At 39.7% G+C, this 243,793-nt stretch overlaps 14 protein-coding genes across 16 annotated transcripts in view; 7 read left to right on the forward strand and 7 right to left on the reverse strand.

The window, feature by feature from the left end:
- Positions 1-16,543, reverse strand: part of lrmda (leucine rich melanocyte differentiation associated) — a 205,662-nt gene extending 189,119 nt beyond the window's left edge. The window contains exons 1-2 of the mRNA XM_069139921.1: positions 16,341-16,543; positions 15,695-15,795 (exon numbers count right to left, since the gene is read on the reverse strand). Of these exons, the coding sequence (XP_068996022.1) occupies positions 15,695-15,795; positions 16,341-16,382 (143 nt within the window). The 5' untranslated portion in view covers positions 16,383-16,543. The remainder of the gene's footprint in view (positions 1-15,694; positions 15,796-16,340) is intronic.
- Positions 16,544-23,457: 6,914 nt separating this feature from the next.
- Positions 23,458-26,521, forward strand: znf503 (zinc finger protein 503). Its single transcript, XM_069139942.1, has 2 exons — positions 23,458-24,008; positions 24,363-26,521. Exons 1-2 carry the CDS (start codon positions 23,754-23,756, stop codon positions 25,791-25,793), a joined length of 1,686 nt encoding a protein of 561 aa, XP_068996043.1. The 5' UTR covers positions 23,458-23,753; the 3' UTR covers positions 25,794-26,521.
- A 65,592-nt stretch (positions 26,522-92,113) lies between these two features.
- On the forward strand, positions 92,114-95,361 carry comtd1 (catechol-O-methyltransferase domain containing 1). Its single transcript, XM_069139945.1, has 7 exons — positions 92,114-92,221; positions 92,303-92,421; positions 93,364-93,469; positions 94,057-94,175; positions 94,689-94,743; positions 94,828-94,961; positions 95,083-95,361. The coding sequence occupies exons 1-7, from the start codon at positions 92,167-92,169 to the stop codon at positions 95,233-95,235; spliced, it is 741 nt and encodes a 246-aa protein (XP_068996046.1). The 5' UTR covers positions 92,114-92,166; the 3' UTR covers positions 95,236-95,361.
- A 1,816-nt stretch (positions 95,362-97,177) lies between these two features.
- On the forward strand, positions 97,178-103,253 carry LOC138192484 (neurofilament heavy polypeptide-like). Its single transcript, XM_069139896.1, has 3 exons — positions 97,178-98,215; positions 98,305-98,429; positions 98,825-103,253. Exons 1-3 carry the CDS (start codon positions 97,286-97,288, stop codon positions 102,828-102,830), a joined length of 5,061 nt encoding a protein of 1,686 aa, XP_068995997.1. The 5' UTR covers positions 97,178-97,285; the 3' UTR covers positions 102,831-103,253.
- Positions 103,254-104,348: 1,095 nt separating this feature from the next.
- On the reverse strand, positions 104,349-110,325 carry vdac2 (voltage-dependent anion channel 2). Its single transcript, XM_069139897.1, has 9 exons — positions 110,196-110,325; positions 108,673-108,744; positions 108,499-108,548; positions 107,580-107,732; positions 107,405-107,457; positions 106,310-106,537; positions 105,750-105,900; positions 105,576-105,633; positions 104,349-105,418 (listed from the first exon to the last, which is right to left on the reverse strand). Exons 2-9 carry the CDS (start codon positions 108,737-108,739, stop codon positions 105,327-105,329), a joined length of 852 nt encoding a protein of 283 aa, XP_068995998.1. The 5' UTR covers positions 108,740-108,744; positions 110,196-110,325; the 3' UTR covers positions 104,349-105,326.
- A 1,003-nt stretch (positions 110,326-111,328) lies between these two features.
- On the reverse strand, positions 111,329-123,816 carry LOC138192505 (uncharacterized). Its single transcript, XM_069139940.1, has 11 exons — positions 123,528-123,816; positions 123,300-123,387; positions 123,066-123,143; positions 118,928-119,151; positions 118,700-118,787; positions 118,449-118,543; positions 118,256-118,290; positions 117,855-117,911; positions 113,236-113,292; positions 111,547-111,621; positions 111,329-111,397 (listed from the first exon to the last, which is right to left on the reverse strand). Exons 1-11 carry the CDS (start codon positions 123,733-123,735, stop codon positions 111,329-111,331), a joined length of 1,074 nt encoding a protein of 357 aa, XP_068996041.1. The 5' UTR covers positions 123,736-123,816.
- A 1,913-nt stretch (positions 123,817-125,729) lies between these two features.
- LOC138192506 (polymeric immunoglobulin receptor-like) lies at positions 125,730-128,461 on the reverse strand (the record flags this gene model as incomplete). Its single annotated transcript, XM_069139941.1, is given in 3 exon segments — positions 125,730-125,740; positions 126,108-126,341; positions 128,131-128,461. Coding segments are annotated over 3 exon segments (576 nt in total), but the record flags the coding sequence as incomplete, so codon positions are not given.
- Positions 128,462-129,725: 1,264 nt separating this feature from the next.
- Positions 129,726-134,502, forward strand: polh (polymerase (DNA directed), eta). Of its 2 annotated transcripts, none has more exons than XM_069139943.1 (10): positions 129,726-130,006; positions 130,923-131,057; positions 131,206-131,438; positions 131,545-131,738; positions 131,821-131,924; positions 132,040-132,159; positions 132,419-132,542; positions 132,745-132,810; positions 132,948-133,120; positions 133,214-134,502. In XM_069139943.1, the coding sequence occupies exons 1-10, from the start codon at positions 129,870-129,872 to the stop codon at positions 134,208-134,210; spliced, it is 2,283 nt and encodes a 760-aa protein (XP_068996044.1). In that variant the 5' UTR covers positions 129,726-129,869; the 3' UTR covers positions 134,211-134,502. The 2 variants fall into 2 exon arrangements, with proteins under 2 accessions (XP_068996044.1, XP_068996045.1); XM_069139944.1 differs by having other exon boundaries at positions 131,563-131,738.
- Positions 134,503-135,253: 751 nt separating this feature from the next.
- gtpbp2a (GTP binding protein 2a) lies at positions 135,254-147,930 on the reverse strand. 2 transcript variants are annotated; one of them, XM_069139927.1, is made up of 13 exons: positions 147,122-147,930; positions 146,631-146,880; positions 145,360-145,386; positions 144,480-144,664; positions 144,162-144,270; positions 143,681-143,878; positions 143,337-143,511; positions 139,606-139,825; positions 139,308-139,443; positions 139,123-139,181; positions 138,858-139,029; positions 138,381-138,545; positions 135,254-137,381 (listed from the first exon to the last, which is right to left on the reverse strand). In XM_069139927.1, exons 2-13 carry the CDS (start codon positions 146,823-146,825, stop codon positions 137,193-137,195), a joined length of 1,830 nt encoding a protein of 609 aa, XP_068996028.1. In that variant the 5' UTR covers positions 146,826-146,880; positions 147,122-147,930; the 3' UTR covers positions 135,254-137,192. The 2 variants fall into 2 exon arrangements, with proteins under 2 accessions (XP_068996028.1, XP_068996027.1); XM_069139926.1 differs by having other exon boundaries at positions 146,631-147,930.
- Positions 147,931-148,298: 368 nt separating this feature from the next.
- LOC138192497 (otoraplin-like) lies at positions 148,299-149,463 on the forward strand. Its single transcript, XM_069139929.1, has 4 exons — positions 148,299-148,493; positions 148,656-148,795; positions 149,006-149,116; positions 149,205-149,463. The coding sequence occupies exons 1-4, from the start codon at positions 148,379-148,381 to the stop codon at positions 149,226-149,228; spliced, it is 390 nt and encodes a 129-aa protein (XP_068996030.1). The 5' UTR covers positions 148,299-148,378; the 3' UTR covers positions 149,229-149,463.
- Positions 149,464-166,054: 16,591 nt separating this feature from the next.
- pcsk2 (proprotein convertase subtilisin/kexin type 2) lies at positions 166,055-192,498 on the forward strand. Its single transcript, XM_069139922.1, has 12 exons — positions 166,055-166,532; positions 168,313-168,417; positions 172,323-172,436; positions 172,895-173,003; positions 173,841-173,878; positions 177,938-178,014; positions 179,017-179,105; positions 179,687-179,862; positions 183,680-183,895; positions 185,644-185,744; positions 187,112-187,339; positions 191,457-192,498. Exons 1-12 carry the CDS (start codon positions 166,350-166,352, stop codon positions 191,944-191,946), a joined length of 1,926 nt encoding a protein of 641 aa, XP_068996023.1. The 5' UTR covers positions 166,055-166,349; the 3' UTR covers positions 191,947-192,498.
- Positions 192,499-193,647: 1,149 nt separating this feature from the next.
- LOC138192494 (filensin) lies at positions 193,648-205,039 on the reverse strand. The gene is made up of 8 exons (XM_069139924.1): positions 204,672-205,039; positions 203,654-203,714; positions 203,060-203,155; positions 200,593-200,685; positions 198,033-198,146; positions 196,415-196,635; positions 195,413-195,504; positions 193,648-195,174 (listed from the first exon to the last, which is right to left on the reverse strand). The coding sequence occupies exons 1-8, from the start codon at positions 205,037-205,039 to the stop codon at positions 194,186-194,188; spliced, it is 2,034 nt and encodes a 677-aa protein (XP_068996025.1). The 3' UTR covers positions 193,648-194,185.
- A 7,134-nt stretch (positions 205,040-212,173) lies between these two features.
- Positions 212,174-223,195, forward strand: prokr1b (prokineticin receptor 1b). Its single transcript, XM_069139931.1, has 3 exons — positions 212,174-212,529; positions 213,711-214,364; positions 221,848-223,195. Exons 2-3 carry the CDS (start codon positions 213,913-213,915, stop codon positions 222,551-222,553), a joined length of 1,158 nt encoding a protein of 385 aa, XP_068996032.1. The 5' UTR covers positions 212,174-212,529; positions 213,711-213,912; the 3' UTR covers positions 222,554-223,195.
- Positions 223,196-235,667: 12,472 nt separating this feature from the next.
- On the reverse strand, positions 235,668-242,612 carry plek (pleckstrin). Its single transcript, XM_069139930.1, has 9 exons — positions 242,484-242,612; positions 239,136-239,291; positions 238,751-238,932; positions 238,026-238,117; positions 237,728-237,912; positions 237,490-237,594; positions 237,212-237,295; positions 237,012-237,081; positions 235,668-236,872 (listed from the first exon to the last, which is right to left on the reverse strand). Exons 1-9 carry the CDS (start codon positions 242,523-242,525, stop codon positions 236,733-236,735), a joined length of 1,056 nt encoding a protein of 351 aa, XP_068996031.1. The 5' UTR covers positions 242,526-242,612; the 3' UTR covers positions 235,668-236,732.
- Positions 242,613-243,793: the final 1,181 nt, after the last annotated feature.

The following is a 243,793-nucleotide window of genomic DNA, read 5'->3' on the forward strand; positions in this document are numbered from 1 at the left end:
ATTTGACCAATTTGATTTGATGGTACTGTAACGTCTACATGTGCCGATAGTTAAGGCTTCTATACATTGTCAACATATTCAATATCATGAAAAATATCGAAGTGGTAAGCAGTATAGAAATGGGTTGTATGGATTGACAGAACATCAAAGCCTAAGTGATAAATAACAATTATAAAATTGTATCTGCTGAGAATGAATGCCTCACTGTTCTCGAGATAAGAAGGGGATGCAAGCAGCCAAACCCACAGATCTCATGACAAGACACAAGATTTTCTATTTACGTCATTTCCTTGTTAGTAGCACACTCTACCAGAGTCACAGTCGGTCCACAAAGGTTTCACTTCATGGGGTCAAACTCACAACAATTTAGCTCACAACAAATCTCACAATAAAATGAGCAGAATGAGCTCATATTGACACTATCATATCTGATCACCTAATCTGTGTTAAACAAATTTGGCAACAAATGTTGAGATAATTGTAGCATATAGTTTTGATCATGTGCTTGCCTCCCTAATCAGCTGCCACAGAGTAAACGGAAATGAATGCCAGCCTGTGTGAACTCTACAGGCGAACAGACACAAGTCCTCCTGTACAGCTTTGAAGCCTGTCACAAAAAGGCTTGAGACAGCACTGTTCCTCTCATTAATCTCCCAGCAGAAGAAATGAATAGACTGACTGGGCTCGACATTTTTTGTTCTCTCATCTGGCGAAACACAGAAGAGATTGGGATGAAGCTCCTCAAATTATGAAAGCTATTATCTTCAGCTGCCAGTCTCAGTGAGAGAGAGAGAGAAAGCTGGTAAGACTAAACTAATAGACAGAATGAGAGGTGCAAAAAAGTAGGGGACTGGGTCAGATCATCTCTGTCTCTCTTTCCTCCAATTACTGACAGACAGTTGAGAATATGAAATGAGACTGAGGAATGAGAAATATTCATATCTTCTCTGAATGGTATTAAACCCTGACAGAGCAAAAGAAAATGAATGGTGGTTTTCATTTGTACAATGTATCAAATGTGACAAGATATTAAACTGATCTCAAATCACAGACTGTCCGTATCATTGCCAAGACAAAATAGGATGTTCTCATTTTGGGGTCATAAGAAAAGATTTATTACTAAAAAGACACAAATTGACATTTCCAAAATGACTGATCCGATCCCTTCCTTTCATCAAATTATCGGGCAAACAGCATAGTGTGATGTTTACAGTGAGACAGCCACCAAGCCAGTGGGAATAACAAGCATGACATAGCTCAGACTACTTGATCTGCAGTCAGTCATTGCAAACAAAATCCCTTCAAATCCTTGATGACTGCGGGACACTCATCCACCACACATGTCCATCATCACAGAGGTTGCCAGAAGGTCATTGTTACAAACACATAGAGGATCTAGTGGTACGGTTATGCCTTTAAAAATATTGAATTGGCCTTTATTATTACTTTAATCACAAATAATATGCTTCAATATGAATTCTTTAACAACAACAAAAAATATTTGTGAGAGCATGGGTTCTCTCCATGCATCTATCTCAATGTCTTTTTTAAGTTAAAATGATTTACAAAAAACACACACTTGCATCACCAGCACCCCATGAGAAATTTGGTCATTCAAGCCTTCTTTTTTTTTTTTTTGCTTCCGGATATTCTTTTCAATTCTGGCTACCTCGAGCCACCTCCACTGGTTCTACCACTTCAAAAACACACCTCATGAAAAAATCAGGAGGCCTGTCTGACATGTGTCCCCGTGCCCTGATGGCATGCCTACACCAAAGACCAGCATTGATTTTCTGTAACGTGGGGTCGGATTAGCCCTCTACAGGGATTAGCTGCCTGTGCAAGGCCTCGGGGTTCGCTATAAAACTAATAATTAATTTAAACAGCCAGGCCCATGGAAGGATATACTCACTACACGTTCCCAGCAGGAGGGGGTGAGTATGAGTGACGGACTGTCTGGCATTCTGTGGAAGGAACAGCTGTGTGTATATATAGGTCTACTGTATGTTCAACTTGGTTGTGATGAGCGCCTTCGTCGTTGCACCCCTGCCTTTCTGTATCCCCAGATGGCCACCACTGCACATTTATAAAGATTTATGCAACACATTTATATGTAGTGTTGATTAGAGGTATTTAACCCTTCAGCTTAGTTTAATGACTAAAACTGTTATATAGCCTCATCAGTAGCCAATTCAAATTGACAGAGAGGCGTTTAGCTGATAAGCTGAAAAGATGCTCCAAAGCTCACATCAATTGGAGATCATGAGAAAAATTCACAAAGATTCTGTTTGTACTCAAGATGTTTGCAAAAACAGCAACCATGGTCAGGCTCTTAAGGATAACGGGATAAACAAATCTGAAATGCAAACAAGGCCAGCATGTCATTTAAAAAAGTCAGATGAGGAGATCTAGGGGATCACCTACTGATAAGGCAGGGTGTCATTAAAAAAAATATTCAATACCAGTGTAGATACCTTGACTTCAATGCCAGTTCCTAAATTATACTTTTTTCAAAACAAATTTTATATAAAATCCCTTTTAAGAAGAAGAAATTATTCCGCACAATACAGTATAAGTCTTTATTTATCATGCAGTTTATAGGGGGAGAGTGTAACCCAGGTTATTTTCGGTAATTACAATTAACAGATGTCCGGTGGCCATATTAAAACTGAAAAACTTATTGTGGATGTAGCCCAGTTGTTGAAATTTAATACCAAATGACAAGGCATTTGTTATGCTATTATTGAAGCCATTCAGTTGGTGCTATAAATGTTTCAAAGTTCGGTACAGCCCTACCTACTAATTATAGTAATTACTTTTTTTTTTTATCTGATATACTGCCATGAAGTCACATTATGCAGAGAAGAAAAATGCAAGTGGGAGTTATACTGGAACTATGATCTTCTATATAATATACAAAAATTATTAACAGCATCGATAAGTAGATCACGTGTTTTTTTTCCTGTAGTTTTTGGTTGTCTTAACATTCTGGATTGATCTCACTTCATATATTATTATTTACCTTGTAGGAAATGTGTTTTAACACATCAGTACAGAAAACTTAAACAACAAAACATACTCAAGATGTATTATTATAGCTGGACTAAAGGTAAAAGTTAAAGAAGTTATAAACAACAACAACAACAACTAGTATGCTTCATTGCAGGTATAATGGGTTTACTACCAATCATAATTGGTATGATTAACCATGATGACAAATAACAATACAGTATACAAATACTATATCTCGAACCAATGATATAAGGTTTCTAGAAATCTAGACCAGCCTTTGAATCACTTGCTTCCATTTGAAGTATCCTTGGTAAAATTGCACGTGTTTCCTTTGACAAAAAAAGGGACGATCAATAATTTCTTGTAACTCGTACTAACAAACTATGAAGCTTATATTTGCACTGAGAAACAGCTTTCTTCTTTTTTTCCTTTGTAAAGCACAAAGTAACAGAGCAGTTTTGTGTGAAATGAAGAGGCCAGAGGTTGCAACTTTGGCAGTTATTAAACTATCAAATGACTTTAAGTGAATATGGTCATAAAATACTGACGATAAAATGCTCCATCTAAACATTAAGTACTATCCAAAATAATGAGCCTTAAACTGATTTAGCTGATTTGTGTTTTACTTCAAGTCAAACAAAACAATGAAAACCATCACGAGTTAAAGCATTTCACTTCAGCCCTCTGTTATCATCCCCCTCTTTATACATAGCTGCCAATAAGGGTTTCCATAGTCAGGGAAGGTAAAGGGATTTCTCCTACTCTTCCACAGACTTTGATCTGACTGACACACAAACGGCCCTCAGATCACAAGTCTACAGACCCTGTTGGGCCTCTCTGCCTGGTCTGCTTGTACATGTACACTTCGTCCCTGTGAGGATTCCTTACCCTCCTCCCATTTCCCTTCGTCTCTCCTTTATCCCTTCTTCTTCCTCCTCCTCCGCTGCCTCCTCCTTCTCCTCCTCTTCCTCTGTTGTTTGGTGTTTTGAAACATCTGAGTACAGACATGTTCTGAGCTTTGGAGGACCCAAGGGTCCGGGATCCAGACAGAGGCAGAAAATAAAGAAACTCTACAGTGCCCCCAGTACAAAAGCTATCTCACCACCAGCACCACTGGGGATAAACTCTTTAACATCACCAAACGTCTGGACAGACAGAGAAGATCAGAAGACTGTTTGGTCTGTTGTTCACATAATCATGCTGTCAGCTAATAGTGCAGTCAGCAGCTTGCAGTGGAACCAGAATGATGGCAGTCAATGCATTTATCCAAATGGATAAACAGCGTTTTAAGAGGGAAAACAGAGAATAGGAACACAGTAATACGCAGCCTGCTGGCCCCAAAAATGGAAGGTTTGTTCCTTGTAGTTTTCCAGCACGGACGTGTCAGCAGCATGGACATGAAACATGCCGTCACTGTTTCTTATCTCAATATGTCCCTGGGTGGAAAAGTGAGGCAACAGCTTACTGATGTCTTGCAGCCTGCCTGACCATTAAAACATATTTCCATGCTGATGGATGTCAGATGTAGCCTCAAAAGAACCATAGCTTGCCCTTGATTTCTGAGCTCATTCCCAACTACAGTTTTCTAAACTTATTCTTCATGCTTTGCAAATGGAACAAGCAAATGTAGACAGTAAACAAGAAGGGGAGAACAAGAGCGCAGCTGGGCCGAGAGCACAGGGGCCGTTATCTCAGACACATCTTCCTCTCTGACCATTATTGAGTTCTTGGGATGGCAGCTTGGAAGGACAGTCAATGGTTTTTATGAGTGAAAGCTGTGAAAGATGTGAGTAAGTTTATCTAAAATGGAAACAGGAAATGAGTTACAGCTGTGCTGAGAATGTGGCACAGCTGTCCAGGGCCAGAGATGGTTTAAGCATTCTGCAGAAAGAAAATTTAAAAAAATAAAAGGACTCGCCCACGAAGGCTGTTAAGGGGCCTGAAATTGCCGAACAAGCAAATAAGATGGCCTGTATGTAGTGTAGTTTATCACATCAGCAGTGGCAAATCATGATTAAACTTGACTGAAATTACAGAGGTTAAGAGCTTATTAAATTAGTCCTCCGTCCTCACCAATACTGTATGTAAGAGCAAATTCTTTGAGTAAAAGTGAGGCCTTCAAGAGCTGCTAATAACGGATTCCAACTGCATTTTATGGTCACAGGATTTATTCATTTACTGACAACATTTATCACGCAGTCCTCTTAAAAAAAAATCAACCCCTGAAATTCAAAACACGGCAGAAACGGCAATCGTCCTCTAAAATCTTGGCATGGATACACGTCTGTATCTGTCTTCACTTTTCACCCTTGGGCCCTCTAGGAAAGACTGTGGGAGATTGAAAGCCATGAAGCGACCAAAACTGCCTCGACCATACCAAAGGAAGCTCCTTTGTTCATCATCCAAAACAGGCTCCAAACTTATTTTTTTTCCCCTTTTTATCCATCTGGGATTCAGCCAAGGGAAGTAGAAGTATGGCTGCTGCTTTTCATGCTCTGGTCTAATATGTTCCATGCCTTCCAGTTGCTTACATCATCAATCTAGGAGATGGCTAAATGTGATGGGATGAACATAAACAGTATTTGAGTTATAGGCTTAAAGAGACACAGGTTGGGTCTCAAGTCGAAGTTGGTGCCCTTTTTCCCTTATTTCAATGGGAAAACACACATGTAGAGAGCTCCTATTTGTCGGCAGGTATCCTTAATGACTTTGCACGTGTTATGAACTTTATAAAAACCAGTGTCCCAAAATGAAAAGATTTAAGAAAAGAAATCACATTTCCAAAATAAAAATGCACCCACATCATCAACTTCAAGCAGCAAGTTTGTTATTGACAGCCGAGTGTCAGTCCTAATCATCTCCCTTTTAATGTTCGCTTAAAAATGCACACCCTCATGTCAAAACCTGAGTACACATTAACTCTCCCCAAATGGTCTACTTACTAAACATGTCACTAATGAATTATACATCTGACTTTTTCCCTCTCTCATATTTACATGGTGTTTCGGCAGAATTTGTGTAGTAGTTGTAAAGTATTTAATAAGTGTTTAAATATGTAGGAGAGTCAAGATCTTAGCCAGTGCATGCACTGTACCATCGATGTTTACGCAATATCAAAAGACTCTGCTTTGCCTATCAAAATGACGAAGACATATGGATAGTTTGTTTTTCACTTGCCAAAATAGAAAAGGGAGCATGTCCACTTGGGCCCCGTCAGTTCAAATCATAAAGATCCATCACTGGCTTTGCACTCTGCTAAAACGCTAAGGAAACATATTGTAGATTTTAAGACCTTTTTTATTCAGCCAGACTGTGTACTAAAACTAATTGGATTTCTGTCAATGGAAAAAATATATCCCTGGGACAGCTTTGAACTCAATAGCGCTGACTACCCAACTGCGCATGAGGGAGTGGGACCTTGCCACATGCCAAGCACCACGGAGGAAAATTAAATCAGTGGTCAACATAAAATATTAAAATAGCATGGTATCGAATTTTTTAAAAATGATGTCAGGGTGGCTCATTATGGCCAGCAAGGCAGTGAATTAAGCTATATTTAGTGGGTGATAATTGAAATCATAGCTGTAGCCATTACCACTGACAAGTTTCTAAATAATACCCAATAAATCCCCTCTTTTTAGCAAACGTCCTCATGACAGCTGGCAGTGCTGAAAAATATAAAGTAGAGAAACAGAATCTCTTTTCCTTTCTTTCCTCGTTCCCTTCCTCCCCGTCTCCCCCAACCCCGACTCTTCTCTCTCTCTCTTAGAGCCAATAAAATGTCAGCTTTTATTCTCCTCCTCCAAAGTGTTGGCTAGATGTCAGCAGGCCCTTCTAAAGCTCTGCCACTGCGAGCTGAAGGCCTGTAAATCTCTGTGTCAGTGGCACGCCATCCGTCTTGGGATATACAATAAAAAATGTGACGCAGTCATAAAAGGAATGGCATCAGTGCCCAGTATATATAATGTGAACAAAAGGAACATAAAGATGTTCCTTTCCATTCAGAATCCTAAACCACAAGATGGTCTTGGATTGGAGAAGTAAGGAGGATGTGGAGGGCTCTGGATGGCAGCTCCTGATAGTAATGGTCCTTTGGCTCTTTGTTGCGTTTTAACAGTGAGATAAAGATTTATACTATATATGTTATAGTCATGGTAAAGGAACTGTGCAGCTGATAGCTGATAGACTAACTACTCGGTTGTGTTAAACCATGTCCACATGGTGTAGCGTGAGTAGCGCGCCAGCCGAGTAGCTGCAGCAGCTCTCTGTGTGTCAGTATCCACACAGGACGTGTTCAGGTAGTGTTGAGCTGCAGTTTGAGACCCACGTTTTGAGCACAGTACACAATTACTACTGTACCACTGATAAAACACAGGAATATAGACACACTTTGCGGCGCTTTTAGATGTAGACCTGGATTTATTCAAATATGAGCGTACCTGTTCCGTCAGCTAGCATGAGAAGGATCACCAAAAAATGCAGCTGATACACTTTTTATAAAGACTAATTTTAAGAAGGTACAGTTAAAAAAAATGCCAATGACATGACACTACCACAAATTATTGTGTGTGCAGCCAAAGCATCATTTATCTTATTTCTCTGTTCCATAGATCTCCATCGTTGTCCAAAAGCAACTACCAGCACATCAATGAGCCCCATTGTTGTGGTGGGTTCCTTTGTCATGACATGGGTGTAAGTATAATTCATGCATACTCTTCCGCAATGATGTGGGGGAAATCAAGGACTGTTTCACAATGCTACTGAATGATTTGTTGACATGCAAATACTCCAACCTGGTACCACAGCAAAGCATGAAATTACAGTGTCAGTGTCACGACTACAGTAGGCATAAAAAAAAAAAAACATGTGCTTTACGACAACAAAAATGCATGGAAAACCATGTGGTTAGGCTTAAGGTAACAACACACCAAACAAAAAACACATCCGCATTGTCTTCTCCCAGAGCCAAACCCTGGCCTGCTGCATGACGGCCGTGAACCCAACAAGGACTTCACAACCGTTGTACTTTGAGTACTTTGTACACGTCAAGAAATGTTCTTCACATGATCCCCATAATGTGACCTATGTTGATGTGCATCTTCCTCTCATACCAAGGTGACGCCAGGCGTCACAAAGACCGCTCAGGAACTGGGGCATGTACACTCTTTGTCGTGATATTGAGCTGAATTCTCACAACTTCCAAAGTTCAAAATTTAAATCTCCTCAATGTTTCATGGGGCTTGCAATTTTGCATAAATTTCTTGCCATTAAAAATACTCAATAGAAGCTCTACTGAAGGCGTTACAACACGAAGTAGCCCTTTTCAAACAAAACGCCTCATTTACAGTTAGCAAGGCTCTTCAACCTCTCCCCTCATCAAAACACATCAGTTGGCTGGGGGGGAAAAAATGGCAAAACTGGAAATGACAGGGTTTATGGGAAATGTGAACTTATCATAAAAGTTTGGCAATACTAGCATGATGGAGAGGAGATGGATTATGACAGTGGATCCTGAGTTATAGTTTTATACATCCTCAGTTTTAAGAGCTTGCGCATAGTTTTTGTGCATACAGTATGTGGTGAATTAATTTGCAGATGTCGCCTTAAAGGCCTTGCATGCAAGCTATGGCTAGATGCTACAATTTACCAATGTTCCCTTTGTGTGCTTCACGTGGCCTTTGTACCTACACTGGTAGACACAAGCTAAACCAGGTAGTGCCTATGGTAAGAAGTTGTATTGGTTCACTGTTGGTGACAAGATGTAGACGCAACAAAAATTATACATTTTAAAAACATGTTAGTGCTTCGAAGACTCATTTTAAGAAGATACAGTTAAAAAAAAAGCCTAGGCATGGAAATTTGGTAAAGAATTACAAAGACTTTTTTGATACGAGATTATTTGAGCAATTCGGCCGCCGCCATAAAAGTATCCAAGTTCAGTACCGAGCCTGATTGATGAAATGGAAAGTTAGAGGCTTTCTCTTCTCTGCCAGTGATGAATCCAACTGTATTTTTTATTTATGGTCCAAAAACAGGTCGTATTTAACGCAAGGCTAGATGGATGAAAAATAAATCAAATAGTAGATGTTAAAAAGTGCTTGGCCTTAAATGACAAGTTCCACATTTAATGAAGCTCCATTGGTGATGACATGGATAAAATATGCAGGTCATCTGCAAACACCATCTGCTAGGCCAGGTAAATGTATTTCTTAAGTGAAGATACACTGATGGACACAGTGAACCATCTACAGCGGGAAGACGTAATGGAGGATACATAATTGGTTGCTCAAGTTAGTCGTCTTTCCAAATTTAAAACGGAGAGAATTAAGCTTGTGGTTGTTACACCAGAGGATGGTTGTCTTATTTGACTTCATGCACCAGGGGTTATTTATGTCAGATGCCCGTCATTTAACCCTTTAAAGATCTATCCAAAGACATTTCAGTTAAGACTGTCCAAAAGATAACCTTATTTAGACGACTTGAGCCGTCTTGTAACACATGATTTTGATGAAACAAACGACTCATTACTTCTCCGTCCACTCAGGCTCTCTGGTGGCGTTGTCTTAACAGTCAACAACAGTGAGGACAAGTGTTTGCAACGATCACATAGAAGAAACTTCTGGTATAACCTCAAAATGAAGAGCTGGAGGAACAAGACAAGCCATCCATTAATTGTAACATCCTTGGCTCCATGTCATCCCACCACTTCCCCAGGAGTAGTACATCATTTAAAAAAACATTCCAGTGAAAATTAAAAAGGTTATTTCTTTTCCAGTACCGTAGAATGATACAAAATATCAATGTCCTTCATATGAATAAGTTATTTCCTGCCGAGACCGTGTCCCTTTCATCTATCTGGTTTAAATCTCTTAGGGCTGGGAGAGCTCTGCATACTCCTTAATTTATGAGACGCAGATCAGGTTATCCTAGTATATCGGCCTAAACAGGCTTGATAGATCGGATATGGAATATATTTCCTCAGCAGAACAGAGTACACCACCACTATTACCCAACACACACACACCCCACGCTCCGAGTTAAGTGATTTGAGGACTTCATACTGCCAATGTTTCATATCCTCCCCTCCTAACTGACACTTTATCTGCATACCAGCATCTCTGCAGATTGAACACTTAGGCAAGACAATGACAGGCTCTCTTCCTGTTGTCACTTCTCATTCTAGGGCCGGTCTAATGCCTCTTACTGGGCTTCTGCCAATAACAGCACCCCCCCCTCCTCCCCCCCCTCTCCTCCCTTCACCATCAAACAACCATTCTACCTAGCTTGGATAGAAAAGGAACACTTGATGTCTGTGACACTCATTTGTCAATTAACAGGCCCCTTCCAGTGTTGACATACAGCGACTTGAAAGACAGAGCGGTGCCTGTGACGAATTAGAGGAGACAGATGAGTGAGGCTTGAGCGCCAGAGTAATACTATAATGTTCCTTAGATATGAATATAAAACGACACAGTTGACAGGCCATACAAGGTTTTATTTCATTTCTCAGTGTACCAGGCCTCCCTACTTTGTCTTCTTTGTTCTCTTTTCATCAGACTACTTACATCTCATTTTGACAGCCGGGCGACATTCTCGTTTTAAAATGCGAGTTAGCATACTTGATTTGTCATTAAAATGCAAAACGCCTGCCATCACCAACATGGCCTGGGTGAGCACATACCCCCTCAGACACACACAGACAAAGGCACACACATATTGTACATACACCAACATACAGTGGAGCTCTACATGTGTGGTAAAGTCCAACATGGACCCGTCTTTCTTAATGCGAGGCTGAATTTCCACTTGAAAGTCTAATGTCAGAAGTTCATCTGCTGCATCAAATTCTGTTTGGTATACCAGTGAGTTAATTCAGTGTTTCAGATCATATAGTGAGCAATATTGGATATGAGCCCAGTTAGATTAACAACTGAGTTAAAGATCTACGCTGTTAGAGATTTAATGGCTCTCATTTTTGTTTTGTTTTTACCAGAACCTGCTCATGTGTGCAGTAATAAAAAAGTATTTTTGGTCAGTTTGGCACATGGTGAAAAGACAACATAACAGGATAATATACAAAAAAGTCAATGGATGTAACTTTTGCCTTCATTCAGAGCAAACAGCTCGGTGACATGGAAAGCCCCCCCCGGTTGATGTGATTGGTTCCATTGGTATGTGAAACCTGGCTGCCTAAATCTGTGTTTTTGAGGGTGTCAGACTGTCACTTCTTGTGATGACATTAGTTTTGGTCTTTACCGTCTTGACAGCACTGGCTGCAAAAGGCTACTGCATGTGCGCTGCATCATGGGAAACATACGTCCAACACAAACTACACGACAATGAAAACAGAGTTGAGCATATCTGAGACAGATAACAAAAAATGAATATGCTGAACTTGTGAATTATTGCAAAGTTGTTATTTTGGTGTGTACTGTAAGTAATTTTTTTTTTTTTTTTTTTTTTTAAACAAATTAGTTAGTAAAACAGTACAGGTTTAAGGTTACACAAATGCTGTTGATTCACAAATATGATTTGTTTATCAAGATGCTGTGTCAGATTACTATGCTAACACTATTAGCATTCTTCCTGTGACTCATAGAAATGTGTCGTCCTCAATCCTCATGTGTCCCGGCTGGTAACACTGCGTGTAACAGATGCGGGCACCAAAAGTGCACCCCAGTCACAGAGGGAAATCATGTCACCATATCACATGCCCCCTCACTGCCTTGTGTACATACCTGACCTGGAACAAAGTGGACCACACAATACAAACCAAGCGCGTCCTGAGACAGAAATGTCACTGTGAGCCACACTTCTCAACACATTGATGAGACAAGCTGACACTGTGGCACACACAGGGAGAGGTGTGGGTGTGACAGCCCACTACTATAATTTCCTCCTGCCATTACCTGCCCAGCCACTCACAGTTATGCTCACGGAGACAGATGCACAAACACTGCACGCAAGCAAACATGCACAAGCGTACACAAAACACAAACATATGTGTGGCGCACACAAAAGCGCACAGGACTCAGTTGAAGCCAGCACCTTGCTTCTCGTTGTGACTCATTGTCAGGTTGCTGGATGAGTGTTGTCAATTGAGCCGACAGAAATAAGCGTATTAGCTCCAACAGACACTGGCAACGTCTCCCTCTCGATTTGAGTGAAGCAGCATGAAGAGGTGCATTATGCTGATGGCAGTCCGCTAGGCTTCACTAACGCGTGCATGTGTTTACACCTGGTTTATTTGACTTGACACTGAAACGGGGTCATGATGTCAATACACAAATGTCTCTACTATTTGACAAGTAACGTCAGCAGGATTCTGAATGTTGACGCTATGAGATAAATAATTATACAAAGCTATCACACTTACTTGATGTGTGGATGATTATTTCCTTCATTACATACGTCCTTGGGCATTTCCAACTACAGCTGTTCACACCTGGCATTATCATGTGCCTCCACGCGTACCAAGTGACCACTTGTGATCAGAATTCACTTCCCAGTTCTATATGCACATTAAGACATACATCACATACTATACAAATAAATCAGACTCGACCTAATCCCGTCAGTTCAGGCTCAGGTGATTTAACTATTCCAGCGGGTTTGAGAGGGTCGGGCTCTGCTCTTCTGCACAGGTCAGCTGCACACGAATCACACACAACGCTTTTTCTAGTGATGAAAACAAAATGCAGGCAAGACCTTCAGGTGTAACAATTGTCTGAGTGGGGTGGAAAAAAAAAACACCCAAATCGAACAAACCTGCTGTAACGTGACTGTAACACGTGGAAGCACCAGGTCAGATACATACAAAGAAACATGGCACTGAGAGCTGCATTCATTCTGCTGTTTATTCAGAGGAAGTCAGTTCAGTCAGTTTTCCTTCAATGAGGCCCAAGATGAATGTGCATTCACGTTGCTTAAAGAATGTGGCCATATTCATCTCAGACCACCTCTCAACGTCCACACCTGTCTTTGGAGCTGACCATTTGTGATCGAGATGCACCATAATGCCAGGTGTGAACAACCTATCTTATTAGACAATTCTGAATAGAAAGTAGAATAAAGTGTGTATGACACCTACTTTATAATCAAATCAAAACTACTAATTATATTTGATCAAACTAGATCATATTTTTCAACATTAAACATACAAATACCAGATTTTTAAGGTAAATATTGGGATTTTTTTTTTTTAAATATTGACATATTGTCCAAATTATAGTCATATGTGGTGTTTGATTATGTTCTTATTCTACTCTATTCAATGAGCTATACACAAATACAGCAACACAAGGAGTAGGTAAGCTGTGTCAGGGGTCTATTAGTTGCATTCTTGTGGGTATCAAAACTACTGTGCGCGCTGCTTTGCCTTAGTTAGCATATAATATTATCACGTGTTGAGCGGCTTATTGAATTTCACATCTCCATCCACCCATGACCGCCCGATGTTGTCATGTGAGCGCCTACAGACACAAAGTATGTTTATAGTGGAAAGGTTTACATAATCAGCAAGTAGCAAGTCAGTAATGTATCCTTTTAGCTATATTGGTAAAGATACAATGTTCAAACAGCTGACATTGGGAGTTAATACGGTGTAGTGTTTCAGCTTCAACAAACTTTACAAATGCTTGTAAAAGTATCTTCACAACATAAAAAAGGGTGAAAATCAGAGGGTAATTTATAAAATAAAATAAAAAGAAAACTAACTCTCAGACTCTTAGACATGTTTTATTAGCTCATGATACAAAATTTCAATGTGAACAATTTTAAGATAACGTCTACAGAAGAAAAGGGTGAACCACTGTGTACAATATCACTTCTCCCACTTGCAAACCGTCAATCAATAGTCCACTGATATGAGCCCCAAATGATTCGACTACTACTTCTTTACTTCTGCACCACTTCTCTGCCCACACCACCCTTTGAAGTTCAGTAATGAGATCTGACATCTGAGATTAGCTGAACTGAAAACTAATAATAAATTAGTAATATCTGAGTCATAAATATTTGATTCCAAACATCAAGTCCGTAATGTGACACGTTCAAGGGCAAGAAACATAATGCCAGGCTTGATATTCCAGAAACCAACACGCATAAGGGTTGTTTCAGTCAGATTTCACAACACTCTCTGAGACATTACAAGCTTTCCCTTCCTCTGAGGTAACACTAAGATATTTAGTGTCCAAAGGAGTAATCTGTGCGAAGCACGTTGTAGTAACAATATAAACAAAGTTAATATACAGGGGAAAAAAGAACAACTGAAACACCTGCTCAGTTTTTGTTCATTGTATTGTATCTTACAATTAAGACCTCACATATTTAATTAATTAATCAAAAACAAACCAGTTATTGCAAGTAAACAATGACACTTGCTCACTGCTAGCTTTTTGAAAAGATCCTGGCGGTCCACTTTGGACATGTTAGTCGCATTTACGGCTGATTACAATTTAAATAAAATCACGATCTGATGTTCTTGAAAAGTTGAAAAGAGAATACGTTTGTTTTTTCCAACTGCTCAATTTCAAGTGATACATTCTGTAAATTTACAAAAATGTGTGACAAGTGGAGGGCAGCGTAAGTTGACATTTTACTTAATGTCTTCATTGTACCTTGTGAATTAGGTACCAGTGTTAGTCACAGCATCAAAACAAATGTTACGCTGTGACAGAACATTAACATTAACAAAGACAGGCTTTAGATGAGTCAAATTTGACCAAATTATCTAAACATTAGTATTAAAAAAAATAGAAAATTATTATTGTAAAATGTTATTGCAATAGCTCTTCTTACTTGTTCAGCTTGCTTGCTACCATATACGCCTACATATACCGTTTGTTTTAACTTTATATTCAGTTTCAGTTGACCACAGGCAATCTGAATAAACGCTCATTGCACTTTACAATGACACTTAAACGATACCTTACGTAAAGGTGAGCCCCGTACTGGCAAAGCTGTGCACACACGTGAAAACAGTAAACATTAGGTCAGTAGGTCAGAGGTTCACAGTGAATTCATGTTTAATTTAGATACACGTATTCACAGTGTTGCTCACAGTCACTTCAACAGTGTGCTCACTCAAAATGTCCCTAACAGATTATTTCTTAGCTCATCTGAACGCTGCATTTTTGCACTATGACACAATGTGAAACAGTTTAATTGAAAACTCCAGATCTCCTGCACAGACAATTGCCTCAAGACAACAATTCTGAACAAAAAGCTGCCTTTACTGAGATGGCTTCATGGGCTGACAGTCATGAAAAGAGTTCAGACACAAAAGCACCTTATAACCATGTCTCTTTTCTTTTACTTGCCAGATCAACTATACTAGTGCTGCTGTTGAAATGGCAGCCCCCTCTGAAGCAGCAGCCACAAGGTGCTCCTTCATGTCCTGACAGAGGAATCTTTTCTTCCATTTGCCCCTGAATTAGCATGTCACATTTATCGATCACGCCTTTTATCCTGCCCCAGCATGGCACCGGGCCAGCTCCAACATTCATTCAGCTCTTTGATGTCCTGATGACACACTGACCACCTGTGGGCCACGGGCACACATTCAATTGCACCTGATGTAAAGGCGCGTGTCTCGCAGTAACAGACAGAAGCAGACAGACGGCGTATGCAGGTGATTGCATGTTTGTAGTCTGTGCATTGTGTGCTTTGGTTGTCTTCTTACCCGAGTTGATTGAAACTCAGATCCAGCCTCTTTGCAAAATGGCCATATGTGACTCCGAGGAAGCCTGGGATGTCCTTACAGTCATGTCCAATGTACCCTATCTGAAAAACGTTAAAAAAAACAAAAAAAAAACATAACATAACAGATGAGAAAAGATATAATATCATGTTTAACGTGGGACCAGAACATTGTCAATGTTTCAGGATACCACACAAAAGTGAGTTTTTAATAAGATTGGATTGACGTAAACAGCCACATAGTTGGGACAGAGACAGGCTGTTTCACCGCAAATAAAGTCAGGTGAATACCGCACATTTCTATTAATACTGCAACGAAATAATCATTTCACTGTGTGCTTTGCAGTTATACTTATACGTACCAAGTGACCAACCGTTTCAACATACTACCCTGCACTATGTACACGTTGTGACAGGATAAATGCTGCAACTTCCAGGCTTAACTTACCCCTGGGAAGTTGTAGGAGGAACTGAGAGAGCTACTGTGTGTCACATGACACCGGTGTTGTCGAGGAAACAAAACCTTCAGAAATGTAGCGCTGTACTTTCTTCAAACAAGTCACTGATAAAGAGGTATACCACTTAACCATGCAGGTGACAAAGTCCGACAGAGACCAAAACAAACTTACCTGAGTCCCATTCAAAGCGACCGGCGATTCGATGTCTGCCATAACTTCAGTCCTGAGGGTGACAGCCCAGTGTTTCTTTGAAATCAACTATCTGAGATGGTCTGCGAAGTCGTACTCCCGTTAAGAAAGACGCCGTTTTCGACATGAAATGTAGATGTTGTTTTGGTTGTTGTTTTTTTTTTGCGGATGTAGCCCTGCTACTTTGGGAGATCTACTGCCGCTGTCCAACTGACTTTACAGTTTCCGCGTGCCGTTTCAATCAGCTGACCTGCTGTTGTGCGGAAACACGCTTCCACTGTTGCCCGAGGGCTGCTGTCTCCTGATGACAGCGTTAGAGTCCCCGTGCGTGTATGAAAACATGCCGTCTGTCATCAGACTAGAATTGAATTAAAACACATTAACGTTGTAAAAGTGCAAATGCATTTGTTTCAAGAGGCTCAGTCAGCACCTGCACACGAATAACATGCTCTGAGTTTATAAATCTAGGGGCGCTGGTCATACAATACAGAAGTCGTAATAATCATAGTCCAATAAATCGAATACTGTCCATTTTATCTATATTAGCTTTAGGTGCTGCCTTAGCCGAGTTAACCACTAGAGGAGTTTTTAAGGGCTGCACTTTATTGGGGGGGTTTGCCTGAAATAGGCTACTTGCCAAACTTGTCTTCATTTTGGAAGTAATTTCTGGGAAAAATCCAGAAATATTTTCTAGAAACTTACAAGATTCCCCTTTGTATGGCTTGTCCAAGTAACTGCTAAAACTAAAATTGACAGCATCTTCATACCTTTATGCTAAAAGCTATGACACATTGGGTTTAGCGCTGATCCTTATGTCCGCAAAACAAATTATGATCAAAGGGTCACACACTCTAAGGAAGTAGCCTGCTGCAGTTAAGAACATTTTAGAGGTACTTTGTAGGATAATTAGATGAGTATTTCCATTTAATGCTACTTTATAGTAGCCTGGTGCTCGCCAGTCCAAATTTACTGTGTGAATATGGGACTGACCACCCTCCACAGAGAATCCTCCCCAACCATTGCATCCCACAGGTTGTAGAGCTCAGCTCAATTTTGAAACTATTGGAGCAGCCTTTAACCAATCAGCATTGACCACCCTATGCGCAGAAACTCAACCACCACAGCAACTACATTTAAAAAATAAATAAATAAAAGGCATTATTGCATTGCATCATCGCACTGAGCCACTGACACTTGTCGCTGATTGGCCCGCCCTCTAGAGTGGCTGTGCAAACATTAATGCAAACAGAGTTTTCAGACTCTAATCATAATGAAAACTGAAGCTGTGAGCAATAGTCTGGCGGTTGCAGGAAAACCTTTTACTTCTACGAGATTGCAATGTTTTGCTGCAGGACCACCAAACAGGATATTCCAGCCTTGTTTACTTTATTGGAAGTATTTATGAACAGTGTTTCACTTTTATAAGGAAGAAGGCTTAACTGATGTAGTTAGTTGTATAAGCATGACATAAGGAATTTAAAACAAATCAGAAAGTAAAATGGTAACATCGTCAGAGAACTGTAAAATGCAAACAATTTGTTGACAAAATCAAATACATGTATTGTCCTAAACTGAGAGTTGAAGTTCTTTGGTACGGTCTTATCTGCAGATGACTCTATTCTAAGTTAGAAGCTCTGCTCAGACTTAATGGTTACACTATGTGTTTGTCCCACTTAACAAGGCCACCTGCGATGTGGAGTATACAGCATCTGTTTTATTAGACTAAACATAAAACCAAAGCTTGGTGACATTATGGTTGTAATTGTTTTGTCCAGGCCACATCACAAAACCAATAGCTGCGATAGTTTTGGTTTTAATATTACAACGCATGGTCTGACACAAAACAATATTTGTTGACATCGGCAATGTTGCTGTGGAACCAGGAGCAAACACTTTATTGTCCAAACATGTTCCTAGACCAAGAAATATCAATTTGTCCATAATTTGGGAGTATATGGTTGAGGTAATAATCATCCTTGTGGTCAAATTTTGATATGGAATGCAAAACAATAGCATGCTGAAACACACACGAGGATACTAACTGCATCCTTACATGGTGGAAAAAGTTTGCAGGAGTGATAATGGTTTTACCCTTTTGGCTTGGCTCCTCATTAAAGTAGGTTTGATGTCACTATAGAGCATGAGAAACATGTAAACCAAAACTAATCGAAAGCACATAGGCTGATGCATACTCTGCCACTACTGCAGGTAAACTTTGTATAAATTGGTACTGACCTTTTGATAGTATTCATAATATGCGCACATTATATTTGCAATGCAATGGATGGTCCAGTGTGAAATGGGCTAAGCCTTCCTTTGTCAGCCGTTCAATTCTTTTCAGGGAAATAATACATAAATGCAATTTTTCATTCCAACACTAACCCTGAACCCAATCACACTTTTGTCTTTAGCATTGCTGGCTTGTACCATGTGCTACTTTTACAACAGTGGTTACAAAGAAAAAAAAGATGATGACTTCCCAAACACTGTAAATAGCTTTTGCTTTATATATTTATACATATTTATTGAAACATGTTGCACCATCGCAGTCTTGCTACAACTTGCATTTCTCGGTCAAATTCTGGGATTAAATGTATATACAGTACACACAGGCTTTTAATGTGAAAGATCTGCAACTGGACCAATGGCAAACCTTACATAAAAACGGTAACAAAAATAAATGTCGGCAAACATTTTATTCTGTTTCAGCCAAAATATTGAAAGGTAAACTAACTTTGAGAGAAACTCAAGGTCCAAGTGGCTTTCCCCAAAGCTTTCAACTGCATCAGAGTTCGCTCCGTTTTGACAGACTTAAAGGCTCGAAGGCCAAGAATGAATTAGAAATCCTTATATGTAGGTTTGTTATGTTACAGTCAAGTGGTGGCATGTTCTTTTCTTAATCTTTTAATGAATTGAACAGGATTACACAATCCTTCAGTAGGTATTCAATCATGACAGGTCTGTAAGTGTTAGTTTATCAAGACTGTGTAATTGTTGTCAAAACCCACGTATTGTTTCGGGAAAATGAAAAAAAATCATTTAAAACAAATCTGGTTACAAGATGATAAAGTATATAAATTAGTTGTAATAGAAACTCAGACTTTTGTCACCAGACCAGCATTGTGTATATAAGTGTGGATGGGCCTCTGCACCCTATAAACAGACAATGCAGCCAAACACTAAAGTAGCTTACCTCTTTGCTATGTATATCCTTATTTAACTGAAACTAGGGTCAAGAGTAAAATGGTTGCTGTGGTGCTTTGACGAAGTATGGGACAAACCTGCATACTTTTTTGGCTCATTGGGGCTCTTGGTTGAGAGACTGCAGAAAGTTTGGGAGCGCCATGCTGTTCCCGAGCCTCGTTGCACGCTGTGTGACGTCATCTGAGACCTCCCATACGCGGAAAAACTCACTTTCTCCCCGCGCTGCTCGCCCGGAGAGTGAGAGAGAGAGAGGCACAGTCCGCACGGCTCCAGTTCTCACTGCGATACTCGCGGTGCTTAACAGGCGACTGAATATCATGAGTGTTTGTGTTTGAGTATTACAAAATAAGTTTCTATTAGACAGAGGTAGGGATTACGTCTTAATGTTCTTAATTTTTTTTAATTTTTTTTTTTTTTTTTAAATCCTGTTGCCTCTCTGACGTTTTACATCGGAGCTTATATGATTCCAGGTAATGTCGTGTCACGGACTTTCCTGTAAACCTTACATCTCGGAGTTTTAGGGGAAGAATTAGACTTCATGCATGCGTTTTAAATTGAATAGCCGTCTCTCCCGTGCAGCCTGCATCTTCTTTTATCTGTTACACACGGAGATTATATGCGTCTCTTTTTTTTTTTCTTCTTCTTCTTTTTTTTTTTTTTTTTTTTTTAACTCTAGGCGTGTGGTTGTGCCGGAATCTCGCCTCAGAGTAAATAATAAAGTGGAAACGGACTCAAATAAAATTAAAAACTTTATGGTAACATTGTGAATAGCCCCCAAACAAACTGTGTAAGTAGTATATGTGTAAGTCTAAAGGTTTTTTTTTCTAATGTAGCCAAAATATAGGTAAAATTTGAGGGTCTGCAATCAGGAAAGTTGTGAAATTGTGTTTTTTATTTAACGTTGCTATATAAATATAGATTTTATTTATTTTTTTTTTTTTACTTCCACGCTTCATTACAAGGAGTCGGCCTAGTGTATATCTCACAGTAATCCTGCAAGTCCAACAAATTTCCTCGCGAGATGTAAATAGTTGTGTTTGCATGCGGAGTGATTCATAAACATGTCAGTGTTATAAAATATATGGGGATATTAAAACTTTCTATTTAAATATCATGAATTATGGTCGCAAAAATGTGTTCCCATTTAAGAGGAATGCCGAGTATTTTGGTGTCTGGTGCAGAAGCCCATTCGTCATACGGACAATAAAGAGGGTTTTCGCCTGACAGTGAAAATTTATGGTTGCCCTTCTTTGCCCTAATAACTCACATATTGTGTCACGGACTGACATCCATTGCAGAAAACAGCAAGCCTGTTATCAATCACACATCTTTGCATATTGTGAAACGTGCCCCCCTTTTCTTCTGCCATAAAAAAAACAAAAAAAAAACCAGGGAAATATTTGAAGGGATAGAGCTGTGTTCACTGACTTATTCCTCATTTAAAAAACGCACACATTATGTTGAAAAGAACCGTTGTACAATTTTTTAGCTGCTTTTTTTATTTATTTTATACCTGACCTCAAAATGATGACATATATTCATAAAGAGGACAATATTACTTGTTCTTCTTTATTACCACACCGTTTGCAAATCTGTAATCAGTCATGCAGATCAATCTATAGGCCTATAAACCTTTTTTTTTTTTTTCTGTCTGCTCAAAAGTTGTATTTGTAAATTGTTGCAGCAGATTCTACTTTTTGCCATGTCAAAAAAATATATATATATTTTATTTTGTAGCCTTCATCCCAAATTGTATTTGCGACAGATTATGGATTCCCAATACACTGGGAGTTTTTTTTTTTTTTTTAATTTTTATATACAAAAACATAATTTGCCCCCTTGACTGTCCACTCCAGGTTTTCTTGCTCTCCAAGTTGACCTGTCAAGTAGATTACCACAGAAAGAGATTAATGGCAGAGGCGGGTTGCAATAATAATCGTTTTGTTTGATGTGACAACTTTGATAGGCGTTGATTTACTTACAAACTGATAGGCTTTTAATTGAGCGCCTCCATCCCGATTGAGATGAAAGGAAAACCACATTGAAAAGCTGCCCGATTGCCCCGGAGCCTCAATACTGATTAGCCATCTCAGCGGTGAATAGTTCAAGGCATTTTAAACTTCTTTTCTCAACGGCCTGACAGACCATTTCTCTTCTTTTCTTCCTGCCAGTCCGCTTTTCTACCTCTTAAAGAAAATAAATCATTTTCATTGTATGTAAATAAAATCGAGCTGACATCAATATAAAATGTCTGGATTTCTTTTTTTGTTCCCCGTCTTTGTTATTCTTGTTGCAGATGACAGTGTGCCCGAGGCAGATGACAGGTTTTAACAACACAATAGCAGATGCGTTTAGCCAAAATGGACAGTTGTGTTTTGAGAGACCGTGATGTTTGACCGGGTTGTTACACATTACCAATTTTATGTTTACTCTCACAGGTTGTTTAAAACTACTTATTTCAGAAATATAATCTAAAAATACAAATATTGCCTAATATATTCTTTTATAGAATAAATTAATATATTAGGCAATATTTTCCTTCACTTCACAACTGTTACTTTAACTTTTCTGATTTTATTGGTGTGATTTTTTTTCCCCCCGGAATTTTCTTGTAATTTTTTAACATGCATTTTTTCGTGGCACCCGTGTTTTTCCCGAGGCTTCTTGTTAACACCATAATCGGCCGATTATAGCAAAAGCAGTTTAGCACCTTTGAGCAGTAACAGCCTCTCTGTAGAACATGTGAGCTTGACTGTCTGCAACTTATTAAAGTTTCATCGCGTTTACCACCTCAGAGGTGATTTACTCCAAAAGTTACAGACCTTGTTGAATAACCGACTGAATGGATACGAAGTGTAATCCACAGTTTTTGCCTCGTATTCCCCACATTGTCTGACGTGGGGGATGTTGACTATTGTCGATGCATCTAAAAAAAAATGGATCTTAACACGAGAATCGATTTATTTCTTGGGAAAACTTGGTGTCTCTTGCTGAATGTCTCTCTCCCCATTTGTTCTTTCCGCAGTCACACTGGCATGTAATCAGCCACAATAGCTGACATAAATCAAGCGCTGGATTGACAGCGTCTGACAAATAACTGATTGATTGCGGTGGAGCAGAATTGACACTTGACGGAGGGGTGGAGATAGAAATAGAAGGGCGGTGTATATTATACTGAAAACATGTGACATTCACATCCCTCCATCACTACATTGGTCTATTCCTGTCAACGCTTGTCTGTTTAGGGAATTCAAACTGAAGTGGTTGGTTTTATGTTTGCCAGGGTAAAAGAAAAGTCCCATTCGTGGACGTGCGTAAAATGCGTGCGTAATGGTTACTGGCAGATGGAGAACAACAAATAACACTTGTTAATATAACGATGGAGTTCCTAATATGATGACAAAAGAATGGTTAGTGTCGTAACTGATTTAATGAAGCAGTGTAAATGTTGTTAACATGTGAGAGTACCCACAGAAATCAGTAAAGAACCATGCACTCCTAACTTAAATAGGTATCTTAGACGAAAATGAGTGTGCCGTTAACATGATTGGAAAATGACATCAATAAACCGAGTGCACTTCACCTGTCATATACAAAACTTGATCATGTCTTTCACATTACACAAACTGAATTCATAATATTACAGTTATAAATATGTTTCGTAAATTTACGAGTTCATCTATCGTCTTCACTATTCTGCATCCTGTCGTGCTCCTAACCCCACGTATTGGTGTAAGCGTTCACAGTAACCAAGATATTTATTCCTATCTCCTCCCCCGAGCTGTCAAAATAGAGGCGCTTACAAAGAGGAGAACGTCACATCCCCTTGACCCTCCAATCACCTCAGGGTCCCATTTGATTGGAAGGCGGCAAAGGCTTTAATCTCGGACTAATTCAGATGCTTTTGAAGTGAAAATTTCTACCAGTTCTCACTTCGGGAGTACAGAGCGAGGACCTGCAGACAGACGCACACAAGGCGCAGCGCTCATGGTGCAAGACGCAGCCTCGGATCTGCGATAACCTCGCACGGTCTCCTTCCAGCTGCCGCGCCTTCCTCCTTTACATCCAGGATTACCTATTATTGAGGCATTTTACGATTCTTTTTTCTCCAGAGAGAGGCTCGTTGTTTTTTTTGATTTTCTTAATGAATCTGACGAAAGCATCGCCATTTCATTTCCTGACAATCGGGACATGATCACATCGCCCTCGGCGTCTGGTTTGAAAAATAGTGATATTTGTGTAGCGTGGGAAAGCAGCAGTTCTCGGAATAGCAGCTCAGTGGGCATCAACAAGCCTTTTCTTCACTCCGCACCTCCGTCTGATCCACTACGGCAAGCAAACCGACTTCCCATCAAGGTTTTGAAAATGCTTACCGCACGGTCGGGACACATTTTGCACCCGGAGTATCTGCAGCCTTTGCCTTCTACCCCGATTAGTCCGATAGAGGTAAGCAGAGTATTTTAAATGTATTTTAGTTATTGGTGTTTCGTGTAACAACGTTTTGGGAGCGTATTTCTGTTATTCCGGGATGTATACAGACCAACTGTGACTCCGCTGTTTAAAGCTGTTAACTCATGTATAGGGCAGTGTAAACCCTCGCAATTTGCATCTTTTAAAATAGTCAAGACTGTGGTTTTGTTCACGGAAAAGCCGTGCGTAAAATTACTGTACGTAAATTTCCGTTAAAAAAAAAAAAAAAGATCGTTCGGATTAGAAGTTGTATATTTTGTAATCGCAAAAGGAAACTGTCGATGTGCGTTTTCATAGCATTTATGAACCTCTATTTAATCTGTTTTACAGCTAGACGCCAAGAAAAGTCCGCTGGCTTTGCTGGCGCAGACCTGCTCTCAGATCGGCAAACCGGACCCACCACCCTCCTCCAAATTATCCTCCGTAACATCAAATGGATCTAGTGAGAAGGAATCTAAATCAGGCCCTTTGAAATTGAGTGACATTGGTGTGGATGACAAATCTAGCTTCAAACCTTATTCTAAACCTTCAGATAAGAAGGACTCGTCTTCGGGCGTCTCAGGCGGAGAGAAGTCTGGTTTCCGAGTGCCGAGCGCCACCTGCCAGCCATTCACACCGCGGACAGGCAGCCCCAACTCCAGCACTTCGGCCTCCCCTATGCCATCGGAGGGGAAATGTGGGGAAAGGGATGAAAAGAAAGAGTCTGATTGTAATAAAAATGGCACTACGGACGGGTCTGGCACCACTAGCCACAGTAGGATAAGCGTGAGTTGTGGTGGAATTAACGTGGAGGTCAACCAACACCAGGAGACTACGCCTGGCACTAAAACCACCTCCTCATCGGAGTCCCCATCTGTAACTTCTGTATCCTCCGCATCCGTTCTCGGGTCAGGACTTGTGGCGCCGGTTTCTCCATACAAACCGGGACAGACAGTTTTCCCCTTGCCTCCTGCTGGCATGACCTACCCAGGTAGCTTGGCTGGGGCCTATGCTGGTTACCCTCAACACTTCCTGCCCCACGGAGGGAGCTTGGTAAACGCACAGCTGGCTAGTTCACTGGGCTGCAGTAAGGCTGGATCCAGCCCCTTGGCTGGGGCTTCTCCTCCGTCCATCATGTCAGCCAGCCTGTGTAGAGACCCTTACTGCCTCAGTTACCATTGTGCCAGTCACTTAGCGGGCGCAGCCAGTGCTTCCTGCACACACGACTCTGCAGCTGTCGCTGCCGCTAACGCCCTCAAGTCCGGCTACCCACTAATGTACCCGACACACCCCATACATGGCGTTCATACCTCAGCGCCATCATTTAGCGGACACCCCCTATATCCATACGGTTTCATGCTGCCCAACGACCCTCTCCCTCATGTTTGTAATTGGGTGTCAGCGAATGGACCGTGCGACAAGCGGTTCTCCTCCTCGGAAGAGCTCCTGAATCACCTGAGGACACACACTGCTTTCACTGGAGCTGAGAAGTTGATATCTGGTTATCCCGGGTCGTCATCACTGGCCAGCGCTGCTGCAGCGGCCATGGCCTGCCATATGCACATGCCACCGTCAGGAGGCCCCGGGAGTCCCGGGACTTTGGCTCTACGGAGCCCGCATCATGCGCTAGGACTCAGCAGCCGTTACCATCCGTACTCCAAAAGTCCCCTGCCAAACCCTGGTGCCCCTGTTCCCATCCCCGCAGCCACCGGCCCTTACTACTCCCCTTATGCACTGTATGGCCAGAGACTCACCACAGCATCAGCGCTTGGATACCAGTGAGGAAAAAAAAAAAAAAAAAAGGACTTTGAAAAGTTTATAGTACTAAGAATGCAAATATAAAGACTTTTATATTAACTGCGCTAAACTTATGGACGGGATCCGTGGACTTCAACTGTATTTATTTATATGTCGGCTTTAAAGCAGGCGATAATAGCTGCAAATGGAAAATATCTGAGCAACTCAAAAAGTGCATTATGTTGAAACCGAATTCTATAGGTAAAGTGAAAACACACATATGTTAGAGTACTAATTAAAGTAGGGGTCTTCATTTCGATGTTAATTTGAAATTGCTATGATTGTATTTGTTCTTATTTAATGTCTCATCGAGAAGAAAATAATTTACATGCATGTTTGTTTCTTAAATTTAAAAAATTGTCCACATTTTAAATTGCCGTTATTTTTCAGCTGTACACCATGGAAAGAGAATTGGTATTTTTTTGTATGTATTCTGGAAAAAAATAAGAAACAATTCTGTTCCATATCTCCGTGTGCCTCATTTTATGAAGTGTTAACAATATTCATTTTAAGTTTACATGCAAATTTCCATTGAAATTAAAAAAAAAAAAAAAAAAAAAAGGGCTGTTAAATTATTGGGGTTAGGAAAACCACATTTGATCATGTCCGCTGACACAGGCCTATATATTTTCCAGGTTGTCATCGTACCAATTAATTACTGTATGAAGACAATTTTTTTTTTTTTTACTATTTGCTCTTAAAATTTGCCTTTCTTTCTTTGTCTTTTTATTTCACTACAGTATTAGTCAAACTCTTGAGAAGCTTTAACGGTGAGGTGAAATGCAACTTGAATGAAAGTGGAAATTAGTTCTGTGTGTGTGTGTGTGTGTGTGTGTGTGTGTGTGTGTGTGTGTGTGTGTGTAAACAAAGTTAAACCGGCTTTATAAAGTAAATTTGTGTTAGAGAATTTAGTTTGCTGGTAGGTGAACTTTGTCAACACGTTGTTTGAGGAAGTTTGGAAGATTTTGTCGAGTTCACCTGCTTGAAATAGGCCAGAAAAAAAAAAATGTTGGACAAGGAAGGACAGCTGATTTTTCTATATGGTTGATAAAAACACTAGCCCGTGTATTTCAAATTGTTAAATTGAAAAAGTATATACATAAACAAAAAAACAAATTTACAACCTTAACAAGACGGACATTGAAGTGCATAATTTGGTAGCTTTCATGTTTTAATGCACTCGAAATTTTACAAACGTTCGGGACTAATGGTTCTTTTTTTTTAATTCATGATGAAGCTTTGGGCTGAAAGCAACACTGCTGTTCTAACGGAGAAATTTCAAGGTGGAGGCAATTAACTGGTTTATATCTGATTAAATGATCATCACCAGGATTCTACTATTTATTTAGCGTTTGATAATCTCATCCACATGTGTATCTAATGTACACAACACGGAATTCGTTATTAAAAAATATCTGACGTGCAAAGTTGTGGGATTTTCATGCAGATACAAACACTCACAACTCCTGGTTTGGATTTGCGCATGAATATATATTTTTTGTAAATTAATAACAACATACCCACAATTTAAATCTATATGTCGTTTACGACAACAACAAAAAAAAATCTTACAACAAGGAACTTGTTATAACTGATTTTGTTTATAACACTCACGAGTAAAACAAGCTGCGTATTTGAGCTTTATTCTCTTTTAAGTTATAGAAAACTTTACAAATTAAAATCGGCGTTGGGTAACTGAGTCTATAAAGATTTTTTTTTTTTTTTTTTAAAGAGGGGGTTTACACATTTGCATATATATATCCTTGCGCTATCGTCGACTCTAAACGTTGTTATATTTCAGGTCCTTTGGACATGCTGTTGAACCAGCTGCATTACAATTATCACGATTATCATCAAGAATACCTCCTCTGCTCTGCTGTCCCTTGTCTATCGCACAGCGGTTAGTCAGACTAAAAAAACTCCTCTCGTAGTGTGTATAAGGCCCACACGCGTCCTAAACTGATGTAATGACGGTGAAAGGGAGCAATTTCCATTTTTACCCACATCATGGTGGCTATGCTCGCAGGTCCCCGGTGGAAGGCAATTTATCATGTGCCCCTCCCCCTGGCGCTGTCACTGGAGGAACAGGCAGGCACATGTGTGCATGAATTACCAACCCTCCCACCTCCCCAATCTTCCTTCTCTCACTGTGAAGATTTGACACAGAGGAGAGAGTACATGGGGGATTAGAGTATGCAAGACTATTAAAGTACATATTCACTTTGTCCGTCAAAGCCTCATAGTGCTTGGGTGTGAACTGAGCTCCGCAGAACAAAAACATGCATGAAATCACGGCATAATCGTCAGGTTAGAGATTTATTTTAATGAAGTGTATCCTGTCATTCAAACCATACTTTATGGGATTTTACTGATTAACAGTGACCTCATTAACCAAATTAATAGTCTGGTGAGGGTCTTGATGGGACACAAGGGTCAATGAGCCTAATTTTATGGCAGTTGTTGGCAGTACACGTTAACAGTTACATGTGATTAGAGGGCTTCCAAAAGAAAAAAAATGGTCAGTGTTAAACAGTGCATAGTGAAGTAGCAAGAATAACAACTTTAGAACTTTTGGGGTTGACACTATATAGTAAGTTTAAAGACGTTTTAAGTGATCTAACAAAACAAGACTCTTAAAAATAGATACATTTTCCATTACTTATTGAAGTCAAGCTATATTTCCTAAGCTCAAAAATGTACACCAGTGTTAGCCGTCAAAAACACTGGCACCAAAATAAAAAAAAATAAAAAATGTAAACAGTATGAAAAACAAATTTATTTAAAAGTATTCTGTGCTTCTTCAGACTTCTGCTCAGGACCCTACAGCAGCCATTTTAGATTCTTGGGACATGCTTGCATCCTCAGAGAGAGCGAGCAAGCGAGCAACACTGCAAGAAACCTGGCAGGACATCTGGCAACAGGGGGAGCCCAGGACGTGACTCACACACCTAACCCCATATTCAACTCCACTGAATTACCACCACTAAAGCTGTCATTAGTGGGTGTGTGGCACAACATAAAGACATGCCATCTTCTGCAGTGGCAAGTCTGTAGTTTGGGTAACAGCTGTGTCAATAAGGAGAAGCTGGTATAATGTTCCACCCCACGCCAGACGCAAGTCAAAAAGCCATTATTATCTTTTATGTATGTGTGGTCATTTTTATCTGGCTGTGATTACGATAGAAAAGCTCTCAATAATGGGAAAAATATATCAATAATGATTTTCTTTGTACTGTGCTTTATGGGGCACTTGATATTTCTTACTTGCAGTTATGTTTTACAAGTATAGATTGCTACTTTTCAAATACATTTTGATCTGCTTCTTAGATACAACAGAGACTGGTCTTCACTACTGTCTCAACCTTCATGTGTAGCTAGTACATTTACCTATAGCTCATCTACACCTCAGCACTCCAATTGTAAAAGGTGTCATCTTGGCTGGAACACTCGGCTGTCATTATCTCAGTGTTTGATTTACGGTGATACGAGCTGTTGAGGTGTCCCCAGCTTTGTGATTGTTGTAATGAAGCCATAAAGTGAGCAGCATGAAACAAAGCAGAAAATCTGTGGTCGTAAACAGATCCACTGCTTCAGGTAAATTCATACTAAAGCTGTCTATTATCCTGGAAATTAAAAAAATCAACATTGTCGTCGGTCACGTGTCACATCCATCAACACTAAAGCACCTCTTTCTGACATATACAAAAAAAAAAATCCTAGAATGCAGTCCCCAACTGAGTGCAGTAATAGAGGTAATTTGGTTCTTCAGACAGGAATCCCTCCCAGCTCTTCTACATGTGGTTACCCTCCTCATTGATTTACAAATGCAAAGTGCTCATCCAGGTGATGTGAGAGAAGTGGCAGTGTTGATCTATCTGTGCCACTCAGATCTCTAACCAGTGGAGACACTTTCTTGTGCTTAGACAGCCTAATTGAGGTCATTTCTGTCCACTTTGGGCTCTACAGTGCGCTGGGGTGTTTTAGTGTTCAGATAATTTGCCCATTTTCGCATTCTGACAAAGAATATTTTATGGAAATGCACCCTTATTCCAGGCACCTTAATGGAGTATGTTGGAGTAGTACGAGTTGGAGCTGATGAGGTTGTTGTCTGTCACTGATAAATGTAAAAAGCAGGGAAAAAGTCAGGGATGGGCTCGGCTCCAAAGGGCTTTCTGCCTTCATTTGAGATCAGCACTGTGTCTTTAGGGCGTTACGGCACCTAATCACAAGGTTATTCTAATTGTTTGAAGCTGTGTGGATACCGTATGAGACATCTCACAGAATGGGCCTTTCTGTATTGCTACCCAGTGGACTATCAACGACAGACTCCTCCATCTTAATTTGAGATAAAGGCATTGGCTTTTCAAGTTGGTTTTTTTGACAGGTTGAGGTTGTATTCAACCACATAATTGCTGTCTTCTACTGCTCTCTCCGTTCTATGAGTAAACCCTGATGGTCTTATATGACAGTGAGTACATGATGTCATTTCCATGGGTGTGGGACACCAATTACCATGACTCACATGCTTACTAACTGCATAAATCTAGGTCATACGTTGTATTGGATGGAGATATAATGATTAGTCAATACTCTTCCATTTGATATCTCTTCTGTGGATTACACACAATTTAGACAATAAACAACATGTATAATGTAGTGACTGATTACTTCAATCAAAGTTCCACTATTTAAGTTAGTTTTTTACCATGCATATTTAAACACCAAAAACTGGGTGTTTGATTTATAATTTGGGTCCTTTATGGAACCTATTAACATCATTGCTATCTAAAGCTGTAAATGATCTAAGTGCGTAATGCAGTGGGATCAGTTGACTGGCTGACTTAGTAATGTAATAAAGTGGATGTCTATCCATGAATGATTTTAGATAAAGCCAAAATCATTCAATCAGAAATACAATAGATTGCAAACAACTTAACCTCCTTTTCTGTTTGAAACTTAATTACACAATTTTGATCAAATAAAGTTAATTTCCTACCACTGATTAAAAAACCCAACCTGAAACAAAATACTTCCTTCCAACATCCTTTACAATTATTTTCTTAAGTTTAGAATTTTTGTAAACTATCGTACAAAGTGTATGAAAATGGAAAGGTCACGCATTAAAAATAAGTATAACGCTTCATACTAACATTGAGTAAAATATATTCTGAAAAAGACACTGCACTTCCATACGTGACAAATAAAATTGCATCAAAATATACAATTAATACAAAACACAATTAACATACAATGAAATATAGAGATACTACATGTTAAAAAAAAAAGTATAATTTACAACAGATAAATAAATGAATAACAGTGACATGAGTGCAACTAAGAGGAGAGGAGTGACTGCGCAATGGTCCATTTGTTGAATGAATTTATTGACTTAACGTGAAAATTCAGGTTCTGCTAAAACAAAACAATTTGCATACTAATATTATACTAATTGACATGAGGACAAAACAAAGAAAGTTCTATTTGCTGATATATGTAATCAAAAAGGTAAGACCTACTGTAAAATGTGTTATTACAATGCACCATGTATAGAAGCATGTTTTTTTTTGTTTTTGGATGGATTTGAGATTTTTCTTCTTCAGTGAGCACTCTGTCGTTGCAGAGGGTGAGACAACATTTTCACCACCAACAGTAGCCTCAGTAAATCACAGTTCTGTGCTGCCACAATTTTTGTTGGATTTGAAGAACAGGGGGACTATTTGGCTTTATGACTTTTTCTTTAGTGGAAAATCTTACTCCATAGGTGTTGCCATTGCTTGATCCACCTATGCTTGAAACTTAAAGTGATAAGTTAGGCGTCTAGACGTTTTGCAAAAAGTTTTGGCCTCTCACCCACATGCGCAACGTTTTAGGTTTACGTTTAGAAAATTATTTGAATTTGTGTGAACGGGCCTTAATTTCCGCTGATTACCTCATCATGGTCCCAGCATAAAAACCTGTAGACCTTTGTTGTGGCAGACATTTTGATGTGTCATAGCAGGAAAAGGACAGGTGAAACAAATTTCTTTAACATGGTCCAGTTAAATCAGTCACAGTTTTTATCCCAGTAAACCATGAAAGTGAGCAAGCACACACAATAGCAGGACCCTGGAACTAACCCACCGACATGGAGTTATTTTTATTATATTAACATGTGCTTCTCCTGCTACGACAATCTAAAATGTTCACTATTAAAAAAAATGTGTATTTTCATTGCTAGATAATAAACTAAATCAGCACATTTGGTTTGCACATTTGCTAGGCTAAAACATCTTTCTCAGCCAGATAAAGATACAATCATTGCTTGATTATTGGAGAGAAGTTTGCAAGTGTTCTTCAAGATACAAAAGGTGACTACATTTGTAACCAAGTAACATAAATATAACAAAATTGATTTGAAAGGTTTCTTTTCCTTTATGTGACAACTGTGCTAACATGTGACTAGCTGACAAAAATTAAGAACACACACTAACATGGTTATCTTTTACCTCTATTGCACCACTGTGCAAAATGTCCCACATCAGCAGCTCTTTTCAAACAGAATCAGTCCCAAACCTGTAAAGAACCATATGGAGGCAATAATAGTGATACTCCATAGGAGCCTTATCCAATTTAAAGAACACTGAAGACTAAAAAAAAAGAAAAAAAAAAAGGAAGTGTACACTCCACTGTGATATCCTCCAGAGTTCTCTGGTTGGAGCCAAGTGTGAAAACAGCAATATATAACACTTATGTGATTTATGAGAGCTATATTTATCACATTGATATAAACTATTCAACTATTACTGGCTTCCATATTACTCCAGCAATTCATTCATGTCAGTGGACCAAACAATCCCCAGCCCCTACCTTTAAAACACCAAGCCCAAACCAAACTACTTCTCCCTGCCTGTGCCCATATGACTTTCAATTGAGACTTCTCCAAGGAAATAAGAAGAAAAGGGGGACATTTCTCAACTCATCCACATGCAGTAAGTGATGATGCTGCGATGTATCACACATTGATCTGAGGCATTTGGGGGAGCCGAGCGTATTAAGAAGGGAGGGCAGTAGACTAATGGGCCTGACTGGGAGACAAATTGGGCCAGACATACAGCAACACAGCCCCAGGAAATATGGGGGCTCGCATCACTTTTATTGCTTTAATGCATTTTAGTGTTAACTGTGAAACTGAACCTCAAATTATCTACAATCCATTTTTTTTCTTTTTCCCTTTTTTGTGTTGGTGTTGTCTCTTCCTCTGCAGAAGGTGAAGTGAAAACATTACAAGTGTCTGCATGCTTAACTACCAAGTTTCAAAGTTTTCACACAAACAGGTTGTTAAACAAAATATTATGCTATATTATTGTGTAAAAAGTTTGATTAAGTTCATGAAAGAATCGTTTGTATTTTCCACCAGGTAATATTATAATAAAGAAATATGTCATAAGCCAAAAAGGAAAACGCAGCACATTAAATAGTTTAATATAAGTATTGCATACTTATAGGTGATGACATTTAAAAAAATTTAAAAAAAAGCAAGAGAAATAAAACTACAATGTAAAATAGCTTTAAAATTTAGTTTTAATTCCAGTTAGTGATTTCCTTATTTAGACACTTTAAAGATGCTTTTAAATTATTTGCTTCACAACTTTTACAGATAGTGCTGCACTGTATAAGTCAGCCCACCATCACAACACCCACCAATCCACTAGAGGACAGCGTGTCAGTGTGACAGTTGACCTAGCGTCTGCGTAAAAAGTGGGCACACATCATTTGACAAAGTACTAAATTATTAAAGTATGCATGTACTATTAGAATGGGGTGGTTGGGCAGTAAAACAACTAATGCTCACCCTATCCCAGTATCACGGCAAAGCATATAATAGACATGCCCGTCAACTAAAGCAAAATGTGCCACAGCTACACCTGCCGCTGTCTAGGCGTGAGAATAACACAGGTAAATATACGCATTTCAAGCAAAATGCCTATATGAAGGGGATGGGGGTCTTGTTTTTGTTCCTAACCCTAACAATGTGGATTTTTGCTAACCCTAACCACGGATTGCATTAGGTTTTGTTTTCCTATAAAATGCTGCGTGTAATAGACACGCCCGTAGACAAAAATGTGCAGTAGCTATGCCTGGCATTGTCAAGGCATGACAACAACATGTTTTGCTTTAGTGAAAGGGCGTGTCAATCACACGCTTTTCCGTAATACCGGCTTGCACACGCTGGAGTTCAGCGTTTGAGTCAACAGGAAAGTAATGTGAATTTCTGTGGATTCCCAAGTTGTTTTTGTGTCTAATCCTAACCATGTGGTTTTGTTTTCCTAAACCTAAAATTGTTTTTAATGCATTGGAGAATCTGAGATGTGCCACTGACACACTGTACTCTAGTGGAAAGGTGGGTTTATCACATGTTTTGGCATGAAAACAGGTTGCATATGTTAAGTCATGTAGTCGTGGGTGCCCCATGAGCCCCAAGCCAATAGGTCCCAAATTGGTGATATGACTGTATGTAGAAAATGTCTCCTTATCAGAGGGCCATCTACATCTGTCCAAATGTACTGTGTCCTGCGAAAGACAAAGATGACTTGAGCTGTCTGTCTTTATTTTGTGTGGCAAGTAGACGTTCAGTGAGTCAGACAGGCGGTCCATCTCAGCTGCAGATGCTTCTGCATCTGCTTGTAAGATGTTTCCTGTGTTGTCCAAGGCAGTGGACATAATAATACTTTATGTAGCAACCCTATTTCATTCAGACCAAGATGGTAGCAATGACTCCAGTTTTCTAATTATTTATTTTTAAAGCAGAGAAGGCATTTTAAAAGAATACACATAGTGTATAAAAGCATAGCATGGATTTGTGTGATGATTGACATCCCTCAGAATTTGGATCACACTGTTTTATGTGACTTGATGTTATGTCGTCAAAAGTGTTGTGACAGTCATAGCCTGAACTGTTCCCACTATAGACGGTCAGTGGAATAAGTCTGTAACAGTTAATTTTCTTGAAGGTGATAGCTGGCAAATACAAGTTATCAGCCTTCAAGGCTTTAAATGTTATGAGAGAAGAAGCATGCATAAGTTACACATGCACGCATGCCACACACCTAGGAGTCAATCAAAAAATAAACAGATGAAATCTTGTGAAATTTGAAGATAGAAAAACTGTCACAAAGATGATTCTCACCACAAAGAAAGCGGGAAAGACAAGTGAAGGGATCTTTTGAAACCTTAGGTAAATAAGAGGAATGGGGCGTTGAACATCCAGGTAATAACTGATGTTATGACTTGGCATTTGCTCTGACATGCATTTGAGACAGGAACATTAAAAGATATCCACCATTTGACAGGTATCACAGTTCCCCCAGGCAAGAAGGATTCTCATTTTGATGAGTGTGTCAGTCACAGTGAAGCCTGTCGACAAGCCAGATCTCAAGCACTGACGTTCAGGAATAACTCTTGCCTCAAAAATTACAAATGGAATTTTTGAACAGCTGTGTGAAGAAAGACTGATTATGGTTAAAGTACAAAATGTTTAGTACAAGAATGAGCATTTCTGCAAAATACAAACTTCAGCACGGCTTTTCTTACATGGCCATTAATGCTACAAAATGCATCAAGTCAGTATTCTGTTCATTGTATATTTCAGAATGAACACTTTGAAAATGCAATGCAGAAAAGCATTGATTTGAAACTTAGCATCAGCTACCGCTTAAGGTGTACATAAGCTCAACACTCAGCAGCTCAGCAGAGAGCAATTGTACAAACTCCCAAAATGGATCATTCATAATCAACTTCAATGAATTAGTTGTGACTGAAGTTGACAAGGCTGCAGAGAGATGGTGGACGACATGGGGTTTTAAATGCCATGCTCAGCGCCAAGTGTGAATAGTCGCTCTGTATGCATTTTTCACTCCAGCATGTGCCATGTTCAGTATATGACACTCACACTGATTTACTGCCCTCTCCCAGCTAAATAATTTACAGGGATATGGCTCTGTGCGCTTTTAATGGTTGTTGTATAGACCTGCTTGCCTTTAAAATGTTCCACAGGCAAGCAGCCATATGCTTGGATGGATGGGAGACCTCTCAGCGCTGATTAATAAGCTGCTCGGTACTTCACTCCAAACAGGGTGTCAGGAAACACTGTATAACCAGGAGCAGCCGAGATGCAGCTCAATGTGTCGTGTGCTTTGTATGCATTTGTGAATAAGCCTTAGTCCGCGGCTCCACAGGTAATACGAGTGATCTCATAGAGTGCACATAGAAAATAGATCTGTTCTAAATTTTGACGTGTGATTTATCCTCAGTGTGCACAATAAGGAGCCCTATTATTAAATCTGAATGGGTCTGTTTTTTTGGCAAATATGTTTGCTGGTATAAATGCCAGTTCAAAGACACGCCCCGCCGGCTCTTTGTCAGTCTGTTGGTCTGCAAACAAAGCCAGACATCATTATTCATTACAGTGCCATTTAAACCTTATTTTATAGTTGCTATCAATCAAAAAGGTATTGTCCTTTTAAATATTAGTCTCTGTTAATGTTTAATGTCTCTGGGAGTTCATTGAATTTGAGCATATTCTTTTAGAGAATGAAACTTGATATGCTACACATTAATCATCCAAACGTTTACTTTAGAGCACCTGTTGATTGTACTCTAACAATTGAGCCACCTATTACTTTAATGAGTGTACACAATTGCCAATTAATTTAATTTACTATTAGACCAGTGGTTTGTTTAAGAGTTAGTTATATAGATTGTAGGGGTCTGGTGAAGTTTAATTTTACTGTCTATTTAAATTATAAGCAATTATATAATGTAAAGAGTGTGTCAGAGGTATAAGTAAAGCACACATACTGTGGACAGTTCAGATGAATACAGTTCAATTCTAACCCAGAACCTTATGGAAGTCAAGGGGATTACATTTTTCGTCGGTGGCCTAATGTGTGTCTCTGGGATTCTGTGACATGAAAATGTTTGAGTACGACTGCGTTAGACAGTCCAAAACTGCAGGGAGGCAGCCAACACAGCCCAGCATGCTTTCGACAGGTTGAGTGCCTGCAAGCTTTCACTCCGGAGCGAACGAACAATATCCCCTTGTTCCTGGCAAAAAGAAAGAGAATCAATGTGACAGCTGTGAGCAAATATGAAGATGAGGGGGAAGTCAGCCATGTGAGATGCAAAATGTTTTCTTTTTTTTTTTTTTCTTAAATCTCGTGAACTTCAAAGCTGTAATTGCTAATTTGATCTGTGAGCTGTGTGGTGCAGCGTCTAAAGTGCTCCTCTGTCTGTCAGAGCATCGGTTAGGAGCTTGAAATGATCACGTAAAGACTGGCAGTACATCACGCATCCTACTGGCTTCATTGTAGGCATCATCTCAACTACGGATACAACCAACTGCTTTTAATTAATAATAATTATCACTACAACCCTCAATCATCCATTTAATCACATACAGATCACTTCTGCACGAGCACTAATGAGGAAACAAGCTTTTTATTCATGTCTATAACATTAATGTCAGCACACAGTCATTGTTTATGTAAAACATATAAAAAAAAAACCTGTGATTACAGATTGTGTATTAAACAATACTGTATTGTGCAGACATCTGGCAAGAGAGATCCACCCTCCTGGCAATACTTTTTCTTTTGTTTTGTGTTTCTGTCCCAAATCTTCCTAAAGTAATGCATGTTCACACTTGTAAACCCCCCCCCCCCACACACACACACCCACACACACACACACACACACACACACACACACACACACACACACACACACACACACACACACACACACACACACACACACACACACGTTATGGTTTTAATAAGCTACCAACAGTGATATATGTTTCTTCTTCTGTCTTTCTTAATGAACTCCCGGATCGTCTCGACAGTTCTTTGACTCTATTTGGTTGAAATACACATTAAAATCCAAATGAGTGCTGCTGCCTTTCTTCACTTCGCAGAGGCAACACACAGTTGTCCTCTGTATTTTCTGTGCGCCATTTAATGGTTCATCCATCTCTGTTCGGTTAAATGTGCGTGTTGAAAACCCTCTGAGCCCGGGCTCTGCTGCAGATTTAATTTCCATACACACTGTACAGTATACTGTGAGCTTTTAGCTCTTCTGGTAGCTGAGTCTCCTTGGAATGAAACCTGGCTCTTGGCCACAAAAGTCTATCGTTTGAGTATCACATGGTTAGCGGTGCTTCCTACGGCTATATTTATGTACTCTAACTGTATCCCCTTTCATTGAAACCTAACCAGTGGGTGATTTGTCTCCATAAGAGAGTGCCATTTACAAGCAGCCATGCTGGGGTGGGACCCCAACCAGAGGACTTGTTAATAGCACACATCCACTTCTCACCAGATGCTGTCCAGAGCAAACCAACATATACTGAGAGCGATGTCCAAAGCAATTTTCTATGAATGCTGGACCACAGTGTAAAACTTTAAAGGAGTTTTAATGTAACTTAGGTTGGCTATTTTCTCTCTGTCTATTTTTTTTTTCCCAAGCTGGCGCCATCATACAGTAAACTAAAAAGTGCTGTATAGTGTTGGCAACTCAGATATTTTGTAATTTTATTACTTTGTTATAAACATGTAATTTGGCAAACAGATGATATTTGAAACTTATTCCAACAATCATACGAAATAAAATGATAAAATTCAGAATTATATTTTAGTGATAGTTAGATTTTTTTTTGTGTGTTTCTCATTAACACTTTAATAGATACAAAATTTGTCTAAATAAACATTCCTCAAAATAAACAACCTACAGTACAGCACACAGTATCTTTTAACTTAATGTCATGATCTTTTGGTCTCCTGAACAACCTGACTTGTTTGTCTCCGAGTTTGATTCTGCCTTCTCAAAAACATAAAATTTTAATTCCAGGAAGTCGTACTTTGTGCTTCAGCCAAACAACACTGGATCTTATAAGACACTGACTCAAGAGAACTTCACTGTTTACCTACAGTAAATTGTCCAAAGCATTTTCCTGTCAACTATACAAAGAGTAAAGCCACGCATAACCTTTTGACTTTTATAAAATTCAGCTGCTGTTTTTCTCTGTCAGCTGTATGTATTCCGCATGTCCATGTCTCTTTTTATGACCATGTTTCACAGCTCTCTCACAGTAGAGGTAATTATGTCTTAAGGGCGCTGCCTTCTTTAAATTAATGAATTTCTCTCAGTTAATTTGATAACGTATATTCTAACGTTTTACGTTGTTATTTGTATATTTCTTGATGACTCCTCTCCATGATGGTACCTGATTGAATTTTCCTCACCGGGGACGATGACAATAAAGCTTTCAGGTATCTCTGCCACCAGGTCGACAGCAAAATACATATACCTGACAGTCATGTATACTTCTATTGATCATATGTGACTTGTGATCAGTAGTGCAGTTCTGCAAACTGTAGCATAATTTTACATTCAGTCTTGGTTGTCTTTACTGCTGTTAAAGACTCCAGTGCTATTCTTTGACTCTTTTTGCAATATTTTATATTTGAATTAATAGGGTTTGTTACCTTCAGCCTCAGAAGACAAGTTTCTGACCCATTAAGAGATGACAGCCCATTTTATTCCTACATGGAGGGCACATACTGTAAATTGGAAGGTTTTTAGATTCACCAAGGCCACTAAGGGCAACCTTAGGTAGACACTATGCATGCCACTCTTCACTACTTGGATCAATTTGGAAAGTCTCTCTCTCTTGATGTAATTGCCATCCATTCATAAAAAAAGATTGATTGAAAATCAGATCTCTGGTTATGGACCCTGATGATAGCAAAAGAAAAATGCAGAATTTACTGTCTGCTTTTACAGCTGGATTTCAGCAATAATTGTTGCGGGACATGACGGTGAGTTAGCAGTTATAAACCTGTCCTCCATATAAATTACCTAATCAGGAGATCCCAGTGGTTATATAAATTGAGCCACTCATTTGTCTTCAATGGCCTGTGTGTGCATATAAAACCACAACGACCATCATATACTTTACAGGAAAGGGGGCAGCCGTTGCTGTTTACAGAGTTAGGGGTAAAATGGATGACTTTTTGCATGCTCAATCAACTGTGAAATGTCCATTTAATCATCCCCAGAAACCCCCCTGGTTTATTTGTGCTGCAGCACAGATTTACATTTCCAAACATCCCCCATATTAATCATTACTTCATCACGCCCTCCAACTGACAAGAAGCATAAACCACCTCAGTGTACTGCCCTGTCGACTAATGTGTGTATGTTTCTGTCTAGGAGCGTGTGTGTATGCATATTTGTGTATGTACGACACTTTGAATGTGCGTGTGTGTGTGCGGGTGGGTTTGGTGTGAGGGAAAAACATGCCCTTTGATTCACTCACCACTCACTGTGTCCAGCAGAAATGTTGAGTTTTAGTGGCATGATTGCTTTTTTTTTTGTGTCCACTGAGCTTTTTGAAATATAACTTTTCAGAACAGGGAAGCCAAATGGGAGCCACTCACATGTACTTTGACTTCTTTCAAGGAAATCCGAACAATTGATGTTATTTTGAGGAAATAACATCAAAGAAAACCCATGAAGTAAAAATATCCCATACTATCTTTAAAAAAAAAAAAAGGTGAAGTGGCTTTAAAAATAGCAAGCAGTTGGTTTGAATTTTGGACAAAACATTGTGAGCTTTTACAAAACAGCAGGAGAACATTTTGAGGTCAAATTTTACCTTGTTGCAAAAAACACAAAACTGCATCCTGGTCTACACTCAGCGTTAGACAGCTTGAGTGATTTACACATACTGTACAGCAGCCGGAGTACCTTGGCAGAGACTCTCTACCTGCCACCTTAATGAAATTCAGGATGTTTCACCGTCAACAATGAATCCTTCATAAAAGAGTGAAGTATGAGTTTATCACCCAGGATGAGAAGCATGTTACATTTGCCACTTTAAACAAGATGAATGGGTCACTCAGCCATTTACATTCTCATACATTTTTATGACTCTGCCATGTTGTGAATTTGATCTATTGGTAACAAGATAAATGATGGGCATAAAGCTTTGGCAGTTCTGACTTTAAACAATTTCTCTTTTGATGCCAGTCTTTCACTTTTACATGACGCACTGTCTGTCTTCACAAACTTGTGTTCAAACAGCTGAGGAGTAAGGAGTAAATTGCGATCATTCATATTCCCCGACAACATCTGTACATCCAACACCAAAAAAAACAACAACCCTTAACTGCACATATTTAGTATCTTACATGATGGAAAACAGATTTTACCTCCAAGGTGCACAAAGGGATGTATTGTTAAACCTGGAGATGTTCAGCCAACAGAAGCGGTTTGCCATACAGCGGCATGAAAAGCAGCTGAAAGCTACACTTTGCAGACGCCAGCTCCTTTCAAAGGTTTTTTTCTTTGGAATGATGCTTGTATGTGTATATTTGAACATGGAATTTTAGTAGCACGGAAACAGAGTTGGGTCACAGGAAATACGCCCTGTCAAAGAGTGATGGAGGATGGTGAATGGAGCTGTCCGAGGGATCAGAGTGATGGAGGAAGACATCCATCCTCTCCGCTCTGTGTGTGTGTGTGTGTGTGTGTGTGTGTGTGTGTGTGTGTGTGTGTGTGTGTATGTTCATATCCTTGGTCTCCTTCTCTCTGTCTTGTTCTTGTAGTCCCTTTATTTTACACATGGTGGTGGCTGGGTGGATGTTACCATTAGAAACACCTTAGCAGAATAATCTGTCTCTGACTGTCATGTAGATTAACCTGTTAGCTGTATGGACGACGGATTAAAAATGTAGCCTTCGGAACACTGTGGATGGAGCCTTGTGGAGACCTCAGTGTTATAATTTGAAAACAGCCCTGGCCCATTTAGTCACCGGTGAGTGAGGGCGTTGCAGCGTAGACAGAATGATGTATCACCTGGTCGGACTAAATGACAATTTTATTTCTCACTTGCACTTTCATTGAGAAATATTACCAGAGCATTGTTCTCCTTGGCAACTTTTGATTGAACCTACTGTCAACCAAGCTAACAAGCAAGTTTGCTACTAAAACACTCTCTCGCATAGTCAGACCTTTCTCCACCATGCTGCGCCAGAACTGGAGAATGGCTCTGGTAGAGGGGAAAAATACTCTGGCTTGTTTTTATTTCTTTAAACCAATCACAATGGTGTTGGGCAACGCTAAGCCCAGGATTCAGTGTCTGGGGGAATTTGTTTCGGTAGAACATTTGCACATGTGGAAGCGAGCCCTGACATTAAAATGGCAAGAAATCTCTGCCAAAGACTGAAAACAACCAAACAGGCCTGCCTTATTGCAAGATCTAAATCTACAGTAACACACAGATCACACTAGGGGAGAAGACTGACAACTGAAACAGTTGACCAATGGCAGGTTTATAGCAACACTTTATATCCGGTGAGTCAGACTACTAAAACACTGACATCATCCTCTAGCGCTGATTTATTGATTGACAAAACATGCCAACAAGCACAGACCAATGCAACACATTCAGTCGTGCGCACATGTGTGAGTTTTGTTTAAGTAATTCTGAAGTCATCTTTGGTAAGAGAGGAAGATGGGAAGACTGCTGGGAAGGAAAATGGGAAGGCCTTTGTTTGGTTATCTACGATGAAGCCTGTAATTTACACCCTAATGGGCCACGCCGTTGCCGCTAGAGGCATCGCCGCTCTGAGGGAGACAGAGAGAGAAGGAAAGAGCTCCATCATGGAAAAGGGAGCTCCTGTCTGCTGCAGTGGTCCGGGACAAAGCTGAGAGCTCCCAGACGCCCTGCATGATTAATGACTTATGGCCACGCTGTGTGGAAGCCTGGTAATTAGCTACAGGCTGATTAAAGACAAGTAAACTTCTGCTGATAACCCGATTCTGTTTCTCCCCAGCGCCGACACTGGCATGTGGAAGCTCTTACTGCCAGGGTTGCAAGAAACAGACCAACATTGAGTATGATGAATGTAGTCTCCAACAGGCGTATACAGGCTCTAATTTAAAACTATTTAGCGTGTGACATATTGGCATTGTGCTCTCTCTGTCTCCCCCCGTTCATGTTCGTGGTTCGTGATGGCGTCCAAGTTTTAGGGGGCTGTTGTTTTGAGTCTGCGCTTGGCATATTCATGAATAAAGTTTTGTTCTGGCTCCCTCCCTTCACTCACCCTGGTCTTTTCCCTGCTCATAGATTTTCCTCCAAACATTTGCATTTCCTATATTAGCGAACAAGGAGTGTGGCAGCCTGCCACGAGAGTTCATCAGCTACCAGATTTTACAGCTCTGGCTGTCTAAAAACAGACAGGACAGCTAAAGCTGGGCCAAGACGTGGACAGCATTACACTGGATTTACCTTATGAGACAGAATGCAAGCAGAGTTACTGTAGCTTAGGCATGAAAAGGATAAAAGGGCCTCCACCAGCAGCCAAAACAACCCACAAAACTGTCCAATGTCTTGTCTCTGTATTTTCATGAGGTGGGACTATTCCCATGAGGTAAACAGATGGAGCAAAAGAATAATTAATAGCAACATGAAATAAAGCTGATGTCAGTTCTTATGTTATTTAGCTTGAAGAGTCCAGCACACATGAAATTAGAATCAATGTTACTTAATAAATAGAGTGCTGTGCACTGCCATCATCCTACTCTGATGGGAATATAATGTCATCACAAGATGTTATGCAATAGATGTATCCATTTCATCTCTAGAAATGTAACATTGGGGACATCATCCGGGTTTGCAGTGGGTAGTTTGCTAATCATGAAACACAATTTGCCCGCAGCAAGGAAAGAAAAATGGGCTCTTTTGGAAATGAATTACAGGAGTGTTTTGCGTGTGTGTGTATGTGCACTTATACGTGTGTGAGGGTCTCTGGTAGGAAAAGGACAGTGCCACAGGGCAGCCATATGTGTGCTGAGATGAAATGCCCGGCCACCCACTCCTCTCCTTTTATCACCCCTCTCATAATTAGGTTGGTTAACATACTGCCGTGTATGCAGTCATATTGACTGGAAGCTTAATCACATTACTATTGAGTTCCCGTCTTTGCTTGCCCCAGGTGACGCTTGTAAGTCCAGAGTTATGGCCCTAACCTATGGGAGGAAATTAGCTGTGGACACAAGTTTGTTCTTGTTCTCCACCCTCTGTGTGAAAATATTTAGCAGGCAGGGCGGGCGACAACACTGTGAGAAATGGAAGGGGAAGCACAATGTTCTACATAGAGCAGCAGTCTAAGGTATGAAAAATGCAGGAAGAGCAGAAAGAGGTGCAGCGTGTGTTAGTTTGGCTGGCAGTCCATTAGGCCTGATAGACATTTCACTTACCAAAGTCAAATATAACAGTCTAGCATTCATTAATATGAGGAAGGGTCTGTGGAATCAAACCCACCATCTGGTTAAGACGACAGTATAATCTACAACTCATGATTAGGTCTAAGGAGTGGAATTTCACTTTAATCTTTTTCAGGGCTTGAAATTTCCATCTGCACCGTGCGGCACATCATTTTTCTTCAAGACAAATGTGCTGTTTTTCATGTTCCAAAATTAGATCAGAAGAAAACGATTAATCATGTCACGGCCTGGGAAAGGAAACAAAGATCTGATTTTCCTCTCCTTCCTCTCCCTTTCTCTCTCCCTTTCTCTCTCTCTCTCTCTCTCTCTCTCTCTCTCTCTCTCTCTCTCTCTCTCTCCACACTTGCCCCTCCCCTTTCCTCACCTCTCCCTTTTCCTTTCCTCTAGCCTCCTCTCATCTCTTCTGGAAGATCTCCCTCCTCCCCACCTCCTTCCTCTATCTCTTATTCTCTTTCCTGCTCTTCGCTCTTTTATCACCCGTGTTCTGCATTGTGTTCCTGAGCCACATCTTCCTCCCTGTCTTTGTATGAGACAGAGTTATTTTTCTCCTCATTGCCCGACCCTGACTTCAAAAGAAAGGATACGTAGGCTTGATGATTAATATGAAATGACGAGGTGTCTTCAATTAGCATAGCCTTCCCTCTTCTCCTCCGCCCTTTCCTGCAGCGGTGAACAACAGATGGCAGCCTGTTTGTATGTGACACCACAACCAAATCTAAACTGGGAAGAGTGCAAGTCACCAGGACTGCAAATTAGTGAGGCCACACAACTGTCAGGTGCTGGCCTCCACTGACAGTTGTAGCCCATTACGGGAACATTGATGTTTTCACAGTGTGACAAAAAGGATTCCTTTTTTCCCCCTTCTTACAGAGGACCTGTCTGTCAGCCAGCTCTCAAGTCATAACAAATCACTGGCACTCAGCTAAGGCTGAGCATTGGGAGCGTCAGGGGAAGATAAATGACCTGCAGGCCTTTGAAGTGCTTTGGCAGTTCAGATGGCTCGGCGGCGCTGACAGAGAAATATACACAACAGCGTAACCAATAATGAGAACATTAAACATTCCTGCCTCCTGACAGGCTGACAGGAAAGCCCAGCCTGGCATCAATCATCTTCCGAAGCATAACCTTGACAATAAGTCTCCTCTCTGCCTCCAGCTCTCACCTCGTGCTCTCCAGACTCCAATACCCATACTGCACTGGCTGCCAGGCTCAAAGCGGATAGGATGGCGGGGTGAGGATGACAGCAGGAAGGCAGAAAGGAATGAGGGCCACAATCAGTAGACCTAGACAGATTCCCTATCGGTATATGTAGGTGACAGCAAAAGTGGGCCAAAACAATCAAACATGTCAAGGCATCACGTTGTATTTATAATGTCATCTCAGCCAGGATGGCAGAAAATACTCTGCCTTCTTTAAACTTTTCATGCACCTTGTACTCACTGCTCCTGCTTGTCTTTCTTAGTGGTGCCATCTCTAATTTGTACAAATAATACTATGTTTGTCTTAATAAGATTATACAGTGGATCTGAACTGGTGGGTCAGCAGCCAAAAGTGGGTTGCAGAGGTGGGGGGGGGGGGGACTGGGTGAGGACAATCTTGTTTTATTTTGAAGTCTACAGAACTTCTGCTGTTGTGCTTTTATTTTGAAGGACACGTTTTCCATGGCGCTACACTCCTGCAGTAGCTGCCAGTTGTCATGACAGTAACCATTTTGAAGTCATCAGTAGTTAGCTATTGTTGTAGAATATTTTTTTTTTACATGTTTGGTGTCAGATGAGATAATTGTATTTTATTCAATATAAATATGCCTTTTTAAGCTATTAGGTTTTTAGCCTTATACACACTTTTGCTACAGTTTTCTACAAAAATATGTTTTTACCAGCGAATTAAGTCATTTTGTATTACTGTATTGTATTTCTTTGTGAAATAAATTTGGGTCACAACTAGATGACTAAAGAAAAATGTAGGTCCTGAGGCCAGATGAGGAGCCACTGGTAAAGAGCTACTAAAAGTATTTCACAAGGTTTTGGTTTGACTGTGACCACAGATTGTATCTTTTTCGTCATTTAGGATCATGCTTTTGAACAAAACTGGTGAAAATAAATTCAATAAATATAACTTTGGAAATATCATACTATACTACTTATTTATTACAGGATTAAATGTATTCTGTAGTACTTTGTCTTCATTAGTACAAGATTTGCTGCAAGTATTTAGTTTGTTATCCAAATAAGTACATAGTACATTTAGTGTGACAAGAAAACTGTAATGCATTTCAGAGCTTAGCACAACCCAAACTTGCATGTCTCTCAATAGTAGGTACTGAAACAGCTGGAGCAGGCAATGTCCCCGAGCCATACAGTTACTGAGTAAAGTATTTTGCTTGTGTTTCCTTCATTAGCCATCCACATGTAAATCAACACAGACAAGCTGACCCCCAAAATGTTTATGTTCTCCGGTTTCCAGCACTTGTGCATTGCTCTGGCTGAACATTTTGTTGCCGCACCAGAAGAGATGATTTATGTGGAATGAAGACATTTCCCCTTTGACTAGCACATTCGCGAAAAGGTATGTCAAGGATGCGAGGTGCTTGGTGCAGGCAACCTTTCAAGAGAGTATTTTTTACCCCCTTATTGGAAGAGCAATAAATATCTCGGCGACAGGGCCTTCTCATGGTTACAAAGCTTACCTGCAACTGAGCTGGATAATTAGCAGGCCCTGAAGATGATGTATGACTTTCATTACCCTTTGGGACAGGGCAAACTAAATGAGGACACAGCTAATTGCCGTGCAAAGCACTCTGGCAAGGGGGAAAAATGCAGGCCTTGCCTCTCTCTCTCGCTCTCAGCCCTTCTCTCTTGCTCTATCTGCTCTGTTGAAAAAAAAAAGGAGGCCCTGTTACGGTTGTGGGGGTGTGATCTCCCTCTCCTCCCTACCTCACTGGCCGCAGGAGTTCACTGACTGTCCATAAATCAGGAGCTGCTTACAGCTGAAACTACCCTGAGTCATCAACATGCAATAAGCTGAGTGACAGATTCCATCCTGACTGCATTACACTCTAAGTTCAATCTTGTTCTCTGCTCTGCTTTCTTTTCCCTCTCACCTTAAATCCTGTCTCTCCATCTCCTTTGTCTGTTTGCCACATCTTGAACTTCTTTGAAATTCAAAGCCATCCAGACATGGTGAGGATAAAAAACAAAAGCTGGTATAATCATAAGATCTTCCTCTGTGCCAAGCATTGGGGGGATCGAGAGAGGGAGAGGCTATAAGCTGACTGGATACGTAAAGTGTTTCCAGAAGCAGCCCTCTCAGGAGTTCCAGTGGTGTAAGCTAATGTCTAAAATGGTGGGGTTAAGTACGTTGGCATCCATTACAACGACAGAGCCCTGCTCTCCTGCTGACATGCCAATTCAATTCGAGCAGGCCACTTATTCATTATAGGACAGTGGGAGTGTTGGGTAGTGATGGTTGTGATGGGGTTGGCGAGGGGCAAATACTGTCTGTAATTGCTACCTTCCTGTTGGAACTTTAACTCTCAACTTAATGCTTGATATCCTCTCAGTAGGATGTCACTTTCTTACATCTGTTTAGCTTAGTCTATTAGCTATTAAAGAACAGGCTTTGTTTGTAGTTGCCACACCACATGACAGCACTGATACATGATCAACTTCTTATGTTACATGTTCACCTGTTTATACATCCAGCACCTGACTTGAAGTCGTGTCTCTTGCCCCCTGTTGAGTGCACAGTGCACCGCAAAATGCAACCAAGTATCAAGCTAAAGTGTGTAATACTCCCATCCGTCCACTAGAGGATACTGTGTCAGTGTCACGTTTTGCCTCGCCTAGGCGTAAAAAATAAGATGCCCCAGGTTTAGTCATCAAAAACCACATGGTTAGTTTCAGGAAAAGATCATGGTTTGAGTTAAAATGAGTAATTTATGTGAGTAACGTTATGTATGACACATAACTTAATTACTTATTTTAACGGATGTTATGTTAAGTTAAAGTTAAACACGTTATGTTACTTAAAAGAAATCAACACTGACTTTTGCTTTCACAAGGATTCGAATGTGCGGTTTCCCGAAATACTGGTTTTGTTCCACACAACCAATCCCAAATTCCCCCCTGTGTGGACTTGTTTACTCTTTGTGCTTTGTTACCTCCTTCTTCTGGCCTGGTGATACATGCGCACACTTTTCACACCTATGCGAGGTGAAACGGGACACTGACACGGTGTTCTCTACTCGACTGACGGTTGTATTGAATGCTTTGGCATGACACCGAGCTGCAAAATGTTTAGACACGTAAGATGTTTAGATTCTTACGAGTCACTCACTATCATTAGGGAGGGGTTGGATTGGTCCCAAAATCATTCTACAGTATGAGACAAGGACCCCAAACATACAGCCAGAGTCACAATACTATCTTCACTGACAAGAAGAAGTCCTGCAGCAGATTGTTTGGCCCCCACAGAGCCCTGATCTCAACATCATGTAGTCCTATTTGAAAGCCACTTTAGTTTCAGTGCCTAAAACGTTAACAGTCCACTCTCATTTTAGCTCTGTTTTGGTCTCAACCAACCCCTGAGGGAAATATCTGGCTGTATAACTGTTAAATGTTCCCTGGAGTACAACCACTAGTTGCTAACTTTGTCTGTTTGCAGTTTAGCGCAGAGCAAGTGGGGTAGAGTGGGTTTATCTGCTGAAAACAGTGATTAGTAAAATGCAAAATAACGAGAGTGATGAGATTGAACACACAGACATTAGCAAACCATAAAACCAAAACACTGCGCTGAAACGAGTAAATACTGCAGAGATTCAGGTGATAATTCTCTGTAGGTTCATCACATTGAGCAACAGCTTTTACATTACATCAATTATGAAATATAGCTATGAATAGGAGCACCTTTAAGGTTTCAGTCCCAATTCATTTCACATGTGTGGTTACTGGTGGCAACAGCAGGTGCATTTCAATAATACAGATCCCAGAGGTCTGTGTGAAATGACATGTACTGACAACTGGAAGCAGCAAACACACCTTCAGCAGCTGCTTTGTCAGACGCACAGCAGAAAAAAGTGCAACTTGTGTATCTGTTTACAGCCAAGTTGAGCGCTTCCATCGTGTTGTGATGTTTTAATAAAAAGACACAATGATAACACTAAATTCAGTGATTCAGTGCTGTCTTATCCTTCACATTAAATGTGTGCATGCATTGGCATTTGTTTTCTACACCACCCTCACTACCGGCATGCTTCTTTTACGGTTAATTCCGTGAGCAATTCTATGTTTGCTTCCTGTGTGGGAAAAAATATATAGATAATGCAAACATAATTAATGTTTTTTCCTGTAAAAGTAATGTAAAAACTGTAATTTAAAATAATGAATATAAGAATAGTTAATTTAATCTATGTCTTTTGTTTATTCAATTATACCTATATATTTTAGCAGCTCCACAGTTGAACCTCTTAATAATCCAGCATTATTAAAGACTCCCCCTCCAAAAACAAAGCCATCTGGCTTTTGTGCCAGCAGTTTATTACGACCCACAGCTACGTTTTAAAGTTAAGCGACCTCTAGTGGTCATACAGTTAATGACAATCTGGTAGCTCGGAAAAGGGCGCAGTTTAGATGATGTCTGTATAATGTGAGTTTTTTCTGTTGGGGAATAGACGGGTTGGGTGGATGGGCCGATACAACAGTACCCTTCGGTGCTGACTGTATACAAAAATGGAAGCAGTCTCCAGGTCTGAAAAGTCAAGTCAAATCTGAAATGTCTTAAAGTGCAATACCAGTGAGGGATACTAGAAGCTGGCTACGAAACTAATCTGGCTCCTTAGACTTAGAAGTGTCAATTTTTAAATGGGAGTTAATCAAAAGTCTTTATGGTGTCACTTGCTAAATTCACTCCTTCTAAACAGTGTTCTGGGGATTGTTCTGAAAATAATTCCATAATAAGGTAGATTTTAGGCCTCAAAGAGCATTACGTTTGGGGGGCGTGTCTGGTTTGATTGACATGTCTGAGATGCAATCAGGTTTCCGGTATAGGTAGGCGGGCGGGGCGGGCGGGCAGGCAGGCAGGCGAAGCCTACTCGGCTTCTCAGTCTCAATAAGTGTCAATGTAGGAATATCTTTAAATGTATTTCTAAATCTAAATCTATTCAATCAGGTTCATCCTTTGATTTGACACCTCCCCAGTACTTTACCCTCAATTAAACTAATTTCCATAATTTTACATTCTAATGGGTGTCAATCCTCACACAACAGTCGCTGCCCTTTTGATCAGCAATGCCAAAAACCTATAAAATACAGAGAAGCAGCTGTACCATCAAATTATTTTGTCAGCGATGAACTTAATTTACTTCTGTTCAGTCAGCGATGTGAAGCCTATTAATTCCCTCTCTGTGCAGTAAACGAGGTCTTCTTGAAACTATTCTGCTTCTTGCTAATGAAGCAATTGTTTCCTTCACCACGTGACAGCTCACGGAGCGTCACTAACCTCAGAAAGACACCGAAAGGCTTTTGAGCTGTCAGGAAGGGTTTTGTTTGTTTCAGTCAGTTGTGCCGATCTGAGACTTGAAAGGTGCAGCTCGGTTTAGATCCAGATGAAACAGGCACAGTCCAGTGAAGTGAGGGTGTGTCTTCTTACTGATAATCACATGAGTCAAACCACTGGGCTGCGTCTGCTCCTGCGTTTACCCAAATTAATCTGGTTCTGATCAAATTTCAGTTCAAGTGAAACGTTAATTGTTCCTACGAGCACGTCTATTTTAGGCTGCACGACATTCAGGGTTTCATCAAATAAAATAATAGCGGGATGGTTGTGTTTTGTTGCAAGACATCAAAGATCTTTTTTTTTTTTTTTTTTTTTTTTTAATAAAAAAAACCCCAACAAGTTTATGATTTCTTTCTTTCTTAGATTTTTTTTCCTATTGATTCCATCTTTGTCTCCTCATCTGTGCCCACAGAAACTAAATCCCTGTGTGCACTGCTTTGTCAGAACTCATTGGATCTAGTTATTTATTTATACTGACAGTAGGTGAACTCCACTGTTGGGTGAATTCCTGGTTGTCTTGGGTGGAACTGTTCGCTGCACACAGCAGGAAGGGAGCAGGCCTCGGTGATGCCTCTTGTTTATCTCAAGGTGAGAATTGTTTTTGTTCTCACAATTCTCACAACACATCTCCCTTCCTGGCCTGCCGCTCAGAGGGATACATATGAAGAGGAGGTGAATGATTCAGGCTGAGACATCTCTGTCTGTCTCTTCCTTTTTTTTTTTATGTGTGTGCACTTTTTATCTGTGAAGAAATTAAAGGTATTTTTGGGTCTCATACCTCCAGTAGTACATCTGGTCCTAACAAAGGTGTGTAGGGTGGTTTTGGTCATAAACACATTCAGCAGGTTGTTCATTTTTCACACGACAAGCTATTTGATCATATGGCTTTTTCATGGAAGAGATGTCAGATGCAACAGCAGGAAAAGTAAGAGCGTAAATGAAGGACTTAATAATGAATTCCATGCAGCTGCTACAGTTCAAAGGACTCTTGTCGAGGCAAAATATTTGCTGTGAAAAATACCTGGTCAGACCTGTCCTACCTATTTACAATGTACCCTACCTGTTGTTGCAAACTACAGACAGAAATCAAAGGCTGATCATAATAGAAAATCTAACTCTTGTGTTACGACATGTTTGGTTTTGTCAAGTTTTGAATAGCCCCTTTGTGTGGACGTATGGTTTATAAGGTTTTATATTTTACAACTATGTTACCTGTAAGCTAAAACTAAAATAAATTGTCTCTCGCTATGTAACAATAGATATTACGTAAAAGCCGTGCACACCTGCACATCTGTTTTGACTTATTCTGTCTAATTAGACATCTGTTGAAGTTTTGTGGCCTTGTCCACCATGAAGCAATGTGGTGTAATCTCTGACAGCCTAACTAGTACAACAAGACTAATGTAAGCATGACGTGTCAATCAAGCAAAGCCCTTACAGTCCTTAGACGTGGTATATTCAGGCTTAAACACCTGTAAGAGGGGACCATGGGTGAGGAGGGCATTTAAATCCACAAACTGATTTTTGTTTAGGCTATTAGAAAGGTAAAATCAAACAATATGACTGAGTTAACAAAATATTTCCAAGGCTCAAAATGTAAAATATACAATCCTAAAAGCACAGACCTACAGACAAAACATTGAACCTTTGGCTGTACGCATTTTTGTCTGCATTTGGAGCATTTATTATTTTCCTGGTCTGCAGATGGCATACATCTATCTACAATTTTAAGCTGCTATTACTTTTCTTACTACTATCTCATGCAGATTGTATTAAACCGCTGGCTCTGCAATTGATTGATGATACTGGCTCAGTCTGGTATCAGCTGCTTTGGATCAATGACGTCTTTGTTCTTCTTCTTCAGGAATAAATCAGAATTGAGGTAGCAGTGACTATGATGAAAATCCTGTACTAACTGAATGTTGGGGAAATTAAAGGTTAATTTATAAGTCGGGCTAAATTTACAACAGAATGTATACAATTGGAAGAGATTGAGCTCACCGTCTTATACAGTGAGACTTTTAATCTTAAAATATTTCTTCCAAATTAGAACCATGTGTTGGGTTAATATCAATGCTAACCTTTATGTTCCCAGACGTCCTAGATTTAATGATGCTTGCTGTAGGAACAAAACAGCTTCCTGACAAATCCTCTTGGGATTGGTGCATAATTCTTAACTGCTGTTCCTGATCAATTGTTAATATTCTGTTCCTACCTGACCACACTGAACTTTAAACAGTGTATGAACTGGGAGGGAGTCTGAAATTTTCCCATCAACATTTCCATTACAAAGTGGTTTTTTTTGACTGATAATGTACTGTAGAACAGTTCATTTTATTGTTGTTGGCAAAAAGGAAATAACAGGATGAAATGAATTACAGTGAGCCACCATTTAAATCCAGCCAAGGCTGTTATGTAATGAGGTACAAATGAAACAGTATCCACATATCGTCCAACTTTGTTTATATTTTTCATAAACTCTGGGCCTGCTGCTGAAATAAAAGTGGTGGAGTTTTGAATGAAAACTGACAAGCACCAATAAATCACGCGAAATCATGAATCGATAACAAATGCATTCTAAATTATGAATAATGGCCAGGCAGTCATAAACTAACACAAGCACAACTCGGCAGGCCATTCAATTCATGGCAGCACAAAATAAACAGACACATTTCTTTCACGGCACTAATAAATTTCCCTGAAAAACTCAAAGAACAGTCCATCTGCTTCGAATAATTTTTAATTTCCTTTTCTGTCCTGTCCCCATTAGCTATTCCACAGAGATAGCCTCAAAATTCTTTCATTTACCTCCTCCCATATGCACCCAATTACCTTTCTCCCTGCTCTGGGTCTCTCTTGTGTATGGTGCAAAATACCCCCACCTGTACCCTAAGCAAACTTTATGCTTGTTTTATTATCTGTGAGAGGCTGTGAGTCATTCAGCTTGTGCTCTGGTGGATTTGGCCTGGCTTTTGGTTTGATGTCTTCTGGCTCTGGCCAGGAACACCTGCACTTCTTCTGCTCTCCCCCTCTCTTTCCAGGCTGATCTATTAGCTGGCTAAATGGCCCAGCAGATGTTCACACGCCAGCAAGGGAATCCGTTCCGATCCTCATGACCGCTTCAACAGTGATGCCAAGAGGATTTACACATGGAGTGGTGCATGACGACAAATTTGAGTTCATTTATCACTAAATCATATTTGGGTAAACAATCCCCCTGGGTGTCATCAGCGCTAACTGCATTTAAAATGACCTCTCATTTCCCATGGACCAGATCCAGCTTGTGCCTTTCAAAGAGACCAGTTTGGAGGTAACAGGAACTCCTGGGATCCAGATATTAGCCCTCTCAATCTGCCTGTAATTTACACAGTAATGATTTCAAGAGTTTGTATAACCTGCAACAAGATCATAGGGGGGATATTTAAGACTAAGTTTAGGAACGAAATGTGTTGATTTAAGACACAGTTTTAGTTTTAGAAAATGTATAAGTGCAGTTGTGTCCAAAAAAATAAGTACAAAAAATTAAGCATATGAAGTTGTATGGTACAAGAGGCAAGAAAATGTTTTAACAAACTCGGTGTGATTTATGTGCTACATCCCTTGGAACACCACTATTAAATAAAGTAGCTTTATGGTCTATCTCCAAATCCCCTGGTTAACGATCCGTTTTCTTTTCCAGACGCTGATCACAGTTTAGCATCACAAAAACATACTGAAAACAGGCTGATTGAAGTTGAATATACCTCTAACTTTCCATCTCTGCAGGATGGCTACTGTAATCACTGAAGCACCAACTGGAGCTCAGGTCATTCTAGCTGCATGGATTGCATGTTCACACAATGCCACTCCTTTTTTTCATACTTTGCCCTCATCCCCAACTAACCCTCAGGTCAACAGAGCTCAAAATAGGCCCGAATATCTCTTTTTAACACTGCGACAGGCTGGACGTGGCAGATAATGAATGCCTTCGACAAAAGGGACTTTATTAAACTGTTGGACAAAGTGGATGCCAGTTCCAGAATAGAGGACATCATGGAGGACACAGGACTCTTTAGAAAAAAATAAAAACTGTCCTGCTCAAATTGATAGGCGCGGGGCTTGATTGATAAGTTGATTTGGCAATTGCTGAAGCTGTGGATTTGGACTATATCCTGGGGTAGAACATACGGTTTGATTTACTTAGCAGTTCAAGAGGACAAACTTGACAAGCAGAGGCAGGGATTGAATGGCATTTTTGGTAAGAGAGCAATAATTTACGTTTTCCCATGCCAGCTATTAATACCCAGCTGGCCTCAGCAGAGCAATGCTTATGTAGGTCTTAAAGTCTGGGTAGGATGCGTTGTCACTGGTGTTTTTATAAATCTTGCCCACAGGAATGCAGCTCTAAACATAAGACTGGAAATAGAGCTGTGAGTGATGTGAATATGTGTGCATGCTGTCAATATAATCTACAGTGCCTACCTTTATGACTATGATTTCTTGTGGCACCCTCAACTCTCATTACACAGGATCACAAATTTCACCGCAACATTCCCAGAGTAACTGGGCGCAAGAAATAACATCAAGACCAGGGTGAGTTAGCACTGTTTTGAGTTGCAAATAATTCATGCTGTTATGAGGGTGAAAGAAAAAGCTGTGTTCAGAGGAATATGTACGATTGTTTGTGCAAACAAGGGTTCTTTCAGAGCGTTCTTACCCAAAATGATGTGAAATAAGTGCCACATCATCCCAGACTGTTTGATTAATATGCCTTAAAGATTTACATGATCAGCTATTATATGCATGTCAGGCGAGAAAAAGAGGAGGGTTTTGGTAGGTGTTAGTGTAAGGCTAAAATTATTTCAGGAAAGAAGTCTTTGCTCTTTGGAGTATTTACTGGCACAGTGAGGGATGAGGAGACACTAAAGGGTAGATGCCCGATCTGGGACCTAACAGTTTGATGGCTGTGTGAAACTCAAGAAAGGCCAAGCTGGTTTGTTTTCAAGACGTTTATAAACTGTACCAACATGTTCCCCGTACACCAGAGCTGCTAATTCATTGCTGACTTTAATCACTCATCTTGTGATTGCTCAAACAGCACGGCAGTGAGTTTTCATGTGTGACTCAAGCTGCATGCATACTTGTGAAGGGTCAGGAGTGTACAAGGCAGCACACAAACGCTACAAAGTGTTCACTTGGTTGGTTTTAAAGAACAGTTTGACATTTTGGGAAACATTTTGCTTTCTTGCAAAGAATCAGAGGATCAATACCACTCTCATATGAGAGGAGTATCAATCTTTTCATCTAACTCTCACCAAGAAAACAAATGAGCGTACCTCCCAAAGTGTCAAACTATTAATAAAAAAAAATCTATTTCTTTGAGGGTGTGCTCATATTTTGCACTTTTTAAGAATTTCTTACTCAGCTTTTCTCTGTTGTATCAAATCTATTGTGACAGTCAGATCAGCATGCAGAAATACTGTAACTCAAAGAAGTCGAGATGGTGGTCATAGATGAGCTGATTAAATTCCTAGCATCTGGCACTTAATGGCAGAAAACTATTATAAAGAATTTTAGAGCTTTTTTGAGGAAAATTAGCATCCATCCAAGCAACATTTTATCCTCAATCAACAACCACAAGAAAAAGCATTCAGTAAGTGCACAGTGCTCAATGTCATTTTACTGTTGCAGTTCGTAAACTTGCAAATGCAAACCCATGTCTTGTGTTTGCTACACCATCAACACTTACGAGAGCTACATCGATAGCGAGCCACAAACCCCTATGCCATGCAGTTTTCTGTAACAGCTATAGGAGTTTCCAGTGTTCTTCTTTGTTTGCTTGTCTGACTCAAAGACAAACGTTGGAGATTATTCCTTTTGAAGTGTAGCTGTAGGAGGCTCAAGCTCCCTGAGCAACGATGTTCTTGACTATTTCAAAATTTCCACAATGGAGTAAAATATTATCACAACGAAAAACAACAAAACTACTAATTGCCAGGTTAACATATATCAGAATTCTCCTTTACAGTGCAGCACTCAAGAGCGTCAAGAACATATTCACAGTAGAGGGGAAAGGTTTCCAATTCCACAAGACAGTGAGTTAATCCAACGAGTGTTTCACTGTTACAAAACCAGAAACAAATAGAAACATTATGTCTTCCTTTTCAATTTCATCTGTGTGTTTATTGGGATTTAATTACTGTTCTTTGGCAAGTCCAACACACGGGACTGTTATCTAAAGTATCAGTCAAAATAGTACTTGGTAAGCAGCAGTTGACGCTGGACTTGAGAGACACCAGGGGCATGGTCATCCCTTAGGGCTCCGGTTTCAGTGCTGCATGATTGAGGCTGCCAACCTGACAGGCCCACCTGCCCAGTGGCTACAGCCAGCTGGCCCGGACAATGATTAACGGCAAGCGTAAACTTACTCAGCAGGGTCTCAGACACATTTGTGCATTCACTCACACGTAGGGTGTTACATGACGCTAAAAGCTATTACAGAGCAGAGGCCCAGACCACGGCAGGAATGACATCCATAAATGTTTAGTGGGACTGCCCTGCACAGTTATCACTTTTCAAAAAGAGAGACTCGCTCTTGTCAATAAAGGCATGATTCCAGAGATCAATGGAGCAGATTTAGGCACTGTGGTATATGGGAGATTACCCTCAAACCTGGATCCCATATCTGCCTTGAGATTTCGCCCCCTGCTTCCTCCATAAAAAGAAAATGACATCATAAAGAGTAAACTGGGCTTGATATCAGACTCCCTGGCTGTAATCCCTAGGAGCTTTTTGATACCTTTGATTTTCATTTTTCAAGGGCGGCGTACTATTAATCTTTTGGTGGGGTGAAAAAACTAGCTGTGGGAAAGCTCTTCAAAAACCTGCAAGATCTCTACCTTTTTTGTAAAAGAGCAAGGCCTCTGACTGGAACATTATCAATGTTACAAAATGTATACTACTCCTCATGGCTCAGTCTCCCTGAAAGGCTTGTTTGTCATGAACAAATCAGTAAGTAAAGTAGTAAACTAATAATTTAACGGACAGCAATGCAGCATTTTGCACCTGAAAACATCAAACTCAATACGACCAGTGATCTGCAACAGTATTTAAATACTGGAAGTACTACTCCAGCGCACTGATTTGAATAACCTAAAGGTACTTACACATGCTAGGACAACTGTAAGAAGTTGAACCTGCATTTCCGCTGTTTTTTTTTCTGGCGGTGTAGCAGTACTGCATGCTAGTCTTTTAGCTAACTGACGAGGATACGCCAGCCAAAAAGAAAGAAAGAAAGAAAGAAAGAAAGAAAGAAAGAAAGAAAGAAAGAAAGATAGATAGATAGATAGATAGATAGATAGATAGATAGATAGATAGATAGATAGATAGATAGATAGATAGATAGATAGATAGATAGATAGATGCAGGAAAGCAATAAAATAACAGTAAAAAATATTAAATATAAAAATGCACAGTATATACAATAAATAGAATAATATAAAATAGAATAATTACATTAAATTAAAACTAACTAAACAATAGTGCAACGTTTTTTTTTTAGTTTTTTTTTTAATTGAGATTATTCAATTAATTTTTCACAACTTGTCAACACAAAATGTGTTCTTTCGAAGGGCTTGTTACTTATCTGTAAACCCCATAAAGTACTGATTAATAGTTTAGTAGATGAGTAAATTCATTTGATACAACTTTTAAACCCTTTACGCCTTGTTATATAACTGTATCAGGAGCTTTGTACATTAGCATTGCTGACTGATGCCCCCTATCACAGCTAACTGGAGTTTGAACTATTGCTATATTGTAAATAAATACTTGTATTGTGTATTGTGTTTTGGCCCTGCTGTTTATTCTTTTGATTTACTCATCATTGACTTTATAAGTACTGTTTCCATTACTTTTCAGCTGGTAATGATGGGCAAGACTTGAAAAGATGTCTGAAAAAAAAACCTCTCGAATTAGTTGCTATTTGAAAGGAGGTTTGGATAAGTTAATATCTTTTTAAAACCTGCAATGACAGACTTTTTGTGGCCTTTCAGGGGCAGTGGAAACAAGTTGCAAACACAACATTAGCATATGATATTTAAAGTTGATAAGACAAACCTGTTCACCAACATTTGCTTAGTTACACATCGAGCAATTACAGAGCAACATTGTCTGTCATGTGGTGTCCTTTGTCTGACCACTTGATGAATGTAAGCCCACTTTAACTCTACTTTTAGTAATATCTGGCTTTTTTTTTTTTTAGCTGTCAAATACTCCATTATGTTCACCAGCTATATAGTCACTAAGTGTGTCTGCCTGCCATTTGGGTTTGAGGCAGCTGTGTATACAGTAAGTTTAGAGTTTTCACACTGAAAACAGCTGCCTGAAAGGGCTGAAAAATATGCTATGAGCTGTAGTAGTGAAACAAAACTGTAGGTAGCTAAACAATGAGCTGAAACTCTCTATAAATGGGGCCGGATTAATATCCTGGGGGACCCCGGGTTTGTTGTTGACCTCCACTATAGGTACATAGTAGTATCATTATTTCCCCAGACAACTAGCGCAGTCCATTGCTCTAGAGATGATAAGTTGACTAGTTGTTGGAGAGAAAATGGTCTTTTTGATAAGTAATTTATTATTCAAGTCATTTTTTAAGCAAAAATGGCAAAACATTCTCTTGTGCCAGTTTTTCAAATGTGAATGTTTGTTAAAATTGTTTTGATAATAAACTGTTTAGGGTTTTTAATAGCTGGTCAGACAAAACAAAACGTGTTAACGTGGGCTTTATTTTCATTACTTTTGTACATGTAATGCTGAACAATCAATTATTAAAGAGAATAATAGTCAGATGTACTGCTAGTAAATGTGATTGTTGGTTGCAGCCTTACAATCTGACATTTAATTTAACACAATCTTGCAACAAATGGAAACAATATACACTAAAACACTTCAGTCTTAAAACCAGAGATGGACAAGGAGGGACTCTACATGACAAGAATGAAAACATGGATGACCCAACATTGTTGATACTGTACTTCAGTGAAGCACATTTCTAGAAAAATGTGTGAGTAATCAAGTTATGAAGAGACTTTTGGGTCTAGTTGCCTGCTTTGCCCAGCTGGTGAACTAGCTTTGGCTGATTGGAAACCCTGCGATACCACGTCCCGCCCACCAATAGCCGCAACCTGACTGCACCACAGGCCTGTCAATCAAACAGTGACACCCCCCCAAAAAAGACAGTTTATTTTCTAATTAATGACGTGATTATTTTCAGATGGACCATCAGAAAACTAATAAGAAGGAGTGACTTTAGCAAACAAACGCCGCTTGGTTGGGGAAAAATCAGAGAGCGCATACTGAGATCCAAAAGCAAAAGTTTTGCGAGCGCACGGACGTAGTCTGACTGCAAGGAGGAGGGGTTAAACTGGAGCAGAGGAAATCTGCACCTTAAATGGCTATAATCATTATTTTTGTGTAAATGACAATGTGACAGTTTGGTCTATAGAAAATCATCACTTGAGTCTGCAGCTCTTCTTGACTGATGCTGGAGCATAGACTATGTATAAAAGTGGACGTAGCTTCCGGGTCTGAAAATTGAGGCCGATGCGAAAGTGCTTGAAAACCTTTCATGTCTTCCGAAACATGTTTTTTTGTGCTTCTGGCAGCAACATTAGGGGTGAGGTAGTCATGACTAGACAAATGGTGTAGAAAGTAAGGTGTTTCTGAAATTTTGCATTTTAGGCTAAATAGCGTGGCTGCAGTGGCAATATTTACATGGAACCTTGACTCACTTCTGTCACAAAATACGTACACTTTACAGACTCTGTCACTAATTTTGTTTTATCATCTGAGAGAGCAGTTAATTTAAAGCCCTCTTTCATATAATAACATTTGTTTTACAAATGTTAAGTGAACATTTGGGGGGAGTAGACATTTACAGTAATTCAATGGTTTGGAGTTATTTATAAGATAAAAGTAAAGTATTGGCCATTTTTCAGAGGGGACACATTAAACCCTTTTAGTTTTATTTTCATATTTCATTTTAATCATCACTACTTTTTATTTTTATGCACCTTCATTATAGGGAGTTGAAATGCAATATAATAAATAGTTTTGAAGTCCTATCAGAGTCCGGCTGATACATTCTGTAGGAAACAAATAAATCTGAGGGGCTGCATTTGTAGCAGTGACTCTTATCCCATTATTCCCCATCTAATGATCTACTAGAGCCACTGTGGGTGATGTAAAGCCATACATCCAAAAAGCAATAAAATGGAGGGCTTCACAGAAATTCCAAATGCACATTAACACTGTCTTTTAATTTCAAAGTGCAAACCTGCAAATGGAAAAGAGAAAAAGCAGGAGCCACTTTTTTTTTTAAGGCCAGACATTTGTTAGTTATGTAGATATCGATAAGGAAACTCAGTGTGCAGACGATAGTTAGTATTCTGGAAAGGGCTCTTGGAAAAAAAAAAGGCTGTTTTTTATCCCTACCGTGAAACACCGCAGGCCACACCATTGCTCCTACTCCAATTAATTTCTACACCCCATTCATATTACTCTTCTATGTAAGTGCAACGTTTTCTAATTGTATTCATCACCAAAACCCTCACTTAAGTTCCCCCAGTATATTTATTATCACGCTAACTGGGTCTAAATTATTAAACCTTAATGATGTGGGCTCTGAAAATATGTTGTCCTTTATTTTCCCCACAGAGAATCAATGTTATACATTAGCAGTATAAATTAAGTAATACTTTACCTAGGCATGTTGCCGCCTTCAATATCCCTTCTCAGTGAAATGTATTCTCACAGTCCGATGGCTTGCGGGTGCCTCTGGGGAGGGGATGATATAGTTCATTCTAATGAAGGGCTAGGGTGCTGCTAATGGTTTAAATGATACATTTGTGCAAGAACAGCAGAGAAAATACATATGAGAGATCTGGCGAAAACAAGATAATTCACACTCCCACAGGGATATGATGTCATCGGACACAGAGTGTATGTGGAGGCTCCTGGGAGGCCCTGAATGCAAGGAAGGGCTGCATATTCTAGTTTGATATATGTGGGTCAGTAATAGAAAACGGGAAATATACGGCAAAGTCCATCACACTTAAAGGTTAATTACAATAGCTACAGTAGTCCTACCTCTTTATGACGAAATTGGTTGTTATTAATCAACTTTAGAGTGCCGTGTAATATTATAAGATGTGGGGAGGCATAATAGTCTGACACTATGTAATCTCTGTCTTTTTAGGATACTGAAATATGCCCTTTATTTGAAATGACTGCAGCAAAAGAGCCAATTAGCAAACAAAATCTAAAAATTTTAACGAGCTGTTAGAAAAGACAGCTTTGTCTGCTTTTGGATAATCAGTGCAGTTAAAAGGAGTGTTGTAGATTGAGCCATTAGCATAATCTGAAATAACTAATGTCTTTAATTTAAAACCTTCTTTATTATTATCTTTTCAACAAATCTAAATGGATTCCCTTGTTTTGCTACCTCTCTTTTTCAAGGTGGGAAGTAGCCTCTCGACAAATGGAGATTACAAAGCATTGTCTCATTGCAATTGCATCATCCATAACACCCTCCTTCAGAGTGACTTCAATTACATTAACAAGCTAAATGCTAGTGTGAGGGTTTTTTTTTAGAGGTAAGAACACAGAAGGCTGCTACGAAGGTAAATCTTGGGACTGATGACACACGGGCTGAGAAAATAGAAGAAGGAGCACATCTGATCAAGGTAGCCTTGATATTTGCCAGACAGAGAAGAGGACTAAGCTCCTCCTGCCTTCTGTCTCCATGCTACCAGGATAAATCCCCACTGATCGCTAATTGTGTGATTCTTCTTGTCGACATCAACTTCAGCCCGACAGGTTATTTCAGCTTGTTATCGGGAAAACATTTATCCACTTGGAATTATTACTGTGCTAGGGCCTCTGGTGAAACACAAACAGTAGTGAATCTTTCAGAGTTATGGTAAGGCCTCTCCTCATTAGATGGCCAATCGACTGGCGGAGCGGAGGGCCCAATCCCAGCCCTTTATTGAGTGTTAAGGAGACACAGACTGACATTTACATCTCTTGCTTCTTCATGACTGGCTAGAGAGAAAATGGCTGCCATAGATCCTGGCTCTGAGGAGCGGCGTGTAAGGTCAGACAGTGAGACGCATCTTCATCTCTGAGCGATGCTTCATGGACGAGCACATTTGCTTCGCAGAAGAAAATAGGATGAAGGCAGAGAATGGAATAGAGCGGGTGCTCGGTAAGTAATACGTCATTTTGATGAGTGCACAACTTGGTTGCAAAGAACAAACACCGTTCTCTCAGGGCAACGGAACTCCTCAAAAAACAACCTGAAAGATGTAAACAAGACAAGTCACCCAATCTCGTCTTCTCTGTATTGACGTATTGAGCAGAAACAGAGGAAAACACTGTTGTGGATAAAGTACCTTCATACCCCCCAACAAACCACAATGGCCCTCCACCTCTGACGTGCTCTTTTCATTCAGTGGCAATTACAATCCACACCTGGCTACACAGAAGACATCCCGATGCCTAACAATGTCGCAGAGGATATCTATTCCAAACTACCGTCCCAAATTGGCACTGTGGCTTCGACCCAATTAGGACTGAAATATGGTAACTGCATCAGCCATTACAGAGCAGTGGAGACTGTACAGGGAGAACTCTTGAAGGTTAGGACGGGGGGGTATGCTTTAGGAGTGATATGTTGTGCAGACTTGTGCTTACACAGCAGAAAGAAGCAAAATGACAAGGGGACAGGAGAAAGAAGCAAAGGAGGAATGATAAATAAACAGTGCTGGATGGAAATCCTGCATGTGGACATATATTAGAGTAGTAGGGAGCATGATTAGTGTTTCAGGAGTAGACTTATTCATATCAACCATTTTTTTGTATCTTACTATAATAGGGAGGCTATTATTAAATGCTAATGCAGTCTGTTCAGAGCCTAATGTAATGAGCCATAGTCTTAGCATAAGCTTGCTGAATTCGCATTATAGCATGCAGTATATTCCAATTTATTATTAGATCTTTTTTTTTTTCAATATGAAAGCCTGCTATAGCTTTTGCATGTAAAGATAAAAAAATAAATAAAACACAAATTGCAAAAGCCAAAGCATTAAATATGCTATTACCAGGCAAAAATGAGAATCATGTTTTATAGTTGCTCATCAATATCTCAGGACATTTTAGCCGACCTGCATAAAATAACAAACCGCCTTCCCCCTCTTTCTTCCTGGCTGGCTGTGGCCTACATGTGCTCCTGACACCAGGGTAACTAATGTTCCCCGTGCTAGCAAAGGATTCTGATTTGATATAAGCATTCAAACCTGTCTGCCTTGAGATATGGCGTCTGTCACCCTTCGCTACGATTGATTCCCCCTTGCCCTTAAATGCAGTGCTTGCAATGCACGCCAAGGACACTCGCCTGCCTGGTCAAGTAATGACAATCGTCTTTAAGGAATAATGGCCTGAACGCTGCTTTTGAAAAGTTACCAGGCCGCATCCAATAATGAATTCCCGGTCGATGACACATTGATAGATTCCTATTCTTCAGATGGGACACTGTAGCTGCAGTTTAATTGACAAGAAATGAATTCGGGAGGTTGGGAAGGAAAGGCAGGGATGATATGGCAGCAGGGAGGAAGCAAGAGGGGGACTAAATTCTGTGTGATCAGCAAGGTTTCAAACAATCATTGGCGAAGTGAAGTCTCGCCATATCTATAAGTCATCATGTTTTATGGGCCATTAGGATCTCCAGAGAAGGGCCGTGTGGAGACCGTGGCTTTTTGTTGAAATTAAAATGTCAGAGAGGAAGAAATAGAACAAAACAGGGAATCTGCAATTAATTACCTGGCCATAAAAATTCAATAATCGTGAGGCAATGCTGTTTTCCGCACAGTAGTACTCCTGATCACAGCAAACTGGAATAGAATACATTCATCTCTTCAAATTACATTTCTAATCTAAGAGGGGATATACGAGAGAGGGAAATGTGAGTGCAGTACTATACACAGCCTGTAGCTTGCTGTCCTGGGTAGATAAACCTGTGCAAAAATCCAAATATATACAGATTTAAAAGGAACAATGTTAAAAATTGTAATGTTTCAAAACACAAATTATACAGAAATTGTTGACAAAAAGATGTTGTTTGAATAGAGACGTTAGAATCCGAGATACATAGTGCTGACACATCCATTTCCCCTCTGGTGATTAATATATAAGAGATATTAGCCTGAGGTAATTGCTGCTAATGATTTTCAGAATGGTACATGCCATCAGCATATGCCAATGGAAATCCAATAGTATAAGTGTTGTTAATGTGAGAGAAGATACAGTGTAATGTAAGTTTCATTGACTTATTTGTCAACTGAAGTGGTTACAAGACTACTGCGAAAGTGGTGCTCAGACACGATGAAAATATATAGAGAGAAATTCCTTTGAGTACATCCAGTCTGTCCTGACCGTCTGTGAGATCCATCAGAAACAGGAATCAATGGTAAACTTAGTAGCGATGCCTGCTTTAGGACATATTGGGAGTATTTTTCGGCCTCTTAGTGTCGGTCCTCATCATGTGGATATAATGAAAGTAAGCGCACCAACTGAACAATGACAGTTGCCATTTGTAAGTAGACAGCATCAGTAGCGATGTAGTCATGTTAAACAATTACGCACACAATAAGTAATATTACATTTCCTGCTGACTACAAATGAAGCGTTCCAGGTTACAAAGACACAACAAATTGGATTGCTCCAACAGAAGAACTTGATGGATGGTTGAACAGCATCTGAAACTTTCTCAAACAAACCATACTGGTTAGGTTTCGGCACTAAAACGACTTGGTTAGCAACCTCCGTCATCATGGCAACAGTAAAGGCACTTTTAATATACGTCCTGACTCATGAAATGCAAAGTGAACAGCGGCCTCCTGCAAAGAAGTCGCCAAGCCCACCTCCCCCGAACAAGAAAAAACATTATATGGATGACATCTCAACTGCGTCACTTGTTCGAGACACCAGATTATTGTTATTTATGACAGCTAGAGGTCGCTTAACTAAAACGTCACCGTTTGAAACTGCTTGAACAAAAGACTTATGGGGTCATCTTTTGGAGGAGTAAAGTCTTGATTGAGGACACTTGATGACGAAAGGAAATTTAGTATCAGGGAAGCAATATAGAAAATGGAAACAAGAAAGCAGGGTGAAATATCGATGGGTCGTTTCAAAGGTCTATTCAAACGTTGATGACTAATTGCAAGTTTGGTGGAAGGATATTGAGCAGGGATGTCCACTGATCCACTCAATTGGGTACTGAGCCATTCAAGGCCATCTGTCTTTGATTGGTATTGGCTTTGTAAAGCCCAATTTATTTCTGATCCAAGTTTGGAGTCCAGCATGGGGCACCAGAATGGTCAGAGATTATGTCCACATATGTTTTAAGGACACAACTATTCACTGAAGTATTTAAAATGAAATATTTGAATGTAAAACACTGACTTTTGCATCCACCAGCAAAGTCGTTACTGTTGTTTTGAATAATTCCTAGATTTAGTTAGATTGATATTGCTTATTCAAGTATCTTATCTCCTCTCAAAAATTAGTTATGTATGAAGGTGAGAGAAGGGTAAGGGCACTTGAGCACAGTCTTCAGGACTCCTGGTAGACATAAAATTCAGACTCTCACAGCAGAGGGTGGTCTGAAGGGGAGGAGGAGTGGTTTTAATTTAAGCAATGCAGTGGTGCTATATTTCACCCTCCGCTGTTGTCTCACATTATCTTGGTAAACATCCCAGGTACTAATATGATATATTTTCGAGCAGGCAGTGTTTCATCCTGCTCTCCGTGATTGATGAATGACGGTGAGATGAAACAGGGACAGAGATTTATGTTGCTCCGGCGCATAGAATATGTATGATTATCAGCTGTGTGGTGAAAGCAGCTCGGTTTGAGTGATAGGCGCACGGAAAGAAATCTACTAAATGACTCCATTCCCCCTGAGAAGTCGCAGGAGGGGGATTTTTCTCTCTTTCTTTCTCATTCTTGCCGTCTTTCAGATATTTGTAGGTGTGCTCTTGAAGATGAGAGGAAATGCCTTGACTAAAAAGTGCTGCAGAACCATATTGAAGGTATGCAGGTTATGCAAAAAGCCCTATTTTAGATGCATGTGTTTAAAGATGACCAAAGAAAAGAAAGAGTTTCAGATTTGAAGGGTTAAATTTGTCTTTAGATGCAGCCTTGGCTCATAATGTTTGATTACATTTCACTGAGCTACATAAAAACAAATTTCTTGCCATCTGAGAATAAAACAAAATTACTTTCTCCATTAGCAGACAGTGCTGGATCACACTCAGTTTGTATTCACCTATAACTATCAGCCTCTGAAAAGGTGTGACAGTAATTGTCAGAGGGAAACGCCATAGTTTATCTTCTCTCATACAATAATTCTGTCTAAACTCTGATTTAGTTATAATACTCATTGGCATCTCTGAGTGCCTCAAACAGTCAGCTCCTAATTGATCGATAGGATGTCATCATAAATCCCAAATCCTATACACTTTATTGATCCTTCCGTTGTGCTTGCTGCTCTCTGCATATGTGATTGCCTCAGCCCACACACATGCCAAGTACAAGGCATATTTTATCCACTGGAAGCATTATCATATCCAGACTGCATTGTTTTCTGCATCTGGGAGTTACAGCTTGCCAGCATGACTTGAATGACACCCAAGAGAGGGCTTGATTTCCTATTCACCTCAATTTATATTTACACGGGGGACATAAATAATACTAATGCACTGAGGCGGATTGGTCAGAGTAATTGTTTATTTGCTTCCTAGTGGACTTGCTTGACAATTTTGTTAATGAGCACTTCAATATTTCAGAAGAGTTGAAGTGATTTGGAGAAAATGTGTGAGAACTTCTCTTCTGTACAATCGCCCCTTTTGTAGTTGTAAGTGATGTTTCACGGGTGTTTTACCTCCGTCAAGAGGTTTTGAAACCAAATCAATTTTTATATGTGCATCGACTTATGTCCATATTAAAAACAGAATCAATGTGTGTGTGAATGTGAGATGGGTCAAAATGCAGAGGATTAATGTCCCTATGAGGATCGATAAATAATAATAATAATTAAAAAAAAAAAAACATACTGATATGAATATGTTAGGGATAGGAAAATGTTAAACAGGTTATTTTGATGCCAGCAAGCCTACTAGTTTATTTTAAAAAGTCAACTTTACAAAACTAAATATTCACACCTCTGCAATGCAATTTAACCTGTCAGCATCTTCGACCTTGCCTGACATGGGGGTACCTAGTTTGAGTCACCCTAAGCCGCAGAACTGGATATGATATCACCAACACAATGCCATGATAAATACCTCTTCTCACTATGGTTAGCCTGATGGTTTTTTTTAGATTAGTTTCAGCTTTTATTTTATGGGTAAAAGGGGAGATGGCAACATTTCTAATTTGTACAGATAACAACAGAATTTCCCTTGAGACTTATAAAGTATTTCTTATCTCACTTTATCTTGTACTATAACAATGTCAGAATACTAATAGATATTTAAATACGCTATGTGTCTTCAGATAGTTTGGTATATAATGTTTGTCTTAATAGGTAAAAGTAACTAATAAGGATTCCACACTAGTAGCAGGTTACCATTCATTTTGACAATTTTTTTGATAAAATAATTTGCAGAAAATCATCACCAGGAGAAGCATGTGTTAATAATAATCAGGTGTCCCAGTGAGCCATGCCATTGCACCAACTTGTACAATACTCGGACCAGGAACTACATCACCTGAGTGGAATGCAGCTATCTGTAATGTTTGTAATCACACCTGTTTTTTCATGCTATAACAAGTTAAAATGTCTGCAGTGGAAAAGGTCTGCTGTGAACCTGGCTTTAGGAAATCATATTTACCAAACTAACCTCTGAAAGTGGCATGAAGTGAAATTCTGACAGATGAAAATATGTCACCTACAAGACAATAGTATTACAGAAATACGGTTGTGTCTAAGAAAATGACTTTATCATCGACGTAGCAAGTACTCAATTCATATTTCTCTCAGCTGTTTGTTGCTACGGGACGCCAGAAGGGTAAAGACCCATTCCTGAGAAATGACTCACTCTACATTCATGTGACAGTGGCACGTGTCCAAGCACGGTCCAGAAGGTGAAACAATGAGAGGATTTGTCGTCTCATAATTGTAATTTAATAAAGATCTCACATGGTATCAGCGAAGCCTGACAGGCTGGGCCTTCCGGCGCTTGTTAATGCAATTGTTCTGGTCAGACGGTGCTGTCACAAATCATGCTGGAAGTTGGGTGACAGGTTGCAGAGCTCATGGATACTTCCTGAGAGGCTCAGACAAGTTTTGGATGCAGGCCAGGGAAGGGCTGCACATGCTGTTGTGTTGTCGGGTTGAAAATCAAGTGTTGCAGATTATCTGAGCAAAACAAGTGATTTTCAAAGAGAGGATTTACTGAGAATAGTAATATTAGATTTTGTGGATGGCTGTCAGATAATCTGGGATGTTTTAGAAAACATATTTCAGAACCTTTAGATCTAGAACTTGTATTAATGATTTACATTTCAAACTAAACATGAGGAACAGTGAAGGTACCTCATCTAGCATTTTAACCTTAAAACATATGAGGTGCTGACAATCTGATGGAAACCATTTCCAAAATGGAGGCTCTTGAGGATTAAACAATGCACTCTCTTGACACTGACACCGACACCCTCCCTCCGCTGCTCTTGTTTCACGTCTCTCTTTCAGTGCTGATGTATGGGTAATGTGTGACAGGGGGGAGCTCCAGTAAAACCCTGCATACATGCCAAAATACATTTTACAAGCACTGCTCTAATCAGCCTGCAGCCAGAGACTCATAAATTGCCTCAGTGTGTCTGGAGCTGGTGAACAAACGTAGCTTATGGTCACTGCTGAGGGTTGGATATACAGCAGGCCATGCTCCCTGGGCAGAACCAACTCTGAGTGCTGCGGGTGATGTTCGTGAGTCAATTCAATAGAGGGAGGAACAACCCAGGCCCTTTATATCAAAAAATGACATGGAACAATAATGTATGCGCCTGTTTAATCAGCTGAGTGCACGTAGGCAAATGTTTGCATATTGCTGCATGTTTTAAGTCAAACAAGTGCGTGTCACTGTGCTTTTATGCTCTCAGTTAGGTGGAAAGTCTACAGCATGTTAAACTCTGTCATTACATCCATATTTAGGGGCCACCGGAAGATTCATCAAGGTTTCATTCATTCCTGTTCGTCTGAATTATCAACAGGATTGGGAGCACTACAGCAGGTAGAATGTGTCACCATTCAAGCTGGGAGGTTGTTTTGTTCCTTTTAATCTCAGCTGTAACCTTCAGTGTCCTCCACTGACAGGAAATGCAGTTTATCAACTGGGGATGACACCGGGGGAGGTGATATATGCAGGACTGTACTTCCCCAGATAACTCTAATAACGTGAAGCCCCTGTTCCAGCTCAGGGAAATTCCTGAAGTAGGAGAGGTTGATCAAATAAAATGATACTTTGAAGTGTACAGCTGAATCCCCACGATGACTTCGCCAAGTCCTCAAATGACATCCCAGAATTAAATAAAGGCACCTTGTCATCTCAGTAAAATAAGGGAGTGCAACCCTATCTTTTCTTTTTAATGAGGAATTTTTGGATGTTTTTAAATACAGAAGTTTTATAAATTAAGGTGTACCACGCATACACAGGCGGGACTAAAATAACCAGAGTGTTGCTTAGTAAAAAAGAACAGCCGTATGTGTGTCATAGCCAAGGCCAACATGTGTCTGTTAGCCTCAGGCTGCATGTGTTTGTGGATGAGCACATGGCAGAAGTATGTGTCCTTTACAATACAGACACAGATGTAGCTCCTACTGTAAGCACACTATGTTCTAGATTGGAAGAATGATGCTGTCACTTTTCAACAAATATCTCATCCCTAAAGCTTTATTCTTTATACTCCTATATTACTGTAATTTTAATGAATGCCTAAATAAGTTCAGAGCAAAGTCAGGGACCTTTTTCTCAACTTTTTTCATCCACTGAAATACATTTAATCCATTTGGGATCCATTGGGTGGCAGCACTGAGTATGACCTAAATGCAGAGGTGCTTTCCATAAAAAAATATTTATGAAAAGAAGTGGATTGTTTTCCCAAATCAAGTGTAAAAGAGAGGTCATTTCGATTTTAAGTAGCCATGAGCTAGCCCTGACAAGGAAAAAGGAGAAAACTACAGTTTTCTGTCATATGTGATGCCATATAAAAATGCTACCCTGCAGATGTACATTGAAGCAAAGCAGATTTTGTGTTGAAGGGTGTGCAGAACACAGTCTTTTAATGACACATTTATAACGGTCTTCACCTTCAACATTTTTCTCATTTTTACATAGCTGTCAAATAAAACCCCTGCAGAGGAAAGCTCATAACTGCTTCGAGAGTATAGCTTGTGTCTATGAAATCCAAGATTTGTTGCTTTTTATTCTGAGGGAGGATAAAGTTGGGTTTATACATGGTCACACACACACACACACACACACACAAATACACCGACACCACCTTCTGCTTGGGCAGCCAATAAACAGACTGTAGCTTTGGCAGAGCTCTGTCTTATTTACAGGACGTTTGTTGCACTTGACATTTATCGTGGCTCCGGGGCCGTGAACTTCATGCAAACGCCATCGAAGCATTCAATGCCAAGGGCCTGGGGCCTCCTGTCTCGGCGTCATCACAAGTCTTTTCACGCTAAGATAAATCACTTCCACTGGACCCCAAGCACAGGGAAGGGGAGGGATGGAGGTGGGGGATGACACAACGGAGAGACTCAGATGGAGGGAGCAGGAAAAAAAGGCAGGCGGACGGAGAGATGAGGTTCAGGGAGAGGGGGTGTTAACATTCGAGGAATACCCAGAGGTTAACGCCAGCCCCATTTCTCCCTCGTTAATTGTTGGGTGAGTTCACACAAATATCACTAACCATTATGAAGGCAGCATATGGTTTGGGTAAATGCTCTTTAGGTCTCGGAGGGATGTAAATATTGTCGCCACATGACTGCCCTTGGTCTGCTCGTGGCCTGCTCATGGCCGCAGGACACGAAAGCCCTTGTTCTTTACCATCTGATACATTCAATATCTTGACCAGTAGGCAAGAATGGAGCACTGTGTTCTATTCGAAGAGATCAACGCTTGTGTTGTAAAACTGAGTATTGCACATTGGTGCTTTTGGGTTTGCATAAATGCAAACTGGACAGAGTGCCCATGCTAATCCCCCTGTACTCTACCCAAAACCCCTATAATGGGCCACCTGCTGATGAGTTTTGCAGTTATATTTAATGTGTTGGATGTCTGATTTTCATTGAAGATATTTTGGTAGTAGTTCTTTCCCTTGACGTTTTTGTCTTGTTTCTGGAACAACATTTACCCTCATTCACTCAGTGTCTAAATATTAGTTTACATGTTGCTAAAGAAAGTAGGGTAAAGTGTTATTTTAAAATGAATTTATTATAAAGTGCTAATTTACGAGCTTTTTCTGGAGGTCTCAGTTAATCTCATAGTGTATGAGCGAATAGAGTTTTGTTGTTTTTAGAGATTTTGCAGAGAGAATCTGGAAAAGGCAGATGAATTCAAATGATTTGATCAGAAATCAGATGATAGTTGACGTGTAGGCATTAAATCTTTGGTCAATCAGAAAAAATAATTGAACTGAAAAATACGTGATATAAGAAAGTCTGCACACTATTGAAAGTATACCTGACTAAAAGGCTGACACTCAGAAGCTGGTATATGGTCCTATTATAGGTAGAACAGTACAAGCCTTAATAGTGATAAACATTAAAAAAAAGAAATGGCTTCAGCATAGAATGATGAATGCGTCCATGGAGCCCACCAAATCCTCCTAGCAGCTCTCAGGGCGATATATCCACACGCAGTCAGCCTCAAATTATAAATCAAACTTTTTGCAGATCCATGTGATTCATTGCAATTTATTGACAATAATTTACAGAAGTGGATTTCAGATGTTTTTTTTACTTCGCTGTGGTAGTAATTTACAATCCAAGAGAAAAAAATAAAACCAACTCTGCTGTATTTCTTCTACTTGACTGGCAGCAAAGCAGCAAAGTGATATGGAGGGGTAAAAAAATTAGATAGCTGATGAAAGCTCATTGATTCAAATGCTTGATGTTCTTGGAAAGGTAAAAGGATGACACTGAAGAATTTGCTCCGGGCTGCCTTCTGAGCATCTGGCTGAGTGCTACAGAGGTCTGACTCAGATCCAATGCAAAAACATGATAATCATTTCAGCAAAAACACACCCAAGGCAAACAGCTAACAGACAGTAAAATAAAAAAAAATTAAAAAAATAAATTTAAAAAAATCCACTTATTCATACTAAAAAGGCAATATTAGTATAATCTAAGTGCAAACAAAACATAACGAGAATTAGCAGGCACAATGGTTTTCTAAAGCAGAAGCAATATAATTCATAATAGTTCTATGTTTTATTAATTTCAGTGCCATATAAAGATGGTGTCAATGATGTTTGACATGATATCTAGATTTCACATTATAACTTGCATCTGTGCAAGAGCTCATTATGCCTCGCTGATCTCCACAGAGGCTATTTCTGGTGCCGTGTGACACTGACAATGTTGACAGCAATCACCTTCCCACATCACAGCCACTGCAAAGGTCAGACCAAATGAGAGGGATGTGTAAGCAAGGCCTGTCCTCCCTGCCACAGCCTGATCTGGCCTCAGGCGCTCTGGCTGATGAGGCCTAAACATCAGCACAGGGTCATTATTTCAACTAGCGAAGCACTTAACGTCTTTACTCCCCTCCTCTGAGGACAGTGCTGTAGCCAGGTAGACGAGGGAGAGAGAAAGGCAGGGCACAGTGCTGGGTTTTGTCCCCAAAGTATGCCGAATGACTTTTTTTCCTCCCCTCTCGTCTCTTGGTGAATGTAATTCCTGCACACCCTAGCTGAATTAATTAATTACAAAGCTGGCTGGGTATCAAAGGTAAATGATTTAATTATATTCCGTGCGTCTTTGTTAAGAAGCCAACTGTCAGACAGTGGTAAGTGGGGCTGTGGCCCTCTGTGGCGCCTGAGGGGTGCGTGTGGGTGGGTGAGTGTGTGCGTGTTTGCGTTTGGGTCCTTTTACATAAAAAAAAAAGCCCATGAAAAAGAGAGGGAGAGTGTATATCAGTCTGTACTTTAAAAATGAACTCACAAGATTGACACAGAAAAACTACAGAATCTTCAAATACTTAAAATGATGTGATTGGGTTTGATGGGAAAGTGTGCCCTTAAAGTCATACTGTTGTTCATCAAAATGAAAAGGTACAACAAGCATGATGTTGTTGGAAGACTGAATCTCTCGGGTGACCAAAGAGCCTGGGTATACTAGAAGCTGCACATCTCATCCCCCGCTTTCTCAACACTAGTTACTTTTAATCGTGACCAAGATTGTTCCATAACATTAACCAAGTACTTTTTGTGGTCTTATCTCAACAGACCTTAAACCTACATACATTTTTTGCCACATGGGGGCGACAACACAAGATGTGAACACATTATTTCCATATTATATAAACAGATACCAAGCAATATTAAAATGTATTTAGTCCTTTTTCTCCAAGTCCAATATTTACCCTCCTTTTAACCCTATTTTGGTCTCCACCACCTCCTGAGAGATGTATCTGGCTCTTTAGCCACTAAATGACTGACTATGCTCACCAGCTATGTTAATTTCTGTCTACAATAAGTGCTTAGCATGTAGAATGAATATTAGGTAATCAGACAGAACTACCCCTGCTGAACATCGATACTGAAGTAAAACAGTAAAATAGTGGCACTACAACCAAAACAATGAGCTAAGAGGTGCTTAAAATGCACAGTTGAGTGACAATCCCATGTGGCTTTGTCATTATGATTGACCCTGTTCATGTTGCACTTGGTGATTGATCCATTGTTGATAGAGAATTGTTTATTAGCATGGTTTTAAATGTGAAGGTGGGGGATTAGAAAATATTAATGTTTTTTTTATGGGCATATGAATGTGATGACAACAATTTCCATCTTTAAGGTATGTGGGCTTGTCAATTATAATGCCCATTTATCTGACCACTTTATATTTCTGGTGAAATTGCTACATTACCAAATTAAAAAACAAACATACAAAAGAAAGGGAGTTAGGATGTTTCACTTTATTTTTCAACTGATTGACAATCTCTCACAATTTAAGAAATGATCACTGTCACTAACATTTGCAAATGTGCCATTTTTGGGAAGTTTCTTTCAACCTTTTTTTTTTTTTTCTGACCATCACACTGTCTCGTACTATTTTTATAACCAAAGTTGTATTTTTAGAGGCTTTTGCACACATTCAGCAAACATGACAAACTGGTGGTCTTTCATTCTCTTTCAAATCCCTCAGTCCATCACACTAAACACAAGACCTTCTGCTTTGTTTTCTTATTTAGCCACAGTTTAGGTTTTAGGCTTAGTTTACCCAGCTCACCCAGTTCTCAAACAAAACCTCTGAATAAACTGAGACCTGCAATGAAACAGCTGAATTCTCCTCTTCTAGATCAATCCAGATGATTGCTATGGACTACATATTGATCACCTACTGTTTCAGATGCTAATTTCATGGGAGCAACTTTCACAAACACAGTGAACACCTCAGTCACCATGTTTTTGGTGACAAAACATCCGAAAACACTCTATCTCTGCTCTATCTTCAGACCAACAGTTTATAGGGTAGATAAAGCCCTCATAATGTGGGGATAAACAGTGCCACACATCAGTTGATCTTGATTTTTATCGAACAGAGATGCTTTTATGATGTCACAGATCACTTTGTCGAGGAAACAACTTACAACAGGAGCCATGTTCCTGAATGAAAAAACTGGGTTACAAAAAATCCTGTCTGTCCACACGGCTGAATAATTGCTGAAGAAGCAGGCCGGGATTCAAGATAAATAGAGCAGTTACTGGTGTTTTGTCACCGCACAAAGAAGCTGTTTATAGCAGAGAGGCCTCGGATAAACCATTTTCTGGCCAAACAAGGTAAATGAAGCATAATTGGAAGCCCATTACCAAATTGAAAAACGGGTGCCTTTTGTTTTAACTGTGTTAGAATCGAACTGAGGGCGCCTCTCCTACTCTGTAAACCTGCATTAAACTGCAGGACTCAATAATTATAATGTTCAGGATCCTTCTGAGGGGCGAAGAAAATCAATAGACTAAGGACAAAGAACCTATAGCCATCACTTAATTCTCTTATCACTGTGATTTAGGGGAAGAGGAGGATGTTAAATAACTGTAAATCTTTAGCTATGACTTTGAGGGTGCTTTATGGCAGTTCTTACAGCGTCTCCCAGACAGAATGTCCATACCTTCCGCAGACCACACAATTTATAGCTTTATTACCCTTTGTCTTAAAGAGCAGGGAGACATAGCAGGGAGGAAGGAGATAACAGCCATGCACAGGGACAGCTGGGGGAAGAAAAAAAAAGAAGAAAAGTCGGATGCCATCATCGACAGAGACATATCCCCATGACAGGTTTACGGCTCAGGAGCAGGGCTTCTATTTGGGGGTGGAAGACAAGAAAGTGTGGGTGTCCCACTCCATCTGACTACCCTTAACACCCACCTGTGCATCCCAAACTCACAGAGACCCACACATCCTCAAACTGCAGCACATGAAAACACTGCCCCCCGTAGAGGGAGCAAAATTCAATTTCTGACTTATCCCCTGATGATCACATTTTCTCTGCCGTTCAATTGCCACCAGACCTCCGCTGCCACCACGCCTTCCTAGAGGTCACAGGGAGGACTGACAAAAGGGGAGGGCTGAGACAAGAGACAAGAGAGGGCAGATAGAAGGAGGGAGGCGGAGCACTTTTTCACCACAGAGTCATGAGTTCCTCTGGTCCGGGCAGATGCTTCCTCATATTTTCTTGCAGCGCTGACAAGTGGCTTATTGTTTCCCTTGATAAGGGTACAGTGTTCCCGGTAATGGGAATAAGAGGGAGGCGTAAGTCACTGAGACACAGGGTGAGACTGAATCAATAGATGGGAGATTTCTTATGGATGCAAGAACCACAGTTATTATCAGCTCTGCTTAAAAGAGCAAAGCCTCTTACTTGTCTTCGAGCTACACTCATGGGTAGTGCGAGTGCTGGAAATAAAATTTACACTTTGCTTGAACTCTGTGAAAAGCAGTTTCATAAGGTTTCCTGACAAATGCTGCAGACACCATGTTCCAAACTGTGTCAACTCATGACGACCGAAGGTTCAGTTGCTTAATGAACAAAACCTTATTTCTATCTGAACTGAAGAAAGCTTTTGTGCAGGAGCCCATGATGAAGATTGATTTACAGTAAGTATCAACTCTGCCTTTTGCTAATCAAAGTCATAAAAGTCATAAAAGTTCTGGGTTTTGTACCCTCATGGTTGAAATGCACTTATTGTAAGTCGCTTTGGATAAAAGCGTCAGCTAAATGAAATGTAATGAAATATAATGTAATAAAAGAAATACTTTTTTTTTTTGGTTTTGTTTTATATTTTTTCAAGGAATTTCAGTCAAATTTGGGTTAGGCAGATCATTTGCTTCTGGTAAAGATCGAACATGGAAGATTTCTAAAATGAATCATGTCAGTAACATCATGAGGGAGGAAATTTTGTTTTTTTAATACACATACATTGAAACCCCTGCTTCGTTACCCCCAGATGAACAACCTGCATCGGCCTCAGCGAGGACCACAACATCAAGTCTGTCAGCCTTAGCAGCAGGCCACTGGGAGAGTGTTGCTATGATATGGTAAAAACCAACATTGGAAATTGTGGTCTTGGCTTGATATTAAGTGTCCTTTTAGCTCCTTTCGAAAACAGAACTAGGAGGCTTAGTATGTCCACCAGCTCCTGAGTGTAGCACCTCACTCTGTACCTGATAAATGCTAAAAAGACTGACCACAATTTGCAGCTGAGCAGGTAATGTACAGTGGATAACACATTTGCATCTGAAAACAGTTCCGATGAGAGCAGTAAAAGTGAACCAAAACAGTGAAGTTGCAGGCACAAAACGCCAAAACATTACGTGCGGTTTTGTTTCTTTGACACCTACACATTTCATTTGTTGACAATATGCAAATAAACAGAAGATAATAGCAGCTTTAAACGTGTGACAGGACAAGTCAACAACAACAACAACAACAACAACAGAAAGACTGTGATAAGTTACTGTTGTTCTGTGGCCAAACAAACATCAGAAAACCAACAAAACAACCGAAAACCACTGCTGAAGCTCTACACTGAGCTCTAAACCACACACATTAAGTGGGTTACATGAAGAGCAGACCAATCTGTAAACACAGTTTGACCCAGTTACTGACCGCCTCCCCCAAACAGCATTGAGATCATAGGGAGAGTTTGTATTCCCCCGGCTTGATAAGTTATTGTCAACAGCTGCTCAGACAAAAAAATGACCAGTTGCCAGAACGTCACACTAAACAGTTGATAGGAAGTCAACAGAACAATGGTCCTCTGAAGTGACAAACACAAATGTTTGATGGCTTACACTTCAAAACCAACAGCAAATCTATGATAGCTTCTTTCTCTGTTTAAAAACAGACACACTATAACTTCTCTGATCATCTTTTCAACACATGGGGTGAAATACCATCTAGCAATGGTTGTGCAACTTAAAAAAAAGCTTAAATACAGTATCAAAGAAACTTTTGCAAGCATATTCCAAACAACAAGTCTATACCATTTTTATTTTTTTTCAGAGTTGCAGAAATTGAGGACTAGGCAAGTGGTTTAGAGGAAGGAGCACAAAACATACCCTCAGAGAATGATTTGTGTCTGTGTATTGAGAATCTGGAATCCTCAACCATCCAACATGGTCAGTGAGCAGAGCTGCAGAGGGGGTCCTCCTCCTGACAGCTCCCCCTAGGGCCCTGGAATACATTAACCACTGGGGTCCACAGGGGTGTTGGGAATAATTACTCATTCCTGCCATGTGACACCCTCAATAAATTAAACTTCCCCTTTAAGTTTTAAAGGCAAATGCATATTGTAGCCATCACTTAAAGGCTGGCCTGTCCGTGCTTGTGCATAATTTCTTGTAGGAATGTGTTACCACAACTTGGTAACTGGACCCAGCAGCTGACTACAGATGAGTGAGCAATGTGCCAATGAAGTCGGAGGCGAAAGGAGACAGTGTGGAGGGAAATGCATTAAAGGCTGTGTGTTCGTGTCTTCATCATTAATAAATTCTACTACATCAAGCTATAATCTAATTATAAATCATTCCTTCATTTGCCATGAATCATCTCTGTACTGTGTTAGCTAAATTGGGGGAAAGAATTAAGACACATCATTGAGATTTAAATGATAATTTTTTTTTCTTGGTGAAAAGCACAGAAAAAGTTATTGGTCTCAGACAAAATGATTTTTAAACCCTGTAACTAATGGCTTTCAAGAAAATGTAATTATGATTTAATAATTGACAAATTAAGCCTAGGGAGCTTACATTTTTTAGCAATGGCCATGATCCATTAAAAAAAAAAATCAGTTTTTGTAACAGCTGCATGTCTAAAAAAGATAATTACATTCTCTGTAAACACGAATAAAACCCAAGCAAACACACCCAGCAGACGGCTGTGGATTAGGGGTGATATGGAGATGTCATCTCATCCTCATGACGGCACATCTGGAAGATAACTGCAAACACTACAGCTGGTGATCGGCTCTTTCAATAAAAAGTCTCTAAATAAATGTCCACTATGCAGGAGTTACAACAGCACTGACAACCCAAAGACATGTGGTCCCGAGAAACATCGACACCTCTACTTAACAAAAACACAACGACCACGAAAACGAATTATGTGTCACACTGAGCCTATTGAAATCCTTTAACCTGTTTCAGTCTATCATTGAACACATTTACCACACAAAAAAATATCTTGAAGGTAATTCTTGTAAATGGCTGGGAAAAGGTTGATGCTGACATGTAACACTACTGTAACATTTGTGAACATCTATGCCAGGTTTCCGGAGTAGCAAAGCATTCAAATCCAGGCTTCTCCCGCTTCTTCATCCTTCTGACCAATGAGAGACCGTCGTGTTTGATTCTTTGGAGCCAACATTCTGTCATTACACAGAGACCACTCGCCTTGAGTCAAGTGAAAGTTTATATTTCCCTTCCGTCTGTGCTGTTTTCAACAGGCTCTAATGATCTCGATGAGCAACACATAGTGCCACAGACAGCCGGTGAGAAAAAAAAGAGGCTCAGTGGCGATATAGAAACCAAATGTAATGCGTAAGATGTGTAACGTGATTAATCGAGTCCCCAACCAAGGCTTTCAGTCAAAGGCAGCAACGGCAAAGATCACAAGACACATTAAGAGGCACTCCGTCACGATGTGAAAGATCATCTGAGTTCTCAGCTGCCGCCATTCATTTTCATTATGACAGTGAAAGCAGTTGAAAGCAGCGGGATCTCTGAATGGCATTAAGCTCTCTTCTTTCAATTTTGATTAGGTGACTTGCAGCAGATGAAGAGAAATCATTTAGAGGAGGATAAGTGTGTCAGGAAATAATGGCTCCACAGGTTGAACACGGAGAGGAAACGCTGGCTAAAAACTGAAGCTGACGAAACACAGCAACAACCTGAGAAATCCAGGGGCGTGCGTGTTTATCTTAGTGTTTGCATACATGTAAGCGTTCATTTAAACGTGTGCTCGTGCACAGCTCGCATGAATGCAGTGCTTGTGTGAGCGTGTGCATGTGTGAACATATCTGCCTGGTAAAGATCTCACGTTCTGTGTTTCATGTCAGGCGTCTCGGTGACAGCATCTCACATTGATGTGGCATGTCTTGGAAAGCAAAACTAAGAGGGCTAAGTATCTCCAGTAAATACTTTGTCTGAGCATATTTAGCCAAATTAATGTCAAAAATTAATTTCTGTCTGATAGTACACATTGAGAATTCTCAGCCATTGAGCTCATAAGAATTCTCACGCACACATCTATTCATATTTTTCCCATCGTTCAAGTTTCTGTTAAAAATGTATATAAACCGATGTGAGGGACTACGTTGAACACCTGGAGATTCAAATTGGAGCTGTGAAAGTACTAAATCCTTCAAAATGTCTTTTAAAACTTTACGAATGTTCTCTCTGCCCTGACCAAAACAAAACACGATGACAGGTGCCAGTTTACGACATCCCTCTCTTTATCTCTGAGTCTCCTCAATTTCCCCCGACAGAGAAAAAAGACAGATAGAGAGGGGGAGGGGGGGGGGGGAGCGCAGGGGACCTGAAGTGTGTTTAGGAGGAAGATGGCTGTCAGTAGCTGTCAATCGTCGGCTTTTTGATGCCATCGTCTTGGCACAGGCTTGTCTGTCTCTCAGTGCAACAGCTATCAAAGACTCACTCACAGCAGAGACAGGCGCTAGGGTGGAAACACAAGGAAATCCACACATTCTCTCATTTACACCTGGCACAGAAACTTTGTGAAATCTGGGTCTGTGAATTATGATGGAGCTCATCATTCTCACCTGGCCTTGAACCAGTAAACATGTTGAAATGTTGAGGCAGGTCTGATACTGCATTTGCATTTGTAAATTGTGGTAAATGGTGGAAAAACGGTTTTGACTTAAATTGCATTATTGTGTTCATGTGATACTTTAGATAACATGGTCCCGCTATCTAATCAAGTATGCTTTTATAAATTGTAACTAATGGCTTTATTAATGATGAATAAACTATTTATTAATGCTTTATAGCACTATAGAAAGCAATAATTTGTGTTCCCTCTGCCTGGTGCATAACCCCCTCTGGCATTACTTGCATTGTCTTTTTAGCTCCTATTTGAAATCTGTTTGATGCTTTGTTAACGTCATTTTGATGAGGAATCAGTGAAAAACGTGGCTCTGCATGTCTGCAGCTATAAATGTAAGTAAATCATTTCTACAGGGCTTTCCACTACAACGATCTGGCCATATTTGTTTAAGTAGCAAAAGAAATGAAGTTGCAGTTGCAAACCAAATGTTGTTCTTATTCTCATTTCAGGTCTATAAATTGTTAATAATTGCCTTATTAGATGGAACAGATAGGTAAAAGTATCATATCGCCAGGAGCTACACCTGAAAAGCATGGAATAAAACCAACAAAAATTGGTTGTAGTTCCCCATTTAGTTTGCTTTCCTTCGTTGAATGACAAATCTTTTTACAGTACACGTTCGATTGGATACTGATGCAACCAAAGCACTTCGGCTGAGCAAATATTTCAGCAGAAAGCAGAGTCGTATATTTCCAATGGTCGATACTGCAATCGATTGAGCGGTGATTTATTAAAAGAAAATCCCACACTGGTTGTATTTATTCTCCTATTATTGTCTGCTATGGAACATTTTGAAGACATTGTGTCACTGTACGCTGTTTTGGTGATAGCATCAATCTGTTCTGCTGTCCTTGGGGAGCTCTCTGCTTCTCAATTTTGCCTCAGACAGATCATGGACATGGTCTACAGTTCCCACACCACGCCTCTTTATTGGTCCAAGACAACATCAGGATGACTGTGTCCAGATAACCAGACCACAACTGGACACAGAAACGGTGGTTGGTTCCCTCGCCAAAGACATGCTCTGTTTTGCTTGTGGGTTGCTTCACTCTGTCCATTTTGCCAGAGTAACAAAAATATGACAGCATCCCTACTCAAGCACACAGCTCAATCAACTGTTCCTCTAGTGCGTAGCTGCCTTCGGGAAGTCCTGTCAGCGCTTAGCATTTGGCCTTGAACCTGTGCTAAACTATTGAATTCATCATGCATAAAACATTAAAGATGTACATCCAAAAGGCTGTGGCTGCCTGTTTATTGGCACTCACTGCTCCATAAACCATTTTCATCCCTTGCAGGATGAGACACACATGCTCTGCAGTCCTATTGATGGCATTTAACACAGAATATAAACCATAAAACACAATAATAAACATAAGCGGAGCAAATAAATCAGATTCATAATAACCCTGAGGTGGGATTTATGTAAGCAAAGATAGAGTCTTTGTGCAAATTGATGGTACAAGCTTTATCAAAGCACCAGTGAGACACTAATATAGTCTTATAAACACACCAGCAACACTCTAAAGTAGCTTCATCTCTCCTCTTTGGCTGGCCTAAGTGCTTAAGTAATGTATTGCTTTCATAAGTGTGCAACTTTGTAGTACTTTCTTTGGTGGAAATATGTCTCCATCCTCTGGGTAGTGTGATTAAGAATAAAATACAAGGACTATTACAGTGGAATAAATTCAAACTGCGACTTAAAGCAGGAAACCATTAGTGGCGGTGAGCTGAGCAGCGGCGGTTCTCTCTCTGAGAGGCCACTGTGACAACAGCAGGGAGCTTTGGAGGTATCCATCACCAGCACACACTGTCCCCCTGGCACCCGAGCTAATGTATCACCTCTGGATTACAGTAATATCTGTCTGATGGATGTTTTCTGAGTGGAGAGGGCCACGCGTACCCCAGACAGAAGCCTCACTTGCTGGGTGAAGCTCTGAGGAGATGGGGCTTCTGCTCCTGGAGGTCCATTATACTTCTATCTTCCTCCTCTCCTGAGTCCTTGTCCTGAATCCTATACCTCCTCCCCAGTCCATTCATCCTGCCTTCTTTCCCCCCCCCCCCCATTCTTAGGCTATTTGTGTGTGCGTGTACATGCATACTTGCCTGCTCGCATGCGTTAGTCACAGGTCTCCACTGAGAGGCCGACAGCCGTCCCGGGGCGATGCCTGGGTTCCTCCAGTCAACTTTACTGCCTTCATTTGGCCTGATGAATGGCTAGCTGCCTTATCAGTCCCTCTGCTTGCAATCTCAAGTGGTTCCCTGGAGCCTCACACTGCCTGCAGATTCGGTCGCTCTCTTCGGCGAGCAGTCTTTATGCCTTTTTCACCTACACACAGCACACCTAGAGACACAAACAGACCACAATTACATACAGATAATACCATATTCTAGATGTATAGTTCATAAATGACATGCACATAAGCAAAAACAACATACCAATTGCTGTAGCCAAAAAGTCTGCAGAACCCCAAAACACACACACACACACACACACACACACACACACACACACACACACACACACACTTTTCCACAAGGCACACAAGCACGCGCACACGTCAACTAGCAAATCCATCATCTTTATTTCTTCCCCAATGTGCTCATATTTTTCTTTTGGCTGCACCACGCTCACAAAAATATTTATTTTTGCTGATTTATTTTTTTCTTGAGGAAACACAAAAGAAATCACACCTCTCTTTCTCCCTGGCTCATGCCAAAATAATCAATGCTTTCCAGAGAGGGACTTGTGGCGCGACATGCGTGGAGGGAAGGCAGAAGGATGCAGACGTAGCTCCAGGGCTCTGGTTGTAGATAATAAGTGAGGAGCAGTCCTTGGGTATGTTTTACAGCTATCAAGACTCATCATATTTGACATGCATTCTGGTGTTTACACAGTCTCCTCCGTAAAATCCTCTCCAGCTATAGAGGGGAACAGGGTGCAGGGAGCACACACAACGCAGCACGTACACATTCTGCACACAGAAGTGCTTTAGAAAAGAAGAGCCAGTTGTTGCCTTTGCTTTCTCTCGCTCTCTCTCGCTCTCGCTCTCTCTTTTCTCCGTGTCCCATCTCTTATCCACGGCACAATTGGCGGTGTTAGCACCTGTCAGCTGACTGACTTCTTGTTCCCGGTGGCTTATGAAAAAATCATGGCTGCTGGGCTTCAGAGGCTGCTTTCCCATCAATATGAATTCACCATGGTCTTCATGCAACATTAGGCCAGGTCCTGTTTTCATACAACAAGCCACACGCTCCTTCGTCTGTTATACGCAAGAGGAAATGAAAAGAGTAAATAGTCCTTTTAGAATGTTGCATTCGATCATGGGTGGAACCAATTCGCCTATGAAAGGGACTAGTATACTTGGCTCTCAAAAGCACATTTGCTTTCTATCCCCAGATATTACGGCACTGTGCTCTGTGTCTCTTATTAGTGTGTCCTGTTTTACTGTAAATAAAACAGTACAATTCGAAGTGCAGCCTCGCCATGCTTGTCCCCTATTGTTATACTCCAAACAAGCAATTACAAATAGCCTACACACTTTATGTACTTTAGTGGCAGAGTTACACGGCCGCATTCATGAGGATTTATACTTTTATATTGTACAGTTGTAGAACTGGATGAACTGAGGCACACTTAGCTAAACAACAGTGTATATATGATTGCATCTCCCAGTTTTGTGTGCATTATGTTATGTTTTTACTCATATGAAGGTGACGAGGCGTGAAAAACTGTTTTCTGTCTCTTTGTATGGTTTTTCAAGAAGTGTTTCCAAAAAGAGGATTAGGACCCCCACAAGGAGTTGTGGGATGAATCTAAGGGATGATTAAAGGGTAAAGATGTGAATAAATCAAATTATGCTTTTCAAAATTAGGATTATTAGAATTTTTGTTTTTGTCTCCTCAAGCCTCTGAAAAGTAATCTGAGAAATTGAAGTTCAGCAGAGACTTTTTTGTTATCTACTTTGAGGAATTTAACCATACTTTCTGAAACATCTGAAGCACATTTATTTTTCCATTTAACAAAAGAAATATCAGTTTTCAAATTTCTACTGTTGCCTAAACTAAAGCGGCTGTTTAAGATCTAGAAGAACCTGAATAAAATAACTCTAAGTCTGGCAAAATTTTTATTTAAATCTGGAAATACAATAACAAAGAACAAATACAGGAGATAAAATATATATGATCCGACATCTGAAGCTTTTGGTACATTACATTTTATGAAAGGGTTGGTTGAAGACATTGGTCTGCATTAATGAATTACAGCCACAAAATGTTCAACGCTAAACAACCTGGAATGGCAAAATGGTCAAATATTCAGAAAATCTGTCAAATGTGGATTTCGACCTGCTAATAAAATACATTCGGCCTTCATTTCACATTTGCTTGGATGGACCCGCTGCAAACCCACATCTTTCCTTCATTTCTCCATCTCTTAGCCTTTTAAACATGCTGAAAGTCAATTATCTACACCACTTCTCCCTGACATCATCACGCTAATACAAGCTGCTCTTGACCTTATGTTTGTGTGTCTTGAGCGGATGGGAATGCTGTACTGCTCCCTGATTGGATTAACTTCAGACGTGGTGTGTGTCTGGGTCTATTACACAGGCTGTGTTGTGATTTCGAACCCCGAGCCCAATCCCCTCCCGCCCGACACAACCCTCTTCCTCAGCCACTGTCTCACCCCTCTCCTCCTTTACACCTCCCCGAAGGCCTGCTCTCCCTACACGCCATCTCCCAACACCCCAAACATGAAGCATTATCATGGACACACGCACGCGCACGCACACACACACACACGCACACGCACACGCACACACGCTCACATATGCCTCAGCTCATGCCTCCAAACAGTCATATCCCATGTGTCTATAGCACAGTGATGGAATGCCTAAAGAAACCCTTCATCCCTCCATCCTCGCCCTCATCTCTCCCTGTTCAGTTTTTCTGAGTCCGCAGGGGTCATCTCAGACAGAGAGCTTATAATCAACTCAATTAAGTGAGTCTGATTGCCATGGCAAATTGGTCTGGGTTATAACATTATCATTAGCGCCTCAAGTGCGGTCACAATGGGACATGACAGTTAGATGAGAGTGAAACTAATAAGAAGGGAGCCTGTACTGCCTCGGACAGGGACTGAGGAAAAGACTGAGTTTGACTTTGTGCAGATGAGAAAATAAAAATGTGTCTTAATGTCGCACTGAAATGGGGAAAATGGGCAGTTTAAATATTAGTATTCAGTAGTGTCAGAAAGAGCAAGTATCCTTCCTCCGACACTGAAGACTGACAACCACCGTGAGGCGTTTCGGGAGCAGCTCTACTGTCTACAGAGTGATCCTGCTGGGAGCCCTGCTGGCTTAAAACCAGGGGTTCACCCAGTAATTGTTTCTGAGGATATGACATTTGTCTCTTTTTGTGGCTTGCTCAAGGTGTCAACACCTTTCATATAGCCAAGATTTTTTTCTCTGTGGCTCACGTGCCCCGGAGCAGCCTGTTTGATCTTCTTGAGGACTGTCAACTTATCGCGTGGCTCCATGGAAATTGAATTCTGTATTTATATACACGGCAGGTTAATAGAATAGATGCCGAGGTGATTTGAAAGTCAAACAACCACACCTGCCAGTCATTTCTGTTTTTTTTTTTATACAATTTTTTTCACGGAAGCACATCCACTGTTTTGTTCAGTATGGCTTAAATACACAAAGAGAGGATGATAATGAAGTGAACGGCTGATCCTCAACACTCTCGCTCCAAAAAATACACTGTAGTCTAAAGGAGAGGCGATAAATCCAGATTTCCATGACTGAAAAACGGTTCTTGGGAATATTTGGTTATATCCTCATCTACATTCTGCAACCCTCTGAATGGCCTACATAAACTGATGCTCTTTGTGTGCACGTGTGCTGAGAAACACTGGGTCTTGCATACACACACACACACACACACACACACACACACACACACAGTGGCCCAGTTTGAGTAAAATCAGTGTCAGTGCATCTCTAATCGTGCGTGCCAGTGCTTGTGCATGTGTGTGCGTGAGCCTCCTCTGGAAGCTTTAAACAGACTTGTCATGTCGGGAGATGCTGCTGTCAAACGGAGGACAAATCAGAGGATGTCAATTGAATGCCAAAAAATGTCTGTCAGTCGTCTTGACGTTGGTCTCTCCATTGTGATTAGCATCACTTAATATTCATGCGTGCTTATCTGAGTGCTGAGACGGTGCCAAACTGACTGAAGTTGTTAGAGTGCATCAGAAGCAGTCTGCCCGTGATAAACAAACGAATGATGTAACAGCCATGTGGCATTACAAGCATGTCAATATGTGTCACTCTCTGATGGTGTCACAGGTCAATTCAACAAGAGGAAAGTGATATTACTTCCCAGACAGGGGAGTGAAGGCCTGACTCTCTTTGTGCCATAAGCTTGTGTTTAGCTTCTGCACAGAAAAGGATTAGCTAAACAACACTGCCACTTGCTGGTCACATTTAGGTACTAAACAACAAAATAAAGGAGGCTAGTGTGAACTCTCTTGTACTGGAAGGCCTAAAACATACACAGATTTGTTTTTCGGATTATTTCAGGAGTTTTATGCTTTATGCTCAATTTAATGCTTGAAAATTTAATGTTGACATGAGATGGGCCTGGTTTTGAATCTACTTTTCTTCTCTGCATGGTTTGCAAAATGTAAAAGCCTTTTTCAGATATTCAACGTGTTCCTTCCCACTCGCTAAATGCATCAAAACAGGAACCTCTTGAATTATTTTGTTTCATATTAGCAGTTGTATGTGTCAGTTTTGTTTTCTTGTTTCTCAACCACATCGGGTTTTTTTTTTTTTTTTTCTTTCTACCTCAGAGAGACTATGTGAATGTGTATCATTGTGGCACCGTGACAGTCAGGGCCGGGAGGAGGAACAGTGGTGTACTCGCTGCAGATGGTAGCACACATTTTTTCATTCCTTAAACAGACACAAAAAGCAGCTGAGGGACCAGGGCCTGTCTGTAGAATGTGCTGGGGAAGAGTAGGTACTTGGCACAAGTAGCAGAAACAATTAGCGTCACATCAGCAGAGGCCTGAAGCAGCGGGAGGGAAAGAGGGAGAGGATGGTAGAAAAACACAGCATCTCATTTTCACCAAGAGGACTTTAGCAGAGCTGTGTGCACACTCTGAGACATCCTCTTCCTTTCGTCGTCACAACTCAAACACTTTTTAGAGACAGTGTGTGTCAGGGCTCATTTGAGTGATGTGTTCTTGTCGGCGGCATGTTTTTGTTTGTATCTGTGCATTCTTAATTAGGGAATAGACGGAGGAAGTTCTGTGTCCTTGGAGAGACCTTGTATCCCGCTCACATCCCCAAAATTCCTTTTTGAACATTCCTGGCTGTGGTCTTCCCTGTTGCCGTTTTGAAGTTACAAGACGAGATGATCTGAAAGTGTGGTGTACGAAAACACTCTTCCAGTCTTGAAACACTGCTCATTAAACTTTACCTGCTTTGCAGATAAGCTCAAAGAAAATGTTAAACATCAAAAAGAATGAGATGGAGTACCTTCTGTGAAGCCCCTGGGTTCAGTTTTTTTTTTTCCCCAAGTCTATCTTAATACAACGGTCACATGACCGCATGAGTCATAACACGAAGACATTTGGGGACTGTGTGCGTTTTGTCCGATTTTTTTTTTGTCCATGTATGGACTCTTACTGCAACGTAGGGGAATTATCAAGCAACTGTCAACTAAGTCTGCTTCTTGCTGTGTATCGTTAAATGAATGAATCTGCGGGAGAATAAACGAAGGTGGAGACTTCAAGAAGGAGAAGAGATTGTTGGGGAGCACAAAGGCCTTTGGAAAATCTAAGAAACAATTCCTCATCTTCTTTATCTAGCAGTAACAGTCACATGTACACAACTGTGGGTTGTCATTAAAGGGAAGAATTGTGCTATTTAAAGTCAAATGGGTGAAAAGCAGATGTTGCAAAGCTCCAAGAAGTTTTAAAAGGGCTTGTTCACCAAAGCTATCACAACAGCTAACAATATGACTACACGTGTTATACGTGGAAATTATACAGTATTACAAATGTACTTTTGTCTAAATCCAATTTTTAAACATTTTTCTGCTGGAAAAAAGTAACTCCTCTAAAGTAAATTTTATTTCTCTTATGTAAGGTGTGTAATCAAATCACTTGCTCATCAAAAATCTGAATTTTGAACGAACTGTGTTCAGCTAAACGAGGAAGATGAGGCAGACTGCCTTATTGTGGGGATTATTTGGCCCTGTCCTGATCATTCAGAGATCTCAAAGTATTAACCACCTGCTTATAAAGTACCTCTGGAATGGCTAATGTTTCTACTTTACTTAGGATACTATGTGATGTGCTTGATTTTTTTTTTTTTGTGGCGAGGATGGGATCTACGCTCGTCAACCACTGGAGAGCTATCAAGACACTGTATATGGGGGCTGCTGTTTGAGCTGTGAGGCCCAGTGGGTCGTCAAGACAAGTGTACAGCCATAAAGCCTGCCTGTGATGTCAGGTGTCAGTCATGGAGATGTGAAAGTGACTCAAATGCAACTATAAACTGTTTGTGTCTGCCACAAAATTGGGCACCATTATCAGCCCCGGCCTTTGATCAAATGCCGCAGGGTAAACATATAGTTCAGTCGTCGCTGCTGCTGTTGTCAAAGTAAAATCTTCAGTTTCTCTGTTTGCAAGAGAGTTAATCTGCCACAATCAGATACCTACTGCTCTTCTGTGTGCAGCCTTCGTGTGTTTCTGTAGATTACTTGCTCCACAGATGATAAAGCAATGCAGCACAGGCTGTGAGCTCAGTCCTGACTTTACCAGGCTGTGCTTTGGTTTCATTGGAGCCTTGATTTCCCCTAGTCTTTGTCACTAGTGCTTTGACCTTTGTTGACTATTCCCTATGTTTGACTAACTCAAGGGTACAATGTACTATATGTCTAACAGGAGCACAAGCACAAAATACTCACGGAGACAGCCAACTTATGCCAGTAACACAGCAATATCTCTCTAAAGTTTGCTAACCTATCATACCAGAGTGTGCTGAATTAAGTGTGTGTTATATTGCTTATGAGTGTTTTTAAACTATGATTGTGTTAATTCTGCTGTCAAAAGTAACACATCTCTTTTGTTTTCCTCACTTCCTTTTTCATTTAAACACGCTTATTTTTGTGAGCCCTTAGGTTGCACATCCTGGTTCGGCTTGTTTGGCCACCTGCCTTTGAATAAACACTGCTGATCCAAATGGCATCCACAAAAATACTTACTGAAGCCATCAAGGGTGACTTGCTCGGCTACCCCCTCAAAGACTACCTATTTTCATGAATTCAAATTTGAGGAGTATAAATTTGACCTTCTGTGCCTGAGGACAGATTATTCAGCGTGAACATGCAGCACTTGGCTGTACTGGCCAAGTGGAGTTTCTGCAGTGCTACGATAAGGTTGATAAGGGTCAACTTGATGCACACCTCTCAACATGGAATCTAATTCAGTGGGACAACTTGACTTCTGAGCAAGTGTTCATGTTTTTCTCAGAGATGTTTTGCACATTCGCAAACAATAACTCTATTGTCTGGTAGCAGGAGAATAATGCAAGCTTTTAAATTGGTGAGATTTGTCATTGTTACTACCAAAGTCTCTTTTCTATGAGCCTCATGCACGTCTTCATGAGTCGTCAAGCAAGTCTTGCTGGCATATTACATTTTCTGCACCCTTTTTAATAGTCATATTTAACAGTAAGTTTTCTGAATCTCTAAATGAAGTTTTAAAAAAAATGCTGTCCAAAAAATGGCTTAATTAATTCAGTCTAGTCACTAACATTCATTCAGTAAACGCCAACAGACAATAAACCAAAATAAACCTTCTTTCACTTGTCTACCACTAGGAGGCAGCATTGTAGGTTAGAAAACAGTGAGAAAACGTATCAGTGCCATAACCTCACTGAAGGACTGTAAAAGTGCCAGATAACTTAACATGTTCTCAAAGTTTTTACGAGAGAAAAAAAGGGAAATAATTCAGTGTGGACCCAGAAGACATTTGAACCATTTCATCATTATCTCTCAGAAGCAGCTGTCAGAAATTTTGGACTAAAAATGGAACTATAGTTCTGGTATTTTTATCTCTCAGAAGATAGTACTTCTTGGTTTGTCTTTCCCATCTGCAGCCTCTGTGGAAATGTATCTTCTCAGTTTTAATTGGCCCAAACAAGGTCACATTACTCCTCTCTGTCTATTAGTTGAAGATCATAAATGCTGGGAAAAATATTTCACAGTTTTTCACAATTTACATTACAGTGCCAGAGTTTAGTGAAGACTGTCAAGAACGTCAAACAGATAAAACAGTTCAAAGTGTGCTTGTCTGGATTGCATAAGGAATGACAGACTTTGAAATTTAGGAATTTGGCAAGAGGACGAATTGAACAGGTGTCATTGCTTTTTAAAAAGGGTACATTTGAAAATCGGCAGCCACTTTTGGAAACCTAATTCTACCATTGCACCCTTTTTTGAAAGTAATATTTTAACAGTAAGTTCCTGATTCTATAAATACATGCCTGTCCATCTTTATGGGTTACTTTGTTATAGTTGTCTTCCACTAAGTGTTTTTCAACCTTACAAACCTACTTTTTCAGTTTTATACCAAAAAAATCAATAAGTTAAGCCTCTGTCTCAAAGGTTAACCAAAACAAACAGATGTTACGCCATAAAAATGACTGACGCAGAAAGATTCACTATATTCAATCAAAAGCTGTTTAGTGTTTTCTTTAACAGAGCCCAGAGCCCAGGACATAATGGCTGCAGACATGAAAATATTTTTCTGTGTTGGACTTGCTGTCGTTCTAACAGGTACGAGATGACTAGAGTGCGGATATGTGATTTATGGGACAGTTGGTCATTTTAGCTGCTGTTCTGCCTTTTGTGGATCAGGCGTGGGAAAGTCTGCCTTCGTTGGGAAGAGTCACGGCCGAGGGAGGAACGATCCTGTGCTGCAGTATGTGGTTAACAACTCGCTGAGGGAGCATCCAGTTCTCACCAAACTCAGACTGGTAAGAGAAACACAGAATCGATGTTCTTTTGTAAAGTGTTTTTTGGGGCCATGTTGCGTGATGATTTTACACTTTCATATAAAATTGAAATTGAATTGTACACTAGTGTCTTATATGGAGATGGATCCTTGTTTGTTTGTTACTTCTCTTAGCAAGATATCTTTGTATTGTTGAAGTTCAGGTCAGAATTCTTCCAGTTTTCTCCAGTAGTCCAAAAACATGTGCATTAGGTTAATTAGTGACTCTTAATTACCCCCTTTAGGTGGTAATATTATTGTGAACGGTTTTCTGTCTCTATGTGGCAGCCCTGTAATTGACTGGCGTCCTGTCCAAGCAGGGTGCACTCCGCCTCTCACCTAACATGAGTTGGAACAGGCTCTTACCCCTCTCCTGTGACCCTCAAGCGCAAATAGCTAATGGATGGATGGATCAGGATTCTTTTGAGCACAGTTCGCTTAGTATGGGCAGGAAGGCACTAGCTAACATTAATCTACATGCTGAAGCCACCAGCGGGTTATTTAGGTCAGATGAAGGCTGGTTGGTCATCTTGCGCTCCAGGCTAAAAACTATAGATGATTGTGGCTTTGAAGTCGCGGCCTCTAAACTTTGGGTCTCTCTGCCACTGGGTTTAACATCAGTCAACACTTTTACAAATGACCTGCTTAAAATGACTTTTGTTTAGCTTCTGTTTGTAACTGTATCTGTTATTCTGTCACATTTTTACTCTACTGTGTCTGTACATACAAGCGAAATAAACTCAAGGAGATGTAGAATACATAATTAAAGCAGTGCATGATTTCAGGAACTAAGCAGTATAATTTTCGATCACTAGGGGGCAGTACAGTGCCAGAGAGAACTACACAGCTACTTGCAGTTTATTAGATGTTGTCTGTCTATTGAGTCAGGCAAAATAATGACAAATTATTCTTATTTTCATTTCAGAAAACCATGGAAGACCGATGGAATGTCATGATGGTTGCCAGTGAACAAGCGCAGTTGATGGCAAATTTAATTCGACTGATTAATGGCACTAAAGCTATTGAAATTGGTGAGACTATTAGAAGACTGAAGAAAGACCCCTTTTAAAAGCAAATTTGGACACCTAATGCTGGAACTAAACTAATACTGAAATACTGAAAATGTTGGAGTTCAAATATGACAGCCATTATCACTAAAAACTTTTTGGTGTTTAAAATTTTCTGTTTTGGATCATAGGACTGGCAGAACATGACAGAAATTCGTTTGAACCCATTCAGGCTTGATTGATTAGTTTTGTCTCAAATTTTGACATTTCAACTGATTTACTTAGGGAAACTTGAAATACATTTTTAGATTAAAAAAAAAAAAAATTACAAGTCGAATTTGACCAACTTGAATTAAGTGTGTTTTGAATACTGAATACATGTTGATAAAAATCAAACTTCTCAAATTCAACAGGACAATGGGACTTTACCACATTAATTGAGATATATGTTTTCACGCTATAAATTCAGTGATAATTAAACTACAGCACAAAGTATTCCGAAATGATTAATATTCAAAATGAGATATTTAATTACTTGTGACAATTGCTTCTCATCTTGTAAGGACTAAACATAAAACTGCAAAATAATTCAATCTGTATTTATTCTGCAGGGATGTACACAGGGTACAACGCACTGAGTATGGCTTTGGCCATGCCAGAGAATGGACGTGTGGTAGCTTGTGAAATAGATGACAACTACGTGAACATTGCCAAACCATTTTTTAAAGAGGTGAGAACTTAACATCCTGGCTTGTATTCAGTCATCCATTAAGATGTTGTCAACACCAGAATTCTTTAAAAAAAAAAATATTATTATTATTATTTTTTTTTTTAATATGTACACCTTAATTCCTGCATTGACCAGTTTCTTGCACGTGTGCAACATCATAATTTGGCTTTTTGGAAGTTTAGTGAGATTGATTGATTGTTGCTTCTGTCAGAGTTATTTGTGCAGCAGACAGCATTCTGTGCATCTAGGTCCTGTCAGTATGTCTCCCCAAAATCCTGCAGGCTGGACAGTAAAAAAAAAAAAAGAAAAAAAAGAAAAAAGGTGTCTGCTCAGGAAACTGTGTCACATAAAGATGCAACGCTCAGCTGTGAAATCGTTTCCTGCTTTAGCCTACACTTACATTCTCTTTAAAAAAAAAAAAAAAAAAAAAAAAAAAAAAAAAAGCTTTAAAGATGGAAATTCCCTGCATAACTCTCAGTTCATACAATTTAATGTTGTTGTTTTTTTTTACAGGCTGGAGTTGAAAGTAAGATTGATGTGCAGCAACAAATAGCCTTGAAGACACTAAGTAAGTGCCTTTATAAATGTCATTCATGATAAATGATAAATGACAATAATTACTGGTATTGAATTTGTATCTCTGTTTCATCAGATGAACTGATAGCAGCTGGAGAAGCTGGGACTTATGACTTTGTGTTCATCGATGCTGATAAATCCAACTATGATAGTTACTATGAGAAGTCCCTCGAGCTCATTCGAAAGGGGGGCATCATTGCAATTGACAATGTAAGTACACTTTTCGAGAGGAGGTTGAGCTTCTGTTGGAGAATTCAGGCAGTTTTGAAAGGTGTGCAGCACATTTTTACTGCGCAGAATAAAAACAGCTGTGTTGTTATTGTATTTGAAGGTGCTGTGGGGCGGACAGGTTTTGAATCCTGCACCCAATGATACCACCTCGCAGCTTCTGGACGCTCTCAATAAAAAGATATACAAGGACCAGAGGATTGACCTGAGCATGGTCACTATAGGGGATGGACTGACCATTGCCATTAAACGCTAAAATCACCCATCATGAGTTCCACATTTTTCTTAACAGTGCATTGCTTCTGAAATGAAATGTAAGCATGGAGCATCTTTTGTGTCGAACATAGCGTTTTGTCAGATGATTAAACATTACAACTTCCTATCAATGTTTACTGTCTTAATAAGAACAGCAATCAAAACAAAAAATAGTGACAGAGTTTCAAGCATCAAAATCAATAAATACCACAAAGCCGCAACTCACAATCAGATAAACATCCGAGATCTTTCATGTTCAAACATTCTGTTCGGCGGCCGATATATGATCAGCTGTATTTCAATATGTTCGACTGGGCCACAACAGATCACACGTCAAAATGACAAATGATGTAAGTGGAGTAATGTCGAGGCATCTGTTTTTAGTTGTTGTGGTCTGGTGGTATTTACATAGAGACACTTTATTCTATTAATTGTTACAGCTGGCTTTGAACTACTCAAAAGAGTTCACTTTAACTACACTAGAGCTCGAACGTATCAACATCCTTGCTCTAGTACAAGCTAAAAGCAAGCAGGCTTCCCTTTTTAAAAAAAAACAAACAGTTAATGTGGCTGCAGAGCACGACCAAATATGGCGTTAATCAGTGACACTGGGCTGAATATTACCTGGACTCATGACATGAGTGTTGCATGTGGGGGCTTGTGTGCCATGTGATTAAATGACAGCAGGACAAAATTAAAACACACTTTGTATGTAAAAAAAAAAAAAAAAAGTGTTGTCCATTAAAAGTCAAAGACCTGCATTGCAAATACCACGTCAGTAAAGAATGAAAAGCAAAAATGCACTTTGAGGTACTTTCAGCAGTAGTATTTCCATTTTCTGATATTTTATAATTCCATAACTTTGAGAGGTAAATATTGCTAAATATTTAGTTCATTTTTTAGTTTGCATATTCAGATAAAATAATGCAAAGGGTTTAAAAGTAAGACTTTGTTGATCTTTAACTACTGACCAAGAAGTATATAGTAATGAACATTTTTACCAGCAGCAACATAGAAAAAGTGATGTACAAATGAGAGCATCAATAAAATACAGTACTGGGCAACGATTTCAGGCTCTTTAGATGTTTGAAGTCTTGTGAACCATACAGTACCGTGGGGAAAGCACGTGATTGATCCCAAATGTATTCTACAGTATTAGACAAGGACCCCAAAACAAGCAGTCGGTGTCATAAAGAAGTGTCCTCGGTGACAAGTAAAACAAGTAGCCCTGCAACAGATATGGTCCCCACAGGTTCATCAAGGAGTCAGTCTGGGATTGCACAAAGAGACAGAAGCAGCTGAGACAGAAAATCCAAGAACTGTTTCAAGTTCTCCACGATCACTGAAACATTGCTCATGCCAAGTACCTTAATAAACTCTACGCAGATGTACCGAGAAGTATTAGTGCTATGTTAAAGGCATAAGGTGGTCAAACCAAATGTTTGGTTCAGGTGTTTTTTTCTGTTTTCTGCACTTTGTAAGAAGTGACAAATCAAAAGTATTTACGGCATTTCTGAAAGTAGCCTCACTTTATTTCAGTGCCTAAACAGTACAACACATTATTCTAAAATGGGTCATTTTGTATTATGAGTAGCCTACGTTCGCTTTTTATACCGTAAGTATACTTCAATACTAATACTTCTGTACTAACAAACATTTTTGAAAGCTTGACTTTCACATGTTACAGACTAAGTACCTCAAAAGCACCTCAGTATTCCAGGGCTGGAAACAAAGAGTTATGAAGAAGATTTTTGGAGAAAACTGAACGACCAATGTACACAAAGGGAATACTGCACAACAACAACAACAACAACAACAATATGTTAATAATAATAATACTACTCAGAGTTAATTCTTTTTTCGATTGACACTGTCAGTTCACCCACGTCACTGCTGTCTGCGACAAAATGCGGTGTAAGCGCTCATTGAGCATCAGCTGACGCTACACCTTTTCAGCACCGCGGAGAGCTCCGTTCTGCACACCGAGCAGATGGCGGCGGTTATAAAAGCCCACATGGAGCCTCTGTGGACTGAAGAATCTCGACGACAGCATGGATGACAAATTCGACTTCCTGCACACAATCCCTCAAGACATGTATCCGCAACACAAAGCGAGACGTTTGGGATTCGATACCGGTGTCGTGATCAGGAGCACGTCCACGGACATGAATTCGACCAGGCAGTTATCTGGGAAATTTAACGAGAAAGAACTGATGCATGGCTTGAACGATCGTCTTGCGGGATTCATAGAGAAGGTGCACCAGCTGGAGCACCAGAACCAGCTGCTGGAGAGAGAAATCGAAGAGATCAGAGGGAGAGCAAAGCCCGCATCGTGTTTGGAGAAGGAGTACGGACCAGAGCTCAGGAAACTGAGACAGCTGGTTCACGATATTACTCATCAGAAGCATCAAATTGAAATTGAGCATGAGAATTTAGAGGAAGAGCTGTCCAAGTTGAGAAGACAACACGAGCAGGAGGCGCGTAGCAGATCAGACACTGAGAGCAATATCATGGTCCTGAAGAAGGACATCAGTGACGCGTATCAGGCTAAACTACAGCTGGACAAGAAAGCGCAGTCTCTCGTGGATGAAATCCACTTCCTGAAAGGAAACCATGAGGCCGAGGCGTCGGAGATGTTTGACCAAATCCAGGATGCGCAGCTGACTGTGAGGGCGCTCGAATTTGGCCAACCTGGCGTCACTGCGGCACTCCGGGACATCAGGGCGCAGTTGGAAGGTCACACTGTGTCCGACGTCCAGCAGATAGGAGAAACTTTCCGATCTCAATTTGCAAGATTAACGGAGGCAGCTGAGACCAAGAGGGAGGCGTTAAAAGCGTCCCAGCAGGAAATTCAGGAGTACAGGAGGCACTTGCAGGCCAAAAACGTCGAACTGGACTGCGCTAAAGGCACCAGAGAAGCGCTAGAGAAGCAACTTCGTGATGTCGAAGATCGCCACAAGGAAGAAATGATCCACTATCAGGTAAGACGGGGTTTTTTTCCCCACGTTTTAATAAATTTCACGTGCACATGTTTTTTCAGTAACACATTTTCTCTCCTTTCCGGCTCCAGAACACAATTAAGGAATTTGAAAATGAGCTCATCAATTGCAAATTTGACATGTCCTCTTACCTGCGGGAGTACCAGGACCTCTTCAATGTGAAGATGGCTCTGGATGTGGAGATACTGTCTTACAGGTATTATTATGACATGAAAACATTTGTTTGGACAAAAAAGTTGATTCAAAATCGTAGTTTTGCAGCTTTCCTTATAGGTTACTCGATACTTTTTAGCCTCTGCTTTCACCACGTATCATGCATGTTGCATTTAAATACAACATTTAACACAGGTACGGTGTCTGCTGTTGCACTATGATTATCACATTAACTTATGATTACATTGCCAAAAAGTTGAAGGGAAATATGACATAAAGGAGCATTAACAAGACTGTATTTAATGACACGTTTATTTAATTTCTCATTCCTTTAAATTAAGTTTTATGCACCATATCTCAAGTCTTCTCAGTTCATTTGGATTTAAAGAAGTTATGCATTGCTCTTTGTAGATAAAGTATGTCTTTCCTACACTGCAGGAAACTTCTCTGTGGAGAGGAGGCTCGGCTATCCACAATGTCAGACGCCCACATCTCCCTGCCCTACATCTACCACCAGTCCCCTATTTACACCCTGCCTTGCCTCAGCCGCCCGGGAGGCCCACGTAGACGTGCTGAGCCTCACTACAAGTTTGTAGAGGAGATCATCACAGAGACCACCAGGGAGATTGAGCTGTCGGAATTTGAGGAGACAGGATCAGAGGAGACAGAGGTGGGAAAAGATGAGCAGGAGTGTACCAAAAGAGAGAGGGGGTGCAGTGAGGAGGAGGGGGAGGAGGAGGAGGAGGATAATAATAAAGACAGTCGACAGGGAGAAAGTAACCAGATGTCTGACGGTCAGCAGGATCAAGTAGCATCAGGAGGAGACTCGGAGAAAGGAGGGGATGATAGGGAAGGAGAGAGTCCTGGTGAGGTGGATAATGGTGAAAAAGGTCAAAAAGTAAAGGAAGAGTCAGAGGAGACTGATGCAACTGACAATGATGGGGGCAGTGGAATAGATGGAAATACTAAAAGCACAGTTTTAATGAAGGAGAGGCTTGATGAGGAAGAAAATGAGCATCGCGAAGTACCTGAAAACACACAAGAAGAGAAGGAAGCTGTAGTGACAAAGGTAACAGTTGAGACCGATCTCTCTTCAAAACCACATGACTTAAAACCAGAGGAACCGGCGGAGGGTGAACTTCTGAAGAAATCCGAGGACAGTAAACAAGAATATGACGAGGAAGCTCTCATGAAGAAGCCTGTTGATGAAACTTCACCCAAAGCATCTGAAGAATCAGACAAAACTCAAGAGCTAAGCAGTGCAGTTGAAGTGCAAGATAAGGCTAAAACTTTGGTTTTGAAGAAGCCTGTTGATGAAACTTCACCCAAAGCATCTGAAGAATCAGACAAAACTCAAGAGCGAAGCAGTGTAGTTGAAGTGCAAGATAAGGTTAAAACTTTGGTTTTGAAGAAGCCTGTTGATGAAATTTCACCCAAAGCATCTGAAGAATCAGACAGAACTCAAGAACTGAGCAGTGTAGTTGAAGTGCAAGATAAGGCTAAAACTTTGGTTTTGAAGAAGCCTGTTGATGAAACTTCACCCAAAGCATCTGAAGAATCAGACAAAACTCAAGTGCTAAGCAGTGTAGTTGAAGTGCAAGATAAGGCTAAAACTTTGGTTTTGAAGAAGCCTGTTGATGAAACTTCAATCAAAGTATCTGAAGAATCAGACAAAACTCAAGAACTGAGCAGTGTAGTTGAAGTGCAAGATAAGGCTAAAACTTTGGTTTTGAAGAAGCCTGTTGATGAAACTTCACCCAAAGCATCTGAAGAATCAGACAAAACTCAAGAGCTAAGCAGTGTAGTTGAAGTGCAAGATAAGGTTAAAACTTTGGTTTTGAAGAAGCCTGTTGATGAAACTTCAATCAAAGTATCTGAAGAATCAGACAAAACTCAAGAACTGAGCAGTGTAGTTGAAGTGCAAGATAAGGCTAAAACTTTGGTTTTGAAGAAGCCTGTTGATGAAACTTCAATCAAAGTATCTGAAGAATCAGACAAAACTCAAGAACTGAGCAGTGTAGTTGAAGTGCAAGATAAGGTTAAAACTTTGGTTTTGAAGAAGCCTGTTGATGAAACTTCACCCAAAGCATCTGAAGAATCAGACAAAACTCAAGAACTGAGCAGTGTAGTTGAAGTGCAAGATAAGGCTAAAACTTTGGTTTTGAAGAAGCCTGTTGATGAAACTTCAATCAAAGTATCTGAAGAATCAGACAAAACTCAAGAACTGAGCAGTGTAGTTGAAGTGCAAGATAAGGCTAAAACTTTGGTTTTGAAGAAGCCTGTTGATGAAACTTCACCCAAAGCATCTGAAGAATCAGACAAAACTCAAGAGCTGAGCAGTGTAGTTGAAGTGCAAGATAAGGCTAAAACTTTGGTTTTGAAGAAGCCTGTTGATGAAACTTCACCCAAAGCATCTGAAGAATCAGACAAAACTCAAGAACTGAGCAGTGTAGTTGAAGTGCAAGATAAGGCTAAAACTTTGGTTTTGAAGAAGCCTGTTGATGAAACTTCAATCAAAGTATCTGAAGAATCAGACAAAACTCAAGAGCTGAGCAGTGTAGTTGAAGTGCAAGATAAGGTTAAAACTTTGGTTTTGAAGAAGCCTGTTGATGAAACTTCACCCAAAGCATCTGAAGAGTCAGACAAAACTCAAGAGCTAAGCAGTGTAGTTGAAGTGCAAGATAAGGCTAAAACTTTGGTTTTGAAGAAGCCTGTTGATGAAACTTCACCCAAAGCATCTGAAGAATCAGACAAAACTCAAGAGCTAAGCAGTGTAGTTGAAGTGCAAGATAAGGCTAAAACTTTGGTTTTGAAGAAGCCTGTTGATGAAACTTCAATCAAAGTATCTGAAGAATCAGACAAAACTCAAGAACTGAGCAGTGTAGTTGAAGTGCAAGATAAGGTTAAAACTTTGGTTTTGAAGAAGCCTGTTGATGAAACTTCACCCAAAGCATCTGAAGAATCAGACAAAACTCAAGAGCTAAGCAGTGTAGTTGAAGTGCAAGATAAGGCTAAAACTTTGGTTTTGAAGAAGCCTGTTGATGAAACTTCACCCAAAGCATCTGAAGAATCAGACAAAACTCAAGAGCTAAGCAGTGTAGTTGAAGTGCAAGATAAGGCTAAAACTTTGGTTTTGAAGAAGCCTGTTGATGAAACTTCACCCAAAGCATCTGAAGAATCAGACAAAACTCAAGAGCTGAGCAGTGTAGTTGAAGTGCAAGATAAGGCTAAAACTTTGGTTTTGAAGAAGCCTGTTGATGAAACTTCACCCAAAGCATCTGAAGAATCAGACAAAACTCAGGAGCTAAGCAGTGTAGTTGAAGTGCAAGATAAGGCTAAAACTTTGGTTTTGAAGAAGCCTGTTGATGAAACTTCACCCAAAGTATCTGAAGAATCAGACAAAACTCAAGAACTGAGCAGTGTAGTTGAAGTGCAAGATAAGGCTAAAACTTTGGTTTTGAAGAAGCCTGTTGATGAAACTTCACCCAAAGTATCTGAAGAATCAGACAAAACTCAAGAACTGAGCAGTGTAGTTGAAGTGCAAGATAAGGCTAAAACTTTGGTTTTGAAGAAGCCTGTTGATGAAACTTCACCCAAAGTATCTGAAGAATCAGACAAAACTCAAGAACTGAGCAGTGTAGTTGAAGTGCAAGATAAGGTTAAAACTTTGGTTTTGAAGAAGCCTGTTGATGAAACTTCAATCAAAGTATCTGAAGAATCAGACAAAACTCAAGAACTGAGCAGTGTAGTTGAAGTGCAAGATAAGGTTAAAACTTTGGTTTTGAAGAAGCCTGTTGATGAAACTTCACCCAAAGCATCTGAAGAATCAGACAAAACTCAAGAACTGAGCAGTGTAGTTGAAGTGCAAGATAAGGCTAAAACTTTGGTTTTGAAGAAGCCTGTTGATGAAACTTCAATCAAAGTATCTGAAGAATCAGACAAAACTCAAGAACTGAGCAGTGTAGTTGAAGTGCAAGATAAGGTTAAAACTTTGGTTTCAGAAATAGGTGGAAAAACCAAAGATTTTACACCAGAAGCAAAGAACACTCTTTCCTCAGAGACAGCAGAAGGTTTGGCGAAGGCTCAAGTAGTGTCAAGTGCAACACCCAAGGCTGAGGAAAAGAAGCACGGTCACACAGAGCCACAGGGTATCAGTAAATCTGACACTGCAAAAAGTGAGGATAAAGTAGCAAAACGCATTCAAGATGCTGCTCGTGACAGCAATAAAGACCAAGATAAAGAGTCTCTAAAATCTGCAGCGAAAAGTCTTCCCGAGGAGGAGGGTCCGCAGCCAACCAGCGGGGATAAAACCACAACAGTACAAGCTGCGTCGCCAAAGGAGAAGACCACCGTGACTGCAGGGATCAAAGAGTTACATCAGGGGGCGCCAGAGAGCAGCCAGGTCCAGAAACCAAAGCTGTCTGAGCAGCCAGAGAATAAATAATCCTCCAGGTAAAGCTGAGGAGGAAGATATCTGCGGCGGGTGATAAAGAATACAGAATACTTCCACCTAAAACATTACGAGACGGCAAGTTGATAAGAGTCAAATATCAGGGATTGTTAAACTGAAAATAGAGAATGGCTTATCTAATGCAGATGCAAATTGAAGGCATTAGCAGAGTCAGGCAGAGAGAACAAAGGCTCAGCAATGCAATTTCTTTGCAACGTAACCAGTTTGAAAGGAGAGGACACGATTCTTCTTCCAGCATCTTTGCCTTTAAACTCGAAATCAACTCGCGTTAAAAATTGTTTGACTCGCCACAAAAGTAATATAAATACGAATGTAATTGCAGGGTGCATTTTGAATGTTATGCTGATCATTATCTGCTTTGTTATGTGCTGATAAATAAATGCAATATCAAAAGAACCTGTGATTGTTTTTTGTTTTTTTATTATTGTGAATGGAGCTGTGACACTGCTGGTGTACCTTGCCGTCTATTGTATTTCCCCTGACCTGTTCCTGTTCACTGTTTGGGCCAAACAGTCAAGCTTACAAGTACAAAGCACGAACACGTGATTGTGTGACTCAATCCAGGAATAGTGATGCGTAAAGGTTCACACAACAATCTCGGTTCCTCTAAAAGGTATCTTTGTACAGCTCTACTCTTCTGTAGGTTTATAAGTTCACTTCCACCCAATGAAGGATCGTTTCATTACGGCGTAGTTTCTCTCGATTGTTTTGGCTGGTTCGTTGGCTGGTGTTTTTGCGGTTTGGACCTTTGACCGCTTTGTGTGCAACTTTTTTTTTTAAATTTTTTTATGCGTCCTTATAAAATCAATCCGTCACGAGACTTTCTTTTCTAAAAACATTTTCCTCTTGCAGAGGTTTGAAGTCTACACATATTTAAGAGTGCCGATTGGTAGGAATGAAGGGACGTTTCCAAGTGAAATTATCCACCCTCGTTCCAAAAACACTTTAAAAGACCATCGATAACTCGCTGCTAGGAGCTCGACTTCCAAGGAAACTTCCTGAAAATATTCGAGAGCCACAACTTCAGCATTTGAAAGAGTTGGAAACCGTAGTTTTTGATGAGTCACGTTAAATTTGACAAGACTCTGAGATTTACAAAGAGGGAGGACAGAAGCTGCTGTTAATTCAGATGTACGAAGCACAGAAGATTGAAAAGTCAGGAGTGATTCCATTTAAAAAAAAAATTAAAAAAAAAAAAATCTGACTTTTAGTATGATGACTTTAAAAAAAAAAGTTTGCAATATTTTTTAAACATGGCTTCACATTTTCTTTCTGCTGTCGGGTGCGCACATGTCAAACCCATTTAAAATCTACTGCACAACACAAAACAAGACAATTACAGGAAGTTTCTGAAGTTACTTTTGGCCCTTAATCTTTTTTTTTGCATCGTGTAAAAGGTACGTACGAACAGTCGCATGCCACTCCGATGAATGTCAGCTGCTTAATGCGTCATGGTGAGCAGCACCTCGATATCACGTACTGAAAATGCAGTTGTTGGAGTTCAAAGACTTTATTGAAAATTCATACATACACATAAGGACCTTCAAGACTTCCTGTGGGCTCTGTGTCTGCCCAGTACAGGGAAGCACTTTTGAGAGTGCTGATGTGCAACTTTAACTTCCACCTCTTCCAGACAATGATAGTTTGGCATTATTGTGAACTTTGATTTTTGTGCCCCCCCCCCCCAGTTGGCAGTCAGTACAGAATAAACAAAAACTAATTCTGCTTGGTCGGCCACGCGTAAAGGTTTCCTCTCAGACTTGCAGATGCCAACTTGAAGCAACCCAGAAACTGCCCAGTTTGAGGGAAGATCACGTGTGCAGCTTGAACAGAACGTCGCAAACCTTAGGTGGCCGACGCGAAACAAAAAAAAAACTTTAACGAGCTTTAGTTTTGTCCTTGTGTGCATGAACAAAAAGGATGCAGCATTACTTAAATATTAGGAGAAGAAAAAAAATTTAAAAAAAAAAATTCTAGTGTACTTGACAAGGTTTGCGGATATAAACTGTTTAAAATGACGAAGGAATATCAGACGGACATAATTGTAAAAATCAGAGGAAATATGACAACCTCACCACACAATTCCATGAGCTAATGTTCTCATAATAAAACGTAGTGTCTGGGATTTGTCACAATTAAGCCACAGAGTTGATGAAAAAGGGATCGTATTGATCGGATTATTACGGCAGCGCTGGATGGGGAAATACAAATGACATGATTTATAAATAATATGCCAGCAGCTGTCCCTTGAGTAAGATGCAACTACAAAGCAAAAAAAGCAACAAAAAGGTCAAATGTACCAATGACAAGCGCACCAACTTGAAGTGGTGCTCAAGTAAAGAGTTTGTTGCAGTAGCCTTTGAACCTGTAGCCTATCTCCCAAGATATCCCCCTGCTGGTTTGAGTTGGACATACATTTAAGGCCAGATTCTTCTGATATTCCCTAGTCCCTTGCAGTACGAGGGGAGTTTAGGCTTCCAGCTCCAAGCCCAGACCCAGCTTGTGACCTCCCGCGTTGATGTTCTTTCCGTCGACCAGGCCAGACAAGGTGAGCTTCACGCCTGCACGTGCAAAGAGGAACCGACGTTAACCATCCCAGTAAGCAAACATCAAAATCGCCCGTCTCAAACACAGGTTGTGAGACTTGCGGGTTTGCCTGGAAACATGCACGGTTACGTTTCACTGTAAATGTAATGAGCCTGTAGGAAACCAACTTACCTGGTCTGAGAGTTTGGGTGTAGCCAACACCAACAAGGCTATTGTTGTTCACTTTAGCCTGCGGGGTAAAAAAAACAACATATTAAAGACAGTTAGGGACAATTAATTGCACGGGTTCCGGTCAATTTCCGTCCTTAACCACCCCAATCTGAAAGCCTCTGCTTCACTACTTACACTGATGGAGGCATCTTTGTCCAGCTGGTATTTGGCTGCAATACCAAAGCGTGTGCTGTTGCTGCCGGCGGTCCATGCCAGGTTGACCGCCGTCTCCAGCTTGTCGCTCACCTTCTGATAGATTGAGCCACCGAATTCAGCTCCGTCATTACTGTTGAAGAGCATAAGGTAGAAGATATCTCGTGCTACAGGAGACGCAACTTGGAATTTCTAAATAAAAAAAAGGGTGGTGGAGGAAACATTGGTTTCCACTTTTGTGTGCTTTGGATTTCTTATTTTGTCACTAGTTTGGAAGTATTTTTGAAATGATTTATCCCAGAAAGGATTGCTGTATGTTTGCTGGGTTTTTGTCGTTTTAGGCAGCGTTTGTGCAACATCCGATGCTTTGAACAATACATCGCATGTACAGTTAACTCTTGTTTGAGGCTCTGTTCAGTTACGAGTTGCCACTGAACAACTGGACTGAAGCTTTCATCCTGTTGGTGAAAAAAGTCAAACACAGGGGGGAAAAAAAAAAAAAAAAAAAGAGCCAAACTTCATGTGAAAAGATCTCTGCTTACACATTGGTATGAAGCTGGAAGTCGCCTGTCTTGTAGCCAATGGCAAAGTTGTTCTGGGTCATTTTGGATTTGGCAGTGTCGAAGCTCATCTGGTAACCGGCGAGCCATCCCTCGAAGCCGACGACAGCAGCTCCGTGGATGGTGGGGCCAGCAAAGTCAAAGTCAACATCGCAGCCCATGTTGACGTACTCGCGCTTGTAGGCGGTCTTGACTTTGCCACTTTTCTTGCTGTGGATGAGAAAACAGGCTTTTCTAAATCTCAAACTAAAATCCTAGTCAAGCCCGATTTTAAAGGGCTGCTGCTCCATTCGACAGGGTACTAAAACTCTTTACAGTTTACCCGGCGGAAACATATAATGCTTACGGTAATAAAACACACGCAATTTATCTCAATGACCCAAATTATGAGTCAAAGTACTTCAGCTTCATGCAATTCTTTCAGAGTTTTCCTTGTTCCTCTTAAAAGCTCTTAAAAGCATGTTGCACCTGAGGGGGGAGGGGGGGGGGGGAGGGGGTTGCAGCATCCAATTTGTGAGCCACAGCCTCAGATTAAAAATCCCCAAGATATAACTGTACACCTGAGCTCCATGCCAACTGGGAGCTCAAGTAGAAACTGAGAATTATGGCAGACTCAAAATTCTAATTTCTCAAACAACTGATTTCCCCCCCCCCCCCTTTGATTTGTTTTGTAAACAAGCCTTTGGCTGAGCACTGGGCAGCCACCCTCACCAACCCGCCCACACACCATATGAAAGAAGACACGTTTCCTCTGGGCCGTCACGTGACCTATTCCTCGTGTGATTTACAACTCACGGAAACTTAAAGACATTTAGGATCGCCCGAGCATCTGAGAACAAGAGTAAAACTGAGCGTTTATTTCTTCTGGAGAGAGACAACCAATCACAGTGAGTGCGTTACAACAGACAGGCTCCATACTGGGACCGGGATCACGTGGCCAGCAAACGACACTTGTCTCAAGCATGTGCAGTAAAGATCAGGTTGCCATAATTACTTATATGGAGAGGCAACAGGCAGCACATGCCACACCCGTTTGGAGTTCCAGATAAATGAAAGCAGGTTGAACCACCATCTTACCCGGTGTTCGGTGAGAAGGTTGTGTCAAAAGTCAGCTTCAGTCCCTTGGCGATCTGCGAGAACCAATATGGGAAACAATTTGACATTACAGGACACGAACGCTGACTTGTTACTTTTCTTTTGGACACAAACCGTTCAATAAAAGGATCAGGAAATGTTTGAATATCTTGCTCACCTGATCTTCAATAGTGATTTCTGTTCCCAAGGTGTTGTCGGTGTTCCACTTCTCAGTGAAGGTCAGGCCGTATTCGGACCTTTTGTATTTAGTTTCCAAAGTGCCTGCGACTTTGCTTGTATCAGTGTTGGAGGAACCAGATGTTTTGAATTCCTGCAAGAAATAATTTTAGAGGAATGGGAATAACAACAAAAGCCAACTATTAATACATGTGCACTGACTTGCAGAGTTTGGCTAGGCTGTTAATTCCTGTTTCTTATGGTTAAAGCCAAAAATTGCACACAAATAAGCCCAACTACTAATAAATAAATTGCCTAATTCATAAAATTGCCAATTCATATTAATTTCATTGCACTGGTCACTTTCTCCATTCATCCCAAACTGTATTTATTGATTTTAGTTTGTTTTTTTTGTGTATGTATATAGTCTGTGTGTGTGTATTTATTCATTGCTCTTTTTCATATTGTGTGCACCTTTTTGGTCTTTCCATGCTGCTGTGACGACCGAATTTCCCCACTGTGGGATCAATAAAGTTAAAAAAAAAAAAAAAAAAATCAAAATTGTGGAGCTGATGCGACTGATCATTTTGACAGAAAATTAAGTAGCGACCTTGATAATCCAATAGGTAGTTTGTGAAGCAAAAATGACACTATCACAGGTTTGGGCTTCACCAGGGGATAAGTTTGTACCTCGGGTTGGATTCATTGTAAATTGATTACTATCAGGTTTCAGACTGTTGGGTCATACAAAAAAAAAAAAAAAAAAAAAAAAAAAAAAAAAGATAAGACGTGAAATAAGGCTCCTTTAGGCAACTACCAACCTTTATGGCTGTTGATACCATAAAGTGTAGTGACTATGAGGTCAGTTCCATTTGTCTATTCATAAACCGCACGTGAAATGTCGAAAGAAATTAGCTTACCACTCCACTGGCTGACTTTGTCTTGACATCGAGCTTCACCAGGCCAAATCCTGAAGAAATGATTTGATTTACTCAAGATTATTTCAAAACTGCTCTACAAAAATCAACTAAACTTTTGCGGCACCGGAGTTTTAATATTCCTGTACTACTTGGTCCAACTGTAAGAAACCATACCGTAGCCTTTGTTTAAGATGTCCTTGGCAGATTTGCCCAGGTCAGCATATGAGGGGGGCACAGCCATTGTATCTGTAGACAGGAGCAAAATACAATGGTTAAATTATTCTCTTGGCCTACAACGAAAAGTATTTCCATTTCACTGCATACAGTAACAAAAATGGAAAATATATGGACTTATATAATTATATAATATATATATAATAATATAAAATTATATAAAAAATATAATTATAAAAGTCCATGTGCATAAGGCTGATTTAACAACTGAAAATGCAAAATGTTATGCAGCAAGACAGAAAAGTTTCTCTAAATGACTTGAATGGAATCAATATTTGGTTACAAGATGCTGTCTTTAAAAAAAAAAAAAAAAAAAAAAAAAAAAGGACAACTCACACCATCTATTGTATCTTAAGGTTGCAGTAAACAAAAGCCAGGAAGCGATGGGCACATTGTCGAAATTGGTCGATTACTAAAATAATAAATACGCTTTAAGTCTTAAATTAAAATTGGTAAAAAAAAAAAAAAAAAAAAAACGAAAGCATTTAATCTGAGCACGTCAGCAGTAACTGCATCGATCCTTTCTGCGGTTGCCACACCTGTTGAGAAGAAAGCTTTGCATTGCTGGGCATTTTCAACCACTCTCACCATCCTATTTTTTAGGACCGGATCAATGGCCTTTCTCGTCACGTTGATCAGAACATAAAATGTACAACCCCCCCCCCCCCCCTATATCAAACCCCCTGTTCTCTTTATACGGGATGAGTTTCGAGTCACCAAGATTAAGAGTGCACGTCGTTATATTTAGGACTTTCCCAGGCCCGAAGCGAGACGATCACAACACTGGTTTCGCTTGTCATCAGCGGGGTACCAGGTTGCCTCAGCGGGGGTACCAGGTAGCCGCAGCGGGGGTACCAGGTAGCCGCAGCGGCGTCTTGACAGCCGACAGACAAGGTTAACCGGGTAAGAGGGGAGCCATCTTGACGCACCGGAGCACCTCGCCGAGGCCTTTACTTGCTCCTTTCCACGTGGAACTGGCACCCCGCAGCTGCCAGGGTAGCGGTAGAAGTACATGCCGGTGTCAATGAACGGGATGCGTTTGGTTAACGGTTCGCCGGAAGCCGTGAGCTACTTTACGCCGAGCGAACTAGGCCGAAGCGAGATCGACATCGACACACACACACACACACACACACACACACACAAAAACACAGCGCTAGCGAAATAGTTTGAAAGTTGCAACTCATTTTCCTAGAGTGGCTTTAGAGAACACGCTGCGCTTTGTCGGAAGCATTCAACTCGTAAGATAACACAAAGCCGGCCGTGTTTTGTTTTTTTAAACGCGACGTGTGTCAGACGCGGCACGCTAAGCACTGCTAGCATAGCTTCGTTTGAACTTGCCAGCAGGGGTTACCGGCACGCGTAAAAGCGCGCTCGGACACCTTCCTTCTTCTTACGGTGGGTGGGGTGGGGTTGGGGGGGGTATATTTAAAGTGTCAGACACGACTAAACGAGTCACTTACCGGTAGAAGACGGGGCTAGCGGTAAACTGAAGCGACTTTACCGGAGATATTCCTTCCACACACACGCACACGCACGGCCGAGGCAGGCGTCACCGGTTGGAGGGCGAGCTGAAGGAGACTCGCACCGCAATGAAAATCTAGACCTATCGCATCCCGGCTCAGGACCCCGGGGTGGCCGCGTGACGCGCCTGAGTAGAAATCGTTTCGCGTCACTGTCGTCAAGCGTGCCGGCCAAAGTTGGAAGAAAGTATGAAAGCGAATTTGCGAGACGTAAGAAAGTTAAAGAAATAAAAATACAGAAAATAATGAGTGCATTTGTCGTTTACGTTATCTGTCATAAACATTACAATTGTAAAAAAAAAAAACTCTACAAAATGTGTTGTGGTTGTACAGTAGTTTATAGTGAGTGCAATGTTCAATAGAGACAAAATGTTAAAGCAAAAAAAAAAACCAAAAAATCAGCACTCTGAGCACAAGGCCTGAAATGTGTTAATTTATTCAAACATGGCAACAATTAGCCTACTCTACCCTCGATAACAAATACCAGTAGAAGTAAAAGTTACAAAGCCTTCACGCACCACCGTCATGCATTACAATACCGAATAATAATGATAATAATTAGTTCAGTGAGAACATTTCAGAAGGTTGCCAATCTTTACTGCATACATGTCGGATGTTGCTTTTAAGGACATCAAATAGTTGTAAAGCATTTGGTTGATATCTGTTATAAAATACAGGAAACCAAAAATATGGAGGTCAGTAAGAATACAGAACCAAGTCAATCCGTAGGCTACAGTATATGATAGATGTGTGATGTATGCATGGTAGCCTATTTAATAATGACTTATTCTCTAAACATGCAATATGATGGAATTTGCTCTAATGAAGACTGTCTATATATTTAAAAAATAATAATATCAAACTATGAGTTTACAAACAGAATACAACTTAATACATGTATTAATGAAAATTAATAACTATTTGTAGGACAATGGTTAAACCAAGATAAATGTTGTCAATGGTCTTGTCAAACACAGAGTAGTCTAGTAATGGCACAACCAAAAATGAACAAAAGAAAAAAACATTTCAACTACTGTATCAAACGCATCCAATATTATACAGGCAGATAAGCTTTAAGGGTGCTGGTTTTGCTTGGTTTCGGCCAAAGCGCTGTATGTAACATCCTCAGCTTCAGATTCAGCCTGTTGGAGAACAGAAGAAATTATGATATGAGATGCACCGGACAAAGAGTCTAGAGTCATGCTGCAAATAAGGTTGAAATGTGAAAAAACAAGAAAAGTTTTACCATGTGAAAAACAGTGAGGTTGGGCTTGGGTCTCTTCAAACTTACCCTTGGTGCAGTTTGTTGTTTTACAGTTACCACTGAGCTGTATAGTACATTCGCATCACTCTGAGCATCTGACCTCTGGAAAAAGAATAAAGAGCCAGATGTGAAACAGAGATCACTTGTTACACTTCTTTTCTTTCTTTTAATCAATTCATTTATGGTAATATATCATAAAATCAAAAATCACAGGAAATGCATTACTCTTTAAGGGAGAATACCATTCTTTTACTAGCCTCTAGTGGCTCTCTTCTTCACTTTGTTTTGCATCATTTATGAAAGCAGAACAATGGTGAGGGTTACATAATCGTGAATACTTTTTTCTTTTGCTGTTTTTAACAAAGTATTTGTTCTTGCAAAAATGGTTTTGTAATAGCATGTTCGATTTACTTCTGCGAGTCATTATACCACTCTCTGATAACTAAAAACACACAAAAAAATTGAATATTCAGCTTCATTTTATCAATTTAAAACATTAGAAATCTATGTGTAATGGTATAGTCTTGTAGCTTATTCTCAGAGGGACTATATATTCCCTGAAAATTCTCATCGCTTTGAGCGTCTGACCTCTGGAAAAAGAATAAAGAGCCACATGTGAAACAGAGATCGCTTGTCACACTTCTTTTCTTTCTTTTAATCAGTTTATGTACGGTAATATATCGTAAAATCTATGTGATTGTGTGCATTTCTCTTTTAGTGTATTTACAATATATACTGTATTGTGTAATACAACTTGTAGTTTTAAGTGTTTCAGTTTTATTCTCGACAAAACTTGAACTGCTTCATACAGTGTATGTTACTTCCTCTTCAGCATGACACAACAAATTAAATGCTATTTACAGCAAAGCCTCAGGCTAAATCAAATGAGAATACATCAACTCAACCCTGTTTGTTAATTTGGAAATCAGGAACCGCGTCGTATAAATACTTATCTTTTAATAGAAACACCCGATCAAATGAGTGTCTTCTAAAACCTTATTACATAAGACATCTTTGTGATCACAGAAATGTTTAAATAAGTTCTGGTGGTGGTTACTGAACAGGAAAGTACTTTTCTTTATGCTGCATGAAGGAAAATCATGTTTGGGAGCACACAAGAAGGCCTAAACCTTTCCTTCAGCCTAAATTTACACTTTATTTTAGCCTTTATTGTGAGATTTATAGTAAAAAGATGCTGTAGATTATAAAAGTTTGTTTTCTTTGAAAATAAGTAGAGGGCAACAGTTTGAAATCTGTATCAGGGCATCATTTTGTTTGCCACAATTAACGAGTGATATTGGACCAATAATGTCTATATTATAAGTTCCGAAAAACACAGAAAACGCATTGCTCTTTAAGGGAGAATATCAATCTTTTACTAGGCCTAATGGCTCTCTTCTTCACTTTGTTTTGCATCATTTATGAAAGCAGAACCATGGTGAGGGTTACATAATCGTGAAAAAAAAATTCTTTTGCTGTTTTTAACAAAGTATTTGTTCATGCAAATATGGTATCGATTTACTTCTACGAGTCATTATACCAGTCTCTGATAACTAAAAACACAAAAAACAAAGTATATTAAGTTTCATTTTAACAATTTAAAACATTAGAAGTCTATGTGTAATGGTATAGTGTTGCAGCTTATTCTCAGAGGGACGACATATTCCCTGAAAATGTTCAAATTCATTTCTTGATAACACTGCAGTTATGGGTTACCTGGCCTGAAGTTTTTCTCTTGTGTTTAACGTCACAGTATGTTACTTCTTCATCCACCTGTGGTGAAGAGACAAACCAAATGTCAGAGGACTTTCCGAAACCTTACTTTACACAACTTAAAAAATGCATCAATTATAAAGACTGAACCATTTTTATATGGATAAATTCTTTTTATGATTGGAACATTCACTTAACTATCAGTAGGCACTATATTACTCATCACAAAGCTCAGTAAAAGTTGGCAAAATGCTCTCAGTTACAATGTCAGTATGATGATTTTGCAGGTATGTTTACCAAGTTTAGCATCTCAGGACAAGACAACATTCCCATCTTCAGTATAATTGCTGACAACTACACTGTATGTTTCACTTTTACAAATGAATGAAATGAATCCGCCTATCTTACCATTGCTGTGGCGGATGATTCTCCTTTAGTCTGCCCTGGTAAAATGAAAGTGCTGTTACTGACTCAGTATGACAATGAACAATAATCTCATTCCAGAGGGAAAATAAAGAATTACAAACAAATGTGTCATGGAAGTTCAAACTGTGATAAAGAGATACAAACAAATATCTCTTGGAAGCTCAAACAGACTTACTGTGTCTCAGCATAAACCAGAGGAACAATGCCACGATTACAATCAAGATCAGCAAACTCAGAGGGATGATGAGGCTCTTTAGGTCAACAGAAGCACTGCAGCATATATTTTGAGTATAAAAAGTAAATTAGTTAACTTTAATACGTGATAATAGTGTTTTTAAGGCCCTATTTGACCTTACAAGGGCTGTTTAATTTGACCATAAAACGGCACAGCTCTTAATACTGCATATAAATGCAAAGACTTCTGACCTGTGTTGTCCATTTCCAACTGATGAATTTTCTCCATCTCCAGTGGCAACTGTTATGCCTTCAGTGACAGTAGTGGGTGTTGGTGTGGCTGTAATTCAGAACAGAACCATCATTCATAGAGTAATATGACAAATACTTATCATTAACATCTTTTTTTGGGACAACTATAACATTTCAAATGGTTGTAATTAATATAATCTTGTAATTTCTAGTCACATGGAGTACTTACTAGTGATAGGTTTCTCAGTAACAGTTACATGCACTGGCATCTGAAAGTCTTCAGTGTCACACCAATACCAGCCATTGCTGTTTGTCGTCAGTCCCGTCATGGTCACAGTAAAACCACTGGAGATACTTGCATTGATGGTAACTCTCATTCCATCTATTGATCCAGATGGCTGTGTCACACAGTCTCTGCCAAGCCTGCACCACTTCATAATTCTAGAGTTACCACTGTAACAATTGATGGTTAAACTATATCCATTATATCCTGTTATCTCTTGATGAGCCACATGTAGACGGGGAATCTCTAGATGGGAAAAACAAATAGTATTCAGTAGAGAGCTCTGGGTAGCTGAATACTATAAACTGGTATCATTGAATAACTCATGCTTTATATATATTCAATTCTGATTAAAATAATAGCTCCTTCAAAATTTTGTTTATTCTCATTACATGTTGACTGACAAAGTGATTATAGTATTACAATCCAGCCTTTTCTAGATATAACATGTTGGTTTGTTAGATCTGTGCTCTTCCTACTCTGACATGTCAAAATGTTATCTGTGAAAAAAGCCTGTTTGAAAAATACCCAAATATGCTCTTACCTCTGGTGACAGAAAGCTGAAAGTAGGTTCTATCATCTGGCCAAAAAACAGGATTCTTCACAGCACACCAGTAACTAGCATCCTGAGCCATCAGATTTTTAATTGTCACAGTGAAGATTTGTTTTTTTTTGTCATCGGAGATTGAAAACCTTCCTGTGCTTCTTGGTTCATTTGTTTTAACTTTAGAAATGCAGCTTCCCCAATCGTTTCCTTCACATAAGTACTTTACATTGTTTATGTATCGTGACTCATAGAGACATGGGATAGTGATTGAACCTCCAGCCTTCACTGATACTTTACTGACTGTAGTAATGCTGTGAACTCCTGCAAGAGGAACAAATGGAGCATTTCAATGGATGCATTCACTTTATATATTCTTCCTTTACACGACCTGCCAATTGTAAATGTACATGTTGCAGCTCTTCTTGTTCATTTTAAATAATTCTCATCAAAATGTGCAATACAAAACTGGAAAATAAAAAACTCATTAACAGTCATCATCATTATTATTATCTTTTAGCTAATCTATTAGCTGTAAATAACAATAATAATAATAATAATAATAATAGTAATAAGCTTTATTTGTATAGCACCTTTCATACAAGAAATGCAGCTCAAAATGCTTCACAGCAAAATAACGACATACAGTGTTTCACATAAAAACAGATATAAAGGAACAATTCAAAATATAGAAAAGTAATTAGATAAAACAGATAAAATGCATGAGAAAGATAAAAGCATAAAAAAGATAAAACGCATAAAAGGGAATACAAGTGAAAAATGTAAAATTGAGCAATATGCATTTCAAGGCACAGTAGTTCAAGTGCATTGCAGCTGTAAGAGAGCTTCAAGAGCATCTAGTTAAAGGCTGATGTAAAGAGATATATTTTGAGCTTTCTTTTGAAAGTATTAACTGAGCTAGCTTCCCTGATATCTACAGGTAGTTTGTTCCACAGCTTTGGAGCGTAGCTGACAAAAGCTGAATCCCCAATTTTCTTTCGGCTGTTGCTGGGAATATGTGTCTATTTATGTTTTGCACGTCTGTTTTTATTTTTGTACGCTAAGAAATAAGTTGCAAGCGGAGTCAAGTTCCCCTGGCCAATGAAGCTGATTCTGATTCTGATTCTGAGAAGTATAAAATATAGACATAGTTATAAAATGACTCCTGTGACTGACCTCTGAGTCCAGTAAAGATGAGAAGAACGATGAGATGAACAGCCATCCTTGCGAGTGAGTAGACCAAATTACATGAACTCGTGCATCGCAAGTCTGCCTCGACTTCCTACTTTATCTAGATATGCAAATGCAAAAGTTCAGACCGGCCTACTTCCTTTATGATTTCACTTTTTTTTGCTGAATTAGATGTTGTATAAAAGTATCCTAAACTGCTGTATACTGGGTGCAAGATCACATAAAAAAAAAAGATGTATGGAGGGATTTTTACATACTGTAAGTAAGTTGTGCAGAAATTAAAGTGCACACGTAACTTCAAATAATGAAAATATCCTTCCACTGTCTCACCTGAAGTTTTTTTGCTCTTGAATTGTAATGTTGCACATAGGCCTACTTTTACACTGCAAACTTGTCATTTTGGCCACATTCCCCTGCAAATCATCTAGTTCTTCAATATACAATATTACTGAAGATACTACATGTTTAAGTACAACGACAAAAATGCTTAATGAGTTCCCACACATCTTCAAAATGAGCCCTTCCTCACACCAAAACTGATAACATTGGCCGACAGTTCGAGGGTGTTAAAACTACCTATATTTGTATTTACTGTAACCACTAATGATCCTACTAGGTAAGCAAAGGTTAGCAATGGAGGGAGTCAGGTGATGAAGTATTACAGAGTAACAAAAAGTCCACTGAGAAACATGCTGTTGGTGGTCTTGATAAACACTTGCCAAGCAAACGTGTCAATGCTTCTTTAACATGTTTTGCAGCTATGCAGAAATACAATTGGTAACGGGTTAAAATAATAAAAGGAGACGTAACAAGGAACTGCGGTCAATGACAGCAGACAACCCACTGAAATGCTAATGTCAAGAAAGGTTCCTGTTTGTACAGAAAAAAAGAAAGACAGATGTCACATTTAAATGTTTTGGCGGTGCTGAGCTAATGTGCTGTACGTAACGGCCGTATCTATTGCTTCATCCTGTTGAAGAACAGAAGAAAATTTGATCATTTGGAAGGTAATGCAAAAGGAGATATATACAAAAGAAGAACAATAAGTAGCCAAACTTTTTCTGTCAAAATTATTTTAAACGAGTGAAAAAGGAAGGATGGAAAAAACTATTTGAATCTGGTTTCAGGTGTATAATACTTACCCTTTTCTTTCTGGTAACCGCAGAACTGTACATCACGTACACATCACTTTCAGCATTCGACATCTGGATAAGGAAAGAGAATTAACCTTTTTCCAGCTCCAATGGATTTTAAACTGTTTTATTAAGCTGCACTTGGTGAAACAGTAAGATAGATTTCGGCACACTTGTATTGTTTATTACAAATATATGGTTTTAACATGTCAGGATTACCGGAGCGGAATTTTCTTTCATGTACCCAACATTAGAGTACATTGCTTCCTCTTTAGTCTGTTGGATGAGCAAACCAAACTATTTACAGAAAGACAAAACACTTTTCTATCATTCAATTAAATCTACGTTTCCACATTTGTCAAAATAGTAAGCATTTCTTTAAAAAATGCTTCCCTTTAAAGGGATTGAGATTAGTTGAATTTCCTTTAAGCAAATATGGTTTTGTAACAGCATGTTGGATTTACTTCATAAACATAGCATATTAAGCTTCATTTTATCAATTTAAAACATTAGAAATCTATCTGTAATGGTATAGTGTTGGAGCTTATTCTCAGAGGGACGACATATTCCCTGAAAATGTTCAAATTCATTTCTTGATAACACTGCAGTTATGGGTTACCTGGCCTGAAGTTTTTCTCTTATGTTTAACGTCACAGTATGTTACATCTTCATCCACCTGTGGTGAAGAGTCAAACCAAATGTCAGAGGACTTTCCGAGACCTTGCTTTACACAACTTAAAAAATGCATCAATTATAAAGAACTATTTTTATATGGATAAATTCTTTTTATGATTGGAACATTCACTTAACTATCAGTAGGCACTATATTACTCATCACAAAGCTCAGTAAAAGTTGGCAAAATGCTCTCAGTTACAATATCAGTATGATGATTTTGCAGGTATGTTTACCAAGTTTAGCATCTCAGGACAAGACAACATTCCCATCTTCAGTATAATTGCTGACAACTACACTGTATGTTTCACTTTTACAAATGAATGAAATGAATCCGCCTATCTTACCATTGCTGTGGCGGATGATTCTCCTTTAGTCTGCCCTGGTAAAATGAAAGTGCTGTTACTGACTCAGTATGACAATGAACAATAATCTCATTCCAGAGGGAAAATAAAGAATTACAAACAAATATGTCATGGAAGTTCAAACTGTGATAAAGAGATACAAACAAATATCTCTTGGAAGCTCAAACAGACTTACTGCGTCTCAGCATAAACCAGAGGAACAACGCCACGATTACAATCAAGATCAGCAAACTCAGAGGGATGATGAGGCTCTTTAGGTCAACAGAAGCACTGCAGCATATATTTTGAGTACACAAAGTAAATTAGTTAACTTTAATATGTGATAATAGTGTTTTTAAGGCCCTATTTGACCTTACAAGGGCTGTTTAATTTGACCATAAAACGGCACAGCTATTAATACTGCATATAAATGCAAAGACTTCTGACCTGTGTTGTCCATATCCAATTGAGGAATTTCCTCCGTCTCTAGTGGCAACTGTTATGCCTTCAGTAACAGTAGTGGGTGTTGGTGTGGCTGTAATTCAGAACAGAACCATCATTCATAGAGTAATATGACAAATACTTATCATTAACATCTTTTTGGGGACAACTATAACATTTCAAATGGTTGTAATTAATATAATCTTGTAATTTCTAGTCACATGGAGTACTTACTAGTGATAGGTTTCTCAGTAACAGTTACATGCACTGGCATCTGAAAGTCTTCAGTGTCACACCAATACCAGCCATTGCTGTTTGTCGTCAGTCCCGTCATGGTCACAGTAAAACCACTGGAGATACTTGCATTGATGGTAACTCTCATTCCATCTATTGATCCAGATGGCTGTGTCACACAGTCTCTGCCAAGCCTGCACCACTTCATAATTCTAGAGTTACCACTGTAACAATTGATGGTTAAACTATATCCATTATATCCTGTTATCTCTTGATGAGCCACATGTAGACAGGGAATCTCTAGATGGGAAAAACAAATAGTATTCAGTAGAGAGCTCTGGGTAGCTGAATACTATAAACTGGTATCATTGAATAACTCATGCTTTATATATATTCAATTCTGATTAAAGTAATAGCTCCTTCAAAATTTTGTTTATTCTCATTACGTGTTGACTGACAAAGTGATTATAGTATTACAATCCAGCCTTTTCTAGATATAACATGTTGGTTTGTTAGATCTGTGCTCTTCCTACTCTGACATGTCAAAATGTTGTCTGTGAAAAAAGCCTGTTTTAAAAATACCCAAATATGCTCTTACCTCTGGTGACAGAAAGCTGAAAGTAGGTTCTATCATCTGGCCAAAAAACAGGATTCTTCACAGCACACCAGTAACTAGCATCCTGAGCCATCAGATTTTTAATTGTCACAGTGAAGATTTGTTTTTTTTTGTCATCGGAGATTGAAAACCTTCCTGTGCTTCTTGGTTCATTTGTTTTAACTTTATAAATGCACCTTCTCCAATCGTTTCCTTCACATAAGTACTTTACATTGTTTATGTATCGTGACTCATAGAGACATGGGATAGTGATTGAACCTCCAGCCTTCACTGATACTTTACTGACTGTAGTAATGCTGTGAACTCCTGCAAGAGGAACAAATGGAGCATTTCAATGGATGCATTCACTTTATATATTCTTCCTTTACACGACCTGCCAATTGTAAATGTACATGTTGCAGCTCTTCTTGTTCATTTTAAATAATTCTCATCAAAATGTGCAATACAAAACTGGAAAATAAAAAACTCATTAACAGTCATCATTATTATTATCTTTTAGCTAATCTATTAGCTGTATATAACAATAATAATAATAATAATAATAATAGTAATAAGCTTTATTTGTATAGCACCTTTCATACAAGAAATGCAGCTCAAAATGCTTCACAGCAAAATAATGACATACAGTGTTTCACATAAAAACAGATATAAAGGAACAATTCAAAATATAGAAAAGTAATTAGATAAAACAGATAAAATGCATGAGAAAGATAAAATGCATAAAAGGGAATACAAGTGAAAAATATAAAATTGAGCAATATGCATTTCAAGGCACAGCAGTTCATGTGCATTGCAGCTGTAAGAGAGCTTCAAGAGCATCTAGTTAAAGGCTGATGTAAAGAGATATATTTTGAGCTTTCTTTTGAAAGTATTAACTGAGCTAGCTTCCCTGATATCTACAGGTAGTTTGTTCCACAGCTTTGGAGCGTAGCTGACAAAAGCTGAATCCCCAATTTTCTTTCGGCTGTTGCTGGGAATATGTGTCTATTTATGTTTTACACGTCGGTTTTTACTTTTGTACGCTAAGAAATAAGTTGCAAGCGGAGTCAAGTTCCCCTGGCCAATGAAACTGATTCTGATTCTGATTCTGAGAAGTATAAAATATAGACATAGTTATAAAATGACTCCTGTGACTGACCTCTGAGTCCAGTAAAGATGAGAAGAACGATGAGATGAACAGCCATCCTTGCGAGTGAGTAGACCAAATTACATGAACTAGTGCATCGCAAGTCTGCCTCGACTTCCTACTTTATCTAGATATGCAAATGAAAAAGTTCAGACTGGCCTACTTCCTTTATGATTTCACTTTTTTTTGCTGAATTAGATGTTGTATAAAAGTATCCTAAACTGCTGTATACTGGGTGCAAGATCACATAAAAAAAAGATGTATGGAGGGATTTTTACATACTGTAAGTAGGTTGTGCAGAAATTAAAGTGCACACGTAACTTCAAATAATGAAAATATCCTTCCACTGTCTCACCTGAAGTTTTTTTGCTCTTGAATTGTAATGTTGCACATAGGCCTACTTTTACACTGCAAACTTGTCATTTTGGCCACATTCCCTTGCAAATCATGTAGTTCTTCAATACACAATATTACTGAAGATACTACATGTTTAAGTACAACGACAAAAATGCTTAATGAGTTCCCACACATCTTCAAAATGAGCCCTTCCTCACACCAAAACTGATAACATTGGCCGACAGTTCAAGGGTGTTAAAACTACCTATATTTGCATTTACTGTAACCACTAATGATCCTACTAGGTAAGCAAAGGTTAGCAATGGAGGGAGTCAGGTGATGAAGTATTACAGAGTAACAAAAAGTCCACTGAGAAACATGCTGTTGGTGGTCTTGATAAACACTTGCCAAGCAAACGTGTCAATGCTTCTTTAACATGTTTTGCAGCTATGCAGAAATACAATTGGTAACGGGTTAAAATAATAAAAGGAGACGTAACAAGGAACTGCGGTCAATGACAGCAGACAACCCACTGAAATGCTAATGTCAAGAAAGGTTCCTGTTTGTACAGAAAAAAAGAAAGACAGATGTCACATTTAAATGTTTTGGCGGTGCTGAGCTAATGTGCTGTACGTAACGGCCGTATCTATTGCTTCATCCTGTTGAAGAACAGAAGAAAATTTGATCATTTGGAAGGTAATGCAAAAGGAGATATATACAAAAGAAGAACAATAAGTAGCCAAACTTTTTCTGCCGAAATGATTTTAAACGAGTGAAAAAGGAAGGATGGAAAAAAACTATTTGAATCTGGTTTCAGGTGTATAATACTTACCCTTTTCTTTCTGGTAACCACAGAACTGTACATCACGTACACATCACTTTCAGCATTCGACATCTGGATAAGGAAAGAGAATTAACCTTTTTCCAGCTCCAATGGATTTTAAACTGTTTTATTAAGCTGCACTTGGTGAAACAGTAAGATAGATTTCAGCACACTTGTATTGTTTATTACAAATATATGGTTTTAACATGTCAGGATTACCGGAGCGGAATTTTCTTTCATGTACCCAACATTAGAGTACGTTGCTTCCTCTTCAGTCTGTTGGATGAGCAAATCAAACTATTTACAGAAAGACAAAACACATTTCTATCATTCAATTAACACATTGACACATTTGACACATTTGTCAAAATAGTAAGCATTTCTTTAAAAAATGCTTCCCTTTAAATGCATTGAGATTAGTTGAATTTCCTTTAAGCAAATATGGTTTTGTAACAGCATGTTGGATTTACTTCATAAACATCGCATATTAAGCTTCATTTTATCAATTTAAAACATTAGAAATCTATCTGTAATGGTATAGTGTTGTAGCTTATTCTCAGAGGGACGACATAGTCCCTGAAAATGTTCAAATTCATTTCTTGATAACACTGCAGTTATGGGTTACCTGGCCTAAAGTTTTTCTCTTGTGTTTAACGTCACAGTATGTTACTTCTTCATCCACCTGTGGTGAAGAGGCAAACCAAATGTCAGAGGACTTTCCGAGACCTTGCTTTACACAACTTAAAAAAATGCATCAATTATAAAGAACTATTTTTATATGGATAAATCCTTTTTATGATTGGAACATTCACTTAACTATCAGTAGGCACTATATTACTCATCACAAAGCTCAGTAAAAGTTGGCAAAATGCTCTCAGTTACAATGTCAGTATGATGATTTTGCAGGTATGTTTACCAAGTTTAGCATCTCAGGACAAGACAACATTCCCATCTTCAGTATAATTGCTGACAACTACACTGTATGTTTCACTTTTACAAATGAATGAAATGAATCCGCCTATCTTACCATTGCTGTGGCGGATGATTCTCCTTTAGTCTGCCCTGGTAAAATGAAAGCGCTGTTACTGACTCAGTATGACAATGAACAATAATCTCATTCCAGAGGGAAAATAAAGAATTACAAACAAATATGTCATGGAAGTTCAAACTGTGATAAAGAGATACAAACAAATATCTCTTGGAAGCTCAAACAGACTTACTGCGTCTCAGCATAAACCAGAGGAACAACGCCACGATTACAATCAAGATCAGCAAACTCAGAGGGATGATGAGGCTCTTTAGGTCAACAGAAGCACTGCAGCATATATTTTGAGTACACAAAGTAAATTAGTTAACTTTAATACGTGATAATAGTGTTTTTAAGGCCCTATTTGACCTTACAAGGGCTGTTTAATTTGACCATAAAACGGCACAGCTATTAATACTGCATATAAATGCAAAGACTTCTGACCTGTGTTGTCCATATCCAATTGAGGAATTTCCTCCGTCTCTAGTGGCAACTGTTATGCCTTCAGTAACAGTAGTGGGTGTTGGTGTGGCTGTAATTCAGAACAGAACCATCATTCATAGAGTAATATGACAAATACTTATCATTAACATCTTTTTGGGGACAACTATAACATTTCAAATGGTTGTAATTAATATAATCTTGTAATTTCTAGTCACATGGAGTACTTACTAGTGATAGGTTTCTCAGTAACAGTTACATGCACTGGCATCTGAAAGTCTTCAGTGTCACACCAATACCAGCCACTGCTCTTTGTCGTCAGTCCCGTCATGGTCACAGTAAAACCACTGGAGATACTTGCATTGATGGTAACTCTCATTCCATCTATTGATCCAGATGGCTGTGTCACACAGTTTCTGCCAAGCCTGCACCACTTCATAATTTTAGAGTTACCACTGTAACAATTGATGGTTAAACTATATCCATTATATCCTGTTATCTCTTGATGAGCCACATGTAGACGGGGAATCTCTAGATGGGTAAAAACAAGTAGTATTCAGTAGAGAGCTCTGGGTAGCTGAATACTGTAAACTGGTATCATTGAATAACTCATGCTTTGTATGTATTAACTTCTGATTAAAGTAATAGCTCCTTCAACATTTTGTTTATTCTCATTACATGTTGACTGACAAAGGGATTTTAGTATTACAATCCAGCCTTTTCTGGATATAACATGTTGGTTTGTTAGATCTGTGCTCTTCCTACTCTGACATGTCAAAATGTTGTCTGTGAAAAAAGCTTATTTGAAAAATACCCAAATTTTCATCTTACCGGTGACACAAAGTTGAAAGTAGATTCCAACATCTCGCCATATACCAGCAATCTCCACAAAACACCAGTAATGGGAGTCATCGCTTGTCAGCTGATTTATAGTCACAGTGAAGACTCTTTGGATTTTGTCATCAGAGATGGCAAACTTTCCAGAACTATCTGTTTGGTCTGTTTTAATTGCAATTTCACAGTTCCCCCGGTTTTTTCCTTTACACAAGTATTTCACATGGTTTTTGTAGCCAAAGTGATAGAGACAGGGGACAGAGATAGAATCTCCAACCTTCACTGATACTTGTCTGACTGTAGTAATGTCTGTGGTGTCAATTCCTGCAACAAGAACAAGTGTTTTACTCACCAATAGCATTTTAACATCAAATGTTTTGCATTTGAATAGATGTCTCCAGAATTTATGAAATAAATCACTGGCAAGTTATTACAAAATATTATATAACTGAAATCGTTATCATCACCTAACATTAGCAGTACAAAGATAAGGAAATGCATATAGGCTATCACTTTAAAACGAACCAGGCCACTGACCTGTCAGTCCAGTGAATATGAGAAGAATACTGAAATGAACAGCCATATTGATGAGTGAGCAGACATGAGTGCTGCAAAACTGAGTCTTTACTTCCTGATTTTCTTCAATATGCAAGTGTAACTGCAATTGCAATCTTTCTTCCTCCTTCAAAAGGCAGTAGCCTTACATCAGTTGGCCAGTGAAGATGAAGAAATACTGCCTGCACATTGTGAAAATGTTGGGTAATACATACATCCAATATCTGTTGAGGGGTATTGTGCTTCTACATCCACAAATCGGAATTCTTAGCAATATCTGGCAATCCGCTTATGGGAACAATGAAAGTACTGGAAGTCCCTGATAGACAAAAGTATTACATAATCAGGTGGAATGGGAAAATATAGAAAATGTTGTTAAAACTGGAAATTGAAGAGGGCAAACTGGTTAAAATGGTCTTCAATGGTAAGTTGTCAATGTTTGTGTGGCTTAGGTAAAGCAACTTCCTCAATTTGGTCAATTTTCCTGACTTTTTTTGCAAACATCTTCAGTTCATACTTCGGTCTATTCAGCTCTTACTTCTGCTCCGACTCAATGTGTCTCGCAAAGGAAAATTCCACTCATCACACCTTTAACTTTAAAGCGCATTCTATAGATAATGTCTGTTCAGTGTAGCCAAGTTTTGTGTTTCCTGAAACATAGTAAAGCAATGGTCATATCTTACCGTGGTGGTGTCACATACATCAGGATTGGTCCTATCTGAAACATATTAAATGATAAAGATACATCAAAATAACAGATTTTATTCCTGACTTTGTTTTATCAGAGATTTTAAGTGACTAACTACGCCTTATCATCCTCCATCCAAGAAAGGCAGCAGGAACAATCAACAGCTGTGAGACGAGTGTGGTGATGATAATCATCATCTTAGTGGAACTTGAAGATAAATGCAGATAAAACCCCAATTTTTAAAACATTACATAAGTTTTGCACCTAATGCATACAAAAAACACAAATCTTTGAGAGAAGCGGAAGAATGCTCTTCCAGGTTAAACTATGTTCTTCAGATTTAAATAGAACCCAGTTTAGTTGTAGACTAAAATACAATAAAGCACAAATCACTTATGTTCATGTTGCAGGCTTCCCACCACCTGCTCTATTCATGGTGAAGTTTGTGGGCTGAGCTGTAGTAAGCGTGAGCGAGGAGGATTTGCAGGTGAGTTGTTGAAATTGTCCTTGTGAAAGTTTTTAAAGTGAAAAGCCATGTCAGTCCACACTGTAGATGATGTCGAGGTATTTTAGACTGTCATATTCCTTAGGTTATCATTCAGTATCTGGAAGATTAGCAGGCATTATTTCACTGTTTCATTTTTGTTACCTTTGTGATAATCACTTACGAGCTTCATTTTCATACTATGTTGCAAAGTTACGAAAATAGAAAATAAGTTATGTTCGTATCTCACTTGTTCTACTGGGGCTCAATGTAGTAGTTGTAGTTCATTCACGAACAATTATTTTCACTGGCATCTGAAAGTCCCCATTGTCACAGAAATACCAGCCGAGGCTCTCTGTTCTCAGTTCACTCATCGTCACACTGAAAACATTTGGGACACTTCTATTTCTTTTCACAGCTGTTCCATCTATTGATCCGGTGTCATCCGTTACACAGGTGTTGCCCAGCCTGCACCACTTTATTACTTTGAAATACAGCGCATCCGGAAAGTATTCACAGCGCTTCACTTTTTCCACATTTTGTTATGTTACAGCCTTATTCCAAAATGGATTAAATTCATTTTTTTCCCTCAACATTCTACACCCAATATCCCATAATGAGAATGTGAAAATAGTTTGTTTAAAATTTTTGCAAATCTATTAAAAATAAAGAACGAAAATATAACACGTACACAAGTATTCACAGCCTTTGCTCAATACTTTGTTGAAGCACCTTTGGCAGAAATTACAGCCTCAAGTCTTTTTGAGTATGATGCTATAAGCTTGGCACACCTATTCTTGGGCAGTTCCTCCCATTCTTCTTTGCAGGACCTCTCAAGCTCCATCAGGTTGGATGGGGAGCGTCGGTGCACAGCCATTTTCAGATCTCTCCAGAGATGTTCAATCGGGTTCAAGTCTGGGCTCTGCCTGTGCCTCTCAAAGACATTCAGAGTTGTCCCGAAGCCATTCCTTTGTTATCTTGGCTGTGTGCTTTGGGTCGTTGTCCTGTTGGAAGATGAACCTTCGCCCCAGTCTGAGGTCCAGAGCGCTCTGGAGAAGGTTTTCATCAAGGATGTCTCTGTACATTGCTGCATTAATCTTTCCCTCCATCCTGACTAGTCTCCCAGTTCCTGCCGCTGAAAAACATCCCCACAGCATGATGCTGCCACCACCATGCTTCACCGTAGAGATGGTATTGGCCAGGTGATGAGCGGTGCCTGGTTTCCTCCAAACATGACGCTCGGCATTCAGGCCAAAGAGTTCAATCTTTGTTTCATCAGACCAGAGAATTTAGTTTCTCATGGTCTGACAGTCCTTCAGGTGCCTTTTGGTAAACTCCAGGTGGGCTGTCATGTGCCTTTTACTGAGGAGTGGCTTCCGTCTGGTTACTCTACCATACAGGCCTGCTTGGTGGAGTGGTGCAGAGATGGTTGTCCTTCTGGAAGGTTCTCCTCTCTTCACAGAGCAACGTTGGAGCTCTGTCAGAATGACCATCGGGTTCTTGGTCACCTCCCTGACTAAGGCCCTTCTCCCCCGATCGCTCAGTTTGGCCGGGCGGCCGACTCCAGGAAGAGTCCTGGTGGTTCCAAACTTCTTCCATTTACGGATGATGGAGGCCACTGTGCTCATTGGGACCTTCAATGCTGCAGACATTTTTCTGTACCCTTCCCCAGATCTGAGCCTAGATACAATCCTGTCTCGGAGGTCTACAGACAATTCTTTGGACTTCATGGCTTGGTTTGTGCTCTGACATGCACTGTCAACTGTGGGACCTTATATAGATGGTGTGTGTCGTTCCAAATCATGTCCAATCAACTGAATTTACCACAGGTGGACTCCAATCAAGTTGTAGAAACATCTCAAGGATGATCAGTGGAAACAGGATGCACCTGAGCTCAATTTTGAGTGTAATGGCATAGGTTGTGAATACTTATGTACATGTGATTTTTTTTCGTTTTTGATTTTTAATAGATTTGTAAAAATTTCAAAAAAAATTATTTCACATTGTCATTATGGGGTATTGTGTGTAGAATTTTGAGGGAAAAATGAATTTAATCCATTTTGGAATAAGGCTGTAACATAACAAAATGTGGAAAAAGTGAAGCGCTGTGAATACTTTCCGGATGCACTGTATTTATAGCGGAACACAAGTTACATTTCCTCTTTCAAGTGCTGTAATACATACAGATGCGACCCACCTTTAAATTAAACCTAGTCTGATTGTATTTTTTGAAATACAATAAAATCAGACCTACAGAATTTGAGGGGTTTTACCTTCGGTGACGGACAGTTGAAAACGTTTTCGAACATATTCCTTATTTTTATTTTCCACAGCACACCAGAAATTCTTGTCCTTAGATGTCACATCATTAATAGTCACAGTGAGGATTCCTTGGTTTGTGTCATCGGAAATGGAAAACCTTTCTGATCTCATTTCATTTAGGCTTGTTTCAATGAGTACTTTGCAAAAATGCCAAACATATCCTTCACACAAGTATTTCACACTGTTTCTGTCACCTGGCTTATACAGACATGGGATAGAGATGGAACCTCCAGCCGCCACTGACACTTTACTCACCGTAATCATTTCACAGTGGACTCCTGACAAAGCAACAGCAGACAATTAATACGTAGTGGTGCCTTCAAATGCACCGTATCAGTTGTAAGTTACTCTGACATAGCAAACGTGTTTGTTACCAGTTAATATCATAACTTGACTGTACATTTTTATGAAAACACAATTTTAACAATCAACATTAGTGACGGATCACTTTGAATTTAAGACAGAAATTGTATTAATAAACAGCTCATTGCTTAGCTGACTTACCCATGAGACCAGCGAATATTAGCTGAAGAATTTATGAAAAAGTCATAGCGACATCAGCGTTGTCAGCGAATGAGCCCTTTCTCTATGACAGTGGGTAATCATAGGTGAGTCACTTCCTCATTGTTGACAGTTATTTTGGTCCTGGGAAAGAAGGATTTCCAGAAAATGTGTTTATCCATCAATCTGTCATCTATACCTGCTTGTGCCACACCAGCCTATCCCAGCTGAGTTTGGGCGAAAGCAGGGTCCACCCTGGGACAGGTCGCCAGTCCACCACTGGGTCACAGAGGGCCACATAAGCATTGATAGTTGTTTGCTCACATGCCCAGAAGAAATACTTTCCACCCTCGAAGAAATATTACAAGTTCAGCATCAAACTTCATTCCTTCACTTGCCAAGAGCGAAGGAAGTGAAGTGAAGTGAGGGAGTTTCAGCCGTCATTGTGTTTACTGTTCCGTTAATTTGACAGGATGTTAGAATACTTTTTCCTTCCTCTCGTGTTTGGACGGAGGACAAACTGGACAGTACTGTGACTCACTATCACCTCTTGAAATGCAGGGTGACATTGCGAGATGAGATGAGATGAGATGAGATGAGATGAGATGAGATGAGATGAACTGGGGCTGCCAAGTTAGCATGCTTCAGCACGTGTGTAATTAAAAGTTTTACTTCACAGTCAGTAGATCATTTTAGTTACTTTTTTTTTTTTTTTTATGTTTTAAACTAAACTTTCAAATTTAAAATGTGTATATCGTAGCCTACCTTTTAAAAGCAAAGGTCACACCAAATAGTAACGTGTTGTACTTTTCATCTTTGAAATGTTTACACAGCGCACACTGTTTGTCCACATTAAGGCGCAGCCTATATTTTGCAGGCGCGCCCGACAACATTAACAAATTATTATTACAGTGCAAACACTCAACCAAATGGCGGGGCGTGTTCGGGTAGTCACCAGTCAGTGTCTACAGTCTATGAGTCGTTAGACACTGCAGTATACGCGACAAGGACCGATCATTTCCCACGTGGTGGATTTCTTCGTCGACTATTGATGACGTTTTTAATGTAACTTCGAACTAGTGCGCGGTTACAAAACCACAGTTTTGTTTTTTGTTTGTTTTCTTTCTTTCTTTCTTTCGGCGCCCAGCCAGTAAGTGTAAATATTACATCTTTCCCCCTCTCCTCTCTAATGGACTACGGAAAGGAGAGAGTGGTGGCGTTAGTCGACATGGATTGCTTTTACGTCCAGGTGGAGCAGAGGCTGAATCCGGCTCTGAGGAACACTCCCTGCGTGGTGGCCCAGTACAAGACCTGGAAGGGAGGGAGGTGAGTTTCTGACGCGGGGGAGACAGAGACAGAGAGAGAGAGAGAGAGATAGATGGTTTTAATGATCGAGGCGACCGATCCGTGTCACAAGCTCGCGGTCGGCCGCTGGACATCTAGTGCAAAAAACCGGAAGTTGTGTAGAAATCTAAAACACAATCGAGCTCAAACGAGGTCAAAGCACGGTCGCCGAATTGGCAGGAAGTAACGTGAACAATGACACGTAGAAATCACTTTTATTTACGTCTGTCGTTCTAAATGAAATGAGGGGAACAAAAAACACAAAAAAACTCACAACTGTAGCCGCAGAATCAAATCAAGAACATTGCAGTAAATAGCTAGACTTAAGTATCAGAGTTCATTATTTATTATAGAAGTATGACAGGTAATCTGAACTCGGTGTCTTGTTTTTTCCCCCCCCCCAGCTTTTAATTATCTTTAAGTCTTCCTCAGCACATGAAGTTTGTGCAGGTGTTTTGGCGTGAAGGACTCATAGAGGATACCATTGACCCCTTTTTTATTTTATTTTATTTTATTTTTTTGCTGAGTCCAGTGATGGTGTTTGGCATTGATTGTGAATTTCTTCCTTGATTTTTTTTTTTTTTTTTTTTTTTTTTTCCCAATCAATCAATCCCTCTAAACAGTATGATGTGGCCCGACAGCATGCCACTAGACAGTGACTACATTGTTTAAAGAACATGTAAACATTCCTCTCTCTCTCTCTCTCCTTACACACTTCATATCCACCTTCATCGGTGTCTGTTCAGTTGTATTGACCAATCGGAATTGCTGTCTCTGTGTTGGCAGCCCACCCTCACGTCTTACAGACCTTGGACGTACAGCTAAACATGTCCCCTTGCATTTAAATAAGCATGACGTGATAACAGGTCTCCCGTTACAATACGATCCTCTGTGTTAGTATCATAGCTGTGAGCTACGAGGCCCGGGCCCGTGGCGTCACCAGGAACATGTGGGTGGATGATGCCAAAAAACTGTGCCCAGATCTCCAGGTGGCACGAGTGCGCGAGTCTCATGGCAAGGCAGACCTGACACAGTAAGTGCTGGTGATGTGCACCCCCCCCCCCCCCAAACCTCCTCTTTTTGATTGGATTAAAAGCAAATTTATGCATTCTTGTTTTTTTTTTGCATTTTTAACCCAGCGACCTGTGTTTTTATGGTTAATAACTTACTCGTCTTTGTAGTTACAGAGAGGCGAGTGTGGAGGTGATTGAGGTGATGTCTCGCTTTGCTGTGATTGAGAGGGCCAGCATTGACGAGGCCTACATGGATTTGACTGCAGCAGCACAGCAGCGGCTGAAAAACACAACTGACAAAGGATTTGAGTCTCACCTCCTGAGGACAACCTACATTCAGGGGTACCCACAAAGTTCACCTGGACTGGAACCATCCGCAGCGGACGTTGTCTCGGATAAAGGTATGGCTATAACCCAACTTTGTTTCAACACTGGTCACAGGAAGTCGGCGTTGAAAATTAAACGCATCTAAAACTGCACAAACTATGGGCTGCATCCACCCAACAGCGTCACGTTTGTCCTCAGAGGAGCAGCGGTCCAGAGGCCTCCGGCAGTGGCTGTCGTCATCCTCACCTTTCTTAGGGGAGCGGAGCGCTTCAGAACTGCAGCTTACTGCAGGGGCCGTCATTGTGGAGGAGATGAGAGCAGCCGTTGAGAAACACACGGGTTTCCGATGTTCAGCAGGGATATCTCACAACAAGGTGGTCAAACTCTCACGTAGTGCCAATGTAAGAGCAGTAATTATCTTTGCAATTGCGATAATTTACCCTCTCCTTTTTCAAGGTTTTGTCTAAACTGGCCTGTGGTCTGAACAAACCTAACAGACAAACTATTCTGCCTTTGGACTCTGTGACAGGACTTTTCAACTCTCTGCCCATCGGCAAGATGTGAGTATCAACACCATCAATCGCAAACGACACTCGTGTTGTGACAGAAAGTGTGAAAAACAGAAGTTGACTTACAAAATCTTGTTTTCTTGAATCACTTATTTCAACCATGCAGTCGTAACCTGGGGGGGAAGCTGGGTGCTTCAATTTCAGAAACTCTAGGAATAGAGAACATGGGAGACATCACTCGCTTCTCTCAGGCCCAGCTCGGACAGCACTTTGGAGAAAAAACAGGGTAAAAAAAAAACACTGCTGTCCTTTTAAAAAGTAAAACAAAAAGAGAAAAGGACGTCATAATCATTCTTAGTCTTTCTATGTACTAAATCAGACACTTAACATAATTTTAAGTGTAATCAACATTTTGATTGTTTTTTTTTTTTTTCCTACTAAGACAAACCGGTATGATAAAAGTGCTTCAGAAATAAAGTGGACTTTAACGTTGTCTTTTTACTTGAGCCGCTTTTTTTTTTCCATTGAATCTCTCTGCTTTGCAGTCAGTGGCTGTATGACTTGTGTCGGGGGATTGAGTTTGAAGCTGTGAAACCCAGACAGCTTCCTAAGTCCATTGGCTGCAGTAAAAACTTCCCTGGGAAAACATCGCTGGCCACTAAAGAGCAGGTCAGCTTCTGTTTCCACCGCCATATTAAATTCATTACTCAATTTGTTTTTTATTTGTAGTCTTATATCTGAAATGTAGTCGATGCAGCTAGATGTCAAAGGGAGACGCCGATATTAGACACATTCTAGTGAGAGGGTTGACAAATATGGCATATTTTACATTGTTTTATATCCATTCATATTGTAAATAACCTCTGTGTAGGTACAGCACTGGCTTCATCAACTGGCCCTTGAGCTGGAGGAGAGGCTGACCAAGGACAGGGAAGTGGTAAGAGAAAGCTTTATGGTTGTGAAACTTATGCCTCTGCCTTATTACAGCAGTGCTACTGTTTCCTCATCGGAGTTTTCCATCAGTGTCATATATTGTGAATACACCCGGTGTTACATCAGTCTTATCTCGTGCAGAACGGCCGAGTGGGGAAGTTGTTGACCGTTGGTGTCCGTCAGCTTGGTGATAAGAGGCCAAGCAGCTTCTCCCGATGTTGTGCTTTAGTGCGCTACGAGGCGACCAAAATATCCAGTGACAGCTTTGCCATTATCAAGAGTCTCAACACTGCAGGAAATCACCAGGCTGCATGGTAATTACAATGGAGTAATGCAATGACATTTACAGTCATCGGCTGAAGGAACACTGTGCGAGTTATACAATCTGTCTTGCATCATGTCTCTAGGACTCCGGCCCTCACCCTGCTGCACCTCTCAGCGAGCAAATTCAGTGATGCCCCATCAGCAGGCGGGATTTCTGGCTTTCTTTCCAGTGATGCTACCTCGACACAGAGGCTTTTCTCCACCACTCAGTCCTCCACCCAGCCTCCTTCTGAACTAAAAAATGGCTCCCCATGCAAACAACCTGGCACCATCCAGTCTTTCTTTCAAAAAGCAGCTGAAAAACAAAAAAAGAAGGATGCGAAGGATGTCGATGAGGACGACGATGGAAGAGGCTCCGCAGAATTCCTTCCACCTTCCTCACCTCACAACAAATCTGCTTCTGAAAGTCAGCTAGAGACAGATGCCAACTCCCCTGCTCCTTCCTCTGCCGACAAAGTGCCTACACCTTTTTCTCAAACTAAAATTAGTTCAAGCGGCCTCCGCCCTGGCATTTCCTCATTCTTCCACAAGAATAGCCTTGAAAAAAGCTCACAGGACTCAGTCTCATCTTTGATCAAGCCTGAAACAGGACCGACACCTGGACCCGTTGACAAAGAAGACTCTGAAGACAGTGTTGTGTCAGGTCTACCTTCAAATAACTCGGAGTTTACATCTCAACGGTCGGGTTGTCACGAGCTAAGGGATGAACTGGACACAGATCCAGAGTTAAATCGCCATCCGCCCAGTGTGGCCACAGAGGACCTGTTAAACTGTGAGCGCTGTGGTCGGGAGGTGTTGGTCTGGGAAATGCCCGAACACAATGACTATCACTTTGCCCTGGACCTCCAGAATTCACTCTCGTCATCCACAGGTTCAGCAACCATCGCTTCCTCTTCCTCCGCTGTCTCTTCTTCGTCTTCCAGTACCTCTCTAGCTCCTCTTAGAGTAGGAGCAGCAGGCACAGCCCAGTCCTCCCGGGGCAAGACAAAATCCAGAGGCCAATCAGGACCCCAGCCGAAAAGACCCCGCTCCCAAGGTGGAAGTACGGGCACGCTGGATTCTTTTTTCAAGAGGACCTGAAAACGAGCTGCAGAACTGGCTTTTTAGATTTGATAAAATAATAATATAATTAAATAAAAAAAATTATATGAACATGTATATCACAAACTATTTTTTTTATTGTGGTTTGTATTATAACAATGTTTACAAATTAAAGAAATTGCTTATTTATTTAATTGGTTTCACAGATGCTTTTGATTATAAAGGGAGATATTTGGTAAGTAGATACTTGTTTTTACTGGTTGTAGTTGTGTACATTGTATTGTGGTATTCTGACATACCAGCAGATGGCACTAGTCAGTCAGAAATAGAGGAGCAATCCTCACTTAATGGTCAAAATAAAGTTTTCTTATGAATTCAGGCCTTTTGCAACACAATAGAGTATATCATATTTAAAATACTTTGACATTTGCTGAGTATTCAAACAGCTGCAGATAGTTTTACTTCAGTGGTTTATGTCAGTTAGGAGACACCAGAGCTAATCAGACAAACAGAACACCAGTCACTCTGGTGATAAGGCCTGCACAACAACCACTCCACTCAAGTTTCTTGAAAACAAATACAAAGAATCAGAGACATCATTAACTTCATAAAAGGCACTACACGTGTGGAAGAATAATGTGAAAGGAAATGCTTGTACAAAAGCCTGCGATAGAAAAGTATCTGATTCATTTAATAACTGGATGACATAATTTATGTAGAGCCATCCGTGGGCTTGTTAGACCTTTAACATGGCTGTCATTAGGGTGAGAGGGATTGCGCCATAAAGAGCCGAGTCATCCGCTTTATATTTTACTGTAGTGAGGAACGTATTGTTCTGTAGCATTGAAAGACCTGAGTGAGCTATTCTTGCAATGTCTTGCATCAGCTGCGGAGCTGAATAGGGAGGAGTCACACCAGAAAATTGGAAAAAACAAAACAATGGCTATTAAAACTCAATTCTGTTTAGTGAGTCATGGCTCCGTCAAACAAGAGCCAGAAAACAAATGAAGGTGTATGAGGACATGGTTGAAAACACTGACCAGTATTGTGTTTTATGTAATAGAACAAAATAAAACACGTGCTAAAGAAGCAATAAAAGTTTTATTCATGTACATCATGACACACAAATTGGATCTGTACATAAATATTGCATGTCACCCAAAGACTAATCAAAATATTACACTTTTAATTAAAAGGAAATAAACAGGCCTCGAACGTGATTTCAAAAAAGTGAAGGTGCGCCGGTGTTCTTTAAAAGACATCAGTGAAAAAAGTTTTTGAAAGAACTGTAAAATCTGAAACTACTCGAAATCTATAAAATACTTCTGAGATCAATTAAAACAAACTTAAACACCTGAAATCTTTATAAATGTAATAAAATATTTTGGTTGAAACGCATTCTTAGTTTACCTTATCTTTGACTGCACACAAACTGTGCATAAACAACGCGAGTGCAACACAACAGCACAGACTTCAGTTGTCCTGATATCACTGATGTCAACGGGACAGTAACGTGTGTATAAATTACATCAACATCCAGTAATAAGACAGGTGGTAAGGCCAACAAAGATCCTTGAACAGAGTATGAACATTTGTTTTTTTTTAAAGTTGTATTTCAAATATCAAAAGCTGTTTCTCATAGTAGCACCAACTAAAGTAGATTTTCTTGACTAAATTGTAAAACTTTGGGCTGTGACGGAAGGCTACTCAACGAGTAGTTCCACTAGGCACTGTGTTAAACCCCTTCAAAGTTTGTGACATCAGTAACTTAAGTGAAGAGACGCCATCAAGTACCTCAAATGTAATTGTTTTTAAATGTAGCTGCGTCAGCGGGCAGCTTCACATACTAATGCATAATCAAACACATCTCTTTGAGAGACCACAACTTTGTCTGCTTTTTTCTCCCGTCGTCCCAAGTAAGCAACAGAAACCTCCGCTGGAGTCCTTCTGTGAAAGTGGAATGCTGTCTAAGACATTATCTACAGTGACCTGAGTAACTAAAGCACTTGAAAGGCAGGCGGCGAGATTGAAACCTTCTCACCATTTCATCGTGAGGCATCATTTGTGAATAAAAAATAATTCTCAGACAAATGTGACACATAAAAGGTGGTTGCCAATACGAGTCATCTTGGCAGACTGACAAACTGGGCCATGTTCCAACTTTACATACCTCGCATTACTCTCCTTCACCATCATAAAGTGCCCTTGTCAGCATCACAGCTAGAAGCAGGGTGATTTAGCTTCCGTGCGATTGACAAGCTATGCCCGAGACCCACAAATACATCTCTTTGCTTTTTCTTTGATCTCACATTAGAACATAAGGAATTTAATTTAAGAGTATTCGAAAGTGAAATCAGAGGTTTGTGATTATCAGTCAGGCACTATGCTGGTAACAGACAAGCTGCTGTGGCGACGACAACAACATCGCCCTGTATTACATTAGTGATACACCTTAATGTCAAAGCATGTCGTACTTGCAACTGTTAAGTTGTGATCAGTTATTCGGCCACAGGTGGGTCAACACTGGCATTTATATTTCAGTGGGTGTGTGTGTGTGTGTGTGAGCCTTTTTTATTTTGTGTGTTAGGAGTGCGTTTAGGTGTAACCTTTGGAAGCATCACTACATTATGGATGTGAGAGTGTAATTTCCTGGTTGGCACTGTACGTTGCAACTGTGTGTTCTCTGTCACACTCAGTATTACTTTGGTAGGTGTTGCTCAGTGAATGTGCCATACAGATGGTTGAGGGGTTTCCCCTGATGACTGCCAAAGAAAGTAACATTTTAAACCTCACCATCAGAAAACAGACTCAAATATCAGTTATTTAAAAAGCTGAAGAGGACAAACAGGTAAGATGGTAACAAGGCTTTGGAAAAGAGTGATAAAACAACAACATCCTGTAAAAGGGATTTACCATGAAGGGAAAAGAGCACAGCGGCCTTTGGAGAAAGCAGGAAGTGGTTTGTAAAGCACCTTGTTTTAGGCTGGGACGGTGGTTCCTGCTGAGGTTGTCCGACAAACTTTAGGCGTCCTCGTCCTCGTCCTCGCTCTGGGATCGTAGGTATTGAGCGATGGGCTGCAACTTGGTGACGTGGCCGATTCCTTTGGTCACACCCTCTCTAAAAAGCACCTTCGCTCCTACCTTCAGATATTCTGGGTGCTTGATGAACTTGAAAAGAACCACTGCTTTCTCCCCTGTCCTCAGCTCTTCCTGTGGTACAGTGATGTAGCATTAGAAGAGGAATAAAACAAAGACAGCATTATGGGTCAAGTGCAGCAGCAGAAAAGGTTCTTTGGAGTTTGCTTGTGAGCAAACAAACGTTAAGTTTACACTCGGTGTTACTCACCAAAATGTATTGTGTATATATCCTTGAGCTCTAATAAACATGTCAAGTTTATCTCTCCTCATAAAATACTTGCAAAGCCAGTTTTTTTTGTATATTTCAAATGACTCAATGGAGTGGTGTGACACCATTGGCCAGATTTTATCATGTCACCCATGTTTACATATGACAAAAACTATTCCAGATTAATGCATGATATATAAAAAAAAAAAAAAAAATCCTTGGTAGCTGTTGATCATTATTATACAATTTATGGTCAGTGACAGGATAGAATAGCTTTTAAATTGTATTATCAATTACATTTGAGCGCTCCGTGGGGACAACCCCATGCAATATCAAGCTCCTCAAATGTGGGAAGACAATATGGACGCCCAGAGCCTTTGCCAATAAAAGCGGATGGCACAAATTCGATGCCAGGTGGGGCTGACCGCGTTATGCCCTACTTCAACTTGATTGGCTATTTATTTAGTTAGTGTATTTTCTGCAGCACAGATCTTAAAGTCTGCCTTCTGGGCTGTGACCTTCCCATGTGTTATTCAGAGAGCATGGTAGGTGACCAAGCAGCATGACAGCAGCAGTGGTCATCTAAACATTACAATTAAATTGTGGTCGCTCAGTTGCTGCCCAAATTGTCAACGCATACAAACTTACAAATGAGCATGAACAGCAACCTGACAACGGATATGTGCTCGATTGGATTATAATTTGTATTAAACTGTGAGTGAATGTGAGACAGTTGACACCAATTAAGAAGAAACCTATAGTGTCCAATAGCTGGGACATAAATTGTTGAAGATTGCTCACTGGGATCTAAGCTGAAATACATTTTCAGGCTGGAAAGGTCGTAGCTCAGTGGATGGACTAACCTTGCCGTACACAGCTTCCACAGTGGCGGTCTGTCTCACATTGCCAATGTGCACAGTAACCTGGAAGCCCTTGTGGAAGGTCTTGGCATGGAAGAGCAGCACGATCTCAGCCTCAAACATCCAGCAGATGGTAGGATCCATCTCCGGACTCACCATCACCATGCCCTGTGAGTGGAAAACACAAGGATGGTGGTACACAAAGACTAGATTTCTGAGTATTAATACTAAATTAGTCAATACTAAATTATAACTCTTTAATGCAATAATATGTCTTGGTATAATTTTTTTGTTTTATCTTATACGTATACGTTTGTTTTAGATTCTGCCTGCCTCATTGATTTATGGATATCTTCTATTTTGTTTATATATATATATATATACGAAAATCTATGATAAAATATCACATCAGACACACTCCTTGAAAATACAGAGACGGGCACACACTGTACAAAGAAAAGTGAACATCAAGAGCCTGACCTTGCGTAGTAGTGACCGGTCAAAGTTGCCCAGGGCAAGTGTCGCAGCCTGGCCGGCCCTCAGTACCCTGCATGCTGAGCGGTTCCTTTGTATGCTGCTTATGGTCAACTTGTGGAAATGGCCCGAGTCTGTGGGCCCTACGACAAGATGATCCCCCTCGCGGCAAATACCACTGCATGGTCAAAGACAATAGAGGGTAAGGGAAGGTCCACGCTATAAATAAATACATGTACCTTGAATGAAAAAAGCATTTGAACAGACTGACCTGTACAGAGTTCCTCCCACCACAGTCCCCACCTCTGGCACCGTGTAGATCTCATCCACCTGTAATGATGCACACGGTTGTCAGTCCCATCAAAATCATCAACCTGTTTACATTTCATCTGGGGGAGTGTATATCACAGCCGGCTGATCGTATGCATGCATAAACAAACTTCACCTGAGACTTACCTGAAACTCAGTTAACTGCTGCATGAGCTCCTCCTGCTCTTTGCTGTTGCTGAGAGGAGGGATGATGTTGAAGAAGACCTTGAGCAGGTCGAGACTCTCTCCAGTCACACTGGACAGGGTGAAGATGGGTGTGATGCTGCCAGGGAGAGCACGAAGCAAATCACGAGGACACAAAGATAATACCGTGTAGTTTCTAACCTCGACTGTTATAAGTGTTTTAAGTTATAGAGGGAGCAACATGTGGAACTAGAAAGGTTCATGAACATGTGTTAATTGCGGATACAGAAGTGTTTCGTACCTGGGTGACTGGGCGAACTGCTGCGCTGCTGTGACGGCGTCGTCGGTGCTGCCTACCACCATGGGCACCTTGTTGCAGCCCGGCTGTTTCAGGACGCGCTCCAGCTGCCGCACCGTGCGATCCACAGTGGCCCGCGTACACAGGTCCACTTTACTGATAACGATGAAGATGGGCACCTTCAGAGCCATGGCCAGGCCAAGATGCTCCCATGTTGTACCAGCTGGAAAACAGAGAGAGAGAGAGAGGGGGGGGGGGGGGGGGGGGGGATGAGGCAGGGAATTCAGTTACATATTGGTTACGTCTTGTTTTGCGTTTTCTTCATGTCACTAAAATAGCTTTCCCGTCCAAGCACACGAGGCACTGTTTATTTGATGCGGTCAGTGCGTTTCTCCAGGGTAATTTGCATTAAAAAGGCAGAAAGGGATCTTCGTAGGAAACAAATAAAATGTCAGATATGAAATCAAGTCTTCCGAGACGAGGACGTTTTTTTTTCTGTGCATAAACCCAAAGATTGACATCTCGCTGAATGGCAAACGGCTCGTTGGAAATTATTACAGCATTGTAAGCTGGGCTGTTCGAGACAGAGCTAAGATAACATTGCCTGTCTATGGCGTGGCACATAATGAGAGTTAAAGAGCGTATATCAAGACTGATAAGACCAGGTAGAATTTACCATGACGTATGATTATTATGTAATCGCACGAGGCAGACAGGATAGCAGTGCAGGAAAACATTCAAACATATAGTGTATGGTTATTATGTCATTGATACCTAGCTGGTCCACAGTGCCAAAAAAAAATAACTTTTAAAAACCAAGTGACCTTGTCCAGGGATAGCCAGTGACCTTAAACAGATGCCTGGTTTGTTATGTTTATTTGTAAACAAAGCTGGCACCTGAGAGAAAGTGATACATGTACTAAGTTATGTCTCGGCTCGGATTCGGGTCTCGACTTAGTCTTGTGTCACAAGGTATTTTAAGGATAAAGTCCCGAAGCATACATTTATAGGTTGACGGACGCTCAAAATACTCTGACCTCTTGCCAGGTGAGCAGCGCAGTGTTTTTCTGCTGCTGTTATTTCCAGCTCATCCAAGGTAACGACGACGCATTGCAAAAATTTTAATTCTGGTTGAGGTGAAGGTTTCGAAATACGGTACACAGTAAAGCATCACAGAATTATGATGACTTGCCCTTTGGCTTGTTGGCTTGTCACAGACAACCTAAGACGAACCATATTCATTACACAGATCCATTACTCTTTCATAATTAAAGCTGGAGATCTTGGGTTGCAAACACCATGTCCTTTACTCTCTGTTGCATAGCTGAGGCAGTTCTCATTCTTGACCCCATTTCCCCCAACGTGTATAGGGCACCTATTTTAGACCAGAAATCCACATAAACACGGCAATGAAGTGGGAAAAAATACAGAGATTCAAGCATAAATAAATATGAATTAAAGAAGAACTAGGCTTTAAAAAATGTGTAGCATTGCAGTATTATTTTTATTTTCAGATTTCAATATCGTTTCCTTATTACGCACGAGAGGTTAAAACAGTGAATGAATTTTTCCTTGTTTATCAGGATGAAAATCTATTTTTCTAAATGTAGGGACTGAATTTATTTACCTTATAAATTATTTTGAATTGAATTTATCAGCAGAGGGTGTACTTTTCTCTTGGTGGTGGTACATCACTGCTGAATGAATGTAAATAATAAATATATATATATACACATAACATAAAACAATGCTTATATTTATTTATTGAAGGACATGCAGGTCAAAGGTACCAGAGCCACAGATTTACAACAATAAAATAGTCTTAATAGGTCGAAGTTTTTTGAGCCTGTATATTCTTTTGTGACTGTGGCTGGAAAACACTTTTTGGGGCTTTTTCTAAAAATAATAATAGCAAAAAATTTAAGTTAAAATTGTTTCAATGGTGACAAAGATTTTAAAAGCCTAAACAAATAACTTCAAAACATGTATTAGGACTTTTTGTTAATAACCTTTAGCAAAATCTGTGAAATCATATATTCAAAATGACCTTACAAAACAGCTGAAACCTGCCCGCCATACATTAACAGCTGCTGAATATAGTTCACTTAATAACTGTGACAAGCTGTGAGCTGCAGTGCTAAGTAACAAGTGTTGTCCCAACAGCTCGGGTTTCATATATACAAGTCTCCTTGTCACTAGCAAAAGGAAAAATAACCGATTTCTTTGTAACCGAATGTAACTTCAGGGCATTGCTTCCAAAAGCATAAAGATTCTTTACAAAAGGTCTTTTTAACAGCGAGTTCTCAACTGGGTTCACTTGTTAAAGTCACCGGTTAAAGCTCCTCCTTCACGCAGTCATCTGTCAGAGGTGAGCCAAGCAGAGATCTCTGAGACATCTGTCAGTACCGTCTGTATGTCACAATGGCAGAGCGACCTCGGGGCCGCAGTGTCCCCTGGTGGTGCGCAGTGTGGTTTGTGAATCCCACTTTGCCAACATTTTTTTGAATATCAAATCCTACAAATTACATCAAAAGGTGTTCTCTGTTTACAGTTGGAAACAAAAAGTAAACAAACATTGTGTTTTTGATGACTGTCTGACCTGTCCTACCAGTTTCAGCAGCTCAGGTTTCAAAGTACAGATTCCTGTACACAAGCATCCTGCTCTCGGTCTCACTTGCCGTTATCATTAAGGGTCTGGGTTGGTAGAAGCACGTTATGCACTGATACAGAATTGATAAACAAAACAAGGCGTTGAAATAAGTTCACTAAATTAAGTTCAATATGTTATTTTTTTTAATGAAAAAAATCAGAAATTTATCAGAAGGTACTTTAACTAAATAAGTTGAATTTAAAAAAAAAATATATATAAATTTGGGTAAAGTTGGACTGTGAAAAGCCCATTTGTAACACAAACAATACGCAAATCACTGTTTACCTTGGTAGATTGTGTCCCATGATAGGCTTATTTGCATTTTCCTCTTTAATTCAGGAACTAGAAGTTTATTGAGCTGTTGTCTGTTTCTTGTTTATTTTGAATCCTACAGAGAACAGCGTCTTCTTGTAGAGGGAAATGTAACTTTTGGATGTGTGTGGACTTTTTGATGAAACTCACTCTAAAATTTTCAATTTATTAAAAAAAAAAGAAAAAAAAAAAGAAGTGTAGTCAGTCGCAGAGAACAACAAGGCTGAGGCCTGCAAGTATTTGGGGCCTGATATCCGGTGACTGGCAAGTGTTATGTCCTTTCTGTAAAAGTCAGCAACGTTGAAATCCGCACTAACTTACTGACCCATTTGCAGGAGGCAGGTTTAGAGGCAGACCAAGCTCAGAACTACCTCCTGTGGGTCCAACCCCTCTGACGTGAATGGATGGTATTTGAGATATTTTGGGACTAGCACTGCCAGCAGGGACCGAGGAGGAGGGATAAAGGGGGGTGTTGTGGAGGGGTGGTTTGTTATGTAAGGTCAAATATCACATGCCTGAAAAGTGCTGAGCCACAGCTGGTTAAATCCACTACAGTGTGGAGGTGTGATTTACACAAACATGGGCACACTGACAGACCAGTCCTGCAAGTGTGTATTACCAGCCTGCGACAGATCCCCTCTCAACTTGGCCAAACTGAATAAACAAGTGACTGGATAAACACAGTGAGAGTAGCACATTTAGCCGACATAAAATAATACTCAAGTTTGTATGAAATTAGACGTAAAAATGTAATTGATCAGCGAATGCTCACCAATGCCAGTGTTTGCGCTGACGACCAGCATCGCAAAGTCCGGACAGTAGCTGGTGAGGCCAAAGATGGTGGTCTTCAGGTACTTGTGGTGACCCGCCAGGTCAATGAATGTGATCATTTTAGAGGCACTCTCACAAATCTCCTCTGCTGTCCGAGACTCACTGTAATTCACAACCTAGGAAAAAAAAAGTGAAGCTAGTTATCAGTTGCTAACATTACCTCCTGATGCAGTGGTTTGGCGAAAGAAAGACTGATACATCACTGTATAAGAGTGAGGCTAAGAAAGAGCTACTCGAACAGTGAAAGTCATGTTGTTCATTCTTTGGCAGAGGGTCTTCCCTCACCTCTCCTTTACTGTTGAAGCCAAGGATCTCAAAGCTGATGCTTGAAGTGCGTCCGGTCTGGATCTCGTGTAGATGTCTGAAGAGGTTGAGCCTCGCTCTTCCCCGTCCATTGTCCAGCTCACCCTGTGTCAACACCCCCAACAGAGTGGACTTACCCGAGTCCACATTACCCAGTACGGCCACTCGCAGGTCCAAGAACTGCCGGGAAAAAACACCAAGTAAAAAAAATGCATGAAAAATGCCTGCGAATTTAAGACCTGGAAGAAGCTGCGAGGAACAGGGACATCTGGGCCTCTCTGGTTCGGCTATTGCCATCGATATGAGCTTTTCATTTAAAACGGATGGCCAAAACATTTGGTCGACCAACAATGAAACTATGATCGCTTAGTAACTCAGTCAGCAACATTCATGTTTATAGTGCCGGTGGTGCTGTTGCGGTTAGGCCAAAAAAACACCACGCCTTCACAGTAGCCCCACTAACCTGCTGGTCATCTGGCACCTTGCGAATGAGAACTTCAGCAATCTTACGAAGTTCGTCAGAGTCATAGTCCACCTCCCGCTCTCTGAGAACTGTAATGTCAGCTCCAACTCTGTCAGGAAAAAAATATATAAGTTTTAGAATGTGAATTCTGTATTTTTTTTTTTATTTCTGGTAAACCTATATTATATCATTTGCATATTGGGGACCAACGTGTAACCTTTCTTGCAAGTTGTTTAGTTCGGGTAACAAAGGAGTATTTAAGTAACCAACTGTGAACCTGGTAAAATAAAAAGTAAATAAAACACTCTCTGAACTTACTTCTCTGCCAGCATGTGAAGTGTTTTTAGTGACGCCCTCATGTCCTCCTCTGACAGTCCCACCAGCATGCCATTGTCCTCAACACCTATTTGATAGACAGCTTCGCCTCGGCCCTCCTGCAGTCTCCATTTCATTTGTGTTGCCAGGTGCTCAAAGCGGTATTGTGTGGGGTTCACTAGCTTCAACTAGAAAAAGAAAAGACAGAACAATGTCGCTGAACTTAAAACCTAAATTTAAAATTGTAATTTGTTTAGATGGTAGTTCAATCATTTTGATGCAATGAACTAACATTACAAAGGATCACTGTAGGACTGGGGCAATAAAAAAAAAAACAAATAAAGTCTATGTTGAGGTAGCAGGGAAGCAGCTGTCCAGATACTAAAAATGCTCTCGTTAATCCACGGTGGTGTTGACTTTCCATGGCAAGACTGCACTAGTATATTCTGACATGTTACCTATATGTAGCTGACTGATGGTAATGACCAATAACATAATTTAACATAATTTTATTTGTTTTTGTGTATGAAGTCTGTGTGTGTATATATATATATATATATATATATATATATATATTCATTGCTTTTTTTTTTTCCTAAAATAATTATTTTGTATCTTTCTTATTTATGTATACCTATTTGTAAATGTTTTCTTATTGTGTGCACCTTTTTTGTGTTGTGACGACCACATTTCCCCACTGTGGGATTAATAAAGTCTTAATCTAATCTAATCTACACTATTGTCATGAAGTGGCTGACCTACACATTAACCACCTTTATGTTATGTAAATCAACAAGCACTCTTTACAAGGGAACCCAAATGTACTCTTAAAAAAAAAAAAAAAAAAAAAAAAAGGTTCTTGCATCACAGCTAATTTGCTTACCTTGTACTCTATATTTCCCTCTTCAGCCTGAGAGACCGGGAGAGAAACAAAGAGAGACAGAAAAGGGACAACAGCTGTCAGACTGAAGAGAAGTGAGACAACAGGTTATTGATTTGTTTAAAAACAAAAACGAAAGCAATCTGACTGAATGAGCAGTCAGTGTCCCGTGAATAGGCGGTCACTGGAGTGATCACTATTGTTCCTATACAGGGGAGATATTTGTCCCACTTTGAGGGATATTGACTAGTTAACCTCACATTTATTTATATTGATGTTTACACGTCTGTCTGCCTGCCTTGTCTAATTACACATCAAGTTGCAGCGTGTGAAGGCTAACTAAGCAGTTAGTCAGTTGTCAGCTGTCCGTGAGGTCATCATATTCAAGGATCAGCTGGAACCTGCAGCTGACACCATGGGATATGTTAATTAAGAGTTCACGATCATGGCGCCGGAGTACAGTACAGTTTATCTCTTTAAGTGCAACCTGCAATAATTTTGACAACACAGCATAATCCTGAAAACAAATGTGTTTGTATTTGCCTCCGAGTTAAGACACAGTATTTAGGCTTTAGGAAGCTTTGAGGTGACGTAGTTTTTTCTTCTAACGCTGTAAACAGGTTAATCAAGTAAGTTTATGCTTTGGTGCAACAACACAGTCCTTAGCCGAGTGAACATCAGGGACCGTGATAATAGCCTTATCTCATTGGTGACCCATCGGTTAGGTTTAGGCGTGAGAAGTGAGATGTTTGGAGGTAAGGATACCCAGAGGGCAGGGACACGAATCTGATGGCTCACACATATTGTACGTACCGGCTGTAATACCCGCCCCCACCCCTCTCCCCAAACCCCTGTTTACAAACACAGCTGTTCCGCTTCTGACAGCCAGCGAAAAACACGAGTTGCTCAGTTCATCCGAGCAGCTTCCAATCAACACGACAGTGTAAAAACTAACGCGAATCGCAAATAATAAATTGTCGGCCAAGATCGCTAATCCTGGCCCGATATAACCATCCCGTGCGCTTCCCCGAACCGACTAAGCTATACGTGTCACTTGCAGGTTCAGGCGACCAGTCGAGAGGAGGGAGGCTAACCCCGGCGACAGGAAACGCAATGGAGAAAACAAAATCCACGATCACACGCACAAACAACTTGTTTGTTTACATGTAGACTTCGCTACGCGGTCGTGAGCAGTATTAGCTCGACTGCCGCTAGCTGTTTTGTTGTTGTTGTTTGTTGTTGTTGTTGTTGTTGTGCGTAATTTCCAGCCTTACCTCGGGAGGTAGATACGGGGTGTTGTTGCTCGGTTTGAAGTTGCGGGAGAATCGAGCTTTGGCTTTTTTGTTGTTCTTTGCGCAAGCTTTTTTGGGGGCTACACCGTGGCCATTTCCCGGCTTGACGTTGGACGCTTGAGATCCAGAGCCGTGTCCATTTCCCGAGCCAAATAAGTCCGATACCCGCGCATCCATCGGCTACTTTGGGACCTGACTTGTTAGCTTACCACCACCTGGACAAATATTGATGCTGCGCTGTTAAGAAAAAAAAAAAAAAAACAACAACAACTCCGGCCCGGCATGCAGGTGCAAGTATTTCAGTGAAATTAGCCCGCTGATGGTATCTTACCGCACCCGCCCCCCCCAAAAAAAAAATAAAAACAAAGCACCGACCTCCCCCAAACTCTTCAAACCGAACAATAACAGCTCGGTCGAGACTGTCCTTTTGAGTTTACTGCGCTTACGTCACAGCAATGACTGTCAAAGGATACGCCTGTTTTATACACCACCGGACCGCAAGTGAGAGGTTCGCTTTGTTTTCTGACTCGCACTACATTGTATGCATGTTTAAACTCCGCCCGTTTAGCTACCTGGGTGCGCACGCACGCACGATGTTTTTTTTTTTGCATCGGCCGAAAAAGGAAATGACGTTCTTGTTTGCAAGGATTTTTTTTTTTTTTGGAAAGTTTGCCTACAAAACATGATGAAACATAATCGAAAGACTTGTCATCAATTTCAACATGTAGAATTTGACCTCCAGGTTGGGATTTAGTGGTTTCAATACCTCTTCAGTTGTGTATTCATATTCAGTATGTCTTTTTTTTTTTTTTTTTTCTGTCAAGGTTTAGGTTCATTATTTCAGCTACAAAAGACGTTCACACTGTGATCAGTTTGCTGTCAGTTCTTTTACTTTCTTTTGAGGTTTTATTTCACCCTTAAAGGTTTAATGACTGCAACCCAAAGTTTAGATCAGCTTGTTCAACCAGTCTATTTCTTAATAATAATGGACTTGGACTTAGTTTTATTAGATTGTAACTTTTTAACCTGGCAAGCAGCCAAAAATGAATAAATAAATAAAGCAGAGAGATTCTTGCTGACAGAACGCAGAAGTTGCAATGCCACATTTTCTATTTGAGAGGAAGTTGAGAATGGCTAACAAGTATTTTGGAGTAGTTTTTGACACCATTTGAAATTGTATCTCTGTATTTCATAGGATTATTTAACCCTTTCCGTATAAGGTAGACTTTAGGTTTGGTTCAATTTCTTGAATGATCTTGGATTAGTTGCATGTTTACGTGAGGTTTAGATTCAATAGATTAGATTGATTTAACTTGTACTCACATAAAATGCCTTAAAAGTTAACTTTGCTTCTTGCTGTGCATTTTTGTCTGTCCAGAAAGAGAGCACTTTTAGGAACCTTTAAAAAATACTCTGTATTTCAGCAAATTAATAGGCTTGTTAACACACAGTTCACATAAACTGTGACCGCTTGTTCCTGCAAAGAGACTGCATTTTGAGAAAAGTCCGCCTGCTCCCCTGTGGGAGATAAATAGTTCCAGAGTCTGGCATTTCTAAAACTCTGCACTGATTGGTCAGGCGACCTCTGATGCAGGGGCTCAGCCCATTCAGCCCTGGCTGAGGGAAGTGTTTTTTTTTTTTGTTTTGTTTTTATAGCCTTAACTTCCTTCAAACGTCCACATTCATATTGTACCCACTTGCAACACTTTGGTTCTTCTCTTTTGGTGAGAATGAGTTATCCACTGGTGATTCTGCTCTGTGTGGGACTACTGCACCAGACTGCAAGGGCCGTCTTCATGGATAAACTCGCAGACGACAAGATTTGTGGAGATGCAGAGTGCTCATGTAAGTCAGAGCATTGGAGATAAGCAAGATACAGTGTGTAGAATGCACTCTGAAAACTATCCTATATCAAAGTCATGCAATATAATGCACGTTTTCGACAGCATTTTAAAATAGTAGATGTTAATATGTCCCTTTCCTCTCTTGTTTTATGGTATTTATTAGATGTTCTCTCAATGGCCACAGCCTTGGATGACTTCATAGCTCCTGACTGCAGATTTATCAACCTCAGGAAGGGTCAGATGGTTTATGTGTATTCTAAACTCATACCACCGGAGGGCAGTGGAGTCTTCTGGTCTGGGAGTGTATGTGCACAGTATTTGTTGCATGTTATTAAGTCGCACTGCACACTTAGAATCACTTACAAAAAGGCACAGAGGATTTTCAACAGCTGTGACAAACAAACTAATTTCACTCTATATGAAATGGAACAAGCATTTAATTATTTAAAGGTCAAATGCATAAAACATATACAGCGTCGTGCTTGTTAGAGGCTATCTTATTTTCATTGGCAGGTTTACGGTGCGCGGTATGTGGACCAGATGGGAATCATTGGATACTTCCCTGCAACTGTGGTCAAGGAGACACAGAAGTTTACTGAAGACGCAGTTAAGATGCAAACAACCGTGAGTATATTGGTCGAAGTGGAATACTTTATATTCATTTTATAGAGTTGTAGGTGGTGGTCCACATTATGTTTTGCCTTTCTTGCAGGACATGGACTTCTACTGTGCCTGAGGCACGGCAGACTGAGGCCTAAGCCCTTCTTTATTTTATAACTCTGGCTTTTATAGAACAGTAGGTCTTTCTTCTGCCGAGCCGGTCTCAGACTAAAGTCCAATTACGTCCTTCGCTTCAGCTTGAAAGAAAAACCTGGACTCTCATCCCTTTGTATAGCTCCAACACACCTGCTGTGCAGTCAGCTATGTGTTGCTTGAGATATTTTTGCTCAATAAATCTTTTTTCTTCCATGTCCACGCCAAAATGCTGCTTTTATTATTATTATTATTATTATTTTTTTTTTTTTTACTTTTCAGGATTGGGTAATCACAATTCCTACTAGTAACCAGGAATTGCTACAACTAGAAGGTAGCTGCTGTACAGATCTTCTCCTGTTCATAAACATATAAAATATTCTGTTTTGTTTACAGTAAACACTGGAGCTTGATGAAAGCACTTGCAAATGACAAGAAAGCGTGAACCACACTTTGGTGTAAAACTATTGACCTCTATCCTGAATATCCGTGTCCTGTCCATCATTTTTGGAACCCACACGAGCCTATCGCCACCTACAGGTGAAGTGTTCAACCCTGAAGTGGTTATTGGGGATTTTCTCCTGTTTGTGACGTCTTGTTTTTATTTTACCTGTCATCTCAACCGAGTCAGCGAGCTACTTGCTAGATAACTGTTGACAGGAGAAGGTTTTTTTTTTTTCCAAGAGGAGTCGACCTCAACCACCCTTCACAGGAAGTGGCCCCCACTTCAGCAACATCAACAAGTGAAGACGTTTCAGGAAGAAGTTGCTCCAGGTTTGTGAAATCCGCACCACGTCCATGTGATTGGCCTTATGTATTGATGCAGGCTAGCTGGCTAACGTTAGCTGCGTTTAATAACATAACCTGACATATTAAACTATCCAAAGTAAATAACTGTTACAAAGGTTCAGAGCACGAAAGTTACCTGTCTGTGCTCTGCAGCGTCCTGTGCGTCCATCGTCACTGGTTTATTATTCTTCTCTGTTAATATATTCCTTGTTTTGATCAACCAACGAATACAATTTTTTTTTTTTTTTTTTTAAAACAGCAGTTTGTTTTAGACTGTTGCACTGAATTTGTTCAAAAAAATAAATACAGAGGTCTGACCTTACATGTATTACATACAGTGGGTACGGAAAGTATTCAGACCCCTTTAAATTTTTCACTCTTTGTTTCATTGCAGCCATTTGCTAAAATCAAAAAAGTTCATTTTATTTCTCATTAATGTACACTCAGCACCCCATCTTGACAGAAAAAAACAGAAATGTAGAAATTTGTGCAAATTTATTAAAAAAGAAAAACTGAAATATCACATGGTCATAAGTATTCAGACCCTTTGCTCAGTATTGAGTAGAAGCACCCTTTTGAGCCATGAGTCTTCTTGGGAATGATGCAACAAGCTTTTCACACCTGGATTTGGGGATCCTCTGCCATTCTTCCTTGCAGATCATCTCCAGTTCCGTCAGGTTGGATGGTGAACGTTGGTGGACAGCCATTTTCAGGTCTCTCCAGAGATGCTCAATTGGGTTTAGGTCAGGGCTCTGGCTGGGCCAGTCAAGAATGGTCACAGAGTTGTTCCGAAGCCACTCCTTTGTTATTTTAGCTGTGTGCTTAGGGTCATTGTCTTGTTGGAAGGTGAACCTTCGGCCCAGTCTGAGGTCCAGAGCACTCTGGAAGAGGTTTTCTTCCAGGATATCTCTATACTTGGCCGCATTCATCTTTCCTTCAATTGCAACCAGTCGTCCTGTCCCTGCAGCTGAAAAAAAAAACCATAGCATGATGCTGTCACCACCATGTTTCACTGTTGGGATTGTATTGGGCAGGTGATGAGCAGTGCCTGGTTTTCTTCACACATACCGCTTAGAATTAACGCCAAAAAGTTCAATCTTGGTCTCATCAGACCAGAGAATCCTATTTCTCATAGTCTGGGAGTCCTTCATGTGTTTTTTGGCAAACTCTATGCGGGCTTTCATATGTCTTGCAGTGAGGAGAGGCTTCCATCGGGCCACTCTGCCATAAAGCCCCGACTGGTGGAACTTTCTCCCATCTCCCTACTGCATCTCTGGAGCTCAGCCACAGTGATCTTTGGGTTCTTCTTTACCTCTCTCACCAAGGCTCTTCTCCCACGATTGCTCAGTTTGGCTGGACGGCCAGGTCGAGGAAGAGTTCTGGTCGTCCCAAACTTCTTCCATTTAAGGATTATGGAGGCCACTGTGCTCTTAGGAACCTTGAGTGCTGCAGAAATTATTTCGTAACCTTGGCCAGATCTGTGCCTTGCCACAATTCTGTCTCTGAGCTCCTTGGACAGTTCCTTCGACCTCATGATTCTCATTTGCTCTGACATGCACTGTGAGCTGTAAGGTCTTATATAGACAGGTGTGTGCCTTTCCTAATCAAGTCCAATCAGTTTAATTAAACACAGCTGGACTCCAATGAAGGAGTAGAACCATCTCAAGGAGGATCAGAAGAAATGGACAGCATGTGAGTTAAATATGAGTGTCACAGCAAAGGGTCTGAATACTTATGACCATGTGATATTTCAGTTTTTCTTTTTTAATAAATTTGCACAAATTTCTACATTTCTGTTTTTTTCTGTCAAGATGGGGTGCTGAGTGTACATTAATGAGAAATAAAATGAACTTTTTTGATTTTAGCAAATGGCTGCAATGAAACAAAGAGTGACAAATTTAAAGGGGTCTGAATACTTTCCGTACCCACTGTATGTAATACATGTAAGGTCAGACCTCTTTGAAAGCTTACAAAGGCTGCTTGTTGCCACTTGGGATTTTATGACCAGTCGAGCTTTTGTTAGGGTATTTTTTTCATAAAGTATTGCACACACAACCCAAAAGTGCTAAAATGATGTGATATGAATGATCACTTCCCCAAAGAGATTACATCTGTCTGTCTCAAACACACACACACACACACACACACACACACACACACACCCATACATACACGGAGCTTCCAAAGAACAATCGTGATTAAACGTGGCCTGACGTATTGTCACCGTTAAGACTCTTCCCAAAAGATGATCCAAATCTCTTTTTGATTGGTTTTGAATAATCTGTATCTTTTCTCTCTCTGCATCACAGCACCCACCCAGATATGCTGGTGAATCTGAGGTCCCAATCAAATCGTCCTTATTTAAAACAGTGGACTATCAAACGTTTAATTTCCATAAAGTAAGACGCAGTGATTTAGTTATTCTTCTTGAGAGCTGAAGTTTCATTTCCTTGCTATCTCCGGAAGTCATGAATGCTGAATGCATTGATTTTTGAGGTCTCTGCAAACAGGTAATTTTTCATTAGTTTAGGTCGGCCTGACCTGAGGCGTTCTTAGAAAGGTATGCTTACAAGTTTAGGAAATGGAGCTGTCACACACGCGATCAATCTCCCCCTTTCTCCGCATAGATCAATACAAATGTGGTTCAGATGTGCTTCCACAAAATGTCACTCAGGAAAAACCTACCCGGGGCATGTCTGAGGGTCCTGGCAAAGCAGGGACAATTTCAGGAGAGGAAAATGAAATATTTCCAGAGGCATTTTTGATAATAATTTCCGTTCAGACAAATAGCCCCTTTCTCAATATGTCGTCATATTGGACTGAGATTGGAATCATTACACATTATCCACAAATGAGCTGAATTCAGTGGTTGTTACTAACAATTGTCCCAAACACGTGAAAAGCTCAGGATCGTTTTTAGCCGATTACCAGTTGAATATGTAAGAGTGCGTGGGCCTATGCAAATCCTCAAAATTCAGAAATCGCAGCAAGTTAAGTCAATCTTCCGCCAGACAGCTGTAGCTTTAGGGTGTTTCCATGGTGACAGGCAGGGATACTGTGACAGAAGAGATTGATGTTTGTGTACGTCTGTTTCCTCTGTGTGAGCGCAGCTGCCAAACGCAGCCTACAGTAGATTGTTTTGCTTTTTGTTTTTCCATCCGGTGTCACAGCCACACCTCTACAGGCAGCAGCACAGCACCCTGCAGCTGAGAAATCAACAGCTTCAGGTCTGGTTAGCATCTGAGTGTGACATTTTAGACTCGGGAAAACATGATTCCTTTTTTTTTTTTTTTACATCTCCAAAAAAGTCATGCCTGGCCTGTCTGTGTAAATACAGCAAGTTATAATACACGGAAGGATTTTTTCTTTTCTTTTTTTCCAAAGATGAGGCAATTATAAAAAGAGAGAGAAATATAGTCAGCAAAAGATCCTTTCACAAACATTTGTGTGGGAGAAGTTCCTGGGCAAACAAAACACTCCAGAGCACTGCACTTAAAAGAATAACTCAGTCTCGTCTGGCTTTGAAAAATGACCCTAAACCTTAGACTGAAGAGGACTGAGGTGAGAGTAAAATAAATACAAAATTGAGAAGGAGAACATTTGAAGCGCAAACATGCTGTATATCTCTGAGGCCATGGGATGACTCAGGGTGAATGTTTTTGATTGAAGCAGCTCATTTCTTTCTGTTGGCAAACAACTGGCTTTGTGCCCCTGAGAAAAAGATATTTACTCAGGACAATGGCAGACAGAAAACGAATTTGCTATTCTCCAGTGTGGTGAAAGACCCTATGTACATATGCACGACTAGAGGCAAAATCTGTCTTAATCGGTAGTGTCTTCTAGGTGCTTGAATGATGGGGTTTGTCGGCACAAATATTCCTCAAGAATGTCAGAAAATGCCAGCTCACTGCTTGTTTGAACTAATCAATCAATCAGTCAGCCCAAATCAATCACTGCTGAAGCCTGGGGATCAGTGGTGTCCTTCTCACCTGATTAATATCCTCTATGTTTCAAAATGCATTTGTCAGTCTTGTTTTGTGTCACGAGTGTGTGCCTACCAGCAGGCTGTGTCATCGGTGCCGCTGCCATATTTCAACGATAATGGCAGTGATTCATTGAGAAGAAAAGTGCAGCTTCAACAATATTCTTTCTCTTTCTAGCCACGTGTTCTCCCTGTTATATCTCTGACTCATATAATTGCACAAGCTAGTGTAATTCCCCCCATATTCTCTGTCACAAAACCGCACAAAGAAGCCATTGATTTAATTTCTTGTGTGTTCAACCCTCCGAACAGCTCAGCACTCCGTTGTGTCTACTATTTGATGTGCACAGCTCTTTTCTGATGGAAGAAAAGAAGTCATTTGAGAACTTGCATTTTGAGAAAGAAAGAGGAACAATAGATTAACATTGAAACAAGTCACATTTCCCAGTGATCCACGTGTTCATTGTATAAAACCTTTTTAAGTAAATGAATGCGCATACATCTTCCAGTGAACTGCCTTAATGTCTCTTAGAAAGTGTGTGTGAGGATCGGCTCTGAGGGCGGAGAGGAGGAAAACAGCTAAATGAGTTTAAGAGAGGTATGGATTTTTTTTGTTTTTTTTGTTCCACCTTTCTTCCTCAACTCAATGGTCACTGCCACACCTGAATAAACTCAAGTGAGCAAGACAAGGCTCCCCTCACCTTTTACATCTGAGAGGACTTCCTTCCATACTTTATTTGCCTCTGTTTTGCCTGCCACCATGGTTACCAAAGAGATTTACCGAAAGGTAACTGTATGCACGTGTTTGACAGTGGGAGTGGTGTTTTCAGCAGTGTGTCAGAAGCTTATCAACCATGATCCGAGAGATGCCTTATGTAAAGCAGCCATCTGTATTTGGCTAATGAAATTCTTCTAGGTCATAATGCTGAAAGAAAAAGACAGGAAACGAATGGTACCGGGAGGAAATTAGGTGTATTAGCCTGTCATTTTTAACAAATGTAACTCAAGAGACCAGACCTTGTTCTGAGACAGTTTTGACACATTAGTTATAAAAGTAATCAATGATACAAATGTAATTAAAGTCCAGCACGTAATAAATAAATGATGTGAATGGTGTGAACAGGTTGAATACTAACCAATCATCAATGAATGATTAAAGGTTTATCCTTATCCGAGACTTCTCCCATTAATAATCAGCTTGTTGCACTGCGTTTGCGTGACACAAATATTTCTTTGGCCACTCCGTCATTATGGAAATGCTATCCCTAAAAAAGTGATAATGCAGCAAAGCATACTGTATATCTCATTAAGTACTCAAAAGTTTGCGGTTTCAAAATAAGGTGTCTGTGTGCTTTCCCCACACAAGCCTGTATGTAAATATTGGATATTTGTCAGGTGGCTAGAAACAATCCCAAATACAACCCCCCTCCCCTTCCCCCCATCTTTCTGATGTCAGATTTGCCCTTTTGTTTGAATGTGAGCGTGCATGATTCAGTCCTCTTTAGAATCTCTCGATTATGAACATGTTTCCTGTAAACATGTCTGAGTTTTGCAAAGTCTTGAAAAGTTATTTTGTATCCAGTAGCTGAAAGCAGCAAAGCCATCCTCTATTTATTCCTTTTGTTATAGAAGTCAAATTGTGACTTGGAGGTCACAGATATTTCACAGTCTTGTCTTTTTATTTCCTTGTAAATAATGCATGTGTTTCAGTAACACATGACAGGAGGTCCTCTGAGGTTGTCTGCTGTGTTTGATGCGTACTTCCCATGGCATTGCATTTAAAAAAAAAGAAAAAGAAACAAGTCCCTAACATCTCAACAGAAGCATACTTTTGAATGTGATAATAGCATGACTTTTTTTTTTTTTTAATTTTATGATTTACCTGCAAACATCAGAAAAACTATTTAGCAGACACAATGCTTTAGTTCCCGCTTATATGTTGTTAAGGACACTTAGAACTGAATGTTTTCTTGTAAAGTGGGTCCATTTTGTCCTGTGGAGCATCCCTGCATCAGGCTTACAGATTAATTGGAGTAAAGAAAAAAAAAAAAAAAAGAGGCTAACATTTGCTATATTTCTAGCGAGGAAAGCTTCCATCAGAAATCTTCGAATGTTTTTCTCTTTTTTTTGCACAAGCCTCTGAGCTATGAATAGCCATAGAGTGTTTGTCATGACAACCAATTACCCATTACAAAAGCAGCAAGACTAAGTAAGGCAATTAAGCAGTGAAATAAAAGTGTGTGTTGCAGTGTGTTTCCACTCGCAGACGTATGGGTCTGATGGAAGCAAATGTTCTCGTGTGGAGTTTTATGCAACATTTGTGATGTTGTTCTGTGCTTTCTGTGCTTTCCAGACATCTTAAACTGTATTGCCGACAAAATTATAATTGTTTTCTGTCATGTGTTTTTTACTATAGTGATCAATATCACACAGCAATATTGTTTAATTAAGCAGTAATATTTTATAAGAAATAGGCAGTGTTATACACAGCAAGCTGGAAAAATAGCCCTAAGTTGGTCATTACTCTGAGATCAGGATTATGAACACATATATTAACTTGAAATTTAATAGGTATTTCCAAAAAATAACAATAAACAGACAAACATTTTATTCTGTCGAGGTATATAGCTCAGCTGTCAGTAAAGAGGAGTGACTTGAACACAGAGCGATTATTTATGGTTGGATTTTTAGGTACAGCAGCTCTCATTTTGACTGTCGAATCTTGATGTGGTGTGTCGGCGTACCGCATTAGGCTGTGGTTCATCTATTAGTTTTCATCCAGTTTCATTCAAGTTCCATATCTCAGTCTTGCAGCCACCCAAAGGTTGTTGCCAGAGAGTAACATGACTGTCAGTGATAAAATATAATTAAAAAAAAAAAAAAAAACCCTGCTGTATTAGAACTTCTCATTATGAGGGGAAACTGGTCATGTACTGCTCCATTTGCTGAATGTCAAATCATAGCAAATAGTGTGGTCTAAACTGAGCACATGCACATGCACACATTAGCATTATTAGTTATGGGGGTTATCTGCGTCACCACATGTACAGTAACGTGAGAGGTTCTGGGCACTAGGTGACAAGTAAGTGTCAGAATACAGTGTGTCAGAACAAAATTACACCCTGCTTTGTGTGAGCCACCTGCCTCTGAGTCTTTACAGGTAGGCAGGCTGTCCTAGAGAGCCTGCAGGCAGTTTATAGAGGACCCAGGTTTGTTAAGCTTAATGGTCCTTGTATTGATTGGCTGGGATATCCTCGCAAATCGCAGGGGTGGAATGAACAATGAGATTCTCATTGAGGATCTCTAAATGCATTTCAGCTTGTAGTTTTATTGACCCTCCTGGAGCAGCCAGTGCAGGTTTTATTTACACACTTTGCTCACAGCCTGTTTTTACAATGAGATGGTGGATCTGTGAAGAAGGTGTTGGAAGGAAGCATTGCTCATCATCCGCTGCACAGTCGACTGGTTTTAATGAGGGGAACGGCTTTTAATCATTTAGATAAAATACGGTACAGTGATTATGGCTAGTGAGGTTGTGAAGTCGAAACAATTAAACCATATTCAAATGAATTACCTTTACTCGAATAAATACATGAGGCTGCACAGAATAAATTAATCAGCACAGGGCATAACTGCTAATTAGCTGCGCTGACTTTACAGTCACTGGACACAATGGCCGGCATATCGCTTAGCCGCTGTCAACTCAGTGCAGTTACGGAGCTACAAAGGGACTGTGGCCATCACTAATCTCAGGCTGGCTCAAAAGGTGCAGGTTCTCACATCTGTGCTAAGAGTCCAATGAGAGGTGTCAATCTACATGTTTCCATGAGAGTCGCTGCTGTAACTTACGTGTGTGCTGCTTACACACGAAGCACATTATCAGAAAGAAAGCGCCTTCTCAGTTTAATGACATGGAAAAATATGCGTATCCACACGTATAATGCTCATGCACGTAAAATCGATTTTTTTTTTTTATTATTACACAGCTTCCCTGCATCTATTGTAACCTTTGTTCCCAGTAACTGATGCTTAAGTATGATCATGTCAATATCTTTGTGATTTTTACTCCTTGTCACCCGTTTCGTTCATTCCTTCCTGTCTATTTGTTTGTCTTATTAGAGGATAACATCAGAACTTTTAGCATTGCTAAAATAGCTAAAGCAAATCATAAACCACTAATTGTTTGTGGCCTAGCCATGTTTACCCTTTGTCCTATGTCCTATGTGACCTATGAAAAATATCCATTGTTTGCTTTCTTAATGGACAACGCTCTTTGGCTGCAAGCACATCGGACGGTGCTGGAAAGAGGCTTGGAAACCTCTGAGTTACCATTACCATTAGCCCTAATGTCCTTTTAAAATGGAAAGAGCATCAGAGCCCACACACAGAGACTGCTGGATATGTTGTTTTAATGATTCAACCTCTTTGTCATCATATCCTGCTAAGGTCACTTGGCCTGTCCCCTTCCTGTAGTCACAGACACACTAGAAATGAGCTTCTTAGAAAAACAGGCGCATTTCTGAAGATGATGGGCTGAGGTTGAGTATTTTACACTCTATACCTAATAGTTCTTGTGGTTTGTTTTTTTTAGCTGTGTCATCATAATACAATCTCTTAATCTCATATTTCGATTCTTGACGTAATAAGAATATGAAATGTCTGTTTGGAGGATGCTCACGCACATCATTTCTAATGCCTGTTACCTAAGAGAGGCAGATTGGAAGAATGACCTTGCTCTGTATTCAATTTTCATGTTAGTCTGTTTTTTTTTTTTGTTTTTTTTTGCACACGTATGTCTGAATTGAGGACATGCAGCTCAGCAGGGCTTATGACAGCGATTTTAGTTAAAGTGTGATTATTTCCTGTTGTGCCTCAAAGGTCAGGGTGTCTCATCAGCCTCTCTCAAAACGCTTGCAATGTCGGGGATTGTCAAACGTCACAGCCTGGCTTAAGCTGATAATTACTCACACATCAGATTGGAGGTAGCTGACATTGCTGACGACTTAATGAGCGAAATAAAATGGGAAAGTTGGCAGTGCTATGAGTAGCTGAGGACTAGGTCCAGCTCAGGAGGCTTGATTAGAAAAAATTAACTTTCAAGTAATGTTTTTCACAGTGTCCAATCAAAATCATCAGCAACAAATGCGTTAGAGGTATTTGATTCTGGCATGTTGGGGGCACTCAGCATGATACACAAGTAATGGCAATTAAAGCACTGCAGTCATGACAGCAACATCATTTCTGACTACATGCAGGGCATGAACATTTGTCTCAGTGATGAGGATTGCGCATCTACAAATTTACTGTAAACTCTCAATCACCCACTGATATAATTTAGCTGATTACTGTTGTGTTTTTGACAAATCATCCCATTATGTGGCACAGAGCATTGGCTGCTGGCAAATGGGCTTGGCTCAAAATACAACGCCAACAATGTTTTCTGCTTTTCTACCTAAAAGTTAAGGTCAGTGGCAATTTGCCAATGTTACACTGACAATCAAATTATTGCAGCTCAGGGCTATTAGCGGCAAAGCAGAAACCCAAAGACCTTTTGGAAGACGATACCTTGGTAGTATGAGCAGATTGCAAAAAGTTCATGAGAAATTCAGTTTCGGATGTCAAACTAACGCAAGAAAATACTGCAATCTTAAAACATGTTAGAGACACGGCAAACTGAAAAATATACTATTTCCATCAGTGAAAGTGAATTTGCTAATTGATCAAATCAAACTGAATGTTTTCTCTCTCTCTCTCTCTCTCTCTCTCTCTCTCAAATGTGATTCATCTGTAACACTAATTTGCATGTCCTTTTATTCCCTCCTAGGTGGTGCATTCATTAGGCAGCACAGAATACTCACCTCAAAATAAGTAATACACAGAGGGAAATAATTATTGTGATTATGCATAATCTTTGCTCGCACAGTTGTTTTTCTTTTCCAATTAAACTGAATTTACATTCGGTGTATGCTCTGCATATCAAAGCAGGTGGTACCTTTGGTCTTCCACTGTTGTTTGAGAGGAAAGCTGCATGGGCTGCTACAGGCTGTATTGTTTTTCCAGTCTGGGAAAACTCCACTGATATAACAGGACATTTCTCCCCCCCCCCCCCCCCCCCCATATTTATGCTGAGGCTTAAGGCAAACCTAACGAGTTCATGTTTAGTTTCTTCAAGGATTTATGGAAGAATCTGCTTAGAGAAAAGAAATTACAGTGGTTTTTCATTTATGGAAAGGAAAGCTATTTCATAGTTTATCTTTCCAGCTGGTGAATAAAACATAATGTAGCTGGGGAAATAACACCACAATTAGTTGCATTTCTTTCAGAATATAAAAGATGCAAAGACAGAATGATGAGACTGATAAGTCATAGTAGCTAATGCATGGGATAGATGTGATTTTGATTTCATGTTTATTGGTAACTTAATGTGAATTATTGTTGTTAGTCACGTGGTTTTCCGGTCAGTGGACATTAAACATTACACATAGTGCTTAGTGATAACACAATTTGATGTACAATTTGTTTTTGGTGGGTATGAAAAGGCTGATTTCATATTGTGGAAGTAATGTTTTAGTGTAAGGTATGCCCTTATGGGGCCTATCATCAATATTCAAAACAAAAAAACAACATTGTTCAATTGGCCGACACGTTCAGGATGTTTACTGACCAACAAAAATGTAATTGTATAAAAAGGTAACAAATCTGAGACCACGGCAAATTTGACTTGTTTCTTTTGTGGTATTGGCTTGAAATAAAATGCGTATTATTTCGACAAAGTAACTTTGATGGCAGAGCACACCAAATTTTCTCAGCATGAAAGAGGATGTCACACTTTGCTTGGCTGCAGTTTACTGTCGGAGGAAGCCTGGTGCTCGCTAGCTAACATTATCCTACTGCGAGTTGTCATGCCGAAGTTGCCAATACAATTAGATTAAAATAGTCTGTTAACAATTTATATATTCACAAGAATAAAGACAGCACGATAATAAGTTATGTGTTGCAGTACTGGAAAGTAGTGCTGCTGTTGCCTCACAGGACATTGCTAAAGAACCTGATGCTTGACAGTCAGTAAGAGCTTAATTTAAATAAATGTGCCCCAATCACCTTATAATGTTTGTTTACTGTTGTTTCAGTGGCACTTTTTTTTTTTTTTTTTTTAAATGCTCATTTGTGGCTGCTGTAAAAAAATATTATTTCAACATAAATTTAGCAAACTTTCTGACCAATAACTCAGGGTTTAATGAAGTCAGCAGCCAGCTTGCGAAAATTTAACGCAAAGGCAGCAGCTAGTTTACGGAGCTTGAAGCAGCTGTTTCTCTCAGGAGTCACTGACAACCAAAAAAACAGAGCTTAAGGGAAACGAGATTGGACTTCCATTCGCCAGGTAAACAGAAACATAACTCCAATACAAATATTGCTTCGTGCCAACAATGTGCGAACAAGTTAACCATACCAACAACTGCCCAGAAAATGTGTAAATGGATGTTCAAACATGACAGCTTATGTTAGCCCTGGAAAACAGATTAAGTGCAAAATAAAAAATAAAACATAAACATGGATGCTTTCACTGCAATAGACGGGTGTAGCATTAGTGTTATTGCATGTATTTTTTTTTTTTTTTTTACACTGGTCCATTTAGATAGAGTTAGCGTTAAAGTGTTACAGTACTTCATGGTTTATAGTATGCACAACATTGGCTCAAGGCTGAGCAGAAGCAACGGCAAGAATATCAATAGCGCCCATAATGCCGCCCCACGGAGAGAAAAATCCAAACATCACAGCAGCGTAGTGCTGGACCTCGCGAATGAAAGCTGTGAGTCGTGTTAACTCATATTACCTGTATCCCGGAGGACAGAACAGTCCTTTCCCGAGACTCGCTCAGACCCGCAGGGGGGGATGTAAACAGCACTTACGTTGCAACATGAGTATTTTAGGAGCTGAAGGAGAGAGGAAATGTTAAATGATATACTTCTTTGCAGTAGAAAGACAGCGGGAGAGGAAGAAATTGGACAGACTGATACAAAAGCTGGGGATGAGTGAGAATGTGTTTGAGTGATGAGTTTGAGTTAATCTTCGGTGCCGAGTTGTGTGGCCCGTGACAAATCGAGCTGGGGTTTCCACCCGAGCTGGCCGTGCTGTCCGCCACGCCTCACAGCACATCAGGCCCAACATAACCTCGTGTTGTCCCTCTGCTTCCTGCTATCCGACTCTCCGGCTGCCGCGATGGAAGTAATGGATCTGTACAACACAGCGTTAAAGCCAAATCTGCTCGGAGAGTAGCGGCAATTAAATCTTACTTCCACAGTGAATTACTGAGTATCAGATTCAGGAGACTTTACATCTCCTGACGCAAACATACCAAATTTAACATCTAATATGTATTCACAGATGACATCCTGGTTTCCACATCTGGTGCATGTGATTCAACCAAAGAATCACTTAACTATCTGCTCTCGTGTCCAGAAGACCACAGGTGAAGTCAAATTGAGTGATCTAAATCGAGACGCCGAGGTAGTGATATGTGATTACTTGTCATCCCTCTGCCATTGTGACGACCAGTGTCGTCCGTAGGTTTTGATATCTGTCCACCTGTGAAGGCCTGTCATCTTATCTCACAGAGCCAGAAGCAGGCAGGAGCTTCCTATGTTATAGGCAGAGTGGAGCGAAGAGACAGAGCGAATGAAACTGTCGGATGTGGAGCTCCTGACACTATCCGCACTGCAATCAATGCGGATATGGTAACCACCATCCCACACACTCACTCATGGACATGCCGTCTCACAACACTGGCTGGCACTGATGGAGCAGTAGAGTACAGAACTGCCTATGAAATGACAGCTTAACTACACGGAGGGATAAGAAAGGCCTTTAGCTTTTGTCTTTTTTATCTGCCTCTCTCTGTGGGGCTCTTAATTTCTGGAGCACTAATAGAGAAGAACAATGTAAAAGTCTTACAGCTCCATTTGCAGGTCTTTACTTGAGGTTTGTCAAGTAGGTTTGACATCTAAATAGTCCAGAGGAATGACATCCCTCCTTTATCATAAAATATTAATGAACCCTGCTTATAGAACACATAAAACAGTGTGTTGTATTGCTAAATTTGGTTGTTTCAGGTTGTATTTGATTTCAACATTGGAAACAGACTAAAGAGTGCAGAGCAATGTTATTTTCTTTCTTATCTGGTTGAAAGGTTGGTGGCAAAGGCTGCACCGGCTTTGTTATGGATTTACAATCAGTGTGTCCTGGTGTGTGTGTGTGTGTGTGTGTGTGTGTGTGTGTGTGTGTGTGTGTGTGTGTGTGTGTGTGTGTGTGTGTGTGTGCGTGCTTGATTATTTGCTGGGCATCGGTTTTGTAGATGCTGGTCTAATCTCTCTTGCTCTTGCTGAGAATCTGACAGGCAGCTTGCATCCACTCCAGCCTCAGGCGAGTATGAAAAATTCAATGTCCATGGTTCTCAGCTCCTCCTCCAACACTGCTGCCGATACACATGCATGCATTTTAACACCTCCATTTATGTTATGTTCTCTCAGCACAGCCAGTCTATAAAAGAGTTTTGTCTTATTGAACAACACCATAAGATATCCAATTTCTAAAGGTCTCCTGAGCTTGAAATAAACAGTTGACCAATAACATTACAAATTTACTGCGAACAACACAGTCCCACAGCAATACGGTGCAGCCATATCAGCATATTATAACTGCATCTTCAGTTTCCAATGAAATTAACAAATTACATAATAGAATGTTACAAAGAATTTGATCTGCTCAAAGATATCCTGTTTGAACTGGACCACAACTTCAACTTGAAAATCCGCAATCTGTTTCAGTGAAGATGCACTCTCAAATATGATTCAGTCTGATACTGATCTTTAGTACGAAAAAGGAACATTTGATCTTTAAATATAAACGAATGGATAGCAAGCTTCATAAATTACTAAAAGGCATGAGCTGAAGGAGTATTTTTTGTGCATTGCTGCAAAAACAATACTGCCAACACCAATCACAGATACAGATCACAACAAAAATCCTTTGTATTTGATGATGTATTTACCCATATCCAAAGCCTCCGAGTCACCTTGTGTAGCTGACCTCTGAAACCTCAAATCATCTGTTCAAAATCATGTTCACAAACAATTCTCAGAATAATGTCAAGCAAGTCTTTGACTTTTCTAACATTAGGATTAACATGTTTTCTAGATGTGTAACACTTAATCGCCACACTATATTTTCATAATGATGTTATGTTATAAACTGCTGCACAACTGACATTTCCATCATGTCAAATCTAACTGAGTCCATTTCCTTCAACAACAAAAAAACTAGAGGCAGATGTGTCACATCTTTCAGTGTTACGTCACACAATTGGAGAGTTTTAAAGGCAGACCACTGCCCGTTCCTCTCACAACAAAATGGTAAGTAATTTGTCAAAAGGCCCTCCTTCACTGTCCAACAGCAGAATATTCTGTAGTTTTTCTTTACAGATTTTTCAAAAATACTGTATGATGAAGAGTTTACAGTACATGTGAATCAGCAGTCAAAAGGGCAGTGTGGATCAGTCACGAGGGTGCAGCAGTGAAGGATGGTGTCCTGATGGAGAAGAGATGGACGCTGGTTTGCCCATGCTAAATAAATAGGCTGTGGGCTGCAGAGTGGCAGGAGTGTGGGAGGAGGTCTGCAGCGAACATGGAAACAGTGATTAGTAAAGCGGATCCACTTATAGAAAATCCACCTTCATTATTTTTCCAGACTTCTGTGATAAGTGAACCACATGCGGTTGTGCTCCTTTTGTTATCACACCTTTTAGAAAATAAATGTAATGGTGAACATTACACGTGACAGTACGTCTTTATGCTGACAAATAAGCGTCTTCTAAACAAGCGCATACAGACTTAACAGAGATGAATACAAAACATGGTTAAAGAATATACATAAGCACATTTTAAATAGCCTTTCTTACTCTCTTCTGCATTTATTTCTATGAAGCTGTTTATTGACATTTTGGGAATAATTCAATTATTTTGAGAATCTTGATTTTGCTCTTGTTCTGGATCTTTTTGTTCAAGTATATTGGATATAAAAACATAGAACCATACAATGCATTTAATGAAGGTTTTTGAGACTGACAGGATAAATTGCAACAGATGTTACAGCAGTATTGTTAAAAGTGAGAAGAAAACAAAACATCCTGCCACGCTCAGTCCGCCTCTCGTGCAAAAACGCGTACAAAAGTTTGTTAATTGGAGAATCTGTTGATTCTTTATAGGCTACTCAGTGAAGGGGACTCCAGCGGCATCTGTATTCAAGGCAGCGCAATCAGCTGTAACATTAGGTGGCCACTTTCAAGTCCTTATGGCTGAATTAAAAAGGTTATGGCAGTAAACAACTGCCAACTGCACAGCAGTAAGCACTCATGGTCCTTTTCACTGAATCTTGATTGTGTAAGGGTAATTAGTTGCTCACTGGGACTTATTTCTCCATCTTGCTCTGTACTTTTTCACATGTGCACATCACTGTTACATCACCTCACAGCAGCCCTGTATCCCATTCTTCGTTCTTGTAACAGCAGGGAAGCAAGAGGGAGGCAGAAGTGCTTGAGTCCTTTAATGAGCAGCTTTGGTAAGAGCTGTCCTTTTGCTGCTGTTCACATCCAAATGACCCGTTGCAGTCCAGTTGGGATTGATGTTACATTCCACTGCACAAAAGGGTCAGGCTTGTCATGACAGATACGGCGGTAGAATCCTCTCATAAAAATCTACCTGAAGGCAATCTACGGAAATATAGTACGCCCTCTATAAGGTCAACATATATGGAACGCCTCACTGGGACGTGTATTTCATCCGGATGAGACCAACACCAGACAGCCCACTAATCAATACAATTCCTATCAACTCTGAGGATGATGGGAGAAACTGTCCAAGGTGCTGAAAAACAGTGTCCCCGAGCTAATCCGGGGGAGGAAGCGACGGGACACACCCGCCAGAGCCCATTGGTCCAACGTCACGCGCAGAAACTACCCGAGCAAGGAAGGTAAATGAATTACGGATGAGAGGAGGAGGAGGTGGAGAGATAGAAAGCTGAGGATGCAGGTTTGGATCCACAACACAAAACCGCCCCACTCGAAGCACACGGCCAAAGCGGCTACACCTCGGTGAAATACAACTTCCAGTGGTCTCATCAGCTGACGACGAGGAGATGCGTCCGCAAAAGCTTTGATTCGACCCCCTTTTCACATTCTCCTCTTCGTCCTCCTCCTTCCATCTCTAACGAGGAGCATCCCGCACACTGATTTCACTCCGACGGGCAGGCAGACAGGCGGACTGACACAAGCCAGACACGATGCGTGGATCTCCCCGACATGGGACAGCCGTGGGATTTATGGTGCTGCTGAACGCGCTGCTCCTTGCGACGCAGGCTGCAGAAGGAGTCTTAACGGACCATCTCCTGGTTCAGTTGCATGAGGACGCACAGGATGAGGCGCACCAACTTGCAACACAACATGGGTTCCAGAGTGCCCGGAAGGTAGGGATGCTCTGATAAGATTGTCACGCATTGCCGGCAGTATAAGCTCATTTGGTCTCTTGAGTAAACAAATCATGAATACATTATTTGTAACTGCACGTCAAATGTTTACATAAAATATTTATACGTGTTTGGCCACCTTTCTAGCCTTCCTCATCCGTATAGTCAGACATAGCCTACTGTAGGCTATTTAGTATCACAAGCTGTCCATTGGAGAAGATATTAAGAGGCTTCTTCAGGTTTTCTTTTGGTTTGACTTCATTCCACTTTTTCTTAATTTGATGACGTCATTCCAGTAATCTGCAGGCCCTGGCTAGTAGGTTGCCCACTGGCCTATGGGCCAAATTAAATTATGTTTTGAAACGCAAAGGAAGAGCCCTGCAGTCATCTGTGACAGAGATGCTCTTTAAGAAAAAACAGATAAAGCATTACATCAGCAAGGGTTTCTCTCACTACCTGAAGTTATGGTTTGACCTCATCATTTACAGTTAGATAGATTTCCCCTTTGTAAATTTGATCTCTGATTTCCATTGATAGATACGTTTATTATTATTCAATTACCTGATTTCTTTTTTTTTTTTTTTTTTAAAGGATAACACTTAAATAAAATGTCCTCTTACATTTTATAAACACATCTTTCTCTATCCCTTGCACATAGGGCATTGACATACATGGCCTTCCCCACAGATTTGGCATTTAACTCACCTGAGACAATACATCTTATTAAGTACGCTCACAAATGCACCTCACTGCATGTCAAAAATAACAAGCCGTTTATGGCAGGCCAATGGAAATAATACCCTGACAATGTGTGTTCCTTGTCACATGTCAAAATAAATGTGTGTGAAATTGGCTGGAGCCAGAGTCAGCGAGGCATAACGGTGAACAGAGAGGTGTCTACGCTGCTCTGAATGAGGATTTTTTTTTTTTTTTTTTTTTTTTACCTCCACAATAATGAATAATACAAAATTAAAACAAATATTTAAATTTGTAAGTCATCATAATGTGATATCTGTGTGGTGGTTGTGCAGCATCACCGGTTCTGTGATTGCTTGTTCGGTTTCTTGTAGGCACTAGATCATCTCCGCCATCTACTGCCTTGCAGGTTATGTAATCTGCGGCTATATTTGTCTTAATGGGATATGCGCCATTAAACAATGTTATTTGAATTATCTCTTTTTTTTGTTGCTTAATTAAGTAGACTGGAGCAGAGAACTGGGGCACACATACAATGGGAGATTCAACTAAAAAAAGGGACCCTCGATCGGACAATATTAAAGAGAAATTGCTTTGCATTTTGTTATTTGCATCGTATACAGGAGCTTTAGTATATTTTTTAAGCCACAATGGTTGAACTAGTTGAAGATGAGAATAATCTTCATTCTCCCATAAGTATTACATTTTCACATTAGATCTGACAGGCACATCTGAAAGCGTTTATTTTGAGGGTTGACCTGCACCCTGGCTTTTACTGAAGCATAAGGGAGTCTTTAATCTATGCACAGCGCTGGAGGGAAAGCTCTGCATGATGCATCTCATTTCTCTGCCCTTGTGATTTAATATGGTTGATTCCAGCACTGTTCTCAGTGCCTTAAAATAGACCCACCGTGAAAGCCAGGGAATCAATGCCCCTGTGGAAGATGACCTGCTGTCCTTCTCCATTTATGATCTATTGTATTTGGATTTCCCATTCACCCTTTAGATTGCTGCCTCTGTGTTTCTTCTCATCTCTGTTTCTGCCCCTGATTATTCTCTTGTTTTATTTTTCTTCTTTACCTAGCTTCCCTTTGGAGAAGGGCTCTTTCACTTCTATCCTCAGGACACTTCAAAGAGGCGGAGCAAACGCAGTGCTCGCAGCAGACAGCGGCTCCAAAAAGACAGAAGGGTAAGTATTGACATAAGTATGGCTTCCCATTCAGTTTGCAATCGAATGAATATTTTCAGGCTAGTATCCATGTGGAATAACATCCTAAATCAAGGCTTTACCTCTAAGAAAGCTGGACAACTTAGTTAGCAGAGGTAAAGATATTTATCATAGCTACTGAAAACACCAAAGTGACACATTTTGGGATAGGCTACATTTCATCAACAGCCACTTTATAAATATAGGACATGAGAAGTTCCTACAACTAATATAAACAAGTGCATAATGTTCTTCATTTAATCAAACTGAAACTACTGAATTATTGAAGCTACTACAAAGACAAAATCACTGGTCTTCACATCTAGTTTGGATCTTTATTATGTGTAGTTACAGCAGCCAGCAAATGTCAACAAGAAATCCCAGTCCTTATAACAATGCTGGTGATATAAACTAATACTATAATAAACTGCATCACAGCCTAAGATCCTTGGTGCTTTCTGACTGTCTTTCTGTCTGGTCTTGTGAAAAAAATGACTGGGAAACTCAAAACCTGGTGGAATACCACTAATTCAGTATCCAGCTCTAAATCACTCAATAGAACTCTCTTTTATAGCTTTAGTACATATTTTCAAAATATTGCTTTGAATGTTTTTCCTATGTTCCAGTTCCACTTGATGCGGAAGTGATAGTACATTTGTAAATGATCAAATTTTTTTTCTGGATAATGACATCATAGTAAAGATTTGAAAAGCTTTGCTGTAACATGTTGCTACTCTGTCCAAAGACATTTAAGTTATATAGGCTGTAATAAGATATTTGCCATGGTATATTTTGGGATGTGGATGAAGTGACAGGTATTAATACATGATTCATTATTACTTGCTTTACTGCCATAACAGGACTGTGACTATGAATTATTGTCATTACCAACAATCTGTTGAATTTTTTAATTTTTTTTTTATTAATCAGAAATCATTTGGTGTAATCATGTTCTGTAAAAAAAAAATCCCAACAATTAATTACTGAAATAAAAGTCAAAGAAAAGCAGCAGAAATTCTTGCACTTGAAACAATGGAACCAATAATCATTGAAACTTGAAGTAGCTGTTAGATTAATCTCATGTTACTCGACTCATTGATAAGTTGACAAATTGTGTCAGCTGTTCTTCCTGATATAAAATTAAAAGATTTGCTGTGTCTTTACGCTCTTATCTAACTCCAACAGTTTGACTCTGTGCTGAGCTCTGTGCGTTAAGCTCTGTCCACCGTTGCACACGGTGAGGGTGGTGGTCCTGCTGTAGACAATCAACTAACCTCTCTAATTGCGGTTGTGAGAGGTGCTAATGAAAATAAATGCGAGCCACTCCACCGAGCTAATACAGCGAAAGGAAGTGAGACAGCACGGACATGGGTAGGTCTACATTCCAGATGTTGGGCTTTAATCAGATGCTTGACATGTTCTTATGTGACACTCCAGCTATCGATTGTTGGGCATCTCTGGAATGTACAAGGTCAGCTGGTTTCGTTTAATGTGGCCTGTTCCTCATTCTTTACATTTCTCCCTGTACAGCTGACATGTCAACAATGGACATCTCAGCTGTACAAGTGTAGTTCTGTCATAAAGAAAGGAACTAGTTTGTTGCAGCTGAACATTTATAAGAAAAGTCATATGCAAAAAAACTTCAGTTATTCTAATGGTTGAAAAAGAGTGGCATTTTGCAATAGTCTGTTAAAGTCTTCAGCGAATTTAAAGGATGCATTACACACTTATTTAACATACTTAAAAAAATATTGAGTGGCGGCATTGAGTGAATTGGATGGTGTCCCAGGAGCCCTGTTCTTTCCTGGACTCTATTAGTGGAGCATGTTGACCCACTTCTGACTCACCCACAGTCGTTTCCTTGTGCCTCTCCTTAGTATCTTTCCCTGTGCTTCCTTGTCCTTGTCCTGTCTTGCCCTTTTACATCTCGAGTCTTAATAAGACATATACTCATCCACACATCCGTGCCTTCACCAAATCCATCCATCCATTGATCCATTCATCCATCCATGGCTCCTTATTGTTTTTATGAGACAAATGCATTAAAAAGCTACTAGGAAGTGGCAGCGAAGCAAACAAACAGGTCGAAAATGTAATAAATGAATAAGCAGCTTCCTCCTGACCCTGAAATACACGTGCATTTAAAAGCCAGGAGGGAAATGAGGACACGGAGAAAAGAGAGAGGCAGCACAGCTCTTGGATTTTGAAGTGAACTGAAGCGTTAGTGAGTGAGCAGGCAGTGGGCAAAGGCGGACAGTGATGGTGGTGCATGGGCACTGTTTGATGTTATGAGTGGGCAGCATGACATGCTGTCTCAAGGGAAATACCAGCTCTCCTGCCAAGTGATGGACTAAATTGATGATGGATGGAGAGAAGGGGAATCGGGTGGGTGGTGGGGGGAGGTGCAGGGATAATATAGAAAGTGCTGGTAGTTTCCCGCTGAATATGAATGAAATTAAGTGATGACAAATGTAATATGAGGCCAAAACAAAGGTGAATTAGTAAAATTATGGTCACCATTTTACAGAAGATACATGTGAAAATAAAGTGCTTTTATTTTTTCAGCCGTGACTTGTCTTTTAAAGGACTCGCTAACGCTGTGATTTACAGTGTGTGTGCTTCCTGATTGCTTAGAGTATACCATAAAAGACCGATCTGGATGAATAGGCTTTGGCCATTTTAGAGGGACATCTTAAGTGCTGCTTCGCTCTCTTATCTGCGGTGGTAAACACATCAGACAATGCCTGTTTCTCTGAGTCACACTCGAGTGAATTTGCTAAGGGTAAGCATAAGAGGAAAATTTACCCAGGAACCCATTTTCAAAACGCAGCTTTGAAACAGGGAAAAATACATTTGCTCTTTTTATAGTTGGCATAAATAATTCAGGTAAAAAATTAATTGAAATGAACATTTGTCAATGAGGCATTTAAGGTATGGACTATTTATTTGTAGTGTTGACAATCTTATGTATGGAAATTCCACTATTCACACACAATAACCCATAAAGATAAAGAGATAAAGCTTCAAATGAGATCATTGTCCTGGACATTTTGGTGAAAAGCTGAATGTTGGTAATAAATGTCAAACTGAGAACTTAAGCTCAGGCTTTTCTCAGACTTTAATAAAGTGGCTCGTCCCTCCTTTACCTCTCCTTAACCTCCTCAGTTTTTCCAAATGTGTGAAGGTAGCTATTGAATAGAATTAGAACAGCTGAATTAATGGGCTGCCATTCATTGTTGCTGTCGTCACAACTAGTGACAGCGATGAAGGCTATGAAATATTGGGAGTGTTTTGCAACTTGATTTACATACATACAACATCACTGTCAAAGCCACCAGCCAATCAAGCACCTAAATGTCCTCTAAGTTATTTAGCCTCATCATTTATGTGCTCTTTTATATATTATCTTCTTGTGCTTTTTAAATGGTATTGTGGCAGCTTTCAGGAAGCATTGTAATCCAAAACACAGCTGTTCATCCGCCTCGGTTTCTTTGATGATTCAGAGAAAGACATACGTGTTTGGGAGTGTAATTACTGTTGCTTTTGAGCATACTGGAAAGAAAGAAAAGCTCCATCTTATATGAGCAGGTGAGTTTGGAAGCAGCTGCAGCTCCGATTATTAGGAGAGAAAAAAACAGCCCATTTGATTTACATGATGATCTGCCTTCATGTTACAGTAGAGCACAGCTGGGTTTTCTGATTGCATGTGCACAGAGAAACGCGGCAACATCTCAACCCTCATAAAAAATGCTGTTTATAGTTTTCCATATTTGTTCCATCATAGGCATCACGTGTGCCTGGCTTTAATTTGACTCTTGTATGATTATAAAATGTTTCGTGTGCTTATTGTTGACTTGAAACATCCTTTCCTTTGCTTTCTTCCCCAGGTAAAGAATGTCTTCGAGCAAGACGGTTTTAGTCGTCAGAAGCGAGGCTACCGAAATATCAATGATATTGAAGTCAACATGAGTGACCCTCTATTCACCAAACAGTGGTATCTGGTGAGTAATCAGCCAACTAGCTGTCTGCATGCTGCCTGACCTTTTGCACCAACCCACATCTTCCACCTTAATTACTCAGAGGCCAGGCATATTCCCCATGACTTTCTGTATCAACACTGTTATTCATTCTCAAATTAGCCTGGCCAATACCGTGCCACCTCAGCTCTGCATTCATGCTGCCTAGTTTCTTCCCCTCTTGTTCACCCTAACTGGCAAGCATGACTTTTATGCTGCGGCAAGCTTGCTTCCATTCATCTGGCGTGTCAAATGAATGCGCCGTATCGCTGACATTTACTTCCCCTTCCTTTCACCTTCACTCTCCCACCTCCAAACACTCCTTATCCATAACCTCTCCTTCCCGCTCGTACGCACATCCTCCACGTTGACTAATTTCTCTAATGGTGGCTCACCTGGGTGCCGTGAGTCATGGATGTTCTCCATATTGTGTGAGTGATTAGATAAACACCGGCCAGGCCGACGGGACCCCAGGGCTAGATCTTAATGTGGCTGAAGCTTGGCAACTGGGCTACACAGGCAAAGGAGTTACCATCGCAATCATGGATGACGGTGAGTGTAAAGTCTCCGCTTTGTACCCTTGAGCACTGTTTAAAAGCACTTAATTATACTTGTGTACATCCACCACACTGAATTCATTAATTACCTTGTTCATAACAGTTTAATTAACAAAACAATGCATTGTAACAATGGGTTGCTTTCTAGAATATGTATGGTGACCACTGATAGGATGGATTTGTTTATTAGTTCAGGTTGATTGAGAACATATTTAAGGTCACTACAAATTATACTGAACAAGTTTTCCAAAAGCTACACGTCCCCGTGCAATTAAAAAAAACATGTTTTTAACTGTAAAAACTTTGCAAACTTATCAACTTTTCCATTTTTAAACATGACTTGAAGCATTAATCCTCTCTGTATAACACTAAAATTAAAATGACCAAATATGGAGTTAATAATAAACTTTATTTGTTACTATTTGCTGATTACCATCACAGCTCAGATTGGTCCATGATGCTGGAATATGCTGGAACTATGATTAGGCAGTTAATTAAGCCTGAGGTGGCAAACTCAAATTTCCTGTATAAAATACGATGATATTTATTATTTTATTTTGATATAACAAGAAAAAAATAGTAAATCATCCAATTTGAAAAGGCGGACTCAGACATTGTGGATAATTGACTTACATGATTTTTGACAAGTAAATTTTATGTCTGTCAATTCATTATTTCATTTTTGTCAGAATAAAATTATTTACCGGTTATTTGTAACAAAACCAAACCAATGTGAAGCTATAGTTTTATAGCAACGAGACACTTGAAGTCATGCTATCCTCTATTATGCTCGTCCCCTTGTGCTTAATCATTTCACTTATTAACATTTCAGGTATCGACTATCTACATCCAGACTTGGCATCAAATTATGTGAGTAGCAAGGATTATTTAATTTTATACTTTCTACTTTTCTTTGAAGTGACGTTAATAAGTGAAACAGGGCTTCAGGTGGTGGATTTCATGGGCTTCGTGTTCGTGGGTTTGTCATTGGCAGTGGCAGGTGCTTTCCAAGTTGCCTTCATGGCTGCCGAGTCTCCTTGTATTCCTGGAGGACAGGCAGACGGCCAGCCAAGCTGTTTAATGTTAATGCACACTGCACTGTGGCAGGCACAATGGCAGGCCGATCTGTCACAAGCAGAGATAATGCCAGGGTAGTTGGCGCTGCATAATGTGATGCTCTATCTCCAGAATACTGATAAAACCTTAAAGGACAAGAGGGATTGCAGAAGGTTTAGCTTGATTTCACTCTTAACGTTTGCAGTTTCGTCAGTGTGACTACATTATGCTGTCTTCTTGGGGATGTGCAAATGCAAACCTTCTTCAGACAACCTAAAGGGCTTTGTCAGTTTTAAAACACCCCCGCTTGGCAATAAGTTTCATATTTTTATTATGTCTTTTATGAAAAAACACCAGTAGTTTGGGAGATAATCCTGAAATAGTGCACTCCTTTTCTGCTTTAGCTCAAGTGCACTATTTGTATAGCTTTTAAATATGGTTTGCAAGTGTGTTTTTTTTCCTGTCATGTATCTGTACCCTTACCACCATGTTTTCCTGCCTTTGCATGTTCTTGCCTGTGAACAGAGATGAGCTGTAGCCCAAAAATAACACGCAACATCAGCTGTGGTGATGCAGGAGCATGCTCCACTGGATTGATGGATCATGCTGTGCATAGATCTAAAGTGTGTGTGTTTGTGCTAGAGACAGTGACACTGTGTATCCTGTGTAATCCTGTTTTGTTACCGTTGTCATGGTGTTTTGCGGACCCAGAGATACCTCCTACCAGCATCTGAATAAAAACAAAAAGAATCGCATGAAATATCATTTTGGGTTCATCACATCTTTCAGTTCAGATTAAATTGGTTGTGAGGTAGATCTTTGTGTGCATCTGCTTTGAATAACCAAAATGTTGGCTCATGCGAGGGCATTGGATTGTGTGTTTGTTTTTCAAGATTTGCCATTTGGGGTGATGATCATGTTGCAACAGTTTATAAGATACATTTTGACACGGTGAATTAACTGAGACTGTCTGTGTCCTGAGATGAGAAATGTCTAATGTAGTTGGTCAATTTCATGGCACATGTATCTGCAAATGCCAGTAGCTATTAGCTAGCTAGTACTTTAAAATATGTTTGCTGTATATCATTGTTGTGAAGACAATTATGATGTTTTATGCAATAAAAACTACATGATTAGAGTTAGGAAAATATTGTGGTTTGGGTTAAATGTGACACAGTCACTGTTTGGTTAGTTTTAGGCAAAACTACTAGGGTAGGGTTAGACTCCACTAGATTAGGGCTAGACTCCACTAGGTTAGGGTTAGACTCTGCTAGATTAAGGTTAGACTTCACTAATTTAGGGTTAGACTCTACTAGGTTAGGGTTAGACTCTGCTAGGTTAGGGTTAGACTCCACTAGGTTAGGATTAGGGTCCACTAGGTTCGGGTTAGACTCCACTAGGTTAGGGTTAGACTCCACTAGGTTAGGGTTAGGCTCCACTAGATTAGGGTTAGACTCTACTCGGTTAGGGTCAGACTCCACTAGGTTAGGATTAGGCTCCACTAGGTTAGGGTTGGACTCTACTAGGTTAGGGTTAGGCTCCACTAGGTTAGGGTTGGACTCTACTAGGTTAGGGTTAGGCTCCACTAGGTTAGAGTTAGGGTCTAAAAAAACATTTGATAATTTTAAGCACTGAAACTACTTGATTAGGGTTAAGAGAGGAACATTGATATAGGTGCTTACTTAAGTTACCTAAGAAATCCACATTGACGTTTGCCATCATGGACTCAGACACTAATTTCCTTGGTGAAAGTCCTGGGTTTGTGCCAACAAACCAATCCCAACCTCTTCTCTACATGGACTTTATGCATATTTGTACTTCATAACATGATATTCTTTGACCATGATGTTCACAGCTAATTTTTCAAGAGTAGCGCTATCAACGAACCATGATAAATGGCAGTGAGAGGCATACATAAGGACATTTTTGGTGTGTTAAGTTCCCTTCATTATCACCGTACAGTATATATGTTTGATACTTTTGCCTTTTTAGTCTTGGAAAAAAGAACACAGAAATACATACTTATTATGAGGATGGTAAAGAATCAAGGGTTTCTGAGGTGGCTGAGGCTAGTTTGGCACAATCCATTAGTCTGACCCAGGACACCATGAGTAGAGTCTGATTGATAGCCGGAGATATGAGCCTGAAGTGATTCATGGACATGCCCCAGTGTTATTTCTTACCTGGGCTTAGCACTTTTCACTTCATTTAATAAAAAAGAAAGAACAAAACACAGCTCTGCTTCTGACGTGAGCGAAAAATCTATTTAGGAGCGACATGTTCTGTAGTCTGTAATATTTTGTTCTGAATATTGATAATGTTATAGAGCCAATTTTTAGATTTCACTGGTTTTGTTGTGCCATGTGCTCATTTTATTTGATTTTTGTACTGTTTTACTGGCAGACAAAAGAAAGAAGAAGCAAGCTAAGGAGTAGTCACAACAGACAGAAATAGTTTAGAAGACATGTATCCTTCTATTTATCACCACTCCTCTTTTAACAATTACAGAGCTTTAAACCTGTCTCCATGGGCACTTCATCACATAACCCCAGTCGCTGCAAGCATTTCTACTTTCCTCTAGTTACCTGCTCCGCATCGTGATAATTACAGTGTTTCTCCATTTGGTCAGTAAGCTTTTGTCAGTTGCCTTCTCTCTGTGTTGCTGACTGAGTCATCTCCTCTAAATGCCGGTCCACACAGGCTGTCAGGGCCGCAGTGTGGAAACAGCCTCCATGACTGATCTGATGTATTTAGTCCTATGACTAATGAACATGGCTGTGGCTTCTCTGTTCTTATGACCACATAAAGCACCTGTAACTGGGTACACACAACAAAAAAGGACAGCCTCCAAGTGACATGAGTGACAAGTTAAAGAGAGATTACAGCAGGCTGCAGTGGCCTTAATGAGCCTTCAAAGTGTGTTACAGCAGGAGCAATAAGTGCAACACTTTCCCCAAGGATGTCTGTACAATCTTACTGTGTGTGTGTGTCCTCCAGACATGGCTATTCCGATAATTATGTTGACTGTATTAATGTCTCGCTGGCAGATTTGTGTCTCCTGCGTCTTCTTTCTCTTGCGTTTCCGCTGCTGTTCGTTCCCATCCTATTACTTTTGGCCATGTGGAATTAAATGCTGGCAGTGATTGGGCCATTATTTTCTCAGCTTGAAATCCCCACTGTGACCACAGTTTATTCTAGTACTGCCGCAGAGTAAAGATTCATAGTTAAGTATTGCATCAAGGTGTTAAAATCAATGTTAATGTGTCTGCACTGAGAAGTCAGTTTATTAGGAACAGCTTGTTAAAACTAATGCAGTATTATACTTTGCTGTCCTGCAATAGGTCCTACTTTAATGTTCAATGTTGAGTTTACCTTTGGAGGCAGTGGTTTGTGGTGCTGTTGTGGTCTTATTTCTAACCTGTTTTGAAAGATAGACTAAATATTATAAACACCTCACAGTATAACACAATGAAATTCAAACCAAAGCCTCTAAAAATTGGATTCAATACATTAGCAGATCTGCTGATAAAGATTGTGCGCTCAGGTTTTTGTTCTCCTTATTTCCCATCATCACTCTAAGCTGACCTAAGCGGTTGCTTCCCATCTAACCCTGAGCCAGAAAGTAAATAAGTATATTTCCCCAAATATCCAACTATTCCATTATACATGGGGCCAGTGTACCTAATAAACTTCCATACAAACACGCTATGTTTTGGCAGATATTAAAATCACCCAACTGGTGCATCCAGTTGACAGAGCAGACTGTGATAAGGTCAGCACTTCCCCGTGAAATGCTCCTATCTGCTTTTTCTCCTGTTGTTTTTCTGTCTCGATGTTGTTGTTTTTGTAAATGCATCCATTTGGTCCTTTCAGAATGCCGATGCCAGCTACGACTTCAGCAGCAATGACCCATTCCCATTTCCACGCTACACAGATGACTGGTTCAACAGGTAAAGCTCGCCCAGACAACCCCTTGTTTATACATACACATACTCAGTGTGTCTTTGTGTGCACATGTGTGGGCACTCCCTGGACTCTGGCAGCTCTCCTTTATTGATTTTCTGTCCGCATAGTTCCATTAAGACATAATGGTGCAGTATAAACAGAGCTGTTGTCCAACACAGGACAATAGAAAACACCATACCTATTTTTACCTGCTCACTTGGAAGAGATGAGGCGGCTAAACAAGGACTGGCACAAGTCTAGTCCCCTCTAAGAGACGAGTGCACATAGTGGTGACCTTTTGTCTGATAATGCCTTATCTGCCTGCCATCTCCCAATCCCACCGGGTGATCCACTGCCACTACAGCACATGTCGAGCCCAGTCACAAAGAGAAATATATATATTCTCCCTCCACCTCTCCTCCTCCTCCATCTGCTGAGACGTATCTGCACGTCTATTCGCATCTGTGTGTTGGACTGAGAGGGGAGTTTTTGGGTATAGCAGTGTAGCAGTTGCTGACTGTCGGGCAATACTCACTGGCTAATCAGCTGGTTGTTATAAATAGCTGCCTGTCTGTAGCAAAGCATGCTGGGAAAGAGGGATTGACTTTCTGCAGTGTCCCTGTGGGGAGCGAAGGGATGGAGAGATAGACACACATCACATGTTGAACACAAAACACTGATATTGGCAAACATATTCAGTCGGACTCAGATGATTGATGGATAAATAAATGGAGATGTTGTTCCCTGTCCTCAAGCAAATGTTTTACAGGTGACAGAATTTTGGGGTTTCTGAACATTTTTATGTATTTATGGATAAAAAGAAAAGAGTCACTCCTGTCATCAATGTCCTCATTCAAGTCAGACACAAAGTCAACAATAATAGAGGTTACATTTAATCTGGGAAATCGTAGTTCAGACGTAACCCACAATATATCCATTGCAAATTCATGTAAATTCATGCAAATCCTTTAAGTATTTATTTTTGTGTGCTTTTTTTCTGTCACCAGTCATGGCACACGATGTGCTGGAGAGGTTTCTGCGGCAGCCAACAACAACATCTGCGGTGTGGGAGTCGCCTACAACTCCAAGGTGGCAGGTGTGTGTCATATTTAACCTGCAGTTTGGACAGTGAGAGGAATAGCAATGAGAATACATCAATATTAAATTGCAGCCTTGATTATGATATGATGAAAGGATCAGAGGTCTGATGAGGGTTATTCACAGAGGGAAATACCGAGTGCATCTCATATAAAATATAGGTTGTTGTGGAAGAACGGTGCATTGTTGAAGCATGGTTTAATGGTGCAGCTCTGCCCACAGACCCACTGCAAATTACTGAAGAAGTCAGTTAGAGTCACACAGCAACAGGACAACATCATTAATCCAGACAGCTCTATGTTTCTGTTTCATATCGATTTTTCTTGAAATGTGCTCTGGGAGTAACACAGTAGAAATAAGAAAATCAGTATTGAAATCCTGATTTATGTGCTGCTACAAAGTTGACATCACTTTTTGTTGCCATTGTAAACAGTTTGGAAGCATAGACGGGATGTATTCTTCTGTCTTCACATTAAACATATTGCAGCTGTGCACTTTCTTTAATCTCCAGTTTTAGCTACCGTCTTGCTGGAACGAAACTGGTTTTAGCCAATTGTAGCCAGAATGTTGCTCTTTCAGGTATCAGAATGTTGGACCAGCCCTTCATGACTGATATCATCGAGGCATCATCCATCAGCCACATGCCCCAGGTTATTGACATCTACAGCGCCAGTTGGGGACCGACTGATGACGGCAAGACAGTGGACGGTCCCCGAGAGCTCACACTGCAGGCTATGGCTGATGGCGTCAACAAGGTAAAGCAGCGCCGCACCTGCTGTGCTGAGAGTTTCACAGTAATGTGGAAGTGTGCCATTTGTGCCAAGTCACCCTTCACAGTATGAGAATAATATGCTTCCATCAGGATGAAGGTTTTTAACTCCCTTCAGGTGGAACTACAGGGAATATGAAGTCTGCTATTGCCGCAGCGATTTTGGTTTTTGGAAATATATAATGTGGCATTGGAAACTGCAAATGGGATGAACCTGTTCCCTGGTTTCCTCTCATTTCAGTCCATAGATGTTTTAGAAAAAAAATGTCGCTCTGTCCGACCACCACTTCAATAGAGACTGAAATATTGCAGCAACTATTGAATGGATAAACATTTGAATACATTCACGGTACCAAAAGGGTGGATTCCAGTGACTTTGTCGATCCCCTGACTTTTCCTGTGGTATCACCATGAAATAAAGTTGGTATAACGTTGGTGATACAATAGATTTTCATGTACCACTTCGGTAAGGTCTAGTTCTCAATTTCCAAGGGGTTTATGATACGTTCAAGACATTCCCATTATACTCAAATATGTTTTGTGCAAATTAGTTAATGTTAGCAAGCTAATGTACAAAACGAATATGGGAAACCCATAAGATATTATACCTGCTTAACATCACAACATTGTTTTTACGAGCATGTGAGCGGGCCGATGTTAGCTTGTAGCTCAAATAGGCTCGGTGCTGTAGCCGTTGGCATAGCTCATGTCTTTTGTTTTCTTCTCGTTTGACTGAAGTCACTAAATCATATTGCCCTTTGGGGACAAAAATGAAAAGGTCTTCACAGGTGTCTTTTAGTTCTGCGTTGACATTGATCTTAATGACAGTTTATCAGGCAGTCATTCCTCATAGTCCTCGTATCCCAAATGTGTGACACTACTTTTAACTCCGCTCCGCAGCACTCCATAGTATTTTTTTTTTTTTTATACCATGGCTGATTACACATTCTGTTCTCTGTTGCGCTCAAGGACACTTAACAAGGTGAAAACTTTCCAAAACCTGCCAACAGGGTTTAGATCTTGGACCTCTGGATGAAGGGCAGTCCATTTCGCGTGAACACACCCACACACAGAGTTGCCATGCATGCTAACAGTGCCACTGCCAATTACTTGCTTGATTAATCATCATGCGCTGTTAGCGGGCAGGTGTATGCTGGTCTGAAATGACCCCTGTCCCGGGCAGGGTGAGGAGGAGCAAAGCTCACTGTAATCGCTGACCATGTACACAACTAATCAAGCAGCCACTCCGCTATCTGCCACTCAGATTCTAATGATTGCTTATATAAGCTGCTGTGTGTAGGTTGAACATGATGGGCACTGTGCATGAAAGGAAGCATTTAAAATTAAGGAGCACATTATGTCATATTAACAACTGAGTAGGACAGTGTGGCTTTAATGGAAAAAAAATAACTGTGTGCTGAGAAAAATTAGAGTACTTTGTTTGGATTGGGGAGGACGCAGAACGCAGAAGGCCCAAAGCACATAGGTGAGCTCAACGATGCTGAAACCTCTTTTTGCAATTCAAATAGAGACATAAATAGGCATCGTGAAGGGAAGGAGGTGCCACTACTCCTCCACTTGATCCTTTGTTCTGTGGGCCTTTTGTAGAAACAGGTGCAGCATTTGGTGAAGAGGATGCTCTCTGCGTGAAGCCACAGTCAGTTGTTTCACGTTTCAAGGCACTCTATCAGTAACAAAGATTACATTTTACTGTGCGTTTGAATTTAAAGAAGGCATTATGCTCCTTTGCACAATAATGAGGTTCAACTAAAGACATAAAATGCTATCATTTTGTCTGCCTCGACTACTGCAAGCCTATTAACCTACTGTAAGGAAAAAGATAAATCGAACAGATAGAGCAAAAAAATGCCTGTGTGTCTCTGGGTTTTCTGCTCCTTTTGAAATAGAATTTAAGATTTCATTGAATACTTTTTGTGGTTTTTGTGACCACAACCATATAAGTTCTGTTTTATTTTTTTCTTTAATAGTATTGCTGTGTTCCTGTATCATGGTTAGTGTTTTTGCTATAATATATTGTAGTTTACAAGTAAAACAGGCTGGCCGGCTGGCTGGCTGGCTGGTACCATAAAATACTTGCATTGCATGGAGAAAAATAAAAGCAGATATTTTTTTTTGTCTTATCTGGACATGAAAAGAAATTGATTTTATTTATAATGAGCAGGACCCTGTCAATCAGTTTAGAACTCTTTTACTGTCTGCCAGTTTTCCCCGGATCTTTCTTTCTCCCTCACAAAAAATACAATAAAATAATATTCCCACTTGCCAAAAGACAAGAAACCCTGCATCCGCCCAAAGGACACATGTAGATCCAGTAGCTCTTCATCAGCCTAAACAATTATTTATCTTGTGTTTGTGAACACAGTGGTGACAGATCTCATTAGGCAGTGTGTGATTTTACTGTTTGTTCCAGAGAGTGGGACCAAAATGACTAAATGAAATGATTCCAGGAACAATTGAAAAGCCACCACCTGGTCACGAGAGAGGTCTGATCAGATTGTAGGCAGTGAGCAATTCAGAAATGTGCAGAAGAGCCCAATCATTAAGGGCTTTAAAGACAATAGCAAACATTGACACCGAGGGCCTGACTGACTAAGATCGCAAATAAATAGTACTAAATTGCGTGTTTATTCCAAAAGTTTGCACATTTATTTTGCAACCGTTTTGCGGGTGATTTAGTAAGAATAGTTGCGTGTTTGATATCAGGTGCAAATCGCTCTATTTAAATGAGATATTTGCGTGTGCTAAAGTGATTCTAGCCGTTCTAATAGAACAACCACAAAAGGAAATGTGACCCCACTGAAATGAATAAATATTAATATAGGAAGAACAAAATGCTATATGGGAGATCATCAGCCAGGAAGTCAATGCTGTAGGCAAAAAAAAGATTAAAAAAAATGAAAATATGAGAAGATGGCAAGATATTAGGCGACGGTGGATGAGATGCCTCTAATGAACACTGATCAGCAGGTCCAGCTCTTTCTGTGATGAGCAGCTGACCTGGTTTCATTCAGTGGGAACCTTATGAAACCTACCTGTGAATTCTGTGGGATATTGCATTCAGGACCAAGGACAGCACACCTGACTAACGATATCCCCGTAGCGATACACTGGAATGACCAAGAGGCAGGACAATGCTGAGTCGTAAGAAATTTAATTGCTGGTATTGCGTGGGTCCTCCTTGTTGTTGGCTGCCAATCATCATTCAGTTCAATCAATAACTCAGAAATGTCATCGCTGGACAGACGAGATGTCTGATTAATCTTTGCCTATGTTATTTCCAAAATGTTTCCATGGGTTTAAAACTACCTTCTCCTCGTATTCTTTGGTTTCCCTGTGTCTCCTTCTCACCACAATAAGAGCAGCCGTCTCTCCTGATGTGCTCACCTGATGAACACATGACCCTCAGCCGTACTAAAATACACACGCAATCACTTCTCCTATTTCTTCTGTCAGGTTTAGTAAATATCATTGCGGGTGCAACATGTATCTATTTGCATTTCCCCTCCCAGTATTTTGCACTGAATTTGAAAGACGCAATCCTCACTGCACATCATTAGTAAATCAGATTGGAAATTTTTTTGCAGCTGGTGTGAAGTTTGCAATTGATTTTACACGCGCAAACCTTTAATAAATCAGGTGCCTACTGTACAATTACAGTCAGGTTAAATTCCCACGTTCCCAATTCTCATTTCATGTAGAGCCCACTTCCAATAAGCAGAACTGTGCCATATTTTCACTTCACTGGGATTATAATGATGATGATGATGATGATGATGTTCTAGGGGCGTGGAGGAAAAGGCAGCATCTATGTCTGGGCATCAGGAGATGGTGGTAGCTATGACGACTGCAACTGCGATGGTTATGCCTCGAGTATGTGGACAATCTCCATCAACTCCGCCATCAATGATGGGCGCACTGCCCTGTATGATGAGAGCTGCTCCTCCACCCTGGCATCTACATTCAGCAACGGGCGCAAGAGGAACCCGGAGGCTGGCGTTGTGAGTGTGCTTGTGTTAATTGAATACCATATAGGTTGAATTAAAAAGAAATAATCTGAAATGTTTTTTCTAATGGTTTTGAAATTGATCTCTGGTCTTTTAGAATTCAAAGATCACTTCATGCTGGTTTCTAATGTTTTACATCTTTCATATATCCTCATTCATAGGTTAAATTGTAAATAGCCTGTTTTCCATCTACCCAGCAGGCAGTGTATCCTAGGCCTTTCAGGAGATTGGATGACACCAGGGATAAAACCTGAGAACCTGTTACACTGAAATTTCTGTCTGGTTGTGAAAAATGAAGGCTAAGGTGGAAGAACAGCTCTTACCTGTTTATTTCATGGACATCCAGATGCATCATTTTAGACACTCAGGGAACTCACCACACTGTATTGACCCCGGCATCTATGTGTTATGGATGTGTTATTAAGAGAAATGGAAAAACATATTTTTATATCTTTTCAAATTTTAAAAGAATTAATTCAAAAATTTACAGGAAACCAGTGTAACGACCTCAGCACATGTGTTATGTGGTTGTATTTAAGCTATTTCAGTTAAAATGTCTGCAACTGCATACTGGAGATGCTACAATCGATTGAGATACTTTTTAGGTATTCCTGTGGGCAGCGTGTTATAGCCGACTGCAAATGACAGCTGGATGAGTTTTTCAGGATCCTCCTGGGATTAAAAGACCCAACCTTCACAATATTTCTTAAGTGATAAAATCTTTGTTTTAATTCGGTCTCTACTGTGGCTCTGGAAAGTGAAGTCAGCGTCCTGGATAACGCCGTGGTTTCTGACCTGTGTGACTTTTTACAGAGACAGTGGTGACAATTTAAAAGACATGTCCTGTCTGTCAGCCTTTAACCCGATAATTAGGATTTCTATCTTGTCACTGCTCAACTGTGAAAAAAATTACTAGACATCCAGCTGTCATCATCCTTGATAAAATCAAATAGCATGTCAATAGGGCTCAGTTCATCAGAGCACAAGGGAATATATAGTTGGGTGTCATCGGCGTAATTGTATTACACATTGTGTTTCTTGATAAGTTAGCCCAGAGATAACAAGTACACACAAAATAATAATGGTCCTAAAACTGATGCCATGTCAGGAGTATGCACGCATACAATGAAAAGATAGACCAGTATTCTCCAACAGGCTTATGAATAAAGTGTAAAAGGGCAACAGTGTTTGAGTAATTATGCAAATTATGGTTTGCTGTTGACAAAGCCATTGATCTCCCCTTCTAATTGCAGTCAATCTGTCATAATTTCCAATTAAGTACCAAATTAAATAAGTAAATGTTTATTCAGTGAATATAAACATAACTTCTGCCTATGTGTATTCACACATCAGTCTTTGTTCTGAAACTTATATCTGAAGTTTATGTTAATTGTCGGCATGATCCTAAACTTTAAAATGCTTATATTATATAAATATTAGATATTTTACATTGTAAATTGCTTCGAAACTGTGCAGTTATCATTACAATAATCACTGTAAATCATTAACATATTAAGGTTAAATTTGAATTAGGTCATCTCACAGGCCTTGAAAACTTATATTAATGACAAAATGAATTGTACCAATTATATTACAGTAATAATACTTTGAGTTATTGCTTTTTATCTTCTCTTAGACAAGACGCGGGTCTGAACGAAACATTAAAAAAATATTTAAAACATTAAAGAAAAGTTCAGCCCCTATCACTAAATGTTTTTTTTATGGTGATTTGGTTATTTCAGGCCACAACGGATTTGTATGGGAACTGCACGCTGCGTCACTCTGGAACATCAGCAGCAGCTCCTGAGGCAGCCGGTGTCTTTGCCCTGGCTCTTGAGGCTAAGTATGTACTCTGCTACCCATTCCACAGACCTGCAATGATTGTGATTATTGATCTAGATTGATTGTCTGTATAAGACGTAATTAGTTTACCTCATTCAACTCCACTCGGCTGAAGAAAGTGTGATGAAGAAGGTATAATTTCATCCATTCAATCTGGATAATCTTTGATTGGTTTTTACACTATTCATTTATGAGCTGCTTTTTCGATCTAAATTCAACCTTGAGCTTTTATATCACAATAAGGTCTTTGACTTCCCCTCTTCATCTCTATCCTCAGATCTTTCATTCTACTTTTCTCTCTGTGTCTGAACTAACACAAGTCTTTGTGTCCACTTTTCACAGAACTGCTTATTTATCACAACCATAAAACTGTACTCACTCCGTCACCACCGTCACAGACTACGTGTTCGCACCAAGGGTGCAAATCCCATTTGGATCAGTGCTCTTTATATCTCAGTGCAAGGCCAATAAAATACAGTTTGTATGCGGTTAAGAGGGCTCAGCGCTTATGTTTTATTTATTACTGCAGTTCCTAAATGTTTGTAGCAGAGCGATTGCGCTGGATCATGAAACAGACTGCAGTTCTTCATTATCATCGCAGCACACGGAAAATATTGCTATCCAGATGCTAATTGTGATACCAAAGATTTGATCACCGATGTTTCAGTCTTGTCAAAAGACTGTGGTACAAGTTTATTTTATAATCCTCATGAAATCCGAACAGATTGTTCCTTGTGGATCAGAAAATAATTGTAAAAACATACACCACTTAAGGAAACCCGCCCACACATGATTAGACGACTATGACAAATCTAAAACCTGGAGAATTACAGCTCCTCAAATCCTTGAGGAGAGCCTTTCCTCACTCTCCGACGCTTCATTTCTCACAGTAAAGGCTGAAAAGATTCTCTAGCCATTAACTAACACCAGCGAGTGGAGTTGTGTAAAGAAACACTGTTTGCTTTGCACACACAATAATGATGTTGGTGTTGGGAGGAGCGGATGCTCACCCTGTCCGGTGGCAAATAACCCACAAGCCTTTTTACTGCCCGAACACACTTGAACCATGCAACAGCAGGAGTCAGTGAGTCAGTCAGAACAAAGCTGTCAATACACAGAGCCAAGATAATGGAGGGAGACACACACAAAGGCAGCTATGTGCCTGAAAGTACAGACACGATAATGATTAGATAATTAAAAGCATTCAATTAAAGCCAAATTATGAATGTTTACTATTGTAAACTATTGTTTTACTTTGTTTTTGCCATTTGTAACTAAGCTTCAAGTGTTTAAATTTTCCAGTTAGCCCGCTCTTGGATTAACCTACAGCGCAGTATTTACTCTCCTGTGACTGTTTGTCAATCTCAGCCCGAACCTGACATGGAGAGACATGCAGCACCTGTCAGTCCTGACCTCCAAGAGGAACCAGCTCCATGACGAAGTCCACCAGTGGAGGAGGAACGGCGTGGGACTCGAGTTCAACCACCTGTTTGGCTATGGTGTGCTGGACGCTGGGGGCATGGTAAAAATGGCCAAGGAATGGAAAACTGTGCCAGAGCGTTTCCACTGTGTAGCTGGATCCATTCAGGAAGCCCAGTGAGTCACCTTTCTACTAATTTTGTAGTTTTTATATACTAAACACACTGCATTTATATATAAAGACTGCATGTTTTTTTTTTTTGCAAGAGTCACACTCATCTAATTACTGGGTAATCCTAATATGACCTAATTCAATAAAACCTCTGCAATGGGAGGGTCTACCATACAACCCTGTAAGACATACAGTAGATCAGCTCGTCAGTCGGTCTGATGGTCGTGTAGATGTATAATGAGAATGTCTAATATCCTCGCAGTTAGTTTTTGTGGGTTAAGATATGAGTATCTCAAACTAAACATTTCTGAAAAGATTTTGAGCGGTCATATAGTGTCTTGTTTTGACTGAAACTGATAATTGAAGTGATGGCGTTTCAGTTGGGCTTATATTTCTGTGCTCGCTTTAAATTGGAGTGTGAGGTGAGCTGTTATGTGGATTTTGTATCAAGAAAACTTGTTTGGAAGCCAGTTGTTGCCCCGTATGTAACTTAAAAAGTGTGATAAGGAGATTTTACACTCCCAGTGCACAAACTATGAGAATTTACTTTTCTGGAGTAGTTCTCAACCTGATAAACATTTTAAATGTAAACTATTCCCATATTTTTTTATTTCTGGGTTTTAATAGGACATCATTAAATATTTAATTTGAACATTTTTGGTGAAAAAAAAATGAAAAAAAGAGGACCATTTTAAGTGACCTAATATACACAAGACACATATGTGTTATAAGGCATCTTTCCAGAAAAATACATGCTCATCATGAGACATTTGTCACATACAAAACGTCACAGTATTGAGTTCCTAGTCTAATTGTGAGTACATCAACTGCTTGTGGGTAAAAGGCGACATAACTCTTTATGGCATTTGAATTCCTTTAATCATTATAAACAATATATATTTCTCCATTGCAATAATATTACCTGCCTCTATCAGAGCTTTGGGCTTTGAGGCCTGTCTGGCCTCTGCTCTGAAAAAAGAATCTCAGTCTCTGCCCTCATCTCTCACAGATACAGCTATAGTTAAGACGTCCTTCCTCTCATCTTATCCTCCCTGTGTCAGCACAGTATCTCCCCTTGCATCACCCTATCTCCCTCCCCGCATGTCTCCCATCTACAGCCTGGTTTTCGCTTTCTCCTCGATGCTCTTAGCCGCCACCCCTGTCATCCTGTCCATTCTCCTCTTCCTCTCTTCCCCCTGTGCCTACTGGGCATGTCACATAGGGCTCTGCTATCCATTCATCTATCATATCCTGAGGCTTTGAGCTCGAATGTGTGATGCCTGGTGGTTTCCTGTGGCTAGCCTTCTCATTTGCTCTAACTAGAGCACCACAAATGGCCCAGCTTGGCATGCCTTGGAAACCCTGTCTATTAGACTTACTGACAGCCAGGAGGGAATTCCAGGTGGAGGTGTGTATTTTTGTATAAATGTGTGTAACCGAAACCCCCCTGCTTTAACATGCATTGTGAAAGTGTCAGTGTGTGGGTTAAGATAGAAAAGCAGACAGAATACAGTCTGGTTGTGTATTTTTTTTCCCACTGTCGACACCCCCAATTCCTTATTTTAGCCACTAATCAGTGCTCCACACACGACGCAGTCACGACAACACGGTGAGAAAGTGTCCCTGTATGTGTGTGTTCCTGCCCTGGGTGGCGTGCCAGATACAAAATTAAAAAAAAACATCACACGGCTGTTATTGCATCTCTAAGGACATCACGTGGAAATGGTGGAGAGGACCTGCCCTCTTATGCAGACAGGTTGTGACTTTACACATTTCCTGATCATTTAGAGTATCGGCTTTGTTTATGGGAGAGAACAGAAGCATCTCTCTTTTAAAAAAGCTGTATCGCTGCCTGTGTCATATTTTTCATCAGCTTTAATGTTTCCACAGCAGCACTGCAGGGCTTCTGCTGCCTGTATTGTGGTAGAGCTATAATTACAACAAGCCCACCTCTGATGATAGTGTACCACCAGAGAAAAGGAATAAACACCAACACAGCCATGCTCGCAAACACGCTGCTCTGCACCGATCTGATAGCTGCTCTGGCTGGCTGCGGCTTACTTAGCTGGAGGAGAACTTCTCATTATCAGTGGAGCTGGCACACACAGTGCCCCACTATGAGGTAGGGTTGTTTTTAATCTCCGCTGGTCCTGCCCTTCAGAGGCATCCCTCTCCCCGCTCTACGACCGACTGCTGTAATTACTCTTGCATATTATCTGATGGGAACGGTGCAACTACTGCACACAGGATCCTTCTGTAGGTCGAAACAGCTCATACGGACTTCTAGATTTGTTTCTACTCGCAGTCATAAATTCTTAGAAAACTAATGATCTCAATCCAACCCAATATTGACACTTTTAATGAGAATGATGATGAAAAGAAAAACATTTACCGTAAATTTCAAGCTCGTGAAAATATTGAAAAATCACGTAGCCTTGCACTCTTTTTACACATCGCAACCCATGTACTGTATGTTGGAAAGAATTGTTTAATATCTGTCTCATTACGTGACGTAGGGTGTAACTTACTGTGCAACAATCCCACTATGAAATGTTCTGTTTTTCTGGGAACAGTAATTCTCTTCATCAGCCCTCAGCAGCTCACCACTGCACTCACCTTGCTGTGCTCAGCATAGTGCTCTATTAATCATTTTTCATACTGACTGCTGCTCCACATGTCTCTCCCGCACGGTTTCTTTGTCTTGTCCCTTTTACCCTCCCGTCACCCCCGCCCTCCTCCTTCCCTAACCCCATTTCCCACCGCATGTGATGAGGCGTCAGCCTCTAATAATGTTATTAAGGCTCTTCACAGCCTTTAGCAACCGCCCCTGTCCTGCTGTGTTATCACCGTTTCTGTCCATCACTCAAAAGGATGGAAAAGCAGTATGTATTCCCAACCACAAAGAAACAACAATACCCACACCACCCTGCTATTTACACTCTGTTCTGAATAAATTCATTGTCACAAGAAAAAAAGAAAGATAATCTTTTCGTGCAATGAAAACGACTTCAGAATTCAGAAGTCAGTTTATTGAAAAAAAGGCCTCACATTTTCATTAGTTCAACTGCATATTTGTTGTAGATAGTACTATTTTACTGTGCAAATCCATTTAATAGGCAGTACACCATTAAACATTGCTCAGACTTGATCATTTATCAGTAAAAGAAGAAAGAAAGTTAGTAAAACACTTTCAATTTCCAGCTTCCTACATGTGACAATTTACTGTTTTATATCTGTTGAGACTATTGGATGCATTTAATGGATGGCAACTTGGGCCCTGAGAACACTAGACTTGGACTTTTCACTAGTTTTAAAATTTTAAAGTTTAAAAAATCTATCACTTGAAAAAAAAAAATTGTTTGAATAATCCTGTTAAGGTCTATTTAGGAGCTGATTTAATGCTTTTTCACAGAGTCGTCTTCAGTAGATGGTGTAGTTGCCACTGGTCACGGAATTATAAATTTAAGTTCCCATTTTTATTCCGGGCACTTCTTATCTATGTTGGCTTGATGACGGTTTTGCATCATTACTAACTTAAGATTCCCTTCTGTTGCACAGAACACCAAGTGAGATGTCCTTCTATTCTTCAGATTGTGTGATTCCCTTTTTAAATACATGTAGAAACTATAAAATCTGAAAGATATTTGGATAGTAAGCATTAGAAATCCCTTCAGAACTGGTTACAACTTGAACATTATGTGACAAAATGTGCGTGGCACCAAGTACAAAAGGTGGTTGTGTATTGTTGACCAAAGAGCAAAGCATTTTTGTCTCCACAAAAGATAAATCAGACAGTAAAGTAAGCAGACATGACAGTCATCACTGCTGTTGTGTGACTTGAAGGCAGGTTCAAAAGGAGGTCTCATTCTTTGTCATGGTTGGATGATTCTATAGGAAAAAAATAGGTCAAGTACTGTATTTACTGGGACTTTGAAACAAGAACAGGAAGAAAGCTGTTGTTATTTGACCTGCTTTCTCATTCTCAGCAACATTTTCTGTCACCATAATCTGTTTTATTCTTCTTGTTTAATACTTTTTATTCGCTTTAAACTCCGATATTTGACTTTTCTTGTCCCTCTGACATTTCATTTTAACTTGTTGACTCTGGTTCTCCTTCTCCAGTAAAATCCAGTCTGGCAACAAGGTGGTGCTGGCCATCACCACTGAAGCCTGTCAGGGGAAGGACAACTTTGTCCGCTACCTGGAACACGTTCAGGCGGTTGTCACGGTCAATGCCAGCCGCCGCGGAGACCTCAACATCAACATGACCTCACCCATGGGCACCAAGTCCATACTGTTGAGCCGAAGGCCCCGTGACGACGACTCCAAGGTGGGTTTCGACAAGTGGCCCTTCATGACCACCCACACCTGGGGCGAGGACCCCCGCGGGACCTGGGTCCTCGAGGTGGGCTTTCAGGGCGAGGAGCCGCAGCGGGGGGTCCTGAAGGAGTGGACTCTCATGCTACACGGAACACAAAGTGCCCCTTATATAGACCAGATAGTGCGTGATTATCAGTCCAAACTTGCCATGTCCAAAAAGGAGGAGCTGGAGGAGGAGCTGGATGAGGCTGTAGAGAGAAGTCTGAAGAGTTTGTTGAGTAAAAACAACTAAAATCCCATCTGCATGTTGCCAATTTGTTCACTTTCTCTTATCTCCCTCTCTGAAGTCTCGCTCTGTTTCACTGCATCTGCATCTCCTTAGTTCTTCTCCGTCTCTTGTTATCCTCCCTTTTGTCTACCTCTCTGCTTTTTGTAATCAAGTGTTTCAATTAGCCCCCTTCAATGAATGTTTCCTGTAATCCAATCATAATAAAAGTGTAACCCTCTATAATCTGTTCCACATAGAGAAAGCAAAGTCACCTGAATTTTTACACTAGATTGTACATAAACCAAATATAAGCCACTGTTTCATGCTCTTGCTTTAACTGCCCTGCACCTCTCTTCAGCCGACTGCTGTACAGTTTGTGACTGTAAAGGATTTTCTGTGTCATTCTACTTAAAGTTTAATATCTTGCAAACAGAGCAGTGATATTTCTTTCTGTTTATATTTTTGTGACATGCACTGTTTATATAAACAAAGAAAAGAATGTGTAATTCACTTTGCCGCCTGTGGTCATCAGTTCATTATATAATCTATAATAAATCTATTAAGCTGTTTATTAAAGCAGTTGAGTGATTTGGAACACATGACCAAATATACAGAGTAAATGTAGCATGTTATTCTCTGGCATTTGAGTGGAAAAAAAAACAAAGATTTTGAGTCAGACAGAAGGACGGAGGATGAATTTTTTTCTGTCTAAAAAATATACTCTAAAAAGCTGAGCACAAAAAGCATCCTGTTGGCAAGCAATCAACCCAACTGTAAAATACACAGTTTTAATCTTTCACCACACTTCTTTCATTCTGTAATGTGCTGTCCAATAAAGGGAAAATGCCTCATAAAAGGGGGAGCCTTAGCGGCTTTTACCGAGATTTTATAAACACGTCTTATTTAAAGAGGCAAAATGTCACGTCAGTACATTACTGTCATATTAATTGTCAATAATGTAGGGCTATCTGCAAAACATGTAGAGAACACTCACTCTCTTTTAAATTGTCTGCTGCCCAAGAATCTTTTCATTTTTGTTGTTTTATTTTTGAATATGATGGTTGAAATCCTCATAAATATACATGAGGAAACTGCTCAAGGCGTAACATCCAAAAAAAAACATCTAACCTGCTGGCTGAATTCCCAATACTATATAGTACAAAAAACTAAATGCAATCTCAGAGTTTTCAAACTACAATGGGGTCAGAAGCATTTTCAAATTTTTTTTTTTTTTTTTTTTTTTTACAAAGTTAATACACGCTGGAGTAGCAAGGACATAAACATAGCACAAAGTTATGCCTTTTTAAAAATCTACTTAAACAAGTTTTGCTTATTACATCTTTTATATCTGAGTTCATCTTTGGGTTTTTCAATACCTACTGTTTGTCCATTTACTTTTCTAGTCCTTTTATGAAGACATCCAGGATTTTTACTAAATGCAGGACATTGTGAACTGTGCAAGGTCACTTAAAAAAAAATGAGTGAGTGTATTGTGGATGCTGCAGAACTTCAAATATAATGTATTAACCCAGGGTGAGGGTTAAAATGTTAACCACAATAACAAAAGTGCATTTTAAAGGCAAAGAGTTATACTCATATTATGAAATTGGCTGTCTTCACTTACACATGCATAAATGGTTTTATGGCCTATCAAATAAATGAGAGGTGCCTTGTGCACAGAGTCTGTCTAAAAGGAAACAGAACACAGTATCAATTGATGTTTGAATGCTTTTTTATTATTCAATATATCAAAACAAATTAATACACAGCAAAATTGTGCTGAGGGCAGGCAGTGGCATCCAATTGAACAAATGGGGGAAAAGGGAAAAGTTGGAGTTCTTAGACAGAGTTCAGAAGGGTGGCAGAATTTCTCAGGTTTTACTTTTTTTCTTTTATCTTTTTTATTGGTGGTGTAGAGCTTTGTTTCTCATAGTCCCAAGTTTTCAGACAGTAAAGGACTCGTAGCATGAGTTTGGGTGTAAGTCGAACAACGGCAGCAGTACTTATGGAACCAGCAAAAACATACTCTGGGCGCAAGACCAGAGACTGCAAGCAAATAGAAGAGCAATGAATATGAGAGCAGGAATGTGTAGTTGGTTTTTATGCATGGTTGGTCTCCCTAAGAGACAAAAATATAGTGTAAAATATAGTGTTAAAACAGCCGTGTGGGGAACAATTGTATTTGTGTAGTCAGTATTGTCTTCTTGTTGGAGGACCTGGACCATGTAGGACCCTGGTGGAGTGAATGTCAGGTGATGTGGTTTCAGTGTTTCTTCTTGCTGGACTTCTCAATCATGGTCTCCACCACCATGGAAGTCTCCTCATAACCTTTAACCTTGCGGCCATTGGAGAACTTCTCCACAGACTCCATCACCTCCACCTTCTCGTAGCTCAATGCATCGGGGGTGAAGCTGCTGGAGCTGGTGCTGGTGCTAGTGCTGGAGCTCGAACTGGAGCTGGTGCTGGCACCACGGGGCGCAGGCTTTGGAGTGGGCCCGCTTGGGCCGTTGTCATCCCCGCTCTTCTTCGGCTGATTGGCAGCTGGGGTGGGATCTTTGGGGCCGGAGCTTGGCCCAGAGGGTGGAGGGAAAGGGCCCGGGTCTTTTGCGTGAGGGTGAGGCTCTCCGCTATTATGTTTACCCTTACCTCCATTATCCTTACCTCTCCCACCCCTATCATCCTCCTTCCGTCCTCCTGCATTGGGAGGCAGAGTGGGACTGAGAGGCCTGGGGCCGACAATGGGCTGAGGAGGTGGAGGAGAGGGTCCGTAAGGCTCATAGGGAGACATCATTCCATCTCTGATAGTGACGAAGATGTGGCCGGCTGACGGTGTGGAGGTGTAGAAGCAGGGATCCAGGTAGCTGCCGTCACCGGTGACGAGGACGTAACGACCCTTGGTGTAGAAATCAGCAATTGGCTCAGGCTTCTTGTACTTCCTCATTCTGTCTCTGACGATGTTGCACAGAGTGTCAAAGGCTTTGCTGATCTGAGCTCCGTCTGGGACATCCTGTGGAGAGACTCCAGTGAGAACAGGTCTCTGCTCTTTTCTCTTCACCCTCTCCTCCTGCACTTCCTCAGATGGGATCCCCTTTGTTTCTTCATCCGGAGCCTCTCCACTGGCTCCGTTTCTTTCCTCCTGGCCACTGTCCATCACGTCTTTCGGTGTCAGCTCCTTCTTCTTCAGGACCTTCTTGGCCAAAATCTTCTGTCGGGGCTTGATGTTGGTGATATCTTGGATAGCTTGGGTGATATCTGAATAAAAATGAAGTCATTAATCAACTAGCTGGAACTGGTTACCAAATTATGTATAAACCAGCACATTTCGGGAATGCAAAAGACAGTAAAGACATGGCTTTGAATACAAATTTGTTAGCTTTGTAAGACTGGTGCTCAAAGAAAGTGTATAGCTGTCTACACTATAATCGCAGCTGATTGGGCACTCAATTATTCTCAATGTAAACCAGCTGGGATGTGCTCGTGGTGCCCTTACCTCTCCCCCGGCTTGATGCAGTGGGTGTGTGAGTGTAGCGGTAATTAGTGGTAAACAGGGTAATGGGAGTGCCAATTATTGCTGAATTCAACCTGCAGGAAAGAGAGCAATGAAATGTCATTCAGGCAACAGCCAAGTACTGAACAGCTCTTCTATGGAGGGAAACATGGTAAGGAAATGTTTAAATCAATTTTTTTTTTTTTTTTTTTTTTTTTTAAATCGGAAACAACAGGCATCTTGACATGAAACAAATGAAGGAAATACTTGTGATAGTGCAGTAGAGGAAAACATTTGTTGTCACAGTTCCATCTGCTGGATGATCCTGTATCTCACGTTAACGTGGAGTATGGTGCTCCTCAGTAATATGGAGCAAATTTAACCTCTTTAAGTCATTGTTTGGGGAATGTGGGGGTTTCAACAATCCGTGGAGTCTGCGTTGTACAGTCCTTCTCAAAATACCTGGTTGTTATTGCTGATATTTTATGAGTCAATAGCATTTTAAGACAACTTAAGGGGTGTTTTTTTAAGAGGCACAACAAGATCCTCTTGTCTTGGATGTGTGGAGGAGGCCATGAATGAGCATTTAGACAATTGTAAAGAGATAACATTGACAGTAACTATCACTGAACAGTTAAATGTAAACGTTGTTGACAAGTGGCCAAACTAGTGGCTTGCACTGTCTATATCTGAACAAACCTCAGAATTTCTAGTTGCTGGTCGTTTCCCCGGTTCAGCCCAAATTGTATGAGAATGTAAATCCTTAAACATTTTTGCAGCTGTTAATTTTTGTTCTTGCTAATCTTATAATTAAACACAAGTATCCCGGTAAAAATTTGTCTGGCTTTTACATTTAAATTGGATTTGTTGGGGTGTATTTCAGCCAACATTGTAGAGCTCTAGTCTTCTCTTCCATTTTTTTCCCCTAGCTCAACAGTTAATCTATTCAGTGTGGCTTTACATGTCTGTATAAGTGTGACTCTGTCTGTTAGCAATGCAGTCTACCTGTTATCTTCGTTCTCGATGATCCTCTTGTACCTCTCCAGTTCATTTTCAAGAGAAGTCTGGTACATGGCCAGGTGGCGACATTCACTGGTGAACTTTTCCAGGGACCTCTCAGCTTCCTCGATCTCCTTCCGCAGAGACTCGATTTGCTCGTTGTGCATCTGAATCTCATCGTCGTAACTGTCTTGAGTGTTTTTGATGGCTTGCTCCAACATTGCAGTCTGAAAGAGAAGACAGAAGCAGAGATTGTGAAATTATGAAATAAAGTGATGACATAAATAAATTATATATCCCCTTAGGGAGCATCTCATGTGCCATATAATAACACTTCTTTAGTATGCTAATGAAAGCAAGAATTCAACATCAATTTTAAATCAAGAAAAAAGAAAACTCAGTTAGAACTTAATTTGTGCCCATCACATGGGTTAAATCATCAGTATTTTACAAACATTTTTCAAAATTAAAACAAAGTTTCCAGTCAAAATACAAAGTATTGTAACATATTGTGATTAACAACTAAATATAGTAAAGACATGTCACATTATTGCCACTATACAATCCAAATACTTGGTGCATAACATAAGCCAAGTGAAGTCTGTTGTCAAAACCTGCAGAAACAAAGCAGCCACGTCAAGAAACATTCACTTGCAACCACTGTTGTGCGGTTGTTGTTGTTTTTTTTACCCCAAAGCAGTCCTGTGTTTCTCCTACCTGTGAGGAAACTGTGTTCACAAAACCCTTAACTGTCTTGTTATAAGTTAGTCATGGCTGACACCTAGTGGTGCATTTGCAGCATCTGTCCATTAGCACAACATTATGGAAGATGAGGGGCGAAGGCAAATTGAATGCCTTGCTCACTGATTAACATATCAAACCAAAGTGAAATGAAGATACCAAAAGCAAAATAAAAAAGACCAGGCCCTTTAAAAACTCATTCTAATTCAATGCAGACTAAACTGAGAAACAGTATTTATCACTTGAAACAAACGAACTAAAATGTGATTGAATTATTTGAAAAACTGATTCACTGATTTATATGTAGACTAAATAACAAGTATTTTTGATTTATTTGTAATAGTATTTTTCATGTTTCTACCAATGAATCCCCAATAGTCATCCTCTGATCAGGTTTCAGATTATAACACCACAGGTTATTCATTTTCTTCATTTACAGTTGAGAAGATTAGTTGATTAGATGAGTCAAGCGAGAGAAAATATCATTCTTATAAATCACTTAAGTCATCTTTGAAGCTAAAATTAACAGGTTACATCATTTCTTCAGTCTATCTACAACAGTAATTTGAGTTTGGGGTTTGGACTTTTGGTCTTACAAAAAATAACTATGGGAGGTTCTTGTGTTTCAAATACATGGGCCTGGTGTTTCCATTTAAACAAACAATACATACATTACTGATGAAAATGAATATAGTTACAACGGAGAGTGGGAGTTTCCACTGCTCTTTCTTCTAGGGAAACACATTTGGTCCTTTGAGAATTCCTTTTGATGTGTTTTTCTGAAAATACTGGTTTCGTGGTTGAAAGAAAAAAAAAAAAAAAAAAAAGGGGGGAAACTCTGCATGTAATTAACGTGACACCTGCTGTTGTCATGGTGACCCACCTCAGTCTGTAGCCGCAGTTTCTGGGCCTGTAGCTGACAGAGAGCGCTCTTATATTCCTCCAGCTGACTCTGCAGCCCTGGTACTTTCCTCTGTGCCAGCAGCTTCTCCTGCTCCTTCACACATTGAGCACAAATCAACGACAACATGCAAGGAATTATGGTGTGTCATTACATCATGATGCCCACCCACCCCGCTTCCCCTCAAATAAATGCAGCCGGCAGTCATGTCTCTCTCACTGGATTAAAAGATTCAATGATTAATTTTTGAACATAAAGACATTATAACAATAGCGAACAGCATTTATGTTTTCTATTAATTTCCTCTTTAAAATGAACACATTGAGGGTTGAGACCATTTGCCACAGCCCAGAAACTAAATTAGAAATTGTAAAGTGGCATCGTATCAGCTGTCGTTAGAGCTTTACTCACTACTTCTGGTATAAACTGTCATTATGAAGATTTTGGCAAATGTAAAATTATTGTTATTAGTATTATGTTTAAGATACATTCTTACTGCTACTTAAGTTCTTAACTGTAATAATCTCCAAAACCTAAACCCGCTGTACTGAGAAATAAAGAATTTAAACTGTGTTTAACAAGTTTGTCAAATGTTTGTCAAATTTAATGCAATATACTTCCTAAACTTGAAGATTATTACTGCGTGTGCTATCTGTGCCTAAAAGGCTAATCGCATAGAAAATAAGTGAAATTAGGATGACATTTTGATAATTCATTTAAATTCCATTTAAAGTTGATAAAATTAGGTATGCGATTTCAATTTGAGGAAATGATTAAAGTTACATTACTTAGAGTTTGACACAGTTTCACTGGTGGACATTTATCTACCCCAACTACATTAGTGCCTTAAACAGACCAAAAAAAAAAAAAATCTAGGTTAATAGGACAAACATTGGCCTTTTACAAAAAAATTTTTTTTTAAAGGTTTGCGGTTTAGAAATTTACATTTTAAGTTGCCTAAAGTTTTACATTTGTTACAATGATTTGTAATCCAAATATGACTATGAACTTTTCTATTTAAGACTGCTCTTCTAAAAATGCTAAATGTGCAATCAGTGGTGGACTAGCTAGCCATTAACTTACTAGTTGTAAAGTTCGCTAAGTATTGAGCCAAAAATGAGGACATCTTTTTTTTTTTTTCTTCATTACCAAGGCCTTCAGCATGCTGGAAGGTCGGTAGGTCAAATACAGCAGTTACAGACTGGTGACTTGAACTTGGAGGGTCAGCTTGGCTAACAAGTTAAGCCAGCTGCGTCTAGAATGTGTCGGCTTTCTTTTTTCTTTCAGTTTGTCGGACAGCCGGGCGTTATTACAAATGCGTGAAGGAAGTAACATTTGTTGCACTTTTATGTGTTTAAAATTGTGCTTATTTGTTCATACCATCCAAAATTAAAACGCATGTATTGTGGTTATGTATCACGGTCTACCACTTTAATACTTAGTATTATTCATGAATATTGATCATGTTTTTTTTTGCTCGAAAAGAGTATCCATTTTGGATGAATTTAGTGAGGGCTCAAACTGGATTAAACCTGGCTCTGTGTGTGTTCTCATAGCTTTGAATTATTTTTCTCATAATTTTCTCAAATGATCTATTCACACCAACATTTCACCAGAAACCCACCAAGACACCAAAATCCCCAGATGTATAAGAGAAAAAAAAAAAAATAAATAACATGGCATATTCAAGTTTTAGACAAGCTGTCAGAACAGCCTCAGCAGGGTGAACATTATTCCTTCAAAAATGCTCCTATGTGGCATTTTAATGGTGTGATGTCTAACCGTCAATTCAAAATGTAGTCTACATGTTGTGTGTTGGATGGCAAATATCCACACCACAGCATATGGTTTATGCATATGGTGATTTCCGTACCGTTGACACTGGTGTGTAACTTTGTAATATTTTACAACCCATTAATCACAGTTTTTTTTTTTTCTCTGTATGCAGCTGGTCCTTGGAGATGAACAATATCACCAAGCTCCCGCCTTTCTTAATCTTTTCTTGCTTTTCACTGGATTTCAGCTCAGCACTGCAGAGAGCGGAGGTTCTTTGTCAATGCCCACTGAGGTTTGCCTCAACTAATTAAACAATTTCTGCATTGAGAGCAGCTCTGCCTCAGAAATGTTTACATAAATAAATCTCCACTCTGCTAAAAAAAAAAAAAAAAAAAAAACCACTGGTCACCGTGGCGCAGTGACAAAAAATTAGCATGCACACGCGTTCTTCACAGCATTTGCTTCATTGTGTGCCCTGACACTGTCGTACTGCTGCCCTGTCAGTGTCTTAATGACTGTTTGGCTGCTTGTCCGTGCTTTCTGCCCATGTACTCACACACGTATATAGAACAGATAAATGCAGGCACAGGCAACCAATTGGACAGAAAAGTCAGTAACCTCATCAACCCCAGACACGTAGCTAAGGCTGACACACATGCAAACACAATCTTTTCCCCCCAGGGAGAGTAGCGCCCGCACAAACACACACACACACACACACACACACACACACACACACACAATGTGACAACATTAGTGATCTCACCTCAGAAATGCCCACTGACACATTGGGAACAAGGGGAAGTGTCTGGTTGATTTGCTGCAGAATGTTCACATAGGTTTGGATCTCTGCGAGGTTCTGTGTAGAGGAAGATATAATGTAAAAAGGAAAAACATAAAATATACAACCCAGCAAAAGGAAAAAGCATCCTTAAACATCTTCTATTTTGCAGAGCTTCAACCGCCTACGCTCAAAACGCTTGCTTATTTACTTTGCACTTCCTGTTCAGGTTTAGCTAATATATAAATGTTTCAGTAAAAGGCTTTCATTTTGCTGAAATAAATTTATAAATGGTACAACATGTCCCTACAGCAAAGATATTTTTTTTGTCCGACTCCATTTGTGCTAGTGTGATTTCAGACTCAGACTAATAAAGAGCTGGTATATTTCCTCTTTCTGGAGGGATACTTCGAAGCTCAGGACCACTAGCACCATATTCAAGTGAGACTGCTCGCTATTTTTTTCCCCCACACAATATAGTACAAGCACTGCCCTTTAATATGCTATCTCAATATTGCAGAGTGATGGATATTATATGGATATGGATGTTATATTAAAAGCAACACTGGAACACTGGAACTAAAGAAGAGAAGAATTGCTCAGGCAAGAAAGTCTATGGAAAGTATGTCTAAAGCATCCTGGTCTTGTTGGACCTTCCAGACATTTCTATTGCGCAGAGGGTAATATAACAGTCCTCAGTTCTTTCCAGTCATGTGTCAATGCCTGTCATAAGTAGTGTTACATCTTATCTGCAATCCTTTCCTCATTCACATCACAGAAAGCAAATTGTTGCCAAAGCTCTGGCAACATCATAACACATCCTTTGGCACCTATGTCAAGATTTTGAGCCATGTCTTACAAAGAGTACTGCCCTGAGGTTAGTAATGATCAAAAGAAGGAAACACACACGCTGCCATGTAAAAATTTTTTTTTAACAAATATTCTTTGATGTGGATTGGGTTTCGAGACTGGCAGTGGTTTAGCCAATAAATCCATAATAAATAAACTGCCTGGAGATCAAAGACAAGACAATATTGGCATAATTTCGAGATGGAATAGCCACTGATGAGTGTTTCCATGAAAGCATCAATGCAGTTGCTCACTGTTACATCTTTGCTCTTCAATTCTATCAATTCCTATGAATTAATATACACGAGCACAAGCATTCTCTCTTTGCCACTAACAAACAAAGGATTTGTACAGTATTTGGGTGGCTTATTCATGTTAAAGGAGCAGTGTTTAGGATTTAATGGCATCTAGCGGTGAGGTTGAAGATTGCAACCAAGTGATACGAAAGCTTTTTTCATGGAACACAATGCAGAACAAGCTGCTTGGGGTAAATTTGAAATTGTTCTATTTATGTTTTTTTCCTTTTAAATACATATAAACTAGTTATTTATATTACTAAGTTCCCATTAAACAAAGTTTAATGTTTCAGTGCAGTGGAATCTCAAAAGTGTTTGATAAGCACATTTCAGGGATCATTGCAAAAATGTGAGTTTACATATACTGTATGTGCAGTATATGCGTTTATAAAGAATACATTGATATCGGAATTGTTTTACTCCCTGGTATCGGTGACGGCATCAGCCCCAAAAATGTAATATCGGTCGAGACCGAAAATGAAAGGCTCATTCTAAGATAACAAAGACATGATTCTTAGTTTTAGGTGTTCATACAGCAATTTAAACATAATTATGAATATTATTTCTTCCAATAGATCACCTTAAATCCTACATGATGGTCTTTACACCTTTTAAAAGAACATAATGTGTACTTTTCACAAGTTTGAACAAAATAGACAAGTACCACATACTGTCAGCTAATTTTTTGCACTGTCTGTATGTGCAACCCGGTCTCCGAGAAATTACATTTCAATACTGCTTATTTGAAACTGCAAATATGTTTGGAAGAACCGTAATGCAGAAGGCATGACAATGAATTACATTTTTTTGAAATATTTTTTAAAATCATAATCTGCTCATAGCAACTGAAGCAGGATCTTTTATGGTTATGAACCCTAAACCTAAGCCATTACTTGCATTTGAAAAAGTCTAAATAGAGTTTAATCATGAGGCAGAATCTATTTGTTATAATACACTTTAACCAAAGTCCTTCTGTACATGGGTCCCAATCTGCACATTTTCTGTATAGCAGTCATTATTTTCCATTCAAAATGTATGTTTAGAGGTAGTTTAGCAGTAGACATTTTTAAACAATGTTTGGTGACTTAAGTGAAACATTTAAAGATGGATCATTTTGTCAATATTATCAGAATCATTTCATCGAACATGGCAATAGCGAGATTTCACACAGCTAATGTTTTATCCAGAATCTTTAACGCATAATTACGAGACTTGATTATTGTAGGAGTTGTCTGAGACAATGCACAATAAGTTAATTTACTTTTTAGTTTAATTAATTTCAATCATGTCCCATTAGTGCCACTGACCTTCTTGTGTCTATCTCGGGTGGAATTGATGTCGTCCTGCAGGAACTGAGATTGGATCTGGTACTCCAGGTTTCTCAGCAGAGCACTGTCAGCCTCCTGCAAGAGCAGAGAAGAACAAAAAATACGGAAAACCAAAAGAAAACAAAAACAGTAATAGTCCAGCAAAAACCGAAGAACACACCGGTGATAAACTGCAGTCATACAGTGATGCAGAAAACGTTTCAGTACCCGAGCCTGAGTGTCAGTTAAGTGTTGTGTTAAATTTAAAACAGGTGTTACATCTTTTATATGCAGCAGTTTTAAACCCTTGTTTTTACATTACTGTGCAAATTAAAATGTTTTTTTTCTTTGCCAAAGCGACAACATTTATTTAATACATTTCTAAAATATAGTAAATATAAAGAATCTCAATACACTTTTTAATAGATATAAGTATCATTTAATGTAAATGGGTTTATACTGTTTCCTGTTTTACATGGCTTTTTCTGTGCTTGAAAATTCTAATGCGGAGTCATTAAAAGGCACTATTATACATCCCTTTTTAGGATCGCGTAAACAAGTCATTTCATCATCAACATTTCATCCATACAATACCTTGTTCAACTGTTCCAGAGTGCCTCGCAGCTGTTCTTGATAATGACATTCATTTCTATATCTGAAACATAAAACATCTCAATTATGTGTTAATATATACCCAGACCAGCACAATGTAGCACTTGCATATAAAAAAAAAACCCTCATCTCTTACTTTAGCTCAACACCGCTGTAACGTCTCAGAGCCACAAATCTAAACTAAACCTGGTGAAAATCAGCGCACTTCACCAGTTAATTCAGCTACAGTTGGTCAGTACTTTCCTCAACTCATCAATAATGTAGTGAGGCTGTCGGCAGTCAGCTGATAAGACCTTTCATAAAATCTGCGATTAAAACATGGTTTCATCTTAATTACGGAAACATTTTCTTTCTCTGTCTCTTTTGAATGGTATGCACTGTAGCTGCGCAGGTAGTTTCTATTTTATTGCTCAGACTTCGAGATCTGAGCCATCCCAATAGAGGTGAATTAAATTTTGTTTGTGGTGCATATAGCATTGAAAAATATTCTGGATAATTGACACACCAGTTTTCACTGGAACTCTGTTGTCCCAAACAAATAGTCTCAATCACAATACAGTAAGTTCGTGGAGAGTAACATGGAGACAGTTTCTAGAAAGAGACCTTGAATGTCCATTTTTTTAAATGCCCTCACTTACTGATTGACATCAATGTACATGAACATCACAGATAATGGGAATATGAAGCTAATATGTTTGAGATTTTTGAATAAGGGTAAACTGATTTTGTAATTGAGCATTATTTCAATTCAATATTTGATGAACTACTTGTTTTATGATTGCTGGTGATAAAGTAATCAATCTAAATAAGAGGATAATAAATGAATTTTTCAACATTTTTCATTATTACCCAACACTAATAATGATAACTTTTAGAGTAATTATCTAATTACCTGTTCTATAAATTTCGAGTGACTCTCTCTCTCTCTCTCTCTCTCTCTCTGTGGAGGAAGTTTGACCTTTAACACACAGATAAGACCAATCGCTCCCCACTCCCTTACTTGCTGGTAAATTCGTCCAGCATGCGGCAAGCCTCCTTCAGCTCTCTGTCCAGCTTGGCACGGTCAGAGAACAGCTCTCGAATGCGTTGCCTGTTGACTTCAATCTGCTCTGTGAAGGCCTCCTCCAGGCCGCTGGCCTCTTCCATCCGCTGCAGTGTCTCGAGCTGCTTGCGGAACACGGCATTGCGTTGCTCCAGGACTCGTGCCCTGTTGATGTACCGGGCAAAGCGGCTGTTGAGCTCCTGCAGGCTCTCCCAGCCCTGGATGGCTGAGATGCCTGCAGACGAGTCCTCAGCTTCCTCGTCGAAGACATCTGAGCGCTCATACTTTTCCTTGCGCACCTCGCGCAGGTAGGTGGTCTTGAACATGGTGGTACACTTCTCTCCTCTGGGCTGGTGGTATCCCCGGAGTGCTTGTTCCCCTTCAGCACCTTTATTGTGTGAAAACTTGGGTGCTCACCCTTGGCTCTCTCATGCCAGACTAAACGCTGCACAGCACTGGCTGGCGGCGAAATAGACCGCAAAACCTCCCCCTAGCTGTCACTGCAGCATGCTATGAGCCTGGGGCCTTCCAGAGTGTATTGTTGCCTTTGTAGCAGAGATTAGGAAAGCCATGCTGTTGATGACAAAGCAGAACCACAAAAACAAACAATTGGCCGGCCCGCGAAAGCACTGGGTTGTCACACACCATTATTTTGGTTCTTAGTCAGCTGCTTTCTAGATCCCTGTTTGATATAACAGATTGGATGTTGGCCCACCACAGGACACTGGGGAAATTTCGTGCAGTGCAATTCGTGGAGACTGTGGAGAACTGTTCCTGCCAAAAATGGCCAATGGTTGACACATTACGCTGAAAAATAAAGGTTTTTTGTTTCCAGGCTGGTACCAATTATATTTTGGTTGACATTCTCATAAGCATTACACAAAACATGAATTCATATTTGTTGATGAATATTAGATAAATATTAACATTAAACTATTGCTTTTAGTTCAGTCCACAGACATTTTAAATCAATCAAACACTAAGTAAACAGAGAAGATTTAAGTTCGGATCTTATCATCTAATAAAACATTTTTTCTAGACATCAGGTTTTTTTTTCATTTTTATGGAAATAATCCAAGAGTAGAGCCAATACTCTGATGCAAGGGAAGTTTTGTTTTTTGATGGCTCAGTTGCAGAAACATTGCATCAATATTTCAATAATAAAAATTAAAGCCTCAAGTTGCCTTTATTCGGGTTTAATCGATATCTCTTCTTTTCCATCTTCCCCTGTTGTTTTTCCATTATTTCTCTTACTGTGACATTTAGCAGAGATGAGAGAGAGAGCTAGAGCGATGGGAGACTGAGGACGAGCCACCTGCTCCTGGCCTGCTCTCTACAAGCTGCGGTACAAGGTCAGTCAAAACGTCTCTCTGGACAGATCTAGTAAACTGTCTGTAAAACAGCTGAATGAAACACATGTCAAATGGCTTTGCATCAGCATGTCAGCATATTTAACCCCAGAAAAGCCCTTGGCTCAAGGGCAGACATGTGATAGCTAAGCTGCAGAGTGGAATTTGCTACTTCACAAAACTTAAGTTAGTCAAAATAATGCAATAATACAACAGATGCTTTTCACTCTTATTTATAGTTATTTGATCAAACTTTCACAGAGGTAAAAGTTCCTCCAGCGCTTTATGATTTGCATTTTCACACCAACGCCAAAGTCCTCTGCAGATTTAGTGAATTAGTCCGCCGATGTATCAAAAGCATGCCGGTGTAATGACGTCTTTTGAATGTTGTGCTCTGCAGAAATGGACAGCAGAGATTGGACTTTATTCTCATTCCATCAGTCATAAAATATCTTGGCTGGTCCATCCTTTTGACTGTCGACCACAAACTACGAGCGAAACTAAGACCTTGTTCAGACTTCCAGCCCAAATCAGTTTTTCTGTCACATGCAGATTAATTTGTGAAAGTCCAGACAATAAAAAAAACACATGAAATGCACCTCGTGCAAACCAGATCTAAAGCACATTTGGAGGTGGTTTGAAATGCAATTGCAATCATATTTCTACAGATGTGTCTCAGTCCGGACGCTCTGCTGGCTCAGATCGCTCTCAACACGATACACGGTGACAATGCAATTTTCAGAGAGACAGAGTGAGCAGAATCTATGGTACCTCTGGCAGGCCCCTATCAGAGAGTGTCGATTTTGGCGCTATGGAGGACAACGATAACAACAGTCCACGGACAGAAGCCAAAATTGTCTGCAGGCACTTCTGTGAAAGCAACTTCCATGTTGGAAAACCATGTCACCAGCGTAGCTATGGCTACATCGTTACCACAGTGGCCAATGCAAATAGGTTGGAGATGTCTTGACACAAATCCGATCAGCTCACTTGTAAATAATAGTGCGGAGAGTCTGTCCTCAAGATATGATTTGCGAAACACATCCGCTTTGCCTGCAGTCTGAACTTAGCCTAGGCTTGCAGTAGCCATTTCTTAAACTACGCCTCGGAAAACGCCAGCGTACTTAATCAATCAAAACCGTTCTGCACTTCAAGGTCTACCTTGAAAGTTCCTGAACCTTCACACATGGTTACTGTGAATATCTCAGCACATTCAAATATGTGCTATATCATATATCATACAGTATTCTCATTGAAAATGTTTTCTATTGTTTAGCATTCACCAGAGGACCAAAACAAGGAATGTCTTTCCAAACTAATGAGTCTCCAAGGAGAGTTCGTGATAGGTGTTGTTGCTGGTGTATCCGTGGATCTGTAACAGTCACTAATACACTAGTTGCATATTTTATAAATCGGCTCCCAAATCCCTCACTGTGTCCCTGTGACATTTCCACAACATGCACAAATTATAAACAAGTGACACACTGAACACTGATGCACAAGCGTCAAAGGAAGTTACCAGTGTGGACACAATTACATTCTGCATGACCTGCAGTGCACTGTTTTTGTTTTCTTTCAAACAAATGTCACTGAGAATTGATTGTGAAATTGGTTTGAAATCCTTTTCCAGATACTGAACTGTTGTGCTGCCGTCAGGGGGAAATGCACAGTGACATTAAAGGGCACCTCTAACCAGCAGCAAGTTAGACAGGGTTGATTTAAACTGCAAAGTATATTTCTTTCTGTACCTGAGATTGTAGAAGTAATGCCCACCAGCTCCTGTGCCCTGCACACGCAAGAAAAGACAACGGGACACATTAAGTTGTTGCCACACAACTCAAAAAACAAAATCAGTGAGCCACTGACAGAGAAAAACACCTAATTGTGGGGAATGGAGTTATAATGATGTTTGGACTCACAAAGTCAAAGTTCTTTTGTCCTAAACTGAACCAACACTCTGCCACAACAAAGTTAAACCCCTGATATAAAGTAGGTTTGCATGGATTCTGTTTTAATGCTGCTTATTCCCCCATGACACCGTTACCAATAACCTAATTCTCAATCTGTCCCACCTAATGCAGAGGCCATAGATTAATGGTGTAGTGCATATTCTCCATGGTTGAGGAAAGAACGCTGGGATCCCACTGCTCTCTTCTCCATCTATTCACGGGTTACGATCAGCTGTAAATCTGAGACTTGGGTGAGATTAGAGAGCTGTCCACAGCTGGAAATGAAAGCTGAGTGTTTATCCTGGCGGTCAGGCCTTCTGGGCTACAGTGACAGACACTATCAAGGCTGAGCAAGAAACTAATATTTAGAGGGTAGTAAAAAATAAATAGCAACATGCAAAGACTATTTTTTCATTTCCTCTGAAGTGGTGGTGTGAATATGCTTTTGTAGAAAAGAAGACAACTTTCTCCTTCTCTTGTGTCCATTAAAGAAGAAAGAAGAAGTTGTCTGCTGGTTCACTTGGGTCTCTGTTATCCACCATTACATCTTAACTACACTCACTGTATCTTCCAGCCTGCTGCAGTCAATGTGAGAGGAGAGGACACAAAAAGCCATCTCGCAGCTTTTGACAGATGATTGTCAGAGGCAATGTAAAAAAAAGACAGTGCTAGCTTTCCATCATAATGGGAAATTGATCCAAAAATGTCATCAGTGCTGCTGCCTGTGTGTTTATATGTGCTGTTCAGGATGGTTGACCACAGACAGATGGTGCTGAACGCTTTTCACAGCTCTTTCTATACATCGACCCTCAACAGAATCAGATATACCTTACAGTTATACAGATATACCTTAATTGCTCTTATAGATGCTTCAATGTCACAGAATATTTCAAGGAATACTTATCAAGCAGCCACTCAACCAAATCAAAGGCATATCAAAAGTTAAAAGAAAGCAGCGTTCTTTTACAGTAAAAAAACAAAAAGAGACAGTTATTTATTCTGAGCAGACAAGTCCCCTTATATCTCTGATTACTTTCCTTGACGCCAGCCATCAGTGTCCGTAATAGCTGTGTGAATTTAAAATCAGTTCTCTCCAGTGAGGAGAGCATTTGTAACCAGAGATCACTTGACATCCTGTTAACAAGTGATTGTGATTGTCCAGAACATACACTGCTCAAAAAAATAAAGGGAACACTTAAAACAACACAAGTCAATCACACTTCTGGGAAATCAACCTGTCCAGTTAGGAAGCAACACTGATTGTGAATCAATTTCACCTGCTGTTGTGCAAATGGAACAGACAACAGGTGGAAATGAGAGGCAATTAGCAAGACAACCCCTATAAAGGAACGGTTCTGCAGGTGGTGACCACAGACCATTTCTCTGTCCTCATCCTTTCTGCCTGATTTTTGGTCACTTTTTCATTTTGCCAGTGCCCTCACCACGAGAGGTAGCATGAGGTAGCACAGAAGTTGCTCATTGATGCTATGGACTGGCCTGCCCGTTCCCCAGACCTGAATCCAATCCAGCACATCTGGGACATCGTGTCTCGTTCCATCCACCGACGCCACGTCGCACCACACACTGTCCAGGAGTTGACTGATGCTTTGATCCAGGTCTGGGAGGAGATCCCTCAAGAGAACATCCGTCGTCTCATCAGGAGCATGCCCAGGCGTTGTAGGGAGTGCATACAGGCACGTGGAGGCCACGCACACTACTGAGCCTCATTTTGACTTGTCTTGAGGAATTTCCACAGAAGTTGGATCAGCCTGTGATTTGATTTTTCCACTTTTATTTTGAGTATGATTCTGAATCCAGACCTCCATGGGATAATGATTTTGATTTCCATTGATCATTCTTGTTATTTTGTTCTCTACACATTCCACTATGTAATGAATAAAGATTTTCAACTGGAATATGTCATTCATTGAGGTCTAGGATGTGTTGTTTAAGTGTTCCCTTTATTTTTTTGAACAGTGTATAAAGGTGGACTGATGATGATTAAATGTACACAAAGACGTTTTAAATGTAGACCATTCGTTCTCTCACCCTGCGATTATGAAGGAATTTTCCTTCAGCATATGTTTCTCGAGCTCAGTGAGGGAAAGGGATCCTCCCAAGGGCACTGACCTCCTGCACTGTGGGTCGCTACAAGCAACACACAAGATAGAATAAAGGGGAAAATACAAGAGCTGTTATGACTGTGTAGATGGAGACAGGCTCCTGTGCTCTAAGAATTAACAGGGATGATACCTCTCGTTATCTGGAAATGTGGAACATCAAATCAGTTGATACTTACGATGACAAAGAAAAAAGGAGGTTAGAGACAAAATGGTGAAGTGCTGACCTACATTTCTGACTCTCTGCAAATGATTGTGTCAATTAATATTTCTGCTGAAGACATGAAACGGTTTTCTGAGGCTTCATCCAGTAGAGTTAACTGATTCACAATTTCCAACACAGTAATAATCACACCATTATCTGAGATACACTTTTGTCATATTTAATTCTTGACATATTTAAGAATATCAAATAAAGTATTAAAACATATAGTTTGCTCCTATTTTATATTCAAACTTGACTAGTTGAGTTGTATAATTGTAGCAATCAAGAGACAAACCAAATGGATTTCTCCTCCAAAATCTGCCAATCTCACCAAAAAGTTGACTAATTCCTACATGTCTTGAACATACATCCGTTTCTACTGAATAATAACTTCTAATGTTGTCATATTTGGTTTCAAATTCTTGCGATAGTCATTTGGTAGGTAGGGTAATGTACCTGGCGGGACCATTATTTCACTATCATGCACAAAGTAATTGTTTATAGGCTATTTGTATTTGTAGGCTATGTTATTTGTTGTTGATTTTGGAAAGGTTTCCAGTGTAAATAAATGAGATTTTTAATTTGATAGATGTCTAGGAGGACAACAGAAACTAACGTGATATTCCTTTTGTTTCAAATGTAGGCTAGATAATAATTTTATGTCACACAGTCAGAAAACTGTGAACAATAGTGAAAATTATAAACAATAAAGTAGTATTAAAATCAAAATGGCAATGCACACTTGCCGCTAGTTCGTGACATTAGCAATGGCTTGTTTGACACGATGTCACTGCTTTTAGGACTTGGGAACGAACATCTGTCATGTTGACATGACCACCGCTGCTGACAAGTTGATGACATTAACATAACTCTGCTAAGCAGAACTTTCGTCTCCTCCTTCCGCCATCGGTTGTGAGTACAAAAACAATGTTGACACATGCCTATAGGCTCTGCTGTTGCCGGCTCTGTCGCTATTGTTGTGGCTGTAATGGTGGATGAATTGTTTTGAATGTCACAACCCCCCTCAAAATTGTGTCATTATCAGAATTCAGTCCATTTACATTACAGTTACATTACAAGTCTTGATGAGCTGTACAATTTAATTATTTCATCCCCTTTCACTTTAGCACGCGGCTAAATCAACCCGACAGTCGGAAGTCTGTGCTGCGTGCTTCTGGCAATAGAGGATGCCGAGTATGCATTCATGCGGCCTGCACGGAAATGTCTTACCAACACCATATTTAAAAACGTTCTGTACTGTGAAACACAGAGATTCATCGTGCGGCCATAGGCTTAGTCAGCATTGTGAGAATTCATTTGGCAAGGGCTTGAATGTTCTAGATGTTCATTTATATGTAAAAGACCTGCACTCCAGCTCTTAAAGACAATATTATATTGTGTTTACAGCTTGTTTTTACTGCACCCTGGAGGACAAAAAAAAAAACTGAGTTAATTAAGGTTTAACGTTAAAGTACCATCTCACTTAAAAAAATAAAATAAAACAATAATGGTGTACCCAGACTCAGAACGTGTAATAAAATGAAATAATCTAATAATCTAATAAAATAAATATTCTTCTCCTACTGTATGAGATCCAAGTTAAGCGATGACTTTGTTTCAGGGGGACCCGGGCACCTTTTAAATGAGATTCAGTAAGGAATAATCAACTGTGATATAAACTGCAATGTGACATGATAAACAAAAGGCTTGAAGGGGAAAGAACGGGACAGCATATCCAGTAAAATGATTTGAGTAGCCTGTTGCTTTCAGCTTCCTTCATCCATCTGTCCTGTGCGTCTTGGGTTGGCAGTAGCAACCTGGTGCGCACTGTAGAACGCCCATTAAAGTGGTGAACTTTCAACTACCACACACGCTCACACGCACACCCTCCGCTCTCACACCTCCTGAAAGATGTGGTGATTTCTCCACGGCGCATCATCCCCACATTTGTCATTTGAGACCGAGGAGAAACAGACGCAACTTTTGCCTTTCAAGGAAACGCCGCAGGAGAGCGGAGAAGTCTAGCAGCAGATACAGTCAATGCGCATTGGAGGCTGATGGAGCGACTTTGTGTCTCCACTGGTTGGATTGTCCATTAACGCAGGGCGTCTCTCTGGTTTCACAGCTCCTACACATAGCGGGTAATTTTTTGCTTCCAATGAAAACTCGAGGGACCTTCTCTAACATTTGCAGGTAAGTGCTTGAAATGATTACGATTTATCCTAATTCGCTGCATTTTATTATGCGAAATTGCTTCTTTTTTTTTTTTTTTTTTTCTTTTTTTTAATAACAAAGAAACTGTCTCTCTCCAACCTTTTATAAGAACTCACGGGCTGTGATCTCCCTTCAGTCCGTGATTATCTGTCAGAGCGTAATACTCCAATCGAAACCCCCTACAGTTTTACGGAACTGTTTGCTTAAAAAGTTTGGTTTTAAACTCGCTCCAAAATTCAAGTACATTTATACATGTACTTGTAGAGTTTCTGAAATGTTTTTGTATTTTAATTCTTATTTATATTTACCTCTAGGCACAGAGGTTATTTTTTTTTTTTTTAGATGTAATGACATCATCCACACATAATTTTCATCGGAAAATATCATAGAAATGCCACCCGTGCCACCATGATTATACCTGAAGCACTGAGATCATGTAAATTGTTTTGATCATATCTTGTTGCCATGAATCATGACCCTGTGTTAAAGCTGAGATGGGTACTTTTTGTTCCAGGTGAAGATGTGCTTCAGTTTTCAAAGAAAACTCAGCGTGTTCCAATTCTCATCTTCACACAAACAACTCAGTTGAGGAAAGGATCACTGGCATCATACTAAAAAGCATCACCATTTTTCCATCATCACATTTAGAATATTACATAACCAATGATAGTAAAAAATAAATAATTTTACATCATATTTGTATTTTTGCTGTCTTGGCTGTCTCTCTCTCGCTCTCTGTTTCTCTGTCTTTCTCGCTTTATATTGTAATATATTATAACAAATCTGCTCTTATCTGATTAAAAATGCTCTTTTTATTGTAATGGGTTTTCCATAAGTGTTACTTACCTCATATGCATTAAGAGGGATTGAAGTGACTAGTTGAGCAGCAAATTTCAATGCACCGTCATCAGCCTGAGCCTAGTCTGTGACGTTGGCTTGAAGTGACAAGGCCCTAATAAATTGCATAAAGCCCCTTTTTTTTTTATAGATGTAATGACATCATCCACACATAATTTTCATCAGAAAATATCATAGAAATGCCACCCGTGCCACCATGATTATACCTGAAGCACTGAGATCATGTAAATTGTTTTGATCATATCTTGTTGCCATGAATCATGACCCTGTGTTAAAGCTGAGATGGGTACTTTTTGTTCCAGGTGAAGATGTGCTTCAGTTTTCAAAGAAAACTCAGCCTGTTCCAATTCTCATCTTCACACAAACAACTCAGTTGAGGAAAGGATCACTGGCATCATACTAAAAAGCATCACCATTTTTCACCTAATTTGTTGCATCAATTTGTTCTCAAAATCAAGTCTTTTGTTTTGTTTTTTTAACAAAAATAAGAGCATTTGCTAAGACATGGGGGACTCAAACATCAGTCACATGGTAGATGCTTCTACAGAGATGCAGGAAAGGGTGGACCATTATATGGACAGTTATGATATGGACTACGGCATCCCTCCTGATGAGATCCCAGACACCACGCAGGGCCAGGCCTTCTTTGTGGCCACCATCATTATTGGCGTGGTCCTTGTCTGCATCATGCTCGTCTGTGGTTTGGGAAACTTCATATTCATTGCCACACTGACACGCTACAAAAAGCTTCGCAATCTCACCAACCTGCTCATTGCTAATCTGGCCATCTCAGACTTCATTGTGTCAGTAGTGTGCTGCCCATTCCTGGTGGACTACTATGTGGTAAAACAGCTTTCCTGGGATCATGGATTGGTGATGTGCGCCTCTGTGAACTATCTCCGGACTGTGTCACTCTACGTGTCCACAAACGCATTGCTGGCCATTGCAGTTGACCGGTGAGTCAGTTAATCCCCTCGTATCTCTGTGTGTCTGTGTCCCTCTGAGCATGCAAGTGTGTTCAGTTCGATAAGCCACTGCTTCTTTTAAAAAGATCTTTCAGAGATGTCTACAGAGATTTGATTGAACAAAGCTACAGTATTTTATTTGTCAGTATTGTTACTTCTCCTTAGAGATCCTTACAAAACCAGTATAAACATATGTACAGCTGTGATGGGAAATGACACGGCAGCAGAAAATGTCAACTATTGTATAGTCTAAATATATCTATTTACACCATTTATTCTTTCTCTATTGGACATGAGGTCTTTGTTTGACTCAGTTAATACAACATGCTCGACATTCACCATTTTATTGTAAACAAGAGATTAATGTAGAGACATTGATGCAAGTCTTTTTTTATTTATTTTATTGGCAGGTTAGGTAAACCAATGTGTAGATGAAAACAGGCCACATATGTCAACGGTTATGCCCTGCTTTCGTTCACAAATAAGTGGGTAGTTACTGACTGAGAAACAAATCAGGAACAACTGGGCAGTTAAATAAGAGATACAATACATTATAAAAGATGTAATTGTCCCAAAGGAAAATTGTGTTGGACACATGCAGTACATGCTGGTAAAATAGAAAGACCATAGCACATATATACGATACATACACAGGCTGTCAACCATACACATGCACAGACACAACACCTATAACATGTACTGACTGTCATCAACCAATAAACTGTTCATTGTCCATTGTACAACACATAATGTTACAATACATTACATAATACAATTTACAATCTATGTTATTTGAATTGTGTTCAGCCAGTAAGCCTCATCAACAATGGAACATTATAAAATGTACATGTATATGTACACGTCATATAAAGGAGACCTCGACCCCTCCATAGAAATCAGGAAAAAGGAGGGCACACACTGTTATAGGCAATGGGGAAAGTCTGGGAATTGAAATTTATAAGGGTCACATTACAATATATATATATATATATATATATATATATTTTTTTTTTTTTTTTTTTTTTTTTTTAAATTGGCATTGAAAAAAGTGATTTTTGCTTAAATTGCTTTGAAATTGTACATTTTCCACCCTTTTAAATTAAATGCAGCATTATGCAGTTTGCCTCTGGCTAATTTATCGTATTATGGACAGTGGGGACGGCGGAGATCTTAAAGCAGCTGAGTCTGCCTGAGAGAAGAAGCTGGTACTCAGGGTAAAGGACATGGGCAGAGTTTGAACTTAACTACAAAGGAAGTATGGCCGCTGTGAGACTTTGTTGTCAGTGCGTATGTAGGAGTGTAGGTGTTAAAGGTTGAACTGAAATCAATAACCAACAGTCATAGGCTTGAGGATTCACTAAGTGCACCATGGTGTTGACTTCATCATCAGTGCCTCTCTGATGTTTGCATGCAAACCAAATTTAGTTATGGGCCAGCATCCAGCTGTAGTTTGCTCACCATGTGTTTCTACATTCACTACAGAGGTCAGAGCTACAGGTAAAAAATCATGATGCTCTTGCTGACAGGTTTTGTTAGGGACAGATGTGATGTTTACCTTTTTCTATTGTGTTGGCTGGGATGGAGGGACCTCTAGGAAATAGAGACCTGGAAGGTGTCACTTCATCTGCACCCGTTCTTAATAGAAAAGCAGAGATATCAGGTCCTTAGACCATGATAGATTGAGAGTCAATCTCTTGTCTGGCCACATCGCACCATCGAGCACCATGTCGCATCCATCTGAGAAATCCTAATTGTCAAACATTCAACTTACTCAGTATTTAAGTTGTCCCACTTTACTTTATGATTATCTAACTATCTTTTTGTGGATCCAAGTGGTGTATCAAATAAGTAGTCACTCATGATCGTGTGCTATTACTTACGCATTGTGTGCTGCCTAAAGCTGCCTAAAGAATATCGCATTCAAAGATAGTTATCCGAGTTGTTCAATTAATGTTGCAATCTTTGTAGTATAAATTGGCACCATACTGCAAATGAGAATGATCTTGATGTACTGCTTATTAAAATGAAAGATGTTTTTTTTTTTTCTTTCCACAATGCTATTTCAAAACATGGCTTGATGCATGTTTCATTGTTGATTAGCCTGAAATCTGTATGAAAAAACATTCTTCTTGATTCTGTTTTGCATGCAGCAGGTACATACAACAGTATCCTTCGTATTCAGTCCTCCACTGGCACATGTTGAAATACAGGCTACTTCAAACACATTCTACCCACCAGTGATTTGAGCTGGAAGTCATGCTGTTTATATACCAAACAATTTAGTCATAGGGACATTCATGTTCTTAGAACTAAATAACAAATTGATTCTTTGTCAATGGATTTCAACAAATCCCACATGACATAGCAATAAACAAATGTTTACAGTAGCAACGTATCTGCTCTGAGCCTTACATCAAACAGACACAATGACTACCTCGATTTTTTTTTTTTCATCAGGAGCTGGAAGAACAGGAACAGAGCTTTATGAAAATGAATTCTGGTCTTTTACAGATGACGAAAAACTACAGATATTGAATTATGTTACTCCACAGCTGCAGAGTGTGTAAATCATTTTCTAGAATTTATTATTTATTGCTAACATAATTTGCCGTATCAACGGTAATGATGTTGACAACTGGTTTTCACTGCCACAAAGTGCCTGAAAATAATTTGTTGCAGTTTTAAGTTAAACTTAATGCACTTGGTAAGTGTTGATTAAAGATCCCTTTCATGGTTAATAAAAAATGAAATAAACTGTTGGTTCGAGATGGCAAGGGAACCCAGAGTGCTTATCAGCAAATGTTAATAGTGCTCAATATTAACATTATGCTAAGAAGTCCACTTAAAAGAGAGGGATTATGCCGTTAACAAAATTCTGTCTACGGTGAGTAGGTCGAAAAAGCAACACCCATTAATAAAACGTATGTTATGTCATTAAGACGGAAAAAAAGGTATCCAAATTTATTATGTATAGGTCCTGAAATGTGTAAAATGAAACCCAGCCCCGGGCATTTTAATTATTCAGTGCTTAGAGATTCAAGTGTAAAAGGGCACAGGTGCAATCCCTGAGCATGTTTGGTCAATTGGAGTGTGTTTAATAGGCTTTTGTGACATGTCACCCCAGGAAAAAGCACAGCTGTAAACAATGCCATTAATGCTGGATGGATTTGATTTAGCTGCTCTAATTTCAGGGTCCTGGTGTTGTACTCTGTGCTAATTATCACACTGTCCTGGCTTAATGAGATATTAGAATGCCAATATCTGGAATGAATTTCAGCTCCTGCCCTCTGGGAGGCGCTACAGAGCACTGTGCGCCAAGACCACCTGAAACAAGAACAGTTTTTGTCCGCAGCCCGTCACTCTGCTAAACACATAACATCTTCAACATCACTCGATGTTTTGCACTACACCCAACCGCATCAGCACCATTTGCAGCAGGTGCAATTGCACCATTGTTTAGGTGTATATATGTATATATTCATTTCTTAGCTGTATATATGCCTATTTATGTTTCATCTGTGTATTTATGTCTGTCTTTTTTAGATTTTTTTTTTTTTTGCACACTGAGAGAGAAGCTGCAACCGTAGTCAAATTCCTTGTATATGCAAACATACCTGGCCTATAAAGCTGATTCTGAAAAGTCGGGGACCTGTATGCAGCTACCCTTCTCAATTCCTGTCCTGATAGATTATAGAAAAAGAAAGGTGAGGCTGCTAAGAAACAATAGTAAATCTGCAAACTTATCAAACTTAACATGCATTCCTCATCAGCCAAAGCCTGTCCAAATATTGGTCAAATAAAGCTTTAAACACATTAAACTTAGCTTTATTAAATGTCAGGTGTCTGTTATTGTTAGGCACAAGCTTGACTTTTTGTTTTTAACTGAAACTTGGTGAGACCAATTTAACAGTGCACCTGTTCTTATTAAATCAACACCTCACAATTTCAGTTTCATGAATGAAACAAGGGCTCATAAGAAAAGAGGTGGAGTTGCTATTTTATTGAATTATTCTCTCCAATGCAAGCAGATGTCCTTTGATCATTTTACTTCTTTTGAATATGTGGTTCTGAATTCATCTCAAGCTTTATTCCTGAACATGTACAGACCACCTAAATACTGTGCAACCTTCTTTGATGAGTTTACTGAACTGCTGTCTATTATCTATATTGATTTTGACTGTATGGTTATTGTTGGTGATTTTAATATCCATGTTAATAATCCTCAGGACAGAGGGTCTACAGAACTATGTGGTGTCCTTGATAACTATGGTCTGACTCAGCATGTGACAGGGCCCACTCACAACAGAAGGCACACTCTGGACCTAATCATCACCAAATGTCTAAACATTTCCAAGGTTGCTGTGACTGATGTTGCATTCTCCGATCATTTCTGTGTTTTCTTTGAGGGTGCTATCTCCTTGCACACAAATGTCCAAACTGAGGTCGTGACAAAGTGTTACATCTCTAAAAACACCAGTGAATTATTTATTCAGAGGTTCTCATCCACACCAGCCCTCTCTTGCATCTCAGTCAACGAGCTTATAGCTAGCTTAAATTCTAAAGTTAAAAATGTCATTAATGCCACTGCACCCACCAAAGTGAAGGTTGTCTCTGGTAAGCAAAGATCTCCTTGAATAAATGCCACGCTGGTCAGAATAGAGAAAAGAGAGTGTCGAAAAGCTGAACGCAGGTGGCAAAAAACAAATCTCCAGGTTTACTGTGACATCTATAGATAAGAGATACTATGCAGTTATAATTTGGAACTGAGAAATGCAAGGCAGTCCCTCTCCTCTGACATCATTACCAAAAACAATAACAATACACACGTCTTATTTGCTACCATAGACAGGCTAACAAACCCTCCAGTGACAGTAGCTGGTGACCTCCAATCAACCTGGGCTTGCAATCAATCTGCCTCCTTTTTTTACTGAGAAAATTCAGAAAATTAGACAAGTAGTCCATGCCCCCACACCAACCACAGTATATGTTGTCCCCGTCTCTAAATAATATCCACTTAAAAACCATGGCACAATTTCATTCAATCAACCATGGAAGCCTGGAAGACATTATACAACATCTGAAGTCCTCCCCCTGCTGCTTTGATATCCTACCAACACACTTTGTCAAAAATATTTCTAACTGCATGACCGCAGATCTTTTTCAAATTGTAAACACATCCCTTCTCTCAGGTGTCTTCCCACAGGCAGATTGAGCCTAAAAACTGCAGTTGTTAAATCACTCCTAAGGAAGACCAATTTATACACCGCAATAATGAAAAATTATAGGCCAATATCAAACCTCCCATTTTTAATTAAAATAACTGAAAAAGCTGTTTTTCAACATTTGAACAACTTCCTGTCTGTAAATAACTGTTTTGATGTCTTCCAGTCAGGCTTTCGACAGCACCACAGTACTGAAACTGCTCTTCTTAAGGTTTTCAACAACATCCATTAAACACAGACAGTGGCAGAATTTCAGTCTTCGTATTACTGGATTTCAGTGCTGCATTCGACACTGTCAACCATGACATACTATTAGATAGACTAGAAAACTGGGTGGGACTTTCTAGCACAGCCCTAAACTGGTTTGAATCCTACTTGAAGGACCAAGAATACTTTGTGTCTGTAGCTAATTACACATCAGATCGGACTAAAATCAAATGTGGTGTTCCCCAAGGTTCAATTCTGGGGCCTGTTCTGTTCAACATCTGCATGCTTCCACTAGCTCAGATTATGGAAAACAACAAAGGGTGTTATAATAATTATGCAGACGACACACACATTTACGTAACTATATCGCCACGGGACAATTCATTCTTAATTCACCAGAACTGTCAGGCAACAGCACTCAATTGTTAAAGATACATTCATAAGCACTATTATGCCAAATTCATAATATCAACAGTTAAAGACAGAAATAATGATGATGGCAAGAGAAAAAGTGCATGCAAAAACAATAAGAAACAGCAGAGTGCATTATAATGAGAACTAAACAAAACAAAGATGACACCCACATCTCCCACAGGAGAAGTGTGCAGAAGTGGAGCGGTTACACATGGGTGCACACAATATTCTACAAAGAAGTATAGTTCAAGTTTGCTTTATGAGGTGTGTTTATTTATTTTCACCTCGGCCATAACAGTGAGGTTTGATAATGAGAGTTGTGTGTGCCAAAGCAATTATTATGAATTATTGTTCAGTCAATGTGTTAACAACAAGCAACACATTCCTTAGTGCTGAGGAGAATCAGACCTGCAGTCATGCATCTGGGTGCCTGTCAGAATGTGGCAAACAGGTTGGATATTTAAATATTAGTTGTATTTTAAGGTGTACATTAAAAGGTGTACATTATAACGCTGTAACATAAAAAGTAATTAAAATGAAATTGAACCATTTTTTTTCAAACATGTTTTATAGTGTTTGATTAATTTTCCAATTTATTCATGACTGGGAAAGAATGATTTGTTTGAATTGTTAACTTGCACATATAAAGAGCTTTTTATCATTGTTTTGCTCCCTGTGCCTTTCACGTTGTATGGTTTCCTTCCTGTGTCACTGTCAGTTCCCCTATTAATCCCCAGCTGCTGCCGTTTACCTAAATATCTGGTTCCTTTGTCTCCAGCAGACACACCCACCTCACCTGCAGCCAGTTGGTTAATTATCTGGACAAATATACTTCAACTCACAGATTGCCAGAATGTTATTTTGAGCCACGCATTCCTGTCAAGCCTGTTTTGGATTTTAGTTTATCATCTCTTAATTCCCTTGTTTTTTTGTATTTTTTTTGGCAAATAAGCCTTGAAGCAAATAAGCCTTGAAGCAAAGTTTGCTTTTTGTTAGACTTCCAGCCTCTTGTGTTCTGCATTTGAGTCATCTACCTTGCTGAAACAACACATTTATGGTTCTGACACCAAATAACCCACCAACCTATTTTAAGATTGAACTGTTTTGAATTCTAACTTTTATCAGTAATTTTTTTTTGTCAACATTTAGATTGTCTTAGTGCCACTATAGTGTGTATGTGTGTATTAAACAGGTTCCCCTGAAAGTAGGCATTTTCCCACCTCTTAAACATAACTATTAAAAATTAATGAGTTTTTTTCCAGATTCATAAATGTAAACAAGTTTTTACAATCCTAATAAACATAACCTATCGGTGATAGGTCATGCAGTGCTGTGACCCTGTCAATCAATTCATAGAAATCATATTTGTACCACTTTGCTATACATATGGATTACTTGTGTCTTAAGAGACAAAAACCAAAAGAAAATAATCCTGTGCCAACATGAAATATTTAGTTTGCTGAATAATGGAGGATTGTGTTTTGAATGTTAATCTTCCATGAGGGAATGAGAGCCATTTGTATTTATGGATCTCACACATCCCCCAAACTGCTTAATAGCTTGTGTGATTTCATTGGTTTTCAGGTTTATTCTCTGCCTCATTAATGATACAATATGTCTATTTTTTTCAGGTACATGGCCATAGTCTATCCTCTGAGGCCTCGTATGAAATATCAAACTGCTTACTGCCTGATAACAGGAGTCTGGATTGTTCCCATTCTGATATCAATTCCCTCCGCCTACTTTGCTTCTGTGACCATATACCCTCATGGTGGCACCTCCCCGACCACTCACAAAGTATTTTGTGCCCAGATATGGCCTGTGGACCAGCAGGCCTACTACCAGTCCTACTTCCTGTTTGTTTTTGCTCTGGAGTTTGTTGGGCCTGTGATCGTGATGGCAATGTGTTACGCCCGTATTTCCCGCGAGCTCTGGTTCAAAAATGTCCCAGGTTTCCAGACAGAACAGATCAGGAAGAGGTTGCGTTGTCGCCGCAAGACGGTGATGGTCCTGATTGGGATCTTGACGGCGTACATCCTGTGCTGGGCACCATACTATGGCTTCACCATCCTGCGAGACTTCCATCCAACACTCATCTCCCGCCAGAAGAACTCATTGGTGGCCTTCTACATCATTGAGTGCATTGCAATGAGCAATAGCATGATTAATACCTTCTGTTTTGTCAGCGTCAAGAACAACACAGTCAAGTACCTGAAGAAGATTGTACTGCTGCACTGGAGGTCAACGTATGCACCCAGTAAGACTGTGGATGAGATGGATATGAGGACCTGCTCGATGCCTGTAACAGAGGAGATTGAATGCATTCACCTGAGATGAAGAGAAAAGACTGTAATCTAGCACTTATTGAGATTTGGACTGTTGCTATACAAAATATACACAGTTGCCATTGATGATTTTGACATGGAGCATTTCTTATTTCCACATTCTGAAAAGAGTTCAAGCCTTATGAAGTGTAAGTAAATGTAAACAACAGTAATTTGACTGATGGGGCAACATATCACGTACATTTTTTAGTCTGCAGTACGTATAGTATTTCTGTGTTATGACAATGTGATTGTTGTGCGATTCATGCTGTGGCTATAAATTGTGCATTGTAAAATATTGTCGCAACTATCAAAACTATATTAGAGGTAAGATTAAGAGCTGCTAATGCCTTTACTGACCCAACCATAATGTTCATCTTTGTATTTCTTTAATCGGTTTTGTTTAAACTGATATTCAGTGAGATTAAATAACTATCGACACTAACTTGAAATTTTTATTGCTGTTTGTTTTTCATTTTAAAATGGCATTTCACCAAAAATGGGTGACAATACGAAGACATTCCCATGTCTTTTGAATGTATCAAAAATGAAATATTTTTGCTTGATGTTATTTGTCTTTGAAAATTATAATGAATATATTGCATGCTATCTTTGTAGATCAAAACATTTTACGTGTGGTTATAGTAATAAATATTGAGAAACTGAAAACAAAGGCTACTTATATTTATTAAGCTTTTACAATGATGTAAGTTTCTCATAAAATCTGTGTATTTATAAATTATCAGTGGTAAACTCTCAAATACCTTCTCAGCACACAGCATCTCATGATTCATAGACATGCACAAATAAATTATGAAAGGCTAAAGAACAGTATCTTCCATGGCATATTTCAAACATTCAAGGTTTCTGAGAGATTTGTCTGTACTTTGTTTGTGCACTTCATTTGTTCAAACAAAAGGTTGTGGGATTTATTTATTAATCATGGGTAGGAAAACACTACACTGGAATCACAATGCCACAATGAACACTCAACAACAGTCTTTAAAGTGCTCTTCCTGCAACTGTTCGAGAAGGAAAAAAACCAAATATAATATACCTGGATTGTCTGGATCCTTAATAATAATGTAGAAATGCACCACGCATGATACCAAGAAGTGTTCTAAAGTGCAAAGTTGGATAAAGAAAATGAACAGTAAGGTTTTATTGTCAGCCCCTAATGGTCAATATGCAGTTGTTCTTCATGCAGTGACATTCAACTATTTTTCATTTTAAATCTCATTGTTGAACTTGTGTTAACAACCCATCATGAGTTTTACATTTCTCTATGTACCTGTTCCTGAATTAAAGTAGCAATGTCATGACTGCCTCATTTTATCAGAGGATATTTTAGGGAATATGTTATGAGTGGCCGCCAAAATGCATTAAATGTCAAAGAGAGTTTATATGTAAATATCTCAAAGTACAACAAGTTTTAGTATTTTTTTAATTTAGATTTCTCTGGCTTTCAATTTTGGAAGAGGTATTGTTATTCAAAAACCATGATCATGTTGAATGCCAATGAATGCCAAAATGCAAATGAGAATAATTTCTATACAATCATGAATCATCCAGCTGTGATGTTCAGTCTATAAACTGTTTGGATTGAGTGTTAGTCGAGAGAGATTGGTTCTGTCATTCACCAAGATTTCTTTAATAACTGACAGCGGGAAATAATTTTATGACACTGTCAAATTCATGTTTATATAACAACAAATTTTCAACAGTAAATATATTTTTAAGGAAATATAATTAGGACGGTATTTTACTTCCTGTCAACATGAAATTACATTCGGCAATTCACAAAATACAATGATACTGAACATATTGATGTGTTCACTGACAACATTTTGTTTCTCCGCCAAAATATCTGATCTTCCTGTGCCCACTCGTTAGCCCGGCTCCACCCGACTAATGCTCACAGCTTTATTCTTTGCTCTGAAGATAGTTTGGAAAACGTGTTCGCATTGAGGTTTGTTCAGCTACGGATCAGAGACCAGTGGGGGTGGCTAAGTGCTATGATGTTGAAGTCAAACGTCTGTTTCTATTTCCAACAATGGCGGCAGTGATAGAGCTAGATAAGGTGGTACAAGCAATTGTAGCAATGCTAGCAAATATTGATTTATTGAAGCCAAAGCAAAAACGATACACAACGTTATTTATCGAGGGCAAAGACATTGTCGCCTTATTGCCAAAGGGTTTTGCTCATACTTAGGGAAGGTAACTGTTGTTTATAGCTGGCGATTTCTCTTGCACATCATACATCATATGGTAGTCAATGCCAATTGGTTCAAGGTTGCTCCAGTAGTTTAAAAATGTACCTGAGGTCTACCCCCAGTAGAAAGCAATGTCTGCAAAATGTTCCTATGGATCGCACTCACACCCGAATATTCACATAATCAATTTTGGTTTGGTAACTCCAGGCTAGAGTCACGCTGGCAGAGGCTGAAGAATGGTGCCCACTGAGCTTTATGCCTGCGTCACATGGAAGGTTGAGTTCGAAGAGGTATCATCCAGGGTTTTATTTGAGCCAAAACTTCACAATCAGAAGTCCGAAGCCAGATAGGGTTTTGGCACTGTTTCTGTTGTTCAGGCTTTTATCTTTAAATGTAAGCCCCCCCTTTTGTTTTGCACATGGTGAGTCTCAACAGTGGCCTGCTCTGTTGCTGCTGTTGGGTAGGTAAAATGGTGTATACATTTTTTTTGAGCAATTAACAATGACTCACAATCAGATTTTGATCAATTTAGCACGATAACATTTGGAAAGTCTAGAAGGGACACACAATTCAATTATTGCACCCCAGTTCAAGTTAGTGAAGGATGAATTGGAAGTTAGCTGGCTGGACCAACAGAAGACTCTATAGTGCGCATGCTCTGCCCACATAGTGTGTGCAGGAGGCATTCATTCAGTCAGACAGATTTAAAAACTCTGTGATTCTGTCAAATATGGAGAGATTTGTCTGGCAGTTTTTTGGTTTTATCAGCAGCCTATTGTGTGAAGTTGCTGAGGGCTTGAATGTAACTATCGTTCATTTATAAGGCCCATTGTGATTCACATTTAACAAGCTCTAAGCTAATCCCCTGTTGAGGAGGAAAAGAAGTAATAAGATACTGTCATATGAAACACATTAACTATAAATTGCATATGCTGACCTTTTTTTTCTCACAAACCTCATTCCACAGAGTGTCACACTTATTGTCCTACAATAAGATTAGTCATGCTCCTCCTCATTTGCCCGTTAGATTCTTGTTTAGTATGTTGACAGCTTACGAAGATTGTTGCCTCTTATGCTAATTGTCATACAGACTGTTGTGTATTGCTAGGAACTCTGTTTACCTTGCCATTATCAGGGTCCTTGCTTATTGCCCCCATTAGTCTATGTGCTGTCGGCCCTGTGGGTAAAGGCTCAGACAATGCAAGGTTGGGTTTTTGTTTTCACTGTGCCTCCCTTCCCCAGCAAACCTTCCATTAGGTTGGACAAATAAATATTTCTGAACACATTAATATTTCCTCCAACAGACACCTTGTCTGTCCCCAATGGTTTTTTTGTTTGATGAGGTTCAAGTGTTTGCACACCAGCATTATGCCTCAACATGTATTTCACACCTTGCTCAGAAGCCCCATGTTTTCTTTTACTCCTCAGACATTTCTATTGACATTAAAATTAAAGAAAGACATTTTACCATTACCAAGTCCCATTGACATGAAACTAATACAAATATGTACAGACTACAGAATATTAATTATAAAAAAAGGCCACTGGTTCTGCACAGTCCTTTTAATTGAATGAAAGACCACTTGATATACATCAAAGCTCAATGTAAAGACAGAGGTGGTTTCTGTAAACCGGTGAGGTTCAAATAATACCAATAGAGATTTTTTTGACTAAGGTGCACCAATATAAGATTACATACTCAAGTTCATATAAACATTAAACTTATTTCATAAGTGTCATTTTTTTTTTTTTTATCAATAGTCAAAAGATCCAGTGGCAGGGCATACTGTATGAAGGGCAATATTAAATTATGGATGTTAGAGTCTCAGCTAAGTCCCAGAGGTTTTTTGAACTGTTTTTAGAGTTTGTCTCAAAGGTTGTATGCTGTACATGTACATGTAAAGAAATAGAGTAAATCTATTTGAAAATGTCTTGCAGGGACTAAAGCAGTAAACACATTATGCAAATTCATGAAAATGATGGTGGTGATATTTAACTTCATGTTAAAGGAAGATAATTTTACTCGTCAACTGGACTGTTTACATTCTGACCCTTGTGTGTGTGATGTTCATCGGTGGGAGCAGCGATGTATCATTCTCTTGACCGGTCTGCGCAGTTGGTTCAAGTTTTATGTGCCAAAAGGAGAAAATTCAGCAGGGTGACTCTATCCAGAGAACCAAATCTGACATTATCCAAAAGTTCTAACATTCACTCTACCTGTTTTTGTGCTCAGCTTGAATCTCACTTAATGTGTTAACCTATTTCTAACTGAAGGGATATACTCAATGTACTTAGATTTGGCTCCACTCATTTCACAATGAAATAATCCTTTGAAAATAGAGGCAAGGCATCCTTGAGAGATCAACATGTGGGAAAGCCTTGCCAGGAGCCAGTTTCTTCAGCAGACAAATGGCTATTAGATGTCAAACCAAGGCCATTAACCCCACTTCTCTTAGATAGCAGTTTAATGCAATGTTTGTGCTCTACCCTATCCTTACATGGCCCACAGCCATGCAGGCAGAAGACACCCAGTGACAGCAAATCATTGGCTGGTCATGAATAATGATTCTGATTTCAGGCTTAGTTTGTGCTCACCAGAGAACAATTTAATCAATATTGTTCCTTTAAGAGCTTAAATGAGGACCTTTCCATTTGCCGACTGTCCTTTATTATACAGGGCTGCAGGTGTCTCTGAATAGAATTGTGTGATGTGAAAGGTAGATACATGTTTTTATGATAAAGGACAATCCTCCGGTCATTGTTCATAACATTGGTTGTAACTTTGACAGATTTTTTTTGCACTTTTAAATATTACATGTAATTTTTATTTTTTTTAAATATTGGCTGAAACTCAGTCAGCTACCTGCTCAGCAAGGTTTGCATACCTTCAAATTAATAATATGTTCTGTCTCGGCTAAGAATATCAATTAAGTGATGTAAGGCAACTGCAATTATAATGTTTCTTTCTTGTCAGAAAATGGACCCTTCACTGTTTTGTAAGGCTACAACGTGCACAGTCTCTTTAGAACGTATGTCTCCACTTGCCCTCCAATAAAACTTCGATTAAGTATTACTTGGATGGCTGAGAATGTTCACAGACATATTCATGTCTCTGTACTTTTTGCCCACTTTATTGTGCTAAAGATTTAATTTTAGATAAATAATTTTGTCAATTTTTCCCATCAATCTATCCTCAACCCATAAAGTGTGCATGCAGCTTTTGTCATGTGAAAAATATAAGAATGTTACTGAACATCAATCAATGTGGGGTACGGTATGTGTAAGATCCCATCAGTCATTAATCATGTTGTGTTCCTTATTTAATCTTGTAGTACTCACATGTTTTGTCAGTTCCTGCCCTTGTATGTCTCCCGCTCCCTTTATCATGTACACCTGCATCCTATAGCTCACCTGTCCCTGGTCATCAGCCAACCCCATCTAACTACTCCCCTGGTTTCCCTGTTCCCTTGCCAGATTGTCTTTACGTTTCTCATTGCGTTTATTCCTAATGATAGTCAAAATTGTTTATTGACCTAGCTTTCTTCTCTGGCTTTTGTTTTTTTGCTTCCATCATGCCTGGATTTGCTTTTGGTTTTGTATTGATTCCCAGTTATTGGCTACCTTTTTTTTTTTTTTTCAGGAAAGACTTTGCCTTTCAGAACCTCACCTCAAGTCTTTGTCTGTATCTGAGCCTCAGAAATTCCTCAGTGTGTCATTATAACCTTTAAGACAGTGTCACATCCTACGGATCAATATATTGGTTCTGACTTCAGCCCCACCAGGCACAAACTCAAACAGGAACCCATCAATTTCACTGTGTCATCAGTTGTTAATGTGGCTCTCCCTTTGGCCCAGCACAGTGATGACAGCCTGTCAAGGTCCAAATTTTAGCCACTCTGGAGCATTACAGAAGAGGAGGATGAGTAAACAAAACACAACTTGTCGTAATTTCGCAATAACCTGCCAAGACCATCCATCAATAACAATCTCAACAGCTAATATACCATAAATCTTTGTCAAGCACACCTTCCAATTACTGCATGGGTCTGAAGGCTCATTGTTAAACAAGGAGACACTGCGCTGATAGATGGATTACTGATGTTTAGAGAGATATCAAGCCTCAACAGACCAAATTTATGGCATGAAGGAAACAAAAACCAGAGTGCTACCCTATCCTTGGGAAGAAGATGACATTTTACACAGCCAAGAAAACTACATATTGACTTTGCTACTGCTGTTGATGATATAGATCAAACTGTCTTCTGCCACTCTCCATAGAGAACCCGTCAGTATCTGTTGTGACCACCATTTACTTGCTTGCCACATCTTCTTTGCATAGAGTTGATCAGGTTGTTGATTTGGCCTGTGGAATGCTGGTCCACTACTTTTCATTGGCTGTGTAAAGTTGCTGGATATTGGCAGGAATTGGAAAACACGGTCTTCTACGCCAATCTAGATAATCTTAACATGCTCAATGGGTAACAAATCAGTCGAGTATTCAAGTCATGGCCGGCTGTGGCTCAGATGGTGGAGCGGGTTGCCCACTAATCGAAGGTTCGATTTGATCCCCAGTTTCTCCTGTCCTTGGGCAAGACACTGAACCCCAAATTGGTATTTGAATGTACTGCTCCTGATGGTGAGCACCTTGCATGGCAGCTCAATTAGTGTGTGAATGGGTGAACGGAAAACAGTGTAAAGCGCTCTGAGACTGCTAAGGTGATAAGAATACAAGTCCATTTGCCATTCAGCCAAGAACTGGGATGTTTTCAGGTTCAGAGTCTTGCAACATGGATGCACATTATCGTGCTGCTACGTGAGGCAATAATGGGCATCAGAATCGTGTCACCAATATCACCAATGTGCATTCAAACTGCCATCAATCAAATGCACCTGTGTTCATTGCCCACAGTTCATTACTTTCCATCCCATAACCGCTCCTCCAAACAAAACTGCTCTTTTTATAATGGCTCGCTTACATTTCCATCTGCCTGGTCCAGTGTAAAGCAAGATTCATCCATTACAAGAACTCCAAAGTGCCAGATACCATTCAAGATGAGTAATTGCCCATTCAAGCCCATTATGATGATAAACTGCAGGGAGGCCAAGACTCCAGTGTGGACAATAAGCACTCAGATGAGTTTCATCGAGATGTTTTCTGGCAGTTTTTACAGAAATTCTTCATTTGTGAAAATCAACTGTTGTGAAAACGGACGCATTTATTGCCAAACTATCATAAATGACGGTGGAGAAACCTTATGGTCAAAAATGAACATTTACAGGCAACAGTTGTGGTGGTCATTTCTGCAGTTAGTATTGCCAAATGCACAAACTTTCAAAACTTGTGACACCTGTGATGTTGTGTTGCATGATACAACTGCACATTTTAGAGTTGATTTTAATGCAACTAGTCCAAGGCACACCGGTGCAATAATCATGCTGTTTATTCAGCATCTTAATATTCCACACCTGTTAGGTGGATGGATTATCTTGGCAAAGAATAAGTGCAAACTAACACAGATTTTTGTTTTTTAATTGCCAACAAAATTTGAGAGTAATACACTTTTTGTGTAAATAAAATGTGTCTTGGATATTTTACTCCAACTCATGAAAATTGGAAACGAAAACAAATGTGGTGTGTTAATACTCCTGAGTATATTTAAAAACACATTGTGCATTGAATCATTATTAGTAGTTTTATTATGAACAATATCATTTTCCTGTTGTGTTACCCTCTTGTGTCCTGGTAAATCTTGTTTCTTAACACTGGGTTGCACTCGTCATTTACTGTGTCCTGGACGGTCCAAATTCAATGAGCCTCTTCAGAGTCTTGGAGGAGCCCTCAGAGTAATGGAAAATTAAGTGTTCTGGTTTGCTGGCTGTGGAAATAGCTTCTCCTTCACCCCTGGGACAAAAGGGAAAAACAGAAAATAACATCTTTTCCTTGTTTCTTTTTTTCTTTTTTCTTTTGTTACAGCGTTGTCTGTGCTTTGGTAAGAAGGTGCACTGGATAATTGCTATTAGAGGTATAAATATCTGTCAAATGACAATATACAAAATGATGCATTTCAGTTTAGTATTATATAACTAAACTTAGAGAAATACTAGTCACAAACATTTAACAGATTATTAAAATAGTTTACATATACAATGTTACAGTCAAAAGATTTATCTTAATGAATATTAATTATCCTGCAATAATGAGATCCTTTCACCAACAGAAAATTTCCCTCCAACCTTCAACAAGTAGTTTTTTGCTTGTACATGAGATCATCAAATACACTCTCAAGCAGAGTGAAAGTAACTCTTTTCTAGGAGTTGAATTTTAACACTTTTCAGGAGTTGAACCTGAACTCTTTGAGAGTCCAAACTCAACTCTCACGAATAGGACAATTCGCTTTAACCTTGAGTTGTTTGAATATGAACTATTTATACTTAGAAAATAGACTCCCAAAATCAAACTCTTTGTTTAACTCCAGGATACTTCACTGCAGAAATTTGCTGTGTAGTAATATTTCTGTAATTCAATTATTATGAGTGCAGTTTTAGTCATGTTTCATGTCAGGAAATTTCAGCAAATACTTAAAGTTGTGTCAAAACACAGCAATAGACACAGTTGTTGGTGGTATGATGGAAATTCCAAAGCCGCTGTAGTCACCAAGTTTCATATGTTGTAATTGTGGCAATGTGCCTGTTAAGTTTAACACAAAATCCATTATAATTTGTTATCGTTCTATTTGTTATCAAGTCAGGAGGTTAAAAAAGACAGTCCAAACAACCCTACCAACCATGCTCTTCAAATGTTCCCAAGATAATTGAATTCCTTGGTGCTGACTCTCATTCTAACCTCTCAGAGTTAGCTGCAAACCACACAAGCTTGTTAAATGTCAAGTTGCACAACATCGGTTGATCCTTTCAAATCCAAAATTAAATAGAATAATCCTGGTTGATTTACTTGGTGTGATTCGTGTGTGGTTAGATGAGTTATCAGTGTGAATAGTTGTCATTAAAGCCAACAGGAAATTACGATGTTGCATGTCTGTGTGCTGAACTCCAACAAAGAATAATTCCCTCAGCTGGTGTTTTGATGCTGCTTCCTATAGCTTGTTCGAAATCTCCCACAGGTGTTTAACTAAGTAGATATCTTTTGATTTGAAAGTCATAGCATCCCATTTACGTCGTTCTTATGCTGATCAAACCTTTCAGTAACCCAATCTCCATAAGGACCTCCAAGCAATTAGACCTATAAATTGATTAGACAACCTTTTGTTCCAAATTCCTATGGAAGCTCCTGTTGACAGCTGGGCTTAATATCAGTTCGATTCAACTTTTGAACTGCAGCTCAGCTTCAAATGTTGACTCTTTGTTTCATCAAAGATGAGGTGCTGTTCAATTATTCAGTAGAGTTTCTCACATGTTTTTCACATAGCATAATATAATATGAAGTCGTGTTAGCCAAGGTACAATGACCTGGAATTGATGATATGGAACAAATGAAATTTATTAAATGTATATCAATTTTTTTTAAGTATATCACCATTTTTGTCACTTGTGAAGTTCCCTGAATATATCTGTCTGTGAAGAACAAAAACATGTCATCTGCATTACGTAATGTGGTACCCGGGGAGTCAGACGGCAAAACCTTTTGAAGTTAGAACAAAGAAAGCACGCACTCATTTTAAATGCTTAACAATAAGTAACAGGTCCAATCTTGCAGACATTGTCTGTGTCTGTTGAACATTTGATCGAAGATGGGCCTTTAGTTGGAGGAGCTTTGAAGTACTCAACCTGGACAGAAGCTGAACTGAGATCTAACAGCAGGGTACAGATCCAATCTAAAATAAAACATGTTATTTGAGCGCAGAATCATAAGAGTCCTCTTGGGAGTCGACAGTCACAGATGAAGTAAAATTTGTTCCACACTTAAACAGGGCTCTAAATATCAGTTTGGTGAAACTCTCACAACTGATGAGTCAGAAGCTGCCTGATGTTTCTGATGCAGGGTTAAAGTGAATGCAGATAAACTTAAAAATGCTGTGCCAGACAGGGCTCCGATCAAATAAGAGTTTTAATTTTACATTTTTCACTAAACAACTGAAAAGTGGTCCCCTTCCTCCTATTTAGTTTCAAGCCGGTTGGAAAACATATAAACGGTGCAGTGCCACTATCTTCTTGGAAGACTGGATGTTTTATGTCAGGAAGGTTTTGAAAAGCATGACCGTTATCTGTGCTCAGTCTCAGCGGGGTAAAAGTCCGTATGATGCCTGTCGACTGTGTGATCATTTATCTGGTATTTTGATACTGTAGTACCGATCACACACTAGAAGTGCTGTCATTGACATATCTTTCTGCCTCTGTTGTCAAGCACCCATATGAGTATAACGTTGTGGTCTTATTGAGTTAGGCTCGGCAGTAAATGCCACTCGCGAAATAAAAAGATAGGTCTATGTTGCAGGGAGACAAATCATTATTTTAGATGTACTGACTGACACCAGAAATGTAAGAAACAGCTGTGTTGTGTGATCTCTTACACTGAAATTTAAAAGGGGTGACAGTTGGAGGCAACACAGTGTTAGCTACTTAATGTTGCTGCTGCAATGAAGAAGGCGTTTTGTCCACATTTTGGAAAAGCTTATTTTCCCCCACATATTACAACATTACATTTCATAATTGTCCCCCTCTGAAATGCCAGCACAATGGCAAAAGAGAAAGATATCTTTTAAATATATCCATAGTACCATGATTTGAGGAATGAGTGTTTTCTTTTGTTCCTATGGTTTTGTTGATTTTCTTTTTCCCATTTTACACTGGGGGAAGTTTTATAGATTCTGCTGTTTTTACCTCTGCTTTTTCACACTTTGTTTGTTATCGGAGAGGGAGCTTCTAAAATCCATTAAATCAATTTGTAAAAATACCAATCTACACATACATTTGATACAGTCTTTACACCACAAACTTTATATCAATGTGAAATGCTCGTTTTTAATCAATGCTAAAAAAATTTTTTGGTCATTTCAATCAAGCGCATCAAATTATAAAAATAAATTTCAATAAAAAATGAATGCAGTCAAATTCTTTTAAAAATCTGTAATTTATTATTTATCAATGTATTAGTTGTTGAGCTTTGGTTGTGCATTAGAACAAGAGCTCACGTTCTTCTCCATCTCATGTGAGATGGTTTGTTTTTGTCCTCCTCCAGGATCAGTGATTTAGATGAAGACTGGATCTCTGCTTTATTCTGCCACCACCTTCAATACTTGCTTATTAGAAGACATTGACAGTGGGACATTTCTAATGATGCCCCTTTTGAACTATTTATGTTTTCTGATCACTTTGGTGTACTCTCCCTCTCTGTAAGCTAACATTTTTGTTTTGGTTAATACTTTTCCTGATTCATTCACGGCTCTTCAAAGCATCTAGCACGTTGGGTTTCTGTGGAAAGTGTGATGAGTCATTTTTGTCTGCACAGCACCCTTATGTCTTTGTACACGAACACAGAGCGACCAGGACCACACTGATATTACATTTTAACTTCCTAACTTTCTACACTTTTTAGATGAATTATATGTTTGATTGTAAATTGGGTCATTTCAATGTACTTATAATCATAAATTTCATGAAATATATATTTTTGTGATGTTAACCTGCTTTTGCTTTATACAACTTAACAGAAGAAATGTGATTGGGTTTTACTGATCAAGTTACCATCCTAAAATATTATTTATAGAAACACAAATTACACCTGTTCTCATTTTTCATTAAGGAGAACATACACTACATACATCAAGCTCAGAGACTAAATGTAGGTCATGGACCACAGGGTGTTTACATTTCAAAGCGGTGTGATTAGTCTAATCTACATTTCACCATGTTTTTCATGTGTAGTAAATTGACCATTGATCATTGTAAGCAAGATCCCACTTTGCTATGACTCACGGCAAAAGTCTTAGGTTGCGCTATAGTGCCCTCCTGTGTTAAAATGATAAAACACACAAATGCAAGAAGCAACAGTGCTTTTTGATTCAGTGCCCGTAACATCTCAAATAACAAAGTTATCTAAGCCCCATCGTCTAGTGGTACCAAAAGTGAGTGTGGTGTACATGTGTCACAAATCTCTTTTGAAAATGAGACGATAGATCGCATAAAAAACAATATATTTGACTAATTCATATGAAAGTCATATGGTGTCAAGATTCTGACCTTCACTTTCTGTTTTACTCTCTACAACCACAGGAGGGGGGGGAGGGGGAAAGTCTCACTCTCTTTGCCCAGTCTCCTGTCCACCTCACCTGCTCTCCAATCAGTCCACCTGCAGCCACTTGCCTGATTGCACAAGCACATAAAGTGTCTGACTCTACTCAGTAACAGATCACACTGTCGGCTTCCTGTGCTGAAGCCTTACGTTACCTACCGTCCTGTTCTGCTACACAGTTTCTTGCCAGCTTTGGACCCTTGCCTGAAGTTTGGAGTCTTCCCTGGAGCTCGCTTGTGGTTTGCTTGCTTGTGTTTTGCCATTGCCATGAGTTTAAACTCGGACTCAGCCTTACCCTCTGTGTTTTGCTTGTTCTCTTTGCAAGTTGAGTTTACTTTTTGCCCTCTCAAGCCTGCCTTCAGTGTCTAGACAGCAAATTTCTGGAGTGAAATATGCTGGAGTTAAACAAAGAGTTTGATTTTGGGAGTCAATGTTCTAAGTTAGACTCCAGCTTGTGTTCAGTGTTACTCTCTGGTGGGGTAATATTCTGGTGTTCATTCGTTGAGTGTTGAGGAGCATGATTCAACACACTCCCGGTGTTTACGGCACAGCTTTGTTGCCGTATTAGCATTTCACAGGATACCTTAGTTATGTCTTTGTAACTTTTGAGAATAAAGCAACCAAATTAAATCCAAGTGATGGGCAGAAATGATATTTAGTTTTGTTAAAACATGCTGTTTATTAATATTTCAATGAAGACATAATGATCAATTTAATGGGGCTACCATTCAAAACCATAAGTGTACAAGGTAGGAACGTAACGTAAACCATTGCTGCTGGGCATTGTTGTCGATTTAAAAATGTTTTGACTAACCTGGGAATTTGTAGAAAACCTCATAGTCTGAGTGTTTGTATTTCTTAGCCTTTTGTATTTTTTATTTTCACAGTCCAAGCCCTCAACAAATCACTTGGTAACATTACCACAGCTCACACACGTGATGGACAAAACTATGAAAATTAGGCCCAAATTGTGATAAACTGGAGGTTGTCATTTAATTATCAATTCAGTTGTCACAACAACAACAGAAGTTTTGAATATAGTCATACTGTTACTTAATCTAGTCATTTCTGTCACAGATAACTTGTCAAGCAGATGCAGCTGGCCTGAAAGCTACAAAGTGATGCTGTGAAACTGCAAAGACCGTGTGATTCAGAGTTGGTTCACACTCAGGAAGTGTGTTTGTCTGATAGTTGTGACTATCTCAAACTTTTGAAAGACGAGTGAACAAAGAGGAAATCAGAAAAACCACAGTGTAAAGAAAACGTTTTTCTTTGTTATGTAACCGCCCTTCTTTGTCTTGTTGCATTTTTAGTTTCTGTCGCAAGGCATTGTTTCAGTTTGTCACTTTTTGTAAGACCAAGCCACCGAATTGTTCTACACACCAGCACGTTATATATATATATTTTTTTGTATACATGACATAGATAATAAACAACTACCAAGATGTTTTCATTGATGTTACCGTGATTTTGTCACTGTTACCTTTGCCATGGTAATTACCTCAGTATTATCTGGTTATTCTTCAGATTTTTTCTACCTTTTACTTTGTTATATCTTTGTATTGTGGCACCATGCTGTATGACAAAGTATGCATTTTTGTTGAAACTGTATTTATATATGTAAATATATATGTAAAAATTTGAACGAAAATGGCACACAAATATGATCAATATAATTCAGTTATAACTGTTGTCGCTGGCAGATGTTCCCCCTGCTACCACCACTCCTGTTATTTTCCGCTTTTTGACACTGCCTGTATTCCTTTGATCCACTCCTTTCTCTCTTCGGCTGTTGCAGCTTGGAGGAAGTAGTGAGTCTCATCTGAGGTGATGATCTCAAAGAGGTTGCCATCAATGTCGTATTTTTTGGCTGAAACCGTGAACAGATAAGGAAAAACGAGTTAAAAGGGGATGACATGAAGAGAAATGACTGACAGTAAACACCAGTTATATTTCCTGATCACAGTTTGTCACTGAAGGGAGGGGGGGTGGGCAACAGTCTCACCCACCATCAGGCACATACTCCACAGCTGTGACCACAGCTCCACGGAGATGGACTGAGCCAAGAGCGTCGTCACCCTAAACACACGGAACAAAACAGGAACAAGAGAACATACAGTATGGGAGTAGAGGGAATGTTAATTAGGTAGTATTTATTCTGTTTCAGTCTTTTGATTTATTTTGAGCAGGTACAAGTCAGTATATTTACCTTTGCAGGATCATAATAATGCATGTAAGCAGGGTCGTCTCTCAGTATGAACTTTCTCACCTTCCAGTTTTTTCTCCTGTGTCCCTGTGATGAAATAACTTTCATAACTTAATGACATCACTTGGCAAAAACAGTGGTGTCAAGCAACTGTGAAGTCGACTTCCTTTCAGTGAAATTAACAACACTGCTATGTTATTTTTATCAACATGGGAGTTATGTTCTGTGGTCAGACAACGTTGAGCAATGGCTTCTTAAGTTCTGAACTCTTTCTGCTTCACCTGTTTCAGTAAACAGCCCTGTTTTATGATGTTTCCTCTGAGTTCTTCCTTCACAAGGACATCTTCATCACTGGAGTAGCCTTCACAGAAGAACCCACTGTCTGCCTGTAAGCACAGTCATTTACAAAAATGTTATACATATAAACAATTTTAAATATATTTTGACACATGCATATTTCCATTTACAATAAATTAACATTTTCATCAAATAGTAACTTTCAGACTCAGCTGAACTTACAAAGTAGTAAAGAGCTTTTATGTCATCTAAGAAGGCTGTTTGCCCTCCACTCTCTGCTCCATCTTTTGACATGTCACCAGCAGGCTGAAGAAAACCTTCATTCAGGAGCCCTGTTGCTAACATCAAGGCCTCAGGTGTATTTCTCGCTTTCTCCTTCAAAATCAGCCACTCTACCACTGTTGCACCTGTCCGAAAAGAAGGAAGTAGAGAAAACTAGTGAAAACATAGAAAGGTACAAAAAGAAAAAAAAAAATCTTTTTCCACACCTGAAACATCAATAAAACCAAGACAGACGAACCAGTGAAGCAGTGGTTGAAGACTCGATTCTCCTGCTCCAGTTTTAACTCTTTCACTCCATCATCCTGGTCTTTCATCAGTGCGTAGATCTCACTGACAAAACACAATGTAAGCAGATTGTCTTTAAGCACACACACTTGGTAGTGAACTAAACTCCTAAATAGTTATTGTCTGAAGGCTGTAAAGCTTCAGATTTATTGAGTGCTGACCCCATGTGCATGGAGTCCTAGTGTATGACTGAACAGTGGAAAACAAAGATTGGAACTTTTTATCCTTTTTGTTAGCATTCAAAATAGCCAAAGAGCTAAAGTAAAAAACAAAAAAGGATTCCAATTGTTTGCTTATCTGCCTCGTCTGAAAAAGTCTAGCCTGGCTCCTGCTGCTCACAGTTTCAGTTTTCTTTGCTGTGATTAAAGTCTGGAAACCCGCTTCACAATAACATCTGATGAGCCACTCTGAAGGCCGGACCAAACAGCAACCAATGGGGTTGTCTAAATGTGACAAAGTTAAAGTCAAGTGTAATTTCTAAATATTGTATCAGCGGTGATAGAGTTTTAGTGCATATTGGTGTTCAGTGATGATCAGTCAACAGTTGACTGTTGAAAGGCTTTAACTCCAGGGGCCAGGGCTAACCTAAGAGTCGATATCTAACTGTCTATCTGTCTATCTGTCTATCTGTCTGTCTTTTTGAACTAATGTTCAAAAACAAGATTTTACAGAACATACTTTAGGTTGATTGTGTTGGGCAGGCGAATGGAGCGTCTCGTTGACCTCCTGGCAAACTTTTTCCCCCCCTGCAGGCAGGTAATGGCTCTCTTGATGTCCTTGACCCAACACTCTCTCTCCTCCACATGTGAGGCTTGGAAGAAGTGATCCTGCTTCTTCTCTGTGGTAATCTTGAAAACCAGCTAAATCATGCATATTTGGTCAGTCAGTTAGATAAAATTGACTTCAGTAGCTGTCTTAAAAATAATCAAATCTTTAAATGCAGCATATTAATCATTAAACAAGAATTGTAGTTCAAAACACACTATGAAAATTGTCATGACCACAGGTCTACTCCTTCAGCAGGCGCTCTGATAGTTGACGGGTATACTTGACATTTTCTTACCGTCCTCTTGCCAAAGTCCTGACAGGGGCTGATGAGTGAGGCTCCCTTTAGTGGGATCATTCCCTTCGGTGAACGGTCTGTTTTCTTTTTATAGAATTCCAACCCATCTTCTGACAACACCACCCACACTGCCCTCCAGGAGTTTAGCACTGTACCCTGAGGATCAATAAGACAGGTGTCAACAGGCAGCCATGAGCAAAACCGCAAAATAACTGGTTGGAGATGTACATTAACTGAACATTTTGATTCATATCTATCATAACATTTATTTGTCTGTTAGTTTACTAATCTTGTTATCTTTCACCTAACCACAGCTTGTAGCACCATCTACCACACTTACTTTCAACAGTTGGTTGGATTAAAGGTTAGCGGTCATTCAAACACACAAGACAATATTAAGTTAACTTTTTGTGTACATACTGTAAGAAATTGTTTTTTTTTTTGTTCAAATGAAATACTCTATACATATTTGTTTAGTTCCTGATTTTGGTGACATAATGTGAAAGATTAACAAACAGACTGCATGAAAATGCAGAAATTAGACTAGAGTTCTGGTAATACTTGTGAGGCGGAAAAATTATTGTGGTAAACCTTTTTCCTGGAATAATTTGGCTTCACGTTTATAATTTCACTTGGTTTGGTTTTGAAAAAAATGCTATGCTCTGTTGAGCTTGCAGTGCCTCTGCTCCCTTCGCTCCTTTAGGAAACAGAAGTTGGAGCTTAACCACTTTTTTCAGAAAGGCATGCTCTTTGGAAAGCACATAATGTCTTCCCAAAATATATCTGCTGTGAAACCCATACCTACAAACATTCAGAAAGCTGTGTGCAGAATTGTGCAGTGCTCAAGAAATTGAGCCATGCAGTGGATTAATTGAATTTAAAAAAAATGTCTGAAATATTGTGTTAGAATATCAATCTTTGTCTTCTGAACAGCTGCAGTCATCATTCATGTCATTTAGACCCTGCACTGTACAATCATGTGGACATATTTTTACATTGCATGGAAATTGTTGACTTTTTCAACATATTTGAACAAACAAACATGTCTGTCTGACACAGACAAAAGTGATATACTTCAAACCAATGACACAACAATGAAATGAGACATATGGGTTTTCTCAGGCTTCTTCTTGCAGATCGAAGACATGCTTGTTAGGTTAATTGGTGATTCTAAATTAGCAGGTGGCATTTTAAGCGTGAAGAGTTATCTGTCTCCTTGTGTTAGCCCTGTGGTATACCCTGCCTTCGGCTAAAGTCAACTGGAGTGAGCTCCAGCTCCCCTGTGACCCTGTTCAGGATGGAGCAGGTATAAATAATAGATGGATGCATTGACCCTTAATGTTCTGTGGACAGATGAATCAAACAGTGTTGCTTGGCCACAGTAACAGTTGTCATGTTCCGCTAAGACCAAAGACAACTTCTCTGGAGAACAAACATGCTCTGAAAATTATTCTTGCTTCGGGCTGCTCTGCTGCTTCAGGGACTGGACAGCTTTTAACGGCTGATTCATCTATGAATTCTGCCTCACATCAAAGAGCGATTGACGATGATGTAAAGGCCATTTGTCCGAAAGCTGAAGTTGAGCCAACAAACCTGATTTCTCCTCCAACAGTCATCATTTTTCTTATTGTTAACAAAATCACATTAAAAGTATTTTTTAGGAATCCTTGTTGTCCTATATGTGTTCACAGAATTGGCCAATAGAAAGCTGTTTTTGATTACCCTTTTGAATATAAAATGTCATAATTTCATTATTTTATCGATATTTGTTTAAAATGTTTGGCATAATTAGTGTATGAATGCCTGAGTATGACCACAGTGTGAGTTCACAGTAACTTAGAGCTTGGACAACCAAAATGTCCTCAGTTCATCCTTGAATCCAAAGCTGTGAATGGATCATATCAACTTTTTTTGCTTCTGTATGCTGCTGTAGCGAAAAAAATTTCCCCTCGGGGATTAATAAAGTAACTACCTAACCTAACCTAATTGACTATATAGTGAACAAGTGGACAATCCTAACACAGTGAATATTTGTGCCACATGAGAAGAAACTCCCTCAAGGCGTTACAGACATCTAGTGCTCTAAATAATGACACAGATGTGAGGTTACCTTGACCTTTGATCCCTCCAAAATGTAATCAATTTATCCTTGGGACCAAGTGAACATATGTACATACGGACAGACGGACAACCCAAAAAATAAAAATCGTCATAGCCACATAGTTTCATTTTGAATACATGTGCAGGCAGGATGGTGCTGTGTGACTGATGTCGTCTTAGCCCTTTTTAGGCAAGACCATTACGCACAGCTGTGGCTATTTATAGCAAACCATACTGTCATGAGATTGTTCATAAAATAAAATACTTTAGCCATACTGTATCAATCATCATGACACAAAAAAAAATCAATACTAATTTACTTACTGCCATACACAGAGTTTAAGTGCTTCACAATTAAAATGAAATAAAAGAAGAACAAGTATGCACAGTGTAATGAGCTTATATGCACAACCAATTTAAACCCAATAAAAAAGCACACAAACAGTTTATAATTGTGCTGATATGTCAGGTAAAGTGAAAGCCAAAAGTCAGACTTTGCTCAATCTGAAAAAAAAAAAAAGGTGTGTGTGTGTGGGTGGGTGTATGGCTTATGTGTGAAACGATCACATTTCACACTTTTGAAATAAATTCCAATTTACATGATGATACTGGTTTGTCAATTTTGTGCTTGGAGTTTGTTTTCCTACGTGTTTTTTGCTGGATTTTATATTATATTCATGGCATATTTCAAATGAACTGTTTGTCTCAGGTCATACATTTTTTAGGTTTTACTCTTGAAGTGAAAATCTCTTTGTAGAACAAACCTACAACATCCAACACACTTCATGTATTCGTGTCTGTATAAAAGTAGAAACTTGAGTTTCTGTTGCAACTGTAAAACTGAAGTGAGTAGTTATGTAATATGTGGCATCTTTGGAGTGAAACACACATCTGTTCCTTTCAGTGCTGGTTTAATGTGGGACAATATTACTTTCTGCTATCCTATTTGTACTGTTCATTGTTTTGTCATGACATTGTTTTTTACATGTTAGTCTATTTATTTTATGTATCTTTTATGATACATTTTGCAAATTATTCGGATTCGCATTGTTGTTAGGTTGTGGTAGTTTTTTTTTTACCCTATATGTCTTAAGTCAGAATGTCTCAAATTTTTGTCACAGTACCAATAACGTTTCCAGTTATGATATTAGTTTGGTTCTTCTAATAAGTTGTATACATTTGGAGAAGATTAATCTCTACAAATGCAATTCCAGGAAGTGGGTAGTATTTTCATGTAGTCATTCTTACCTTTTTCACCAGGTATCCCTCTCTGATCTCTTGTGGCTCCATTACTCTGCTTTCTGTTGCTGTTGGCTGCAACGTATCACTTTTTTATGACTGTCAAAAAGAATTATCATCCACTTCACCCACGTCCTCTCTCCTTCTGTCATTACCAGAAACACGCAGAGGCAAACAGGAAGTTGAGCTGTTGGGCGTGACTGATGAGTGGTCAGCCAACTTCCTCTTTTCTGAGATATTATTAGTTACAGCTACTGCTTGGTAAATGTCTCTACACTTTACAGTCTTAAATTTAAAAAGGTAACTCAGCTGTTCTAATGAACTTTAACAACACATTTTACTGCGGTTCTGGTAAAACTTGTCCATTTAAGTTTGTTTGGTAGTTTAAACTGAGGAGGCTGAGCTGGAAAAGAAAGACAGGGAAAGACAGGAGCAGTCGACTTAAGTGACGTAAGTGTGCTCCAGTTTTAGCCACTTACAAATCTAAATGAAATTCCTTTTTCTTTTGGACTTTTGTTTTCTTTATCACATTTAGGGATCTTTTTTTTTTTAAATTATTATTATTTTCTTTTGGGTGATGATTTTATCCTTTTTGACTGTTCTGTAAGATGTCTAACCTTAAATGTCCATAATTAGTATTGACGTTTCACATTTTCAAAAGCCTCTTGACCCATTGTGTACATCAGACTCTATAGCTAGGCAGAGTATGACTGACCACTTCTACATTTAACTATGAGTGGGTCCATGACAACAGCTGACCTCAGTCAGACATCAGTGGATATATTTCTGGACATTAAAGGTTCCTCTTTTTGTAATTGCGTGTATTGTGGTTGTAGTGAAAAGAAAAGGCCGAATAACAACAGAAGGATAGGAGCTTTAAAAAAAAAAAAAATGCAGTACAGTCTCATTAATTTATCAAATGTTATTAAAATATATGTAAAAAGCTGCATCAGGAAGCAGTTGTCAGAAATAGAGCCATAATAAACATTGGTACAAATTACATGTACTACATAATACAATATATATTATCTATTTTTCAGTCATAAAGAAGTCGGGCACTGCTCTAACTCTTCTGTCACTTAAAGTTAGCAGTAAAATAATTCACTCACTCCTTATCAGTGGCATGTAGTGCCACAAACTGTAGTCAGTTTGTAGCATAAAAGGAAGTCTTCATATCTGTGATGTCAGCTCTAATCATTATGGTGACCCAGCTGTATGCGTCGGTGGAATCTCTCAAGAGCCGACAGAGAAACAGGATGAAACACTAGGCGCTGGATGAAGGAATGAAAGGATGCAGATTTGAGTTTTTTGGAAGATTC

The sequence above is a fragment of the Embiotoca jacksoni genome, unplaced genomic scaffold, assembly GCF_022577435.1.
Source record: "Embiotoca jacksoni isolate LCO1_2020_lvr unplaced genomic scaffold, fEmbJac1.0.p SCAF_87, whole genome shotgun sequence".
In the NCBI taxonomy this organism is placed as follows: Eukaryota; Metazoa; Chordata; class Actinopteri; family Embiotocidae; genus Embiotoca; species Embiotoca jacksoni.

Coding starts and splice junctions, on each gene's coding strand:
- znf503 (XM_069139942.1), top strand. CDS start 23,754: ATGATCACATCGCCCTCGGCGTCTGGTTTGAAAAATAGTGATATTTGT. Junction 24,009..24,362: donor CCCCGATTAGTCCGATAGAG/GTAAGCAGAGTA, acceptor TCTGTTTTACAG/CTAGACGCCAAGAAAAGTCC.
- vdac2 (XM_069139897.1), bottom strand. CDS start 108,739: ATGGCTGTGCCCCCCTCATATGCTGACCTGGGCAAATCTGCCAAGGAC. Junction 107,458..107,579: donor AAATCACTATTGAAGATCAG/GTGAGCAAGATA, acceptor TGGTTCTCGCAG/ATCGCCAAGGGACTGAAGCT. Junction 105,634..105,749: donor ACAAAGATGCCTCCATCAGT/GTAAGTAGTGAA, acceptor TTTACCCCGCAG/GCTAAAGTGAACAACAATAG.
- plek (XM_069139930.1), bottom strand. CDS start 242,525: ATGGAGCCACAAGAGATCAGAGAGGGATACCTGGTGAAAAAG. Junction 238,933..239,135: donor AGGACTTTGGCAAGAGGACG/GTAAGAAAATGT, acceptor TGCATGATTTAG/CTGGTTTTCAAGATTACCAC. Junction 237,082..237,211: donor ATTATTATGATCCTGCAAAG/GTAAATATACTG, acceptor CCGTGTGTTTAG/GGTGACGACGCTCTTGGCTC.
- pcsk2 (XM_069139922.1), top strand. CDS start 166,350: ATGCGTGGATCTCCCCGACATGGGACAGCCGTGGGATTTATGGTGCTG. Junction 173,004..173,840: donor CATCGCAATCATGGATGACG/GTGAGTGTAAAG, acceptor TTAACATTTCAG/GTATCGACTATCTACATCCA. Junction 187,340..191,456: donor GGATCCATTCAGGAAGCCCA/GTGAGTCACCTT, acceptor CTCCTTCTCCAG/TAAAATCCAGTCTGGCAACA.
- LOC138192484 (XM_069139896.1), top strand. CDS start 97,286: ATGGATGACAAATTCGACTTCCTGCACACAATCCCTCAAGACATGTAT. Junction 98,216..98,304: donor AAGAAATGATCCACTATCAG/GTAAGACGGGGT, acceptor TTCCGGCTCCAG/AACACAATTAAGGAATTTGA. Junction 98,430..98,824: donor GTGGAGATACTGTCTTACAG/GTATTATTATGA, acceptor CCTACACTGCAG/GAAACTTCTCTGTGGAGAGG.
- gtpbp2a (XM_069139927.1), bottom strand. CDS start 146,825: ATGGATGCGCGGGTATCGGACTTATTTGGCTCGGGAAATGGACACGGC. Junction 143,879..144,161: donor AGGTGCCAGATGACCAGCAG/GTTAGTGGGGCT, acceptor TTTTCCCGGCAG/TTCTTGGACCTGCGAGTGGC. Junction 143,512..143,680: donor GCTTCAACAGTAAAGGAGAG/GTGAGGGAAGAC, acceptor TTTTTTTCCTAG/GTTGTGAATTACAGTGAGTC.
- LOC138192505 (XM_069139940.1), bottom strand. CDS start 123,735: ATGAAGTGGTGCAGGCTTGGCAGAAACTGTGTGACACAGCCATCTGGA. Junction 119,152..123,065: donor ATCGTGGCGTTGTTCCTCTG/GTTTATGCTGAG, acceptor CAATTGTTACAG/TGGTAACTCTAGAATTATGA. Junction 111,398..111,546: donor AACAACAAACTGCACCAAGG/GTAAGTTTGAAG, acceptor GTTCTCCAACAG/GCTGAATCTGAAGCTGAGGA.
- prokr1b (XM_069139931.1), top strand. CDS start 213,913: ATGGGGGACTCAAACATCAGTCACATGGTAGATGCTTCTACAGAGATG. Junction 214,365..221,847: donor CTGGCCATTGCAGTTGACCG/GTGAGTCAGTTA, acceptor TATTTTTTTCAG/GTACATGGCCATAGTCTATC.
- comtd1 (XM_069139945.1), top strand. CDS start 92,167: ATGGCTGCAGACATGAAAATATTTTTCTGTGTTGGACTTGCTGTCGTT. Junction 92,422..93,363: donor TTCTCACCAAACTCAGACTG/GTAAGAGAAACA, acceptor TTTTCATTTCAG/AAAACCATGGAAGACCGATG. Junction 94,744..94,827: donor AATAGCCTTGAAGACACTAA/GTAAGTGCCTTT, acceptor CTGTTTCATCAG/ATGAACTGATAGCAGCTGGA.
- polh (XM_069139943.1), top strand. CDS start 129,870: ATGGACTACGGAAAGGAGAGAGTGGTGGCGTTAGTCGACATGGATTGC. Junction 131,058..131,205: donor GGCAAGGCAGACCTGACACA/GTAAGTGCTGGT, acceptor TCGTCTTTGTAG/TTACAGAGAGGCGAGTGTGG. Junction 132,160..132,418: donor CACTTTGGAGAAAAAACAGG/GTAAAAAAAAAA, acceptor TCTGCTTTGCAG/TCAGTGGCTGTATGACTTGT.
- LOC138192494 (XM_069139924.1), bottom strand. CDS start 205,039: ATGTTCAAGACCACCTACCTGCGCGAGGTGCGCAAGGAAAAGTATGAG. Junction 195,505..196,414: donor ATCGAGAACGAAGATAACAG/GTAGACTGCATT, acceptor TCTTTCCTGCAG/GTTGAATTCAGCAATAATTG. Junction 195,175..195,412: donor TGCATCAAGCCGGGGGAGAG/GTAAGGGCACCA, acceptor ATTTTTATTCAG/ATATCACCCAAGCTATCCAA.
- LOC138192497 (XM_069139929.1), top strand. CDS start 148,379: ATGAGTTATCCACTGGTGATTCTGCTCTGTGTGGGACTACTGCACCAG. Junction 148,494..148,655: donor TGGAGATGCAGAGTGCTCAT/GTAAGTCAGAGC, acceptor GGTATTTATTAG/ATGTTCTCTCAATGGCCACA. Junction 149,117..149,204: donor CAGTTAAGATGCAAACAACC/GTGAGTATATTG, acceptor CCTTTCTTGCAG/GACATGGACTTCTACTGTGC.